This window comes from Cygnus olor, chromosome 14 (genome assembly GCF_009769625.2).
Source record: "Cygnus olor isolate bCygOlo1 chromosome 14, bCygOlo1.pri.v2, whole genome shotgun sequence".
In the NCBI taxonomy this organism is placed as follows: Eukaryota; Metazoa; Chordata; class Aves; order Anseriformes; family Anatidae; genus Cygnus; species Cygnus olor.
The window spans coordinates 2,088,434-2,341,153 of NC_049182.1; the positions used below are offsets into that span (position 1 = coordinate 2,088,434).

Below are 252,720 nucleotides of genomic sequence, written 5' to 3' on the forward strand. Positions count from 1 at the left end.
CATTTTCTAGGGAAAGCAATGAATCACTTCTGTTTACCCAGTTCTTAATTAATTAGCTTTCTGCTAGTCTTGTGTCTACAGAGGGAGGCAGTGAAGGAGGCTGTTAACTGTATCCAGTGTTACCATTTCGTTTAAAGCTGTGTTAATAAACAGTTCTGCAAAATAAATAAAATCTGCAATTCCTTTTGATTTTATAAAATCTATCGAACTTTTTTTTTTTTTTTTTTTTTTTTTGCTTATATTTGTTCTGGCTTCAACCGCAGCGCATCACGTCCCCGATGCCGCTCTGCAGACGGATGTTTTATTTGTTATGATGGCTTCCTCTGCATGCAAATGCCTGCGGTCCACCTTCCTTCCCGTCGCCTGACTCGCGGAGGGCTGGGGCTGAGCGCTGTTTCTGTCGGGGCTGCGGTGCGGGAGAGGCCCCTTCAGCTGCCCCCAGCCGGGGCCGGGCGAGAAGAAAGGGGGCAGGAGCTGGGTTCGTGGGGCAGGAGCTGGGGTCCTGCAGCTCCGGGCTTTAACGGAGAAGACGAGAACGCAGGAAAGCAGCGGAACGCTGCTCCGACAGCCTCTGCGGGGCTGAGAGAGGCTCGGAAGCGGGGCTCCCGGCCGCGTCTCCCCGGGCAGGAGGCAGCGGGGCCGCGCCTCGCCCTGCCCCGCGCTGCCCCCGCTGGAGCCCCGGGGCTCCCCCGCGCGTTCCCGGCCGGGCTCCGCGTTCCCCCCGCTGGGCGCTCCCGGGCTCGGGGGCCGCGGCTCCTTCCCCGTCCCGCCCCTGGCGGCCGCGGCGGGTGACTAATGGCCGTCATATGACTGTGACACCGAATGGAGGCGGGCGGGCGGAACCAGCCGCGAGGGGACGGCGCTCAGCGCAGCTCGGCGGCGGGCGGCGGCGGCGGCGGGCGACGGCGGCGGCGGCGGCCGGGGGGCAGCGGCGGCCCCAAGATGCCGCCCACCCTGTTCCAGAAGCTCTTCAACAAGAAGCACGGGCTCGTCTCCCCCGCCAGGGACGCGAGGGACGACTGCGTCTTCAGGTGAGCGGGTCGGGGCCGCCCTGCGCCCCCCCCCCCCGCCCCCGAAGTTCTGCGGCCGCTGAGGGGCTGAGGAGGAGGAGGAGGAGGAGGAGGAGGCGGAGGCGGAGGGGAGGGGAGGGGAGGGGAGGGGAGGAAGAAGGGCGGCAGCGCCCCTTCCCCCGCAGCCCGCTTTCCCCCGCAGCCCTCTCCCCCGCAGCCCTCTCCCGGCAGCGCGGGGCCCCTCCTGGCGCCGCTCCCCGGCTCCCCTCAGCCTCCCCGCCCGCTCCGTTGGCCCCGGGGCTCCGTCCCCCGCCACCGGGGGCGCCGAGCCGGGGCCGGAGCCGGAGCCCCCCTCCCGCGCCCCGCCGCCGCCCAGCCGCCTGCAGCACCCCCCCGGGCCGCTGAGAGGCCCCCGGAGCCGGTGCGGGGCCCTCGGTGGCTTCCCCGGGGGATGCTCGGGGCCGGGGGGGGAGGCGAGGAGGCGCCATGCCGCTTGTCACGGGCGGGCGGCTGGTGATCCGCAGGGAGCAACCTGAAAAATGTGCGGGAGGGGAGGGTTTGGAAACGCCGAGTTTTCCCCTACAGCCAAGCCAAGCGTAGGGGTTACGTGTGAGGTTTGTCGCGATCTAACCGCAACACGACTGGATCCACCGAAAGGTGCCAAGCACAACACCGGCAGGCAAAAAAAAAAAAAAAAAAAAAAAAAAAGAGGGGAGTATTTTCTCCAGGAGAACCCGTCCTGCTGCCCCGAGCCCCTGGGGCTGCTCGGGATCTGCCCCCATCACAGCGGCCTGCGCCTTGGTGGCCTCGCCAGGGACAGCCTGGGCTCTGGTGGTCCACCAAAATTCTTCGTGTGCAGGGGGACGTTTCCCTCGGCACCCCTGCGCCGGGGCCTAGACGTCACCCAGGGCTCGGTGCAGAGGTTAGGGCAGGGACTGGAGCTTTTTGTGGCTGCGAAATGAAGTGCTGCTGTTGCACAGACAGGTAATTGCTACGCTGGAAGGCGATGCGGTCCCAGTCTTGGCTGGAGTGGCCAAAAGGTAGCCTGCAAAATCGTTTTAAAGTGCAAAGTTTTCAACTCGAATTCAAATCAAACGCGCTTCGCTACTAAGAGTTGTGCACGTCTTGAAACTCTTCTACCAATGTCATAAAGCATTCCTCCATCCCGTCCTGACATTTATTACCCACCAGGCTCAGAGATGACCAGCCCTTGGGTTGCCCTGTAAGGGGAGATACCTGGCTGATGCGCTCAGCTTACGGGGTGGCATGTGTAGCTGCCCTGATAGAATTTCAGACGGCAGTTCAGGTGGTCAGGAGCATAACTTCAGTAACCGAAGCATCCCGGTATCGACGGGTCTGTGGTGTCCTTACACAGGCAGGAAACGCTGCGTGAGGTCCGGTGCTGTTACAACTACAGCGTGCCTTCCACAGACACTGGTCACAGCTGCTCCCGCGCCTCCCTGCCATTTACTGGAAGGTGGTCCCTTTTTTTTTTTTTCTTCTTTTTTGTATTATTTTTTAAGAGACAAAACTCTGCAATTATGTCCATGTCATCCAGTTTTCTAAATCAGCTTAATACTGGGCTCAGGACCCTTGATGGGGAGGGTCACTAGGGCTGGTCTCTATAATTGCCGTGCCTTTTCCACCCTGTTAAGACTGCTGGTAATGATGAATTTGTATGGAGACTGGCGGTTAATTCAACAGCTGCAATGCAGACCCTGGGGCAGAAGTGTGGGGATCACGCCTGTGTTGAAAGAAGTGAAAGTGAGTACTCTGCAAGGAGGCGTCTCTTCTTCCCTCTTAACATGCATCGTTCTGTGCCAAACTGGATGTGAATTTTCAAAAAGATATGTCACGCTGTCTGCCTTACCCTCCTCCGCTTGCGTAGTGCCGTTTTGCTTTGTGATGTGATCTGTCAACCAGCAACCAGTGAATTTGCAGTTGTTATTTATTTTTTGGCAGACCTGTGTAAAATCCCAAGAGGAGGCTGATGGTTCTCCTGGTGGAGACAGGGGGGAGTGCGAGACCTGGCTCTTTCTTACAAGAGCCAAGTATTATATTTCGAGGACTGATACAGATGCCCTCTAGGCATGTTGCCTAATGGCTTCTTTTGTTTTCCAAATGGGGATAAGTCTTGAGTTAATCCTCACTATATATGGCCTTATCAGTTACTGGTGAAACTTTTGGATAATGCACAAAACACAGACCATTACTTATTACGGCTGTGAATTTAGAGACTGGAAGCAAGCACTCTGGATTTTCAGTCTGTTCCTGTGTTTCCAGCAAACCTGAGGGCAACACTCTCATCAATTTCAGTGGTACAAGATTGTGTTGATATATTATTATTGCTTATGTTTTAAATAACAGAACTTTTTTCCAAATATTGTGAACTCTGTTATTGTTGTTTGCCTTCACTGTGAAAGCTTGGTCCTCTTATTGAGGAGGCTTTAGAATACCCATAAAAAATGCATGAATTCACTTAATATATTTAGGGATTAAAATGTTAAAGAGAGAAATCTAGCTACTCTGGCATGATATCAGTATAGCAAAACATATAAGGATGATTTTGATGCTTTTTTTTTGTCTGTGAACATACTTTGCATTTCATTTGGGCTTATTGTGAAAATTTACTAGGGCATAAATTCTACTTATCTGAACTTACGTTATTTCAAAAATAACATAATGCTTTTCAGGGGCAAAGTATTTTCTTTACTATCTTTTTTCCTGCTTAGAATCTTTCTGTCTGTGATGGGTGTTGAGAGGGAGTCCAGCCAAACTGGAGGTCCTTCAGAGCTAGGTGCTGGAGCGGTTAACAGCTCCGTGATGGGACCAGTGAGTTAGCAACTGTGAAGTATTTGGTGATTTCCCATTTTGTGGTCTTTTTTCCCCACATACACGAGCCATTTATGTTACGGAAGCGCTGTCAGGAAGTCACAACAGATCCACTACATGTTGGTAGTTCAGCCCTTCAGCTTGGCTGAGGACAGTTGGCAGACTTGGTCCTTACACTGAAATGTCTCTGCACAGTGAGGCATTCACAGGAAGAGCAAAAACATTCAAAGTTTTAGTAGTAAAATATGTTTACAAGGAACACCTGCAAGTGTTCTAGAGAAGAGACAACCCCTTAAGCTGTAAGGTGTAGAGTACCAGCTGTCTACTGCAAATAATACTCACGTGAGTGGATTTTCCCCGAGGGCAACTTCTGCTATAAATAGGATCCCCTGGCCGTGTTGTAGCATCTGGCAGTGGCCGCTGCTGGTGACAGGAGATGGGACTAGCCGAGCCCAGGCTTGGGCTGTTATGGTCATTAGGAACTTGAGATTGCAGGTATGCTGTTCTCTAGAATTTCAGAAGCAGAGTATTCATGTTATAAAAATACATAAAGCTGTTTGTGTGAATCGTGTGCTGTACAAGTGTCTAAAATGTGTATACATTTTTAAATACCAATTAAATGAACCCTATTAGAAACCTTGTTTCTAATCGATCTCCCCAGTAAAGTGGACACAATCTTTCAAAAACTTCCTTAAACTAAGCAGAAGCAGCCACACGTTTCTGCTGAGTATTGTGTGTGCGCACACGGTGTTCCACTGGGCGCTTGGATTCCCAACTGCCACAGAAGCTGCTTACAAGCAGGTATTTCTTTTTTGGCTTCCTCGCGGTGCACTTCAGTGCTTTGGAGAGGAGGGAGCTGCAAAAGCACTGATACCTTGACCATCGTTTTGTTCTTCAAAACGCACTCGGTAGAATGAGCCCAAAGCTCAGGAAGTTGCTGAGAGGTCTCAGTTTATGTCTTTGTTCTTAAGATACGTTTCTTCCTAACTTGTGAAATTTGTGGACAGTATTTCCGATGGTAAATAGAGCTGTAAGGGCTGCAGCAGAATTTTTGTGTGCGGGTGAGTCTGTTGAGACAGTAATTGGGGTTGCAGTACTATTAACCTCTTCCAGAGGGGGAGGGATGCTCCTGTAATACGGAATCACAGTACTGGAACATTTTGGGGTTATGGGTGGATGGAAATGCAGTGCTTCTTTCCATCCTGTGCATCAAGTTTAAGTGCTTGCTCTCTTGGATATCTAGACATCCTTCCCACCTAGCGAGAGGTTAGCGGGATTATTAATTAGGAGTTCTTTTTACACTGAACCTCAATAAAAGTTTGTGTCTTTTTTTTTTTTTAACCTAGGGAGCTCTAAAGAACCATCTCACCCCGAGGGGCATTCCACTGATGTTTGCAAACTCTGTTTTGCTCTTGTTAAAGCACCTGTTGTAGAGGTACAGCTGTGTGGTAATTGTTCAAGCTTGAAAGAACCCCTTCTAGTTTCGAGTCTTACCAACCGTATGGAGTTTTTTTGGGCACGTTCTTCCTTTAGGGGTTTGCTTTGGTTTTCTGGGTATTTCTGAGGACAAGAGCAGCTTTCCAAGTGGGAAAATACAGGAGTAAATAACTTTAAATGTTACTTTCTTTCTACATGGAGAAGGCCATTTCCAGTCATTCTGGAACAGTGCTTTCTGGGGGTCTTTCTGGAAGAGGTGCTGTTCCTTTATTGGTGGTGCTTTGCCTGGTTCATGAGAGATGAAAGGCCTGAGGCTGGCTGCAAGGTAGTGTTACCTGAGGTCTGTCTAGGCAAGTATCCCCCATCAGGCCAGACTGCTTTTATTTCTCTGTGGCAGTGACTTTAAATGGTATCCTGAGAATTGTTTCATTTCACATAATTTTTGGCAGCTGGATTCATCAAGAGAATTGCAATAAACCTAGAGCTGGAAGTGGGTAGTGTGACACCGGGGTGCCTCACCAGGCAGTTCCTCTGCAGAGCTGTTGGCCTTGCACAGTAAGAATGCTGTGCGCTTTCTTACAACAGCATAGCTGCTTCTCAAGCCAGGAGCTTCTTTCTTCTAGAGTGATCTACACTGCAAAGGGATTTGGAGACAGCTAGCAACATGTTACGGTGGACTTTTCATGAGGGAGGCTGGAGTGAGGTAAAGGAGGAACATGAAAGTTGTCTTTACGTTCTTTTTCCAGTCAAAGTTTTACCCACAGAACTTCTTGGTAAGTGCTCGCATTATTTCTGAAGGTAGCTAGCACTGACGTAAATGGTGTGGTATCGTTGCAGGGACTATTTTGCGTTTGTTCCTCCTGTGCTCAGAGCAGGGGTAACCAGCAAAGATTACTGTGTTGCTCTGCAATTTTTAGGTACAGCTTTATTAGAAGCCTCAGGAGTTCAGAGCTAGCAGCATCTGGACACCGTGGTGTCATCAGAGCCGAAGTCTGAGAGACATCTTGGAGTTTTGGCTTGGTTAAACCACTGCCAGAGCTCCTACTGAATTTACCTCCTCCAGCAAACCAGGTATCCCACTCCACCCAGCGAGGGGCTTTTCTGCTGCACCAGAGCCTGCCCAAGGCTGGGGAGTCAAGTCTCTTACACAGCCATGTTAGTTCTACATAGCCTGCAAATTTATTAGCCTAACAGCACCTCACGAGGCTTTTTCAAGCTGTTCCGTGGCAGCCAGTCTGACCAACAACTGCTATTAGTGAAATGCTGTGTTTTGATATTTGTTCACTTCTGGCATTCCACAAATTTTTCACCGGGGCTGTAAAATTACTGGAATATTACCACCTCAAAGTCTTAACACCTCCAAAAAGAGCTTTAGCTGGACTTCACTTTATAATAGCTCCTGCTTTTCATCATTTCCAGTTATCTGGTGAATTTGAAAAGCTTTTGTCCCATAATTTTTAAGATGATTCAAATCCAGAAATTTTCTTGTGTTTTTATTAAGCCCATTTCTGCCTTTTAATGTCCCTTAAGTTTTTTTTAAGTCTGCCTTTTCTGTAATACCTCTGAAAGAGTTTTTGGCTTTTTGGTTGCGTTCATTAGCTTGAGTGCAGCTAGTTTTTAATAGATGTTTGATTTATGCACAGTTCTCTCTTGCTACGATGACTTTGGCCTGTATTTTGAAATATATCGCTGTTTTCCAAAGGACTTCTTGTTGCCAAATTCTGCTTTGCATTTCCTGTCATCTGGGCTTTTACATACCTTCCAGTGCTTTCAGTCGAGTTTCGTCGAGGAAGGAGAAAGATGCAAATGAATTGCTGCCAGTAAGCTCCTCTGGAGACAGACGGGGTTTTGACGCTTTCTGGTGAAGGTCTCCAAGCCAGAAGGAGGTCTGTAGGTCTCCTGGTGCTTCTCCAGGTGGGTATGGGCTGCTGAATCCAGCGTGTCCCAGAGAAATGTCTGTCAGAAATGTCTGTCAGAAATGTCTGTCGGGCCTGGAGCTGGGGCTGTGTGGTCCCTGGAGGAGCAGCGTTGCCCTGTGAGACAGGGGCAGGTTTTCAGTGGCCCAGTGGGTGATTGCCATCCTCTTGTGTTACTGTGCGGTGCCGGGAGTTAATTTGGACCAGCACCGTGTCGTGTGAGGGGTGTGTGACCGCAGAACTCGCAGGGACCAAATGCTTTGGGGACGGCTGGGTGCCAGGCCCTGCCTGAGCTCGCCTTAGCACCCTTCATGTCGGTTCCTCCTGTGCTGGCTGGGCCTGGCGCTGCCTCCAGAGCCCTGGGAGGACGTGGCGAGGCCGCTTCCTCACCATGGATGGCACGAGGTGCTGGAGGCCAGCCGGCTGCGCTGCTCCCAGAGCGGTGGCGTTCTCTGTTCCCCTTCCAGCGCCTCAGCTCCTTCCTCTAAGTGAGAAATGGTTCTGAGGAGAGGCTGCAGCAGGTGGGCCGTGCGGTGCCTTCCAGCGCCGGGATCTCTGCTGGTTGGGGCGTGCCCCTGTCATCTGAAGGGGGCCCCACTGCCAAAAAACAAAGCAGAGGTCTCGTGAGATGGGCTCTGCTCCTGTGCTCAGCTGCAGAGCCGAGGTGAGCTGGCACCTGATCGCCACGGTGGGAGGCTTCTTGTCATGGTCCCTGTGCGTATGTGTAGCTGTACTGGAATAAAAATGCTCCTTTATGTGTGTGTTACAGTAGGCTTGGCAAGCATTGAAAGAAGGTGTTCCTGCAGAGCTACAGGTGCCGATTTTTCCTTCCTCCTCTAGACAAGGTCGCGGGGGCAGAAAGAGGTGTCTGTGCCGGTTTGTCCACTGCGAGCTCTTCCTTCTCTTCTGAAGCAGTTCCACCATTTGTCTTCTGGTGACCGAAGGTGTTTTGACCTGACCCAGGTCCCAGACCTTGCTCTTCTGCAATGATCAGCTCCTTTGGTGACTGACAGGTCGCCCTCCCTGTATTTTCATAGGGGTTTATCCTTTGCTGTGTGCACACTTCAGAGTAAGCGTATGCTCCTAGTGACAGCTTGGACAAATTCAGGCTTCTGTTCTGGAACAAACCGGCCCAATGTGACTCGGAGCCTGAAACTTCTGCTGTAATTTTGGTTTAATGCAAGAGGCGACCGCTGTAGAGACGTGCTGTACAAGTGGAAAGTAACGCGCACGGTGGTTTCATGCTTGGAGGCTGTGCGCTCTCCTCTTGCTACATCTGGAGCAGAATGTCTGCAAGATCACATGTTTGTGAGTAACGTCAGGAAAAATGCAGAGCTCAGTCGCGCTAGCACATCCAGGGTGGCTGCGGTGGACTTCCAGAATCAGCTGAGAGCACAGCTCGTCTCCGAGCACTTGACAAAAGTCTGAGCGCGTGGTGTGCATAGAAAACCTTATTCTGTATAGTATTTGCTGGAGGGGGGGAAAAAAAGTTATGCCCATTAAAAACAGGAAGTAATTTTAGTCGTTTGTAAATGACTTGCTAATGCACCAGCTGCTCCACCTTGTACCGAGTAGTAACAGAATTCACAAAGGGGAAATACTCTGGAGGAACTTGCACAAAATGTACGCGATGTTGCTGTGCTTAAGGAATTTCTCCATAAAGATCCCATTCAAGAGGGGCAGTCCTTTCTGCAGGGTTACTCGCTTATTTCTAAAAATATATGCTCAACTGTGTTCTGCTCTGGTAGAAGTGTGAACAGTTACTATGTAGTCTTTGTATCAAAAATGATTTATTTATTTTTGCAACAATGCATTGTGCTGTTGCTTGGTGCTCTACCAAAGCTTTTAATTGAGGTAATTCTGCACGTTTACGTAAGAAGTTCAACCTTTTCCTCTTCTGAAACTGATAGCTTCTGTAGATATTATTATTCAGAATACAATGCACTACAGAGAAACTTGTTCAAACATGTGAATTATACAAAACGCTACACAAACTGCATATAGAATATTAACAGTGTGTGTGTGCAGCACGTGGCCACAAGTACAGCGGAATTTTTACTTTGGAATTTTTCTGTCTTTTCTGAAAGAAGTAATTTTGTAGCCGATATCAAATGGTTAAGCTTTGGACTTAAGTAGCCAGACTACACCAAAAGCTCTTTATTTTAAACAGCCTTGCCTGATGTCTTTGGGGTGATAGCCTGGGTAACCTCAGCCTTTTGTGCATCCTCTCTCTTTGAAACTATGGCCTTGGAAGAAACCCTCGTTTTGTACATGCGAGGGGCTCTTTGCAGTGCTGTCTGTGTCTGTTAGTAGCAACCAGCTGTGCTGCAGACACCTCCTGTCCACTCCAGCCTGAGCAGGTGAGTGAACCAGCAGCAGCCCTGCATCGGTAGCTTGAGCACTGGGCTTTGCTGAAAGCAGCTGTCTCGACGAATGGAAATGATCCTCACACCCCGCTGATCGGCTCTGTTTCTCCAGGATACTTCCACAACTTCGTCACTGGGGATTTTGACCTGAAATGAGTAAAATCCATCAGAGAAACGGTCTTATTTCTTGTAATACAGGTACTGTTTGTGCTCTGCCCCTTCATGGTATTTGACGCAAATCCAGATGTGTGCTTCGTTAGCAGTGTCTTTCCCTCAGCCCAGCTAAAATGTCAACAAAACTTAACACTTTTTATTATATCACAAACCCTCTACCCTTTCAGTTTGTGTGATATATAACTGGAAAGAAACAGGAGCCAAGTTGCAGTTCTCTGCCATCTGTTTTAGTAGATAAATGAAGAAACTTCGAGCTCGGTTCAGCCCTGACTTAAGATCCTGGCATTGCGCCTGTTCAAGCCAGAGCAGTATCTTTGCCCAAATTCCTGTGTCATTTTCCGTTTTAACAGAGAAAGTGTCTTGTCTGAGCATCGCCCCCAGGAGCTGTCGCCTTGCTGTACGCTTTTGTTGTTTTTGTTTTTAGCCTTGGTACTTATGGAAGCGGTGGCTTATGCAGTGCTGCTGCTGCTGCCCTCTTAGCAATTTCTGAACCTTTTGGTCGTTTTCGGTCATGTGTGATGGAGGTTGTGAGAACAGAAGTGCGAGCCAGCTCCATTTCTGTACCTTTACTGAAAATCGTGCGTGTGCCGTTGGGTATCCCCTCGGGCACCTGGTGGCCGCGGTGCTCCGGTGGGCGATGTGCTGCGGCGGGCACGTCGGGAGGGACGTGGGGACAGCTGGAGTCTGGGCGGCTTGGGAGGTGACACCCGCTGTGTGGCTTTGTGGACAGCCACCAGAAAGGCCACTCCCGGGTTACTGTGAACACTGGAATATCAAGATCTCCATTTGCTGGGTGGTTCTGCTTTCTGGCTAGAACTAAAATACACACCGTCTACCCAGATTTCTCTCGCCTGCTGCACCTTCCTTGCACAGCTTTATCCCAAGGCAAAAACAGGCCTCCAGAGGCTGTGGGCTCAGCACAGTGTGCTGTGATTTGGGCAGCTGTGAGAGAGGATGGTAAGTCATAAGAAAGCATTTGAGCTGTCAGCAAACGAATTATCCAGTAGAAATGAGATTATTTTTAAAAATTTTATTGGCTGTGATGCCCCCCAAGAAGACCTACCTAGAAGATGTTCTTTCAATTTGGAGAGTTCAGCTGAATGGTTTATTTACTCCTTGTCTACTAGGAATTGGTAGGAAAGTGGTATTACTTCAGGTGTTAATGAAAAGTAGGTACAGACGATGAACTGTGGGTGGTTGTGTGCACAGGGAACATAAGTTGCAAAACACAGGGTGGGCGCTGTCTCCTCAGAAGCTTGTTCTGGTTGAATGACGTTATCTGAACATCAGAATCCGTAAGGCAGTTTTTCTGCCAGAATTTTCCTGTTGCTACAGGAAAAAGAGCAGCATTACCCCCTTAAAGACAGACTGAAAGAAACGTGTCAAGTCTTCGGACAGTGAATGGGCTTGCAGTGCTGCCTGCCTACTATTTCAAGGCAGTCCCAGCTCTGACATAAAACTGAAGTAGTCAGAGAAAGGTGCTGTGTTGGCTTGTGTGTGTGTTTTTTTTTCCTTCAGTACCTAAACATATTTCAGTTGCTATGAGTTACTGGAAATTACTTTCTTGGTAGAAAAGGAAATTGTTCTACTGACAGCGTGGAGGGTTAAGAAGCTGTGAAAACAAGCACGTTGGTTTCTTAACTGCGTGCATCTCCCAGGCATGCAGGAGGCACCAGTCATGAACTGATGGCCTCTTTTTCTTTTCTTTTCTCCAAAACAGACATAGTGGCAAAGTATGGGCTTGATAGAGCAAAAAATTAAAACAGCTTAAAGTAAATTCTTATGAGGTTATAACAAAATTATACTTTTTATGTGAACAAAATTTTCAGTAAGCTTTCTTTTTCAGATAAGCAAAAATACCGATTTGGTATAAGGCTAACTTTAATTTACCTGCTTCAAATTCTAGTGTTTTTTTCATAGTATCTTATTTACAGTTGTCTCCAAATTGGTTATTTTGGTTAGTCTGAAAGCATATCTATTTAAAACGTGTCATCACATTACCTTTTCGATGAAAGCAGTCACAGAGCTGCTTGGTGGCTTCTGGTTGTGTGTTGCGTAAGCCTTTTTTCCACGCTGGGGTCAGACGGTAAGGTTTCCGGAGCTAAGCATGTGCTAAATGCTGTTTTCCCTTTAACACCACGTCTTAAGTCATTTTTATTTAGTTACTCACTTGGATTTGGTATACGCTTGTTTAAAGACTGGTCTTTTCGATATGTAGCCACCAGAGAAATCAGCTAAACTGCACCTAGGAGGTGACATCGGTGACGCCTGCGCTGGAGGAAAAGCTGTGCCAGAGGAGGGGACTTCGTGAGTGGAGTTGTTCTCAGCCATGTGCACGGAGAGGGAACAGGCAGTTTGACAAGAGGTTGCTTCTATTTAACATATTTTAAAAGAGAAGCAAATAGAAATTAACACAAATACAAAAAGGCCCAGGCCTCTAAGGGGCTGAGCGTCCTCAGTTTCGGCATAACTCGGTGAGGTTTGAAGGCTTTCGGTGTCACAGCCTTGAGCTTAGCAAGAGGAGATGTAGGCTGGAAGGAAAGAGATCCCAGAGAGCAAGAAAGACCCTGTCCTCAGACCTCTGTCTCGTGTGTGTGTACATATATGTGTGTGCTTCAGAACATTCCCCGGTATCTTTGCTTTCTGCCCGCGGCCAGAGCATGCGTGCGCCCGCAGCGACACGACGCAGAGGGCTGAGCAGTGAGAGCCTTGGCCAGCAGAGCGCCCGCTGGTTTGTAGTAAGGCCTTGTGTGTTCCCCCAGGCGGTGAGAGAGCTAAATTGGGTGTATGTGTACACTGCAGATAGGCCTAAATTGTCTAATATCATGCTGGACGGACTCGTTCGCTCCTTAGATCAGAAGAGTATTGTTGTGAGACTTCAGTGTGAGGATTTATGGCGATAATAGGTGCTGAATAAACATGAGCTAAGATGTTGGCAGCGGAAGAGATGGGAAGACTTTTTGAAAACTAATCTTTATTTTCGATCGCTTTCTCTTGTCCACCAGCCAAGAAGCGACGGTGCCCTGCCTGCTCGGTGCAGTGCTCGATGCCCGGGAGCAGCTGGAGCCCACCGCGGGGGTCTGCTGATGGAGAGGGTCCGGCGGGTGCTGGCCCTGGCCTGGGCTCCTTCCACGTCTGGGCAGCAGCACCGAGAGGTGCAGGGGGCACAGGGAAAGGTACGACACGAGCAGTGGCAGCTGCTGAGCATAACAGAGAAAAGTCAGGCTGGAAATGCTGAGGTGGGTGTAATGAGTATAAAGCGGTGGCATTTTGGAGTTGCCCTGCGCTCAGAAGGATCCGTGTGTGTGAGCGTAGCTGGAAGCAGCTGGAGGGCGCTGCCATGACTTGGTGCACACGTTTGATGGGCTTGGTATTCCCTGATCCTTGTGGTGCTCTTCCTGATCGTGTCACTGACCCTCTTGGGTCCTCTGCTTTGGAAACTGGTATTCACACGCAGAGGAATAAAAGGGTTAAAGGCCAGATCACTTTCTCTTCCATTTTTCTGTTCTTTTCTTAGTTTTGTTCTGTCTGAGACCTGCAGTGCTGCCTCTCCTCTCCGAAGGTTTCCCCTGGGCGCTGTAGCGTCCCCTCCTCCTCCTGCCACAAGCAGTTGGGTGCATCCTGTTTGGGGTCACTGCTGTGTCACTTTAAATGACACGCACTGGAATGCGAAGGGAAAAGAGAAAGGAAGAGCCAAGTGAGCGATTACTTTGCCAACAGCTCCTTTCCAAAACAAAAAAACAACCCGGGCTGAAATATCCTGGTGGCACTGACAGCTATTGCTGTCCAGCACGTGATATTTCTTTCCTGTTGATGCAGCAGAATAAATAGCTTCATGCGGTGCTGTTACTGCTTCGCAGCAGGGTACCCGCAGCGCCAGGTTTTTTCAAGTTCCCACATCTTACAGATGCTCGTGTGGATGGGCCGAGTCAGGAGAGCAGAGATGAGGCAAGAAAACGCTTTTGGGTGAGAGAGCAGAGTGGACGTGCCGCTCCGTAGGGATGAGAGGAGAGAATAGCTGGTCTTGCTCGTGTCAGGCTGAGGTATGTGAACCACAGAAGATGCACGCGCTGATGCTGAGCTGATCGCAGCTCGCCTGGGAATGGCTCGGTGTGCTGCAGCCCCAGGGGAGCCCCTCCAGGAGGCTGGAGCTGCTCCCCCTGCGCCTGCTGGCTGGATGTGCTGCCTCAGGGTGCCTTGCACCCCGTTCTCCCCAACGCTGTCAAAAAGAGGGTTCCTGAACTCGGTGGACGTGTTGATGAAGTGCAGCCTCTCCCGGTGGCACAATGTTGGCTTTATCAGGCGTTCCTGTTGACTCTGTGAGGCAGAGCTGGCTCGGAGCACGTGCACAGCAGGATCCCGTGACGAGGAAGGGGTGCGCTTGGCCTCAGTGCTGATACCCAGGGAGGGCACGTGGATCTGAACCTGCCATTTCTTTATCGCAGACCAAGACTTTAGGAGTAAGAAAAGCCATGTGGGCATGCGGGGACTGTTTCCAGAAGATGCTCAGAGCTTGCACGGATCTGTCAAGTGGAATTTTCAGTAAGACTTGGCCAGTTGAGCTGTTCTGCACCGGAAAGTCCCCCTAGATGGACAGGTGTGTGTTTGAAGGCTTCAAACACCTAGAATTTCCTGCCCATTGGAGTCTATTAAAATGTCACTGGAGGCCCTTCCTCATGAAGAAATACAGAACGGGCATCCAACCGATGAAAGTGCTTTTGATACATGCATAAGTGCTAAACACCAGCCTAGTTTATAAAATCGTGCGGTGCATTCGATTCAAGACACCTGTAAAGGAGGTTAATTTTTTTCGGGGGCTGGATGCTCAGCTGGCTGACACTGGATATCAGCCCTTACTCAGGTGTCTCAGGTTTACTAAGTTTTTGAAAATCTTATTACACGGTATTTTTTTCAAGTCCATTTTTTCTGGTTTTGATCTTTTAAACTATTTTAAAGCATAATACGTGTTCTTTGCGTAGTCTTCCTTTTACTGTGGTGGTGTGCAGAGCATAATTAGAAGTTCAAGGCAGAAAGCACCCATCCAACCCTGCTGTTTTCCAGGTCTGGCGGTAGTGCATAGCGCTCCCCTGTTGGACTTTTCATTGACCCCAGCCAAGTGCACGGATCACATGCAAGGGACAAAAGAGCCGTTGAATACCTCTCAGAGTGGATTGGGACCGCAGTGTGATTCCTTAAAACACGTTGCGTAAAGCCCATTCTGGCCTTGCTCCGCTCTTGCTCAGCATGTTTGACATTCAAGTCTATTTTTGTATAGTACTGACCTGAAGAGCCTGGATCTGGATTAGATTTGGATTAGGGTTTGGGATAAATAGCACTGGAATCTCACGTGAGTTCTTTTGCAATTTTTGCCCCAAAGGAACCTCCAGAGTTAAAAACTCGCTGTCTGTTTCATCATGAAAATTAGGCCCTTTATCTGTTTTGAATAAATGCTGTCTAAAAAAGAGTGACAATGTATTTTGTGTGTAATATATCTGCTCTAAATACTTCAGTCCCTTAACTTGAAGGGCTCATCTTAGGGCTGGTAGAACAGCGGATCCCGTATGGGTAGCTAATTTGGTAGTTGCTGTGTCCCTCCTAAACTGTGCGTAATTACAAAAAGGCAGATGTAGGGCTGAGAAGCCCTGAGCTGGTCCCACCTCCCGATGTGCTAGAGGCTGCAATTCTTCCTTTCTTTTTTCTTTAAAAAATCACAAGACAGTGGGCAGTCCTATACTGTCCTACCGTTCTTAGAAACCCAAGGCTGCGAGCACGGAGCAAGACCTAGAAAACCGAAGGGGACACCAGGAAGGTAGGGTACAGGACTGCGAGCGGCGGTGAGCACTGGCCTGCAGACCCAGCAGAGGACTTTGTTCGGCTCGGTTTGGTGATGGAGCAGCTCCTGTAAAACCAGCGGGACCCCCACCAGTGGGACCCCCAGCTGGAAGCATGCTCAAAAGCTCTTCTGCTTCAGGGCACCAAAACCTCCCGGTCCTAGCGCGTGTGCGCTGGCTGCCAGGCTGCGCCGTTTGTCTGACAGGCTGTTTTTTTTGCTAACGTTAAATGAAGTTGTGTGGCTGGGTGGCTTGTTTGAGCATCTGCTTTATATTTGTCCTCATGTCCTTACGAGTTACATAAAAGTGAAGTCGAGCAGCGCCTTCAGTGTCTGTCTGCTCTATATAGATCTACCTGAAATAGTTTCAGGTCACCTTTGCCTGCTTAATTTGGAAAACAACCGAGCAGCATGACTCTCGCCTTGGAGAGCTGAGCAGTCTCGGCTCCTCGCAGCTGTCTCAGGGCTCTTGCAATAGCCACGCAAACCAAGATCTCAGCCCTTCCACAGGTGCAGCAGGCGCCCGCTCGACTCGTAGAGCCAGTAGGGGAGCGGTGCTCCGGCCACGAGCGGGAGCCGAGCCAGAGCAGGCTCCTCTCCCGGAGAGCAGCACGTCCCCTGCAGGACGATGCCCTCCGTGTGGCTGCTCCCTGCTCCTCCTGGGTGTGAAGGTGTTCCCGCTGTCCTGCTTGGTTGTCTCTGGGTCGGCCTGGCACTCGCCTTGAAGTGCAGCGGGGTTAGCAGAGGAGGCTGGCTAAGGGCTCCCCGGCGCGGAGCTGTCCCTGGAGCAAGAAACTGGAGCTGCAGGCCCGGGCCAGGCATCGCGATGGGCTTTCTGTAGGTGTTAGAGGATGCCTGGGTCACAAGCGGCACGGCTGTCCTGGTGGTGTCCCGGGGCCTGGCTCCCGGGAGTGTCACACGCTAGCACTGGTGGCTTTACCCAGCTCTAGGTAACGGTGCACCACGTCCACACACTGGGATTTCCTTCCACAAGCACTGCTTTGTTACGCTGCTTCGTACAGTTACCCTCTGCCTGCTTTTTGCAGTTGTTCCTGTGTAACCGAGATGGGGTTTTGGTGAAATCCGAGGGGGGAATAGGACTGAGTCAGCACTCTGCTCCAGCCATGTGCTTTGCTTTAAGTACGTGAGGAGTTTGATTGCTCCCAACGCAGCCGCTCATGTGCTTAGCATTAGGCATGTGTTTTAAATAAGTTGCTGATCCAGGGCCTATTTTTTTTTTTTTTTTTTTGAGAAAGATCTACCCAAGTGAGGGTAAGACGGCGAACACAACATCGAAAATGTTCCAGACTGAAGGGTTAATGTCACGTTCTTTGGGAGAAAAGCTTCTGGCATTTAATGCGTTTTGGTGACACACCGAGTTGAAAGGTAGCCTTTGTTGGAAAAATGATCATCTTTGATGATTTTATGTGACTCTCTTAGTGACCTGGTAACATAGCAAGCCGAAGTCCAACGTGCAAACCCAGGTTTTAGGCTGAAAGCAGTAGTTGGGGATTATCCGTACATCAAGCTTCAGTTGGACTGAGTTCATATAAATAATTGTCCTCCAGCTTTTCCTATTACAAATACACGGAGTTTGAGAAATTGGTTTACCATGTGCTGAAAATTTCTTTGATATTTTTAAAAGCCTGTTGCTGTGGCAACGGGACCCCATAACAGAAAAGCTCTTTGGTAATAAGAAATGGTGTTACAGCTGGGAAGGAAGGCACAGCAAAATGGCTAATATTCCTTTAAAAAAAAAAAAAAAAGGCAGGCATGGTGTCCCGAAGCTTGGACCTGGATCACCAGACAAGGGCGCACCCTGCTTGCAGGGCTTGCTCAGCTCCAAGCTTGTAGTGCAGGCGTTCAGCCTGGTCTTGGCTCTCCTGGGGGGGGAAAATGGGGGCTCTGCAAGCAGCTTCCTCCAGCGTAGCTCAGTGTATTTTCTTTTTCATGCGGAAGGGTTGAAGTGATTCGATGGTTTGGCTTATGGGCAAGGAAACATGAGTTTTGCTTTTCAGAACTGGATGTCCCCTTTGTGCTTTGCTAATACAGAAACTGGCAGAACAGGCATTACTTTTCCTTTGACGTTAGGGCTTGCAGCCCTGTTTCCTTGTGTCTCATGACTGAGTGAATCAACACCTAATTAAACAGTCACATGAGGGACAGAGTAAAATGCTGCTCATGCACTGATCATTGTGAATCCGTGGAGAATAACTACTTACATCTGTCTGCCTTCTTCTCTGAGGAACCCTGAACAGCTGCGGCTTTTTTCTTTTTCTTCTTTTTTAAAGAAAAAAGCTCACATAAACCTTAGAGAAAGCAGTGCTGTCTGCGCAGATAAATGAGAGCTGGCGTAGGGGAAAGAGAACACTTGGAAGCACTGGACAAAATTTCTGAGAAATGCGAATGATTCGAGTTTGGGCTGGGGATGACTGAGCTGAAGGCTTAAAATTGAGGTCCTTGCACGTTTCACACTCCTGCTGCTGTATCTGAAAATGCGATTGCTGCGCGAGGGAGTACAGTAAGCTGTCCTGAGTGGTCGGGGAGGTTTCTGGATGTTTTCAACATCAGTTGTAATTCCTCTGTTTGCAGCAAGTTACAAAGGGTCCTTAAGAGTCGCTTTCCACATCTGAGCAGCAAATACTTATCTGGAGATTTATTGGGCTCTCAATTCTCACTCAGTCACAAGTGCAGCCACCTTAATCAATTACGCGGAGGTGGACTACCGCCAAGGAGCGCTCCAAGCCCCGCGCTGCCTGTTCAGGCTCTATTACTTTCACCACCGAGGCAACGCTTTCCCGTAAAAGCTCACGCAACAAGTACAGCAGGGTGCCCTAAGCACCACGAGCAGAGGGCCACCGCCACCCCGACACCGTGGTGGGCTTCTGGCAGTGTATGGGGCTGGCTGGGCCGTGCCACCCACCCCCTGGTCCACAGTGGAGTTACTGCCGTTGCGCCCTGGCACCGAGGCAGCGGTGGCTGCCTGGGTGTTTGCGGGGTGCCGTATTCCCAGCTGAAGCTATCCGCCAGGGGTCATCCTGGCCTGCGAGGCCGGGGGGCTCGGGGCTGTCCTGGGGCCAGCGGGAGCCGGGAGCTGCCCTGGGGACCGTTGGCACAGCAGCACCCGGCCCCGCTCGCCCACCTGGGCACAGCTGCCCAGCCCCTGGCTTGAAAAGCATCAAGAAAATAAAATAAAAAGCGGCCGTTTGAAGGCTAAAAAGCCAGAATGCAGAAGTTCCTTATTTCTTGAGACGTCTATCTGATTTTAAAAACGGCCATTTAAACGTGTTAAATTAAACTCAGTGTTGGAGCAGAAACCGCATGGTGTGTCAGGCGTAGCTGGAGCACGTCAGTAATTTGTGTGTGCACCTTAGAGCTTTGTGTTGTGTCTCATTCTGAAATAACGCAGTGAGAACCTCGAGTTTTCATTTGTGTAAAAAGAAACAAAAACTGCCATAGTCCTTACAGTTGCTAGGAAGAAAATACAAGCCTTAAAGACTTCAGGCTGAAGATAAGTACAGAGAATTCAACGTTTGTGTATTAAAAATGAGAATATTAGGATTGTTAACCAAGGTGCTCTTGTTGCATCAGGTGTCTCGTGCGGCACAGAGGCGGGTTTTCTTGCGTGAAGCGCGCCTCGTTGTCTGCTGGAAACTCCCACGTGTCAGGCAAAGCTAGGTGCTGCGTGTCACCCGGTGTCGTGTTGTCATCTGTGTTTTGAAGAGGGGGTAGAAAACAAAAGTTAGTTTTATGTCTGGATTTAAAGGCTGAAAAACCTATTTTGACATCTCCAGAATCCCACAGCACAGCTAGGGGAGGAAGGGGGGACTTCCCCCAGAGCCCTCCTCTGCTAGCCCGGGCAATGCTGGGAGATTTCAGAAAATTATTTATTTCCAACAGCTACTTGTGTGCATCAGGAGAAATGTGTATTGCGTCTATTTTCTCCCCAGCTTTTCATTAGACACACACAATGCTGAGCTATTTATTTTTAATAGCTGCAGTGAAAGATTATTCTGCTCTGCGCACCCGAGGGTGCACAATACCAGAACTGTTCGGCGGAGGGAAAATGCCCTGTTGTCTTGCAGTACCAGTTGGTATTATGGAGGTTTGTTTGGTCTCTTATTTATAGGAGATGGCAATTGGAAATGTGATACAAAACAAACACCAACGTTCCAGTAGCTTAACCATGCATCAAGTTTTTACTCTGCTAGTTATTTTTATTTTAAGCATCTTTTATCATGACTTGAAAAATTACAACAGTAAAGGGATGGTCGAGCTGCTGAGGTCTCAGTATCCACATTCTTAAAAGAAAGAACTGTTCCATATCACACCCTCCAGGAATGCTCCGAGACAGATCTGTATTTATGCTGATGCTCCTTTATGCCTCCCGTAAAGACAGTTTATCCCAGTCATGAGACCTGATGCTAGTGAGAATCCTGCGGGTAGAGAGTTTATAAGCTTTGCTCCGGTGTTAAGTGTGTGCTTGTTTGCTTGGTTTTAAATCACATATCAAAAGCACTTCGTTTCTTTAAAATCTGATTTGCTTTAAAGAAAATCACGCCTAGATTTTGAAAAACCTATGGACTACTTGCAGTGCTCTTTGTTGTCGTATTGGCTCTTACTGACCTTTGCCTGGGCTTGTGTTTGTGTGTGCCTATCTGTGGTATGTGCAGGTATGTATACAGAGGAGTTGTGCTTTAATGCTGGCCACTCTTCCTCTCCAGCACTGAGGAATTCAGTGGAATTTTATTTTTTTTTGCAGGGATACAAAAATGCACAGAAAGCACATTTTTTTAAAGTCTAGCTCAGTGGTAATTCTACTAAGGCAAATATTTGTAGAGAAATGGTATCCAAGTATTTCTAGTCAGATTTCAAATAAACTCCTAATTGGTTTTCTCTCTTTTTGTCTGGTGTGGCTTCCAGCCCCTATCTTCATGCATTACTAAGCAATAAACATTTCTTGGCTTAGTTACTGGTTCTTTGTTGTGTGCTTTTACAACATGTGTGAGGGAAGCCTTCTTTCAGGAGAAAGACTAAGAAAACTTGTTAAGGCAGCAGAGAACAAAAATGAATCATTTCATTACTTTTTTAGCCTGTGGTTGGAGCAAACTGTTGCCTGCTGACTTTAAAAACAGTTGATTTATACCCAAAAGTTGCATATGAGCCTTTGCTGTAGTTTTAAATTAAGTTTTCAGAAATGCCTGTGGATAAAATGAAGAAAGTAACTTTTTTTTTCTTCCGTGCAGTTTTGAGGATTTTGGCTTATGTTTAATAAGGAGCCACCACCTCAGATCCTAGTCTAGGATCTGAGTGCAGGCTTGGACCCGGCTTTGAAATACTTTACGTACCTCCAGGTGTGCCCAGAAAATCTCCCTGTCCTCAGAGACTTAGCATCAGGTGTTTCTGAGCAGGTCTCTCCCCTGGTCCAGCTCGGTGACCAGGAGGTTTGCTCTGCCTGGGTGCTCACCTGGAGGAGCGCGTGGTGCACATCTGGTCTTAAAAAGGGCTGCCTATTTTTTGGGTCCGGAGGTGGGGCAGCTCTGAGCAGCACCAGTCCTTCCCCCAGCGATAAATGTTCGCTGATGTGGCTGAGGCTGAAGCCCTGCTCGCTGCCCGTCGGCTTTGTGGCTGGGTTGGAGCAGGAATTCCTTCCAACAATTTTTCTTGGTCAGTTGTTGGATGGAGGCTGGGTCTGCTTTCAAAGCACTTGTCTTCAGTGCGCATCGGGTTACCCTGAGGTAAAATGGAAACTTTAGATGTTACTCCTGTAAATAAATGTTTACATAATACATCACACTGAACTTCTCACTATTGCATCTCTAAGAAAAAGGTCACTTTTGACATCAGTAACCTTTAGAGAGCAGTGCGCTTGCCACACAGGTAAAGGAGGGTTCTGTGTACAGCGCATTCCTTTCGCTGCACCAAGGAGGTAGCAGACAGAGGTCAAACGCTATTGCTTCTAGGTCCCAAGGCTTGGCATTTTAAGCTTTAAAGGCAAGGCTTGGCTTTAAGGCATGGGTCCTGCAGTCACGCACATGCTTAGCCCTACTCATGTGAGTAATCCCATTGAATTCCCTGGCACTACTCACACATGAAAAGCCAAATCTGTGGTGTCCGTCCTTGTGGGATCAAGGTCTCCACACTTTGTTTCTAAACGAGGAATTTCCCCTGAAACACCTGTGCTCGCAGCAGATCATAGTTCTGGCTTTGGAACCAAGTCTCCATGTCGTAGTTTCACTGCTTTTGTGTCAAAACCCTCGCACAGCACCAAAGACAAAAATATTACCGCCGCAGAAAAGGCAATGGCAAGACTCCCATGGTGCCGGTAGGTTAGGGACCTCTCACAGACTGAGTCCAGGGGATGTGCAGCAGGAGAGGAGCTCGGTGGCCGGGGGGACAGCACCTGGGGTGCTGGCATTGCTGGGTTTTGGGGCCGGAGTGTATGGCCCAGGGCATCGGCTCAGCCGCTGCGTGCCGTCCATAGCCCCACACTTAGTGTTGGGAACAGGAGAGCCGTGGGTCTCTCGCTGCCTCTGTGTCTGCAGCGCTGGCGAAGCCGGTGGGGTCTCAGATGCTGAGAAAGAAGGGAAGCGGGAGCTGTGGTGCTGGTCGCCTGCCTGTATCCATTTGTCGATCGTTGTCTGAAGAGGACACAGAACGCGTAAGGCGGGCGGTTAGCCCCACGTACGCCCGAGATGGGCGCTGACCACTTTGACGCGCGTCGCTTTTCACACGCCCTGCTCCTTCCCCGCTGCCCACACCGTGAGGAGAAAGGCCCCGGGCTGGCAGCGGGCCCAGGGGAGGCCTCGCGTGCGGCCCTGGAGGGCCGGCAGCCCCCTCTGGGCGCTATCGCCCCGCTCCCTCAGCTCGCCGAGCCCCCCCCTTGTCCCGCAGCAGCCGCGGGGCCCCTGAGGGGCCGGGCCGGGCGGGGCGGGGCGGGGCGGCTGCCGGGAGGCTGCCTGCGGGCCGCCGGCCCCGCGGCGCCGGGAGCCCGGCCGGGGCTGGCGGCCGCTGCTGGCCGGGCTCGGCACGGCTCGGCTCGGCACGGCACGGCACGGCACGGCAAGGCACGGCTCGGCAGGACGCGGCACGGCACTGCCCCGAGCGGCGGGGACCCAGGGGGTACAGCGATGCTTCCCAGGTACGGTCGCCGCGCGGCTCTTCCGACCGTTCGGAGGGTTCGTGGCTTCGTGGGGAGGAAAGCGGGGCTTTTCCCGAGATGTGAGGCTGCTGGAGCCTCGGGGATTAATGCTGCTGCCCACGGCTGCGTGCCCGGTGCCCCGAGGGGGGGTTATTGCCCCCAGTGGGTTCTTGCCTTGTAGTTCTGCAAAAGGGAGCGCAATGAATAATGTAAAACCCGGTGTGTAACGCTAGTGCATTTAACCGAAAGGAAGTGTTTCTCGTTTGTCTTTTACTAAAATAATTTTACTGAAATTTATACTGAATTTCAGAAGAGCAAGAGCCTGTGTTTGCGTACGTGCATGTGTTTGCACACGTGTACGTGCCTAAATCATCTAGAAACCGAACAGGTGCTTTTTGAACGACACGCATGAAATAGTCCCCGAAATCTTTTATCGAGTTACTAAGACTGACTGTCAGTTCTGAAGCCGTGTAAGTTGCAGAGTTCCTGAACGTGTTACACGCCTTTAACAAAACTTCCAGCCTACTTATTTTCGATATCACGCTGCAGGTTATGATTAATGTGTTGGCTAGACTGCACCTAACCTGTATAGTAATATATACGCCTTTTTGCTTGTGGAAAGACATCTGGCTCATGTATTAGACTTTAGAGTATAAATTAAGTATCTTAATGAGAGCCGAGTGACTTAGTAGAGGGGGAGAAAAAATGAAAACAAACTGAAGTCAGCTTCATATACAGCTACAGGACTGGACAGAGCCAGGGACCGTGGAAGCCAGTTGATGTTTAGGTCCAAGTTTCTTACACCGAGTGTGAAATATCTGGCTGACTGTGCCTAGTGTACAAAGGGTGCTTAGCACAAGCAGCAGAAGTTCCCTGGATCTCAAGTAGTGCAGCTACTCAAGGTGAGGATTGCTAAGCTGGTAACTGAATGAGACAGATTTATAGATGTTAGCATAGAGTTGACCTCTGCAGCGCGATGATGCCTGTGGACGCCTCACCCTTCCTTCAAGAAATGGCAAGGAGGTGGCTTGGATTCTTTTTTCTTTTTTTTTAAATTTTTCATAGAAACATTATTTCCTTGTGCTAAACCTTAAAAACACCCTCAATGAAAGCAGGCACTAGTGGTGAGCGGTTGTCCCTGAGGCGATCCGCTGTCTGTCAGCTCTTCCAGGCTACCCAGAGACAAATCCTTTGACTTTTGCGAAACCCCGGCTGAGGTCAGAGTGATAGAGGGCAGCGTCACCCGAAGTGCTCGGTAAGCTCCTTCGCAATCAGTTGTCACAGGCTCCCGCAGTGGCCTTGGTCAAGTCACAAACACCAGCTTTCCCTGCAGAATCAGCAGGCATTCACCACAACACCCTGGAGTGACCTCAGCTCTTATAAAGACAATTATCTTGCAAAATTTTTTTCTAAGTATACGCCCGCGGTTTCTCTAGTGTAGGGATCTCCTTCCTCCTCCCAGCCTTATGGCCATGTTATGTCACTAGCAATTACATGGAATCTCTCACTGAAAATGCCAGCTTTGCAAATTAGTGATGCAGTCTGGATCGTCCTTATCACGTGAATCCAGATAATGTTCTTCTGCATTTCAGGTGTTCCTATTAAAAAATAAATAACTTGCCCATGCCTCTAAAAAAGACACTCAGTTAATGAATGGTCTTCCAAAGCTGGAAGCATCGTTAATTTGCCATACATTGCTGTTCTCTTTGGTTTCAATTTAATTGCGCTCTTTCAGAAAGATCTACACTGTTGTCTTTGTTTAATCATGGTCAAATAATAAGGGAATTATTGAAATGCATAAGAAGGTATTAAATTGTACAGAATACCCTCCCTGCGTGTCCTATTTACTCAACTTTCATTGCGTCTTCTCAAAGAAAAAATTCCAGTAGCAGATACTAGAAATGTGCGGAGGAATTTGGGCAGAAGAAGGGAATCCCTTGCAGAAGGCATCTCAGAGGTGAGAGTTGAATGGTACGGTGGTTGGGCTAGACAAGGGCCGTTTGCCTCATGCTTCCATTCACCTTCCCTTTAACAAAGTAGCCGCAGGATCCTATACACTACCAGGCCGTATATGTGCGAGTGAGCATGCTTCTGTGTGTGTAGGCATCTGTGGAACTCACGGATAGTCTGCATCTGAAGTGTCCCAGTGCACGTCTTGGAGCAGGCTCCTGTTTCCAGTGGAAGCTCTTCAACACAAGGATGCGTGTGTGGAAGTTGCCTGGGTCTAAGCACCACTGTAACAGCAGAGGTGAAGACCATCATGTGCAGGTGTTCCAGATAAGCTCTCAGATCCCTGGACCTCTCTTCGGCTGCTCATCAGAGAGGAGTGAAGGAAAGCATTTCCTTCCACATAGTGTTTTACTATTGCTGGTTTGCTGGGCCCAGCCCACGAGGGGGGCGCAGACAAGGTAGACCTGCTGTCCGCTCTGCCATGGCTGTCCCTGTCAGCCTTTTAAAAAGGTGCTAACATGAAAAACATGCAGAACAGATAAGCTAGCATAAACTATAAATATCATTTGCGTAGATGCATTTAAAAATAGTTTGAAGTGATTCATCACCAGGCAATTTTTATAACTATGGGTAACATGATGTAGGAAAACAATAGTTAGATAGTTGCAGCTTACTTTTTCGATGATTAGTCGGGGTCTTGTTTTGAGCAATTTTACTTTTTAGAAAACTCTTCTACAATTGCTGTCTGATTAATATTTTGATCAGGTTGCTTCAGTTGTTCTTTTAGCATTCTTTTCTTTTAGCATTCTAAAATATCTGTGTTAATTGTTTAAGAAGTAATCAGATACTACCTAAGTTGTGTTAATATGAAATAGCTTCAAAAGTTAAGTCTTGAGCAGAAGGAGAAATAGTATTAAACTACACCCTTATTTTAATGAAAAAGCACTGTTCATGTTGTAGTGGAAGCAAGGAGGAAGGAATGTACTTGTTTTCCATTACAGGCAAAAACCTCGTATTTTAATTGGTGGCGTGGTAACGAGGGATTTCTGTGTCTGCTTTTTCATCTATTAAAACTTGCCCGGAGTGTAGTAGTATCAGTTTAAAGCCATTCAGTTACCTCTTGCTGACAAATGTCTATGGCAGTAATAAATTCCAGGAACTGGATGCATCAGAAAATCCATCCTTGGGGAGAACTGGCAGTTGGATTGCCGTGCGATTCGTGGAGATGTCGCGGAACATGTAAAGGATCTGCTCATGTAATCTGCAGATACTCCTGGAGGTTAGGTGCAGAAAGACAGGAGAACAAAGTGGGGCGAAAGAGAGATAAGAGCTGACCAATAGTAGGGCATAAGTGTGAGCGTGCATTAAAATAGCATTTTTCAGGCCTTGGTTTCATTATTGTTAGTTTCTAATAATTTCCTTGCTAGTCCCATGGAAGTTTGCTCTCCTGTCCCCAGTTATTCCTTTCCCTCCGTGCTTTGTGCCTGCGTTAGTGTCTGTGCAGCCGTGACATGGGAGGGAAGGGGCCCTGGCCTTCCAGTTTTTTTGTGATCCATTTTAGCTACATACATGACTTGATTACAGCAGTTTCCAGCCGAACTCACTCTGTTGGTGTGACATCTCTCAGCAGAGCCAAGTATCCAACCCAGAATCCAACCAGCCTTTGGTAATTCTCTGAATTTAGTCTCCTTTGCATTTTTTTTCAGACGTTAAGAGGTTCTATGGATCCATACAAATACATGAGGAGAGGGGATGCAGAAGACAAAGCCGGGCCCGTCTCAGTGGTGCCCAGGGCCAGGACAAGAGGGCACAGACCGGAGCACAGGGGGTTCCCCGAACACCAGGCAGCGCTTCTGTGCCCTGTGCGTGCCGGAGCCCCGGTGCAGTACCCAGAGAGGTGCCGGGGTCTCCTCCTCAGGGTCTCCAGCAACCGCGTGGACGCGGGCTGGGCAAACGGGGCTGGGCAAAGGGCACCCAGAGGTGCCTCCAACCTCCACCGCGCCTGGGGCTGGGACATCTGGTTTCTACATGATCAGCTTCTGAAACATCCCACCCACCATTTATATGTTATTGATTCGTACCCCATTCTATTCATATAGATATTTCTGAATATCTATATGGACCTGCTCAGAAATGATTTATTGCTATTTCTGCCCTCACAGTGCTAACTTTGTGGCAAAGGCACGGGTGAAATTTATTTTTTTGGATGTAGTCAGTTCCAAGGAAAGACCACGCAACAACAGACAGGTGATGCAGGAAAAGCTCCTCGTTAAGACAGCTGTTATATCCAGAACAGCACGGGAGGTGGAGGCTCACCTTTCCTTAGCGTTACTGGAACATTTGATTCTCCAGCTCCTAGATTTCTGCAAGAATCTCGAGAAAACATCAGCTAAATGTCAAAGTTAGTTTCCATTTATAAACACAACTAATTATATTCAGAAGATGTAGGTCAGTTTCCATCCGGCTGAAGAGCAGCGCTGGAGTTTTGCCCTGTTCTATTTGTTTTGAGAACGTGCCCTGCGTATTGCACGCAGGAATCTGTGCGTTTCTGGGGATAATCTGTCCAGATAGCAAGCTTAACGGTGCTTTCAAGCTGCTGACGGCCAAAGCAAAGCAGCTCCGTGTTCCGTTTCCTCCCAAAATGTGCCTCGCCGCGAGGTGGTCGGGGCAAGTCGGAGGTGCCAGGCTGCGCGTGTTTACTGTCTGTCTGAATGAACTTTCCCCCAGCTCTCTCAAAGTTTCTGCTGCTTTGGGAAGTGGCCCACTATTGCCAGGGAATGTTTTTGCAAGGCTGCAATGTGCTTGAGGACCGTGTTATGTAACAGAGATAGCGGCGATTTGGAATTATCACAAATTGTGATTTAAAATATCTGCTAAATACTTGTCTAGAGAAAGTTGAAATGTCATGTGAAGAAGCTGAGAAGTAAACAAGCTCTTGTTACCTTGATCAAATATGTTTCCGAATACAGCAAGGGTTTTATATTTAGCTTTCTCTCCTCTTGGTGTGTAATCTGCTCTTGGAGCTTTTTATAAGTAGACTTCCCTAAGATCTGGAACAGCTACTGCCCTTCTTTGCCAGTAATTTCAAAGTCAAATATCAGAAGTACGAGGTAATGGAAGACAGGCCTTTGTCTGAGGGTGAAGGAAACTCAAATGTTCTGCAAGGGTGGAGCAAGTGGCAGTACCTTTTTGGCAAGCAGTTTGTTATTACTGTCCTGTACCGCTTCTTTATAGGACCCCCAGTGGCTTATCTCGAGCGATGACTTTCCAGGCCTCTGTTAATTTCAGCCGAATAGGAGGAGATGGCTCCCCCGGGAAGCCAGGTTAGCCGGCAGCCTCATGCAGCTCCGCCTCAGGCTCTCCAAGGAGCCCTCCCCAGCTCTGCTGCCATCCAGCCGCTCAAGTACGCCTCACGCAGCGTGGGGTTGGTTTTCTTACGTTTTCTGAAATGCGAGGTGGGGCTCGTTAGCAGGGGTCCCTGCTAAATGTAAACTCTGCTCTGAGCATGCCATCGTGCTTGGGTTTTGGTTCAGTTTGCTCGGATCGTGGCGGTCAGCAATTCGTGTGGCCATGTCCCTCTGCAGACAGTGCTTTCGGTGCCCAGGCAGAGGGTGCAGGGCTCTTTGCCCCCAAAGCTAAACCGAGTTATTTCAGTTTCAAGTTGCTCAAGCATTTTTCTTGTAATAAGTTGCTTTGGACATTTGTTGCACACTATCTTCTCTGCAGCTTCTGTTTTTTCTCTTCTGTTGCTAAATGGTGGGGCTGAGAGGATTAGGAAATGGATTTCCTCTCTTGGGGCTGAGTAACTGTATGTAGTGGTGCTTAGTTTCACCTAGCCGGGACTACTCTAGTTGTAAGGCCTGTGAATTTATCTTGGGCAGTCTTAAAAACTTCTGATGGGCATCCGTGGCTTTGGCAATCAAATTGATTCTCTGCTGTGACCTATTGTAGAAGTTGTTGGCTATAAATCATCATTAGCGTAGTGATGATGTGAGGCATGGGCGCAGAGAACAAAACTTTGCTTGGTGAATTAGAAGGACAGAGGAGAGTAAAATTTACCGTGGTCTTGGAGTCTAGCATGCCAAGATTACTTTACTCCGTACTCTCATTAACGGGAGTCTTTTTGCTGAAAGTCTTTTGCTCCTTCTCGTAAACTTGGAGGCGGTATCCTTCGTTAGTGGCTGGAAAGTTCCAGGTTCTCGTTTCTCACTTCTTGGTGTTTCGTGCTAGTGCTGCTTGCCTAAAAGCCAAGGATAAGGAAGATAGAATTTCACTTGATCTAGGAAATGGCTCGTAAGTAGCTGAAAGGTGATTCCGCCTGGTTTCGTGGATAGAGCAGGCATCTTGTTTCCTGTCTGCCAAGCACCGAGCAGGTAGGAGTGAAAATGAATTCCCAGGCCCAAGCGTAATAACACTTGCTGGGCTGGTTGGCAGTATTTGGGGGATGATTTTTTTTTTTTTAACTATTACTGTTTTTCTTGTTTGTTTGTAAACATACCCTCTGGTGTCACAATGCGTGTCCTTTTCCGTTCTGCTTAGAATAGAAAGCCATTTGTTCTGGGCCTTAGAAATCGAAGATGATGGCTGCGGTGCAACTATAAAAGTGAGCATATGCCGTGCTAGCTATGCCTGAGCCCTGCCAGTTCTCCCTTTGCAGAGCTCCTCCAAAGTCAGCGGCATGAGGCAAGGCAGAGGCTTGGGAGAGCCCCGCTCCACATTACTGGCTGCGGAGCAGTTTGGGAATAGGTGTGTTAGAAGAGGGCTGCTGAGGGTGTTCTGCTGACCCAGGCAGTAACACGGCCTTGAATCACAGTGGCTTAAGTGGAGATTATTTCTGACTCTGAATATAGCAAGGACCTGAGTGTAGTCAGGTCCAAGCTATGCGTGGTTGTCTGTTCATGCATCGTGACAGATATATCCTGGTCTCAGTGTCGTTTATAACTCTTCAGTTAGTTCTATACGTGTGTGTTACTGCAGTTCTCCTATGGCTTTGACTTCAGGAACCTGGAACTTGAGGAAAACGTTAAGTACCACAAGACAGAGCACGAGAGCTATAACGCTACATGCATCGTCGTGCAATGGCTGTAGCAGAGTGGTGCCCTTTATGCCACTGTAATTTGGCTACTTGCGAGTGTAGGGGAAAAAAATTCAAAAAGGCACAATTCTGGCTACAGGATCAAAGCGTTTGATGAAATGACATTGCACTTGCTGGATATTGTGTTTTAATAAAGTGGGATATAGAAATAATGTAGGAAGAACAGTGTATTGAAGAGTTGTAGTAATTTGATCTCTCTGGTGTTCTGATTTTTAATTAAAGCTGGCCTTTGCCGGAGTTCGACCCAAGTCAGATCCGACTGATTGTGTATCAGGACTGCGAGAGAAGAGGACGGAATGTCTTGTTTGACTCGAGTGCTAAAAGAAAAATCGAGGACGTTTCGGTGTCGGTGAGTATTGCGATTTACGTGGCTGTATTCTGTATTTTTTAATATAAGACTGATAAAGTACAAATGTTCTGGTTTAGCCATATTAACATCGGTTTTATGCAGGGCTATATTTAAATGCCTGTGAAGTTGCAAATTATTCAGGCTTCACTGATTTCACTCTTAACAGCTTTAGATACTGAAGTGATCTTCTTCTTCCTGTGCTCTCTACTTTCTGCTCTTTCCAAGGGAAGGATTCCTCCGCGGGGCTGCAGCAGGCAATGCTAGGAGGCAGAGGCAGGGCATAATCCGATGTTTATTGACGAGCTTTTATGACATGGACACTTTCCGCTGCGGGATCTGTGTTCTGAGTCAGAAAGTCCTCCCAGTCCCGTGTCCTCTCATGTCCTGTTTGGTCAGCTTTTGCCAACTGTTGTTCCCATGCTTTGCTGACAGCTCTCACACAAAGTTACTTGAAAACTTTTTTTTTTTTTTTTGGCATGGTTTGCATGGTAATCTATTAATTGAAACTGTAATGGATGCAGTCAGAGGAGGATACTTCCTTCTAAGGGCTCTGGCCAGAAGATTAATTTCTAGCCACAGTGCTATTGTAAGTGGTTGTGTGAGGTTGGACAACTTATTTCACTGCTTTGAACTTCCCTTTCACCATCTCTACAAACATTTGCAAAGCGTTTTAAGTTCTGCAAGCAGAGAGCACTGTGTGAAATGGAATTTATGATCACAGCTGCTTTTAACCCTAGGACCTACTGGGTTCCACAAGCAGGAGAACATAAAATAACGCGTTACCTGCAAGCCCTGGTTTTCGTGTTGGGTATTGGATTACAGCCAGAAGAAGGTTCTTCATCCTGCTTTGTAAACTCCCCCAGCCCATTGCTGGATGCTGCCAGCCTTATGCTTCCCATCGTGATTCTGAGCTCTTTCTCCTTCCACATATCCTAACCTCAGGGAGCCGATTTGTGTGTCATAAGACACCAGCTTCCAGGCTTCCACTGTGCCTGTGCTAGCACAGTTATACATGAATTGAGGTCCTGATTTCCTAGTTCTGTTTAAGAATGTGTGACGTAAGGCAAGTTGAACAAACGTTCAAGAAGATCTTTAAAGAGGTTTATTGCGATGAATTGCTGGCTTTGCTTATTACCATTTCGTCATTAATAAAAGTGGCATTGTGCAGTATGAACCCTCTTGCTATATTTCAGTTGATTTCTTGAAAGCCCAAAGCCTCTGTAAGATAGATCTGTACTTGCACGGTTAACTTGCAAACTTCATTGTTTCGGGTTATTTCACAGTTAGTTGTCTGTGGCAGCTCAGTAGCAACAGAACAAACAGCGGATAATGAAGCTAATATCCGTATTATCTCCTCTTTATTTTCTTCATTAAGGGGAAGGCGGGGAGGGGGAATAAATTATGTTCACGTTCCCTTTGATATGAGTATGTGAGGCTGGTGGAGGAAGACTGTTCCCAGAGTATTTGAAGTGTCCTTAATTGTATCTGGTAAGTTGGTACGTTTTCATTCTTTTTTGTGCTACTAAGAGACTTGGAAAGAGAGTATATTGAAAACCTTTACTTGCTATGGTGTGTGCCTTCTGCAGCATTCCGATAATGTAATGTTAGGCAAAACTTTCCTCAAGAAACAAAACTTTCAATAGTGGAAATGTTATACAGGTGAAAACGTGCATGAGTCCTGGGCTCAGCTCACTGCAAGCTGAGTACAGCCTTGCACAGCTAGCAGTACACACTGGCCATTTTCAAGGAATCGCATTGTTTATTTTCCTCGTTCTTTATCATGATTTTCATTAGCAAAGACACACCCTGCCTATACAAAGCCAGATCTTGGCTCTAAGCACATTCCAAGGCACTCTTGCCCTTTTGCAGCAAGACGTGTGTGGGCCGGGCGCTCTCCCTTGTGAAAGGCTATCTGTTAGCGGCTCACAAAGGGCAGCGCTTTCTGCATCTTCTCCCCCCGCCCCCCATTTCCTACCGTGATTTATACCTCTGGATTTACAAACACACCAAGGGGGAGGTTGTGAGAGTGCCCAGCGGTGGCCAGGCTGTTCTGTTTAAAGTCTGACCAGTTCGTCTAGAGCACAGAGCTGAGCGGGTGCCATTTTGCTCCGTGCTGGCAGATGGGCTCTTCAGTTCCTATCCTCTGTTGTTTCTGAGATCTGTAACAAGTGTCTGATTGAAAGCGATTATATGCCTGCAGCAACATCCGATACACTTTTCTCTATTGTATATTTTACATATCAAAACTCAGTGTATGTCAGGAGGTGTGTGCAGTGCACCAAGGCTCGGTCATTTGAATTCCATAAGGGGAGGACTGGTTTTAAAGCTCAAGGAGCATTAGAGCAAACTTGTCCAGAGGCAGATGTTTAAAGAAATAAAACTAGGCTTCAACTTCTTGAGGAGTAAAAACCACAGAGTTTGTGCTCACGCCAAGCTAGGCTTTAATTAATAAAGCATTACTGAGTCTATATTTTCTGTGAGGGACATGTGATTATAAAACAAATAAGGATTTTGTGTTTTCATTGGACATTAAATCAGCCTCTTCTTGTCTTCAATAAAGCTAAATATTAGGTAAACAAGAATTTGGCGAGAGCTTACTGTGCAGAGACAGACAGAAGGCAGCTGAGAGGTTCCTGGTATTGCTGTTACAATATTTTAATAGTTCCAAAAGATTGTAAATTTGCTGGAGTTTTAATTTTAGAATCTCTGTAGCAACAGTAAAGTACATCTCTTTCCAGGACTTCAGGACTGGAGAGAGAATGACAAGTAAATAACCCTGCTTCCCAGTGGGCTCGTTAAGCACACTTCTCATTTCGGGGACGCTGATACAACAGGTGCCCGTGCTCTGCCACACGCTACAGAGACGTGATGTTTTCCCTGGGTCCCGATAGAGTTAAGCTTCACGAGCAAAGCTGCGAAGCCGCCTGGTGACTCGGCACCGGGAATGTTGGCCCAGGGCTGTGCCAGGCATTTCCACCCAGACGGAGCCGCGCTAGGCAGCTGTGGGCACTTGGCATGTGGAGGGAGGCAGATTCCCCTCTGAGAGCCCCACACCTTTTTTGGTACGAAGCACAAGAGGTTCTTCCCCCACTTTTCAGGGGATGGCCAATGATGAGCCGGGCTCTGCAAGCAGATACCTGGTGCAGCGCCTGGACAGCTGCATCTTTCCTCACAAACAACCGAAAATTAGCTCTCTCTCCTCTTTTAGCTTTGTCAGGGGATCCCGTAAGAGATCGACTGCCTTTTTCAGCCCTGTGACACTAGATCATGAGCAGATGTCTCAGCACAGGCGTTTGCATACTGAGTGTACGAGGGCAGCATGTGACAGGAGAAGTGGGCACTGCTGCCGCCCTTGCTCACAGCCGTGGTCCCCACCCAGGCATCCACGTCCCCGGGGCTGCCTCGCTGGATGGGGATGCACCTCTGCTGCAAGCCGGTGGGTTTGTTCCAAATCCTCCGCTAGGGAACTGCGGCCCGGTCTGTTCCTCGTGCTGCTAAGTGTCTGGTTCCTAAGGAGACTGCATTACTTGATTCGCAGGTGACAGTACTGCGGCCTGTGACTGATCTCTGCTGGGAGACTCACTTCTGTTTGTCTGTTCTTTTTTCCTGTGACGTCTCCCCACCTGCCTCCTGCTCACACGTACCCCCTCGCCCGTCTCGCCTCCCTGCTCGCTTCCCCGTGTCCGTGCAAGGTCCGGCCCAGACCTCCCTGCACACGTGCATCCCTCTTGGGCCGTGCTCAGCTTTCAGGCCCATAGCAGGCGTGAACACAGGTACTCTGAGGGCTGAATTTCAGGCCAAGCGTGACAGACAACTCCTTTGGGGTGCAGGCACCAGGTGGCCCAGCAAGTGCTGAGCTTTCAGCCCTCACCCTGCGTTTCCTGGCCCTTGCCTGAGTGCTTGGCTTCTCAACCAAGAAGCCAACCACTGCTCGTGTGAACCCTTGCGAAGACTGTTAGAGTACTTCGCTGCGCTGCTGCTGCTGCGTGCCCAGGTTATGTCATAGAAATGGTGCAAAGATCAGCTGAAACAGAAAGGGCTGCCACTCAGACGGGATAAGGATGCCCCAGGAATGGTCCACAAGGGAGAGGGGCAGAGTAAATAACGAAGCTGGGAGGGGAGCCTTGCCTTGGTGTTTTCCTTAAACTGAATGAGTTTGAGGATGGGGTTGGTTTCTAGCTGTCTGGTTTAACTGTTTGTTTTCCTTTTGTGTTGTCCACAACGAGGTGGCTTTACTGCCAGGGATTTGACTGAAGAGAGGTGCCGGTTGACATGTAAGGAGCTAAAAGATTTCCTATGTCTAAAGATCAGCCTAGAGGAAAGTGTGGAAGAAGGGGTTCAGAGGGACCATGAGGAAGGGGAAGAGGAGGGAGAAAAGAAAACAAGAGGCAAGCTGTGCACTGTGCTGAGTTCACATCCAGAGCTGGAGTGGTTTGGCTGGGAAGGGGGAAAGACAATGAATCGGAAAAGGGCCGTGGCTTGTTTCCAGGATGCAGCAACAGAAGACAATTTTCAGAAGCTGTTTGTTTGGAAGAAGTGAAAGCGAGAGAGCGAGAGAGAGGGCCAGGGGTGCACGCTTTGAGATCTGGAGGTACAACCATAAAAAAAAAAGAGTGGGTTTGGATTTGGAGAGCAAAAAGTTCGTTTTGCCATGTAACCTAGTTGTCTCTACCTTCGGGATAATATAACTGAAAGGTCATATGATATTTGATCTCCTACTGCGGCAATTTCTTTCACTCCAAATGTCACATTTATCCCAAAGCAGAAAAATGGCATGCTGTTTTAAACAAGCGGGGATTAGCCACGTGTTCTAATACACTCCAGTGCTGGATAAATGGTGAGCAGTAAATTGCTTTGAGGGATTAGTAATCGGATAGCGAGCCCTTTGCTTTTAGGTGAGTTGTGTGAAATCAAGACTCTGGTCTCTGTCTCGCTCCCAGTGGACAGGTTTCCAGCGAGTCAGGGCCAGCAGACAAAGCCCCCAGCTGTAAGCAGCAGAGACAGAGCCCTGCCACCTTAGCTCTGCACAGAAACAGAACACCAGTGGGCGAGCAGCAGCTTGTCCTTTTACTTCTTTCACTCACCGGTGACAACTAGAGGAACTTGGCAACTCTGGAAATAGTGAGAAAGCAGTGCTTGAGAGCTGCCTTTAAGAAAGATACCTGGATTTTTACAGCAGGACTCAAAGGGAAAGAATGAGCGCCTGTTCAGGCTACTCTCTTGTCCTAGACAGAAGCACACATTTAACTACACATTTAGACCAAAAAATAAGGCAAAGGAGTTAACTTATCAATTTTGGAGTAATTTTTCAGCCTTGTGAAGTTCCCTTTGCTGAATGATGTGCTCTAGAAATGGGGTACAGAGTTCCCGAAGAATGGCGGCTTTATTTGAATACATGGATTTCTCTATCGCCACCACCACAGTGGTATTTGAGCACTGGCTGTTGCAGAGAGGTAGAGGAGTGTAAAACATACAATGATGTTTCTGTTTCCTTCTGTCACTCACAGCCCCTAACACACACACACACAGAGCCTGGTTTTAGTTCAGTGCACCAGGCTCCTCTTCACTGTCTTATTATCCCCAAACCAGAACTTGCTCAGTGGAAATTCCTCTGCCTCCTCCTCCTGTGCACAGCACCATGCATGTTCTTTCCACTCACTGGGGAATTTATAGGCACGGTGGCAAGGAGTTAAAGGTCTTTGCTGATAGAGGTGCAGAAAAGAGATTCCAGAAGCAGAACCGTGGAAGAAACCTATTTTGTACCCTGCCTTACTATAAAGGCAATTTGCTGTACGTTACCTTCAGTACTACCTGGTAGGTCTCCAAGACTCTCAGCAAATTATGACCTCTAATGTAAGAACTGTGCCTGTCGGGAAGTCTTTGGAGCTGTCGGTATCTGCAGAGAGTTGGCAGAGAAGGAACAAAGAGCACGGCCGCAGCGGGGAAGGCAGCGTGGCAGCTGGGAGCAGCAGCTGCCCGCAGCATCCTTCCAGCAGATGTGCTGCTCTCCAGCAAAATGTGCATTTCGGAGCACTCCAGCAGCACTGTGCCTAGAGAGCTGCTTTACTGCAACTATATATTTGGAAAGAAAATCCAGAGTTTTGAAATTTTTTCCTTATACAGTTCTTAAATAATTTGGTTACCGTTTTATTTTTGGAAACCTGGCTTGAATATGTTTCAGATATTATACTGGAATGCAAGTAACCCCACTCCTTTGTTGCGTACTAGCTTGAGATTGGTTGCACCTAAAGTTGCATTGACCTTTGGAGTCAGTGACAGTGGAGGAGAGGGGCAGTGCAGGTACTTGATCTCACTGTCCAACAGGTTATTCTTGAGCACATGGTAAGTTTTTAACAGCACAACAACCAAAGTTTGCCAGTGGTTTGCATTTTAGGAGGGATTTACTGTTTGAGAGGTTCCATAAAGTTAAGTATCTGATAGATCCTGACCTTTACAGACTCCTCACAGGAGTCTCGGTTCAATAAATACCACTGCAGATACCAAGTGACTATTTTCCTGGTTCCTATTTAGATTAGGCAGCTGTTACCTCAAGGTACCAGACTCCCCAGTGGATCTGGGGAAAGCTGCTGTGCGGAAAAATGCAGTGGAAAGGAAAAGAAATTAGTTAAATGTCAGTAATTTGCAAACTAAGCCTGTTCTTCTAGTGCACAGAACATTTGTCACTTGTAGAAATGCACTTACTGGCTTCACAGTCTCAAGGAAGCTCACTCACAATAGGAGCTTTTTAGAGGGAACTTTCAACATCTGATGGAAAATGCAAGCTGAAATGTGGTTTGCCTGCAAAAGCTTCTGTAACCCTGTGGATCTTATGTGGTTTTATCACATGATGCTTGCCTAGCCTAGGACATTGTTGTTTGTGTCAGAGATAAAATGCAATTCTAGTTCACGAGTTCCTACTGCAGTCATATGATTATCATTCACATGTTCCAGCCATTGTGCACTGTGCTCGAGCCACAGATACTTGCCATTAGCAAATCCACATATTACAGGAATTCAACGTACTCGCAGCGTGTCGTAATGGGAGGATACTACTGTGGGGGGTGTATGTGGCAGTAAAACACAGAACTCGGTGGCTGGTGGACGCTTCCTTCCCCTCTGCCACCGATCTGCTGATCTGTCTGCACATTTCTCCTCCAGGCTCTCTGTGGCAGCAGCTCTATAATTGGAGCAGCAGTGCAGTGGGGAGCTCGATAATCCCGGACATTTTCCGCTGCTTTGCCTAAATCTTCCCATGGTTAGGGCCAAGTAAAAGCCACCTGGTGTCTAAGGTGTTCCACGCAGAAGGGGAAAAGACAAACGGACAGACCAGTAACCTGCACAGCCTGGGCTGGACTTGTGGGATCCCCATCCTGTCCCTGATCAAAATCTGCCAGCCCTCCCCAGCAGTCAGGGCGGTCTTCTTCTTGTACACGTGTGGCTGATTGTGGAGCAGAGACACGAAGTTAACACCCTTATGAGCTGGGTGTTTCACACTTTCCCTATTCTGCCCTTATTTTCTAGCTGTTAAAGATTGAGACATGCTTATATTTTTGCCTGAAGTGGGAGCTCGTGATGAAAACTTGTGAGCCTGGAGACGAAGCTATGCCCCGTAATGGCACTTCAGTGTTTCCGTCAATCCTTTGAACCTTGCTTGCGGTGTTTTTTGCTTCCAGCGTGCTCTTACTGGTTGGGAGATTGTATCGGGAATGTTAATTGAGAAAGTCTCAGGGCAGAGTTACTATGTAATTTTAAGCGGTGTAGACTATTTCTGTCTCTCAGTGCTGCACACTAGCAAATGTAAATAATGTCAACCTTGCGTGGGTGTTTCCAAGTTTAATGAGTATACGAACAGTCCTTTGAGATCTCTAGGTGCAGAGGGCTGCCTAATACTGCTGTAAATGGCATTAACGTGGGCTGATTCTGCTCGGGCTGCTGGGATTCGCAGGTGAAGTCATAAAGGTTTTTGAATCTCGAACAAAACATTGGTGGAGCATCTCCAGTGCCAGTATTGATAAAGTTTTGTGCGTAGGGTCGCACTCCTACACCCAGATGATCCCACGTTTCAGTTCCAGCTCCATCCGAGCCCTTCTAGCTCCCTTTTTTGCTGTGCTTTCTGTCTGAGTCACGCATCAGAAATCACCCCTTGGACCATTTCTCCATCATTTTGTGGAACTCCTCTGGCGTCTCTGTAACACCAGCTGTGGTTTCCAGCTCTGTCGTGTTCAGCCTCACAGAGCACTCATACTGAAAACAAAAGGAAGGGAACGGGTCTCCTCCGTGCCACTGCTCTGAAAGACATGGGGACGTGGACACAGCTAGGAAGAGATCCGTAAAGTAACGCGTTTTCTTCCCACTTAGCCCTGTCACACGAATCTCTCCCGAATTCTGTGTTGCTCTGGCTCGACCGTTCCCAGTCCGGGCGTTTTTCTGTACATCGGGAGCTGCGTCGTGGCGTGGTCTGGCTGGCATCGTCGCGGTGCGGGCCGTGCACGGCACACCGCTGCCACCTCTGCCCCAGTGGGCACAGGCAGTGGGGTGCAACAGGTGGAGCCTATTGTTGCCGTCCTCTGAGCACTTTGGTGCCCTCCTTTCCCCTAATCCTGGGCCTAAAAAAGAGATGGGCAAAGCTTCAGAGAGGGATGTCTGCTTAGGAAAATGGGGTTGGAGTGATGTGCTGGCTCCTGGCTAACTGGAAGTAAACCAGCTCAGCTCTCTTTCCTACAGCCAGGCTGCAAGAGATGCTAATAAATACTCTGTTAACTGTTTTCTTGGTGCATAAACCATTCTGCTGTTAAATGTCTTACCCAGACAGGTAAGTGCAATAAACATTGCACTAATCAGTGATTTTGTGGCTGGGGGTCTCAGTGTGGCACATATGTTGTGTGTTTCAGAAACTCTGCAGCGATGCTCAGGTGCGAGTTTTTGGGAAATGTTGCCAACTGAAGCCCGGAGGAGATAGCTCTTCTTCCTTGGATAGTTCAATCAATTCGTCCTCCTCATTCTCTGATGCAAAAGAACAATGCCCAAAATACCAGGTGAGTTCCCTTCCTTTTTTTTTTTTTTTTGTATAACTATGTCAAATACATACAACAGGTGAGGTACCGAATGTTTTTAAATGCTTGAAATTAAATGCTGGCTGGGGAGAGCAATTTCTAGTCAAACTTGGACTTGGTTCTGGCTGATTCTTATTTAATTCTATAGCCTTGGGTTTGAATAAGTTTAAAACCAATCAGCTGGGTCTCTGAGGACTGTTCTTCAATAGCAGAAGCTTCTCCGTGACGTTTGTTCTTTGTTATGACCTAGGTGATAACACTCAGTCAGTGTGATCAGACTTGGCACAAATATCCCATCTGGGTATCAGTGGGGTAGTTTATTTTACTCGATAGCTAAATGCCAGGCAAGCAACACAGAAATATGCTGTGTGAAGGGATTGTCTGTGTAACAGCTTTATAACGAGGGTTTCAGCACACTTGAGTTACATTTTACATAAGAGATTTTGGCTCTGGGAATAGCTAGAGTCATCTGACACGGATATATTTCTGTCATCTCCCCTTCTCCGTGGATCACAAGTGTTTTATATTAAGCCATCCTAAAATAGAACTGAGCCCTTCCACTCTTTGTAATGAAGTAATTGTGTGTTTGAGGGAAGCTGCTATCTCCACGACGTATTCTGAAGTACAGTACTACTGATGTCTTCATCTACTGTAGATAGAAATGAAGAAGCTTTCGGTGCTGACTTTCCCACTGTCGTGCTAGCTCTCGCTATGTTTGGCGAGCTGCAGATTTTTCTTGTTTTCTCTTTCACATCACATTCTTTTCTACAGTTTCAAAAGGTGACTGAAGGTCTGTTTTCCATTCCTCCCTTCCTGGAAGGGCATTTAGCCGCGGTCATGGAAGGAAGAGACGTTTCTGTCTGCAGCTTCCTTCCAGCACGGGGTGACCTCCTCCGTGCATTGTGCGACCAAGAAAAGTGACGTCCCCCCACTAGCCAGAAATCCTCTCTCCTGCTGGGCAGCCTCTCTACAAACAACGTTCAACGTTATTAAAGGAAATTAATTTTAGTGGTTTGCACGGCAGCATATTTTAAAGTTGTGGAAAGTTTTCCCTTTTAAGTCCTCACTTCCTCATGCATATCTCCCAGTCAAAATCTTACCGAAGTGAACTGATGTGTGGCCATGTGTCTGGCTCGGAAAGTGTGCGAGAATCTTCCAGCTTAAATTGGTCTTCCACAGGGTATTTGCTGTAAATTATTTACTGCGTTGCCAGTACTCCTTCCAGGCCTCCTCAGCAAGCGAGCAGAGGTCCATAAATACAAGAGTTCTTTACTGCATGATAAAATCTGTATCGTAATTTATCATGTATATGAAAGGGCCCTAGTAAGTTTGTCCAGGCGTCCGTCAGCCTGGTATTTCCTGTCTTCTAACTACTCTATTTTGTACCCTCGGAAGCTGCTTAATGGGTTTGCAGTATTTATAAGTTCTTCTGTTGCTTTTTTTAGTGGTATAAAATGGAAGTCCAAGTAATACAGTGTTAATAGGACGTTTACGTAGTTCTTTGTTTCCTTGTTTTGGTACACTTTGACAAGGGATGGGCAATTCTGATAGTTCTTCGGAAGGTGAAATCTAAGGTTTTGGACATTATTACGCTAGCATTACTTCTGGACTGAAAGTCTTCCAGAATTGTTGATCACAGCATTTGAGATTTACCTCTGTATTGCATATTTAATTTATGTATGTACTTAGCTATTAATAGGACAATATGCACAGCAAATGGAATAGTAAATGCTTGAGGTGTTATATTAAGAAAAGTAATTTCCAAATAATGCAAATGTTACTACCTCCAATATGCTAATGTGCAGTAACAAACACTTACTGGTGTTTTATGATCTTTTTTAATGTGAGCTTGTAAATACGACCTAGGGAATTGGTTTGTGTCCAAGCTGTCAATGCTGGAGGTTCTGCCCTTTTTTACCAGATGCTCCTTGGCTATTTTTCATTTGAGTTTTTAATATTTAACATCTTTCCTCAGCTGATTGCACTCTACTTTGGTCTCAAGTGACCTTTATTTTGCAGATTTAAAGGCAAGGAGTTGAGCTGGAGCAGTGTTTCCATACTGAGTGCATTAAAGACGTGCATCTTCTGTTATGCATAGCTTAATAGTTGCCATGAAGTGTAGATGAAATGCCAGACTGAAAGAGACCATGGGTGCATCTTACCACGCTCTTTGCCTTCAGCATTGCTTGCCTCTGTCTTTCAGAGGGAAGGGAAACCCCTATAATTAAATTTGAAAGCAGCAGATTTTCACTTGCTTTTTTTAATTTGGTTTCTTGACAAGGAAAATCAATAATTTACTTTCAAGCATTTCTTTCCTCAGCTGTAGAAATAGATTTTTCACACTAGCAGAAAGTAGAAACCAAAACTGACCCATCAAGGGCTTGACATTTATTCAGAACAAGCCCTTCAATTGGAGATCTGCAGCAGATTTAAAAAATAGCAATCAGAATATCTGGCTGTAATAATTGGTAGTTTCCTCGCGTCGAGGTTTCGTGATGCTGATAGACCCATCATTTCCCAGAGCCATTAACATTCATTCTTGTACTTCCTCGGAGCTTCTGGGTTGGGGTAGACTTATTCAAGTCTAGTTTTTCCAGTACTGCCTACAGTGCACCTAGACAGTTAGGCAGTAAGGCATCTTGGAAAGTAAGGGTGGAAATTTCTGTGTGACTCAGCTAACGATCAGATTTTGCCTTGTCATATGAACACGAGCAAACCTTGTAATTACATCCTCATTTTTATAACTCTGATTGCTCCTTTCAGGTCTCCCCTATCTTTCTTGCAGTGATAGCAGACTTCAGAGGTTAATAGTATGTCTGTTAAAGGACTGTCATCTTAATTGAGAGTGCTTGAGAAGAGCTGGAAATTAGGGAGTGTTACAAGTGTGCTGCCTTTTGGTCGATTAGCATTTCCTTGTTCTTGCCCTTGTTCTGCGGGCTAGCATTGAGTGGTCATCTCCATATCACTCCTTATTCCTGGTAGGAATCCGTGGTGTGGACACCCTGTCCTTGATTGTGCTATGAGCTCACTGTCTGACGCTGGGCAAACATCGAGATATATTCCAAGCCTATTTAGGAATCCAAGTGAGGATCCTGCGCGTTCAGAGCTTTGATAAGGGGTACGGAGATACGTCACCTAGCATTTTCCAAGAACAAAGTTATTTCCATGGCTGGTTTTAAGAACATTTTTTGGAAAGATTGCTCTGAGGAAGTGTTCTGAGTTATCACACACCTCAGAGCTCTCTTGCGTAGTACCAAAGTATCTCATCTATGAGCTGCCTGAGCTCTGTGAGTGTGTGACCACAACATTTTGAATTAATCAGGGTAAGGCACAAATGGAGAGCCAGTGCTAGCATGCTGCTAGCCTAGAGAAGAAACAGCCCTGGATAAAGAGACGGTAATCTCAGGCATTGACAGCATACAAATAAGATGACTGTCATCTGAGCAGTCATCTGCAGTTGATTGCCCTGAGTAACATTGTAATTTTAGGGTTTTGTTTGCGGCGTTTGATCTAGCCTGTGATCCTGTGCGGTGGCGTTCCTCCTTTGTAGTTGGCCAGCGTGCCTTACAGCAGGCTCTGGCCAGCCAGCTAGCAGGAAATGCTCATCTCGAGCATGGCATGTAGCTCAGAGAGCTGCAGCTCTTCCCTGGTACCATCGCAGGAGAAGGTACCAGGAACCATGAGAGAAAGATGTTTCAAGCACAGAACACCATCCATGGCTAAGTTACAAATCAATATTTGTTGAGAAACCGCTGGCCCAGCTTGGCTCCAGTGGGCAATCTGCGTAAGAGCACCAGTGAACTTGTGCTGCCTCTTGTCCCCCAGTTACGAGGTTTAGGCTTACTGGTTCTGTGTCATCCAAGTGTGTAATCACACCCTTTAAGCTTCTTAGTCCCCTGACTCAATGCAGCTTGAATCTGTCCCGCTGCCCTAGATGGGGTAGGTGTGTTGGATGATTTTAGTGGTTTACTGCACAGCCCATTTGAAGATCACTTTCTGTTCTAGCCTTATCTTTACTGAACTGTTCACCTTAGTGTGTTTGACAGTGTTAGAGAGAGAGAGATTTTGCATGTTCATCTTTTACGTAAGGCCTGTTTTACTTCAGTTTATGGTGCCTTAAATGGAAGTGTGCTTCTAAAATGCCTAAAAAAAAAGTGGATTTTTTTTTCAGGGTTCTCGGTGCTCTTCAGATGCTAACATGCTTGGAGAGATGATGTTTGGCTCTGTGGCCATGAGCTATAAGGGCTCCACATTGAAAATTCACCAGATCCGGTAAGTTTCATTTTTTTCCTGCTGGTCATTTCAGAAGATTTAATCCTCAGTGCTAATTTAGAATGAATTGAATGCTGCAAGTGTAGAGCAAAAGGAATTTCTGGTTTGCCTTAAAGCTATTCTGATGTCACTTTGGACACAAAAGGTTGTTAAGTTGTGTTTAGGTTTATAAAATCTGGAGGGTTGTGAAATGGAAATGAAAAGCCTGTCTTGGCACTGCTTCTGACTGACATCTTCCGTTTTGACCTCTAGCTCACCTCCTCAGCTCATGCTCAGCAAAGTTTTCACAGCTCGCACTGGAAGCAGCATCTATGGAAGTCTGAATACGTGAGTCCGTTAGAAATCCTATCTATTGCTTATGACCAGATGAATGTAAAAAACATGGAAGACCTTTTTTGGAAAAACAGCCATCTGTTATATCCTGCCACTGGTCTCCTCACCTTTCCCTTGTGGTTGTCTTCACCTCAGTTTGCTTTAAGCGAATGAATGAGCCATTCCTTTGGAGCTTGCTATTGTGAGGCACAGAGGAGACGGGATGAGAACAGAACAGTGGAGTTGGGGAATTCAGTCCAAGATGAAGAAAAAGATGTTACAAAAACATCAGGCTTTGGACTGTTTGATATTTTGCTTTCTGTGTGTTAATTGACCCACCCCAGAATGTGGCTTGTTCTAGTGTAAGTCTGCATTCTTACCTTGTCTGTTCCATTTGAGGCATAATGAAGTGACGCTGTATTAAACTGAAACACAGATCACAGGTTTTGCTGTATGTTTTATTTTCTGGATTTTTTAGGTTGCAGGACAGTCTTGAGTTCATTAATCAAGACAGCAATACATTAAAGCCTGACCACAGTACGATTATGAATGGACTTCTTGGGAATATAGGTAATTACAAAATGATTTTATTTCCTATTATCTTTGAGTAATCACATGTTCTAGAATATGAAAGTCTTCTAAGTAGAATCAAATAAAAAAATCAGGGAAGCTAAGAACTTTACAGAAAAATAATGTTGATGAGGTTAGGAGGAGAATAAATTCAAGGAATTGACAGTGGATTAATATATGCAGCTATGCATGTGTATGTGAAAATACATAGAGAAATATGTTGGAAAATAACAGTCTGTAGAACTTCTAAGCAGCACATCTTAGATGAGGCAGGATTGATTCTTCCTGGCGTAGTTCCCCAATTTTGTTTTTGTTAATAATTTCCATTCTGTTCTGTACTCTGGCCACCTTAGCACATGTGGCTGCATATTCCGTACAAAGTTAACCTTGCACAGTTGCACTTTAGTTTTTGATCAGATTAGATGGATGGTGGTTTTTTTTTTTTTTTTTGGTCTGATCTTTGAAGCTAAGCAGTCTTGAAAACTGATTTGGAATCTTTGATTCTCAGCCGTCATGGAAGTGCTGTGGGTGAAGGCTTCACAAGCTTTAGATAACAGAGTGGAATTTCCCCATTTCCCCATGGAGGCAGTAGAGCTGATAGTAAAGATACTGTACTTGAATGCTCAGGTGGAAGCACGTCTTCCCTTTCCCTTGGTTTAGATGATCTGCTTTCCAAACAAAATGTCTTTTATGGTAGGTGGAATAAGGGACTTCTTTTTACAACTTATAGAATATTGCTGTCTGTAAAATATACTGTTCTAGGGTTGGAGGTATGGAGTGAATTTGTTGATTTTGTTACCCTAACTGGGTCTCTGGCTCTTCCATGGTCCTAATTCTTGTTGGATGCAAGTGTCTACTGTTCTCCTTCCCATTGACTTCAATGCACGGTGTAGAATTATTGAAGCTAAGCCTGAGCTTAAATGCTCTTCAAACTGAAGAGCTTGTATGCCTCATTAAAATCACTCCCACTTGTCCGTTTATGAAGGAAGCCAGTGTAAGAAGCTGTTAGGTGCTTCCTGAATTTACTAAGTCGGAAAAGTGTAAAATATATATATATGCATTCTTCTTCTTTTAATATTCAGCATTCCTTTCGGACTTCAGTTGTGATTTTCCACTAGTGCAGGTGTGGGTGAGGTGCCCCATCTATGACAGAAGGGAACCCGTCCATTTCTAAGGTTTTGTTTGTGGTTTGTGCTGGCAGAAGTGTTCGTTGTATGACCAGAGTGCCATAAACTGCAAACTCAAACTGGGGCCCTGCGGCTCAGGCGCGGACCGAAGCTGGTTTCGGTGCCGGCTGTGCGCTCCCAGGAGGAGCACCGCGGGGCTCAGCCGCTGGGCACCCCGCGAGAAGCGACGAGGGGGCTGCTGGAGGAGGATGCTGAAATGTCTGTAATGGAGCCGCACGGTTCTCAGGCTGTCGGAGAGCGTTTGTTTACAGTTCCCATTTCGGCGCGGAGGGAACCTTGGGTAAGGCAGGCACAGAGGTTAATCTGTAACTGCAGCGTTTCTGACAACTCTGCTAAATACCAGAGGCTGCTCCTGACTCGCCGACTCTTGCCAGGCTGTGATAGGAGAAGGCTCTATGTGTTTTGGTTGGGAACTATTTACAAGCTGCTTTTTTTAGATATGCTAGTTTTAAAAAAAAAAAAAAAAAAAAAAGGGGGGGGGGCTAGTCATGGCCTTTCCTCTAATGAGGAGTGAAGACCCAGGAGGACGGAAGGGAGCTTTGTGGGAGTGCAGCCTTCACGTTTTCTGTAGTCAGTAAACTTTGAGCAGGAGCTTCGAATCTGGGAGAGGGACTGGCAATTAACTCATTAAAACTACCCGTTTATTTCTTCCAGCTCTGTGTACAGTAAATACACTCTGCCCCTTGTATGTATATGGTCCGGTGTTACTTTTAATCCAAACCGCTAGGACTGCTAACATTTTATTTTGTATACAATCGTTTCACTACCCCGATGTACTGTCTCTGTTCTCAGAACAGCTACTTCGGCCTGTAATTTTCTCTTGGTTCCACCAAGATGAATTTATGCCTGCCTTCCCTCCCTTCCTCCCCCATTGCCTTCAGCCACGGCGTTCCTCAGACACCCCCCCAGTGTGGATGTTAAAACAAACATTGTGCTCTGAGATGAATCTCCTGTTTGTGATCAAGTTCGGCTTCGAGCCTGCATAAATTAATCATTTTCAACACAGAAAAATAAAATAAATAAAAGCCCATGGACAGAAGCCCATCCTTATATGGGAGACAGTGTAAAGCTGGCTCTATTATTTTTATTCTATACGTACTGTGCATTTCAACTATAAGCCATACTCCTTGACTCAACGTTCTTGTTAAGCGTAAGACCTATTTTCCTGCGTATGTTAGTCTGCATTTATGTTGGCTTATATCTTCTCCCTGCCCTGGCCCCCTCCCTACAGACTGTTCTGCTTTACTAACCTCATTCTTTCATGTGTATTTTACGTTTTGCCATGTAGGTCTTTCACAGCTTTGCAGCCCTAGGCGGGCATTCTCTGAACAAGGTCCGCTCCGCCTGATCCGGAGCGCCTCTTTCTTTGCAGGTTTGCAGTGTGCTGTGTGCTGTGCTGTGTGGCTAGTCTAGCTGGGGTGACAAAACATGGATTTGTAGTGCAGCCCTGGAAATAAGATTTTTTTTTTTTTTTATACAAAATGGACAGTGATTTCTGCTCTCTTATCTGTTTGGATACATGCTTTAAATCCTGAGGACAGCAGGTATTTAAATAGTCCTCTTTAGGGCTGCTTGGTTGCTTTTTTGCTTTGTTTTGTTTGGAAAACTTACATAGATTTAATACAGGATTTCATCTTTCTAGAAATAATATTTCACAATAGTGTCAAGCTATTTTGATCTGGACTGGTTTCAAATAAACTGTAAAAGCTAAAAGTAACCTAGGTTGATACAAAGTGGATTTTTCCTGCTTTTAGTGTCTGGGTCTTATTTCCATGGCTGAGTAGCTTCTATTTCACAGGCATATTTGTAAAATACATCACGTTTAAGTCTGTTAAGCCTGATACACTTTTGATCTTCTCTATATGCAGATTGTGAATCTGGATAGCTTATGGCTTAGATGAACAGCCAATACACTGCTCACAATTTCAAAGTATTTATTTTCTTCAGGACATCATTGTAAAATCCTTTTAAAATTATATACATAGTAGCTGAGAAGGCCGGTATATGAATGAAATCTTGTTGATACTGGTTTGTGGTTTTTTTTTTTGGTATATACACTGAATGCTACCTATGTGGCTAACATCTTTTTGGTAGACTAAAATTTTATCGAAAAATACCCATGTAAAGAAATAGTGAAAGTGAGCCTGGTTCAGTTTGTACTGAAGTAGGTGTATGGACTGCAGAAAATTACATATGAGCTTTTCAAATAAGTGCTTTGGCTTGTTCAGCTAAGCAGCCTTTCTTGGTGATGGCCTTGTGCAGTGCTGTTGATCTGAATTAATGAGCATGTTTTTGTTTCAATAATTACACGGAGATCTGCAAACAAGAAAGGAACTGTATATTCCCCTGCTAATTGGTGTTCCTTCTTTTACAGTTCACAGCAACCCTATGGATATGCCTGGGAGGGAGCAGAATGAGGACAGAGACAGTGGTATAGCGAGATCTGGTAATGTCAGTTCTGTGTATTAACCCTGTAGACTCTGAAAATATTAAGTACTATTGACTAGGTAGTCATCTGTCTTGTTACTGAGACATCTAGACATCATCAAATAGCTTTCCTGAAATGTGACCGTTGTTTTTTGTTATATGTAAGCATTAATGTGTACAGAATATGTATGGACAAATACCTTAGGCATCCAGGGTATTCCATTAGGAACGTCACAGGGCTAATCTGAACAGCAGTGCAGTTTATTAAAGCATACTGCAAATAAACAAGCCAAATTAAATGTTGAAATGAGTTGCAGTATTTCTATACAACACTTGTTATGTCTTTACCAAATTGAGGAGGATAGTAATGCTAAAACATGCGTTTGCCTTCACAGTACCTCTCCCTGCCCTCATTCAGGATATTGGGCACTGAGGGTGGAAAGGCCTTTAAAAGATGTGATTAATGTTACTCTTGTTTACAAAGAATTTATTTCCCGATGCTTGGGGTTGATGAGCAAGGCGCAGCCTGTATGTTGCTTATCATATAAAACTGCAGGACTGTCCCACCCTTGTAGTGCTTGTATAGCTTGTTAATGTTGTTATAAACTGGTTATTTTTAGATAAGAAGCATTGATAAGCAAAAGAGAAGGCTCTTGATGAGCAACACCAGTTTATATTCAGGGTCATAGTTAAGTTGCTGGTATTATTTTCCAAATATTCTTTCTCCTGGAGAGATTTTTATTTACTGCTCTTATTCTTGCAGCGTCTCTTAGCAGTCTGCTCATCACTCCGTTTCCATCTCCGGGCTCTTCATTTAACAAAAGCTGTGCTAGCAGCTACCAGCGGCGGTGGCGTCGCAGTCAGACTACCAGCTTGGAGAATGGGGTCTTCCCTCGATGGTGAGCTGGGCGTGATACTGCTGGTTGCTTCCCATAATTTTCTACCATTGTCAGCTTGATTCTGCTCTTGCATATATACACCTGTTCTTGCTGTTGCTTTCTGTGGGGCATTTACAAAGGTGTAAGTCAGGCTGCAGTTCAGTACCTGACCTTTTCAGTATCCATTTTCTTCATGCCAGTCATTGTTTTGCACTAATGGGAAAACCTTTAGCAAAACATAAACCTGTAGGCTGTACTTTTGAGGATGAGAAGCCCTAAAATCCTACTCAAATTCTTGGCAGAGGTAAGAGAGAACTAGGATGCCATATTCTAATCCCACAAATGCTTTGAACCTGGTTCCAAATTTTGTGATTGCAGGATTAATTAATGATTGCTTTTAAAGAATTGCAAAATGGGTGTTATTGAAGGGTGTTATTGCTTTGACAACACGTGCAAACAAATGGTGTTTGTTGAAGTTAAATGTTCTAGAATTTAATTGCACAGGAAACCAAGGTACAACTTTAAACGGTGGATTACATTAACTTTCTATTTTTTCCATGCTTCAAGGTCCATGGATGAAAGCTTTAACTTGTCAGATGACAGCTCTGGTCCTAGCCCAGGAATTGTTAGGAAGAAAAAGATAGCAATTGGAGTTATTTTTTCACTCTCAAGAGATGAAGATGAGAACAACAAATTTAATGAATTCTTCTTCTCACATTTTCCACTTTTTGAGAGTCACATGAACAAACTGAAGAGTGCAATAGAACAGGTAAATGCAGTCTCTCTTGATTCTTGCACTTGTGTTGCTATACGTTCCCCCTCAGCCCTTTCAGATTTAATTTCTGACTCTTGTTACTGGTTTACAAAAGAGGGATCAATTTGCTGCCTGCTATTGGAACTGCACCAGAAAGGAACTTTGCTCCACAACATCTTTGATGTTTCTTATTGCTAGCAAAAGCAAAGCACAGGGTGAGGACAGGACATGTTGCGTTGTGCTACAGGGATTGCTGAAAGCTACAACAGTCATTAGGCTGTGTTGGCTCCCAGCAAGCCCAGGATCAGCCATGGGGGAAAGGTGCTTTTGAGGCCACCTTTACCTCCCTGCTTCAGCTGTATCTGAGCATTGTGGATTACAGGATAAGAGCCTATCTCTAGGATATTCCAGAGTAAATAAATATCAGCTTCTCACTTTCCCTATGCTTTTTTTTTCCTTTTTGTTTTAAGCCCCTGATTCTGATGTGTAGGAAACTTTCAACCGTGTGGTTAGATTTGCTTCAAATCTTTCTTCTAGGAAATACTTAGTGGTTACTTCGCCACTGCAATAAAAACTTTGACCTCTTTTATGCCTCGAATGATTAAAAGCACTGAAGAATTAGAGGCTGCAAATGCATGTGCCTCACCTATCTTCCCTCAGATATGAAAGTTGGCACTTGTACCATCATTTTATCACTTAAGAAAAAATTATTTGCATGACTGGTTCCATGGAAGATAAAGTCAAACACATGACTTTGTTTTCCATTTTCTGTGCTTCTATAACTATGTCTGGTGTTACTTATCTGTTTAATGATTGTTTTCAAGGCTATGAAAATGAGTCGTAGATCAGCTGATGCCAGTCAGCGGAGTTTGGCATATAACAGAATTGTTGATGCCCTTAATGAATTCAGGTGAGCAGTTTGTCTTGTATCTTTTGCATCTGTTTCTTCAAAAGCACTGAAGTGGTTTAGAAGGACCTCCTCCTTAGTGCAGGATTTTTTAGCCCTTAGAGTTCTTATCTGAAAGGGAAAATGTTCTTGACACCTTCTAGAAAAGTACGATGTCCAATGTCTTCTGTTAAAGTTAAGTGCCATAAATGTATTGGTGATAGCAAGCCATTCTATTCTGTTTGTGGTTTTAGATTTTGTCAAGTGCTTGTGTCCGTAAGGGTTGAGCATGAGCAGGGCACAAGTGACCAAGGTTTTGTGTGCATTAGGTGGTAATGAAGCTCCCAGCAACCTCTTAAACTGAGACCCAGCGAGAGGGCTATAACTGCAAGCCCACGTTAGGGAAATCCTCCTCTAGTTGATATTTTCTTGATGTATGAACAAAACAAGACGTTTACCCCGCTCTAAGTTTTGCTCTAAGTGAGTTTCAGATAACCAGCTACTAAGAAGGAGGACTATCATCTTCACACAGAAAAATGCACTACTGCTTGCTATCAGTACCTGCAGAGAGTCTCTGTTCAGCAGTTAATATACAAAGTAATGCAGATAAGCACATCCCTGGCATTTATCTCTGTGTTCTTTCCATAGTTTAAGTAATGGGGAGGGAAATAAAATGAAATCCGTCTGTTTCAAGTGATTCATCTCCTCTCAGATGGGAGTGGCAGCGTGCCTCCTTTTACAACCAGCATTGAGCTACTTCTTAAAGACGTTACACAAGACAGGGCTCTGATGCTTTACAAAGAAAATTGTCATCAGGATGCATTTTACTTAACATTCTCACTGATTTTTCTGTAGTGCTGCATGCTACCTGGATGCCATGAAATAGGTGGTGTTGCAGGAGGAAGGCACAGTATTTTTTTTTCTTATTTTTAGAACCTCCCGCCAGGGAAGTGTCGAGGGAGGGCACAGGATGTGTTCGGCAGGGACAGGAGGCAAGGCAGAGAGCACGTGGGCCCACAGCAAGAACGGGATGGGATGAGCTGTGCCAAGAACCGGAGCAGAGGGAGCTCGAAACTTTTTGAGAGCCGCAGACTCTGCCCAGGGGGCCTGGGACGGGTTAAGCAACTCTGAGCAGCCACGGGCTTCTCTGCTCCCCCTCCCGGTTCTCTTCTTCCTCTCCTCCCCCTTCTCACCCCGAGCAATTTCTTTGCATTCCCATCCCCTGATAACACCATCTGCCCAGCTGTTTTCCCAAAACTTCCCCCAGATCATCCCGCCCCCCCAGATACATTCGGTGGACTTTGTCCCTTCTTTTCCTTCCCAGCTAAGCGCTCTCAGGGTGGTGGAGAGGGCATTGTGTCCAGAGTCAAAAGCAGGAAAAATGAGTCTGAAAACACCGTGCTGGCTTTTTCCTCCTCGAAGGGAGGTTCACGGGGCTGTGCCCTGCAGGGCAGGGAGGTAACGTCCCGTGTCCTGTGCCATCCATCCCCTCCAGGGCCCAGGGTCGGCTGTCTCGTCTCGCCGAGCGTTGTAGGATGCGGTCCCGCGCATGACCCGGCCGTTGCGTAACCCGCGCTGGGAGCACGTGTGTAACTGCCACTTGGTGCAGAGGTTTCCATGGCTATACAAATATTACTCCTTAATAGCGTAGCGAGGTAAATTAAACCCGGTTTAATTTTGTGTAAATGGATTTCCCGGGGCGGCAGACTTGGGCGATTCTGTTTTTTGACGGAGCGCGCTGGGAGGCGGGCAGGCAGCCGGTGCCCCCGGCTGGTCCCTCAGGCTGGCACGGCCCCGAGCCCTGCACCACAGCCTGCTCACCGAGAGGAAAGCCTTCTCGTACCGATAGGAAGCCTTCCTGTACCGTGCAGGAGCCTTTCAAAGCAAAGCAATATGCCTATAGTAAGAAAAAAAGGCATATTTAAATACCAGAGGCTGGATGCGAAGTTGTTTTGGCACGGGTTCAGCAAACCCATTTAGGCCACTATTATCTCTTTAGGCGTCTGCGTTCCCACTGAAGTCACGGGGAAGTCAGGAGCCCGAGTCCTTTGGTGAACCTGAGACTTGTGTTGATTTCTACCCTCTTAAGCAAATTCCGCTGGAGGGAAGAAGGGTGCTGACTGCAGTGGGTTGGTGTTTCTAAAACATAATCCTGTGCTGCTTTAACTCCTTGCAGGTGTTCTTTTTTTTTTTTTTTTCCCTTTGGAAGGAGAACTTTTTTTTTTTTTGAAAATGGAATTTCAAAGGAAAAAGGAAAACACAGCTGCTTTCCCTGAAAGGCCTTGGCTGCTTCCACAAATCGATGCTATCGCCACGTTTGCCATCAGCGCGGTGCCCAGCCCCAGGCCCACCCTTGCGCCACGAGTCATTTTGCGACACTTTTCACTTTGTAAAGCAACGATGGATTTAGCTATTAACACTTGACTTAAAGGCTTAAAACTCTCTGGATGTCAGATGTGCAGACACATGACTTATGAAATAAACATTGCGACTCCCCCAGTCCCCGAGCCCAGTGCCACACTCCGATAACACTGCGCGTGCAGCTGGCTCATACCTGCGTGGCAGAGACGCAGACTGGCAAGGAAGCCCTGGATGCAGGCCTAGGGAAACACCTTTCTCCACTTTCTGGCAGCCACGTTTGATCTTATTTTATGCCAGTAATTTTTAAGCAGCTTATGGTGCTGTGAACAGTGGTGGGTTTTGCTGGGCAGCGCTGGCAGCAGAGCCCTTAGGGGTAGCCCCGTTCCTGTGCTCCATGTTGGCTTCATTTTTAAGAGGGGAAAAGAAAAGGGGGGGGAAAATTGAGGGCAGGAGGGTAGCGAGCAAATTCACAGCCTCTCTATGTCGTGTTTTCACTTTGGAAGCAATACCCAAAGCGATGCTTGGCTTTGTCACGACGTCGCAACCGGTAGGTAGCAGAGCAGCTCTCAGCACCGTGCCGGGGGCAGCAGCGCTGTGCTGGTGGGGACGGGGAGCTGCAGAGAGCCACCGGCCACCGCATCCACCAGCTCCTGCCTCGTGGGTCCTACAGCACCGGCAGAGCCGTCCCGCACCACCGGCGCAGCAGGAAGCCGAGCGGCAGCAGCTGACCCGCGCCTGGCAGCAGGGCTGGGCTGGGCTGGGCTGTGCCGTGCCGCTCGCCTCCCAGCCATCTGCACCCGCAGGGCATGTGAAACCCCAGGGGGCTGCCGGGAGGAGGTTGTTTAGGTCTTGTTTTCATTCGGCTGGTTGGTGCTGAGCTGCGAGGTGTGCTGGGTGTAGCGGTGGTTCCTGAGGAGCCCCCCCAGCCCCTGCGCGCCACCAGCCCTCGCTCCTGCCTGTGCTGGGTTCAGCCTCCCTGAAGCATTTCCAAATTTCAACCATTTGTAATGCACTGCAGCCCCCACCAGAGCAGGGTCTCCTGTGTGCACGGGGACGGGGGTGCTGGAGCACGGCTGGGGGAGGGGGCTGCTGCTGCAGATGGTCAGGAGGGGTCGACTTCAGTTTTAATTGCTAGCGGGTTTTAATGTGGTTAGCTTCCCTGCAGTGTGTTTTTTTATTTTATTGGTTTGTTTTTTGGTATTTTTCTGGTTTTTTTTTGTTTGTTTGTTTGTTTTTGTTTTTTTTTTAACAGCCGAAGGAGAGCGTTTCCCTGCGTGCTCGCGGAGCTGGAAGGCATTAATCCTTGCCCTTGGTGTGTGCCGAGGCTGCTCGGCAGCGAGGGTTCCCTGCGCTGCAGTCACATGCCTGCTGGCCGCCCGCCAGTGCAATCTGATCTCGCGCTGAGGAAACACTATCAGCTGCAGATGCAGCCAGGGTTACCAGAATAGTAAATAACGAATCACAAGACCCGGTCTATCTTTTCAACGAAAACAAATATTTTAATATGTTGGGTTTAGTTTAGAAGTAGTTTCTTTTTTTCCAAACAGCGGAGCTGCCTGCTGCAAGAGGCTCGGCGCGGTTAGTTTGCATAGGAAGCAGAAACGAGCTTTATTTTAGGTTGAGTTGTTTCATTTATCTTCAGCTTCTCTGGTCAGCTGTGTCTGCGGTGTACATTTTGATACTTGTCTGGGGCTTTGAAACTCGTCCAGCTCCGAAATTCCCAGTCTTGGGGTTTCTCCCTTTATTAGGGCCCCCTTACCCTCCGCTCCAGTTAATGGGCTGTGAACAGAAAGCTTTCTCTCGGTAATCCCATCTCCAGCCCTAGCTCTCTGCTACCAAGGCGCTGCGTTCCCAGCCCGTGCCCGGTGCTGAGCCGGGTGCTGGGGGGCTGCTGGATGCGACCCTGGCCTCGGCTTCCCCCTCCCCAGCCAGCCCAGGGGGTTCCCTGCCTCTCCTCCTGCTCCGGTGGGAAGCTGTCAGAAAATCCGGCGTGTAAGGAAGACTGGGCTGATTTTGACTGTTGTCAGCACGTAGTGTGGATGATGTTTTTAACTGAAAATGCTAAAAAAAAGAAGGCAGAGAAGGGCCCAGCCTCTCTCTCCCCGAGCAGCCAGGGGCCGCCTGCCCTCCTCGCCCTGTCCCGTCCTGCCGCAGCCTCGGTGCGCGGGGCTCTGCTTCCTGCAGGCTTTCACTTTAAACGCTCAGCCACCGGAGGTTTGGCAGCTGCTGCTCGAGAGTGTTTGCCTGCCTGCCGTGCACAGCCATTGCTTCAGTTCTGGAAGTGTCTGTGAATTTTAGGCCAGCATGTCCAGAGAGGAGCTGTATAAATCAGGGGTGTTCCTAGACATAAACCCATGTCCTGTAAAACGAAAGTCTCTCCTCTAGAAAAAGCAGTACATGAGGTGGGCAGAAACCTGAATCGATCAGCCATTTCCTTTGTTGGATTTTCTTTTTTTTTTTTTTTTGAGGCTTATATTTTTAGTGTGATGAAAACATAGCTCCGCGTAGTGTCGTAATGCAGGCGTTGTGCTTACAGCAAAATCATAATTTGGTTTAGATCAGGAGTTTAGCAGTAATCTGAGGGGGTTTAACCTGGTATTTCGCTGCAAAACCAGAGTTTTAATCATATATTTACTGTTTTCTCTGAAGTCAAAAAGGATGTGGGTAGGTGCATAATCCCTGAAGCTGTGGGGTAACTGATTCTGATGCATTTGAAGTTAACGCAGAGACCTGGGCCCCTTCCCTGCAAAGCCACGTGTTGGTAGGTTTGGCGAGGAGAGGCACCGGTTGTTAAAGCAGGGGGGAAGTTTTTATAAAGGCATTTATAAGGCATTTTTATAAAGCAGATGCACATAAATTCGCACTAGTCACCAATCAGCTATGGAGGAGTTCTGTGTTTTGAATGAGATGTAGTGAAAGCAGGGAAGCAACCACAACAAGCAATCATTCATCTCCGTCCATTCAGAGCAGGGCAGCCGCTGACTTTTGTCAATGCCCACCGCTGTGCTCGAGGTGGGCCCGGTCAGATGCACCACGTACCTGGGAGGTGTCGCTCTCCCAAGGGGAAGGAGCGTGGATTTGTTGAGTATGAATTATCTGAGTAGGGATCTCTGCCTGTCACTGTCTGGTTTAATTCCAGATTTATTTATTTTTTCCTAGAACGACCATTTGCAACCTCTACACTATGCCGCGGATCGGGGAGCCCGTCTGGCTTACTATGATGTCGGGGACACCGGAGAAGAACCAGCTGTGCCATCGCTTCATGAAGGAATTCACTTTCTTGATGGAAAACGCTGCTAAAAACCAGTATGGTGGATTTTAGTTTTCACATGTATATGTGTTTATGCCTTTTTTTTTTCAAACGATTTTTAGATCAATTTTTAAATCTTGGTAGTAAGTGAGAAAGAATCAAAAGGCCATCCATAAATGCATTAGTTTTTAAACAGAAATATAGTAAGCAAGTACCTCCATTAAATGCCTCCTTCCATAATCCTCTAAATCCTGGTAAAGGCTAAACATTTGAAACGCGTCCATAGGAAGCGCGTGATGGGTGTGTATGTCTGGAAGGGGATGAACATACCTTTTGAAATGCATTCATCTACCTTTCAAAATCGGTTATCATATGATGAGCAAGGTTAGACATTCAGTAAGAGAGAGCCACGTGTGTAATGCTGTCTGACCGCAAATTGCTATTAAACCCGACTTCTGTAAAATGTCCCTAAAGAAATAGTTTGCTTCGTTAGCATTCACCTTTCTGCCCTCTGGACAAAGCCCTGAGCAGTTGTTAAAAACTGAGAAGGAGAACGCTCTTGATAAACTCAGCAGGATCTGATAAATTTACTCTTTTGTCAACAGTTCATCCCCTTTCCCCAGGGCATGAATAGGGGAAGTTTTTTAAGTGTTTGTCTGTACTGAAAATCCTAAAACGAGCACAAACATGTGGAGCTCAGTGGGGATGAACAGAGAGCCCAGCTGTTAGCTCAGGGGAACGTGCTGTGGTGCGGTGGGGAAGGCGCAGCTGCAGGGGAGGTGGCACCCGCTGCTCCTCACAGAGCCTTCAGTTTTGCCACCCGGGGTAATTCTGTCATCTTTTCCCTCCCCCAGACAGGGAGGTCACAGTTAGTGGGCAGTGTGTGCACTTTCTCCTGCCTCAGTGCGAGGGAGAAACCGTAGGGATTCGTGAGGGGCTCAAATGTGCCTTCCTAAAACAAGTTCCCGCTGCACTGGAAGCTTTTCCCCGGGATTAGCCTCTTTCAGTCCCTGTCACTCTGAGCCCTGTGCTTCTTATTTACATTTAAATAGTCATTTGTTTGGGTTTGTTTGGTTTATTTTCAATATAGCAAGATTTACACTGATGGAAGCCAGAGGAAAATCAAGCCCTGTACCCTTTGCAATCTGGTTTTAAGTCTGCTTTCCTCTTGTGGCTGTCTCTGCTCAGGAAACAGGGCTAAATTTAAGCCGTAGGGATTGTGATAGTTGTCAAATATTCAAACAGCATTATTTTGAGGCTTAGTGTCTGTTTTCCTCCCTGGGCACTGGAGCTGCTGCAGCGGCCGCCAGCACCATCTGTCGGTGCGCGGGAGGATCTTGGGCTGAGCTGCCACACGCTCGTCCTGCAGGGAAGGGGGACTGGGAGGGAAAGGCTGTCCTGTCCTCCTTGGCAGCAGAAACTGTGCTCTGTTGCTACAGTAAATCACATAATCAACACTTTTCAGAAAGCTTTTTTGCCTAGCTGGTGAAAACTGATTTGCCTGTGTAAGGACAGAGCCTTTCAGGCTGAGCTCTTTCTTTTACTGATGGTATTAGGGAACCTGGGGGGTGGTAGTTCTGAAAAGGAGCAGCCATACGTGCTTAAATTGCATCACAGTTTTATAGAACAATACAGTACCTAGCTACTTTACAGATACGACAGCAAATATCATAGCCTTCCTCCTCATTTAATAGTCCCAGACCTTAAGGATGTGGGATCTGCACCTTGGAGCGGTCGTGTCACAGCGGCCACAGAGTGCCACCGTCTTCCTACAGTGAACAACAGAAGTCGGTTTTGAGGTGTTTTACAACACAGAGCTTTCAAAATAGGAAGTCTCATAATTATTGCCAAAGAGAGGAACTGGGTTGCCACAAGTTTAAAATATTTCATTGTACTTTAGATGTCTGTTCTAAAAAAGAGCTCTGCAGGTGTGGGAGAGGACCAAAAGTAAGTCCTCTGCCTTTGTTAGGCTGTTTCTGCCATCCATGACCCATGCAGACCATGGAGGTGCTGTCAGTTTAACATGTTTAACCTGGAAAACATGCTGTTCAACATCTTACTTTCAGGTTTTTACCAGCCTTACTGACTGCAGTCCTGACTAACCACCTGGCCTGGGTCCCTACGGTCATGCCGAACGGCCAGCCACCTATACGAATCTTCCTGGAAAAGCATTCTTCCCAGAGCGTGGACATGCTGGCCAAAACTCACCCATACAACCCGCTGTGGGCACAGCTCGGTACGTGGCAAACATCTCTAAACCATGTAAAAGCGCTGTGTAAATGGGTACGAGCGGGGTGATTTTTATGGATGCTTGTTTCTTTTCCCCCCACAGGTTAAAAATTTTGTTTCCTACTCAAAACAAAAGTATGTATTTCAGGCTCAGAGGTATTCACTGTATTTTTTTATACATGGTGTATTTTTTTGCAATATCAATTGTAAAATGGCACCCAAAAAATAAAGCCCTCTTTAGTCATCTATGACAGGTCTCTTAAGGTCACCTGCCCTGCTGATGATGGAGGATTCTGGTCCTTCCCTTGTCCTCTCTGTATAAAGAAACCACGTTTTGGTATTTTGGGATGCTGCTATTAATAAGCCTGATTCTAGAAAGAATAAATCGAAGAAATTCATCTTTTGAGGAGAAGTGGCCATACTGTCAGTACAACAGGCAGAGGTGAACCTGGAGCCCAGTCTTCCAAGCTGTCAAAAAACCCGTATGACCCATCGGAGGGCTCAAGGGGAAGGAAAGGAAGAAGGCTTCAGCTATGCAGCTGCCACTGACACTTTTTGCCTTCGTTCTGGGCATAGGTTTGTGTCTACTGACAGCCTTCTTTCGGTAGGGAAAAGTTCAGCCCAGTTTCCAGACTATCCAGGGTAATTCAGAGCAGATGCCTCCTCTCTTCCCTAGCTATATAAGGAACCTGGGAGACCAGCCTCCAGAGCCAGGCACTGAAGTTAGGTGGTGCAAATACTCCCCAATAGATGAGATCAGATGTCTCCCTACCAGCGTGTCATCTTACATACGATACCAGCAGCTTCATTAGAATTCTCCATATTAAAACCAAAATACTGGCGTAGCTGTCCTCTTCTGATTCAGTATTTTTCTGCTGTGGGCTTGGCCTTTGAAAGATGGACGACAGTTGTCCATTAGAGGAATCATTTGTTTTAAAGATGCAAAACATTTGTCTGTTTTATTTCCTGTTCTAGGTGACTTGTATGGGGCTATTGGATCACCTGTGAGATTAGCAAAAACAGTTGTGGTTGGCAAAAGGCATGACCTGGTACAGAGATTGCTTTATTTCCTCACTTACTTCATCAGATGCTCAGAACTTCAAGAGACACATCTTCTAGAAAATGGGGAAGATGAAGCCATAGTCATGCCTGGAACTGTTATAACTACCACGCTGGAGAAAGGGGAAGTAGAAGAATCTGAGTATGTGCTTGTCACCATGCACAAGAACAGGGGCAACTTGCTACCGAGGGAGTCTGAAGAAATTAGAACTCCCAACTGTAGCTGTAAATATTGCAAATGTCCGATTTCCCTTGCACAAAACATAGAAGGTGTTTCACAGCAAGAGAGAGAAGACACGCAAAACACTCCTAAGGTAGAGCTGGAAACGTCTTCAGACGAGAGCAGAACTATTGTTCCTGATGATTGCCAGGAAGATGCTGTTGATGTTAAGCCATCAAGAACCTGCCTGGACACTAACCTGGAGAGCGTGGTGTGCGCAGGGGCGGCTTCACCAGAAAAACGTGTATCGACAGAATCTGGTTTAGAGCCAACAGCAAATGTGTGGAGGGATGAAGACCCGCTGGAATCGGGCAACCAGGCAGTCAGCGCAACAAGGTCACCCGGTATAGCTGTGGAAAAGAAGCCTCCAGATAAGCTCTTCTGCGATACGTTTCCTTGCAGTGCTGCTGAAGCTCAGACAAAGGTGACTTTCCTCATCGGAGACTCCATGTCACCTGATTCAGACATCGAGCTCAGAAGTCAGGCAGTAGTGGAACAAATTGCGAGGCATCACAGCCCGCCAGCAGCGGAGGAAGGAGTGTCTGCTGATCAGAACTGTGAAGCTAAACAAACTGGTGAGGACCAAAATAGAGACTGTGGGACAACTGAACCCTTTCCTCAAGTTGCTAGCGAGCATCAGAGCTGGAATCCAAACCCATACAACGCTGAGAGCATGAGTCTGTTTGATGAATATTTTACTGATGACAGTTCAATTGAAACCCGGACTATTGATGATATTCCAGGGCAAGCAGCTACGGACCTTCTTGCTCACAGCAGTAGTTTAGAGTTTTCTAAAAACCTGTGTACAAAGACTAGCAAACCACCTAGCGAATTTTGTAAATTTATGGACTCCGTTCAACAGGAGACATACAAAATCTGCTTTGCTGAGCAGGACCAAAGAGAGAAAATCTCTATTCGTGTCCCCCATGGGGACAGAGAAAACACAGAGAAAAAGGTCGCCCCGGGAATTGATTGGGACATTCCAAGAAATGAGAGTTCAGATAGTGCCCTGGGTGACAGTGAGAGCGAGGATGCTGGTCATGATCTAACCAGACCAAGCAGTAACTATTACGGAGGAGAGCAAGAAGATTGGGCAGAAGAATATGAGATTCCTTTTCCCGGGTAAGTACTATTCAGCAGAAATAGAGACCAAAAAAGATGCAGCCTCTTATGTCACATGTTGGGAGGAATGCAGGCTAACTTGGCATCAGTGGTTGGAAAAGTGTCTCTTGAGCTTGCTGGTTGTAAAAGAATATGGAGAGATCAGTGGTCTGGAAAAAAATATTAATTGTGCATTGTGATCTTGGCTCCTATCCTTTTCTTCCACAATGGCTGACTGCAAAAGCCGACTTTAAAATGTTTCTTTTTAAAAATTGCTTGAATGGAAGTTAAAATAGATATGATAAATGTGTGAATGCAACCTCTTTGAAAGCTGAATTTGATATATATGATTGTACATCTCCTTGATATGCCTTTCTTACAGGTCAAAATTAGTTGAAGTGAACTCTGTCCAGCCCAGTATTGCCAATTTTGGAAGATCCTTACTGGGTGGCTACTGTTCATCGTATGTCCCTGACTTCGTTTTGCAAGGAATAGGAAGTGATGAAAAGCTGAGACACTGTTTGGTGTCAGATTTGTCTCATGCTGTGCAGGTAATTAAGCTATATTTGGTAAATGTGTTTGTCGCAGTAGGAAAGGTAAATATTTTCAAACCCACAGATCTGCAGGAAGGGGAAACGCTTACTGTCACAGCTCTCTTCAGCTGTCTCCACTCCCAGATCACCATTTTTTTTCTCGTTTCTCAATTAATGTACTTGAAAAACATTGTTATTTCCCTGCAAATCTGGAGCACAAAAACTTAAATTCATGCTGAAGAAGCCACCCGAGAGGCCTGTGGCCTTGGGAAGATGGATCTCTGTGCTGAGCCTTAGAGAAATTGGAGTCTTGCAGACATTGCAGCCCGCTGACAGCCGAGTGCCCACAGGATGCAATGCTGCTGAGCAAGATTAAACACGGAGGCTGCTGTGCGTCCCTTCCCAGGCACGGAGTCGTGCTGCAGTGGTTGTGCTGAACTCCCTGTGCTCCCCCAGGACATCCCCCTTCTGTGCACGTCTGGCCACCGTGCTGCTGCTCGTGGGGCACGACGCGTTCCTGCGGTGAGGCCACCAGCAGCGCTCAGTCCTGCAGGGACACCAGCTCCTTTCGGGCTTGTCACAGCTTCTGAGGGTGCTGGCTTTGTGGGGAGAGGGGAGACCGATATCAAACGAGAGTCCTGGGGGGGCTTAATGAGCCAACAAGATGCACTGGGGCTCCTTGTGCCGTTCTTAAAACCTCCCTGGCTCCTCCTCTGAAGAGGAGGCGAAACGTGCTGGAAGGAGGCGAGCTGAGCGCAGGCTTAGCTGGGTGCTCCCTCTGCTGGCCCTCCTGTGACAGCGAACCAGTGCCAAGAGGGAAGAAAGCTGGCCTCTTGAACACAGCTGTGTTCAAAAGCAAGTTGGGTTTCTGGTGCTTTCAGTTTTAGCGGTTTAAAATACAAACAATATATTAAAATATGCTTTAAATAAGTGCTCATTTTTACCTATATTCAGTCAGAATTCTATATCAAATACCAAAAGATAAAATTATCAGCCAGTGCCACACTCACAAGTCTGGAATAAAATGTTTGATAAGGACTATCCTTCCAAGACCATGCCTTGCTTACAATAAAGCTCTGTTTTTAATGGATGGAGCACAATTCTTAGCACGTTACCGTGCCTTAGATGAGGCGGTGTCTGGGATGCTGCCCCTGCAGTCCAGGGTAGCGATGCTTTGTGAAGAAGCCAGTGTCATTTGTTGTTCTCAGAGTTCTGCTATTCTTTTTTTTGTTTCTAGCATCCTGTTCTGGATGAGCCGATTGCAGAAGCCGTCTGCATTATTGCAGACACGGACAAATGGACGGTGCAAGTGGCCAGTAGCCAGAGACGGATGATCGATAACAAGCTGGGAAAAGAAGTGTTAGTCTCCAGTCTCGTCTCTAACCTGCTTCATTCCACTCTTCAGCTTTACAAGCATAATTTGTCTCCAAACTTTGTAAGTATGAATGAAAATCGAGGGGGTGATGTTCTTAAAGCATCCTTTCACTTCAGAGGTTAAAGATGTTGTAAGGTTCTGCTCAGTTTAGTTGTGCATAGCCACAATTTCAGTAGCCAGCACATCCCCTGATGTAGCTGCCTGAGCTGTCTATTTAAACCCTGCTCTGTATTCAAGACAGCTGTCTCATTAATTCTGATTTAGAAAGCAATCAAAAAACTTCTGCTCAAAAGTGGGAGTCTTGCCAGTAAAGAAAGATCTGCTAATGTGTTACTAATTATTCACCTAGACACGGGCAAAGAAAAGGCAGTAGATGTGTGGAGTCTGGGGTGTTCTGCTTGGAGGCTGTGTGCAGTTTGGCCACGGCGCTGTGCTGTCCCTGACACAACGTCTTTCTTTGCTTTCTAGTGTGTTATGCACCTGGAAGATCGGCTGCAGGAGCTCTATTTCAAGAGCAAGATGCTGTCTGAATATCTCAAGGGCCAGATGAGAGTTCACGTCAAAGAGCTGGGTGTTGTGCTGGGGTACGATCACTAACTTCCTGGTGCCAAATCCTCCGCCTGGGTTTGTTCTAAGCACAGAAAATGGATTCCTAAATGGGACTGGAACCGTGGTGTGGCATAAATCACCCATGGCTGCAGGCTTCTCCTTAGCCATTGCTTGATCCCGAGGACCCCCCAGCCTCTCTCTCTTCCCTCCGGGCAGGAAGCTGGGCTCAGCACTCCAGAGCTTATCGGACTCGTTCCTTAGTTGGTCAGTGAGCACTGAGCAACGTGGGGCACCCGAGTCCTCCAGGTTGACTTTCCCTGCATGGCAGAAAACACCCTCCGTGTCATGTAAGGCACATAATATGTCTCCGTGGGCGTGGGGCGCAGGCAGAGGAGCTATTTACAGGGTGTTTATAGGAAGGCTCTGAATATCTCTGTGCAGGAGAACAGGGTGAGCAGCAAGGCACACGGAGCTGGAGACGGGGAGCAGCTGCAGCGCTGTGCCAGGGCTCCCTGGTAGCGGCAGGAGTTGAGCCTGGCTCTCTGCTCCCATGATTTGTTCCCCAGCTGCTGCCCTTACTTGGAGGGCAGGAGGGGATGTGCTGGTTCTCCTCCCTCCATCTGCCGTCTCACCTCTTTGTTGCCCCTGTGAGAAACGAGGCAGGTAGGAGCGCAGCGCAGCGGTGCCGGTGCAGGCCTGTCACCTGTCAGTCTGAGCAGGCACGTCTGGAGTGGATGCTAAAACCACCCGGTGGCTGGAGTTTATAACCCAGCTGGCAGTACCGCATTAGGAGAGAAGCACGATTGGCTTTAATTCTACTCGGGGAATGTCCTGCCACTCAGAGCTGTGCACACTCACAGCCCAAGTACAAGCACTCGGGCTCGAGCAGGCAACAGAGTTACTAATGCACTTGTTCAGCCCAGCTGTGTATTGGGTCAGATTAAATGTGACTCTTTTGCTTCCTTTCAGGATTGAATCCAGCGACCTCCCTTTACTGGCAGCTGTAGCAAGCACTCACTCTCCGTATGTTGCGCAGATACTACTCTGAAATGCCAGAGGGCACAGACGTTTACCTTTTCCCCCTGGAAACAAAGTGGAAGACAACTTGTTCTGGATCCTTTCTCTTTGCAGCAGCTGAAACAGCCTGCTCGCTGAGCTGCGCCATCTCCATATATGACTGCACATCGTGCAAACACTTGGAGACTTTTCCTCTCCCACTTGGTCTTTTGTAAAAAAAAAAAAAAAAAAAAGAAAGGAAAATGAGTAAGCCCAAGAGTTCAACCACGGAAAAGTGAAGATCTTAGCAAAAGCTGAAGATCTGCATTTTTTTTATCAGTTTCTGCCACAATGGCTAACTGTAATTTATACTGGGGAACGCAAGGAAGAACTGCTTTGAGAAATATTTGATGCTATTGCCAATTATAAACTTAACAAGAGAAGGCAGCAGCTGTCTTCAGACTGGCTTATATCGATTAGGATCGTGTTCAGATCTGTAATTCTCAAGCTACAATGATTTGTAAACAACTTCTACTTTTTCACCTAGTAGTCAAGTTCTGGATACTTCCCAGAGGAAGAACAAGGGTTGGAGGGGGACTGTTTTGTTTTGTAAAAAGCTTATTAATGAATGACACTCAGCTCCAAAATTTATTTATGATCTTTCTCCTGAGGAGAGGGAATAGTAGGGGGGACAGGGGGACAGGGAGGAGGCAGGGAGAGGCCAACGGGCAAGCTAAAGGTGGAGATTCTCTTTCTTGGCTGGATGTCGTAACCAGTATTAAATGTTTATAATGTTTAAATGTTGCTTTATATTAAGTGATGCTTTTTTTGACAACATAATCAAAATGTTAGGGAAAAAAAAAAAAAACATTGGCTGAAGTTTCCCCATGGGGCCCCCAGGATGACATGACTATTACCTCTAACTTTTTTATGGTCTGTAATGTTCTTGCAACATCATATTTTTACAGCAGTCAGCCAGCTATTGAAATAACGAGCTAGAAGTAATTGTACCAAAGCATTGGGGAAAAAATGAACAGACTCTTACCCTTAATTGCTCAGGTAACTAATTGATATATTTTTTAAAACCATTCTACAAAAAATGAACATTGATTACACCATAGAGTAGTAATATCAAAATTATTTTTGAACAAAGTATACCCTCGATGCAGATGGCTCTAATCCCTTTTCTACTCGCTCGTGTAATTACCAGCAGGAAATGTTGTTTATTTTATTCTCAGCATTTCTCCTTTACTCAGCCATCACCGTTTTGTCATTGTATATACAATAGTTGTAAGAATAGCTGATGGAACCAATCTGGTGTAAGTAATGTAAATATCCAGTGGTAGGTGGATTATGTTTTCAAAGGCTCTACTACCTCAGTTTAACTGGACACTTCATTATGGGCTTTTCTTTGCTTATTTGTCCTAGCAGCCAATTCATGTTGCTGATGTTTGGTTCTGTTTCCATTGATTACATTCAGTGTATTGGGCTTCATGGATTATCCACAGAAGTAGGAGATACGTGTTCACTTGGTCACTAAGCTGCATAAATGATTCTACAAATATGTCATTCTGTAATCATATTTTCAATAGCATAGCACGCCTTCTATTGTTGTTTGCAGAGTTATTTTAAATACAATCTATTTTAACCATTTTATAAACTTGAAAACAATGGGAGAGATCCCTGCCCCACTGCTCTCAATGACAAAACTCTCCTTCCTTCCTTTGCTGGGGCCAGATTGCACCCAGGGTGGTTTTTCAGTGATATTTCAAATCTGTAACTTAAGACTCTGTTCCAGGAAACACCTACATGGGCAAACCTGCACCAATTTCCATGCAGGACAGAGTCGATGTTAGCGAGCAAACCCAACTTTAATACAGGCAGTGTCATCTGAAACTCTTTTGTATATAAAATCTGATGCTGACTGCTGCAGGGAAGAAACTTGTGTTTATTGTGTGATCTAAGGAAATGTTTCTCCCCTATTCTTTAAGCGTCCTCTCTTCGCCACACAATTGTATTACATCTGGCTTTTGGAATGAGCACAAAATGCAGGGGCCCGGTTGTGTAAACACATTTTTAAGGAAATATAGGATTGAGCTCAGAATCCGAATTTTTAACTCTTTGCTCTGACACATGGCGTAGCCGATAGTTCCGATTCTGAACGTTGTGCATAGGCCTGCAGCCGTAACCTGATCGTGTCGGAGCCGCCAGGCTCGGTGCTGCCGGGTGCTGGCGCCGTGGTCCCGATGCCGGAGCCACCGGCGGATGCGCTGCTGCTGCTGCTGCCGCCTGCGGTGTGTTCTCGGACGTGTTCAACCTGAGCGCGTGGTTTGGGAGCTCCACGCCATCATCGTGGCGCCTCGCAGTTGTGCTTACAGTGCGTTGGGACAGGACATATCATGCTCTCCATTTAACCTTCAGTAGGCAAATTGTGGGTAGCGCTTTGAAGCGGATTTGACTCTGGAGCACGAGAAGCCCTTGCACAGCTTGAGATTAGCGTTAACTTGAGAAGGAGAAGAGAGTTGGTGTTCAGTGGCATCCTTCTCTGCTGCCTTCTGCCTGACACAAGCCATTAACATCGGCGTAATGATTTGTTTGGTCACTCCAAGGCGAAGAGGCCACGGATGCGGCTTCCTCGCCGTGTGCCCAGGGGTGCCGGCTCCCCACGGCCCCGCGCGGCGCTCCCGGCAGTGTTTATTTATTGCCGTTGTGGTGAAAACACGAACGAAGCTGTCGTGTGCCGGGGAGGTTTTCTGGAAGTGAACTTCTAGGGTACGTGAACAACGTGGTACGTGTGTCGATTTGGTAAATAATACAAAAAGGGATCTTTTACAGGACTGTAGCGTTGGCTTTTAAAAAGTATATCACGGTTGTTTATGTGAATAGACGACTAATGCGTTTGGTTTCTTTTGTTCCACTATTATCAATCTCCATTAACGTCTTAATTTTCTGGCTGAAAACTAAGTGTACTAGGCACGCAAATTGGCAAGCGTTTTTTGTTTCAATTGGCAAACACTGGGCTGCTAAGAACAAAAAATATTTCAAAGAAAGGATTTTACACCTTGCCTCTGTTTTCCCTATGAGATATTATAGATGTTTTATGACAATTTTTTTGCTTTCTCTAAATTATTTAGATGGTGGTACTTGTAAAATGCTGGGTAAAATGTACATACTTGTTCTCTCTTCTGTTTTTGTATATATTTCCCAAGATGTGCACTTGTATTATAATAACCATTCCCAATTTTAGGGGAAATTTGTGCAATAAATACAGTATGTCAATTTATTTCTGGAATGTTCTGTGTATTTTTTTATACTTGCAGTAAGAGCGTGCTGGTGACACTAAAAGCTCTAACCATCTCAGGCTTGACATCTGTGCGCCCCTTACCACACGTCCCTTTCTGGGTCTGCTTCGTGGTGCTGCAGCCATTTTCTTCGGGGTCTCTCAAGGAACTGGTCATTTTGGATGGAGGTTTGTGCTCGCTGTCCCTTCAGTTGTGAATGGCAATGGTGCAAAAAGGGGCAGCAAAAATGGTGCAAAGGGGCTGTTCCGTCTTCGCTGGTGCTGGAAGAGATGTGTGCATAAAGCAGCGCTCTTCTCTCTGGGCTGTACATCGTTCCGAAATTTGCCTGCGAAGCGGATTGTCCCCCTAGCAGGGTGTTTGTAATTACTTCCCTACAAGAGAAGAGAATTTTGCACGGAGAATTTTGTGTTAGAGCAGATGATCATGAGGTGTCCTCCTGACGTGGGATGCGCGAGGTTAGTGGGGATCATGTGTCTCCGCGTGGGTGTTTGGCCAGAGATTATGTTAGCAGTAAATTCAGCAATAGAATCACTGCAGCGTCCAGAAAATGCTGATGGTAATGCCCAGAACTGATTTCCCTCTTAGATCTCCAGCCAGGCAGGGATACAGCACTCGCCAGCCACTGGTTTTTCATGCATTACTCCTTTTCTGGAATTCCCTTGATTTTCCTGATACAAAGGAGAAGTTAACTAACTGCTGCCTAGCCAAAAGCAGGTGTGCAAGCGCCGCAGCACCTTTCACCCCCTGTGCGATTCCCCGCGGCTCCGCAGAGCAGCAGGTGGCTTTGTCCTGTGCGGCGTAGGGCAGTGTAACAGCGGCACTGCTCCGGGGGCGCAGGGTGGGAGGCAGCTCTGCATGAGCTGCGGTCTGCACGAGCACAGTGCTCGTCCTGAACCCCTCTTGTGTTCTCTCTGCAAATGTGGTGCTCAAATTTGAGCGTTTACCATTACAAACAGTGGCCTTGTAACTGGAGTTAAATGCAAACGCACACCCTGGGGATGCGCCTGTCTTTCCGAGGCTGTGTGCTGAAAGTAACGCCTCTGTTTATGCTCTGCAGTGTGCACATTCTGTTCCAGCCATCCCCTGACTTTTTTCATGTGCTACAATAACAGCTACAGGCTTCGTACACCAACTGCATATTCTTCTTGTCTTGCCTGTGTACAACAAAATCATCTTTGCTATTGCTACAGGCAATTCGAACTGCATCAGTGCTTGGATTTGGGAAGTGTCGCTAGCTCGCTGGAGATGCTGTTTTCCCGGAATCGCTGCTTTTCAGCTTTGACAAAGAACCACGAGTTCAAATCCTGGTAGGATCTCTGCAGGCTTTTAGAACAGCATCTGATTCCCCAGCAACGTGGGCTCTGCCCTGAGACCTCTGCTGGCACAGAAGGTGCTGGGCGAACGCCCCGACCCTGTTGATGCCCCTTGAGGTCGGCGCTCGGTGCCGAAGCTGGCGGTGCGAGCCCCTGCCCCTGGCACGCAGGCGGTGCCACCACGGAGCCTCCTGTGGGGCTGCGGATGCCCCTGGGCCGTGGGCTGGGAGCAGTAGTGAGGGACGGCGTGTTGGGGAGGTGCTGCGGCCCTCCTTGCCCCGGCAGGACTCAAGGCACCACGGCTGGGCAGCATTTTCTGCCATGGCACCATCTGCTGACCATCCCGCATGGCCGGGTGCATCCCACGGGCTGCGTTAATGCCCCTGGAAAGGAGCAGCTCCCGGGGAGCCTTCGGCCTCGTGCCACCCCCTTGGGTCTGGCACGGGTCCTCTGCTCTCTTGCAGCCCATCGCCGCCTTGGAAGCATAGCAGCACAAGGAACCATGTCACGCCCCTTTCTTTGTTTATTTTCATTACCAAAAATATTTGTACAGCAGCAGAGTTGTACTTTAAACCTCCGTCCGTTCCAGCTGTTTGTTCCCAGCTGGAGCTGAAGACATCTGCTCGGCGGGGCGGGCATCACCGCGCACGTTTCGGCTCCAGCTGCGCTCCGGGGCAGCCGGCCTCGGCAGGGCACGGGGCGCTCCCAGCACCCGTAACTACTGCGCACCAGAAAAATGCCCAGAAACAATGTCAGCACGTAGCTCTTCCTGTGCTTGGAGACGTTACCGGTGAGGTGCACGTGGCCTGAAGAGCTCCACAAACCCTTTGCAGGCCAGCTCCTGGCTCGCCTTGGCCCGTTACCAGCCGAGCGCCCACGGGATCGGGGGCAGCCACCACCACAGCCCTCCCACTCTGGCCCCACCAGCAGGGCCCTGCTCGGTGCTGGGGGCTTTGTTTCCAGGCTTCCCCCATCCTGCACTTTCCAAAGCGCTGAGAGAGGGGAACTTTCCCCAGCTGCCCGCCTTTGGCTGCTCTTGTTTGGTTTCCAACCGCCGTAACCAGAAGCTTGCTTCAGCTGGGGCTCGTTTCGCTCCTCAACTCCCCAGCGCGAGCTTTGGTGCTGAGCAGCCCCCGCGCGGGCAGCACCGTGCTGCAGAGGTGCTTGTGAAGGGTGACCTGGGGAAGAGGGTGCAAAGAGGGCTGTGAGCTTGATTTTTTTCCTGCCAGAGCCACTTCTCACTTCGGAGAGTTTAGATTCATTCGAAAAGAATAGACGCGGTAATTCTTCTATAATTATTTCAAAATCACAGCCATGGGCAATTACGTTTTTCAATAGCTTATTGAGTGCGCTGAATCCTAAGAAATTAAGCACCAAATTTTCAAGGAGTAGATTTATTAATAGCAGCTGTAACTAGAAATCCTGCCTAATTTTGATCACTACCAAAAGAGCAGAAAGAATAAGGGCTCCTGTTTGCATGCATTACCAGGAAGCCTGATAAAACTGGAGGGAGATATTCTCGGCGAACAAGATAATTACAGCTGTGCTGCTTGTGCTGCAATAATTAATGATCTGCGCTTTATTCCACAGGCTTGTTTTTCTTGTGCAGCTCAAACAGTTTAATAAAGGTCTTGATCTCTGTCGTTTCACATGACATTGTTCTGATGCTGGTGAGGCTGCAAAAGCCATCAGCCTGCAGGCAAATTTATTTTTCAAAATAGGGTTTAAATCTGCAAACCATTTCTTAAATTATAGGTTAGCATAAACCAGGCTCTTCCCATGGAAACAGAGTTTTTTAAGAACTAAGGCTTGAAGTGATTCGGTATTAAAATCTGAGACCCCATCCTCAGCTCGAGAGATCTGCCCTGCATCTGGCCGACTGCATCCCTTCGCAGCCGTGAATTCCCATTCCCGTTTTGGGGGGGGGGGGGAGGAGGAGGAAACAATCCTTAACCTAAACACAGCTTTTCAAAGACGTCGTAGCGGGCTGTCACATCCTCGCCTGTGTTTTCCCAGGCTTGCTTGCTGGGAAACTGCTGACCCCGCTGCGCGCAGCTTCCTGGGGCAGGTTGCCCCCCGCCCCGCCGAGGAGCCGCGGCTTTTGGCAGCGCTCCTGGGAGCCCGCACATACACAGGAGAAGGCCCTGGGTTTGTAACCACGCTCAGCTGGGGCAGTCGGAGGGGAAACGTCCTCCATCAGCGGTGTCTGCCCTCCGCCTTCACCGCTGGCAGTCAGAGCACGGGAGCTCGTTAGGCATCTCTAATTAATTCGTGACTCGGCTGTTTCCTGTTCGGACCATCCAGTGGGGAGGCAGCTGAGCATCATTACTGGAGCATGTGGCGGTCTTGGTGTCACAGGGAGGAAATTACTTTCTCCAACAGGATTGCATCCCCTCCTTGCCGAAGCGTGCCCGTGCTGTCACCAAGGATTTCTGGACCGCTTTTCCCGGAGGGATGTGGAGCTGTCACCTCCCCTCTCGTGCTGCCGCTGGCACCCATCACCGCTCACCGTCGGCGGTGCCAGGCCCCAGGAGCTGCCCCGGCCCCGCTGGTGGTTCCCATCCGTCCCTCCTCTGCCTCCTGGGCGCAGGCTCCTGTAGAGCTTTGCTTTCTTCAGTTTCCTATTGAATTACTCTCGCTGCTGTTCTCGGTTGCAGATCCTTTACCATTTGTGTGCATCCCACTTTTAGACCGCAACTGGAAAAATCTCCGGGGTGGTTCCTGCTACCTCAAGGTCTCCTTAACTACAAGCCCACAAATTGTTTCCATTTCTCTCGGTCTCTTCTTAAAAAGTGCAGCTCGTTTGTAATTCTCTCCTGGAGACAGAGTCAATTAGTAGTTCACAAAATAGCAACTGCTACTGCGAGTGTTTATGTAAAAGAAAACACTTCTGCTGCAGAGGCAGCTCTGCCCTGGACAAAGCCAGCAGTGAAACCCAACTGTTTAAACGCAACGCAGACATCTGTGGAAAGAATCTGCCCACTGGCCAAGACTCCGAGAAGAATATCAGTCACTAGAACAGTTTGAAGAATTCAGCTGCTGAGATGTGTGCTGGTAACACCCCCGGCTTTCAGCTCGCTGGGATGCCACTGAGAGCGTTCCTGGGGGCCGGGGGGAGCTGGGGCGCTCGCAGGGCGGCTCCTCTGCGCGGCGTCAAAGCACAGGGAGCCCAACTCCATGGCCCAGGAGAGTCAGAGTTTGCTGGTTCAGTTGCAGTCGTTGCACACGCGATTATTAAAATCATCTCTTTCCTTGACAATACTGCTCTTGGTGCCGCAGTGCTTCTCGAAGTGAGTGTCCACAGGCCAGGCAGATCTCTGCATGAATTTCATCGCGTTCCCCTTTTGATGGAAACAGCAAAGACCTCTCCAGCCGTAGCTCTGCCGACACCCGGGTAGCAGCCTCCATCACTGCTTCAATATTTCAGGCCAGGGAACAGCTGCATCTCAGCTTTCACCTAGGTGGAGTGCTTAAAAATCGAAATAAATTCCTTCTGCCTCGGTGTCATCACTGTTGTCCCACCCGATAGATCCACCCGGTGCACGCCGCGGGTGCTGCCTCTTGTCGCTCACGGCTCTGCTCCCAGGTGAAGCCTCCTAGCGAGGCAGGTCCCTCTGCGGCACTGGGGTGGGATGTCCGGGTCTGCGGTGAGCATTGCGCCCGCGCTGTGTGCTGGAAGGAGCAGCGAGCGGGTCCTCCGGGAGCTGGTGCTGTGCCCCTGACCCTCCTGCATCCCCCCCTGCAGCTGGGAAAGGACAGACGTTGTCTGGGCTCTTCGGTGCTGAAGGTGGAAGGGAGCCCGCGGTGCCTGCTGCAGGGGACGGGGACAGAGGCCACCGCTGGCCGCCGCCGCCAGTCACCGTCCTGCCACCGCATCTGCTGCGAGGCAGAACTGCCGTGAGACTTAGCAAGGGGAGGAAGGGAGGAAAAACCACACCGAGTGGAAGGAGAGTCATCTGCACATCTTCTCGGAGTTAAAAATAAACAGGGTTTTGCTCGCAGAAGACAGTTTGTTCTGCTGTGAGAACGTGAGCACGCTGTACGCTTCTGCAATTGAAGGCTACAACCGCCATGCAGAAAACAGGAACTTTCTGGATATTCCGCATGCCTGAGATTTAATGGTTTCACCGGGCCGCCTGATATCATCGCACCCGTGTGGTTGTGCTTGCGTGGGGGGAACCAAACGTCTCATTAGCTCTACGGGGTCATTAAATACCAGAGAACAGATCAGAGGGGATGACCAGGAGGTCTGTCATTGTGCGGAGAGGTGATAAAAGCAGCTGCCGCTGACGAGGGCTGCCTCAGTGTTGGGGACCCAATTTAGCAGCGTGCAGGAGCCGAGCACTTGTGAGCTCACTCATGTCAGTGGGAGCTGTTTTTAAGACTCCGCTCATCAGAAAAATCAGGCCAGCAGCATCGAGATGTGACTAAAACCAGAGGACAATAGAGGGAATTTTGGCCTACATAGCTTCGCAATGAGTTCACAGCGCATTCCTGGCTCCCAGGCCTGCTCTGAGTCTCCTAAACTATGCAACGTTTCTTCGTAATCAAATTATAGTTTGTACACACGGGCAGGGACACGAACACCCGGACACGTCTCTTCCTACGGATGTACAGGACCCGGGCCGGCCACGAGAGCATGCATCGCGGCTGCGAGGGGCTCGTGGCTGCTGGCACCAGCAGCGAGGAAACGCCGAGAGTCTTCCCCGGCCCTGGGCTCTGTTCAGGCAGTGTAATGGCTCTCGTAGCGTTTCGCCAACAAGGAGCACGTTTTCTGTTGCACAAAGCGGAGAAATCGCTTGTCAGGCAGTCATTAGCAATTTCTTAATCGGGTTGATTGCAAGCTGAGAAAAAGTCTAGACTGCTGGCCTGTTATTTGGCAGCGCAGAGGTTGTTTATTATCGTTCCACATGCTCGGAGAATTACTCCGTTTGCTTAAAAGGGGGGGAGGACTGAAATCCTATTTACTCTACTCTTTATCATATTTAAACTGGCTGCCCTCCGTAGGCAAACCATGTTTTCTGCGGGCTCAGTGTTGTCAGCCAAAGCGTCGTCCACTTGCAAATGTCAGAGATACATGGAAGGATAATATTGAGTTATGCAAGTGTTTGGCTTTTTGCCTCTGAAAATAGCTACTCAGGAGAAAAATACAAATAACATTACATGTTCTCTCCGGGTTACAACAGGTCACAGTCGCAAAATGGCCAGTGTTTGTGAAATCATCTTGCAACCTTTAAATGTACAACTCTAAGCAGAACCCAGAAATTAATTAAGGTTATTTTTCGTTAATTAAGGAAGTAATGAAAGATTTTGGAATCAGATGTGTTGAACTGGCCACTGATTGCTGGCGCAGGGTTATCCCTGGAAAGAATCCGTTCTTCTTTCGATTTTTGGTATTCAGCTTTATCGATGCCCGGCCTGTTCTCTCGCCCACCCTTCCTTTTCTGGTGGCTCTTGGCACGAGGCTTCCTATAAATGAGGAATATCTTTCAGCTAAGGTTTTAACTTGATTATAACAACAAAGGAAATGCAAATGTGGAGTCACTGGCTCCAGATTGCTTCCTGTCAGGGCAGGTTTTCCCCCTCCTCCCTCGTCTTTGCTTTTTTCAGCCTAGAGCTTGGACATCTGTATGCTGTTGCTGGATGCCTCGAATATCCAGACAGGTCCATATGCTCTTTTAGCTTTTGCCAACAAAGTGCTGAGGCTGGAATCAAATACGTCCAGGTTTTGTGCAGAAAGAGTGAAACGGCAGGAGAAAGACAGGCCGTTCGATAAAAGCGCCTGTTTCAGACAGAAGGAAACGGAGCTGTTCCACTACGGTGTGTGTGTCTCTGCTGGGGTAAAAACTTCTGGCTCGGAGCAAATCAGCTGGTTTTATTTCAGACGGTATTTTATAGCAACTTTGAATGGTTTTGTCAGTTCTTACGCTGCTTTACGGGGCAGATGGGAGGGCCTGGTGCCCTGGCTGCTGCCCTTGGCACGCGGCCCTTTGGCAGCACGGCGGGCACCCAGCCGTCCCCCTCTGACTTGCAACCCAACCTTTCGAGGGACTCGCCAGAGGGCAACGCACCTCTCGACGGTGGCTTTTCACATTTGGACGTGGAAATGTCAGAGGCAGGTGAGGAGCTGCATGCTAGCAAGCGCTGCTGGCCATGGGATAGCCGGTACGGCTTTGAGATAAGCAGCGCTCCCTGTCCTCGCTGGCAGATTTCAGGCTCCGTGTCAACAGGCATCTTTGTTTTCACAGAAACGTTAGCAAGCCAACAGCAAATAACCTCAGTCGCTGTTTGCTTTAGCAGCCTGTGCCTAGCACGGGACTGCAGTCCCAAAGGCATGACCGAGTAGGCGCTGCCCGAAACAACACCCAGAGCGAGGGGCTCTGGAGCGCGGCCACTCGCTGGCTCCCATCCCCACCGCAAAGCCCAGCCCACGGAGATGCCCCCGGCTGCCCTCAGCCAGAAGAAATGCCCGAAGCTGGCCAGAACCGAGGCACAGCGACCGGCCACCGTCTCCACAGGACGCGTTCACCCACAGCAGCTCCGGCTCCAGCTCCTCATCCCCGTCCCCGTGCCCGCCGCCAGCGCTCAGCTCCTGGGGAACAGCACGGACCGGGGAGCGTGAAAAGCGAGGGAAATTGTCACCAGAGGCAAAGCATAAGTAGAGAAACATCGTGTGCCCTGTATTTAAAAATTGTTAGGTTTCCCATTTGTTCCTGTCTCGATGATCAGGGCTGAAAAGCAAAGGTTTGGCTGTAACAACAACCTCTGTAGCTGCTGGCATGTAAGTGGCCTTCTAGTTTCAGCCTTTGGGGAAAATGTGTGTGGGAAAGGAAACCTGTGCTAGCGTTGAGTTGAAGAGAAGAGGAAAGATGGGTTTTTAGGTTTAAAATTTTTGTTATCATACAGCAGAAAGATGAAGTTAAAGATCTCATAATTCTAATGCATTTTGACATTTTACCTTTACCCTTTGCACTGAAAGTGGGGAGCTGTGCCTCGGAAGGGGCAAAGTAAGTGGTAGAATACGAAATGACCGCTTCATACTCACACCTCATTTTGCAAAAATGATGTGTAAGCTTGCAATTTCTGGGACATAATTTCAGAAATTGAAATTTTGAGTGGCAAAAGGCTGTTTTAGAAAGGAGCTCAGTATTCTTATCTGGGCAGGCAGGTGGTCAGTGTCGCAACATTGCAAAAATGTAACTGCCCTGCAAAAAGTGCCCTCACACGAAATTCCCAACTGTCTCTGTGCATTCACCATTTCAGGCACTTTTACTGAGCCATAACAAACACAGAAAATTAATCATCAGAATAAGCAAATATGGTTAAAACAGTCTGAATAGTGTCTTCCCATTGGGGGATCCCAGAACATTTTGTTTTTCCTCTGGTCAGGCAGAGAATTAGTTTGTATTTTCCATGCAGCGTGGTGAACACATACTTAACCAGCCTTTTGTCAACGATGTGAATGAATCTCTGAAGGGGATTTTTTTTTTTTTTTTTAAAGCTGAGAAATCAAAACTGATAGCCTAAAAGCCATATTGGAGAGCAAAGAAGGAAATTGGCAGACTATAATAGATCTCATGGGAACGAGAATTGTATAGAATACTTGAAAATACAAGAAAAAATATCTTGGTGTATGATGATTGTGTATTTTTCCCACTGGGAGAGGTGAGGAAATTAAATTTTACCCTGAAGAATCTGGGACGTGTGCATGACGGTGAAAGGTGTGAGATGAAAAGACAACTTTGCAAGTGGCGGTGAAACCGAACGACTGAAGGCACACACCGGCACGAGGCCACGCACTACGTAATTTAGCTGATCTTTTCAAAGTCACTGACATTTGAAGTAGAAACATTTAATCTCCTTAGATTGCAATTTATCTGTATAAATAGCAGCACACCTTTGCTTCTTATATGTAAGGCTACACATATTATTATTTTTTGATAAATAAAATATGATGTGGTGATGCTTAATTAGGGTAGTGATACAATCCAGACAAAAGGGAAGCAGATTTTCCCTTCCACACAGACAACAGGCATCCTGCTTGACCACATCCTTTAATCCCAGCCCTGAAATTACTCACTCGTGAAAGCTTCTTAATTGTATTTAAATACATAGGCTTTACCATGTGGAGACATTAGCTGTAACACCAGTAAGCAGTTAGGATCATGACACTCATTTCCATTGTTCTCGAGATATTTGGGAAAATAAACCTGACAGCTGAAATAGCCCCTGGAATAACTGCAGCTATTACAGCCATTACATATCCAAATTCAGGTATTTTTGGAGTGAGGAAAGTCTTGTTTCACGAGCCAGTTGAGCCGAGCAATTAAATGGGAATAGACGCTTTTGATCCTATTTGGTACCTCTACATACACTGCTCGATACGTGTCCATTGGCTAGTGTACAAAACGTAAGAGAATTTGTGGGAAAAAGAGAAAGGGATTCTTAGGCCGTTAATTCTATTCCCAGGTCGAGTGCCCATTTCTGCATTATTTTGGTTGCAGAAATGCCAAACAGCTAGAATAGCTGGTAGAATGAGTTAATTTCTAACAACCAGGATTAGGATTTAAATTATTACAGATCCAGAGAACCTCCATGGCATAGATTTCAGTTACACATTTCGTTCTGTCTTCCATTAAGCTTTTTTCTTAGTCAATTGCACTTGGGGAATATTAACTAATCTTTTACATGATACCTAACTATAAACTGAGCTGACAAAGAAAAATTACTCGATTCGCTCTTAGATCTCTGGTTGAAGAAAGAGAAAGCATGAAGGAAAAAAAAAAAAAGAAAGAAAAATAATTGTTTAATAAAGAAGGCTTCATGATCCAATTCTTTTCCACTTGCTTCTCCTCGATTTGGATTTCTGGCAGGGGATCTCAGAAGATTCCCACACTACCGGAAATAACATTTTATGTATTAAAGTTGAAAAAGGATAACATGTTCTGCCAAAGAACTTGTACAAACTTCTGACCTTTGGAACAATAATAGGCATGGTATTTGGGAATGTTAATTTTATTACTGCAGTTCAAAATTAACTAAAAAAAAATACAGTCTCGGTAGACTTTATGAGAGTGAGACCCTGTCCTTACCTGATGGTCAATCTAGAGAGCATCTTACGTTGTCTGTCCCTAGCAGAAACAGTGTAATGACTTTGTGATCTTATGAATACTTGCTTTTAAGACCAGGGCCATCCATTCAACTGTCATTGTGCCTGCAGTGGTACTAGGCACAACACCAAAAAGGTCTACAGTTAAGGAAATGTCAAATTTCCTCAGATTTGTCTTTGAAGGAAACACTAGAAATATTATAAATCAGCTTGGAACGGCCATTAAAGACCTTCAGTACAACAAAGACAATTGTGCCATAAAGGGCAAGCGGTAAAGAGAACTGGAAGAAATACTGGAGAAAGGGAAGAAACAAGAACACTCTTGTTTATTCGGAAGGAAAGAGGGGAAAAAAAAAAAAAAAAAAAAAAGGGCATTGAAGTACAAACACAAGCTGTGTGCCTGCATGGCTTTCATCTCATGGCTTTACAAAACTTGGCGTGAGGAAGGAAGTCTTCCAGGGCTGTGGTCCCCAGGGGCAGCCCTCTCTGGAGATGCAGGCCTTCGGGGGATGTAGAAATGGGCCTGTATCCACTGCTGCCAACCCAAAGGCCTTTTGAGCAATTTAAGTGCCTTTTTTAGGGCTGAAACACAGATCCCGGAAGCGCCTTTTGTGGCACTGCTCAACCTGTGCCACGCAGGGGTTGAGGCTCTGGTGTCACGCAAGGCCTGCCCTGAGGTCTCAGCGCCTGAACCCACAGCCATAAAGGTCAAAATAAAGATTTTATTAAACGCATAACTACTTTATTAAATATGGTTGTGGAACACGCTGCGGGCAGGAGCACGGGAGCGAAGACACTGTGCTAGTAAGGAGAACGGGACCCCTGCCCAGAAATACTGTGTGACTGGGAGAAGTGTGTTTTATTTGACGCCCAAACGGGACTAACGCAGAAAAGGGGCCGTTCCAGGCGACCAGGTACGGCTGCAGCGATCCCAGCCCCGAGGCCCCCGGGCGCGTCCCACAGCCCGGCCCCGGAGCCCCTCAGCCCTCGCTGGGCGGGAACCCCCCGGCACCGCCCCGCGCATGCGCCGCGCCCCTCCCAATCCTCGCGAGCCTTCCCTCCGCGCCTCTCCCCGCCCCGCCCCGCGGCAGGCGAGGGGAGGGGCCCGCCTGAGCCCCGCCCCTCCCTCTCGCCCCGCCCCTCGGCCTTCCTGCTGATTGCTGTGGTTAAAGGGCCCGCTCTCGCGCTTTTTCCCCCCTGGGCGGTGGGGCGGGGGGGGGGTGTGCGGCGCCGGGAACCGGGGCGGCGGCAGCGGCCCGCGGGGGCGGCGGGGCTGAACCGAGCCGAGGCGGGCTCCGCACACGGGCCGGGAGCCGGAGGAAGGTCGGAGCTCGGCGGCGCCGCCAACTTCCCCGCCCGCCCGCGTGGCTTTGTGCGCGGCCGGCGGGCGGAGCCGCGGGGCTCGGGCGGGGCGCGGGGAGTCCCGCTCGGGCCGGTAACTTCCCGCGGCTCGGCTCGGCTCGGCTCGGCACGGCCCGGCCGCCGCTGGGGCCGCGCGATGGGCAGCGGCGGCGGCGGCCGGCGGAGGGCGGCGGGAGCCGGGGCCACCTGCCCCGAGCCCCGCTGCTGAGCCGGGAGCCGGGAGCCGGGCACCGCGGCCTCCGCCCTCTGGTCCCGCCGCCGCGATGAGCGCGGCCGTGGAGCCCCGGGCCAAGCAGGCGCTGCGGAAGAAGCCGGCGGAGAGGACGGCGGAGGTGAGCGAGCCGCGGAGCCGCCCCCCGGGCCGGTGCTCACCTGCGGGGCACGGAGCGGGGCCGTGTCCCCCCTATCCCCCCCCACCCCGCGTTGCTTTCCCCGGGCACCGTCAGCGCCCCGGGGGGTGAGCCCGGGGGGGGGGGGGGGGGGCTCCGGGGTCCGGGGGGGGTTGGCGGGTCTGGGGGCGGTGTGAGAAATCGCCTTCCTCGGCGTGGTTTTGCGATGTGTGCAGGAATTGGGGGTGTGAAGTGCTCCGCGGGATGGCCCTTTGGGGCGGGGAGGCGTCTGTTGCCCCGTGGTGCTGGTGGGAGAGCAGGGCACCCGGCCCTACAGACCCGGGGCAGAGCCCCTTGGGCACCCCCTTGTGGGATGGGGACCCCCCCAGCACCCCTTTCCTTGGGACACCTGATAGTTCTTGCTCGGGTGTCTGCTCCCTACATTAATGATGAGAGCGCTCTTCCGCGCCTGCCTCTCTTCTTTCGGTCTTATTCCTATCAGCCCGCTCTTGCCCCAGACCTCTTCTCCCCGTTGCTCGGCTCTGTGCCTCGCCCAGCAGCGTTCCCCTCACTGCATGGCTTGTGCCTGTTCCCCCTCCGTCCGTCGTGACCCGGCACCGGGTGGCTCGGCCGGCGTGGCCGCAGGTTGCTGCTGCTGCTCCCCGTGTCCAGGCCTCCTGGCTGGGAAGGATTTTTTTGTGATAGGCATCCCTGATTTTCCCCTCGAACAATTGTTGTGGTATTCTGTAGAAATGCCGCCTTCTTTGGGTTAAAACTGCCTTAAAATACAAGTTTTGCGTAGCCGTGTAACTTTGAGCTGCCGGATACCGCGGTGTCCAGCGCCTTGGTGCTGTGCTCGGGGCTCGCGTGGCTTTGTGCGGGTTCCCCTGGGCTCTGACACCAGAGGTGTGTGCAGGTCTGAATTTGCTGAGGTATCTCAATTGGGGAAATCCTAGAAAAATAAAAGCCCTTTGCTAATCTGACTAATAGCACCTCTAAAAATGATTTAAAAAATCTTAATTCCCTCGCTAATCTGGCCCCTTTTTTTGGCAGGCACTTAGAGACACTAACCAGCGAGCCTACTCGTGATTAAAGTTAAACACGTACTTAAAACTTGGCAGGGCTGGGGCCTCTGCTCTCGCTGCCTGTTGCTGAGCGGGTAATTACAGTCCCATCGCTTCTGTTTTCTTGGGGTACTTTCTGTTTACATGGGTTTAGAAACTCCCCTGGTCCCAAGGAAAGCTTTTCCCTTTGGGTCTGGGAGTCCCTCTGCGGGCACAGGGCGCTGCCCGACCCCGCTGCCGCCTTGCTGGGTGCGATGGCAGATGGGTACGGGGCGATAAGGGAACCAGAGGAAGCTATTGCAACAGTATTTTATTATTTTTTTTAAATTTTACTTCGCAAGTTGTGCCGCGCACCCTGACCTGTCGCTTCCTCCTGGAGGCACGCAGAGCCGGTGCGGGCCTGGCAGGGGTGCGCCAGGCGGTGACTCCTGCCTGCAAGCATCCCGTGGTGCGCGGGCAAAGAGCCTGACTTCGCCTCTCCCTCCTCCTCCTCCCGGGGAGAGGTATCATCAGCGCCTCCCACGTGAATTCAGCTGCGTGGGGCTGCTCCTGTCCTTCCACCGCCTTGTTGTACAGGGGGAAAAAATAATTCCCAAACCGTAGCTGAGATGTTAAGGTGAACCAAAGCTCCTGGTCTGGATGAGTTCCAGTCACTTGTAGTCCCTCTCTGCTCCCCCCCTCTGTCTCTGCCCCTGCCGTTTATAGGAGCAGCTCACCTGGGTGTTACAAATTACAGGGTTGGGGCGGCACTGATTAGTAGCGTGGTCTGGTGCTTCCTAACTATCAGCTCTGTGGCAGTCTCTGGAGAAATACAGGTAAATAATACCCTTGTCAATTTTCGCTTGTGAGTGGTGTGATTATGGATGTGACTGTGATTTTTAGGACTCTTTCTTGACAAAGTGTTTTAATTTGTAAGCACTAAGGAGCTAAGCAGGGAGGTATTAAAATATTTTAATAACTTGCTTATTTTGGAGCATTATCTAGATGGCTTGCTTAAGTACAAAATTTTAATTCTTGCTGCTATAAATATTTTTGTTTGGAAAATCTCTGTTAGGGCAAGTTTTCAGTGTTGTGGTAACATTCCGATGTTTGTTAATTGTTAAAGTGGGTAACTTATGCATATTAGACATGTACACACTTGACTTTTTTCTTTGGTAGCTGTTGCTCAGATACTTGGTGTGCTCTAATTGTTAATTTCTTGGGGAGGGATTTTGAACTCCTGGAGGTTAGCTAGCATTGAATAATACAATACATCTGTATGTAATGGCTATTCTGTTACTCTATTTAGTAACTTTTTTTGGTATTGCCTAAATCTGGGAAATCTATGAGCAGCTTCCCCCTCCCCTGGCTCACTGTAAACTCATATAGGTGCGTGGTGCGAGCTGGCTGTGCTCGTGGAAAGTCTTTTAAAGTGTTTGCTTGTAGGCTGATAGCTGTGTGCATGTGAGATTGGCTGCCCAGGATTCCAGTCCCACGTTTCTAAAACGTGTCATTCAGAGGTTACAAAGAACCGACTGTGACAGCGTGCTGAGGCTGCCTACCAGCCTGTCTGTCTCGAGGGTTCAGCCTCAAAGCGCAGAACATGCGGGGATTGTGCCAGATGTTGGTTTTGATACCAGATTATCCCAACAAATAATCCTTCAGCACGCACTGTCCTGTCAGATAGAGGAAACTTTTTTGCTAGTTGAACACTTGTTCACTTAAAAAAAAAAAAAAAAAAAAAAAAAAATTCAGCAACAACAAAAAACTTGTTTAATGTTTGAATACCTGCATTTGTCTTCCAGGGTTATGCTGATGTCTGTGTGGTGTTAAATGTGGGAGTACTTACACATGTAGATCCTCTCGATCTTGCAGGCTGGGAATTTGGGATTTGTGTACTTCCATGCGCGGCTTTAGCTTTGTCTTGTACATCTTTGTGCCTGTTCCTTATGTCACAAGTGGGGATATTAAATTAGTAATTCGGGAGTATTTTAATAGAAGGAAATTGTTTGTTCAAAGCGGTAGGAGGGAAAGACAAATGTTTATGCCACCATGTGTGCTCTCTCATTAAAGGTTTAATTTTTCGAGGCCCAGAATTGCTTATCTGATCCCTGCAAAGGCTGTGATGTTAGTCTGCTGGGGAGTGGTTTAATGCCTACAGCAGATAAGGTCTCCAAGGCTGATAGGGCAAAATAGCAAATACTTATGCTCCTTTTTTTTTCCTTTAACTCCTGTGAGCGTGCTGTCTTCATCTTTATTGGAACCCTTTCCCAATGTCATCTCCTCTCAGTTCTTCATGACTTTGTTCTAGGCAATATTACCTATCCGTGGTGAAAAAGCTTTGCTTTTACTGGGCTTCAAAGAGTTAGCTTATTTTTATACTGTAAGCTCTCGTATTTTCCTAACTTTGTACTATGTCTTGTTTCAGCAATTCTCGATTAATGTTAATTCAACTTTATTTGGCAATACTAACTCCTCCTCCTCTTCCTGTTCCCTCTTTATTAATACAGTGGAAAGGGAAAGAAACTAATTTGCACAATTGTGTCATAACAGAGTCTGCTATTTGGAGTGTGTATGCGATGCTTCTTGATCTCTTATAAATAGAGAAATATATCCGCATGAATCTAAATCATGCGCAAATAGTACATTGATGGGCATTATAAAATGGTTGTAATAAATAAAATAAATTATTGCTGACAGCGTAACAAAGGCACTCTTGTACTGTAGCACAGCTGAGCCAAACAGAGGAGAACATCTGCTTCTTGTTTCCAGAAATAACTGGTATTTTGAAGTGTTTTTTCATCCTTTTTAATAATTTTCTGTAAACTCAGTAGGTGAAATGGGATTAGCCTTTGTTAAAATTCATTGTTTCTGCAGTTCACACTGAGCTTTTAGCATTGTAATGTAACAACAGTGTTGTTTTTGAATAGCCATTTAACGTAATCAGAATTGTAGACTCTCTGCAAAATCTAGATGCTTGCAATTATCTTAAACCCAAAAAGAGATTTGAATTAAATGAAGTTACAGATGCTGCTTTGTATTTAATAAAAATTCCTTACTGTTAGGATGTGGGCCTCCAAAACTGGGAAAGAGTAATGATGGAAACCTGACTCCTGCTGTAATTTTCTACTACCTAACCTCTGTCTTACATTTTCTTTCTCATTTTTTGTTAGTGATATGTTCTTTTATAGCTGGTGCTTTCTAAAACTTTGTCATGCAAGTAGCAATTTCAGAGCTCAAACTGAAGACGCCCAATAGTTACCCAGTGTAAAATATTGGAGTTTTTTCTGTGGCTCTGTTTTTGGTGCATTTTTAAGAGGGACTCCCAGCCTGTGCATCAAGAATTGACCTGTGCTATGTTACCTCTGTCACTTACCTTGCAGAGACCTGGTGTACTCTTGGCATGTGACTGTGTGTGGAAGTTGGAAGAAACCTCTAAAATGAACACGGTTATCTCTGGGTCAGGAAGGAGATTGCGAACGCATACGGATATGCCTGTAGTTAACTACTAATAAATTCCTGGCTGGCGAGTTCTGTACCACATGCAGATTGCCTTTCTGTACTCATACGACAGCAATTATTATTTACAGTTACAAGAACATAAAGCCTTGTAATATAATTATGAGTACTTTACAGGCAGCCTTGTGAAGGTGACAGATACAGTTTTGATTTTCTAGTCACACAGAGTGAAAATAAACACATAAAAACAACTTATTTCATCAGCCAAACTGTTGAGTAGCTGCAGCTTAAGAGAGACTTGAGAGTGCTTCACCCCGGCCCTGGGCTCTGCCTAGGTGACACCAGATTTTTATTTGGGTTTATGTCACTTATTTAAAGTTCAGAGCAGTCATACCTGAGAAGTGACACTGTGGATATCATGTTGGCGACAGATGGATCTTAAGACTGAGGTTTTCCTCACAAGAAGAGTGCAGTTTCCTAGTTCATGAAGCAGGTCCTGACGTTCTTTATTACTTTAATGAAATGGCAATAAACCTCTCTTCCTCCTTAACTTCCTTGCTGTGTAGTTTTCGGCTGAAAGTAAAATAAAAATGCAGTTTTTTTTCCAGGCTGCTCATTAAATGAACACGGTTAAGCTCATAATAAATGCAGCACTGACAGTCCTGCAGACTGTGCATAGCCCGGTAACACCGCCCCGGAGCTTTGGGAGACCTGGGTCTTAGCCACCAGCTCCGTGTGTTAGGAAGTTGCACCTTGACATCCGAGTTGATCAAGAATGATGCTCTTTGATGGACCCTGCTCAGGCCTTTATTCCAAAAATTCACACAGACCAGCTGATGCAGGTATGCCAGTAGTCAGACGTGCAGGTGATGTGTGGTGTCCCCCCTTCCAGGGACTGGCAAGGAACAATCTCTCTTGTGGATAATTAAAATTAACCCTGCATTGTTAATCTGTAGTGGCTGAGCATAGGACTGACTTGGAATTCACCAGAATGGAAAGCAAAGTCTTACTTAAATTTAGGGGAATTCTTCTGTGTTTCTTCAGTTGTTTTCCTCACTTGGGACGTACAGTTGGTTTGTCTGCTTCTTGGCCAGAACTGCTTCTAAATCTGACATATGTTTCAATACCCAAATAATTCAGATTATCACTAGTTGGAACTTCAAGTATGACACACTTTCTGAAGCTGAAATCAGCCCTAAATTAGTTGCACTTAAATAAAATCCATCTGTTGTTTCAAGTGAACCGAAGTACAATATTGGAGCATCTACCAGTTTTTAACCAAATGTCAATATGTGTAAATACTCAGCTGTAAGAGGTTGAATGTCTCTTAGGGTTTTTGTTTATTTTTGACAATTTTTTGAGCTTATTTTTGTTGCTCGTTCAGCAGCAAGACTGAAGCATTGCTCATATTAGTCTTTTGATTGTTTGTCTCAGACACAAATAACACCACACTGAGCTTTGGACAAAGCGCCGTCGGTGTTCGCAGAGGAGGGCTTCTTGTTTGGGAGCTGTGCAGATGTCTGTTGGCAGTACCTGCGCAGGAACTGCACTTCTGCTTTGCAGAAATAAATATTTTTTCCAGCTTTCTTAACAGTTAAGGCCAGTTGAGTTGGGTCAAATTTAGGTTCGAGGTTCCAGCCAAATAGATCATTTTTCAGGGTTCTGTTTTAGGGCTGAGTACATACAGTGGCTTTACTGAAGTGTCATTATAGCATTAATGAATAGATGCTGCTTAAATTTAGACTTTGTCCAACAAAGTTCCCGTGTTCAAAGAACTTAATATTAAACAAGTAAGTAATGTGAAGGTTTGTTGGGTGGTGAATTTCTTGTGTTTAGCGTCAGTTTCCGTATTAACCCATCTTGTGGGTGAGGGTGTAGAAAACTGTCCTGGAGAAGAATACTAGGGCAGGAGTGAAAGGAATAAACAAACTCGGATGGAAACTTTGATTTGTAAACTGCCCTGAAGCAGGTGTGTGAGTTCTTGATTAGTTATTTTCACAACAATTTTACAATTTTATGAACCAAAATTGCTTTAAAAGGTGTGCATGGGGGGAAGCGTGTTATCCAGAATAGAACTGCCTGTTTTTATTTTCATCTCTCAGGCTGGGTGAAATGCTAGAGAAGGTAAACCTGTAATAAAAACTTGGAAAAGCAGATCCACCTGAACGTTTGTTATCAGCACCACCTTGGGTGATGAATAACCTGGGAACGCTCTTGTGTCCTCCCGTCGGAGGCTGGGACCTGGCAGGAGGCCCTGTCAGGGCGTTCTCAGCTCTCGGGTGCTTACGTGGGGTTTGTGGCCGTCGGTGTGCTCCTGGAAGTGTCGTGGCTGTCGGCGTGGTGTGACGCATCGGCCCTGACTGCGGTCACGCCGATTTCCAAAGAGTTTCCTGTACGTTGAAGGGCTGTGTGGTGCCACCTTCCCTGCTGTGCAGAGTCTTTGGCTGCTCGGACCTGACTTGCTGAGCCCAGCCCTTGTGCATGGATCTTGCTGATTTGTAACTGCTGCTTTTCCCAATCCAGAGCATCTCCGCCTCTGGCCTGGTAAGCGTGGAAGGGCACAGATGTTGCTTCTGTGTTGGGTGATGCTTTTGGGTTTTGCGTGCAGAATTTGAAGGGTTATTTAGCTTAAGTCAGCTCCTTGGCGCTTCCTTCCAACCCGTTTCAGCCTGCTCAGTGGTCAGCCAGAACCAGTTGGGTTTGCTGCTTAGCACTGGGTTCCTGACTGCTGCCCGTGTGCCGTGACTCATGTGAATTCCTGCATGGAATGGGAAGGCTGCTGCAGGGAGCATGTATGTGTTCAAGGGGAGATCAAATTACAGCGCCCTAATAACTCTGCGGACAATGGCTCGTGGGTGTCAGCATTGTTTGCAGACTGCTCAGGGTTTGTGCTCGGTGAGTCAGGGAGTTACACATGACAAGGTGAAAAGCCTCTTCTCTGTCCTTGTTTGTCTCCTGGACATAATTTCCAGCTCTGATTTGTGGAAATGAGCTGCTGAGTAAGAGTGTGGTCCTGGTACCAGCGAAAGGGTGTCTTCGAGCGTTGGCTTGTGTCTCGGCTCAGCTCTCTGCCTGAGGTGGAGCCATGAGGCTGAGCAGTGGTGTTGGTAAGGCCAGAGAGCGTAGACTGCTTGTTGCCAGTTGGGCTTGTGGCTTCCAGCATCCCTCGTGTCCAAAACTTGATGGAATTGTGGAGTCTGAACATCCTGGTCAAGTGTAACGAGAACACAATTATTTGTCTTGCGTGTAGTTATACAAAAACATGACTGGCTACGGCCTCACCTTCCTGTGCTCCTGCTTGTTGGGATTCATTTGGAGGACGCAAGGCCACAACAAAAGCAGTAAGGAAAACGTTCCGGCTTTGTAATCAGTGACTTTGTGCAACTGTGCCATGTACGTACAGGCAGGTACCTATCACATGCCATGTGTATGGCTTTTAGGTATCTTTTCAGGAATATGGATGTAAAACAAGGATTTTAAAGGAAATTATGTTTTAGCGTGCTCTTGCAGCAGGTGTGACTGTGTGGCAGGAGGAAGGATGGTGGCTGTGGGCATGGGCTGTGCTCCAGCCCTCAGGGGCATTGCTGAGCCCCGCAGGGCCGGCTGTGGAAACCTCCCTCGGCCTAGCAGCAATGCTCCTGAGTGCTTTGTGTCAAGCCTTAACGTGCCCGTGTCTGGCACCTGTAGGGACAGATTTGTCTGAAAGTCCTATACCACATGTGATTTGATCTCTTTTTGTTGTTGCCATATTTTTTAAGCCCTACATTCTGTTACCATCCGAATACAGGGAGATACTTTAGCTCCACTTCATTAGCATTGTGCCTGTTGATTCAGTGCTGGTTGTTGGTTAAAGGAATTTGAGAAACTGGTGTGGGTGTTGGTAAGAATACTTAATTAAATATCTCCAGAATACATCAAGCTCTCACTCTTCCTGTGAAACGACTTGCGGAGCACTAAGTCTTCCCTCTTGTCCTTCACTCCTCTTCCCTTCACCCTCTTATGTTCTGATGCACATCCATCCGATTCTTTTTGTTTATTTTTTGTTCCAAGAAGCTGGCTTTTGAAGGCCCTCTCAGTGGTTCTGGGGTTTTCTGGCCTCACGGTATAGTTGTCAGCACGGCTTTTGTGTCTGGGAGATTACTGTAAAACAGAACCTCACTGTTTTCACTGCGTGATTGTCGGAGCGTGCTGGAAGCTCACGCAGAGAATATTTGTGGATCTTTTTCAAGCTGTTGGCCAAAGTGACAATTTGGATCCCAAAACTCCTGACTGCGAAGAACAGAGATGACAGCAGCTTGCTTTGTGATCGTCTTCACAGCAAACAGGGATTTGGGGGCTCAACAGATGTGATTTTGCAGACTAGGTCAGAAGTCATTATTGATTAAAAATATCGCAAGGCCCATTTCTCTAAGCTATGATGATAGGATGGCTGTAAACTTAGCTTGTAGGAGGTTGAAAATGACTCCCTGTTTCTGAATATTGCTGTCTGAAGGCTTGTGATGATGGGGCTCTCTTGCTGGTGAGTGGGCAGCAGTACGGCTTTGGCTGCCGATCTGAGGCCAGGCCAGTGACCAGGTAACCTGGTGCCTGTAAATTCCCAGCAGGAAGCTCCTCTTGGTTCTTTTCGGAAGGTAATATGACTTCTACATCATCCAAACCTTAAGCATTGCTAAAGGAGCAAACGAAGCTAGAGTGCATCAGGGCGGCTCAGTTTCCCAGTGATTTCCCAGGGAGCACTGGAAGTGGTGTTGCCCTAAGATTACTTTTCCTATCCTTGCTTCCAGTCACTGTTCCTGAAAAACTGGTTTTTCATTTCTGATGGCAGCTATGACAGCTCTGGGAGTGAAACCAGAAATTATCACGCAGTCCTGGAATTCTTTCTTGAACTTGCTTCCTTTAATGCCTATCTTTCCCCATGCTGTGGGGTTATGTACTTGGTTACAGCTGCAGAGTAATAATTCAACAAAAAGCTGGCAGTGATGGATTTAAATTTGAATGTGTAATGTAACGTTTTTCTAAAAAGAAAAATAAAAATAATTTCTATTGTATTATCTGAATTCAAACAATGAATTTTAGGGACTTTGGAGTAGGGCGTGTTTTACAAAATTGTTCATCTGAGCTAAAAGACAAGCCCAGTGCCTCATGATTAACCTTGCAATAGGAACTCCTTGGAGATGCTGGAATAGTAAGGAAGGGCGAGAAAAGGGTGTGGAAGGAGGTGGGAAAGAACTGCAAGTACTGTTGGCATTCAGAGAAGTTGCCAAATGGAAGAAAAATACATTTCTGTTCTGCTTTTGTTCTCTAAAAATGCAAAGGGTGGAGGGCAAGCAGTCAAGATGTGTAGGTGTTTAATTCCTTGTAGAGACGGTATTAAAGCCCTAAAATACCATACTAAATACAAGTCATCATAAAAAAATATATAATTATCTTTTTAAAAACAATCTCTTCAAGTAGTATACCAAAACTTACTTTGTGTAGCCTTTACAGAGGAGCCTTTCCATAATACTTGTAGGAGAATTAGTTTTGCCAAAATCACTTTATATAAGGACATCTGGGTGTCTGTAGCACAAATAAAGAATGAGATGATAATACTCGGTCCTAAAGAACTTGGATGTGTGCTGTTGGCGGATGCTGGGGTGAAAGTGGCCAGGCGTAGTCCACTTGTGCCCAGGCACTTTTTTTGAGGAGGGGAAGGAGAGAAGCCAAATATCTTCAGGCAGTCGTCCAAGCAGCCATGGGTGCTGCTGTTTCAAGCACAGATAATGCTCATAGTGCCAGCTAATAACGCTGCATGCAAATGTGCTTGTACTCACATAGTAAGAGTGCAAAGAGCTGGTAATGGCCAGGTGGAAACGAGTCTCTTGGCATTAAGAGGTGGCTCGTGGTGGTCTTGTCAATGGCGAAGAAGCTGAATGCTCTCGGGGGCCGTACGTTCCGAGTAAGCTTCTAGTTTAAAGAGTTTCTCTTCCCACCCTCTAAAGCACGTGCAAAAATTTGTTTTCATTGGGAAGTATATTAAAGAACTGATCTATAAAGGATGTCAGGAATGCTGATGTCCTTTCTTGTAAGAGGCTGGTCGTTGCCATAACAGTGTTTTGCTAATGCTAGCGTTGCCAGACAAGCTATTTCTAAAACTAGGAGGTCTTCTTGTTCCAATGACCTCAGGCTTAAAATATAGAGGGTTTTCCTTTTGTTTGATGAAACTGATACACCCTTCTTCCCCTTTTGATGATTTCAATGCAGTATTTTGGAAATACCCTTAATTCAAGGAAGCATGCAGAAATTATTTAGCGTTCTGCATCTGGTTTCTCTAGGTTCCTTAGCTCTGCTAATTAGTTATCTTTTAGCTTGTCAAGAGTGTCTAGAAAATTCTCGCAGAATAGGGGGAAAAAACACCATAACGAAGGGATTCTCTTTGTTTATAATCTTTTTGTGCCCGATTAAAGCGTTGACATTTAAACAATCCAGTTCTCCAAAGACTGATGAGTACTGAGCCTCAAACGTTGGTCCTTTTGGTCTGAAGGGAAAGAGTTCTTACGTTGTGTTGCGTTGCAGGTCTGCAGAAATTGGCTTTTTGGTCAGATATGAATTTCTACAAAGAAAGAGTTCCAGAGCTGTCATAATCTTTTTCACCTAGACAATTTGCGTTTACGAGAGCTGGGGAGTGAGGTCTGCCCATGTAACGTGTTGTGTGTTTAGAGTTAAAAGGTCTTGGGATTGCATCGGCTGCTGAACGTTGCCTCTGGGAGGATTTTTATGCCCTTGTCACAAAGGGCTGTGCTTGTCCATGGCTGCTCGATATTGTGGGTTATCTGGGGATGATATTTACTGGGTTATTTTCAGGGTTCTGTGTGTCATTATCTAGCCTAGCGGTAGACTGCCGTGATTTGGCGAAGTAGAAGTGGTTTTTCCAACTCGTTGCAGAAGGAGTTTCTGTTCCTGTTTCCCATTTGAAGTAGGAAGGAAGCTGGCAGCCTTAGGTTAGACTACTGACCTCCTGTCCAGTAAACTCTGCTTCCATTTGTGTTGGGCAGTAATGCTTCCTTCAGCAAACTCTTCTGTAGATAACATAACGCTACATGTGACTCACAAGGTGGCTGGTGGAGGCTTCAGACTGTGCTGAACTGATGCATGCCATGGTCTGTTGGTGCTGAAAGAGATGGTCCTTCTCTGCCCCGCACGCTGCTGCTCCTTCGGCAGCCCAGGTTTGCTGGCTAACACAACTGAAAGCTGCTCGCCGGCCTGGTGGGTGAGTTTTCTGCCCACTTACCAAAGTAAACGGGGTCACTGACAGTGCTGCTCTAGAGGAGGAAATGGGAAAATACGACGAGAGTGAGCTGAGGTGGGATTAGTAGGCTTGCCCTTTAGCATGACAGTGACCCGTAAACACCATTTCAACCATACTCTGAGTTCCTTAGTTATTCCTGGGTCCATCTCACATGAGAGATCTCTGCCATAGCCAAGGCTTTGTTATGAGCTTAGAGTCTGAATTTTCAGGTGCTGTAAGGTGTAGGGGGCTTATTAACAAAGTAAGAGCTGCATGGAAGCATTTTTTTGAGATAGGAACATTCAGACAGCTAAATTATCACACTTACTTTCTCAGTAGTATGTGTCACTGTGATATCAAGTACTTGGCCAGTAATTATTTTGTCTCTGAGACTTAGGTCAGTAATTATTATTTTTAAATCTCTATTCGTCATCCAGCTATATCAGGATTTTGGAAGAACACACTCTTACGTCTATCTGCTACCTGAACCTTTTTCTATGTGAGATTGGTGTCCTGGGAATTAATTGCATTGTGCCTTGCCTCCCTAAAACAGGATTTTTAATTGCATTTTTTTTAGCTTTAATAACAAAACAAACAAACAAAACTTAAAAAAAAAAAAAAAAACACATAGACGTACAAGCTAAAGCTTTAAGCTGTAGGAGAAGATATGTTTTTGGATCACTGCTCTACCTATAAAATTGAGGCTTCTGAGACAGAAGCAACAGTGTAAGTACATAACACCATCTGCCCAGAAAACCTCACTTGTGGAACTTGGCCGTCTGTCTGTAACTTCTTTTTCCTTTATACAAGACAGCATTATGTCAGCGAGCACTGCCCAAGGAAAGGGAGGCTGCTCAAATTTCTGGGTCCTTGTGCTGTGAATTTTTAGAAGCCTCATTTAGTCCTCGGTTCAGGAACGTGTACACCTGAATTAAAGGCACAATAGTCCTTGCTAAGCGATGGGCGATCTCTGTACGGATGTTCAGGGGCACGGTCCAGCTGGTGTGACTGCTGGGGAGCATTTCTTAGCTGGCGTGTCTGTGCTAGCCTCCCGGCAGGCTGTCTCCTGTGCCATGGGGCTGCTCTCATGGGTGGAGCTCACAGCTCAGCAGGGCTGTGTTGTTTTTTTTTTTTTTTTTTTTCCCCCTGTATGCATTGGCTAGAGGGGGATTTACGGAGTGCAGCAGACCTACAGCAAACAGCTCGGGCTCTGTGGTGCTGCACAACCACAGCTGGTCACAACCGTGTCCTTAACAACAGCTGAAAGCTTCCCCTCTGCCTCGCTTGGGTCTCGCACATGCTGCAACTGTGGCTACGTGGGATGCGGAGGTGACAGAGTTCAGCGTTCAGTGTTGTGACCAGTAATGCTGCTTTGATTTCTTTTCCCAAGCTCTAGCCAAGCATTTTGCAGCTATGAGTGCTTGTGTGACCAAGAGGAGCGCTGCAGGTGACAGGTTTGTTGGTCATCCTGGCAGGCACGGGGTGCCCTAGGAAGCACTGCTGTGGGCCAGCTGCTCGAGCACGGTAACGAAATGCTCCCCAAGAAAACTCGTGCCTGACTTTCAGTAGTATTGAATATATAAAATGTCTGATCTACAATAAGGGTCCTTCTGTTTCTTTTGGAGGTGAGAGGGAAAGCAGGATGTGTTCTCCTCTTCTGCTGTCACGAGCATGACTGTTCAATTATCATCGTGTTGTAATCTCTTAGCTGCTGCTTCCAGCTTTGCTTTTCATCGCCCCGCACCTAACTTCTCCAGGGTGCGCCGATGAGTCAAAGGTCTGGGTCCTAAATTAATGCACTGCGCTGCTGCTTAGAAACCTGCTTGGTGCTCACGTTAAGCTAGTGCTGGGTATTTTTTAATCTTTAGCGAATAATGGCAGTTTTGCAAACAGAAGGCATCTTTTTAGCACTGTGTTGAGATACTGAGGTGTTTAAAGGTGGGTTTTGAGGTGATACTAAAGGTGGGTTTATTACACCTCCATAGGTATTCACTTTGTATGCATAAATGATCAATTGTAATTACCAGGGAAGATACCTCTACCTCTGATAATTGTATTCATTTGGTTTCAAACTTAAAACTTGATGTAGATACGTGAGTATCACCTCAGTTTGGATCCTTAAGCTCCTTTGTGGTTTCTGACCCGGGTATTGCTGAGAAACCACAAAAGCAGATCCTATAGCAGTGTCTCAGAGTCAGTTTTGAGAGTTTTGCTGTGGTGGCTTGCGTTGAGGTGTAGCAGCTGGGGAAGTCTGGTGGATTTTTTTTTTTGCTACAGACAAAAGTGCCAAGAGCTACTGACTGCACTCTTCGGTTTGGTGAAGGGCGTGTGTGTGTGTATCTGCCGATACATGCATACACATACACAGGTGTTAGCACTTCTGTGTAAGTGAGAGGAAGCTGTAGTTGTAGCAGTACTAGAATTTAGTTGTAGGGGTCTGCATTCAGGTAACTTACAGCTTCTCGAAGGGACGGATTGCTGAGAATTGCAGCAGCTTTCCTGGACTGCTGCGTTGGGCACTGCCTGGTGTGCCCTTGTACCGGGACCGAGGAGGAGTTGCTGCTAAACATCTTAAAAACATCTTAATGTTGTCCTCTTCAGGAGTTCTTTCATTGTTCCTGATGGGAATAAAGGAGCTGGAGTTTGATCATTCTTTTTATTCCTCCAGTGGTTTTGTTGAAAGAAGGTTGTAGGAGAGTTTCAGTTTTCATGTGATATTTTATTCTGCAATTATATTCTTCTCAGTCTCATGTTTGTTTTTTTTTTTTTACAACTTGCTGGTGTGTTATATTTGATGCTGAATGAAAGCAAAGTATTTTAGTCAGAACCAGCATGGTGAATTTAATATTTTACTGTTGCACACAACTGTTTTGAGACAGTTCCTAGGGCTGTATTCATCTCCATTACCTACATCTGCGAGGGTGACTCAAGCTGCTATTGGTAAGAGATCTTATTTTGACTTCAGTGTTATTTATTAAGCAAGACTTAATTTCCTGACAGACGTGATCTTTGCTTGCTTTTGCAAAGAAATATGAAATGATATATTGCAAAATGATAAAGGTGCCATTGTAAAAACTGTGGAGTGTTCTTATCCATTCGTATAAAAATCCTAGGATTAATACAGTGGAGACAAACAGCAGTAAAATATTGTTCTGTCTGTTAGTCTTCCTATGTGCTTGAGATACCTGTTGAATGGAGCTTAGCTATGGAAATTTGCTGGTGATGTTTGCTGCCGAGGTCCCGTCCAACAGGGAGGAAGGGAACCAAGAGCAGCGCTGTGCTGCACGAGCACGGCCGCGTGCATGCCCCCAGCCCAGATTCTCACGGGAGCGAGCTGCACGCAGATGTATTCCCGAGTCGTCGGGACCGTCAGCATGGAATCGACCTTTGGATTTCATCCTCCACCTCCTTTCTCATCTTCCCCAGGCTGCCGTGCCAAACTTCCTGTGAGAATCAACTTTCTCCTTTCCCTACCCGATTCTTTCCTTTTTCTTAAAAGGAAAAAGGAGATTTTTAGGTGCTGGAACTTTTTTTTTTTTTTTACCTCCTCTTAAAGGAGTAGGGAATGTCTGTGTGAACCAGGTGAGCTGATGTCCTTGGAATTAAGACAAAAAAGGTTTAACCCAAGCACTGTTACTTGGGGGATGCTTGCCCTCTGGCAGGGAGGCTGTGGATCCCGACACGTAGTTAGCTGCTCACCTAGTGGGGCGTTGATTGAAGCCTGAAATTGCTTGTTTTGCTTTGCTGATTTTGTGCTGCTCTTAGGGTCTTTGAGCTCTTAGTCAAAAACACTTGATAGAAAAATCTGCTGTTTGATATATGTGAGCATCGCGACTACTTCTGGATCTCCCGAGCTTCCCATCTTATTGAACTGTGAGCTTTGTTCTCAAGGCAGCTTGCTCTTGGTTTTCTAGTATCAACACACAAATCTGCAAGATGTATTAAAACTGAAGTAATGAGCGTCTGGGAACTTTATGGTAATGCTTTTCTTAAAGGTAGTTTTTCATAACTGTACTTTTGTTCTGAGCCACGATAAGGGCTGAATGCGCTTCAGATATTCAAAGCGCTCCGCAAGCTGCTGGCTTTGAAGCGCTGGCGTTTGATGTTCCCGTCTCTCTAGTTTGGGGCCTTTGGTATTTGCTCTGAAAAATCCAAAGGAATTTTTTTTTTCTCGGGCAAAGTCAGGGCTCCAGAAATGCTGACTCAGTGTGATGAAACAGCAGTAAAAATACTAATAAAAGAGAAATTCCCTCCCTCGTTCCTTCGAGTGTTTGTCTTTCTACCAGAGTCTTATATCAACACAGTCCAGGGTCCTTAGGTGGAGGGTGTTTATCTGCGTTGGGTGTGGGAGCTATTGGGAGCAGAGAAACTTTTTGTTTTATTTTCATGTAGGAGTACTTTGCTTTTTTTTTTCTCTCCTGGAAATATGTTGTTGAATGGAGGTACTTCGAGTCTATAAATAAACTGTAATAGTGGGTTTAGGGCCTCTGTTCTCAAACCAGATCTGGCCTTTTCAACTTTTATTGAGGATACTTCTATTCCTGGGGGTGAAATGTAGTTCTGAAGTCTGTGCCTGTAGCCTTGTGTGCATGCTGTAAGGAAATGCATTTAAGACAAACTGTTTTGGCCCCTTGGAGAAACTTGCTACATTTGCAGGAAAAAAAAAATCCAAGCCTGAAAATGTTATTTCTGACAGTCTGAGAAACAAAAGCCAGATTTTTAGTTTCCTGCTTGTGGCTATGTTGGTAACGGATGCTGTCAATTGTAAGTGCGTCCTGGATTTACAACAGAGAAATGAGGTCCCTTTTTATTTTTCTGCTGTATAAAGATAGCAGGCTGACATCTCCTCAGCTGGGCACTGAGGATGCCTCTAAAATCCCTATAGTGGGTAGCCTGGTAATCGAGGCCAGAAAAGCATCACCTGTTACATTCCATACAGGAGTTTCTTTACAGAATATATGCTATTTTTTTTGCTGATTAATAGCGTATGGCTCTGAAGTGGCTGGGCCAGTTTACTTTATACAAATGATACTTGAGTGCAGTCTGAGGGTGACCCAAGACCATGCAGGAGTCTGCTGTTAGTGAGTTTTGGCTTGTTGAATTTTTGGTATTTCTTACATTAAGCTGTGTGGCGTGATTACACTCTGTTCCTTAGTAGTGCTACTTAAACGGTGTTATTCTCTGCAAAACGCTATGGTAAAAACACTAAGTTAAAGTCTCCTGGTAACACTTTCATTCGTGTTATTGATTAAACGATCTATTCTCCCTTATAATTCCTCAATGTTTGTGTTTAAATTTTTTAAAAGGCCTCCAGCCAAATAGAGTTACGGCTCCCTTCAAAGTATCCTAAGTATGCTGTGCAGCTCTCAACAAGGGCCCCTGGAGCTGGTGTTTTTAGCACTTCTCTTGACTTCTAATACAAGTTCGTTTGTGCCACTGAGCAGGCAGAGTCTTCCCAGGTCATCTCATCTCCTTCCATCCAGCCCACAGATGGGGACGGGGAGGGATTGTGCCCGACACAGGGCTCCGGAGCCGCGTCGCTGCAGTCGGTGCGTTCGCGACAGCCATCTCTGAATATATGGAACATGGGCTGGACAACTCCGGCGTGTTTCTGTATTTTTGTTTCGAGTATTACATTATCAGGAAAGAATTTGGGAGGACTATTTTTACAATTGGCCTTAAACAGAGGATAAAGGAAACAGCGCAGATTTCAGCCTTCGGTGAAGTAACAGGAAGGGAAGCAATGAAAACCATAAACCGTGCTGAGTAACATTTCCTCTCTTCTGCTACGCCCCCCTACGGGTGACAGAGTCTTTATTGAGGCTGACAGGATTCCCAATAAAAGCTGCATTCCCTCTATGTAAGGAGCCTGCTGAATCACTAACGCCAGTAAAGGCGGCAGGCTGGAGGGGAGCCGGCTGTTTGCAGCTTGCTGTCCCTTTTCCAAGAACTACTTCAGTTTGCTTTACTGAAATGTAGGCATTTTAAATAATGATTTTAATATAGAGACTTTCAGCCGCTGTTCCAGAGGGTGTTAAAATCCTTATCCTGATACTGAATGTACGTCGGATCCTGCTGAAGTTTCTTTCCAGCCTCCTTTCCCGTGGCACTTGGTGCTCAGCGCGGAGGCTGGGGCAGCTTGCAGCCATGCAGCCTCCTGCCCCCCGAACTGTCGTACCTGGGGCTTCTCTTCAACATCAGTGGAATGCGTCTTACAGCTGCTACCAGATGGTTTATCTGTCCTTTCAAAGGCAGAATTTTTTTTAATATGTTGTCTGTGATACAGATGAATCTGTAACCCCTTCAGAAAACACTAATGCTTTTGTTTGCTCCGAAGCATATAAAATAAGCATCCTGGCAGCTGTCTTTTCTTGCCCCAGCAGAAATACGGATGCAGCACCCCGTCAGCCATGGCGTGTGCTTCAAGAAGCAGGTTGTTGTGCGGGCGGGGAGCCCTGGTGGCTCGTCAGCACAGCCAGACCGGGCATCAGGAGCCACAAGTGAGCCAAGCGTGCGTTCCTGCAGCAGGAACTGAACGTGCTGCGGTGGGACGGAGGGATGGGTTTTGCGCCATGCTGAGGGACAGGTCTGCGTGTGAGAGCCGGCAGCCTGGGACTTGCTGATCGAAGCATCGCATGTGGGAGCTGGAGGAAATCCACTGGATCACTGAGCCCTGGCTCTGTGGCAGTGCTGCGTGGTCCCGGTGTCACCTTGCAAGTGACACGAAGCATGTAATGTGCGGGAGGGGTTGTGGAGGGATTTATGGCTTCCTTGGCTCCTTGATAGCTCGGTGCAACTGCTGAGGATGGCTCTTCGTGAGATTTATCAGAACTTGCAACAGTGAGGTCATTTTGGAACAACTTACTCCGTTTTCATTAGAAATAGAACAGATTTCCTGCTTAGTGTTTTAATGTAATCATGTGTTACTAGAACACCTGGCTGGGGTCACATCATTTAAAGCATCAGGTTTTCATTTTTATGTTTACTTTTGATGCAATAATTTCATTCTCATTCCAAAGTGCCCACTCTTAACGCTGCAGGAGAGTTTGTCTTGGAAGCCTTACTTCTGCCTGACAGCGAATAAATGGGGTTCATGCAAATTGCAGTTGCTCTGGCTGGATTTTTTTTTTATTGTTCAGAAAACTTTGTGTTCAGAACGCTGTAGTTGAGACCACCCTCATTCCTCTGGATCTTCCATCCCAAGTGCCGTAAAGCTGCTCCCAGGATTTAAGGGAAAAGACTGGGAGAGAAAAGGGTGAAGCAGGGAAGTGACACAGACTGCTCGGGTGGCAGAGAGGCAGGGATACCCTCCTTGCTGGGGGCGGGTTTGGGCTAAGCAGAATTGTAATTGTTATATTTACCTGGTTTGCTCTTATGTGGTGGGTTTTGAATGCATGCTGCTGGTGATTCTTAAATTTTTCCTTGCACTACAGTTGTGGTGTCTTGTAGTAATTACGTGAGCAGGCGTCTGGCAGGGAAAAGGAGAAGTGGGCAAATATTCACTCCCTTCAGAGTGCATTGGGACAAGGACATTGCTGTAAAAGAAGGCTGATCTACACAACATCATGCTGCTGCTGAAATCTCCCCGTTTTTCTCTGGCTTAGCGGCCGGCTCAGCTTTGTGCTGGGAGGATGCGTGTGTCGGGCGATAACAGCTGCCGCCGACGGAAGCCGGGCGATAGCAGTGCCCCCGGCAGAGCCCTCCCTTGATTTCTGCCCTCCTGCCTAGACGCACGCTGTTCCCCACACAGCCCAACACCGCACGTGATGGGTGTGAAGACGTCGTGCCCTCTGCTCTGCAGACGTAGCAGTTGTTTCGCCACTTCCTGGCTCTCCGGGCCTTCTCGTGGCTTTGCCTGGCGTCTGTCCGGCGGGCGGGTGTCTGTCCTGCTCCCAATGAGGGCACTCAGCTGCTGAGCTCTGCACTGAGAGCAGGAGGCGAGGAAGAGGAGTCCTGTGGGGCTGCTGTGCACGCAGCGACCACGTCCCAGCTCCCGTCGGTCTCCAACAGCAGCTGCTTGCTCCCCTCTGCTCTTTGCCCAGCTCCCCACCTTCCCGTGGCTCGCTGGAGCTGTAATTTTAGTTGGGCGGACAGAAAACGTGAGCTGGCTCCTGCAGAAATACACGGGACAAGGTGTAGTTGTCTGCTGAACACTGAGGAGTACGTCTGGCTGTACTATGTCAAGGCAGATACCACGCTTTAGTTTCAGGGTGATAAAGGCTCTGAAAATAAAGATTACAAAATAATAATAAAAAAAAAAAACCACCTTGACCTTGGCCCCTAGTTTTGTGTGTGTGGAGAAAATTTTTTTTTTCTGTCAATAATTGCTTTTCAGATGGGTTTTGGCAGGAAGATGTAAGATTGTACGGAAAGGATCTGTAACTTCTCAGCGAGATCTTTGAGTTCTGCTCCCCTCCCGTTTATTGTTGCACTTTGGTACCGTCCTTTTTATAGCACTTTCTCTCCATAACGGATAGCTACCTGCAGAAATAATCTCTGCCCTTTGTACTGTGGTTGTGTGTTTGTCTGGCGTTTGTAACCGGTGCCGCAGCGTAGATCAGATGTTTAAAATAACCGCTTCTAATCCTATTTTTGGCTTGGTAAGATGGATTTGGTGAAAGGAGCACTGGGGGCTGTGGTTAAGGACTTCTCGTGTGCAGTGCATGCCGTGCAGCTGGGCTGGCAGTGTCCAGGTGGGTGTGCAAGGGTACAAACCCTGCCTGGCACGTGGGCTCACAAATGCTGTGCCAGTGCTGTCAGTGCCATAGAATTTTTCACATTGGAAAAGACCTCCAAGATCATCCACTCCAGCCTTTAACCTAGTGTTAAAGTCCACCACTGAACCATGCTACTAAGTTCTCCATCTACACGTTTCTGGAAGACCTCCAGGGATGGTGACCCAGCTGCTTCCCTGGGCCGCCTGTTCCAATGCCACACACCCCTTTCAGTTAGGAAATATCTCCTACTGCCCAACCTAAACCTCCCATGCTGCAACTTGAGGCCATTTCCCCACATCTTATCATTTGGTGCTCGGGAGAAGGTCCCAATCCCCACCCCACTACAGCTTCCTTTAAGGTAATGGTAGAGCGTGATAAGGTCTGCCCTGAGCCTCCTCTTCTCCAGGCTAAACAACCCCAGCTCCCTCAGCTGCTTCTCATAAGACTTGTTCTCTAGAGCCTTCACCAGCTTCGTTGCCCTTTGTTGGAAATGAAAATAATTAAATGAGATGGGAGCAATGGAGGAAACCACCCCATGTGTGACTGGTGTGAAATTTTTACATTATCTGGAAAAACTGAGCTGCGGGTAAACCTCCCTCATTAGATTTTGCAGGGGTGTGGGAGGAGAAGGAAGAACTCCCCCGGCTGTCTGTGAAGGATCTTTTTTAAAACAAACAGGCGAACAAAGCTTTGTCAGCATGACATTTAAAGCACGTTGCATGGGTGCACGCTGTGCTGGAGCAGAGATGAGACAACCTGGGGGAGATGTGCTCCCATGCAGGTCTGGTGCTGCTGGCACCCAGTGGGGCTGATGGTGGGGACGGCTCTTCCAAAATCCCTTGCTCTGATTTTATTTTTTTCCATCTTTGCCATGGACTGGATGTCCCTGAGATGAGGGATGCTTTCTGGGCAGGAATCCCTTTATGCTGAGGCTGCTTTGTGCCACGGCCAGGGTGTGCTGGACTAACTTGCTCTGTGGAGGTGTGAGGAATAATCCTTGAGGATGCGGTCAGTTTTTGTATGTGCAGCCTGAGCTTTGTTGTGAAGCATGAATACGAGCTTTTATTCCGCTTACAGTGCTGTGTAACTCATGACAATAGGACTGCTAATGTAACACATTTAAAAGACATCATTATAACTGTGTCTCAATTAAATTATTCAGAAGGAAATGTAGGCAAGCATGTGTAGACACAACACGTAGGAATGAGCGAAAAATTCTGGTCATAACCCTGCTGCTGCCTGTGGCCGGGCCCAGACGGAGCTGGAGCATCCCTGGCGGGGCGAGCAGGGCCCAGGTGGAGGAGGAAGAGCCGGCCAGGGGGATTTGTTTTTCTCTTGTTGCATTCAGGTTTTAACTAGCAAGATGCTGCTAACTACGGGGGTGCTCTGTGGTCAGAGGATACCTCTTCCACAGCTCGGTGCTGGGCGTTTTCTGTCGGGGAAGTTGGTGCGGCTCCTGCTCAACAGCTTGTCAGGGGCTCGAGCGGCCCCGGGGCTGCCCACAGGCCCTGGTGGTCGCGTTTGGGGTCTCACCCCAAGAAGTGTTGTGTTTGGGATCTGTTTCGGGGATCTGTTTTGGAGCTGGTGCTCGTGGGTGTTTCACTACAAAAATCAAGTATGTGGTAACTCACAGCTGAGGGTTAATACGAGACTGGGCGGTGTGAAACGGATGCTTTATAGATGCGGCATTAAACATTCAGGCCTTCTGTTTAATTTTCATGGGTTTGGTAATGACATTTAGAAAAAAAAATCAGTTTTATTGGTTTTACATGGCCTGCAATTACATCTGACCTTTCCCTTGGTATAACAGTCTGTATCCGCTATATTTCTAAACATTGACTATTAAGCCAACGAACTTTTCTAAAGTAAATCTATTGTAAACTTTGAGGCTAGCATTCGTATTGATTTATCTTTTGTAAACGCTGTATAAATGCAGTACTTGAAAATTCAGAGCATGTTTTCCGAGGCCAAGCTGGAGAGACTGCTGCGTGGCGTATAATGATTTTGTTGTGCATGTATTTAATGCTAACAGCCCACCTGTTCGGGATAGTAAATTAAGTGATGAATAGCCCTAGTGAGCTTTTTCTTAGCATGTGGCCTGCACCATCAGCACAGATATTTTTGTGACTAAAGAGAATTCTGTGTAGTGAGACGTTTAAACAGCTGCTTCTCCTAATTGCCACTTCTATATAAAGTCCAATCTTTAAAGTGAAATCATCTGCAAGTTTTAATATTGTTGCTTCAGAAAAGTTGCATTTTTCCATGGTTGCTATCGGGTGGCTCTGATGTGATGCTGAGTCTTCATAGTAGGAGGTGGGGGACAAATCGAACTCCACGTTGTCTTCGCCTTTGCCGAAGAGTATTTTGGAGTAACTTCTAACACTGACTTCTAGTTAGAGGCAGTAGGATGGAGCAGAGTTTGTGAGGGGGATACCAGCTGGGTCTCAGATAGGAAAAATATTTCATGTCCACACCTAATGTTCTTATTTTGAGAAGGTACTGTAGTTCTCTGCACTATCAATCGTATCTAGACTACGTGGCTTAGGTTTTCTCCAGTGTTCTTTGCTATTAGCAAGGTAACTTAGCAAGATTGCCATTTTTCCCCTATTTAGAAGAGTCATTAAAATGTTTCAATGATTTTTGATCCTGGAGGAATAGGACTGTGCTGTTGGGTTTACGCTATATGTCGTTTGCTGCAGTATCCATTCATATAAACCATTTTCAGAGAGGTTTCTAATAAGCCTGCTTCAAAATCTATTTCGGGTAACTCTTTATGCATCAACTGAACTTCGCCCTTTTTGCTTCAGCAGCTTAAGTGTGAGCAGGGTTCTCTAAGCCTGTGCACGTCCCAACCTAGCTACTGATCCAGGCTTTGTTCCTCTCTAGAATTGTTTTGTAAGGCTGTGGAACATGTTTTGGAACCTTAGAAAGTAGCGCAGAAGTGATTAGATGCTGTGAATGAAGTTGCTCATGTCTTTTCTTTTTTCTTCCCTTGTTTTCTTTTTAGGACTTAAATACAATCTACTCTTTCCTTCATGGACTGGACATACTCTCACACTTCAGGGAACACCAGCTAAGGTAAAGTACAATGGAGCTAGCTAGCATCGCATAACACAGCTGGCATGCAGACAGTTTTTGTGGAGATGAGCAAGGTTTTTCCTCGGCCTGCACTTCGGGGTGGCAGGACATTATCCGAGTCCATTGCTGAGCTAAGTCACTGCAGCGATGTGGCATTGAATCCAAACTAACTAGCTTTGATAACAATGAAGGCAGGGCTTACTGCCATATGTCTGCAAAGGACTTTGTAGAAAGTACCCTGTGTTAACTGGATTGCAAATGCTTTTTAATGCCGCAGACACTCAGATGATCTCAGAACAAAAAATGGAAGGCCAACAAAGCACAAAAAGTGCGTTGGAAGTATTTTAGTTCCTTCAGTTCTGTTGCTATGGGTAATTCCAATGCGTAGGAGTGATTTAAACACTTAGAGAACAAGTTGTATGTTATCTATTTGGGTAATGAAGAACACCGTAATAATTTGAATTTTATGGTTAAGCACATCCTTTGTTTAGAACAAAAAAGAGTTGAATTTGAGGTCTCAAAGCCTTAAAGTGATTCTGTTGAAATGTGATCGTTAATGGCTTATGATCTTTGGGGATTAAAACTGAAATTAAATTTCTTCTTCCTCAGAATAATGTCATCAAGTGCCCGCTACGAGAGGTACAAGGGCAACCAAGTTCTCTTTTGGTAAGTACATATCACTGATGGGAGTTCTCCAGCAGAAGTGTAAGCAAAACCACTGTTTTACATGTTTTAATATCACTTAGTAATTGTAAATGCAAGACTTTACAATGCTTAAGCTTGGCCAGGCCAGTTAAAAACTTTGACAAGAGGTGATTGTCATGGCAGTAGGACGCTGATGATTGAGAGGTGCCCACGAATTAACAGCACAGCTCCATGGGCAGCAGAGGGGTGTCTGTGCCCACACCAGATCAATTAAAAAAGCAATCAGTGCTGCTTCGGGTGGCTGGTGGGAGTGGTGGCGATAGCTCAGTAGGTGGCACTCTTCCCCTGGCGCTGGCTGCCGAGTGGGAACCTGGTGGCTTGCTAGCATTGTCCTGTAGCAGAGAATGGAGCTCAAACACTTTTTTTAAAAAAAATAAACTATTTTTTTAAGCTTAAATTACTAGAACTAGTATTTTAACTTCTTTTTAGGTTCCTGGTGGGAGTCAAATACGCTTGTTCCTCACATGTTAGCATTGGCTGTGGTGTATTTAACAACTCACAGCTAATCCTAGTTCCAGTGTGAAGCACGCCCTCCAGCACACCTGATCTAAGTTAAAGAGATGCCACGTACTGGTTCTCATGATGGGTGTGTGTGCCACAAAACCCTTCCCAGCACCAGGTCGTGGTGTAGGTGCAGAGTTGCATGCTGTAAATAAAGGTGGCATGAGGCTGTAGCTGGGAAGCGTCGGTGCAGCGCCCCACGAAGAGACAAAATCCCCTGCAGTAAAGCACAGCAGCATCTGTGTGGGTCTGCAGCTCGCGGCTGTGGGGTGCGAGGGTTGGTAAGTCCCCTGTCCCCCATCTAGGACCGAGGGATGCAGCGGGAGGCCACGCTGTGTGGGCACACAATGCAAGTGTGGAGGTGGAGGAGAGCAAAGCAGGAGCCAAATGTATGAGTCTTGTGCTTTATCCACACGGCCTGACAGGTTGATTTAAAGTAACTGTCCGTGGTGACATGCTAATCAACTTTCCCATGGAATGAAAATATTCCTGTGTTTGTACTTCTATGTACACCTTCAGTGTAACTAAGTGTTCTCACTAAAATTTAACAGTTTTGTTTTGCTAAAAATTGACAGTTATATCACTTAGAAATCTAACTGTAAGGCATAAGAAATATTCTGGATGTAGATCTGTTTAGAAAATAAAAATTAATTCCTGGTAGTGTTCCGTCAAATTTCTTAAGTTTCTGGTCCACGTACCTAAATTTGCAAGGTGGCCGATACTTACTTTACTACAGTAACATTTTTGGTAATCTATTGTTGAGTTGCTTTAAAGAGAAAGTAGATGTCACTGAGTTTTGGTACCTTTTCTTACAGCTCAGAAACTATTGCAAGATGCTGGTATATACTGCTTTCCGGTTCTGTGCTCATGAAGGACTCCATGTTTTTACCACCTTGCAGGTATATAACGTTGTTTATTATTATTGTTTAAAGTAATCCAAGATCTTATTTTAATTGAATGTTCATGTTACTGTAACATTTTCCATTTAAATTTTTTTTCAATTTTTTTTTCTAAAGTTGAATAGTGGAAAAAAGCGTTCTGCTAATTTCATTTAAATTCCCTTCCACTTTTCCTGCATGCAGTGCTGCACTTGATGACTTTTAAGTCTTGCTAGGCTGGATTTTTTGGTTTGAGAGAATTTGTATTAGGGTTTTTAACTTGGGGGCCCTTTATACAAAACAGGCACACAGCAGGAGTTACTCAGAGTTCCTTGTCTGAAAAACACCACTGCAGATCACACAGCTTCTGCCCCTGCTTTGAGATTGTTTTTAATGACATATGTGATTTTTTTGTATGAAGCAAGAAAATAGAGGCCAGTGGTGTTGGCTCCAGAGAGCATATGACAGAAATCTGACTGCATCTTACAGCTGAAGCACAACGAGAGTTGTGGCGTGCTTTAACTGAAGCGTGGTTTTTGTCTTGAGCTGGACTTTGCTGCACTGTGATGCTCTGCTTAACCTTGTACCTCACTCAGAATTTTTACTTCGCTGTATCTCAAAGCTGCATGTTGCTTATTTGCATTCAAGCTGCACTTCTAGGCAAGGCAGGAGTGTGTTGTTTTTTTTAAGTTGACTTATCTTGGTACCCAATTTGGGCACTTTTTCATGAGATTAATAAAAAGTGTTGCTACCTCCATCAGACAAGAGAGAGGCTTTCCCTCCGGGGCGGTGGTTCTGTGGTGGGCTCCATCTCCTGCGGGCACTGGGCAGCTCCATCTGCAGCCATGTCCGCTGGTGTGTTCGCTGGCGTGCTCTCATCTCCTGCTCCAGCCCCGCAGAAACAGAGCGCAGCGGGGGGAAAAATGGAGCTTTGGTATGCTAAAGGTTTGGAGTAGAAATGCAGACGTGTACAATTAGATAAGCTAAAATTATAGTTAACTAGTGAAGAGTCAAGGTGGGCAAAAGGATGCTGAAACCAAACCTTTTTGTTTCCCCCAATGTTTTTGGCTCTGGTCTTGCCACCAGCAAACCAGTCCCAGTCCCCCTTGTCCCTCCCTGGGGCCCGGAACACAGATGGGGAAGGGGAAGTGCTGCTTGGACACGAAAATAGGGGAAGGAAGAGCACAACTTGCTTTCTGCTTTGCTAAATTACGTACTTGCACTGTCCAACTTCAACTTATAACTTAATGATTCTTTATTTAATTTTTATTTATGGTGCCATGTAACAATGTGATAAAGTTTGGTTACTTTTCCTGGTCTAAATACCTCAAATTACTCTTTTGTAGTTGAGGGAGCTGCAGTCACCAATCCTTTATGGGTTATTTTCATATGAAACAGTGCCTTGGATAATTTGAGTGTTCTTTTCATAACTGTAATTAGCACTGTGTAATTACATTTAAAGTAACACTTATGCATTATTCCTTGTCCCCAACCAAATCATTCTGAAAGGAAGCTTAAATATGCGTCTGTAAGAAAACACAGCATTGCCTTCATTCTCATCCCCTTGGGTATTATAGGAAACAAAAGTAACTTTTTTTGCTTGTTTGTTTCTATTATTTTTAACTTTTGCTTAGCAGTGAGAGCAGAAAGGTGAGTGGAAATGACCTGCAGCGTATCATTAGGTGTAAAGCATCTTTGAAATAGTTTTTTTTTTTATTATTATTGATTTTTTTTTAAATTCAAATTTGATAACATAGTAAGAATAATTAAATTACCTGAATTGATTGTAGTGGAGCTGATTTGTGGTCTTCCCCCCTCTTGCCCCAGATCTCTTTCTGTATTTTAGTATTGCTCTGTGCATTGATTTCTAGAAAATAATGTTTAACCACCTCTGGCAATGTTATTTACCCTAATGGAAAAGGGAAAAATATGGCTTTAAAAAATAATATGAAGAACATTTGTCTATTCAAACAATCTTTGGATAAAGAACTCGATGCTGTGCTCTTCATGCCTAAGGAGCATGTCATGCTACATACCTGTCTGATCTTAGTGACATAAACTGTATGGAAGAGAAATTTGTTTAGGATACTGATTTATCTGTGTTTTTTTTATTCTTCCTACAACAGTAAAGTGATCGCAAGCGTAGGGAGTCAAAAACAAAATCACGCTTGAAGTGTTCTGAGGCTGCTGAGGGGGGCGGAGGCATCCTTCCAGCCAGGGCATTTTTGGTAGGCTTCCTGCGTGGCTTCCAGCTCAGACACAGGCATCAGCTAAAGCCCGGCTATTGGATTTGTTGAGTGTGGTATAAATGTGTCAACACGTGAGCAAAGGCGAGAGAGGTTAGAGACGGGTGTCATCTGCACTGAAGTGATGCAGGAGACTGATGATGGCTTTGAGACATCCCTGGGGAAAATGGGTGAGGACCGAAATAGAGCTCTTAACGTGAGGCAGGTTATAAATACCAGCGATGAGAATTTAGGCTTTATGGAGACTGCCTAGGGCTTTGAAAAGGTCACGAGCCTGGTTTGAATAATTCTCAGTCTGGAGGAACTGGGTAGGCAGAGGCACTTTCTGTAACAGATAATAGTTAGCAAGTGGATTCTAGTTTGAAACTCAATCCTTGTCTGTAGTTCGTAACTTCCTTCCCTTCCAATTATGTTTGTAACATTGGCACGGCAATTTCAATTTTATTTTTCCTCTGGAGCATTTGACAAACTTCATGTTTAAGGAACTCCTGTACGTTTCAGGGTTCTTTTGCTCGGAATGTTGGAGCAATTTTTCATAAGCCTTAAGAAACAAGATACTGGTGTGTGTCAGTTAAAGGCATCGAATTTCCTGGGAACAGGGGGTTTAAAGGCCCCTTTTTCTAACAGTTATTGTTTTCGTCTGTTTTATTGGGTTATCGTTCTTCAAAATCAGGGTTGTACTGTCGATTAACTGCTTGGTAACTTTTATTTAATAATTATTTGAGAAACTGCTGGTAGAGTTGGTTATCAGTGAGACACTTGTGGTCTCCAGCAGTAGGACTGGAAGGGGGTGACTGATCATTTCCTGGTACCTTCCTACTACACTTGTCCCTGTTCTGCCATCTGCCCAGCAGTTTCCTTGGCGGATGGGAGGAGATTTCAGTAGACCACTGTTAGCTTAACCTAGCTAACACACTGGTTAAGCTCCCCTGTTTTTCCATGCCTGGCTTCATCCATTTTTTTAACATTCGGTTATTTCTGAGTCAACAGAGCTCAGAAAAACCTTCCTGTTCTTCTACAGATCTTTAAAAGGTAAGATATGTAGATTCAAACCTGCACGAGGCACAGCCCAGGTGAGGCATAAGAAGGTGGGCAGCCACTGCTTTATCGACTCGCTGTAGGCTCTTGAATGAGGAGGGACATGCACTTGAGAAAGGCTTTCTGTTCAACTTGGAAGAATTATTGTGCAAGTCGTAATTCAGAAATTGGCTTGAAAATTGGAGGACTAAGACCTGCATGCGGGTAGGATAAAATCTGGTAATTATTTTGACACTGATAATGATGATAAGAGAAGCTCTGTAAGTTATTTATTTTTAGATAAGAAGCAGATCAATCATTAATACCAGGTAAAAAGATGACACAGCCTTGATTACCCTAGTGCCTGGAGAACGGGTTTGTCAATAGGTGTGGTACAGCAGGAAAAGAATATGCTTCTAACGTGAGAACGATGGCCAGAACAAAAGAACGGGAGTGGGGGGTTCTGTGCAAGGAAAATCATGTCAGCAAGCTAGAGTTTTTGTGTTAACCTTGCTTGTTAATCAAGATAATTCATTTGAGCAGGATATTTGAAGGAGATTACTCACAGCAAGATTAGCCATAGGAAATGTATCAAGGACCTGGAGGAACTTTTGAAGCCAATTATGTGGATGACAGCCTCCTACAGCTGTGAGAATTGAACCTTGAAGAGAAAAAGACAAAGTCTTGAAACATTCAAGATGTTACTGAAAACAAACACTTCTCTTTTCCCAGCCTTTCCAAGAAATTTGTGAACAGCCTTTCTGAAACCTCACAAGTGGAGTAAATCAGTGTTATTGTCCTAAATTCAGGTAGTGCGTTTGTTGGTTAAAAAAAAGTGTTGTTTTTTTTTTTTCTTCCCAAATCTAATTAATTATAAAAGGGATTGTTTTGGAAAGATGATTGTTCAAGGATGCCTAGCAGGGGAAAAGGAGGTTGAAGCAGACTGATTTTTAAGGAGATGAGGTAGCTGGCGTTTGGAGCAAGCGGGCCACAGGCAGAGAATAAAGGGCTCAGGAGAGGGCTGGCTGGCTGCGCTGGGCTCCCTGCAGCCAGCAGGGAGGTGTCAGCAGCATCTGAGAAACTCGGAGCTGCCTGGAAGTCACCCAGCGGAGCTGAGACCAGGGCTGGGGCACGCTCGTGCTCTGCTCGTGGCATGGCGTCTTCCCGGGAGCTGTGGATGTGCCAGGGACTCGACAAGCCATTGCTTTTTTTCTTCTGGGGTAAAATTAGAAGGCACAAATGCTTGAATCAAGAGAAAATGTCATAATGAAAGAGGAACTCGGGTTTTGCCTTATGAATAGTGGCTTGGGTTGAAATTATTTTAGCTTATTTTTTTATGAAGTTAATATTTGCGGATAACAATCTCATAATAAACAGTCACTGCGAGTTGCAGAATAAAGTTTTTCAGACTCTTTATGTGACAGTACCAGCAGCACAGAAAATTCTGTGCTTTTACAGGACCATCAGTGCTGGTGAATAGGAATAGAGGATTAAGGACTTGCAACTTGCACATCTTACGTTTCTTGCTTTTTAGAAATCTTAACTTTTGAGGATTGTAACTTTGCTTTCAAATGTATTATACCTCAAATGTATCATCTAACGCCCATCAGTTTTACTTGTAAAACCTGTGTTACTAGTATTTGTGCCTTTCAGTGAAAAAGTGAGAAGCTCAGAGCTCCTGTGTTGCCAGCTTCTGACAAGGAAACATATTTTGGCATTTTTCTGCCACCGGTCCTTCCTTCTAGGCTTCCTGCTCAGGGTGTGCCTGCTGTGTCCATGCTCTGTCTGTGGCTGTAGGTGAGGGGCTGGGGACGCGTGTCCTGCTCTCTGAAGCACGTGCCTCTTACTGGAGGCGCTGCTCTCGTTACAAAGCAAGGAGAGTACATGGTGCATTTCTTCTGGCATTGAATAATCTTCTGTGAAAGTCACAAAAGTATGTAGTGAAGATGGACTGCGTTCAGACTTGTCAACGACTAAATGATCCCATTGTCTTGTCCCCCACTCCAGTTGCTTCCTTTTGTTTTATTTGTAGTTTCTTCCAGCCGGTGCTCTATGGAGGTTTCACAGTGCTGGAGATGATAATTGCACCACAGAAATGTTTTTATTTTATTTTATTTTATTTAATACCCAAACTTTTAAATACCAAGAGATGTGAAAGTGGAAGCAAAGGGCAATGTGCAACATTTTAATATCCAAAACATATTTTTATCAAGGCTATCTAGTCACATGGCCTGGGATAGTTGCACAGCTTCACAGAAAGTGGTAGGTAAGATACTGGCTGCCTCAAAGCATCATCATGTTCAGAGTACAAGGTAATTAGGACAGACATCTTGAGCTCGCAGCCTGCATATCGCGTAGTGTGTTCTACAGCCTCCAAAATCATTCCCAATTAAAACTTCCATCAAGCTTAAGAGAGAAACCTGCTAAATGTTGCTATTGTTGACAGCTAATGCAGAAATGCTTTTTGATGACTGAGCATTAATTGAAATCGGTATTTTGCATTCAGCCACACATCTTGTGGTTTCAGGTTTCCTTTAGACCATTTTCTGATGAAGTTAAGTATTGTAATATTTTTATAATTAAGTTACTTTGAAATGCTCAGGACTTGCACAGCATATGGTATCTCTGAAAACCCTGCACCTACATTTGCCAATTTAAAAAGCAGTAACACAAATGAGGAAAACACACTTGTGTTAACCCTTTATTGACTTTAGCTCATCTATTACCCATTCTGAATTGTCCATTAAAAGTGAAGGATTTCAATCCCTATATGTTGCTTCATTTTTCTTTTTCCCCCTTTGGAAAGAGTGCAGACAATAAGAAGTCTGTTTCTTTAATGTAACTTCTGAGCCATGCTACTCTAACTTCTTTCCCCATCTACTTAATTTTGCAAACCGAGGGCATTTGGGGCTGTTCCTTGGTTGGAAACCAAGGGGCAGTGCTGACAGCTCGCTGCTGCAGAGCGCTGATGGGATCCCTGCCCAGTACTGCCCTGCCTGCAGTGAGCCTCAGCTGTAGCACAGCCTCGCGGGTGGCAGTCGACCTGAGAACCACCGAGGGAGAGTAAGCCTTCCCTGCAGATGCCCCGAAAGAACAGTAATTCCCGTGAGGGCTGGTGTCTGACACCACGACCGCAGGATGAGACGGGAGGATTCTGCCTCCCCCGTGCAAACACTCCAGCTCTGCTATTGCGTACCTTGAGGCTAGGCAGGCTCTCCCCTCTTTTATTATTTCCTGGCCAATGACAAGGAAATTAAGCTTAAAATTACTGCGTGAGAGTATTTAAATTGGGGTTCAATGATACAAATGGTTGGTCCACGCCATTTGCAGTGCATTGTGTAGGACACGCAGCTGTAGCTGAGGAAGGTGATGGGGGATTTGCCTTGGGGCTGAGCAGCAGCTACCTTGCAGGAGCTGCCCTGGATGTCGGCTGGAACAGCTGCTTTGCATAGAGGCACTCTGAGGAGAGGAAAAATGAAATGCTTTTCAAATCAAGAATGAGCTCTGACTTGTGAAAAAGCACTTCTATTTCTACATATTAAAAAACAAACAAAAAAACCAACCCAGACAACGCTTCCTTTTCTTATGCGACTCGTCTCTTCCGGGCCAAAGCATGTACTCGGTGAGAAATGTTTGTGCATTGCAGAAACCCAGCCAGGTTGCAGAGCGAGATGACTTGATGCGTGAGGTCGCTGGGTTCTCTTCGCAGTGGCAAAAAGTACAATTTGTCTTCTCGCTATGTTCCCAAAAGCTGTTTGACAGGCAGTTTGAGAGGAGAATATTCATAAAAACAAAATATCTGCAGACACTTACAAACACGGTTCTTGGCATAGCTCTGCACTAGTGTATCAGTGTCCTAGCCCAGTCCTACACCTAGTACAGCACAGAGTGTTTGTTGCTGCAGGTAACTTTATTGACAATCACCAATAATTACATGCAGTATTAATATCAACTCAAACAGCCAGGATAATTTAGGATTTTCTAGTTCCTGGACGATACAGAACAAATTCTCAAGTGCCTGACATCTCTATATTGAAGGCTTTGATATGGGAAAGATCTGAAAACATTGTTTCAGGATGCAGCCGAATACTTTAAATCTGGAGATGCCTGCTAATTAGTGTTCAAACAAATAATACGGCATTCAGTCTCAATCTCCATCTGTGTTTGTAGGCTGAAAACCCGTCAGGACAGGCTGTGTTTTTACCTTTAAAGTGTCTGCTGTATTTTGAGCATTGCATAATGAAAAACCATCAGTAATGAATAACTCCAGTGTACTGAAGTGGAGCAATTTTCAAGTTAAATGTGGTTACTGCTCCTAAAACTTGTAAGTCTTGAAATTCCAGATGTTTCAGCACCAAATACTCAGGTCACTTAACAGCTGGATATTAAACGTTTTTCGACATTTGTGCTTAGAAAACTTAAGTATTTTTGTACAACCTATTTAAAGAAATACTTTGTTATATTCAAAATACGTCATTTTGTAGGGTTTTTGAGTAGGTTGCAGTGTTAAAGCAAGGCACGTTATAACAGCTCTTGTGCCTTAAGGAAGCTTTGAAGTGTCCTTGTTGTGAATTGTTAGGTTGTGTTAAAATGCCAGTGCTCCTGGGAGTGGGCACGAGACTGAAAATCAGCGTTCTGCAGTAGCAAAGGCTCTGTCCAGTGAGCAGTTCTGGTCAGTCCCCTTACCGCAGTAAAGCTGAGCAGATGCTCAAGTGCTTGCAGGTTTAGGATTGTAGAGTTGAGCTTTAGTCACGGGTGGCTTTATCTGTATTATTATCTGTATTAGCAAGTCATGCAGTGGAGAAGGGACAGCTGAACGGGGTGAAACAGCTGATGCTAAGAGCCGTGTTATGTGGTGTGCTGGGCTCGTATGTTTTGGTAGCTCCGGTCTGATCCCATGGCCTGAACGCCCATTAGTGGTTGATGCACGATACCCTGCCAGTTTAACTTGCATTCCTTTCTCCTGTGATGCCATTGCTTAAGCATTTTTAATTATGAATAGCAGTGAATCAGGAGGAAAACAAGGTTTCTTGTTAATGAGGCGCACACAAATCAGGCATAAACAAAGCTGCCTTTGATATGTGGAAGACGTTTTTCCTATGACCGTGTTGCAAGCCAGTGAGTGAGTGTCTGAGAATTAACGATGCAGATGTAATAGATGAATATTAAGTGACGGGAGCATACAGTAAGATTATAAATAAAAACTGTGATGTAACTTATACGACCAACTTTTTGGGCTTCTGACAGTGGGAAGCTATAGAATAATGTTTAAATTTAAGAATCCATAAAAATACGTTTGGTTAAATATTTTTAAAATATATTTTTTAATAATTTATTATTTTATTAAAAATTTTAATAATCAGGCCATTAAAAGTTTTAATAGTTTTACCTTTGGTGTATGTGCTTTGACATAGGTATTTACTGTATTGTAAGGAAAGCTTGATTTCCATTGGTTTCATGTTTTCTTCCACTTGGAGTGTTTGTGTTAGTCAGGGCTTAGTTTCTGTTTATTCTACGCATTTTGCTGTGTAATTACATAAGACAAGTAGGAATGAACATTATTCTTGAGCGTTGTTTAAAATTGGCAGATTAGTGAAATAGCTTCTCTATCAATTAAGAGGCTTGCTGACATCGCTTTCATACTAGTCAAGATATGGAATAAGTAATTTAGAAAGTTAAAATCCATGTTTCCAAAACACGTTGGTTATGTTCATTACAGAGAGTGTTAAAAATTGGTATTTTTAAAACATGGTGATTATGGCTGAGGAAAAACCATCGCCATGCCTCCTCTTGCTGAGAGCTGCATTGTGGTGCAATCAATAAAACGTCACATGATGCGCACTTGGAAGTAATTAAACTTGACCTATTGACTTGTAAATATGAGTAGTTTGTTCTTTAGGATTAGAAGGGTGGGTTTTGTCTTTGGAACATAATCCTTTTCTGAGTGTCCAGTTGTTGTAAAGTGCTTGATGGACCAGAAATGATAGTGCCAAGAGCTTGACCTTTGATCTGAGCAGTGTTCTTTTTCCTATATCGTTTCTGTGTACCCTCATTACTTAGTTAACAAATGATGCAACAGAAACAGAGGGGAATTTGACAGTACCTGAATTTCATGGATGTGTTTATGTAAAATAAACTGCAACCCTTCCCAAACCTCTAGTATTCTGATGAAGTGTTTTGTATACAACAAAAATGCTTTGCTTGAAGAATATTCAGTGGAAAACAGCCCTAACTACTGGGAATGTGAAAAAAGTAGCAATCAGTTTTGTGATAAAACTGATAATTATTAAAAATACAGAAATCAAATCTTCTGGTTGCATGCAATCCTTCTCAGATTTTTGTTTGGAGGACTGCTGTCTCAAATTTTCTATTGTATGAAGTAGAACTAGAGCTGTAACTTTTTTTAATGCAAATGATACTCGCGGAAGGTTGTTTTCACTTTTTTTTTTGTGGATAAATAATATGAGTTTTGATCTACTGCAACTATTCAGAAACTGTCATGCTTGTATCATGTCTGTGTAGGAAAAGCAAGAATGAAGTCATGAAAAATTCCCCTCCCAGCTGCTTGCTATAGACACGCAGCACATACCAAGTTTCAATGTGGAACTTGTGTTCCTCTGGCCTTCTGCAGCAAGGGGCAAGAAAATTCCAGTTGTCATTTATGACTTCATAGCAGTCATTTCATTTAGGGATTTTTTTTTTCAGTAGACCATTAATAAAATCAAAACTTGACAGCTTAAACTGCTGTGCTCCTGCTAATTGCAGCGCTCTGTCCTGACAGCTGTTAGGATTATACTGATAATTTATTTGCTGGAATAACGTGAAGCTTCGCTTGAACGACTTCGCAGTTTAGTTCCACGGCTTAACTTCCTTTCCTGAAAATGCATGCAACCTAGAAAAGTTTTTGTATGATCCCGTAATGTAAAGCTTAGAAGTGTAAGTCTTTTAAGTTTTCTGCTCAGTGATAGTGTTTCAGGGGATATTTTCTGTACCGATGGCTGTGTAACTCGAATGCTTTATGTGGCTGAAGTTTCAGATGAACTTTCCAAATGTAACCTTAGTAAAAACTGATGGAGCTGATCCGCTTGTTAGGATTTGTCTCCGGATTTGTTTTAGCCTTGTTTTAATTCAAACATTAATCTTTACTTCAAGTTAACTTATTCTTCAGTCATTTCTTCTGATAAGTGTTAAATGTTGATTGCTGTTGACAGCCTGAGTTCCTAACACAGCAGCTCTAACTAGAGAACTGCTAATCCGATTGGGATGATGTTAATCAAGTATTTTTTTCTAACTTGAAGTCTGTATGGGATAGCTTTCATTTTTGCAAGGCTGTGTGGGGTAGGTCAAGCATACCTAGCTCGAGCTGATAGCTCTGTAATGAAGACAAACTGGCTGAGTACGTGACGCCAGATGCTATTACAGCCACAAATTATGTGAGTTAAGAGGCTTTTGGTCAGTGCCCCCAGTACCAGCCCAGCAGCATCCAGCTGGTATCAGCTCCTTTTGCTGCTGGTTCCAGCACCCCCGTGTCTGCCGGCATCGTGCCTTCTCCAGAGCTGATTCTCCTGAAGCCACCTCTGGTAGCCAAAGCAGTTTCTTGGCTTCTGTTTTCAATCAAATGTCTCTTTTACAGGCAAGATTGAGGGACACCCGCTGTGTGGTTGTAGTCTTGTGGCAGGGGCACTGCGTGACGGTCTTCAGGTGTCCTGATGGTAGCAACTTTTTGGAGTGATCAGCTGAAGCACATTGCATTGCTTTTAGCCTCTCTCCTGAGTTGCTGTATTACATTGTCCATCACATTGTGGCATTTATGCTTTTCTGTATTTCTCAAATAGCACCCATCACGGTGGTTCAAGAAGCAACATGAGTGCGGAGGTCACAGGTTGAGGCTCGGATTTGGGCAGAGGCTCTGGCCTGTTGTTTGCTGCGAGGATGAAGAGGGGGATGTGCAATTGAGGGAACTCTGATTAAAGATGCTATGTACTTCTGAGTTCTTCAGTTTTATATATATTTGTTTTTACAAGGCCTGTTTAATGCTTAATTAACATTTACTAATGTGTTCCTGTCAACACTGAAATGCATGGTGAGTGGTTTCGTGTATCTCCAGTAATAATGATCTTATGAAAGAATGTTCTTTATATTTAGGCTTACATAACAGGCTGCGATGAGAGGTACTGAGTAAATTAAAAAATATGTAATGGTACTATATTGTTAGAATTTTTCATACAATAATTTCATCATTTTTTCAAATTTTGAAGGGTAGCATAAGGTGCACCATTGCCAATTCATTTTATAATGAAAAGGTAAAATAGGCTGTTTGTCTCATTTTGTCTCATTCCTTTTCTTTTTTTCCATCCCTCTGTAGTTTTGGCAAGCAGTCTGGAGGAAAACGAGGATGCGAATGTATCATACTGGAGCCTTCAGAAATGATTGTGGTAAGGCAAATTTTTCAAATGTATTTAAATCTATTGCTGGTTTCAGCAAATTCTTTCTGTGTCTTATAGCAGGAAGCTTATTGTAAAGTATTCTAAAAAATTGCAGTAAAATTGCCTTGATTTCAATTATACCTAGGGCTGCTATCGTAACAGCAATAGCTATGTACATTTAATCTAGATGGCTAAATGATGGTGATGATTGTGTCATTCTTCCTAAGATTATGTTTAATTGAGTTCCAAAAGCTTACCAGTTATGTCTGACTTGAGCATTCCTGAATCAGGCAACAATACTCTATCCTGAATATTTTATTTCTATCCCCACTCCGCCCCCGTTTCATTGCTTTTTACTGGCCAGGCCAGCAGTACAGTGTCTGGTAGGAAAAGCACTCTTAGTCCCAGCTTTGCAGTTCCACGCAGTGTGAAGTCTTTTGGGTAAGAGGAGAAGGAATGTAGGAGTGCTTAGCCAAGCTTGGAGGAGAAGGCTTTCAGCTTAGTTGTCATCAACCTTTTCTGCATCCAGCTTGCTTTTTGCTACTCCAGAATCCTTACACACACTGCCAAGTTCATACGTACTTACAGATTCAGCTCTCGGGTCGATGTATGCACACTGTTGGCAGAGGGAATGTTAGGATTGCTTTTCCGTGGTTCAGACCCACGTTGTACCCTAGCAGTGTGGCTGGGACACAGGAAGGTCTCCTTCAGCTTTGAGTTTGAGATGCTGCTACCAGAGCTGGAACAAAAATGCCTGTTGTACCGAGGGGCTGCGTGTCTGTAAGCAGGCTGAGATCTTCAGGCTGCTACTGATTTAGCTCCCTTATGTCTGGGTATGATGACATTAAAACTAATATTTGTTGATGTGTTACTCACTGAGTATGTCAATATTCAGCTTCTATGAGAAATTCAGTTCTCACAGTATACTTAAAGCCGTGGACGTCACAGACGTCCTGTACGGAGAGCTCTTGGTGCCCTCTGTGCCTTTCTCTCTGCACAGTGTCAGTCTGATTCTGCTCAAAGGCTTTGATAGCATCAGTAATGTTCTTTGCTGCAGACAGTTGTAAGCTGCAGCCTGCCACCTCGCGAAGTAAGCACAGGTGAGAGTGCAAGTAGCCTCTTTCAGTCTTCTGAAGTGAAATTGTCACTTGCTTATTGAAATTACCCAGTCCGGTCTGGGACCAACTTATGCCTTGAGGGGTGCCACAGAACCGCGTGGATGCGGTCTGTGCAGCCGTGCTACATGAACGCCCTGGGAATTTGGGTTCCTTGCTGCCTCTTTGCTTTCTTGCCTGATAAGAGCAGCTGCTGAGGACTTGGTGTGCTGAGCACACGGATGTCCACTGCCGCTGGTGAGCATAGCCCCATGCCTTGGTGCTGCTCGCCTGTCCCCTGGGAACCCTGCGTGTCTGTGGCCCTTCAGGCTGGGGCAGCCAACCGAGGAATTTGGCCTGTTTCTAAACAAATCAACAGCTCAGACTAATTTCACTAACAAATGAGTTGCACAACTCTTTGCTTACAGAACTGGCGCTCCAGACGTTAATCGAGCTGGTGTGCTGCTTCCTGCGAAAATCCCGTAGACTGTGGTGCAGGCGCTGTTTGAAGTGGGGAGTCTGCAGCATGGAAAGTATGTCGCTGCTCCCAGGGCTGCCCGGTGACTCACCCACCCGCTGCAAGTGGAGCTGCCGGTTTACATGAAATATTTTCCATGGGCAAAATGTATGTTATTGCTATTGTTGTATTTAAAGAGAAAAAACACAACAAAAAATACGAGCAAAAACCCAACCAACAGAGGAAAAAACAAAATACAAACAAACATGAAGATGTACATGAAAGAGTAGCTTCTGCGTAGAGCATACTACTGGAAAGAAAATGAACTTATTAAAGTATTTTAATGAAGAAATTGGAGAGTTTTATGTGTGTAGCTCGGGGATCTAAAACTGCGATGAGGTTTTTCACAGGAGTGCCCTGTCACGGTCATGGAGAAGCTGGCGTTGTCCATGTCAGCATTGCCAAACCCTGCCAGTTGTTCCTGGAGAGAAATGCACAACCTGGACAACTGTCCTCTCTCAAAACTCTTTCTTGAATTTTCTGTAACTGTAGCTAAATTCCAGTGAGAGCATAGAGACGCTTGAAAGTACCTTAAATTCTTTTCTGGAACCCGGCACATTTTTCTGTAGGAAAATCAGTGAACTGGAAGTCTCTAGTCATTCATATTTTATAGGTAAATCTAGCTAAAGGTACTAATAACTTTCATTTTTCTATGTAGGCCTTCCAGTGGGGTGAGAAAAGAGCATCAGCGTGGTGGCACGCACCTTGCTAATGGTCTGCACCGACAGAAAGTGCACTTGAGTTTCATTTCCCTGATTAATTCTTACTACTTTCTCTTAATTCTTTATATTTTGCCAGGAGTTTTTCCTTTTTAATATGCATTGCACCTCAAATTGTATGTTGCATAACAAATATTTATCTTCAAGCAAAAGCATCAGTGGTTTAACCTACCTAAAGAACACCCTTCTCAGCTTTTGCTGCTGACTGATTTTTCCTTTTCTTTCTTTCTAGAATGTAAATCAGTTGAAATGGGAATCCTTTGGGAACTGACCCATTTTAAAGGCCATAAAATGTGGTCATCTTAAGTTAATGAGGATAACAGATAGTGTGTGAATAGGCATTGTAGCTCATATTTTGGAGGCTGAACAATCTATTGAATTAATAATAGGGCCATTTATCACTTAAGAAAATGGCCCAGAATTGCAGCATATTTCCATGTACTGAAGTCACTGAAGTCTTCCTTCTGTGGAACAACAGTTCCTTGGTGTCTTCATTTCCTTCTTTAGATTCAAATGTAAGATTTCAGAAGAGCAGCGTGATATTTGGAGGTGAAATTATTTCAGTGCTAGCACCAACTGCGGAGTGAAGTTGAGGATAGTCACGCGATCCTCCTCAATTTGTTTTTCTATTTTTTTTTTCATGGCAGCATGCATTGTGGGTGAAGCTGTTTGCGTGGAAGCATCCTGCAGCTGCCAGAATTCAAGGATAATGAAACAACACCACTGATTAGAAACTAGCCAGTTAGCAAGCTGTTCCAGATTCTTTATTACGTGTTGGAAATGAAATAATACCCAGAAGTGTGCTAGGGCAGCAGCCACCAGCAGCATTGGTGCCCTGGTCCTTCATGCTCCCGTGTCCCTCAGCTCCAGTGCTGGGGCCCCAGCGTGCAGCATCCGCAGAGATGCAGAACTCTTCCGTAGGAGTCGTCACCCTTCTCAGGGCAGTGTGAGGAAGTTGAATGTGAACTCTACCAGCAGAATTTTTTGGTTTTAAGCAGGTGAAGGCAGGGCCGAGTGACGCACAGCAAACGGGAACCCTGCCCTGCACTGCCTGCTGCCAGTGCTGCTAATGTGCAGCAGACCAGCACCAGCTGTGTGCATGCCTATGGATCACGAGCATAAACAGTCTGGTGGCTGGCTGGGCTCAAAATGCTGATTTTGCTGGTGGTACTAAATTGGAAGCTATGTGGTGTAAAGGTCTTTCCTGGTGCTCTGATTTTTGTTTTGCTTTTGTCGGTTACAGCCGTGGTATTAACCGAAGGAAGCAGGTGGTCTCAGTTCTGAGTTTCCACTGGCAGTTGGTTGTTTTGCCCTTATGCTAACAAATCACGCATTTATGTTCGCTTCTTAGCTTTCAGTTATAACTATGGAAGAAAAATAGCTTCATCTTGCAGTAAGTGTTCACTTTAGTCTTAAAAATACTTAGTTTGGGGCTTTAATATAATCAAGGTCCGCAGTGTTGGGCTGGTCGTTGTCCTGCAGCTTCGGGAAGCCTCCGCTGCCCAGGTCAGTGTGCTGTGCTGGAGGAGGACTTGCTGTAGTCTGCATGATCCTGGAAGACTGAACCCAGAAGAAAAGGGAAGTAATGTGTTTATTGAAGGAGTTCCTGTAGCACATAAAAAATTCAGAACAAAATCAACATGATTTTGGTTACTTAATAGAGTAACTGTAGGAAACCAAACTTCATTACTTTGGGAAGCCTTCTGCGTAATTTGAGCAATGGTATTGCTGACTAGAAATCAGTGTTTTCTGCTGCATGAGGAAGGGCTGCAGTACCCACAGTCATAACACTTTTTTTGAAGATGCTAGAAGGCCTGTGTAAAGTTGTGTTGTCTGCCTGTATGCCTTGCTTTTTTTCACTTTTTTTGCTTTTTGATAAAATGTGGTGTGAGGCTAGGTGTTTTGTTTTTTTAAAAACAGTGTATCTTTATATTATGTTGTTAGTGTATATTTTTCTCTGGAATTAAAAATAACCCACAAAGTAAGCCCTGTCAGTTGCACCTTCCTTTGACCTTACGTAGACCTGGCTGTTTGGAAAAAGCAACCTGGAAAGTAGATGTGATGTTGCTTTGGTGAATGGTTCAGATATTTTCAGTTTCTTACTACCTGTTAGTTATTTCTAATTTTCGTTCCTTTATACCTTTTGAATTTTAATTGAGCTGACTTACACAAGTGTGCAAAGGGAGGGCTGCATAAGCCAACATGAAGGTTCTTCTGCTTTTCCAATGCTAAGTCTTAGGCTCAGGAAAGCACGTTTAAAAAAGAAAAAAAAGAAAAAATCATTTAAGCCAGTAGAAACGTCTACAGAGTGACTGTATTGTAGAGGAGCTTCTTGCCTCGCTGCAGCCTATTTGCATGCATGTCTGTTCTGTTTCCTGCTAGGATGTATTTTTCCAAAACATCAGAAGGAAATGAGGAGGGATGGAACTGCTTTTTATAGAAAAAAGGAATCGTAACTAGTAAGATAAAAAGCTGGCTTTTTATCTTAAAGATAAAAAGTTGGCTTTTACTAAGAAGATAAATTTAGCTTATTCTTAATGTTGAGTCGCAAATAAAATTTATCATCAAGATATAAATGAAGATCCAGTTAATTCTTCATAATCTGTTGGAAATGATTAGAAATGAGAATGGCATAGGGAAACTAGGACCGAGGGCTATTTCCAAAACAACGACAACAAAACCACACAAAAAACAACAAACACTTCGAATGTTTTAAGTTTTTTATCTGTGATTGGTACTAAAAATAAGTTACGTTTGGAAAAAATACCAATAAAAATAGAATGGCAGTCAGTGGCTTTAAGCAGATTGTAAATATGCAAACGATTTAACTTCTGTGTTGAAGACATCCTTGAAATAAGCAATGTGTATAACTCAGGTTGTATAATATGTGTGGGTGCACACGAGTTTCTGCTGGTGAGTGACATTGTTCAGAGGATACGTGTACTTTTTTTTTTTTAAACTGTTTCCTGGAAGGAAACTGTGGCCTCCGGCTCATTGTAATAACGTCGCTCTGAGACATGCAGCGCTGGTTCTTCAAAGTGTCTGCAGTCGTTTTCTTGAGAAAAGTTTAACTGTTCCGAACTTATGTTAGTTCCTTCCTCATGAGCTTGCTACGACTCCATCGGCTCTCAGTGCTATGGAAGAACTGGATGTTTAACCAGGAGCCTGAACGTGTGTTTCAGGTGGAGAACTCCAAAGACAATGAGGAAAACATCCTGCAAAGAGAAGTCCCGCTCAGGCAGTCCCGTCGAAGGTTTAGGAAGATCAACCAGAGGGGCGAGCGCCAGACCATCACGGACAACGTGGATGCCAGCAGTTACATCTCGGTGAGTCTGGTCTCCGTCTGCTTGGCGTTGTGCTGTTGGGTTTCCGTGTGCTGAGGAAAGCTGGTGAGATGAGACGAGATGAGATGGTTTGCGTTTGTCGTATTTGTTAACACATTTCTCTTGTTGGGGAACAGTTGAGTACTTTGGATTTGAGCATGCCAGGTGGTAGCTGAAGATTCAGGCACTAGTTTGAAAAGAGTTTATTTGCTTTATGGGTCTTCTGTTGAGCGTTGCAAATAAATCTTAATGTTTCTGCCGGACGGAGAAACGATCGTTCTTGCTTTTTGTTGGCTGTAACTGGAGTTCTTTTGGTAAGATGTAGCAGCTGGTGGTTTTCTTTTTGTCCCTAATAAATTTAGGCTATGTTTTGGAATTGAGTCAATCACAAATGCAGTTCAATAAAGTAATAACACTATCATGATACTCTGTCACATTTACGTGATCAAAAATAGCATAATGGTAATTCAGGCATCAGAGTAATGGCAACTCGTTTGCTACTCTTTTAAAAAAAAAAAAAAAAAACCATCACAGACTACATAATCTGTTCTGTGTGAAGGCACGTACAGCTGTGGTTTCGAGGTCACAATGCTTTTATGAAGGTTTCTCTTTACCATTATTTTTCACGTACAAACTTCCTGCTACTAGCAGGATTTATATGTGATCTAGACAAATTATTTCATTGGTAATAATTGTTCTGGATAGTTTGATTTTCTTTGAACATCAAAAGTTGAAAAACAATACTAAAATTGACTAACTTCAAATTACTAAAAAAAAAAAAACTAACTAAAAAACTAACTAAAATTCACTAACTTTGATTAGTCTTCAAGCACAAAAGAAAAAAAAATTCAGTTCCTCCCCCTTTCTCCTGTCTTCCTTTTCATCTCCCTATGTGGTGCAAAACCTTTCTTAGTCGTTAAAATTCAAAATATCTGAAGTGTGCAGTTAGCGAGAAACTTGAGACATCTTTTCTGTTTCAGAGTAAACTGCTGGTTTTTTTGCATGTTGCTAGCTGTTGTAATGCAGGTGGGTGATTTTTAGACTTTCCACAGCTTTAGCTTTTCTGTGGGTAAAGGTTACTTTGGCATTTGTCAGCTAAGCAGAAAAGCTCTCATTGCTGTGACAGGAAAAGAACATGCTACTTGAAGTTTAACATCCTCTGCCATCTCATTTCAAGAACTGTTGCATGTTTTTTATCACTGCTAATTAATCTGAATTAGTTATTGATGAAATGAGATGTTGAATCCTCAGGTTCTGGGCTGAATGACTTACATAAGGCTTTATGAGGAATTGAGTCTGATCTGTATATGAAAATCTCCCTCTTTCGCTGCTTGGTGTTTCTGTAACATTGAATAAGCACACAAAAAATAGTTGTTAGGCTTAAGTGCCAGGAGGAAGAGAACCTCAGGAGTAGCTGACGCTGATGCTTGCTATGCTGCTTGCCTGGAAGGGTGCATGAGAAGGGACTCGTCTGAGAACTACGAAATTACACGCCTCCTTAAATGATTTCAGAGACTGTCAGTTATTGATGCAAGGAGTCAGTGTGCTGCTCTTGCAGGATTGTGATTAGTCAACAAATGATGACCTTGTTAGGGTTCTTCTTTGTGTTGATTTATTTCTTACGTTAACAACCACGTGGAGTATGTGTCTGTCTTTGCACATACAGGTTCTTGCTGCAAATCTGGTGGCTTCCTCAGATTTATGAAAATATATATTTTGATCACTGTTTGATGGGAAACATTATAAACTTCATAAATCAGCAGCATACTCCTAAATCTGATTTTGTCACTTAATTAGGAATATTATAAAAGAGTCCTGTTAACACTGCTAGGTGTTTTCCTGGATGACTGAGTGCTAAGTGGCAGGAGACCACCTTTCTGAAACAAAATCTGCTAGCTGTTGGGTTTCAGCAGCCTGCATTGAAATACCAAGCCTTGCTTCCTAGCCTATAAACTCCTAATTGGAAAGTGTCATAGTCACAGTACTTGGTGTAGCGAAAAGTAATTTGTAACTCAACAGATGACTAAGAAATCAAACCCAGCTGCCTGTTTGACAAGTAAACAAAACAAAGAATGCCTATATTTTTTTCATATTCCGTTTTAATCTGGTAAAATGTTTTTTTCCTGAGGTATATGGTTTGTTCTGTGCCTGGGTTTAACTCTTACCTATAGGAGTCTGCTAATACTAGTCCATTGGTTCCCACTGGTTTTGAAAAACAGGGTTTATAAGGTAACTGTGTGTTTCAAACTGTTGGAGTATGGGCAGGATGAGGAGGAGGGTTTTTGAATGAAACTCCTATTTGACAAGAACTTACAATAACATTTCTGCCAGAGTGGGGAAACCGTTTACAGACTTGCCAGCACATTTCCTCTCTGGCATAATACTAATGAATAAATGCAGCATTTTATTTCACTCTCCAGCATGTTGCTAAATGCTCTTTGACAGATGCTGAATGTGGCTTGATGGACCTTTTGTGAACCCTGCTTGATCAGAGGGCTTGGTACTTTATGCACAGTCCTCAAGGAGTTTGTGTGGGCTCCAGTGGTACAATGCTACAGAGTACACAACATGCTGCTGGTTAAGTTTTGGAGCTCCTACTTGCTCAAGCACAGGTGGTTTTCTGCTTTCTAAAGAAAACACACATCCTATAGGTATTGACGTTTGGTGTTGCTTTATCCCAGCTCAGAATTTTTCCTTTGACAATTAAAAGCAAATACAAGGTATCTTCTGTTTAGGGGCAATTATCTATGCAATCTCCATTAACTCCTTTAAATGTAAATCTCTGCTCATTAAATATAGTACGGTTAATATTTATAAAAACAAGGATTCACCTTAATCATGAAACGTTACCCATTAGTTTGTGACATGAGCTTGCATTGACTTCTCACATGGAGCTCCCTGCTACTTCTTGTTGGAATGAGTTCTGTAGAAATCCCTGTGGTTGGCCATGAGATAAAAATTTGTGTGCAGATTCTTTAATATTTTCAATTATTATTACCATATTTGAAGCTTTTCCTCCTATGTGTCTTACTTAAGTGAAAGAGCCCAGATACTCAGTTTAACTGTATAACTTCAGGGTAGTTGACATTCAAATTATTACTGATATCTTCATTTTTTTTTCTTTTGCTTGAATGACAGCTGACTCAATGTTAAAAGTTGATCATCTAGTTGGTTTCTTTGATGAAGGAGTTACTCTTTAGACTCCTTTACTATGTTTTTATGGTTCATACAACAATGGTGCTTCACAAGAACACTGGTTGCCTCCTGAGTAAGTTTTTTTTAAAGTTTTTTTTTCTTGGAGGAAAATACAGCAAATGTACACTAACAATGTTCTCTTTCTTCTCACTCATACTGAACAGGTTTATATTTCTGCTTCTATCTTTAAAGTGCAAAATGGCATGAATTTCTTCTTACAGTACGCATGCAAATGATGCTCAACCTGCTCTCATTAAGCAGGTGAACTGGCCAAGGGCTGGTTTCTGCTCTCAGGGGTTCCCAGTAGCTGTGGCAGGGTTTTTCCTGCTACTGCGTTGCCAGCAGTACCCTGGGGATAAATGTGAGTTTGGTGAAAGGCTTCCCAAGTGCCTTTCCCAGGACGTGAAATAGCACTGCTGCCTGGGGTGATGGCAGCAGTGGCTGTCTACCCGAGGCTGGCTGAGCATCCGCTGCGGTGACGTGGGATCTCTTTGCCCCTGTCTTTTTTGCTTTCATCACTTGATGAGCATCCGCATGTTGTATGTCACTGTGGGTGACGTCCTGGCTGTGGGGTAAAGTGAGGTTGGGGTCATAGAATCACAGAATGGTTCGGGTTGGAAGGGACCTTAAAGATCACCTCATTCCAACCCCCCTGCTATGGGCAGGGCCACCTCCTACTAGAAGGTGTCCAGTAGTTGGAGTCATCTGGAGAAAAGTCATGTCAGACTTAGTGAATTACATATAAATGTGCCATTGGTCTTAATTATGCCTGCTCTTGCTTATTTGTTAGTGTGGTTGCGTATCTTCTTGGAGATAGGCACTCTTTGTGCATATGACTGTCTGCAACATAGATAAGAATCCAGACAGTAACCAGGGTCATGCAGCAGGGCATTATCACAGCCACAATGAATATTTAGTCATTCCTACTTCTGAGTCTAGCTATCAAGCCAATGAATAATGCAACTACGTTTTTTCATTACAAAAGAAAAAGAAGTAATTCTGATCATCTTCGTTCAGCTCTGTTACAAACTTTAGTGAACGTACAGAAGGTACACAAAAACCCACAGCCAGACTAAAAACAGACGACTTTTTACATTAACAGTTCTAGGAAGAAATGTTTAATGTTAGCTCTGGTGCTGTTTAGAAGTTAAATTGCTTTTTTCATCTTGGATCAAATATTGAGAATGTAAAGATAAATATTTGAAACATTTACTATTACAAAATAAAACCTGAGTTACGGTAAATTCTGTGTTTATATTTCTTGCAGTGAGCAGAACCAAATGGGGTTTAACAATTTGATACAAATTTCTCCATGACCATCAAACCTGTAAACTTGTATCTTTTAAGAGTTTAAAATCTTTGCACGCATTTTTGACGGTTTCTCTTCTCTGTGGTTTTTGAGAAGAATATTTGTATTTCTAAAAATAGTGCATAAAAGATGCAATACACATTTCCATTGAGTTGTGATCACAATATGATTTATTTTTTTCATCCTAGAACAAAATAAATTACTAGCAAACTTTTATTAGTAATTCCCTTTCTCAGACATGCAAATTTACATTTTTTTTTTAACTCTTGTAAGAGGACGATGAGGTTTAAGAGATTTATTATAATACTAAGTTTTGAGGACAGTATCTTAATACCACATCATGTAAAATTTTTCCAGGAACCTTGTAGAAGCATTTATCTTCAGAGCAGTCTGTCACCGGAGGACTGCTTGAGTGGCAAGTTTCTTGTTCTGTGATCATTACTTAATGTAATCCTGTCAGAGGCTGCGGTTAGTATAGGGTATCTCACAATTGTAGGGGGTTAATCACATTTTTATATATTGCAGCAAACCCATTAGGTTCTTTCCCATCACTGATCCTTTCCCTTTTAAATGTTATGGGTGTTTTATAATCTATTTTTAACTGCCAGGTAGATTTGCTGAAATAGTACCTTTTATTGATCTAAACCAACTAATACTGGCTTACAGCACGCCTCCAGATGCCTTTTGTTAAACCTTGATGCAGCATCAGCTAACATCCGTTTGCTTGGAACATCAGTAGTTAATTTCTGTGAGGCTGTGGCTAATCTGCAAGTGGCTGAAATCACTTCTGGAGCTGTTTTATAGCTGGATGATTCCAGCTCATTGTTTTTTTAATGTGTTTTTATCCCCTCCCACTTCCTCTTTTTGTCACTTTTTTTGTTGTTGTTTGACAATTTTGGCTTTATTATCTAACGAGTCAGAAAGAAACTTCAATCCTGCTGAAATCCACGAGTCTTGCTGTGTACTTGGTGGGTACCGAAACCCCTGCAGTTGGCAACTTCTCTGGAAGTGTTGTGCAATGCACAGTGATCGTGCAGGTTCCTTCTTCCTGCCCTGTTCCTATGATGGAGGTTTTTCTCTCTTCCAGTTTGTCTTAGGTTTTCGGTGGCGTATGTCGTGTCCCAGCTCACAGGCCTCAGCGTCTGCCGGTGCTCCCTGAGCCAGGCCGGCCACAGCCTCTGCGAGAACCTCGCCCCCGTAACTGCTGCCAGCAGCCCTGCTGTGCTCTTGCCATTTTGTGTTCCTCTTCCTCCTGCGATAAAAAGAAGCTGCTGCCGCAGCGTGCTCACTTCTGTAGCAGCCTGCTCCAGCTTCGTGGTGGCCCACGTCTAAATAAAGCCATCTGCTCGGCCACGCGTTGCTGCTCGGAGCAGGCCAGTGGGGCTGCGGACACGGCATGGGGGTAGGAGGGGACGAGGCCCAGCTTTCTGGAAAGGGAAATCGGTGTTGCTCTGGGGGCGAGGCCGTAAATGATGTCTGAGAGGAGCAGCTCTGAGGTGCAATGACATCAGGGCAGCTGCTTCCTCGGCCTGCTGGTTACCGGTGCTCAGCAACAGCACTCGCCCCACCGTGGTGCTCATCTGTCCCCTTCTGTAAGCAGGAGGGAGCCACCAAAAGCATGTTGGCTTAGGTTTTGTTTCATGTGTGGATTCTGCCGGCTCGTGGTGTCGGCCCTGTTACTGCCAAGGGCGCCTTGTGTGCCCGTCGCTGGTTGTGGCGGTCATTATAAAAACACCGGCCCTCGTGTGCCCTGTGTTCAAACGTTTCCTGGTAATTTCCATAGGCCCCTGGTGGTTCCCCAGCCAGTTAACAAGTGTCTGAAGGTTTCTGAAGAATGACGACTTTGATGTGCTATGCATGAAATAAGTAAATACATACTAAAAATACTGCCCTTCTGTTAAAATCTGCGTTCTTGAGTTCTTTCTTTAAATAGCATATGCAGTATGTAAACCCCAATTTATCCATAATGAGGTGGATTGTAATTATTCAAAACTTATATTCAGGAGTTTCCCTGAAGATTTTACAGACGTGACAACCAGATTATACATAAACTGTGAATTACAGAAATCACCTCAATTCTGAGGTGACACGTGCAGCTGTGAACAACACGGAAGAGTGCTGCAAAAATGAAACTAGCTCAGACTGAAACGAAGGAGGGTTTATTTTAGGCAAGCACCTGTATTTTCTCAGGTCTGGCTGCGTTGCTGGCGGTGGTGTGCAGCATGTCTTGCTGTGAGCCAGGATGTTTCAGGACAGACAGACAGCTTTGTGGTTTGCCAAGCCGAGAGCCTTGCTTCTTGAACAAGATACTAAAAATTGATAGGGAAACTGATCCTGAGCACAGTCTGTCCTGAGGAAAACCTCCCCATGCCTTTGGGATGGAAGCAGGGAGCTGCTCAGATCTTGCCCTAAGCTGGTGCTGGGATTTGCTGTTGTGCCTGGTTTTGTTCCATGGCAGTTTGTGGCTGAAGAATCTTTAAATATATCAATGAATAAAAATAAAATCTAGATGTCTTGCAAATTAGCATGCATAACAAATAAAAAGTAATGTAATTACTAAAGTGCTCTCCACACAGTAATTGGCTATCTGTTTCTTTCTTATCCTTTCACCACATAGACAAATTTACACCATCATGGAAATTAACTTAGTTCCTTGGAAAATGCCTGAGAAAATATTTTATGTAGCATGTTCAGAGAGTTAATCTCTGTTTTGATGGACCCTAAGGGGTTGGGTGGCAGTTCCAAAGTCATTAATTCTTTATAAGCAGCCTGTTATGCAAAATAGATTGAGAATGATGTGCAAGTGTTGTGGCCACTGCTCATAGCTGTGTAATGTCATTCTGGTGGTTAATGGTAGAAAGCAGTGCTATGTACCTGATAAGGCATTGTCAGGGACTTCAAAACCTTTTGTATATGAGTTGCAGTGCTGTCAGATCCTTCTTTTTAACATTACTTTGTTATTTCAGTGTTTTGAAATGACATGCGAGTGGTGTCTTGTAGAAACTGATGGGGGAGTAGGCAGCAAGCTGGTCGCCTGCGTGCAGATGGATGGGAGCAGGCATGAATCTTTGTTTCCTGCCGTCCACCTGGGCTGTTTCTGTTCAATGTGCTGTAATGAAGTAAGCAGCCTGCTTATGTGCTCATTTATAGACAAGTCAGCCTTTCACTTGTTTGTGGGCTTATGCCTTAGAGAGGAACAGCTTTGTGAAAAGTCATTTTGTATTTTATCCTGAGGAGTTGGGAGTTTGAGTTGTTGGGTTGAATATCACGTACACTAAAGGACTTCATTAAAGCACTGTGATACTGTTGTCTTCCAACTTTAAGTTAAAATGTTCTTCTAATTTAGAATATGGAAATTTACGTCAACTTACAAATGTTCTGCGGAAGCTCTCTGGCCCAAAGCTGGGGACTTGAGAATATTCGGAACGATTTTCAGTTAAAATCATCATCAGAAAATGTTGGTCCATAGTGCAAGCATTTGGATACCATTTTCCTTGAAAAACTTGGCATGAAACCACTGTCTTTGGCTTAGAACTGACTGCTATTTCTAATGACTCTTAACAGCATTTGTAATTTTACATTTGATATGTAGAAACTTTTGTTAATGGGGAAATATTTGACCGATGAAATAATTGAAATAGCTGATTAAATGAAGCCTCTGACTAAATGGGTCAATCAGCGTAGCTTTAATTCCTTCTTGGAACTTTGTTCTTGCAAGTCGGAGTTGCCTTCTGTTGCTGACTGTTAAAGCTTTTTTTGTTGTTTTGTTTGTTTGTTTGAGGTATTGTAGCCACAACAACTAGACACTTGTATTGTTTTTATGATTTTGATTTTGTGCCCTTTAAAATTTGTTTAACAGCTGTGATGAAATGCATGGTGGTTTGTCAACTTGCAGTGTAGGTATGTCCTCTGGCCAAGCCCTTGCTGTTTCTGCTAAGATCAGTTTTGTGGCTCTGGTGAGAATAGCTGGGATTCTTCTGCTCTTTTGTTCTCAGCGGCAGAAGAGAACCTGAATGCTACTAAGGAAAAATTTCCACAAGTGTAGTCAGCTTTCATGGAATCACAGGATGGCTTGTGTTGGGAGGGACCTTACGGATCACCTAGTTCCAACCCACTAGATGAGGTTGCCCAGAGCCCCATCCAGCCTGGCCTTGAACACCTCCAGGAATGGGGCACCCACAGCTTCTCTGAGCAGCCTGGTCAGTGCCTCACCGCCCTCTAAGTGAAGAATTTCCTCCCAAACTCTAATCTAAATCTCCCATCTTTTAGGTTAAAACCATTCCCCCTTGTCCTGTGGTTATCTGACTGAGCTTTCCATTTGTGAAGGCAATAAATAGGGGCTGAATCATGCCAGGTACTGAGAAAGCTTGGAAATCACCGTGCTGTGAAGCAATTCGTGTGGTAAAGGATCTGGGCTATGCTTCCCCTACACGTTGGGTTTCAGGAGAGCTGGACCGTAATCGGGTCCGCACTTGGTGCTGTGGGCACCCTGTGCGTAAACCTGCTGGTAAGGGCCGGCAGGTTGTGAGGCAGCCCTGCCACGGGCAGCTCTCTTCTCTTCCTCCCAGGCTGGGGAACACCGTGCTGGCCCAGCCCCAGGCCAGGAACCCCGATGTTCCCCCTGCCTGGGGTCAGCTGGAGCCCAGGAGCAGCTTGTGACAGAGGCTGCACGCAGAGAGCACCACGCTGCCTCCAGACATGGCTCTGCCCCTGGCTAGAAGTGCCTGTGAGGTGCCGTGCCTGAGATAAGATTCACGTCACATGCAATCTGCAGGCTGGGTACCCTGTCTGCTAAGAAATGAAAGCTGACTGTTTAAAATCAGCCTCGCATAGAGAGAGATCCCCAAATTTCTCTGATAGTGGTAGGAGGAGTCAAACCCTTCCTGCCCTCTCCTGCTCTCAGGCCTTCAGTTTGGTGTTAATCCTCCAGAAAAATGACAGAAAAAGCATTGGAAGCGGCATTTTAATGATTGTAACCTCATCTGTGGAGTTAATGCATTGTTCTCAAGGTCATTTAATCAGAAGCCTTTTCCTTGCGGGATGGGTGCTGGTACCTTGTGGTCTGAATAGCCTTACCCTGGTCATTTAACTTGAGATGTAGCTTTATAAATGTGGGAAGAAAAAGGGATACTTCATGTTTGATTTCATAACAACTGCAAAACGTAGGTGACTTCCTGGACGAAAACAAGTATATACGTTGGTGGGATTTTCAGTTTCCAAATCTGAAACTCTGTCCGACTTCCCAGTAAGGTGTCAGCTGAACAAACGCGATGTGTTCAGGTCAGTGTTAGGTTTAGGCTCTGATTTCAGTTTTGAGGCTAGATCAGGGGAATGTTTTAATGAGCAAAACTGCAAAAGTGCTTGTGAAAATTTGGTGTAGGTATTAGAGATTTTGTACTCCTGGTATCTCTGGGCGGCTCAGCCCCACAAACCGACCCATCTGCTTTCGGGGTTGGTGTCCACTCATTCTCATCACCAGGGAATTTTGGGCTGTGTACCTTCCCCAACCTCCCCACCCCCTGCCGAAATGAGGTGTCAGGAAGGAAGGGGGGGAGCGTGGTATGAATCACCTCTGTTCAAACTGCATCAAGGAACTTTTTATTTGAGTCTGTGGCGGAGGGGGCTTCCCCCTTCTCTACGTGCCGACATTGTCCTCGCTTGCTATGCTGATCATGCCGCCTGGCTCTGCGGAGACTGCACGAGCAGAGATCTGCAGGGGAGAGCTGTAATTTATAAACATATTTAAGAAAGTATTATAAAACGTATAAATCTGAATTTCTGCAAATAGGAGATGACCTTTCCGTGCTTAACACAACAGCTGAAAAAGGATGGCTGGGGTGGTACGACAGCGATGGAGAAATTGAATCCATGGTGCCTTTTTATTGTTCCTTCTGTATTGCTGGCTCTATATTTAGAAGCTTACATCACTTTAGTTATGATGACAGTCTCTCCTCCCGCTCCGCTCCCTCCCTCTCCCCCTCCCTCCTTCCCCTAGGATGGATCGGATTTTCATACCACTTATGAATCCTACAGATCTTTCAGCAGGATTTTTCTACGGCGTGTTCATAAGTGCTGCTGCGGAAAAGTGATGTACAGAAGGAAGCAGTTGCAGCACGTAATGTCACCCTGAAGGAGGAATGGAGCTCGCAGCACCGCTCTCGCTGCCTCCATTTGTGTAAAAGGGTCAAGAACAGGGTGGAGAGCTGTATTTTTTTTCTTGTTATTTTTTTCCTTTAAACAGGAATTCCTGAGAAGCCCCAACGAGGGGCTAACCTTGCCACAAAGTACGGTGATTCATTTAAGATACCGAAGTTAAATGGTGGGGAAAAATCAGAGAAGCATGCCAGTGACACTAAATCAAGCAAGCTTTGCCAGCATAGCATGGGGACGCATCCAGCTCATGCCGCAGCTGGCGCTGCGCACAGCACTCCCCGCTCGCCATCGCCTGCCTTTTCAAAGAGATTTAAAGTACTCGAATATATTGGAATAACCTCTTGATGCAGGTGCCACTAATGCCTAAAATATTTCTGCATTAGGCTGCTGTGTTTGGCAATTCCCGCTCGCAAAAAACTGTATCAGAATGAATTATTTTAGCCTGAAACATCTTTGCCTGAGCGTGCAGGGTGACAGATTGCTTTCCAAGCAGCTGGGCTCCCTCCCCAGCCCCCTCGGCGGGCCCGCAGTCAGGGCGCTGCACTCGCTGCTGCCCTCGGAAAGGAGGGGAAGAGGTGGGGGAGCAGACAGGGGGCCTGCTGCTGCTGGGGGACACGCAGGGACAGCGTCCCAGCGGGCGGCTCGGTCGGAGGACAAAGGGACAGAAGTCAGCAAGCCGGCTGGCACGCCGGCAGCCTGCGCATCCCCAGCCAGCGCAGCGATGGCTTTCGGCTCGGCGCTCGCCTTCGCCGCGGGCTTGGCGCAACGGGCTCGTGTTTTGTGATTGATCAGGGAGAAGTGCTGTCCGATGGGTGTCCGCTGCTGCCAGCCACGAACGCTTTCTGATTTGTGGAACTTCAGTTTGTGGTCTCCTTTAAATGAGAGGAGACTCTAATCCTGTTTAACCGAACGTGAGTTTAAATTATGGAAGGCCTTCCTGCCCTTCTAAAAACAACCCGTTTTTCAGTGACTTAGCCTTGTTAGACAATTGGAACATGCAGATTTATTTAACAGTCGGGAGGATTCAGATAGTATTATGGGAGGATAAAGGGAATGTGATGCATAGAAACATATGGAGTGATGCTTCAAGCGTGAAAAGAAACCAGTGTTGAGAGACAAAGACCTTTTTTAATTCGGAGACTGCATACCAAAGATTTTTTTCCCTTAAGATTCTCTGAAAACCTGGAATCCTGCTTAAAATGAGGAAGGCGATTTACTGCCTGGGATTCTGCCTGTTCCTCACAAGCATTTTGATTGCGATCGCCATGGAGCAGTCTTTGTATCTGCCTTTTTCCACCTCCAAGTTGCTTTAGGTTTGAGATTTACCATTTAGCAGATCATATATACATAAACACAGAGCGTCGTGCTGCGGGCAGCCGGGGGCTGCAGGGATGCATGCATTAAAACCCAGAAATTAGTGGGGGGATGCCCCAAAAGCTCCAGCCTGGAATTAGGTCAGGTTTTCCCCGGCGCGGGCGGGCTGGGCTGCGCAGGAGCTGGCTGCATCCCCGGGGACGCAGCCGCCGCGCTCATTGGCGGCGCGGGCAGAGGGATGATGTCATCCTCACTTAAAGGCAAAACTAGAAGGAAATAGAATTTTGTTCCCATTATTGAGCTCGTGTTTACAGTAGTTGTAAAATATGGCATCCACGCCAAAACCTTTAGTGGATTGAATTCCATGCACAATGCAGTGGGTTTAAAATGCAGCCGGGAGATGAATATCTGCCTGGGTTAGTTCAGGCGGAGAGTTTGTGTGCTATCGGTGTGCGTGCAGGCAGGGAGAGGTTTCCTTTGGCTGGCTGTTTTTTTTTTTTTTTCCTTGATATAAATTGTGATGGTGGTAACTATAATAGTACAGGTAACACTGTGTGGAAGTATTTGGACGTTCATTGCTGCTGAAAATTTGTCAGTGTGGCTTTATATTTGATGCTTAAGATGCTTTTGATTTAGGAAAAAATACGAATTATTAGGAAAGATGCAATACAGTTGTATGCGAGTTGAAGCTGATAGCTGGGCTATTGTTTAGTATTGAAGGAACAGTAAAGGAAACAGCTATTTATGTAGCTGGTGTAATGCCTTTCAAAAGCTAAAGGAATGATCTGAAAATCTTTCAGCTTTTAAAAACAGACGTTGGCTTTGCAAATTTTGCAAGAGCAGGACTAAGTTTCGATTTTTCCTTTATGTTTTGGTATAAATTAAACCCCGTTACTTTTATGAAGCCTGGCTGCATCCATTACCGTTTCATTGTTGGGCAGTGGTTAGGTGAATTCAGACAGCAGTGCTAATTTTTGTCCTTTAAGGCAGCTCCGGAAGGTGCCAGGGGAGGGGTTTCCCTTGGGCTAAGGCCCAGCTCTGGTCACAGCTTGGGTCGTACGCCTGGAAGAATTCAACTGCTGGCTGCCTGCTGAATGGAGCCTTTGGTTTGGGTCGGGGTGGGGTGTCCTGGTGCTGGAACTTGGCTTCTGAAGTGTGGGGATCTTCCATGTGTCTGTCCGTTGGAATAGCTGTCTGTGGATCGTCTCAAATGGCCCAACTCCGTATTCAAGAGCAAGCAAACAAAACCAAAAGAAGGATTTTTGGCCCTTGCTGCCACCAGGCCACTCTCTGAAGATGCTCTTCTGCGCGGAAGGTATGGCCTTCGAGCTGTCATTCGGTTTTGGAGAATTAACCTCGAGTCTGATGCAAACGGGGAAGACATGGCGGTGAAAATTCTTTCCAAAGAGAAGAAAACGGAAACAGTGAGTGCCCCTTCTTGCAGGTGAAGTAAACGATCCTGAGAACTAAATACCGGCTCTAACAGAGCCAGCACCCTCTGCTCCTGCTCCTGTCCTCTCCCGTCCTCCCCTCCCCTCGCGCAGCAGCAGCAGACGTTTGCCTTCTAGGAATTGAAAGCATCGCGGCAGTCCCAGCTCAAAGGTGTGGTATCTCGTAGGTGCTTCCTCGGAGCAGCTCTCCAGCAGGCTGGGCTGCCATCCAAGGCACTGAGCTGCTGACAAATATTCCAGTTTTTAGTTGCAAAAAGAAATGATAAAACTAAATTGGCTGCTGCAGAATTAAGGCAGTTCTGTTATAAATGGAATTGGTCTTGATTGGAAGGAAGAAAACATAACTTTTAGCATGTTTCAAACCCATTAAAAATTATGAATATTAGAAACATCACCTTTCAGTGAGGAATTTACTTCTCATTCTAGATAAAGATCTGCTGATGGGTGTATAGGATGAGACAGAAATGTTGAGATTCCTGTATGACATGTATATAAAAGCAGAAATCGTTTGATTATGGGTGTATCTGTGCATGCATGCACACATGTGAGTGTCTGCAGATTTTTTTTTCTACCTTTTCTTATTTCTAAATTTGGATGCAGGGATGAGAAATGATTCACCTAAATGCTGTTGAAAGCCTTAACAGATCTATGAGCTTCAGGGTTTTTGAGCTGATTTAGAAAAAGAGGAATATTCAGAGCTACAGCATATGCATTTGTAGATCCTAAAACGATATAAAATGTAATGTAGAGCAGGGGTGTTTTGCTGAGCAGTTGTTGTACCGATATGTGTGTTTATATGAGGTCAATAAAGATGCTCTGCTGGCTGCATCTGCAGATACAGTAGCCAATTGATCTAATGCAGTTTCTAAAGGCTTTCTATACAGGTGATGTCATCCTTTTAGCTCGGTTCCCCTCCCACTCTCTTTCCTCCTTATTAGATATTTCATCTTGCTGCGGAGCATCCAATCGATGGGAGCTTCTCCTGAGGGAGCTGCTGAGAAGCAAGCAAAGATAGTAGGAATTAGGACTCCAGCAGTCAGTCTTGCTGTAGCCATGGACGTACTGTTTTGTCGTGCGTTACAGAAGTGTTTTAATTGGAAAAGCTAGGCGTGGATTAACCGTAGTATCTGGCTGATGCATTAGAATACTAAGCAACACTGCGGAGTTGTAAACTGCATTAAAAAAAAAAGGAGGGGGGGCAAAAGAGAAAAGGGTTTGTATTGCAGAGGCTTTTAATACATTCCACAGTGCAAACCTGTTAGAGCATATATCCTGGAGCTACGGTCTGGACACTAATTCAATTTTGCAGTTATGATGGACAAGAGTATAAAGAAGAAACTTTAATATTCAGGGCGTGGGATTCCTGAATTGCCTAGGATGTTGAAGAACCTTTGCAAAATTTGATCTACAATATGAATGTGAAGTTTCCGAAAAGTGAACCTGAAGATAAGCCACTCGTAAAGGCATTTCAGTGAAGAGAAAAAAGGAATTTGAAGAATTCTTATCTCACCTTTTTATGTATTGTTGCTCTAACCTGCAATTCTAATCCATTTCAGAATTAATTCAATCTCAGCAGCACTTTTTGGGTACGCGCCTCGTGCCTGGGGGAACCTATGGATATTTGTATTTGAAAAGCTAGGAAACACTTTGACTTGAATTTATGTGCTTGTTAAAACTGGAACATTTTTATAGGAATTTCTGCTGCTGCTAACTCACTGCAACACTGAAAACTACTCTGACACTGGAGAAGCTGTAATCGAATTCAGTGTGAAATTCAAGCCTGACAAGTTGCATACATGTATATTTGCTGCTTTGGTTTATGATTTTTAAAGAGAATCCAGAGAGGATTTTACTAAATATTTTTCGTCTGAGACTTTTATTTGAGGAAGGAAACTTTTTTTCTCAGCCTAAGAAATGGCTTTTCTTGTTCGATGTTATGCCAACTGCCTGCAACCGTGGGCCTCCAAAGTAAGTACGATTTTGTCTGTGATGCATTTCTCTGAAATGTATTGACAGCCGTGGTGCTGTCTGTGCAAATGCTCACTTCTCCAAAGCCGAGTGTTGCTCGGATGAAATGCTGGGCTCTGGCTGTGCATGGACTGTTCTGGCAGAATAATTTCTGAACGGGAAGGGGGGACCTTGAAATCTTGAAATTGTTTTATACGCTAAGAGCTTACAGATTAACAGGAAGTATAAAAATGCCATTTTGTTACGAAACGTGTAAAGCTTGCTTTTTAGCCTATTAATATATAAACAAGTATAATGGAAGTATAACATTTTTATGACTGTTTGTCTTTATTGATAACTTGAAAATATTGATATACAAACCTGATTTTTCAAGCTGTATGAAACTGTACTGCTTGCTTCCTTTGTGCATCATTATGGAATCAATTATTTAGCCAAACTATGTAATTACAATTAGCTTTAGAGGACATGAATTATTTTGTCTGTTTGAAGATGCAGGATTTTTGTGAAGCTGGGGGGGGAATAGTGTTTCTTTTAAAGAAGGTAATGAAGTCTAGAACGTTCGAGCAAACCAACCCACTGAGATAAAAGCCTTTAAATTAAGAATATATATATATATATACACACTGTCAGACTCTTGCAGTTTGGTATGCTTTCTCAGAAAATTACTGGAGACTGGTGTTTTATTAAGACTGCTACTAGTACAGTAACCCAAGACACAAGAATTGACTTATAGTGCTGAGGCCAGTCAAATATACCTTTTCTCTTACAGTTTTTGTATTTACGTTGCAGAAGCTCCTGCAGGCTAGAATAAGGATTGTGCAACTTTCTTGTGTGTTAAAGCCAGCAGTGCTCGGAGGCAGTGGGTTGAGATCATGAGATGCGGCAGTGACTTTGGAGCAAGAAATTTGCTCTTGACTTCGGTCCCAAAAGTTTGAGGCCCCTTCAGCTTTAGCGACCAAGCGATGCAGCAGCCTGGAGAGGCACAAGACAAGTCCAGCTGGGTGCATGAAGTTCACGGGCATAATGGTTTTTCCCTGCTTATTTTTTTTTTTACATCTGACGATGTAAATGGAAGCTCACTGTTTACAGGGAGGAAGGGTGGGAAATGCTGGGATTTGGGGTTTCCAAGTGCAGTTGCCACCATTAATACCTGAATACGGGTCCATGTTTGTGGCCCATCTTGGCTGTTGTGCGTGTTTCAGCAGCGAAAGCCGAGGGGAGCAGCTGGGACTGGGAGGGCAGAGGGACTTGGTGTGCTTATGACGGCTCCTAGCCTCAGTGGTCACGTTGGCAAATTTTGGCCTGTTTGTGTCATCGTTTGAGTCTCCAGTATACGTGTAGATTCCTTCACTTCCTTCCCAGTCTGTAGACATTAAATACGAAAGGATTGGTTTCCTGAAGCTCGTCTAGCCCGCACCGCCCTTGTTGAGAAGGTCTGGACGTGTAATATTGCTTAAAAACTGGGAATGCTTAGTCACGTTTGTGCTTCAGCTGAGGCTGCTCTTTCAGGAGAGTTTGGGCCTAAGTGAGAAACCACGAGAAAAGAAACCCTGTGGTCAAAGAAGGGTTTGTGGAGGGTGGGAAATAACAATAATTGGAAGGGCTTTTGACCCCTGTGTCAGCACAATACCCGGTGGATTGCTGCCATTTATTCACTCATTTGCTATTCAGAAATGAAATGCTATAAAACGCTGGGGAGAAAGATGTATCCTTTTCTTTTCTTTTCTTTTCTTTTCTTTTCTTTTCTTTTCTTTTCTTTTCTTTTCTTTTCTTTTCTTTTCTTTTCTTTTCGCTGATGCAAACTTATTAACTGGTTTAGCATCCCAGTCCACAGATAAAAGTTGTTCATCTTTGAAACCAACACAGGAGAACCCCTTGTAGCCCTGTTCCAAAGCCTGTGTAGCCAAAACCATACAAAGCTCCCCAAAATTCCTGCAACCCCTCCCAAGACTTTTAGAACTCATCAATTCTTGACGCTTTGCAACTCTGAAAAGTATGCATAGGATTAAACACACTGATTATCTGAGTTATATCTGAGTTTATTCTGTTTAGTTTTTGATCTAAGCTTAGTTCCATAAATCTGTTTGTGTGATGGGTGCTTTATAATAATACATATTTTAGTAAAATAACTGACTTCAGAATTTCTAAAATACGCAAGCTTGTAACTTTTAACTTGTGAATGTCAAGTAGTTTATAATCTCATTCTGTAGTTGGAACTGTTTCCTGCTGTAGAGCAGTGACCATCTGATCTTCCATTTGTTTTCTCAGTGATTACATTCAGAATTCTGTAGACTTGCATAGGTATCTGTCCCAGATTTTTTAACTGAGTTGCCTTTAAAGTGAGGTATAAGACGGCAGTTTGAGAACGGACTGTTGACTCAGTTGTAATTATAGCTGTTCTGAATGTGCCAGGAGCATTACCTCTGTTTAATCAGAGCAAAGTGAAGTCACACTCCTTGTGACTAATCAGAAAGGTAAGCTTTTGTGAAGGTGCATAAAGGAGAACATGGGGATCATTTTTTATGGCTACCCATAGGTGCAGGGGAAGCTGCCTTTTGGAGATGGCACCCCTGGGAAGGGAGCTCTGGGGACAAGGGGTGTCCATGCCCGCTAGTGTTGTGTGCACCCCTGGGAGCGGGGTCTGTGCCTTTTGGCTTCCAAAAGTGAAAGGGATGCAGTAGACATCTGTAAAATAACCAATGCAGTCTATTTTCCTGCATAAAATGCTGCTAAGAGGAGGATAAACCAAGAAAAAAAAGACGTTGAGGAGGATGAATTTCTGCAGTGCACCTGAAGGTTGGTTGCTGAGCCATCCAGCCCTGTTGTGCAGAGCCTGGTGGAGGTGAATGGTATTTCTCAGGGCTGCACTGATATTTGGAAAGGTGTCCAACAATGATCACTGTCTGCTGCAGGAAGATGTTGGCTGTTCCTTCTGTCGGTTGTCCGGAGGTACCAGCGCAGGAGCAGAGCCCCACGTCGGAAGCGCATCGTGAGAAATGGTCTCTGCCCTAGGTCTCTGCCCTAGGGACCGTGTGCTCCCTGGGGTGATAGGCTGTAGAAGACAAAACGCAGAGAGATGCAGGCATCCTTTGGCAAATGTGGTGAATATGATGAGCAGTGAGGAGTGTGGCAAAGCTGTCCCAGCTGTCAAGCCACTGTGACTTTGGAGGGACATAAAGGAAAGTAGAGGACTGCTTCCGCAGACAGGGTATATTTGCAAATGAGGCACTCAGCTTATGCTAAGCAGGATTCCTATGATACAAACACATTATTTTAATGCAAACAAATTACTTATTTCAAATGCATCTCCACAAGATTTTGATTGTCTTTATAATTCTGATTGTAACTTTCTCAGTGTTTGCTAAATTGACTGTAATGCACTCTCTGATATTAGACTCTTAAACACAGGCACGTGATGAAGTTGGCATTAAAGAGTTCTAAGCCTAAGGATTTAGATGTGTAGGGTTCTCCAGTGACAGAAATTTCATGCACAGCCTAAAATTCCCAAGACTAGAACGCATACATAGCTACCCTATTTGTGTGTCAGGAGGGTCTGATAGGGGAAATAGGAAGTGATCGGATAACGTGTCTATGCAGGATATTTTAAAAGGGATGCTTTTTGAGATAATGTACTTGTTACAGAAAATGATTTTTGACTTAATTTCTCAGCTTCTAAAGTGTTCGGTTCTGAAGGGAAACAGTTTCATTTAAGATCCCAGGTGCACATTAAAATTGTCTAACAACAGTAGACAGCAGCTTATTTTCTCCTTTATCTAGGTTATCTAGGCTTCTGAGTTCTCTTTCCGCTGTTCAGATAAAATCTGTTAATGCTAAACATAATAACAAAAGGTAAGTTTGCTCCCTAGAAGTTTGTGTTGGGGTTAGAGCAGAAAACTGGAAGTCATTTTGCAGTCCTATTCCCATTTCTGCTGCTGTCTTGCAGGGATGTGATGCAAGCTTTAGTTAACCATAAATAAAAGCAGTCTAACAACATCTTCCGACTTCAAAGGGCATCCGTTTGATCTCTGAGATCCTGAGCTGAAAACTTCACGCAATTAAAGATTATTTTCAGCTCATCGGAAGAAAAACAGAGCTTGGATAGCGGCTCCTTGATTTGATTCGATGTCATCCTCGTCTTTGCTAATGCACTCATGTGAAACGTAGCCCCGGCAGCATGAATTTTAAATGTTTTAGGTGCAAACAGAGTAACTGACCCTTTGCTTTGTTTTTTCAGTTGATTTTGACAGCATCTTTCTCTTCCTCTTGACCTCACCTCTCCCCTGCACCTCCTCTGTGCCCGCAGCTCCCAGCTCAGCTTTCAGCGGTGCTGAGCCCCCACTGTCACTTGGGGTGGGTGCCACCCATGGGTGCTTGTCACCCCTCTGCCTGAGCTCCTGGGCACAGGCACACAGCCTCTGACAGCCCTGTGAGCTCAGCTCTTCAATCACTGATGGTTCTTTCACCTCCTAGCCGCTTGGTTTGTATGGTTTGGTCCTGTTTTGAGGTTTTTGGAGTTCCGGCCAGCTCCTCAAAACATTTAAGGCCTCTCCTTTTCCATACTTCCAGATCTTTTCCCTCTCCACCCCCTGCAATGGCAGGATTGCCTCGTTTCTGTGCTGTAACTGATCTGCAGGAGCACAGCCTCTGGGTTACTCGTGGTGCAATCTGAGAGCTGAGGGCTCGCAGAGACCTTCGAGGGCCTGGGCTGACGCGTGGCAATCCGTTACACTTAGATTTTTAGCCATGTTTTCATAAACAACTTGCATGATATTTTAAGTAAAACTTTTTTCGTGTGCTTTTTGCTTGACAATTTATGAAGACTAAAAAAAAGGTTTAATACGAGCAGTGAGGCCACTTACTCTAAAAACTTGAATTTTCCCATACTCCAGTGTACGATGAGTTTGATGTTAAATGCAAGCACACATCTTAGTACTTTCAACAGAAACAGCCTTTTCCTGAAGGATTGTTTTTATCGGAAATTGGCTCTTAATATGCAAACAAACATCTGTCTTTTCATTTATTTCCTCCTGGGCTTTGTTTTAAACCGGCTTTGTTGCGGTGCTGCGTACAGCCAGAAGCTCACTCGGGACCACCCCGTTGTGCTCCTCTCGCTTCCACGAATGCCTTTCTGTACGAATGCAGAGACGATGGGGACGGAAGGTTGGTGCTTCTTTGTTCTCCGGAGGGGCTGGGGGCCTGGATAGCGAGGCATGCAGCCCCCAGCCGGAGCTGAATTGGCACGTCCATGGCGTGCTGCGTGCTGGTTGCATGGGCCATGCCTCCCATGGCTGGTGCTCGCCTGGCCCTACAGCGAGGAGACCACGGATCAGCCCCGGGGTGCGCGAGGAGGGACCGTCCTCACAGTGGTATTTTACCAATCAGTGTATATAGGAGTTCATAAATTATTAGGCAAAGACAAAGCTCAATGTAGGTGTGGAGCTCCGCGTGCCCTGCAGCGCCGTCTCAGGAGGCGAGCTCCCCAGGCGTTGGGGCTGCGGGGGCTCTGAACCTCAGGTTCCGCGCACGGCTCATCGCCGTGCTGGCTGCTGCTGCAGCTTCTCTGCGGTAGTTATCCAGCCAACGCTGCTCTTCGTCCTGTAATGAGTTTTCAGTGGCAAGAACAAACAGCAAAATTTGAACTCGAGCAGTGAAAACGTCTTTTTGAGTTCTTATTGTAACATTTTCATAATAACAGAACATAATTCTTGGCGTTTTACAAATGTTACATTGTGATTAGGCCAGAAAATAGTTGCTCTGTATTAATTGGTGGTTGTAAAAACTGCAGCTTGTGTTTACATGTTGGGTATTCCCGGTATTATGGGGTTTCATCGGCGCTTTTTCATACCAAGGAGCATCTTCACAGCCAAAGCCCCTCCTTCTCCGAAGCCAAGATATTTGTGTGTCAGATGCCGAGCATTATCGTGAGTTAAAGCGGAGCAGTGATCTATAATTCAAACATATGAAAACCAAATTAAAATTGCATTACGTATGTAGTTTAAGGCAACACCAGAATTTACTTTGAAATTCTGTCCTCATGTCACCTTGTTGTTACTAAGGAAACGTAACACTTTTGAGGATTTTGTTTTCTTTGCATGGTATGAGCCATAAAGACCAAGAAGTTCTTGGCTGCTGGGGGCATAGAGCAGCCTCTAGGGGGTTGTATTTTTTTGTGTGTATTTTTTTGGTTTTTCTATTTTCTTTTGTAAGCCTGGGGTTATTTTAGGAAGACTACAAGGAATGCTTCTCAAGGCACTGCGAGGCTGTTGTGAACGGTGTTGGCTTGGTCACTATTTCTTTGAGATGCTTGTGGGTAGTGCTTGGAGTGAGTACACACCGCAGCTAATGAGCTGCAACAAGGTCTGAAAAAAATCTGTCCGTAAGTGCATCCTGTGTGCGTTTTACAAAGGGGAACTCGGGAGCTGGGAGAGGCACCATTTTTCTTTGCGTGATGTTATTGAAGGTTACGGGCTTTCAGCTGAACCTGTTGGGCAAATATTTGATCCATCAGTTGGCGACTGCCACCCCCTGAGCTGAGCTCTCGGCAGGGCGGCTGTCACTCAAGGAGAAGGCTGGATGCTTTGGGAGTTTAACTTCAGGACTGATCATTGCCTTCGTGGAGCCAATAAATAAATAAAAATCAGTGCTGCTCTTTAGAAAATCATTGCTGCTCTTTAGAAATCTAAAGAAATCTTCTTTTGCGCCATTGGCGGAACATCTGTGGTCTTTGAGGAGATGCTTTTGTTTGCATTAAGTAAGTCGGTGGGTGATGTCAGCATCCGTAATTCAGCCGGGCTCGCCTTGCCCTCAGAGGAGCAACTTTCTCCTCTCCCATTAGCACAGCTCTGCATGTGTTTTATGCTTACACATGTCTAAACTGGAGTGGAACTGTGGCTTCTACGCAAAAAGTGAGCACGTAAACCAGAGTTAATTTTACATAAAATTACCTAGAAAAAAGGGCTAATGAAAATATTGAAAAATAACTTCACTCTAGTGATCAGTGGTTTCTCATGATTTTACTCGCGGGATATATGAGATATTTGTCTTACTGATGCTAAGGAAAAAAATACTGAGTGTTCGTTTTTCCCTTCAGATGGAATAAATGGGATGGATGAGAACAAAAGTGGTGTATGGAGAGGTTTGCTTGGCAAGAGGCTGACTGCATGTGTGTGTGAGTGAACATCGGTGTTTTTTGGGTTAGTCTGTTGTAGAAAGAAAAAACAGAACTAACTAAAGAAATACGTTAACTGGTGAAAATGAGCTAACTGGTTATTGAATTGCAGGCACTAAGTGAGACCATCAAAATACCTGGCGAATAAAATGCTAGAAAACGGTGTTTTACTGATGGTACAGCTAGCAAGGCATCTGAACAGAGAGATTACAGAAGTACCTGTGCCTACCAGAAATCCGGAGCGGTGCTCTGGTGCTGGCCAGAGCCAGTCAGCTGCTGCTTCAAAGCAGGTATGGACCAAGGGAAGCTGATTGCCAGTTCCAGGGAGTTTTTTCTACATGGAGCTTATTTAACGTGATCGAGTCTTTGATCACAAGGCATTTAAAATAACCAGATTTGGGTTGTGATGACTGTGATGTGGGAGGAACGCAACTCGTCGCATTGGTGGCTCTTGTCACAGTTTTTCTGCAGTAGTTATTTAGCCAAGGCTGCTCGTAGTCTTATGTCTTAGCTTTCAGCGGTGAGGACAAATGGCAAACTTCGGTGATGGATATCCAAAGACTGAAAGTGCAAATGGGAATGAAAATGAAGAAATGTGGGCAGAACTATTTCGTTCTAATGGTAACTCTAGGAAAGACTTTGAGTCAAGGGCATCAATGAAAAAAAGGCATGAGAAGGGATGGAAGGAGGCTTTTTTTAACTGGCAGGTTGTAACAGCCTGAACTTTCTGCATCAGCCAAGAAAGGGAAATTGCTGCCCTTGAAACACTTGGCTGTGATGGAGCTCAAGTGGGAGCATTTCCTAAATCTCAGGGGTTACCGAGTGCAATCACAGTTAATGCCCTAAGGGTGTGTTAATGGGTTCCAACTTAAAACAGTGAAAACCTTTTAATGGAAAATTACAAACGGTAAGCAAAATAATAAATGTGTGCCTTAAAATTGGGATTGCTAGGCAGCATAGGGGTGCAGGGGAGAGGTGGGTGCAGCACCGCGCGCTGGGTGATGGGTGCGTGCGATGCGGGGCCGCGCAGCTCGTCTGGGGCTGTTCTGTGGGAATCAGTGCCCTGTTTCTGGATATTCCTCGAGCTGGCAATGTTTCAGGGAACTTCAGAAAAAGAAAATAAGGTATAAGGTTACTGACAGCCTGTGAAACCAAGGACAGAAGATTTGCTTACGCAGCCTGTAGAAGGACAGTGTGTTCCCTCTGCGTCTGAGGCTGGTGCTTGTCCTGTGTCCAGCCGGGATCGATCCGTGGTGAGCTCAGAGACAGCAACCTCGGAGAACTGGTGAAACACTTTGCTATCAAGGAGTATCAAATGAAGGGCAAGCTGAAACTTTTACTTCCTTACTGTCAGTTTTTTCTTCCAGCATTTTCCATTTTTAATGGATGCTATACAGCAGGAGAATTTTACAGAGACTGTGCTTCCTGTAGCAGTTCTTTTCTGGTGGTAAGTCCTTTGGTCAGTGCCCTCGCTGCAGGATGTTTCTGAACACGTTTCATAAACGTGCCGCTTAATGCAGCATGAAACACGATGGATGAGGCTTCTTTCACATGTAGCAAAAGATAATTCATAGGTCCTTTGTCCTTCTTTTCAAGGCTATTTTGCCATTTTTTGTATACGCCCTTCCAACCTGTGTTTTAAGGTTACTCAAACTGTTTCAGGAGATGCTGTTACTTATTTTCAAATCTTGCAGAGCAAACTCACAGAAGCAGCTTTTCAGTAGGAAAGGTACCAGCAGACTCTGACGTCAGCCCCCCAGGAACTGCAGCGTGCGGAGCGTGGAGCCCTGCTCTGAAGGAGGCTCTCAGCCCTTTCCCTGTAAAGAATGGGGAACAGAGGGACAAAACTCTCACTTTACCCCCCACGTGTTAACTTCTGCCCAGTAGTAACTTACAAATTATGTCTGCTTTCTCTCTGTATAAGCTCTGCAATGACTTTCTATAGCCTTAATTTTTAGGCAGAGCCTTCCTTGGGAGCACGTAAAGGGAAGTTTATCCTCAGGCTAACATTCATCTTCAGCGTGCTTCTGGAGAGTGGATTGGTGGCCATCTCATAAAAGATCCCGTAATTTGTTCTGTTGTACAGGGCATGTGCGGCCTTAAAATCTGCCGTACCAAAATTAGCTTTTAATTTAATTCCCAAGTATTCTGTGTGACTTCACTGCTGAGAGTAAATGGTGTTTACGTAGGAAGTGAATGTCACTGCAGACGCACTCCACTCGGGGCTGTAGAAGTGGTCTGCTAGCTTGTGAAATACAGCGTACGTCGGAATTTGTTCTCCAATTAATTTAAAAATTACAGACATGAGACTTGGAGAAAGTTGGCAGATCACTTGTATAGCCTGTGTGACCATAGGTATGGATATAAATATTAATGTGAAACTAAATTAATTACAAAGACTCATTTAGAAAATGAATTTTAGTTGGAAATCCTTGTTCAAACACAAACACCCCAGTAGTTTTTGCTGTCTTGCCTGCATCTTTGGCTATCAGACACCTCAGACTGGATGTCTGGAAAACAAAATACTTTCAAATGCGATGAAGGGAGATGCAGCTCAGTACGGCGCTGGATAGCTGGAAAACAAAGTGGAAATTTGTACGTGTAAAAATTCAGTGTCGTCAAATTGCTGCAAAGCATTTGGTGGCAGTGGAGGAAAAGTACTGCGCCTTTGTAAATCTGGGGTGGTATTACTTCTGTCAGAACTAATTCTTTTTGTCTTTTTACAAGATAGAGCTGTAACCTCATAGTTTTGGAAAATCTGGAATTGAATTGGTATGTGGGTTTCGCTTCAATCATATTTTTTTTAATTTGTGGGTCTTTTTAGGGTAGTACTTCTCCATTCCTAGAAGTTGAACTAGAAACAGAGAAGCAACATTTTCCGAGGTATAGCAATTAAAGCACGCTTTTTGCTTTGTAGTTTTTATGTTGAAATTATTGTTTTACTTTGGCAAAGTAAGCTCAAGTAAACTTTTCAGGAAGATGCACAAAGTAAAAACTTGGATGTGACAACTACTTAATCGATTGACAGTGGCCTAATTCTTAATAAAAAATAGTTACTGTGGCTGACAGTATTGTACTGTAATGTGTGAGTAGATATGCCCCAGAACAGCCGAAGACTTGTAACATTTTAGGAGGTGTCTATGTGATTCAGCCTTTCTGTCGAGAAGTTTGTGCAAGAAAGATGCAGAAGAGGATGCGTGCCTTGCGTGTGTGCTACCAAGTGCACAAGGCGTGCTACAGAGCATTGCTGCCATTTAAAATGCAATTGTAGACGTAAGTGATCTGTCACACGAAATAATATAGGGATTTTTGCAATGTCTGTATATATACACGCATGCATATGGTCTTAATGGCTCTTCTCCTTCCACTGCTGACAAATGTTGCCTCTTATGTTAGCACTTTGTCAGAGGAATACATAGGGCTAAATGAATCTTAGAGATGAAGGCCCCAGTTCATACACCAAGCAATCGCATGAAGTATCTCAACTTTGAGATGGGATGGAAATGGGTCGTTTTACTGGTAAGACCAGAAATATCCAAATGTCCACTGTCCCATGATGTACACAACGCTTGGTGTCATTGATTGTGTAAAGAACTGAAACCAAGTCCATTGAACGCACTGCTTCTCCACGTAGGTTATTTTTCTTGCTGCTGTTGTGTCGTCTTCAGTCAGTAGCTGGTAGATTTTGAGAAGTCTAAGGAGTATTTTGGGTGGGGAATGGAATTGCCAACACATTTTTTTTTTCCCTGGGGAGTTCCCAGTTAGTGAATGTAATACTGCAAAAGCCTCTCTGTAAAAACACAGCCGGTGAGGCTTTGCTGGGTGGTGCCTGCTGTACAGGAAGGAATATGCAATTTTCTCTAATGTCTGGTGTCTGGTTGGGGTGTGTAGGCGTGATTCCATGTTGTGTGAGGTAGGTGACTCCATTTCTAGCCGAAGCGCAGCGTCTCTGGGCCTGGCTGGTGCAACAGCGCCGTGGCTCTTGGCTGGGGGCTGTCGGGAACCTCAGCAGTCCTGGGAGAAATCATCACGTATCAAACGAGCCTCTGCCCTCGTCATCAAACGAGGCTGAGGAAGTTGATAATTCTGTATTAGATCAAGATGCCCTGCCTTGCCTGTTTAAACATAAAAAGTATACCTTTGGAAGTAGACCTTGTTGAAAAGCGAGAAGGCAGAGCTGGGCTCTGGGGAGCACCAGCCCACCGAACCTTCGCCCTCGGGCGCAGTGCGGGGTCGCTGCAGTCCGTGGGGTGCTCCTTACCTCTTCTCTCTTTCATACTGCTCACAATAAACAAAGTGGTTGAAATGCAGCACGTGTTTTGAGTGGTTTATTAGGAGATGAATAATTCTGAGGCAGATTACGGGATATATAGGGTTGTTCTTGTGTGGGATTTTTCTTTTTGGACAAAGTTACTGGCTGTTAAAGTTGCTCATGACTGACATTTGTAGCTTTTATGCTGTATTACTAGGTTCTCACCAATTCTTTCATTCTTCTTTAATTTTCAACCATTTTCAGCTTGATTTTAGCAAACCAGCGAGCATCTGTATAGGTCCACATAGCTCTGTTGCCGGTCCCCCAGTGTCACGCATGGCACCGTGGAGCCGTTGCCCCAGGACACCTCACGCAGTGGTGGGTGCTGTCGGGTCCCCGTCCCCTCCTGGTTCCTCCCTTCCCGTTTCAATCCTGTCTCTCCCCACGCAACCTCCCTGGGTTTTGTCCATTGCCCTTGACATCAGTGGGTTTCTCCACACTTTCCCCCAGGACCATCCTTTTTACAAGGATGCCCAAGGACAGGAACCCGCCAGAAGCCTCCTTCACAGATGCTCAGGGAGAAGAAGCCCAGCCTGCTGTCGCCTCCGAGCCCGTGTGGCAAAACACGCTGCCGTTGGCACGGGCTTCTGAAGGACTCAGTGTTTATTTCCTTCTCAGCAGCTCGCATACGCTGCTTGCAATGTCTTAAAAACTGCCCCGTTGGTTCAGTTCTTCTGGAGCGCCGTCACTGGCTGTACTTTCCTGGCCCCGTGGGAGGGCAGAGCTGGAGGTGGCTGTGTGGGCTGTGACTTCTGGTCTCCTCCACTTCTGGTCTCCTCGCTTCCTCTCCCTGCAGCTCGGAGCCGCAGGATGCCGTTTCAGTGGGGGGGGTTGTGCTAAATGTCCCTTGCTGGGAAAGGTCAGGCTCAGAGATGTGCGGGGCGTCTGTGGCAGGACTGGCTGTGCCAGCAGCTCAGATTTGGGTTCCACGCTGTAATTTCTTGGGGTAGAAGGCGGATGGTGATTGTTATTAGCTCAAGTGGTATGTGAATAATCTATTTTCTAAACCATCGTTCTTGAGAGTTTCACGGATATTCAGGGTTTTCCTGCCTGCGGGTACTGTGGCACACGACTAGCCAGAAGGTACCGGGGATATGTACACACTGCTTCTGAAAGTTTCTGATGTGGACATAGGTGAAAGTTGCTGTTTTGACCTTGTTTCCATAACATATAATTTTTCAAGTTACTGATGCATTTGGAATAAACTTCTAAGCTTCTCCCATGTGGAGATCATAGTTGAATAAGTGAATGCTTTTTGCCAGTAGTTCAGACAATTTTAAAGCACTTCGAGCAACTTCGTTACCACATCCACGAGTCCTTCCCGCGCCCGCTGTCATGTTGGTACAAACACATCCGATCCCCGTATTGCTGCTTAGCGAGCTCTGGAGGAAAGAACAATCGGTTCGGGTAATAAAAATGACATACAAAAGACAGAAGCTGTGATTTATTTTGGGAGATTGAGCAGAGTGGCAAGCAGCACTTTAAAGGTCACTCGTCTCAAATAAACCTTATATCTCTCTCCGATTTAAAGAGATATGGCAGCGTTTCCTTACATTAACCTGCACGAAATGTCTTTTACAGTCACATTGCGAAGTCCAGCAGGAGCATCACAGACGCCCGTGTACTGTGTAAGCAATGGGAGCTGATGGCGGTGCTGGCCGGGGGGATGGAGATCAGTTACAAGTGATTAATGCCTTGATCAAAAATACTCCTTGGGGAACGGTGCTGGTGGTTTGAGCTAGTCTTCAGCGTGTATTTATGAAAAGTACAGACAAATTCCATGCACAACTCTCTTCTCACTGTGAGAGCTGCATTTTGGTCCAGCAGTCGCTCTCAGCCTTGCTGTATAAAACGGCCTTTGTCACAAGGATCTTAAATTGTACACAGAGTTAGAGAAGACAGACTGCTGGGGCAGTGCTGCTTGAGCCGTATTGGAAGTTTGTAAATCATTAGGAATCTGGATAGATAGTTTAATTAACTTGACACTGCCTGGTGTCAAGTGGTGCTACCAGAGCCCGTGCGTGGCTGGACAGACCGCTGGCAGAAGCCGCGCTGCGTCCGGCTGTCGGAGCAGGGAGATGGCGAGGACGGGGACCCCTGAGGAGCACACAGCAAAACCGTGGTCACATTGAGGTAGGGGCAGTGAATCCACCCAGGCTGATTCGTTCCGCCACTTCCTAAAACTCCTGGGTTTCTCATTTATGCCAACCTCCAGCAGGTCGGTGCCTGCCAGCAGCCCTGCCTCGTCACGGGCTGGCTTGCTGCTGCCTTTCCTCCTCCCTGGCAGGCGACGCACTGACCTCGCTCCTGGGCACTTTGCATCCTTCCAGGCCAGCAGCGGGGCAGCATCTGCCCGTGGCATGAGTGGAGGCAGTGTCCTGAGGAGGTCCAGGGGAGCAGCCTCTGCCCACACTGTGGCCTCCTCGGTGCCTTAGCTGATGCCCACAGCTCGGGGAGCTTTGGGGAGGCAGCCTAATGCCTGCTGCCGCCCGTCCGTTAGCAAGAGATGGATGGTGCTTTTCCAATTGTGGCACAAAAACGTGCGGTGTAAGAAGTACCCCCTGGATTTCAGGTGAGGCCAGCTGGCACTCCCTGCTAAAATTAATTCTCAGCTTGTCCCGCTTCGCTTCCGTGCCGCTGCCGGTCGCTGGAGAGGTCACATCGCGGCGTACGTCAGCTCCTCCCGCGTGTGCTGGCGTGACGAGTGCTCCTTGCCCCGCCGCACTGGGTTTCGTCAGCTGAGCGCTGTGACCTTTTTTCTGTTCTCGAGTCCTGAAAATAGATTTTTTCAGTCTCTAAAACTTTTTGGTGGCTAAACATAGTCCTCAAAGTGTTGTGTTTCCTTTGTGCTTGCATGAAGTTCGCTGCTTTATATCTACCGCTTGGAGTGGGTTTTTGTTTTGTTTTTAAATGGAGTTTATAAAAGTTTAGCAATGTTTTTCTTTTCAAACCTTTTAAACAAATTTCTCCTTTTCCAAATACATGTGGATGTAAAAGTACTAATTTGAAGGACAAATAGCTTGCACTTTTTGAAATTAAGATGCATTCAAAACAGGACCGTTGTAGATATTAGCATATTGAAAACTAGTTTTGTAGTCTTTTTGTGTTTTCAGGTTTGAGTGACGATTGGCACTGGGAATGTACTTGGGGATGACAGATGTCACAACATCCCCCATGGTCTTCATGACAATTCTGAAAACCAAAATTATGGTGTGTGTGTCAGAGGCCTCTCTCAGCCTTTTGTTTTGGGCTGAGACCTACAGCACCAGTCATGGTTCCAAACAAATCTGTGAACAAGTGTTTAATAAAGTGCTCCTCTTACTTAAAAGTCGCCATTTATAAGGATGATATTGGATCAACAACAATTGTACAATACTGTCCTTTAATTAGTAGAACTGAATATTTTATCTAGTGGCTGACGCTTCCGTGTGGAATTTCGTTTGTTTTACAGAAGCAGCCTTTTCCCTTTGATCGTGATAGTTGATGCTGCCAGAGTAATTCAGATTTTTTTTCTGTATAAGAACGTTTTTTTAAAGGAATACAATATAAACAATTCTTTTCATTCAGTTGAGCACAGACCAAATAATGTATATGTATACAATACAACGTGTTTATGTATTTATATGCATGTTCATTTATGGATAGGTAAAATAGAAGCACTATTGTATTTGCATGTACCAGAAATACATAATATCCCTGCTTTGTACTCATCCTCATGAAAAAAAAGGCAGTTTATAGACCAAAACTTTGTTTTAGATTACTTAACTCTTTGTTGTATATTGATGTTTTCTAAGGCTATTCTTGAATTAAAGGCTTGCATTTTTGAACAGGTATCCTGCTCCATATTGGATGGCAGGATAAGCTAATGGTAAAGTTGTAAGCTATTTGGCTGGCACTGTCTCATGGTTATCTTATGGGCTCCTGATTCTGTTGGTGTGTATCAGTGAGCTGTAAAGAAGCTAGACCTTTGCTTCATAGAAAGATGAATCATTATCAGTTATATAAGATGAGAAGTATGATTGGGCAAGCTTAGTCTAAATTAACATTTTCTCAAAATACATGTCAACGTACAAGTGAATATTCAAATAGGTAACAAAGGTTTTACAGATAACTTTGTCAACAAATCTGATTTATGTCTCTCTTTTTTTTTTCCTGCCTTTCCCCAAATCCATTTTACTTGCAGCTTCCAGCTGATCTTACCAAGATGCATCTTACAGACAATCCTCATCCTCAGGTGACTCACGTCCCTTCAAGCCAGTCTGGATGTAGCATTGCCAGTGATTCTGGGAGCAGCAGCCTGTCTGATATCTATCAGGTAAAATTGCATTTGTTTCTTATTTTTTCTTCTCCTCCCCCAGCTGGAAATTGCATTTTGCCCTTCCTAATTGCTCTGGGTAACATTTTGTGCTGCTGTGGTGTCGGCTGTTTATCAGAAAACACGAGGTCAGGCTTCCACTTCCTAAGTTTGTTTGTTATTTTTGCTGTTGGCTGGCAGGATGTGTCAGAAGCTGTTGCACAGAATTTGTAAAAGTGTATCTGTAATGATACGTGCATATTCTGCTTCTGATGGCAATTCATTCCGTGTTTTCCCTTGCCGTGAGTTTTGTTAGCACTGAGCTAGGTGACGGTGACTAGAAGAGGGTGGCGATTACAGTGTTTGCAGGTGAACATCAGTGTCAGTGTTTAACTTCATTATAGTTTTATTAAATGCTGGTTAATCACAGTTTATACAGATGATAAATTATAATGAAAAATGAGTGGAGTTGCAGTACAGAATGCAATAAAATAAATGTAGTAAATACTTATACCATTTAGCATTGGACTTACACATGGAAAGAATTTGGTTCCAGTTCATTTCTTGCCTTATCACATGTAACAAAGACTTAGGCTTTGGTTTTGACTAGTCTTGTTAATATTGAGAATGTCTTGCTCCTATTAATTTTTTTCTGGAAGGAAGGAAATTGGAGTTAAACATTCCGTAAGCAAAACAGTGGCTGTTTACCTGTGGCTCCCCTTCCTGCTGCTGCTGCTCATGCCTGTGTCGCTGGGGCGAGGTGCCACCTCCCCAGCTGGGAGAGGTGAAGCGCTGCACGGGGAGATACTTTTCACATCTTTATATACCAACAAGTGTGCTGTTGCTTTTAAAAGTCACATTTAATGATATGTGCTGGACTATGGTACAAATTTCATGAAACAGTTTGTGCCTGTCAAATACTTCCTTCCTTGATTATCTGTGTTTGTTGTCAATAAGATGTCCTGTTCTGCAAACAGAAGCATGGCCGTAAACCTGCTCTCTGCACCAACTGATGGTAGAAATTCCAGTGTTGCTTGTTGTGAATAGAAGTTGAGGAAAATCCAGAGATAACTTAGGTGTATTGTCTATAAAAGAACAAGAGCTACTGCCTCGTGTCAAATCGCAGAGCTAGGTTCATGGGTGTCTTTCGTTCTGGTTGATGAGGGTGGTCATCTTGGGTTTGTCTTGGTAACTGCACAACTATTCCACTTTTAAGCTGAAAACTAACTACAATATCAAATCTTTAGCAACTATTTAGCATTATGTAGGTGTAACTGGATCTTTGACACCTGTTCCCTTTCATGGGTACTGTTTGGGTACTGTTTCCACACCAGAAACAGAGATTGGTGTTGTATCTTATTTACCGCAAAGCATTCATAGTTAACTTTAAAGATAAAACATTAGAAGCAAAAATCCTTTTAGAGCATCAAGTAGGACAAAAATATAGAGAGACTAGACTGTTAATCTGTTATCTTTAGATTTGCTCACTGCCAGCTGGGGCAGCAATAGCTTGCATCGTAGATGATGGTTTCAAAATGCACCTTTGATTTCTGAGCAGCAGCGTAGGAAGATTTTATTCTACAGCTTGAATTTTGTTTTCCCTTGGAATCAAGTCTGTTGACTCAAAATAATTAGTCAAAATCAACAGAACTAGTCTGGGTATTGTACCCTAACATCTATATATTGAGGCTGATGGGCGATTTTCCTGACCGTCTTCTGTCTGCCTGTCTACCTGAGTGGTTTGGAAAGATTGTTGTAAGTAAAAAGCACTTGAAATATATTATTAATGAAGAAAATATCATTCCAGTAATGAGTGAATACTCTGTCATGTGTGGTTAAATGCATTTGAAATGTTGCATGCCTATTCTTCAGAAAATGCCAAAAGATCATAATTGTTAAACAAATAAGAATTACATAAATAAAAGAAATAATGGAGTAGCATATTTATCTGCCCTATAACATAAACAGTGGTGAAATGTCTCTGGAGGAGTTAGAAATTAGTTAATGTGAAAATAAGTGCAGATTTTATACTAACTGGAAGGAGTGAGGACCTTTCAGTAGGAATCTCCTTTTCAATGACATTCACCCATCTATTTTTGCAGCTTGTAGGGAACACAGATCTCTGTAAATTCTGGTGAGAATTCTGAGTCAGTCTGAGGCAGGTCACCACTGTCAGACTCACGCGAGATCTTCAAAGACGATCACAGCAATACGTGATCTAGCTGCAGTGTCATTAATTTCTAAAGACAGCACTGGAGAATCAAGCATTTGATAAACACTGTGGATGAAGATAAGACGTGCAACAGACATGTCATGGGGGGGAAAAAGAAAAAGCTATGTTTTCCCCCGTTAAGTTTTTAAAGCATTTTTCATATCTTGTCCTATGTGTAACGTGCAAATAGTAAGCTGTCAAAGAATGCTGGGTATTTCACCGTGATTTATCGCAGTAACGTTAACAGTTAGTTTGGGATTCGTCCCCTATTGTTTGTTACCCACTTTCAACTGCATGTTGTGTGATAAAGTCATGGCACAGCATTTAATTCAGCATTATGTGCAATGACACATCAATATAGGCAGATTTTGAAATCAGAAAGAAGGGTTTAAAAAAAAAGTTCTCTCCAGGATTCATTATGGTATTATGAAGGTGGAGAAGCTCCCTGATATTCACAACAATTTGTAGTGTACTGGCTTAGTAGCTGAAAATATTTTTGGTAGCTTAAAATACAGCTTGTCATAAACTGGAAAATGTTGCTTTGCTTTTGCAGTCGGTTTCGTATCTATTGCATGCCAAACTCTCTAGGACTATCATTACTGTCAGCAAAGGAACAGTATTTGTTGAATAATATTTATTAATGTAGTCTTGATGTGACCTTTTGAATTAATGACATCTTAACATTAATTTTTACAGTAAATAGTGCAAGCATAATTCCAGAATAGGAAACTGATTGGAGCCAAAGAATGAAACATTTTGTATTGAGATTTGGAAAGGTTTTCAGCTCATCTGTGTACACTTTATTCATTGATAGTGTTGAAACGAGGTTTCACTTGTTCCAGCTGCATCTCAGTTCAGGATGTTAAACAGGAAATGAATGTAAAGCTGAAGGTGAGATCGGCAGAAAATGAGTTCTGCCTGTAAGCATTGCTGTGAACATATTGTATTAAACCCTTAGTTGCTTATGAAAATAAATTTATGAAGATATTTTCTCCCTTCTCCTGTACCATTGCTGCTCCCTGTCTGCCTTCAGTCTTTATGTGGTAAAATGTCCAAACGTGTATATTGCAAATTCCAGCTTGCTTGGAATACTGCGAAGCAGGTCTTTTTGTCAGACTGCAGACCTTTTGTTGGATGTATATATTTGTGTGTATATGTATATTTAAAAGTTTTTTCGTACAATTTTTAGAACAGCTTAAATTTAATTTGCATATACGTTTTTTTCTTTTCCCTCATCCCATTTCTGACAATATGCTCAGCCTCCAAGCTGGGTGCTTAGATAGAATTAGGGGAGGCTGTGTAGTTATGCATGTAACAGTTGAAATGAGGGATTATAACTTCTGCAAACAGCCCCTTTGACTCGTAACAGGTATCCTCAGGGAAAAGTCATCCTGCAGGTACTGCACAGAGTACTTTCCTTTACTCTTTCATGGAGTAGGCTTTAAGGAGACTGGCAATGGTAACGCAGGTTGTCCAGGTTGTATTGCTAGATGTTGGTGGGCATGGTCTGCCTTACAGTGTAACGAGTTCGTTGCCTTTATCGATGGCTTGCAAAGCTGTTCTCCTACTGACTGACAAATTCTCATCTATTTTTCCTTATCTGTTTAGTTCTGCCAGTGGTCTGCGTAGTGGTTCTTTTCTCTCTCTTTTTCTGTCATCTCTCATTTGTCACTTTGGCAATATATATTACTTGTGGGCAGCACCGTTATTGCCCAGCAATAATTCTGGCTGTGGTTAAGGATTTGATATTAAAATGGATTATCTATAAAATATGCATCAGGGAGTGTCCTTTACTAAGGATTTCTCTATCAATTCTGTAAAAAGTCTTGGACACTGTTCCCATGAAAGAATTGACGTGAAGGGAAGGAAAGGGGGAGAAAAAACAAGGAACAAGCTCTTAATAGCAGGCTGTGTCGGGAGTTGCGAGCACTAAAATACTGTATCCTGCGGAGTTATCACAGAACAGGAAATCCTTCATGTGGTGTATTTAATACTTTTGTCTGTCAGTGTATGTTTCTGACACACTGTAGCGGAATATGTGTCATTATCACCAAAACGTTTTGAAGGCTGCTTCTTACATCTTTAGCTCCCAAACCAGTGTATAGGGCATCTGTCTCCTTAAACACGTTAACTGGCAAAATCTGCAGTGGTGTATAAAGTAATAACGGTGTGATTTTTAAAAGAGCAAACAAGTGTTTTGACAGCAAGCCCGTATTAACTCCCCACTGCAGTACGTAACACGTCATTGGAGTCTGTTCCTGCTGACTTGGCAATAGATTTTTTTTTTTTTTTTTTTGCCCTAGAGACCCAGTCCTGAAAATCTGTATTTGTGCAAAATTTGAAGTTTGGAGTTTCTGGTTACACTTTATAAATTAGTTGTTCATAAGTTTTCTGTTAAGAATGATACTGATATTTGATAATGGAAGCAGCGGGAGCATCATGCCTGGGAAGCACAGCTACTGCTGCAGGCACTGCAAAGTTCTCCGCTTCCTTCCAGCGCTGCCTGGCCTGCCCCTGTTCCATGGCCCATCTGTATATCATCTTTAAAACAACGTTTAAGGACCTGCTATTTTGTAGCTTGATCAAATTATAACTTATCTATCAGGAAAACAGAAGATTGGTTTCTTGTCCTATGTAGGATATACAATGCAAATTTTGAAGTGTTGGTTTCCTGTAGAACCTATATCCTCAATTTTCTCACCTTAGTTTACAATAATTAAAATGGGAATCAGTATTGTACTTTCTCTTACTCTGCCTGGAAAAAAATAATATGAATTGTGGCTGTTTAGATGAAGAAATGCTAGAAAAGTCCTTGAATAAAATGCTGTACTGATCATGTGCTGCCAAGGCTCTCCAAGCACAATTTGCACTTCGGCTTAATTCCAAAGCTGTTAATGTGAGCTACATAAGCCAGTGAAGTGATGTAGTGTAAAATAAATAAATAAATAAATAAATAAAAGATTTAACCCTGTTTATTGTTACCCTACTCTAAATGAAATAGTTAAATCGTGTAATCCTTTTTTAGTAGGTTTGATGGATAATTATTGAAATGAGGACACACTCAAAGATCTAATGATATATCTAAAACTCAATATTTTTCTGCCTAGAAAAGAAGGCAGTGCTGTTCCATCTGTCCAAGTACTGGGACTTGCATTAGGAGAGCAGCATGGAGCGTGTAGGAAGATGGAGGCAGTGCTGTCTGCTGGGATTTAATCAGACAGCGTTGGTTTTGATGATGCCACTCAGTCTTCCCAAGCAGTTACCAGTGCTTCAGCACTCCAGCTACTTATGTCATGTCTAGAGCTTCAAGTGGTAGGCACGAGACAGGATTAGTAACTGTCACTGAGTTATTGATGAAATAGTTCTAACTTGAGAAGAGCAAAGAGTGTTTTATCTCCGTTTTAATATTCAGCCATCAAAATGGGCTCGCAGTGGCCTTGGTTGTGCCAAATGGAGCACAGACTTGCAACAGCTCTGGTTTGTGGTGTGATCATTTGCTGATAGCTCTCTCTCCAGCCGTTCTCTTGAAGTGGTTGGAAGTGAAATGTTGTAGGTACGTCAGGGAATTGGTGTTAATGAACAATGCTCTGACTTTTTTGTGGGGGAAGGTTCTAGTGGGACTCTGCCCCTAGTTGCAAAAATGACTGGCAATCAAGTATATGGGCATAGATACTTAGGTTTTTATCTTCTCAAATCTGTGCCTCTGCAAATATACCAAAATTGAATATACGTGTTCAGAATACGTGGTAATACTGACGGCACTTTAAAAAATGAAATTATAGAGCTTAGTGTTTAAAAGATATATGTCCAACTAATGCCAGTGGGAATTTGTTTATAAAAAGTTTTAAAATAGGTGTCCATTGATCAATTTTGTGCAAAGATCTTGTTGCTAGAAATGCTGCTGTGTTAGTATTCTGTCAGTGTCATATTTGCTGTGGACTGTGTGTTGCTTCATTGACCTCTTCCAGGGTTTTGTTGTTCAATAGATGGATATTTTGTATGTTAGTTTGAGGGATTACATTTAGCACTAAAAAAATTCAACGTTTACATCAATAATGACAATAAATAAGAAAAAGTGTAAGGGTGTAGCTCTCATTGCCAAAAGAATATCTGAATTGCCACAGTGACAACAAGCAAGTTATAAAAAAATTCTTGGTGATCTTGTGATGGAAATTTTAGCATTGTCCATGCTAGCATGCCTTCTCAAAACCAACCCTTTTTTAGGAGGTCTTGTGAACATGCAGAATATTTAGCTCGTTAGTTTATCATCAGTGCAAATGTGTTCGCTTAATAATAATAATGAATAAAGCAATTTCTGCAAGTCTGTGTATAATTGCCTTATACTTCCAAGTGACACATCTTGTTCAAATTTCTGAATTTGAACAGAAAAATGAATTTCATGCTGGCTTAAATTAAACAGAAGTGATTGAAGGAGTATTCTGTGGAAATTGAAATTTTGAAACTACTTTTTGTTTTTTTCCTTGCCTTCCATCTGTTTTGGAAGGCTATTTTCATTCCATTACATCATTTAAACTTTACATGAAAAAATACTGCAAACGATTCTTGTGTGATGCTGCTTTTTGGTGCCAGTATTGCTTTATCCTATACTGTTGCTTCATGTGTCTGCTCAGCGTGATGTCTATATTGCCATCTATTGATGACAGCAGAAATGTGTCTACAGACATTGGGTAACCAGCGTTGTTACTGAATTATATGATTATTTGGTCAATATTAACTCCTGAATTTTGAAAAAACACTTGCTCTCATGAATTCACAAGAAAGACCAAATGCTATAAAGTAAGAGTCAGCCAGCAGAGATGGAAGTAGTAATCCTTACTTCCTTTTTTTTTTTTCATATTTATATTCTCCACCTGACATACTGAACTGTATGCCAGGATGAAAGTCCATGTTACAATATGGAAATGAATAATCAATCAAATCCCTTTAATTTTATCCACTCACCCTGGGTTATTTTTCCTCCATGTGACACTGTTGGTGTCAATGGTCTTACATTGCCTGTAGTTCATTGGGAGCGTCATAAGTAAAGAGAGCAAATGCTAATTTTTTCAGAACTTGCGATCATAATTCCTGTAGCATGGTGTTGCTATTTAACTGGAGACATTGAACTCGTTGTCTGATGGATGTCTTCTTTTTAGGCTACAGAAAGTGAGATGGGAGATGTTGATTTAACGGGTCTTCCAGAAGCACCTGTAGACTCTGAAGATGAAGAAGAAGAAGAAGATGAAGATATTGACAGAACTTCAGATCCACTTCTGGGGCGAGATGTTGTACGAGAGTGCCTTGAGAAAGAGCCCGCAGATAAAACTGATGATGATATTGGTGAGGGGAGAAAAAAAAAAAGATCTTTATATAAAACTATATCATATATCATCAGTGAGAGAAGCATGTATGTAAACAGTTTAATGAGTTGATGTTAAATGTATATCTTCATAATTATGGATGATGCTTTCCGGAGACTGCTTTGTTCTAGTGATGCTGTAAATGAAATGATCTTTCTCTTACTATCCTAGAGAGTATTTGTTCTGAGAAGCTAAGTATTTAAAAAACAAAAGAAAACAAAAAACTAGTCTTTGAGACTCGTAAGATGTTAAGTATTACAGTTATTGTGCCAGCTGATATAAGGGTAGCAATGTAATTTTGACTGCCTGTAACTATAGAGTTAATCATTGAATGTCAAAGAGACCGTACTAGTCCTGGAGTATAGATAAGTTACATAAGCCTAATTGTGCAAAACATTTGAAATTAATTTATTGCAGCGTCTAACTAGAAATTGATGTTAGTTTAATGGTAAAATTTGGGTTATGCTATACTTCTGATTATTTCTCTAAACTCTGGAAAAGCATTTCATGCTCTTAACAAGCTTATAGTTAGTGTACTGTAAGGATATTTTTGTTCTCCTAAATGTTTGTAGTTGAAGTGCTTGTACTCTTAGCTAGATTGCTGCCCTAAGAGTCGAGCAGTGCCCGATCAGGACTGCCGAGCCAACAAAACGCATACTGGGCTCGTTCAGCTGCAGGCACTAAAAGGGATTGTAATACCACTGAGCAATTCCTTCCGTGAATTAAACTGAGGTTTAATATACCGGTGGGAGGGTAAGGTATCTAAGGAGCCCCAGGGCCTTGCAGTCTTCATACCAATGTTTCCTTTGTCTAACAGAGCAATTATTGGAATTTATGCATCAACTCCCGGCCTTTGCAAACATGACTATGTCTGTAAGAAGAGAACTTTGCTCAGTGATGATATTTGAAGTAGTAGAGCAAGCAGGAGCCATCATACTTGAAGATGGACAAGAAGTAAGTAACTGCACACAGCATGATTTGAGCACCGAAGGTAGAAGATCAGCGAGGGCATCTGGGCGAGGGGGCTGGGAGCCCCCTCTCTGCATCACTCCCGCACCTGAAGGCTAGGGAGTCTTTCTCTTACCATGACTCACCTCCAAAATCCTCAAACCTTAGTCCATCACTTAGTAACATGCAGGCTGAATCTTACGGACTTCCCTGTTGAGGACTTCAGCATGGTTGAGATGGACAAAACCAGCAGCGTTCTATAGTTCATGCTGTGGATTGTTATCAGTTTAAGTGCTAATATCTAAAAGAGTTTGTTTATAAGGGTTTTACCTGTAGCACAGAAGAATGCGTCATTTCCGTTGGTAAAATAACTCTTTTGTTATAATATAGTTTCTTTTACATACCAACGTGGAGATGTATCCTTGAACAATGTATAAACTTAACATCTAAACAAATCAGATCTAATAAATTATGACCTTTATGTCTAAATTAGAAGCAGTTTCTCTCCACATTCAGATGTTCAAAGGAGTGGTCAGGCTCCCAATGTAGGTACTCTGAATCATTACCTTGAAGTCTTTCCCTGTCCTTTGTTCAAGAAACCTGGAATGTCTGTAGCAGTTCATCACTCCACGAGGACTGTGTGGACTCTAGTCTCTGTTAGTGACCAAGTGGGCATATGGGGGAAGAGTGTTCATGCTCACTAAATAGTATAAATATACTGTAGCAATTAGCACACTAATTAAAAAGCAATCTATTCACCAGCATTGCTCCCTACTGAATTAATACTGAAACGAATAAAGAATGCTGAAAAGCATTCCTGTTTCACTCAGCTTTATTGCTTGCCTTACAGTGCACATTTCTAGTGAATTAAACGTTGCAAAGCTGTGGTGGCAACAAACTGGAGACTGCAAGAATAAGGCTTTCTGAGATAGGAGTGTTGGAACAGCTTATGAAAGCTGTTGAATGAGCTTCACTTTTTAAATTTGCTTTTTTACTCCCTCTAGCTCGATTCTTGGTATGTTATTTTAAACGGCACAGTGGAAATCAGCTATCCTGATGGGAAGAGTGAGAGTCTCTGTATGGGAAATAGCTTTGGGATTACTCCCTCTCTGGAAAAACAGTATATGAATGGAGTGGTCAGAACCAAAGTAGATGATTGTCAGGTACGATCACATTTCTATAAAACTACCTCATATTTTTAAACATCTAACAAAAGAAAGCAGACTAGTTGTATCTCAAGGCATGATCTTTATTCAGGAGCAGAAAAAAGGATGTTGGCATTTGATGGGTCACGAGCTCTGCTGCTGTTAGATTAGTTGTACCCTCTTTCAGTAGCTGAGATTTATTTCACACTGCTATTATGTGAGAAACAGGAACTTCTGCTTTGTGCTGAAATGTAATCTTAGTCCACCCTAGTCATGCTATGTATGTGATTGACGTGCAGTAAGAACAGATAAGCAGAAAATAGACATTTCCACTTCTTGCAGATTTTGTTCTCTATATGTTTAACCTATTGAGAATAACCTTTTGGAAATGTAAAATGGTGACCAGTTCCATTGTCTTCTATTTACAACTTTCTCATGTAATTGAGCAGAACAGACTGGGGCTGGTAACAAATGCTGTGCAATGGTGTTTCCATCAAAGCAAGCCCAGACATGGGGCAGGGGGATACATTCATGTTTTAAACATTTATTAACAATCATGTGTTGCCTGGGGGCAGTTTGTGTGTATAGCCCAGCAAGACTATTGGAGAATTCTGAACCATGTGGAAAAAAACACTCACAAAGTCGAGGAAGAAGGAGAAATTGTTATGGTAAAGGAGCACAGGGAGCTGGACCGCAGTGGAACCAGAAAAGGACACATAGTTATCAAGGTGAATTTCTTCCCACGCTTTCTGTTAATGTTAATCTATTAAACCTTTAAAACCAAAATTGTATTTATTAATAAACTAGAACACATGATCAGTTTTGTCTGTCTTACGTCAAAGATTTAATTCAAAGGAATTTATATTATTCTACAAATCTACTTCCATCTGCCTTTTAATACAGCTAGACCTGTTCGTCAGATATATTGAGTTTTGTTTTGGGAGCACTCCTTGTGCGTCCTTATGTATTGGTCCATTTTTTTGTAGTTTGGAAGAAGAACTGAAATTTTATTATAAACAGAGTTATGGGATGTTACTGATTGTTCTGGCCCATTATTAGCTATGCAAAACATTTGGTCTGGGAGAAGCTTGAAGACTTGATTTAAATATGTTAGGTTTTTTTTCCTTCATTTTTATAAAACTGAAAATTGGAAAAGGCGTATACTGCTCACATGGCTTTATGCTGAGGTACTCTCTAGAGAGAGGTAGTGATGGGAGATATCAGCTTTATTTGCATTTAATTTTTAAGGCAACACCTGAGCGACTCATCATGCACTTAATAGAAGAACATTCTATTGTGGATCCAACTTACATTGAAGACTTCCTTCTAACGTACAGAACATTTCTAACAAGCCCCTTGGAAGTTGGAAATAAACTGTTGGAGTGGTTCACGGTGGACAGCCTCAGGGATAAGGTTGGTTTGAGACTAGAGATTAGTATTTGTAATGAAAATTTCTCCAAATCGATTCCTTTTCGTATCACTAGCGTTATACTGCAGCTATTTTTAAATGAACTAATTTAAAGCCAAGTATTTTTTTAGTAATATCAAGGAATAATCCTGCACTCTCCAAAGTTAGGTTTGTCACCGCTTTTCTTCTGCAGAATGGTAAATACTATTTTCTATTTAATTTTAAGATGTAAATGCAAGTCTCTCTGAAGTCCTTTTCCACTAGCAATTCAGAAATTATGTTCGTGATCTCTTGAACTTACTACTTTTGTTCTTACAGCAGCGTTATGCTTGTCTTCCATAATTTTCTTTTGTAGAGCTTTTCAGTGTATTGAGCCCATTTTATTAGAGCAGCTTATTACAAAGTGTACTTGAAGTAAACTGTGCTCAAGACAGATGAAGCTGATAAAAACACTTCTGTAAATAGAACCAGGTTCAACTCTGTGCAGCTGTACACGCATGAAAAATATACCTAACCTGGAACTTGTATTCATGGCCTATTTGTTGAAAATCACAGCAGTAAAATTCTTAGCCAGCAGTTTTGTATGTTCTAGATTTGAGCTGAAAGAAACTCAAACTATCAAAACAGCACTTTTTTTTTTTATGGTGGAGAAAATTTGCTGGGATCCTTTCCTATGGTTACTGCTTCACCCCTTTTTCCATGCAGCACGTTTTAGCAAGTACTGCTTTTTAAGAGCAGGAATTTAAAGAAGGAAAGTAAAGAAAAACTGTCTTAGCAAATAAAGGAGGAAATCACTTGTTTTTAGAAGAGAAGCTGCTACAGATTAACTTTTTTTTTAAAATAGAATGGATGGATAAAATAGTTGCCAGACTGTCTTTATCATGAATGGTAGTAACTCTGTAGCACATAAAAAAGCAACCCAAACATTTAACTTAAAAAAAAAAAAAATCAGAAGAAAGGTCTTTTGTTTGTTTTACTATTACAGCATACATCCTAGAAAATTCCTAGGAGAGGAGGTAATTAGGATGCTTTAAAAAGATACATTTAATAAATGGCATAAAGAAGAGATAACTGAAGATAGATTTTTGCACCAGTAAGTACTAGGTGATGTAATCAGCTAGATACAAAGATTTGTTTCTTAGTTCTTCATTTGACTTCACAACTAAAGGAAATCAGGAAATGATTTCAAGTGCAAATGGTTTCTGCTTCTGTTAACGGATGCATTAATCTGTCATACGTTATTCTGTCATGTCCTTGTATTCTTCTTTGCTTATAGATTAAACCCTATAGGAGAAAAAAAAAACAAATACCTTTATGCATCATTTTTTTCAGGTTACCAGAGTGGTCTTACTGTGGGTGAACAACCATTTTAATGACTTTGAAGGTGACCCTGCTATGACTCGATTTCTGGAAGAATTCGAGAAGAACTTGGAAAATACGGTAGGAGCAAAAAAGAGTGACTGTCACACTTTCTGATGTTATGCATTTTCATTTTCCGATGTGTTACCAGGGATTAACACATTTTGGTTTATATGAAAGCAGTTAATAGGTTGCTTTTAACATGTGTGTATTTTTTCTTAAATATAAATTTAGGTACAAAGCTCCTATAAGATAGTACATATGGCACTCATTTATGCGTCTTTGTCCTCTTTTGCAGTAATGCAAAGTTTATTTAGTAAGATTTGAATACGTAGGATCATAATTTCTTTTTCTGGCACTTTATTTTTTTAAACAACTGTTTCTCCACTTCTAATAAAAGAAACATTACGCTCCATTTTATGTCTTCTATGTTACAGAAAATGAAAGGACATCTCAGATTGCTGAATATTGCTTGTGCTGCCAAGGCAAAATGGAGACAAATTACCTTGCAAAAGCCTTCTAGAGACTCACCTCTCTTTTTCAGCCTCCTTGGAGGAAGTGACAAGGGTTTTGGTATTTTCGTAGAGACCGTGGAAACGGGCAGTAAAGCAGCAGAAGCTGGACTTAAGCGTGGTGATCAGGTAAAAAGAGCAAAGCTAATTTTAAACATCCACCTTTTGATTTAAAAAGAAAAAATCTGGTTCAAATGACTGTAAAAAGTAAAGAAAAAAAAAAAACAACCAAACAAACAACCCCACCGGCAACAAAAAACCCTCTCTCTATACATCACGCTATTTTGATACCACAGTTCAGCTCTAGGTTTGTCTGTTAAGTATGTGTTTCTGTTAAATAGTTTTTGAAATATTTCAAAAACAGAGTGGAAAAAGAAACCAAGTTGTGGTTGTTTCAGGAAACTTTCTTAAAGGAGTTGTAGTTAGGTCGAAGCCATCAAATCGTTTGGTTGGCTGGTTTCTCATCTAGCATGCAGCATCACAGTTTGAGGCTGGTGGAGCCTCAGGTCACAGCAGCTGCAGGTCTGCCCTTTGGTTATAACATCAGGTCTGCAGCTGGTGATCTGCTGCTTTTGTTAGAGTTGCAGTTCCTAACTGCAGGAATGGTGTGCCTATTGCAGAAGATAAATTTGGTTACAGTAGTTGGCAGGTAGTGATGGAGGTCTTGGCTTGTTTACAGGATGCAGCTTTACTGAAGTGATCCAAATCGTGATTTCACAAGGAATATTTTCATGCTACAACTACTGTAAATATGATATGATAACTTCTGGAAAGTTTTTAATGTGCTTGTGTTATTACATTTATATTTGTAACTGTTGTAACTCCGTTATAGACAGCTGTTGTAACAGTTCATTTTGTATTTCTTCTTAAAGATAATGGAAGTAAATGGACAGAACTTTGAGAATATTACCTTTGTGAAAGCTCTGGAAATCTTGAGGAACAATACTCATCTCTCCATTACTGTAAAAACAAACATTTTTGGTGAGTAGACCTTACATGTTTTCCTGTGTATGTGACTAAAAATTCCAGTCCTTCTGGCTTCAGAAGTGCAATAGGGTTTCAGCTTTCTTCCAACTTGCTCTAGAAGTGAAAGAGTGTGCAGGAGTCCCCTCATTGTGCCTCCGTTTGCTCGGATATGTTTTTGTGTGCCAAAGACTTGCACATGGGGTGGCGCAAGGCCAGCATAGCCAGCTCTCTGCGCCCTGAGAAATCCTCAAATGACTGCTTAAGCGGCTTTAGTGTCCCTTCATGTGATATGGCTGACGCAGAGCCAAGGGATCTGGGCCAAAATATTTTGCCAAGAAACAGCAAAAATGTAAAACTGGATTTTCATAAAACTTTTTATAATGGTTGTAAGAACGGTAGGACAAATTGCCTTTATATCTAAAATCGATAAGGGAATATAAAAAGTGGTGGGGTATATAAATGTTAGCTTTTAATTGTCAGTGTGAGTATAAACATATTAAACCTCTTTTAAAATCTCAGTCAAACCATCTGTTCTTTTTCCATAATCCTGTTCAGGAAACAGAATAACCATAGCTACAGAAAGAACGAGACTATATGTACAAGACAGATTCTTCCTCTGTAGTTGTTGTATCTGAGAGCTAATGATGGTTTCCTTCTCTTATTTTCTTCCTGTGGTCACCTGCCCTTGTTCTGTATGGATTTTCTTTTCTTTTTATGATTTTCTGGTTATTTCTGTGCAGGTTAAAAAGTTTTAAGATCTTAGCAGTTGCTTATTATCATAATTCTAAAAAGGCATAAGACTGCTGTAATCAGTGGTCTAGTCTAATATCAAACAACATAAAATAAAGCATTACTGCAACCAAGGCAGTGATAGTTACGTGCAAGTGGATTTTAACCTCTTCTCCTGCTAGCTGATAAAACTTCCAGATGATTTCTCTGATATGTTTTAATGAATTCACGTCTCGAAGCTTTTTTTTCAACTGCAATACTTATTATTCTGTCCTTTTGAGTGCCTGGTGCTAACAATGAGCAATCACCATTCTTATATGTGAATTTATATAGTGAAGACATATAGCCATAAATTGTGTTATGTAATAGAAATATGCAATTTGACTACGAGTATAGATAAAGACCCGTTTTTTGCCTTGTTCCTAGGGACCATCTTGGAAATCAGCTCTGTACAGCCCTGCGTTTTCCCAGTACCATGATTTCAACAGAAAATAACAAATTTCTGACAAAGATTTTAAAACAAACAAAACATTATGCATTAGTAAACCAATTTGAACAGTTTGTTTTTATCTTTTATTTGTGGGAAGAAGCACAATAACAAAGACTATTTTTTTTCCATAGAATTACATCTTCTAGGAATGTCAGTAATAGACTGGCTTAGCTTGATAAATGCAATAGGAAATTTGATGCACCTTATGTATTACTTAAAACAAAAAGGTGTGTGAGGGGAGGAAACATCAGTCCATCCTGAAGTTGTTCTTGAGGAAGCGTCTGCATTCTGTTACCTAAAAGATGCAGACAAAAAAAATCAATAAATATATAGAGCTGATTGATGTGAACGGAATGGTTCCTTGTTATTGATCTTAGTGAAGGGTAGAATAGCTCTTAAATTTGCTGTGGTATGTGCTAATTTCAAAAGTAGCTGGGAGAATCCTGCTATGCAGAGTGGTTCATGATTTTGATTAAACATTTAGGGTTACACTTTCTGCCAAGGAACTCCAGAGCAAAACTTAAATGGGAGGAGAGCCACACCCTTAGAATCAAAACTAAATGTAATACAGAGCCTGGCTTGGCAATACATTACGTTTTTGGTTTTGGACTCTTTGGTTCACTTTTTCTGTGGGTATGTGGTTTGAGGAAAGAATCATGTAATGTGAAAGTTTAAGTGTGCAAAGGTAAATCACAATGTTTGTATCTCTTCTTACAGTGTTTAAAGAGCTGCTCTGCAGGATAGGGCAAGAGAAGAATGGAATTCCACATATTCCAAAAATTGCAGAAAAGAAAAACAACCGTTATTCCATCCCAGATATGCCTGGAGATGTGGAACAGATGTTTCCCCGTGAAAAAGGAAACAAAAAAATGAAAGCAAACACTGTATCTGGTGGGAGAAACAGAATCAGGAAAATTTTAGACAAGACTCGATTCAGCATCTTGCCTCCAAAACTGTTCAGGTGTGTCAAACTCTTCTGGTCAAATGGTAATTTTTCCTTAATAAAGCTGCTTAGTATCTTCAGTCATGTCTACGCTGCTTTATATTTTAAATGCAGCAAATCTGACCCATAACTGCAGAACAAGGCCAAAATATCTTTTGTCTCCCAGTGAACAGTATCAGATATGCTTTCCTCTCTTTTTCGAAAGCCCGTCTACGATGTGTAATTAAAACATGACTGCCGTTATTTTTTCAAAAATTCATTCATCCCGAGATGAATATAAGGATCTTCACACATCTAATCAAAACAAACCTGTTTTGCAGTGACGGTAGCGTGAGCCAGTCGCAGGATGACAGCATTGTTGGGACTCGGCAATGCCGGCACAGCCTGGCCATCATGCCTATTCCGGGCACGCTCTCTTCCAGTAGCCCCGACCTGTTGCAGCCTACAACTAGCATCCTGGATTTCTCTAATCCGTCAGGTAAAACAGCAGTGTTAGCTTGATTTATAGGATAATTATAAGGCAGCTGGTTTGCGGGGTGGAGTTGCATCTTTTTACCAGCTTCAAACACACTTAGTGCGGTTACCTCTCTATCTTGTGATCCTAACAGGTCCAAACTGGTGATTCACTGAAAATGCAAACTGCCCAAACCCCACTTGCCTGCTTTTTTGTAATGTGAGGCCTAGCTTCTTTTTATAAAGAAATGCGTTTTGCCACCTATAAGTATCTTTGATTTACCAGAGCTCTGGTGGCAGCAGGTTGTCCTCCTCTGCGCCTGTCTGGTTTTATCTTTGCCCAATATCAGCAATCCTGGTGATTTGACTTCTCCATCCACCTTCTTTGAATATTTATTTCAAGCAGTATGGCAGGTAGAATATAACAACTGCAGTACCAACACAGCATTATTAATTTTTAGTGTTTTACAGACATTAAGTTCATTCAGTTGTATGTCTGAAAAACTGGCAAGTGTTTTGAGATCTGTAGTGTGGGCTTCCATTGCTGGTACTTGTAGGAACACAATTTATGGGGTGGCTGCAGGAGGTATTTGTTATATGCAGCTGCCTGTAAACATGTAAAGTCAGAATCATGTTTCCCTATTTCAGATGTAAGTTCTGTGCATAATTATATATTTTGTAAAGTGCCTTCTGGCTACGACTTATGTTTATGTAAACTTGCAGATTTCCCCTTTAAAAGGGACAAATATATCCTATCAAATGCATAAATATCCATAGCAAATAAGTTCCTTTTTTTCCTGCAAATCCAGTTTCTTGCTGTCTGCATGAGTGAGCTACTCATGTGTTCTCTAAGAATATTCATTTAATGCTATATAAGTTACTGCATAATATGAGCTGTGGATAACTGGTCCTTACCTTTACTTCAAATTTCCTAGAACAAGTATACAGTCATTTTTGAACAGCAGAGAAAACCAAATTATTTCTGACCATGTAATACATACTTGATAAGTTTTGTAAACATCTAAGTCTTGATTTGGTGTTGACACAATTTTTTTCTTCTTTTCTGCCTGCAGCTGTTGGGTTTTACTGTAAGTATCCTGATGTATGGCATCCTGAAGACCTTAATATTGCATGGCTTGCCTATTAGACCTAACATGTTGCATTGATGTAGTTATATTGTCAGGACATTAGGTAGTCATGTGCCCTGTAGCCTTCCCTTTAATAAAAGGAGTCTGTAGGTTCACCTTATGGGCACTGTAATCTCACGTCAGGCTGCTGGACTGAGGCTGTGAATACCTGCATTTTATTCCCATTTCTGCCACTGACCCACTGAATGATCTTTGGCAGGTTACCTCGCTGGGACCTTGCTTTACAAGAATGAAATTGCTTACATCCCTTTTATAGAAATTGAAGTTTTGGATGATAATGTAGCTTGAGGTTTAGTTTGTTGTTTTGTTGGACTCTGTATAACTAAAATTTTCTGCATGCAAACTGGAAATGTGTTTTGTATTGTAGCCATGACTTGAATCATGTGTAGAAAAGAAAGTTGTACTAATATTTACCTGCTTAAAAGAAAAGACCCTAAAGATGGGCACGTGATTGTCATACGAGTTTCTATAACCTGGTACTTATAAGATACTCTATGATTTGGTTGCATGGTGATTTCTTTTTTTTTCTTTTTCCAAATTGCGTATTATGTTGCAGTTTTGGTATTAAACTTGAGTGTGTTCTGATTTTTAGGTATGTTAATACCATGATATACATGCTTTGGCTCTCTGTTAATTTTTGATGGTTTTTACGAGTGCAGGCATTTCCCAAATTATTCAGTGTATCACTCACCACTTTCACTCTGAAACGAGCGTGTAACGCTTATTTTCCCCTTTTATTGCCCCCATTCACGTCAGCTAACCCCAAACCCCATTAATGTGACTATTCTGGTATGACCATATGTGGTAGTCATAATAACGAAACAGTAGAATTAGTTTTCAGTCAGATTTTTTTTTTCAGTGCAAAGCTTGACACCAGCACAGGACAGTGTGCCCCAGGGTGCTGGTCCCCTCGGGCAGGGTCTGCCTTCCCACCGCCTTCCCCAAGGCATCTGGTACCCTGCCTGGCTAGCCACAGTCTGTGGGCATGGCACTTACCACTGAGGTTATTAAAGGCTGGTCAAATAACAGGGAGAAGGAACAGGGAGAAGGTTATTACAGCCAAGACCTCTACAATAGCCCTGGGCATCTCTGATACGGGACTTAATGACACGTTCACATCAGACATAGATTTTTGAATAGCTGCAAGCTTGGAGGATGTGGCTGAGGGCTTGGTGAGAGCCTTCCTCCTTTTCAGTTCTGCAGAAAACCCATGAATGTCTAGTTGTCAGATTTTATGGAGGGAAAAAATGGCGTTCCCATGAGCTTTTACTTAGCGTGCACCCTGACTTTTGACAACTTGTTCTCCCCTGGTCAGCTGGATTTTAAGAATCAAATCTTCTGTAATAACTCTAATGGAGATAACTATTTCCAAGCATCAAGTTGTAAACTAAATGTGTGTTTCTTTAGATATTTGTTTCCTGATGTAGGATGCCCCAGATAAAGCTGTTCTCTGAAGCATTTATAATTCATAAAATGTGTTATAAATAAGTGCTCTAGCAAAAGAATTAACTGCTGGCAGCAGCTTAGTTTAGTGTCTTCAGATTGAGAGAGCAAGTTTATAGCTGGATGCAAAAGCAACCAAATCTCCCTTCTCCTCCACGTTCCTTTGCCCACAGCACACGTCTGTGCTCAACGGCTTCCCAATCACAGGAGGAGCACTCGGGGCACTTGTGTCAGTCCTGGATCACACAAAGACAAAAGAGCCAAAAAGGAACAGTGCTTCCAAATCTTTTGACACGCTGGGAAGGACAGTGTACAGGACAGTAATATGACATGTGGATGTCTTGTGCTTTGTGGTAATAAGCTAATATGTAAGTTCACTTGTGGAATTGCAGAGAGAAGTCCTCTTTTTCCATTCAAATTTTGTTGAAAAGAGTGTTTATTTAAATGAATATTTATCAAGCGATAGAGAAAATGACCTTTTGTCTTTTCACGGGAACAGTGGTTCATATGTTAAAGGTGCTTTTCTGTTATTTTAGACATTCCAGACCAAGTAATAAGAGTTTTCAAAGCAGATCAGCAGAGCTGTTACATTATCATCAGCAAAGACACTACAGCGAAGGAGGTTGTGAGTCACGCAGTGCACGAATTCAACTTGACGGGAGCCCCGGAGACTTATTCCCTCTGCGAAGTGTCCGTCAGCCCTGAGGGAGTCATCAAACAGCGGAGACTTCCAGATCAATTCTCAAAATTAGCCGACAGGATTCAACTCAATGGACGGTAAAGGCACCCTTGTTTTGATTTCAGTTTGGATTTATTTGACTTTGCCTTTTAGAATTGAAACATCCAAAAGAAACATTGGGGAATGATGTTTTAATGAACAGTGTTTTAATGAAAATAGGTGTCTATTAAGAACAGACAAGTAAATGTCAGTAACTTACTCTCCCTTCACCTCTTTCATTCCTGTTTCACCTTCCTTCTCCATATGCAAAAACCCCTCCCTGACTTTACAGCAAGTTCTCTTGATGACAACTGAGGTCAACAGGTTAGGATAACAAATATAGTGGCTTACACTTAAAAAGAAAACTTGTATTTCTTCTGACTCTTTCCATGTGTACTTCAGGATTAAAGCATACAATTAATTTCTCAATGATGTCATGTTGCAATGAACTGATACTAACCTGAGATAAATTCTTCCATTTTTATGTAAACTGTTATGAAAGTTTTCAGAAATGTAAAGTGCTTCAGCTTTATCTGATGTCCTGATCCATACCAGAAAAAGGTTTACTACAGTAAAAAAAAAAAAATCTTTAGTTGTCTTTGCTAGGCAACAGAGATTTATGAGGAATAAACTTCTGTGTGTCTGAAAGTGAACTGTTTTGGACCATGCAAATGAATTTTCCAGCTACATTTTCATTTCCTGAATACTGTGAGCTTCATGTAAATATTAATATGTCATACAAATTTATGTGAGAAACCACACTGAATTTGTGTAAGAAATGGAGAAATACATTAATGAGAGATTTCTCAAGACTAACATGCATTTAAAATGTTATTTTACTGCTAAATTTACAAATGGAAAAGTAACTGACCTTTTTCTGAAGGTGAAAACTGCAGCATGTTACTGAGTATGGCATAGAAAACATTAGCAAGGAAGTAGACTAAAACAGCTTTCGAAGTGCTGGGGAGTGAGGTTTTTACTTCAGAAATGGTAGTATTTTATAAAAGCTGAAATACAAGGGTTGTGCTGTCCCTTTCTGCCTCTGTCTTTGCCTCTTATTCTCGAACGTCAGCGAGGTGGAAATGCTCTCACGTGAACACCTCTGTGGTGTCAGTAATATCCAGGCTGATTGCTATAGTTCAATGTCGTTGTGCTCACAAACCCTCTGAAGAGTCTCTCTAACATTTTGTTGCAACTCATTTGTTCATAGGTATTATCTAAAAAACAATATGGAGACCGAGACCTTATGCTCAGATGAGGATGCCCAAGAGCTATTGAGAGAGAGTCAAATTTCCCTCCTCCAGCTCAGCACCATCGAGGTCGCCACTCAGCTTTCCATGAGAGACTTTGAATTATTTCGTAACATCGAGCCTACTGAATACATCGATGACCTCTATAAGCTGGACTCCAAAACAGGAAATGCTCACCTGAAGCAGTTTGAGGATGTCATAAATCAAGAGACATTCTGGGTTGCCATGGAAATTCTAGCAGAGCCCAACCAACTCAAACGAATGAAGATTATTAAGCATTTCATTAAAATCGCCCTCCACTGTCGAGAATGCAAGAACTTCAATTCCATGTTTGCGGTTATAAGGTAAAGTACTTCCCATTTGTCAGATCTGATTTCTGGTGTTAAAAGCAATTTTGTTGATCTAAACTGAAAAAAAAAGTGTATCTTGAACATATTACCGATGGTGCTGGGTAGTTTTGAGAGAATTGCTTTTCAAAATGCTTGGACAAAAAGATGTATTGTCACTGCGTTCTTCTCCTTCCTCAACCTCTGAAGGTCAGGCTCATTGCGGTGGCTCACATGACTGTCTCTTCCTTAACTATCACGTAGCAGGGAAAGAGAAGATTTGGACAAAAGTGCTGTTTGAGGAACTTCAGGGACCTGCTTGAAAATTGCTGCCATTTTCTATGATTCTGGCACCCAATTTCCCTTTTTTCTCTCACTGTTACTTTTCAGTGTGCACTGAGTCATATCTGCAATGATGAGATTTATTTTATTTCTTCCTTTCATTGTAAGGACTTCCTCAAATCAGTCTTGTTTTAGTTTAATTTTCCTTCTCATTCTTTCCAGTCATCTGCTCGCTTCTCTATTTTTTCTCTTCATTTGCACGCTTAGACTTTCTCTTCTGATTTATGCTAGATGCTGCTGCTTTGACTTTAACAGCATGAGTCCAACATTTCCTTTATTTGCGATTATGTGATAGCCAGATTGTATTTAAAAAAAAAAAAAGAAAGAAAAGCACTGTGATTCATCAGACAGAGATTTGGATTCATGCTGTATCCCAGCACCAGTACTATCTTTGCAAATACCATTTTATAATATCTTCTTCCATGTCTAGCCAGTGTAATGAATGATGCTAGTTTAGTTATACAGTAAAGAATTAATAAATTCCCTTAAAAGGTACTGTACAAGCAACCACGAGGGCTGTGGCTACTCATTACCTGGTGAATGCAAACGTGGATACTGAGTGCAATTTCTGTTCCCTGCTTCCTAAGCTGTCGTGGTTTATTGTATGTGGAGAAATGGCCGTTCTTACTCCTGAGTTCAGCCTCGTGATGCTGTGACTGAAGTGGTCTTTGGTCAAAAAACAGCAAATGGATTAGCTTTTTGTTTTGCCCATATTTCCAGAGGAATATGTTTCTGTTAGCGTTTGCCACAGGGATTGTCTTTCCTGCCTGGCATTTCATGTTAATGCGATGCCATGTGTTTTGTGAAATAAGAAGATGCCGTCTTAATAAGTAAGAGGAGCTGTGGGGGGCGTATGGTAGATTTTTCATGTGAGAGAAGGCTTTGTGACTTTACAATAGCACAGGGAGAACTCTATGGAAAAAAACAATTACAAAATAAATTTTTGAAGCTTTCAAAATGAGAAAAAAGAATCTTAAAACAGTAAATTCAATATTTGTATGATTCTAGGTTTGATAATGAATGCTGGAGACTATCACTTTCCAGTGCTGCAGCTACAGGGACTTTGCAATCATTACCAAATTTCTTGGGCAAAGTTGGTAACAAATTATGGTGGGGGTGGATATAGCTTTTTTTTATTGGAGCAAGCGAATTGTGGATGTTATTACTTAATGAGAACTAAAAGTAGCAGATATGCTACAGTTTGTTATAATGCCTTCAATCGGTGCTTATTTATAAATGCTCCAAACATTTTCCTCTTAAATCTTTCAGCTTTTGCTTGGGATAAGCTGTGCCCTGTTTCCACTTGCTACAGCAGCCATGTATTCACCTCATTAATTTTTCACCCTTTTTGTCCTTATTGAGGTATATGTTTTTTACAGGAGAGAAGTGGTTCTTAAATTAACTGGGCATTGGTGCTGTGTTATAGAGGGATTGTTTTGGCAAGCTGACTTGAAAGTCGTACTTTGTGAATAAGGAACAGTCACACTTTTTACAGTTCTCTTTTTTGCTTGCTCACAAGAGTGAGCAGCAGTGTTTTTGTGATGACCTTGCAACCTGGCATCCACCCAGCTTTCAGTTAACCTTGTGAAAACTGTTTTTAATCTCTAAAAAAGCCCCTACAACCCTTCACTTCCTTACCAAAGGGAATGAATGATTCCACTACCAGCTAATAATGAAATGTGTCTGTCTTGCAGCGGGTTAAATCTAGCTCCAGTAGCTCGTCTCAGAGGTACTTGGGAAAAGTTACCGAGCAAGTACGAAAAGCACCTCAGAGACCTTCAAGATCTTTTTGATCCATCTCGAAACATGGCAAAATACCGCAACATCCTTAGCAGTCAGAGCATGCAGCCTCCAATTATTCCACTCTTCCCTGTTGTCAAGAAGGATATCACATTTCTACATGAAGGTAATGTCAAACATGGAGAAATAATAAACCAGGCATTGAATGCATTTAGCCCTTTCTTCACTGCTCCCTGATTCAACAAATGCCTAAAAGAAAGGTGCGGTTGGTGCGGTGCTTTTGATGCATCCCTTTTAGGAGTAAAATGAAATATAATTGCGTGCATAATAGAAGAGACTGATCCCAGGCAAAAATTAAAATTTTGTGTTTTTAAAATTTTGAAAGCAGTGCTAAATCGCTATGATAAAGTTTAAGATGAAGGAGTTGGTGAGTGTGCTGACTAATAATCACACTACCAAAGAAATGTATTTCTCTTACAAAAACTTGTTGCTGCAGTGTTTCTAGATTTTCATTCTATGTTGTGGCTTTCAGACAGCTACGATGATATAACACCTCCTACTCTTGCTTTCAGCATTTTCAAGGGGTTTTGTTTAAACATTTCGTTTTTTGCTCCTTACAGAGAGTTCTGTTCACAATCGGTTAAGGTGAAGCATTCCCAACTATACCATATTCTTGGTTTTGATCTTTCAGAACTATTTTAACTAATTGCATAAAGTGAATGCTGTTGATGTCAGTTTTATTTATATGATTTTAACATCTCAGTCAATGAATTTGGGCATAGGTCATGTGGTCCTCTTTCCTCCCACTAATACGTGTTATTTCAGAAATAGATTAGCAAAAACAATGCTGGATAGTGTGAGTGGGCCTGACTGTCATTTGTGTTTTGCCAAAGTTTCTTGTTTTCCTGCTCTTTTGACTAAAGCAGTCTCCTTGGCAGGGAGGGAGGAAGGCTAATGTGGGGGACCAGAAACACATTGCCCATAAAAAAAAAAAAAAAAAAAAGAAAGAAAAAAGTGTTCTTACTCTTTGTGTGTGTTTAATTACACAGGAAATGATTCTAAAGTGGATGGCCTGGTAAATTTCGAGAAACTCAGGATGATTGCCAAAGAAATCCGCCAAGTTGTCAGAATGACCTCAGCAAACATGGATCCGGCCGTAATGTTCAGACAAAGGTGTGCAATTTAGAAAGCTAGTAGGACTGAAGGTGTCTCAGAGTGGGTAGGGATCTGGGTTTGCGTGTGCATTGTTCTGTTAGTATTTCATTGTGTAACATACCATTGACACTGACCATCAGAACCAAAATCTATCAAATTATAGCTGATAGATGCTCCGAGGAGTTACTTTTAATGACTACTAAAACAATTTGCCTTCATAAAGCAAAGGAGAAAAGGCTCAATAAAATATTAATCAGTAGAATTTTGGGAGAGGTGTAGTATCAGATGAAAATCATATATAAACAAAACAGAAATCACCCATATCTAAATCTGAAGTGTTGCTTTAAAAAAAAAAAACCAACAAAAAAAAACTTCAATGATAAAGTATTTCTAAAAAAAAAAAAGTAACTTAATTATTTGAAGCACAGCTTGCTCCACCTACATAACGTTTTGTATCTTGAGGCTGTAAGCAGGTGGAGAGTGTTTTCTTGTCTTAATTTTTCCTTTTTTTCCTGATTCGTGATATCATCAGGCTCTGTGTTAACAAACTGCAGAGTAAAAGCACCACGACTTCTAATCTGATGTTGATTAGCTCTAGATTATATTTAGTGGAACTAAGTAATTTCCTGGATCTGTTTTGCTTCCTCCTGGCTGAAGTAAAAGCACCAGCGGCCCCATTGTGTCTGTGTAGGATCCCGATGCCACCTCTGTGGCCTCAGTGTGCAGCCCAAATGGGGAGCTGGGGACCGTGAATCGCTGCAGCTTCTGCGTGGAAAAATGGCAGGATAACCTTTCGAGTTGCCTGTTAGCCTCTTAGCGTGTCTGCACTGGAGACAGAGGCAGTTTCCCTGCGGTCTTCTAATGGTCAGGATTCCCAGATGATAATGAATCTTGCTTGGTTTTTGTTTTCAGGGCTGGCTATCGGCAGACATAAGAATTTTGATTAAGATTGGTCAGATAGATGTATGAGACAAAAATAACAGATCCCTTGTTAACACTGTTTAGAGATGGATTCCCTTCAAAGCAGAGGGTCACCTTCATGCTCTTGTATTTGAACTACCCAAACTTCCCTTTTAACGTAAAATTATAAAGTTCCTTATCAGTAAATTACGATTGCTTTTTAGAAAATGTGATGTTTGCAGATGAAATTGATCTATAAATAGACTTCCCTGATTCTCTTTCCACCTTCTGAGACCTAATGAAATGTAATAATTAGCTGAGTTTAGTAGTAAATAAATAGTTACCCTTTAGTATCTTTTTCAGAATTACAGAAGACATTTTAATGACCATAATTTAAAATGTACATACTGACATAAAATGCATAGGCATCTAATACTAGCGATAGTGCCAAAGATTAAAAGAAAATAATTCCATGTTTTCATCATTTATATTCATTTTCATTGCCTCTGGTGTTTGATCTATCAGTTTGTGTTATGAAGCACCAACAAATGTTTTTGAAGAAGATTAAAAATGAACAAGAAAAGATGTTTGTTAGTGGTAACATCAGACTTGCTAACAAGTTCATTACCAATTAATATAGAGCATCTAGTTTTTCAGCGGGTATTTGGCAAACAGCTTGTTTTCCAGCAAGCAATCAAGAGAAAATAACATCATAAACTCGAATGCTGATGATTTCTCATACATTTACTGTGGTCCTAATGCATATAATAAGTTAATGCAATTGCATTTTCTACAATATGAATAAGTTAAAAAGCCTTTGCTTGCTCCATCAAAATTGAGTTTGACTTACGGGACATACTTAACAAGAATATTTAACGTGAGTTTGGTTTTTAAATTCGGAGCTTAAACTTAAAAATAAACAAAAAACTGATAGATGTTCTTCCATGTTGAAGTGTTTGAACGAGTCCTGTTCTTGCATTCCATAAAAACATTGTGTTGTTGTGTGAGAAGAATTTGCTGTATAGAGATCTTTTCTTTTCTGTTCTTTCCTGTCTACATCTTTCTTCCTGACTCTCAACTGTTTTATTTTTTTCCTGTGCTTTTCTGTTCAAATACATGCTTCAATGTATATGGCTCTTGCTTACAGGAAGAAGAGGTGGAGAAGTTTGGGGTAAGTGTAGAGATGAATGCAACTAAGATAAATAAAGGTTATGCAACTCTTAACATACTGCATCCTCCTCGTTAGTGCATGCACCTGAAATACAGCATGCATTTTATTAACCCTGCAATACATATATTTTGGAAAACAGGAATAAGGGATTTACAGTCAATTTTATACTGCAGCTATAAAGATTCTGAGTTGCTTCTGTGTGCTGGATAAGTTTTTTGCGTTTTGGCTTACTGCATAAAAAAAAAGCTGCTGTGCAGTTATACTGGAAGGCGAACTATTTTTGGAAATAAATAACGTGGTCTTTACATGTAACAAAGTTTTAAGCCATTACGCACTTTAAACTGTAAAGATGAATTGTGATAATAATATATAAATTCCCCTTCTGAAGTTTGAATTTAAGCTTCAAATTATTTGTTTTTAGTATATATTAAAATGTATTTCACATTTCATACACCAGAATCCTCACTGAAGTTTTATATGTGTGAGGATTGACTCTTGAAATGACTACAAATGGGAGTAAAAAGATTGCCTAGTGAAGTAGCTGACACTTCCACATAACAAGTGATTTTAAGATGACATGGTAGCAGTATTTTGTGTGTTCTTATGTGTGTTTTTGCACACGACCTGTTATCTGTGTTCCTCAGCCTATGTGCCTTTGCACTTTGAAACTCTGCTACTTTACTTATTATGGGCATCTGGTTTAAAGCCAGCTCTGCTTTAGTGTGCCAGCATTTTGCAGGGAGGACGGATGCAGGAATGCTCCCGGCGGTTTGCTCTTGCTGCAGTTGCCTTGCAAGCCTCAGAGGAAGCTTAGCGTGGCAGAGCCGTTCAGCAGCAGCGGGCACCCAGGCTCAGACTTACCCTGCCAGCAGTGAGGGTGACAGCAGCAGTGTCTGTGCTAGGCGGACAGGGGAGAGCAGGCTGGGATGCCAGTCCCTGAAGCGAGCTCAGCATCCTGTAGATGCCCCCAAGGGGGAGCTGGGCTAGCAGTGGTCGGTGGTCAGCGATCACCTGCACCCAGTGCCGCTCTCAAAGAGAGTGCCTGGACCCCTCTAAGCACCCCGTCCTGCTGTCACTGCCTTTCCTCCCAGTAGTTTGGTTGGTGATCTCTAGCCTTTGGGATTGCTGTGAGCACAAATCAGTGATAAGAAATTATTTTTAAGGAAAATGGAATTAAAATGATTCAAAAAGTCAAGTCTAGATTTAAAAGAAATGGTGTACTTATGAAATAAAGAAATACATATATCGTTAACAGAAAGATAATTTATCTTCCTATAGAACAGATAATAGTTACCTGTAGGGGAGATCAGTGACTCCTTGGTTCAAATGGGTGTCAACAGTCCATCGTGACATCTCTTGCTCTTTGCCTGCAATAGTCGTAGCTTTCTATTTAATTAAGCTATACATTTCCACTCTGTTTTTAAGCTTATATTTTCTCTTAGTTTAATTTATTAAATGTCTCAGAAAGTATTGCAGGCAGGTGTCTTCCACCATTTCTTTGTTTTTAAACTTAGTGTGTTTGATACTTCAGGCGTATTCAAACAATATGTTTAATTCTAACTCTTAGCTATTACAGTTCTTCTCTGCTGGAGTTTGTTTAGTCTGCCACTTATGGTTCTGTAAATGCACCCAAGATTTTGATAAGTAACCTTACTAAGAATTTAGCCCTTGAAAATAAAGTTAATTCTGTGATCTCCATTTATTAAAATAAAATAAAATTGGTTAGAACAGAGGTGGCCATATGACTTTTAAAGTTGAAGCAGAGTTGATGTGTATATTTAACTATATCAAGGTCAATTGTTTGGTCACTGATTCAGTGTGAACAGGAGTGACAGCCATGAATAGTAATTGATGTGCATTAATGATTTAGTTGACTGATTTAGTTTTGCTTCAGTTGCTGATAGAATTGGCAGCTCAGAATTAGGTGTATTCAGGAGCTTTGTCTTTCATAATTGTGAGTCTATACATGTCCAAGTATATGTGTGTCATCACTGCCTTCCTGACCTCTGTTGGGATACGATTTTTAATGAGCTGCTCTTCTGTGGGGTTTTTACTTAATTGGAGAAAGAAATTAAGTGCGCAACAAAATGTACTTTGCATATTTAACACAGTTTTTCCTTACTTAAGCATAGTCAGAAGCTCAGTTTTCTAAGAGGATTACAGTAGTCACTCGTGTAGTCAGCTGGATTGTAAGAAGTTTCTGGCGTAAGCCTGAAGCATACAGTGGGTACCAGCTTCCTTAAACCAACAAAGTTATCAAGTTTATCCACTATTACCGTCTGCAGAAATAGCGTGGGTTTTGCAGAACAAGCCTGTGATTCATTAGCAGAGCAAAATGGGTACTTTACACAGTGTTGCGCCTCGTCCTTGCTAGTTCCACACTTTCATGTGCAGTCCTTTCCTAGGCTCCAGTTGCTGCTATCAGTTTTACCAGAACATTTTAAGACAACTGTTGTTTTAATGCTGTTCATCTTTTTAACTCATTTGCATCAGCATGCACTAGCCCTAACTGAAGATTATTAATCTGCTTTGGGGTGTGCTACTTAAGCTCCTCGTTGCTGTCGAGAGCCAAAAATTGACCGCTTTGCTCTTTTCTTTTCTAGGTCTCTGAGCCAGGGCAGCACGAACTCGAACATGCTGGATGTGCAGGGAGGCGCTCACAAGAAGCGAGCCCGGCGCAGCTCGCTGCTCAACGCCAAGAAGCTGTACGAGGACGCCCAGATGGCGAGGAAGGTGAAGCAGTACTTGTCCAACCTGAACGTGGAGACAGATGAAGAAAAGATCCAGATTCTGTCACTGCAGTGTGAGCCCGCGTATAGCACTCGTAAGTATAGTGATGTGTAAGGGCGGCATTACCACCAAATTGGTGAAAATGTTGTTCCTTCCCTAGAAACGCTCATTTAAGATCTTTCTCTTCTCCCTTCAAGAAAAATTGCTCTAGGAAATAGCTTGTTTGTCAATTCATATCTTAACTAATATGGTTTCAGCAAGCCAGCATTTATATTCTGGTCTTGGTTGAGTTCAGAAAACTTCAATGATATTTTTTTAATTTTGACCTTTAGTTCTTAAACTCCATGTCTTTTTAGCAGCCTGGAAGGGAATTCAATAGTACGTTAGCTATATTCTTGCCCTGCTGTCCTTGTACAGAATTAGGAAGGATAAAAGTAACGTTTACCATATGAACAGCAAGAAAATGAAAAGAGACAAAATCAATATAAACTGCAATGACTTACAGCTTAGAATAAACAAAGATTGCTGAGAAGCAGAAGTCAAGTCAGTATTGACTGATGGGATTGACATGGCTTGACAGTCAAAAATAGAGGACTACAGCAGGAAAGTTTTCATAATTTGAAGTCCTGTGCAACTGTCCAACTAAAACTATTATCTGCTCTCTTACACAGTGCAGTAAATTCTTATTTCAAATTGAGAAGAGGTAATTTCATTTTATTTTGGTTCTTAGAGATTTTCAAATGCCCCAACCATGGAGTTGTCTCAAAATAGAACAGTAATAACCTTACTAATCAAAATAATGTTTCATGCTTGTCCGATGTACAAATGCAGCATTTTAAGTCCTTTTTGTCCTCAAATACCATTTTATCTGTGATGAGATAAGTTAAGATCATGAATAGATGACATCTTGAAGATAAGGTTTTAGGTCCTTTCCATTATTCAGTATTAGGAGTGCATTCCTGTTATTTCCCAAAGTGCCTCCCTATGCATTTCTTCTTAAATAGCAGTGATATAGGAAAAGGCCATACTTAGTTCCCTTTTTGAAAATGTTAAATCGTGTTTTCACACGGATCTTATGCCTGAGGTCGCAGGACATCACAGGCAGATGCAAGGCATCTATATGCTGATAGAGGTATGCTTCTCGTGCTCTGTTCAGCTACGTAGGTAATGGAAGATATGTAATGGTGTTTTTATGCACTCTTTTTTTTCCCGCTGTAGAAAAAACAAAGCATGCCAGGATGAATTCTTAATAGATGATATATGTGAATACATAACAGGTGGTTGTATTGCGCCCAGGAGACGAATATAAATGTTATGAGGTTATTTTTCAATTCTTTTGTATTAGGCAAATATGATTTAAATAAATATTGTTTGTACAGTGCTAGCCATAGATATTTGGAAGTTAAAATCTGAGAATATATATTGACTGTTTTACTCCCAGCAGTTAAGCAAATCAAGTCCTTTTTTTTTTTTTCTTAAGCTTCAAAAAAGGAAAATGAAGGCTAAATGTACTTGCAAGTAAATATAGAAGAATGTCATATTATCAAAGTACCTATTTAAAAAAAGGTGGGTGGGGGGGAAGGTTGATAAGTACGTAATTTGCAGAGCTAGCAGAAAGAATGGGGAATGGATGTGCAGCATGGGGGAGCATCTCCTTGTGATTTTTTTTTTGCATTGGAGCTGGAGAAATATAATGTTCCAGGGGGAGGTGCTCTGCACGTGGTGTATTTGCCCACATTATATATATAAATTCTGATGGGGTAGATTTGAGTCAGGGATCCTGGTATGTAGTTTTGGAGATGGTTTTTGTGCAGATAACTTTTTCTACTCACGTTCAGAAAAGTAGGAGGTGTACAACTGCCCACTCTTATCTCAGAAGTGAAATTCTGCTACCTTTGCTAGCAGAAACAATGAGCAGAGGTTAATCTGCAATCCACGCATTTCCAAGATAATTTAAGGGGAAGTCAGATGGCCTAAACTTCAGAGTTTATTAATTGCTGTGTAATTAAAGTAGAAACTGAATCAGTTTCCTGCGTTGTAAATCAATTGTGCCACCTAGTGAAAGGTTTGATGCTGGATGCAAAGCAACCATTCCTTCTCCCTTCTGTGGCATTACGTAATTTTGAAGGAGATGTTGCTATTAAGCTTTTGTGCCCTATGTACAAGCATTTAAAATATGGAATTTAATTGTAGTAGAAATAAATCATATTTTTGTCTTTGGATGAAGTACTTCTATGACACTTCAGAGAGTTCAGTTTTTTTAATGTCATTTCATGCACCTGTCTCTTCAGTGCAACAAGCTAGGAATGTTTGGAATACAAAACATTTTGAACGTTCTATCTGCTTCATACAATGGTTGCTTTTGACTGTTGGTGCTTAGAGTGACTGTAATAATCCTGCCGTTCAAAGTGCAAGATATTTATGTCCAGTTTTTCCATAACAGTGACAAAGAATTTAAGTGAGAGAAGAGGGGCGAAATCCTCCGAAATGTCTCCAGTACCCATGAGATCAATCGGCCAAACCACTAAAGCACATCAGCATCAGCAAAACAGAATGAGTCAAGTTCTTCAGGTTCCAACTGTGAACTTATATCCCAGTAGAAAGAAGGGACTGACAAAGGATCATGTCACATTCAGTGAGTATCTTCAGCTATCTGGAACTGTTTGTAGCTGGGTGGATTATTTGAGACCTCTTTATGCATGTATCTCAGTTAATTGTTTAAGAAAATGACTTAGACTTCTAACTAAAGCGATCTTTCTATCTCTCTTGAACAGGCCAGATATACAGCATTAAGTCTGTTACTCTATTTTCCTACATTCTAAAGAGATCATGCTTCATCTGAATAGAATAGCATAGTTAGTTTATTTTCATGACAAAACGAAGTATGATACTTCTCGATGAAATTATTGGAACAAGTCAAATGCATTTAATATTTTAAGCTCTGGAACACAGTTATAACAACCTTATTGTCAAAAGGAGAAGCACTTGTTATTAGTTGTTCCTAGTGAGCTCTTTTGTTTCTACGTTTGCCAGTTGCAAAGCAGTATTATGAATTAAAATGCTTTTGGTGTATTTGCATAACTGTTGGGTCATTTAAAAGGTAAGGTTATTTTAAATGGTGGGTTATTAAATAAAGTTAGTTGCAGTTAGTAAATGATAGGAAATGATTCTATGATACACTGAGCATCAATGTTCATTAAAATAGTTTTAGAAAAAAGTCTATTGCAGCATATGTGTTACAACAGTGGTTGTAGTTACTGTTTATTCTCAAGTCTCGTCTTGAAAGCCTGTGCATTTTGATATATTCCAGAAGCTTTGTTGAGAGGTATTTCTTCATTCTCTTATGTTAAGTGTTCAGTGTTAATACAGCAAACTGAGAACTTTAATGAACTCTTTACCACCGTCCTCTGCAAGATTGCAAAAGATACCGAATTATCAGTTTGCTAATTACTGTGGTAAACTGATTTTGCTAATTGTGCTGTGTTTTGTATAGTGCCTGCAAGTACTGATTTAAGAACTCCTGATTTAGAAGATCTTGAATGCACTTGTTGGCTATGACGAAAATTGTTTTTAGTGCTGTCCCAACAGTGTCATGGGCAAGGTTTTCCTCCAAGCTTTGTGCTTTACACAGTTCTTAGTCCTTTGTCAAAACTACAGCCAGAGTATCTGTTGGGATGGTTCCAGTTGTGGATGTTTCAACACATTTCAGTTGAGCAGCTGGCAGTAGCAGCATCGGTGATCATGGCATGCAGAATTCATCCAAGCATCCGTTCCCATTTTGTTGAATACTTCAGTGATTGTTCACGATGATTTTTTTGTGGCCACAGATATTGCTAACTTGAAAAAAGAATAATACGTAGTAAATGATTCCATTGTTGTTATAGGTACAGGTTCTCCACAGAAGTCATTAAGCTTATCTGAGGAAGTAAGTACTAAGAAGCAGACAGAAGACACTATGTCCATGGCATCTTCTTTGCACTCCAGCCCACCGGCTTCTCCTCAGGGCTCTCCACGCAAAGGTACGTGTGCTTCATCAGTGCTCACAGTGTGCAGCATCTGTCTGAGGAGCTTGTGCCAGTGCCCTACAAAAAACAGTGTGACAGTGTGTGGAACATTCCTTGGTAATTACATGTGAGAGAGAGAGTAATTAAGTTATATCAAGAATAAAGCCCTGCATTTCTGTCAATTAATAATAGACATTATTTTCCAAAGTGTTTATATGTTTTAGCCTTAAAAGTGACCTAATGTGTAAGGAGTGGAATAACTTCAATAAAACAGCTTAAGTGCTTCTGACAGAATTCCCAATAGGTCTTAGGTGCTTTGACACCCACCAGTGCATCAGTCCAGATCTAGGTGACCACGTAGGTGAACATGATTCTCAGACCTGGGGATTTCCTGAAGACAACGAGGTTGCATGCAAACTGCAATGGTTGTGACATCTTACATTTTTGCTTAAGGTAGCTGGATTATCGGGTGATTAGATGGAGCTGGCGATAAAATACCGTTGTAGTTCTCCACAACAGATGGTTTTGATAGCTGTGAAAGAAGTGCATTCGTCCAAATCCCAGAGTTGTTATTCATATTTATGTTCTTGTGCACAGGGCTTTGTATATATCCCTGTCTATCATGATGCCCCAAGAATCCCTTTTTCTGATATCTTCATCTTAAAAGACCTGCATCACTTCATCGTTAGTCAAGCTTGGATGGGAATTCATTTGAAATCTCTTAACACCACTTTCTAGTCAGCCAGTGTGGTCAGTGTTGAACAGTGTAAGGCATTTCTCCATCCCTGCTGCGCTGCTTTTGACTCACTGACAGCCCAGAGCCACTGGGTTGGCATGGCATGGCATGGCATGGTGACTTGCTGCATCTTCTCACCTGTTGCAGTGTGAGATCGTGCTGGCCCATCCACTTTGGCTGTCACAAGATCTGTTTCCCTTAGGAGAATGTCACTTGTTTTACTTAAACACAGCATATGTACAAGAGCCTTAACTCCTTGGATTGCCAAACCTGGTTCCACTGAGATTCCAATTCTCTTGTATTTCTCTTATAAACATGTTATTTTTGCTGAGTTTCTTTGTAAATAACGTTTTATTTCTTTGGGGATTATTTCATTAATTCAACTTGCTTTTCGCCTATTTTTAGCACTGAATTAATTTGATTAAGGTAATCCGTATCCTGTTGTGTGTGTAGTGTTAACGGCTTATTGAACTAAAATTAGGTGCTTCACAGACAGCTGGAAGACATAATTTTAGGCACAAACACATTTCACTAAATCTGAGATTTAATTTTCTTTTAAGTTGTACCCAAGTCATGTGCAAATAAGACTGAAGAATTATTTTTTAAATCAACACATTGCTTTTGTTGTTACTTACCGAGATCTGTCTGTGTGCACTTCATTGTAGTTGGTAACATCCAGAGGTCGGATAACTGCAGTCAGATGAATCTCTCTGGGTCTTCCTCATCCCTCGCCAGTGAAACCAGTAACAAGAACAGCGGACAGCGCAGCTACGGAATAGGTGGGGCTTACTTACAAAAGAAAATTCAGATGATTGTCAAAGCAAGAGGCAGTTCTGACATAAGTGAAAAGGGAGAAAGAAAGGATGAGAGTGAAAAGGCAGAAGCTGAGCATGAGCGCAGGAGAGAGAAGGGACTGCTGTTTGGAAGACTTAGGGAAAGAAGCTTCTCCAGGGAAAGAACAGCTTTTACTGCAAAAAGGGAAACAGAGCACAGTCAAGCCTCAGAAAGCAGCAAAAAACAAAAGGACAGAGACAGTGATGCACTGAACACAGCAAGTATCTATAGCAACAGCAATCTACTGACATGTGACTGTCTACAGATGGGGCCTAGAAGGAGAAGGAAGACTGTCTGATGTATTTTTAGAAGAAAGACTATGATGTCCATTTCATATCAGATACACTCATGTAACCTAAGTTATGTTAGCATTATGCAGTGGCATACAGGCTCGTTAAAATATGTTTCATCTTTTTAATGTACTTCCGTTCACCTTTTCAAAAATAGAAGATATTTGTGTCAGTATAACTAATCACCCCTGCAATGTAGTGAAGGAAATAATGTGAAGTTTAGAAAATCAAGGAACAGGTACAGTGAGTTCTGTTGCTTACTGTTTTGCAAATGCCAGTGAAACAGAAAGTTCTGTAATGTTCTTTACATTTGACTCGAAGTAGTGCTTTGTACTATGTAAAACAGATGATCACTTCCAGCGTTGGTGGGGTTTGTGTATATTTGCATTGGCCACATCTTATTCTGCTAAGCTTTCTAGCCCGGCAAAGATTTGCATTTAGCCTGTTTATGTATGTGTGCCGTTATTTAATGACTCAGCTTTCAGACAGTGCTCATCTGTTTAACGCAGAGGAGACCTTTTGTTCTACAGATCTTTGAGGTACTTGAAGAATAGTGTCTTAAAAGGGACACAGTGAGAACGTTTCTTAACTGTAGTACAGCGGTGTTGATTATAGAGAGCAAACTAAAGAATATGAGGTAATATTACCAAAGGAAAGGAAACTAAAATTTGACATTAAAAACGCTAGTCTTAAATTTATTGTTATTCATAAGTTTGTCAGTTCTCTAGTTGGATAATATTGATGATATTTAATGCTCTTAGAGCTCTTACAATTGTACAGCAATAAGCAAGCTTAAACTGTGAAATCTCTCAAACTATGAGTTGTATGCTCGGTGGCATGTATGCCAGTGGCTCTAGGTGCCATGTTATATGATCTTTGTTATTTTTTGTGGACTTGATGGCGTCGGTCTTCTGTATTAAGGTGTGTGAACCACTGGCATGGTTTTCAATTGCCTGATCACTTCACATTTTCATCCAATTGATGTGAATATATGACAGTCCAGCTCAAAGGCACAGGTAGGTAAAAATGAAGTGAAAAATTGAGCAATTGGCAGGAAATTGTGTAAAAAAAAAAAAAAAATCCTAATCTGAGGACTTTGTCAACTGTGTATTGATATGGTCTCCTGTAAAGAAGGCAGGCAATATTTTGATTAGTTTACATACATTCATTTAACTATACATGAAGCAGTTGTTGATGCAGTATTTTCAAATAAAGGTTCTAACTTTGTAATTTTATGCACATAATGTAAGGCATATTGTAGTCTGTTTCTCAGTGAAGGCAGGATAAGGCAGGGATGTATAACTTGACATGCAGTGGATTTGCTATAGAGAAACTCAGTGGGAACTTCAAGGAAAAAATATTTAAATACAAACAAACAGAAAACAACCAACAGACAACAAAACAAAATAACAAAAAAACAACACAACAAAACAGTTATTAATCTAGAACCTGTTGCCCTCAAACAAATGGGAACAACCCACAGCTGTGGGACAGAGTTATGTGAGGCAAAATATTTTAAAAAAAAGCAAAGCAAATGGCTTTACCAGACACCTCCTGAATTTGTTGCCTGACGGTACAGGAGGACGAGCTTCACTCTGCCCATAAGATGGACTTATCCAAATAAATAAATGCTCCAACAGTCTTGAAATCTGAGCATCTGAAATTTTGGGGTGTAAAAGAGAGATGAAACAACATAATGCCTCATTTCCTGAGTTGCGAGCCCCTTCCCACCGGACCGGGGTCAGTCCCTAAACCTGAAGGCCCTCAGAGTGTGGTTGCCCTCAGACCAGCACAGATGCACTTTGCCAAATTCAAGTCATTTCAGTTCTATCCCTCATTCTCTGGGGTCATCACAAGATTTAATCAAGTTGTCCATACTGAATGCTTTTTCTAATATGGTCTAGGGACAGGTATCCCAAGCTGAGTCACCTTAGTTGTGCCAGCAGAGGAGTATACAGGATACGTGTAACCAGAGCCCATGGAAGACCCTAATAAAGCAGCACTTTTTATGTCTACTACTGGTACTAGTGGAAGGTTTTGGATGTATGGGGCTATACACATCATTTGTATTTGAAACAAGTTATTTGAGTGCAAAGCCAAGCAGAAAAAAAGTGTGGTATGTTTTGCTCTGAAACTGGTGAGGTCTTCAGCTGTTTCCCTTCTGCGTGAGGAGTGCTGGTGTCTGGTCCGGCTCCTGCCAAAGTTGTTTCCCACTTTTGCTTCCTGATCTGTTAATTCTGGAACAGATAATAAAACTGAAACGGACCATATGGCTTATCCCTGAGTGCTAATAGCTCAATTTTACCTCAGTCAGCATCTCCTCAGCCTCTGCCAAAATCTTTTTTTGAGTCTCTCATGACAGTAGGCCAGAGGAAACTGTGGGAATGCATGGCTTTTATAATAGGGGACTGAGTACTTGTAAGATTAGAAAGATCTGATCTATCCACCCACTGTGCGTGCTGCAAATGCTGATCCTGTTGACGTTGGTTTAACCATATGGTCTGGATGGCTGTGGAGTTGCAGCTAGGTTACGGGGGGCACTCAGCTTGCATTAATAAATTGCAGTAGTAGGTGCTGGCAGATGCTAAAAGCTTTAGTACCGTAAAAACTTCACTGGACTGTTTGTATGCAAGTAGAATTTTGTGTTTTTTTGTCTTTAAATATCCATGATATGTGTGTTAATGCTCCATTGACATACCCAGTGATCTCGTTGACTGAGATGTTCTCTTCTTCTCTCCTGTAGGCTACGCCCTCATACCTTCCACGAAATCCGATAACTTCTCGGACTCCAGTCACAGCGAGATTTCATCCCGATCCAGCATCGTGAGCAACTGCTCGGTGGACTCAATGTCGGCAGCGCTGCAGGACGAGAGGGGCTTGTCCCAGTCGCTGACGGTGGTGGACCCCACGGGGGCGGACAGAAAGGAGCACCCGCAGCCGCTGACAGACTACGGCCAGCCCTGCCCCGGGTGAGACAAGCTGCGTCGGGCTGGACATGGTCCTGTGGCGTAAGAGAGGGGAAAGAAGCTTTTGGCAGGGTGCAGTTACAAACTCTAAGCTGTTAGAAGCTGGAGTGTTGGCTGCTCTGTATAGGAAGTGCACGTTTTCCCATGAAACGTATGGTATTACGTGGATAAACAACAGCTTGCTCGCATCACTGGGGTTCAGATGGATGTCTCCTGCAGGAGACTGCAAATGTATTAAAAGCTAGTATGACATCTAACAAATCACTCGCTGTGAGGTACTGAGAGAGCAGAACAAGAACAGGATACCAACAGTATCTCAGTCAGCAGTACCAGTCACTTAACGTACTCTAATATGATTTTTAAGGATTTTTTATTATTATTCTTTGCCTAGGCAGAGTGGAAGCTTGCTGCCGCTGTCTTCCTGAGAGTTTGCACATGTGGTCTTGTTACCTTAGTGCAATGAGAACGCATCCTGAGGTGCCCCTTAAAACTGAAGCTTTTTGGTTTTGTTTTACTACATTTTAAGCCTTGATCCACAGAATTTAGTATGTGGGAATCTCCTTGGGATAGCGTGTTCTGTCCTCAGATGTTGCAGCTTCAAGTCAATGAGAGATTCTCCTTACGTTTCTAGTCTTTACAGGTTGTTTTAAAAGCAATCTAATCCTTTTATAACCGAACACTATAAGGAGCTGTGTGTTGTTTCTGTATGATTGATTTTAATACACCAGTATTCTGCAGAGTTCTCTCCCCTGTAAAAAGAACTTGGTGTATGCTTTGCCATGGCGATACAGCCTTTAAGAAATTGTTATGTTTTATCCCATTGTGCTAAAATGGGCATTAAAAGGTGCGCTTCATAACCTAAAGTAATTCCCTTTTCTACAAGGCATAACAGATGCTGAGTGTAGGCAGAGCTCAGTGTGCTGAGCAAAATGCCCCTTGCACTGGGTCACTGGCACCTTGCCTTCTGGATGTGCAAAGCCGCCTTCAGAACTGAAGCGCAACGCCAAGGACGTTGCTGCTCTGTAAACTGTGTTCTGTTTGCAAATCAAAGGCAGATTGTTCAAGGTTTGTGGTAGCTCTTCTGTGCCTTAGTTTCAAGGGGTTGTGGAGGTAAGAAACCAGATTTTATGCTAGAATTTAAAAAATAGAAAAGCAAGGGGGAAAAAAAAAGTTGTTTGCACATATCTAAGAAATGTTCCTGTCTCCCAGTGTGTCAATAAATGGGAGAGGTAAAGTGTTGAATTTTCATGTTGTGCTTTCCATGCATTTGTTAACGTAACCTGAAATAGTTAAGAGACTTGAATAATGCCTAGCACTTGTAACTTCTTGTTTTCTAAACTCGTGCAACCCTGGCTTTATTTATTTTTTCTTAATTATGTATTGACAATGACTAGAGCTTCAAAAAGGCATTTTTTTAACAAGAAATTTAGTTTTTGAGGTTTCAGAATTTCTGCCACTCCAGATCCCTTCCACAAGTCACTTATGCCCAGTATTTCCAAATGCTACTGAAATATAACTACCTCACTCTGACATGCTTTGACCAAAGGCGTTTTTTTTATTCTGAACTCAAGTATATTATTTTGTTTTTGTTTTACAAGTACAGAGAAAAAGTGGTGTAGAACCAAGACGTAATTACACCTCTGCTTTCTATCAAGTGCTGTCTTGCTGCAGTTGATAGAGGAAAGCTGCTGTGGACCAGGCTTTTAGGAGTCTGAGGTCAAGCCTCTTAGTGCTTGCTGCAGACTTGCTCCTTCTTCCAAAGAGGAGCTGCCCTCCTGCAGCATGCACTAACAAGCCAGGAACAACAGCACCTCTGTGCTGGGCTTGCATGTGTCCTGGCCTTGCTGCATACCGGTTTTAAAACCAGAGATCAGTTGCCTCTAAAACCAGGTAATTGTCTGCATACACCGCTGTTGTTTTAAATGCTAATGAGTTTCTGATTCCTGTTGTTTCCAACTGCAGCTGGTCAATCACAAGGCCCGCTCTGATCAGAGGGATGGCCTTCACCTCGTCCATGAGCAACGAGGAGATCTCCCATGACCACATCACAGTAGAGGCAGCAGACAGTGGCCGGGGAAGCTGGACTTCATGCTCAAGTAGCTCACATGACAACTTCCAGAATATCCCAAACCAGAAGAGCTGGGATCTCCTCAATTCCTACCGCCACACCCAGCTGGACGGACCTATAGCTGAAGTTGATCCCACAAACTGTTACTCAGAGGAGGCTTATTTATATTCCGAAGCCTTTTCCAAAAACAACAGGCAGTCAAAAGCCAGCGTGGAGCTCGATCAGTCTCGGCAGAGCTGGGCCTCCTCGAGCTCTCTGTCGGACACGTATGAGACAAACTATGGGACGATTAAGCGCAGGGGGCTGGAGAACTCTACGTCAGAGCAGACGGAGGTTTTGGACTCTAAACCAGGCACTGACACAACTTACAAAACTGTTACTTCGAGTACAGAAAAAGGCCTGATAGGTAAGCCAAGCCAACAGCTTGTGGAAGCTTCTACATCTGTTTTGCATTTTGATATTAAGTTGTTAAGAAATGACATCAGCAGATCTGGGGGCTGGATTGCATGTTAAATTCAGCTTTACATGTGGTTTTAATCAGAACGCTACTCAGAGAGTGTGTTTTCAAACCACCTTCTCTTGCATTAGGAAAATTGAAATAATAAAACAGCACACTTCCCAGTCACTTTATGGGTCTGCAGGAGAACTGTCCTTGTGAAAATGTCAGGCAGTTCCTCCCGTAGTAAGACCTTTTTTTTTTTTTTGGGGGTGTTTTTGGAAGCCCTCATCACTGTAGACTTTCCTCTGGTAAAGAGCAATGAGCACAGCTCCTTGAAGAGTCCTTACAATACAGACTTTCCATGATCCTAAGAGAGAAGAGTGTGACTGCTGAGTGGTACAAAGCACCTCCACCTCTGGAGCTGGGGCACGTTTCATCCACAGGACTTCTGTCCCTGGAGGCTCAAGGGAAAAGCAGAGTCACTTCCCATCCTTGCTATGTTAAACTGCCATTTATTTGGGCACACAGCTGCAGTTTGGCTTCATACAAAATGAGAAAAACTTATAAAATGTCTTTTCAAAGATGTGCAGTTTTACCAAGCAAGATGTTCTTCCACTGTCCTAGTGAGTTTAGCAGCCAAACTGCCGAAACAAAGGGGAACTGGGTTACGAACAAGATAAAACATGGAGTGCAAAGCTCTCTAAACTCTAAGCCAAGAGTGCAGCTGAAATGCAATTTAATTACTGCCTAGATTGCTAGAGGGTTTATGTTATCAAAGGTAATTGTCTGAACAAACATTGCACACAGGGTGGAGGTCTTGGATTGCATTCCTCCTCCTTGCTTTGCAGAAGAAAGGCAGCGTGGGGGAGCCTTGCAGCAGGCTGGCCCTGAGCTTTCTCCTGTGCGTGGACTTCGCTCTTGTCGCCTTTCAGAACTGCTCGTGAGCTGTTGAGCTGTCTTAGGGCATGGCATGCTAGCAAAGACAGCATGTCCTGAATAGCTCACAGCTGTTTCTCTTGGTTTTAACTCTGTATATTGCACCGTATAGCTTGTCTCCTTGATGCAGTCATAGCACACTGGTAAGAAACTCTCAGCCGTGTGCTCCAGTAGAGCATGCATATGCCTACTTAAACAGAGACCTGATACAGGTGGATATGATTTCTGGTTTGCAAATGCTAATCTGGTAGCTATGCATCATCATACAATATGCCAAAGATATTTTTGCTTTATTTCACCATTTACTTATTCTGTATAGACAGCTTGTTACTAGAGTCTGTAATGACTACGTGCATTCAGAATATTGTAAACAAAACAAGAATCTTCAGTTCATTTGCTTAATGAGAGCTGGTGTTGGATAGTCCCCCAAAAGAATTGGCACATAACGTTCTTGCCTGAAACCTTTGAAACAGAGCTGGAAAGCCACTGCCCACACAGTGCTGCCAGAATGTGGTCTTGGCAGAACAGCCAGCGTGCTGACTGCGTGCACACCTCTACGTTGTGCAGCACCCAGCGTGTCTCGCTGCAACCTTTGCTTTACCAGCAAGAAAGTGTGGAATGGTGACGTTTCTTTATAAAGTGAATTATCTGAGAAGGTGATCAGCTGCTTTGAAGGGGGTCCATGATATACTTAGTTTTGCATCTCTAGTAGGTTTTGCTTAAAAGATGAGGAACATGGACCGTAACATTATTGTTCTAATCGCTTAAGTTTAGTTGTAATTATTAAATTATTTTTCTTAGCAGTTCCTAATGTTGTAACAGATTTCCCAAGTAATGATCTAAGCTTCAGTTGATTGCATTCTGCACTAGTGTTTCACCTGGTGATACCACACATGGAGAAAGAATTTTTTTTTTTTTTTGTATTTCTGGGAGTGTACAAGCAGCAGGAGAATGTTTGAGAGTCTGTTTTGTTTAAAGATGAAAGACTCACTATTTTTTTTTTAAAGGATGGAATATTTTAATGGGAACAGGAGAGGATTAAGAAGTTGCAGGAAGAGGGCCTGCAGCCAGCAATGTAGCTCCTTGTGGAGGGGCTTTGTAATCCCCAGGAGCTGTGGGAGGATGACAGAAACTACCAACACTTAGTGCTGTGGACATTAAGTGCTATTAGAATGTTTTATTTTGATAACATTTGTAAAATATTATCATATAGAGCTTTGCAAAAGTGCACATTATTCCAACTTTACTTATTACAGCAGACTATTTATTAGCTCTAGGAAACAGATGTAGCTTTCTCCTTTGAAGGAGAATATACCCACCTGTCAGTACTACTTCAAGACGAAAGAGGGGCTTGCTAGGAGGGCCAGCCACTCCCCGTCCCTCCAGGGAGAGCAAAGCCTCCTTCACCTCCCGTTTATTTCATAGGGACCCAGTTCAGCGCTAGTTACCTGAAAATGGTTTCTGTAAATCAGTAGTATAAATCTCTGCCTCTACCCACGTGTATTTGTTAAACCTCATACTACATGAATTCAGTTTTGTATATTTTACTATAATCTAAGCATGAAGGTAAAAGCTATCAGGTATAAACCAACTCATTCCTGTTACTAACACCCAGAATCTCACATATCCCCAGCACAAAGTACTGCTTTATTTTCATTCTTTCACTTTGTTGTAAGATAAGAAAATATTACAGTTGATGAAATAATTGAAACCGTAAAGAAAGCGAGCTGATTTAAATCTATCCATAAGAAGAATGCAAATGCACTGAACTAACAGATTTTTAAATTATCCTACCTTTGAAACTATCCTGTTGCAACACGCGCATGGAAAAAGCCCAATTTAACATGCATATGAGCCCCTGAACTGGGGGTGGGTGGGAGGGGAGGTTATTTACTAAGTTAAGTTTTTGTTTGAGAGCCAGTGGGATCTGAACGAGCAGTGAATGGGGAAGGAAGGTGGAAGATGAATTATGTGGGATGGACATTACAGTTAAATACTATTGTTGGTAGTCTGACTGCAGAAGGTGTAACGGAGCCTTTCCAAAGGCTTTTGTTTCCATGACTATTCCTGGTTATTCATCACTTGCAAACAGAGAACATAATTTAAGATATAGATTAAAATAATTTAAAGTATGTATATGATAAGCCATTATTTACTACTACAAAATTCAAACTAGTGAATGCAGACTCTATATACAGTTTGCCTCATAGGAGGAGTTTCACATGATACTAGTTTTTTTCTTCCTATAGCACAGCTGATTTGATAGCTTAATGTCTTATTACACATCCGTGAATACACTGATATTTTATTATAATGAATTTCTGTTAAGCTGCTGACCTGGCTTTTGGTCAAAGTCAACCTGTAGTCCTCACTGCCAGCTATTAGCACGCTGTGCAAAATAACTTTGGGCTAGTTGCCTTAATTTCATATGTTTCAGTTTCCCGGCCTGTAAAAGGGTTACAGCAGACTATAGTATTGCTGGGCTGGCTCTCCCTTGATACCTTAAAGCTCTTCAGCACCCTGTGGAGGAGCGGTGCCGCAGGAGCAGGGAGCACGAGGAGCGCAGTAACTGCAGGCTGCGTGCAGAGGTGGTTACAGCCCTGCTCTGCTCCGCTGGCATCCTGCCTGATGAGCTCACTGGTTCTGTTCTGACTTCTCGAAATAAGTACAAAGCGTAAATGAAAGCATAAATATCTGCTGCTGTCGTTATAACTAGTGTTTCTGCATTTGCGTTTTGTTATCAGTTTCTGTTTTGCCATTGTAACATTTCATGATTTTTTAATGTTTTGTTTGCTTTGTTTTCTCCTTTAACATTTCCATTGCTTATTTCTCGTGCCAGTGTACTGTGTCACCTCACCTAAGAAGGACGATAGGTATAGGGAGCCTCCGCCCACCCCTCCGGGATATATGGGGATTTCTTTAGCGGACATAAAGGAAGGATCGCCCCACCACCCACACCTAAAACCTCCCGACTATAGTGTGGCAGTGCAGAGGTCAAAGATGCTGCCCAGTGACCTCTCTAGACTTTCGTCAGCATCTCTCAGTAGCGAACCGGTGGCCTGTATTTCATCGAAGATGCCTCAGTGGCATAGTCGGCAGCCGTCCAACCCTAAACTAGCAGATATGACTGACGCAGATAGTGAAGAGGATGGTAGGTGAAACATCTGGCTCGGTAGATGTTAAGTGAACCGCCGTGTAAATCTGGTCTGTGTGTACCTCACAATGATGTTCTGGGCTTTCTCTTAGCTGTTCTTTGAGACTGAATCTTTATCGATCTCTGAATATACAAATATGTTTGTATGTGTGTATATACACGCACGCATATATGCGGTGGGTATATATATCTGTGTGTATATACACATGTTTAAAAAAATCTTCTATTTAGAAAAAACATCTTGATACCAAACACTTAATTGATATATATGAGACCTCCCAAATCCAAATGAGATGCTTAAGAACATGTAGATGCTCTTTTTGCTTTAAAACGTGTTTCTTTTTAGTGGTGGTGATGACTTTAAGGGACACTGTCAGGCTATAAATTGCATGCAGAAAAGCTCCAACCTGCCTAGGTTAAATAATTGATGTCCCACTGCTTTAGGATGGCACTGGGATGGTGACCCAAATCGATTCTTTTGAATTCAGATTTGATTGTGTTCTGTATGATTCTCAACTTGTCTCACCTTTGTATTCTAACATGCTGGCACTTAGCTGCATTAATCCTCAACAGCAATTTCTGGAGAATGAGTTTAAAATCATTGAAGAAAATAGCAGTAAATTTTTTTTTTTTCTGAAAAGCGTATTTAATAAAACCTGACTATAGCCCACCTTGGCCTGCCAGTGTCTCTTCTGGTTGAAGTCTCCCCGATCTTGTTTGAAGCAAGAGCTGATGCTGCCAAGCACAGCGTATATCTTGTGATCAAAATGCAAGAGATTTTTAAGACTGCTCTTGTCAAAACCAACTTGAAGTGAGAGGAATTACCACCTAATTGTTTATCTGCTGATTTACTTTTAATACTTACTGATGTGATCTCTCTGCACCCTTTCTAATGAACTAATTTTTTATTAGGATGTTGCGGTCATTTCTTTCAACCTGTCTGACTCAAAATGAACGTGGAATCTAGATTAAAACAATTTCTGATGCAAAATAGTCCTATCTTGGCCCTCCATAACATGTAAACAATGTTTAACATATATATTATTACTGCAATTCACATTTAGGGTAAAACTTTTTAAATTGCCCAGCATCAATTCGGTCGTGATATTATACGTTTTTGATGTAAAAATGAGGAAGTAATTGCTTCAAACATTGTAATCCAACCTTTTCTAAACTAAATTTAACCATGCACTTTTAGATGTGCTTCTCTTACTGTTTTTAAAGTGTCTGGTTAATTTTACTTGGAAAGCCTTTACAGTGATCACTGCATGTTGGGAAGTAATGTACTGGCTTTTCTCCCAAGTCAGTAGCTTTGGGGATATTGGGGGTTGCATGCTAATAATTTTTGGAGCATATGGGATTTTCTGTTTTGTAACACATATTTATTATATGACTAATACCTCAGACTGCTTGAGGATTTGTTAAATGGCGATACTTAATGTGTTGTGGTCACTTGTTAAGACAGCAAAAGCATTGCGCTGAAGCAGTGAAGTCTTAACAGAACCGCTCTAGTCAGATAACTGGGTACTGTTCTGTTCTGTCTGCATCCAAGGCAGGGGACCGATGGAATAATTTGCTGTTTTTTCTTGTTTTGCAGAAGATGAACAAGTATCAGCAGTCTAACCATCGGGCTATCTATGTAAACCACTTCAGAACACGAGGGACGTGGGAAGAAGGACCACGTGAATCTGTTAGCGAACGCTAACGCCTTGCTGCTGCTAACCTCAGTCATTGTGTTTGCCTCTGTCACGGACAAGATCAAACTGGTCGGGTCATAGATCTCTACCTTCCTTCAGTCTACCACAGCCTACAAAACTATTTCTGCCTGTGAAAACAGCAAACCATTTTCAAGGAGCGTGCTGACTACCTGGGTACTGACGTTGGTATCCTGAGATGGACAAGGCTTCGTGCGCTGGGGAGGACTGGTTGTCACGGCCGCTTGAAAATTGGAAGCATTCTTCTGTATGATACCATATAATCCTTGGTAGTTTTCCATTGTCATTATTTTCTACGTGACCATTATATAAATCGGAGAGTGTTATTTTATGAACTTTAAAAAAAAAAAAAAAAATCAAAGTGTCAGCAAAATGGAAGGACATTACTGCAGTATCTGAAAATAATTTATTAATTTAAATTTTTTTGATGGGAATTTCCTTCGTGTTGGGAGTGCTCTGGTTGGCTAATATGGAGATTAAATCAATGTGATAGTAAACTAGTTAAGTGTAAACCATTGTGCTCTCAAAATAAACACAAAACTAGAGGCCTACCAAACGGGACGTTATCAGGTGCAGAAATACGTATGTTTTAGAATGGCTTGGGGTATGTACGAATTGTAAATATAGCTAAAAGCCTTGCGAAGTGTATGCGTCAGCCATGGAAGCACTGCCATCTGCTGGTCCTGCCTGCAACGAACACAACAAAACCCCTCAGCCCTTCAAGTATTTGGAGGAAATTTTTAGCTGCCCGCCAACTAAGGAAATAGTTGGCATTCCCCTCCCTTATTTAAATAATCTTTTTGAAATGTGGAAGCTTTAGCTCACAGTGAGCTATTAGGTGAGTTTGAAGCTTTTCCAAAAGAGCTTTAACCAGGTTTTGCCCTGCAGAGTTCAGCATGCAAAGTGTGCTGCTGTAATCCAAAACTGAATTGTTTGTTGTGGGTTTTAAGATCATCCCACGTGTTCTGGCCTTTTACCAGAGTTGCAGAGGATTTAGGTGCAAAGGTTATCCTCCTCCTCTCCCCCCCCGCCCCAGTCACGTTAAAATTTCTGAAACTGAACCTTAAATGACTTTAGTGCTTAGATGTGAGTATAATGTCTTTTATGATGGGTTGTGTTCATTTGGAAAATAGAGATGATCTCAAAACATATTGTTTAAAAACTTAGGTAAAAATCTTGGTGGCGCTGATGTTGATGAAATTTGACTTACATACCGCCAGTATTAACGCGCAGTCCTCTAGTTTGACTATGGTCAAGTAAATTGCATCTTTGATTTTACTTAGCCAACCAGAGTGCACAGGGGTAAAACTGGAAATACCTGCATTTTCTTTCTTTCTTCGAGCACATGATGCCCCATTCTAGTGTTAAATTGGACATGAATGTGTGAATAATATATATTTAAACATTTAATTGTAAATCTTTGTTGTGATGTTTACAGCCTAAGCTAGAAAGAAGATGTTTGTCATTTTTACAGTGCCTCAAAAATTATTTCTATATCCATAGTTGTGAAAAGCTTTAAGATTTTTTTTGTGTGTGTGCAGGGGGGTGCAAGGTGAATGCAACATTTTCAGAAAACGACAAAAGTACCAAAAACAACCCAAAGCCTTTGATGTGCTTTCCCCATAGCAACTTGGGACTGATACTACCAGGTGAATGTGCATGACCACGCCTGCGTCTGCGCCCGTAACTGTGCCAGACGGAATATTGCCGCGGGGCTGGAGGTGCCCCCCCGTGGGTTGTTCTTCTGGAGACGTCGGTCGGTCAGGAGCAGCAGCGCTGAGGAAGGGATGCCTAACTCACAGCTAAGTGGTTGGCTGTGTTAACTTTTGGCACAAGCATCTGAGGAGGAGCAAGTCGTTGGAAAACGATATTAAAAATTAGTTGAGGTATATCATAATAAAATGCATTTTGCTTTTTCGAGGCCTTAATGAATATAATGAACCTGCACAGGCCTTAATGAGTAAGAATTAATGTAAGTGTCAAAGCAATGCAGGGCAGGGTGATTATTTTCAGCACATATAACGTCGATAATATAACTGTTAAATTGATATTTTGTGGGATATAAATCCAAGTCCTAGTAATCCCACTGCAAGCTGTAGTTGCTTGTTAACTTCTCCGTGGAGTGCGCAATATGCTTCGTGTTTCATCCGAAATCACGCGTTGTGTGCCAGGTGAACTAACTCATGTGGTTTCCATGACCTCGGATGTTGAGCTGCCGTTTATTTCAGCCTGTTGAACAAAAGTTCAGGGGATAAAGGGCTGTGGTCCAAGCGGCTTCCCTTTCCCCGGAGAGCCTGGCAGTGCTCTCTGCGACGCTGCGGGGAGCTCCTGGTCCTTGGTGAGAGTGGGGCTGGGGCTGCCTCTGGCAGCCAGCGAGAGCAGGTGAATAAATCGCCCATTGAACCTTGGTGTTTGCACATCAACAGCCTCAGTCTGTTCTGCAGGACTTTTCAGGACACTGAGAAGTTCTTAAAGTGAGCGAAATTCTTGCTAATCATATTTTCCTAATATCCAATACAGCTAGTGTAAATAAGTCATGCATAAACTATTGACAAATGAGCTCCTACTTCTGCTTCTCCTGACTTGCACAGTGTGGCTTGCTTCTGCTTGTCCTTGCTGTGATTTTTTTTGTTTGTTTGTTTTAAAATCAACCGATCACATTGATCGGGGCCGATAGCCAAATGTAGTGTGTCTGGTATGGATTTGAAGAGACATTATCCCTTTTTTTTTTTTGTAACTAAAATGGAAGTAAGACCGTGGTCAGGACCTGTTGTACACCGCTTTATTCAAGTGATGTCTTCTGGGTCGCAGACTCCTGGCTTAGTGCCTCTGCCAGCTTCCTTTAATCCCTGCTCTGACTTCTGATGATCAGCTGAAATGCCGACTGTCACGTTCTTCCACTCCCAGACCTCCGTTTGCTTGCTTTTCTTCTGTTTGTTTGCTTGTGGCTTGTGGGTGAAAGACTTATTTCGGCTATTTGTGATTTAAACATACAGTATTTCATTATGCTGTATAAATCTTAATCTTCCAAGCAAATCACAAAAAGAGCAAAGCAATTTTGAAAACTTTAATTGGCCTCTCCAGTTGCAGAAAGGGGAAACGAAGATAACTGAGCCCCTGAGTGCTGCTGACATCCCCCACAGATATAAAGCGTGAGATGGAAATGTGCAGGTATTTATTTGCAGTGCACATCTCTGCAGCGTGCACATTTGGGACAGGATGGGCTCAGGGCTGGCTGCGTGCTGCTTCCCAGCTCCTTTGGCTCATCGGTGCCCACGGGATTTGCAGCCCAGAGGTGAGCGGTGCCGCGCTGGGGCGGTGGGACGCGAGGCCCCGGTGGTTCCCCACTGCCCGGGGTGTCCCCAAGAAGGGTCCCTTTCCCCGAGGGCTGGGCCTCTCATCTCCCAAGTCACTTGATTGCAGGCAACAGTGGAAACGTGAAACTGGCATTTAAGTTTTTATAAAACATTAGATTTTTTTTTTTTTAAAGAATAAGCTTCCCACTGCCTGTGCAAAAACAGAAGAAAAAAGGGATACTCTCTCTTTAGAAAAGCTTTACACATTATATTTTAGGATGCTTGTATAGAGGGCAATCTACTTTGAATTCCCAATCCCGCCTTTGCTTATGTTGTGCTTTTTATTGTTTTATCTTTATTTTTGATATACCTGGAATGCAGTTTAGCTTGGTATTAATTAAATTCTAAATATGTGAGCATATTGGCAAAACTGCACAGATGTAATGATATTCCAATAGCAATTGTACTGCACAAGTCAGTGATTGTAAAGTATTCTGTAACAAGCAATGTTTGTCTCCTATTTTTTGATACCTCTTACACTTATGTCTTTTAGAAAGACAGTGCCTCTGTATGCTTTTTGTATTTTTACTGAGTGATTGTAAATATTTGTTATATTTTTGGTTAAGAGAATGTTTAAAAGTACTGTTTATTATCCAATCTATTAATATGTTGGAATCAATAAACAATCTACATACATTAATAGTTTCCAGCAGGTCTTTTTTGGCAGCTGGCGATGCGGAGCCGTGAAGCGCCTGGGGAGCATCGCTTGCCCCGAGGCTCGCCGACGAGCAGCCACCACGGGATTTTGTCCTCCAGTGAGTGCTGGCCCCCAGGTTTTGGCTCTGCCTCCCCCTTCTCAAATTGTACATGGGGGCAGTGGCTGGAAGCGCACCCTGTGTACGTGGGGGTGCACCCGGCAGTGTCAGTGACCCCTCCTGTCCCATGGGAGCACAGGTGGGATGCCACAGTGGGGACATTTTGGGGACACTGGGGTGAGAGGTTCTGCTCACAGGGCCAGGCCTTACGTCCCCCCCTTTTCCCCAGAAGAGCTGCTGCTGCCCCATCAAGCCCCAAATGCTGGGTGCAGCACAAAGCCTGGTGCAGAACCCCCATGGGGCTGCATAGCTCGCCTTGCAAACAGTTACACGAGTAGAATAAAACGGTGTGAGCAGTGAAGGGGGGTTGGAAGCACGGAGATGAAAATATATTTTTTTTCCTTGCCCCCCGAGCTGCTGGTGGTGCCCAGCCCGGCTCCCTCTGCAGGGGCTGGTTTTCCTCCCGACTTGTCCCCATGAGCCTTCACCCTGTAACTCCCATCCCATCCCTCTGTCCTCGTGTAACTCCCATCCCATCCCATCGCTCTGTCCTCCAGCCGTGGGCGCAGCGCGGCTTGAAGCTCTCTTCCCGCAGGGCGGTGCAGCAGGAACATGAGCAAGCTCTTAGGGAAATCTGCAGAGGCAGCAGGTAGCACTCAGGTTTTATTGGAAAGCCTAATGCCATTACGGCCACACTGAATGAGCAATTAATTTTGTAAAATCAAATTAAGAAGCAGCAGTTTCATTAGTGAGCGCTCTTGTTTAATGAGTTATTTTGATTTCGTGTTTTTCTTCTTTCTTTTAGTAGCTCTGAAAGAAAAAAGCAAGCCCCGGTCTTGTTGCCTGTTTGTCTAGAATCGCTTTGACCAGGTATGGCTGCAGAAGCAGAGGTGGGGCAGCAAATGGGATCTCGACCTGGGGCCTGATCCCTCTCCTGCCTCCTTCCAAGCCCAACACACAGCACGTGCTGCGCTGCATCTCTCACCCTGTCCTCGCTGTTCCCTTTCCAGACATTTGTATTAGAGCTGCCCGATCCCAAGCACCTGCTGGAGCAGCGTGTAGCTTCTTGCCTTGATGGAGCTTCACCTTTCATCTGCTCCAGATCACCTGAAATAACGGCCACTGCCTCAAACAGCTGCTGAGTGAAGCTTGAGTTGCATTCCCAGTGTCTTCAGCTAATGTATTTTCTAGTTTTCTGCTGGAGCGCAAGTATCAGTCCAATTTTACTGGGAAGAATTAGTAACTGCTTGTTATTTTGCAATAATGTCATGTATCATGTGCTTAAGGAAAAGCCAAGAATTGTCCCTCCAAAGTAGATAGGAAAAGAGATTAATCCCCGCTCATAGCACAAACGACTGCTCATTTAGCAGATGCTGCCTCCATGCAAACTGTTTTCTGTTTGCTTAAAGGAGGAAATTCCAATAATGAAGGGAACATGGCTGGGGTAGGCCAGACCAGGCTTGGTCAGAGGTTTTCAGCTCTTTACCATTTATTAAGGGAGCGAAATGTGCCAGAGTGGCAGTGTCTGAGCACAGGGAGTGCTACAACAAGTCTCTGCACCACACCCTTCCTCAGCATCTAATTCCCATGGTTTTGAGGCTGGGGAAAAAAATATTTCAGCTGACCTCGATTCAGGAGGAGCACTTAGAGCCCACAATGTCATGACCTGTGGCATCAGCTCTTGTGGTTTGTGCCAGAATTCACGGTATTTTTAACTTTCCTGGAGGTACACGATGACATGAGCTGATCCTGTTTCTTTTTCCTTTTTTTTTTTTTTTTTTTTGGTTGTTGTAGCTGAGCTGACACTGTTGGCAGTGCAGGAGGAAACAAGTTGTTTGCACGAGACGAATGTTAAGCAGGTCCCACAAACATCTCCGGTCGTTCCTCTGTATTCATCAGAGGAGGAGAGTAATTACCAGTACGCCAATTCTGTAAGTCAATCTTGGCTTGGGAGAGATGAAGAAAAATGTTAATAACTGAATTTCAACTGTAGATCTAGTTGCATTTAACACTTATGAGCAGCCATAAAAATGAAGGTTGTAATTGTATGTGCAATTTCAAACCTCACAACGTAATTTTATATACTCAAACATCTGTTTTAGGATCATAGCTGACAGTGTCAGATAATTGGCTTTTTTTTAGACCTATCAGTTAGGCACCATCAAGTTTATTATAAATTCAAACTCATCTATTAGTAAACACGACCCGTGTTAAACAAAGCCACAGGGCAACGGTCCTGGGGATGGTAGGTGCGTGAGATTTTAGGAACAGCCAACATCTGCCTTGCGGCAGGGATGATGCCCATACCCAGAAAAAGTCATTGTCCAAGGCAGGCGCCAGTGTTGTCCCTGTCCTCTGGGAATTGCAGCTAATGGTTGTGGGGAAAGCCTGTGAAACACGGAAAAAATGGTCTGGGAGACTCCGTGACCTGCTGGCTCGGGACTGTGAGCACACCTCATCTCCATCTCGGTGCCTTGTGTTTTGGGACGGGCACAGCACTGATGTCAGGGCGGATAAACAGCCAGCCCTTCCTTGTCTGAAGGATTTGCAGGCTGAGGACATGGGCTGGTACAACAGAAAGCTGTCACGTGCTGTCTGAAAGCGTGACTGCAGGGATGAATTTAGTTGTGAATGTCCTGGGTTTTCCTGTATGAACTTATCTATTAGCCTCTTTGGTGCCCAGCTATAGGGGAGCGGGCTGGAAACCTGCACCTCCCTTCATTGCTCTCTCTCTTTTTAGTTTCTGTACTAATAAAAAGCTACCGGAGAGGAAGGTCTTGTGCAGAGGGGAGATTTGGGGAGAAGATAATGCCTTCCCCCTGGGGGTGCTGGCTGTGCACAAGTGCCTGGATGTGCTGCAAGACCCCCAGGCATGGGGGGTGCCAGAAGCCCTCCATGAGGAGTGCTCCCTGCAAGGGCTCTCCCTGCTTGCTCCTTCCCCTGGCATTGCTCAGAACCTTGCCAAGCAGCTGTGCTGCTTGCAAGGCACCTCGGCCATTCGCCTTTGCCATCTGCAGAGGGAAGTAATTAGATTTAATAGAAGTCACCCTCGATTTTACAGCAGTGGTAATTAAATGTAATTGGAGATGTGACTTCTAAACAAGGCCGTATGTTTCTCCAACAATATATTTGACATCAGAAAGAGCAAACAAGTAAGCAAGGACATGCAGAAGTAGGGTGTGGAGTGGAGGCATTATTTTATCCTCTCTCTGTTGGGTTTGCTCAGCCATTTCATCGCACGCTTGTGCCCGAGCTTAATTCAATACTGCTGGACAGTAATGGGAAACCTGCTGGTGCTGGAGCACCTTCTGTACCATTAGCAAAGCAATGCTTTTAAAAATAATAGCAGTGACAGAAAGTAAGAAATTTCTTGGCTTTCTGCTGCCCTTTTGCTGCACGGGGCTGTTGCAGTGCCACTGCCCGGGGGGCAGGAGGAGGCAGCGGCTTCATCACCGCCACAGAGCGACGTCGCCGTGGGGCCTCTGCTGCTCCAAGAGCCCTCAGTGACTGAAGCACGTACTGAAAGTACGTAATTGTCAGCCAATTATACATTCTAAAACTAAAAAGCTGGTCTTTTGTGGCAGTACAGCCTTCAGAAGCAGAGAAACCTGGTCAATTAGAAGTCAGCCAAGGGAAGTGATTAAACGCGGCCCTGCTGCTCTTTCTGCGGCTGCCTCTGCTCCCCATGTCCCCCTGCCCTGTGATGGGGCCTGCCGCTCCCCCGGGCCTTGCCGAGCCACCACCGGGCCTGTGCAGGGACGTCACATTTCGTCACCAAGCAAACGATGTGTGGCCAGCCAGAACCCCTCAGATCGATAATCCCCTGACAGGCAGCCCTTGGAAATAGCATGAAGTCCAACACAGTTGTTCCGCTTATTGCAAATGATCGAAGGAACACCGGGGTGTGGATCGCTGGGCTCTGGCAGCGTGTCGGCGCTGGGTGAATGTTAAGTGCTGTGGGTGAATGGAGCCGCTTCTTCCCCACTGTGGCCTGGCAAAGATTTCTGTGCGTGGCCACTGATGGGCAAAGGGAAGCGCTGAGGGGCCCGGCTGTGCCATGGCCCTGTCCCTGTCCCCATCCTGCCCCCCTCCAGCAAGGTCTCATGCAGAAGCTTTCCCTGTGGGCTCAGCATGCCTTTCTCCTGCAGGATTGCAACAGATGCAAAGCCATTTTTAACAAAATTGGGAGGATTCTAATATTCACCTTTTTTTTTTTTTTTTTTTTTTTTTTTTTGTCAGCTAACATCTTTTTGAAGAAAAGCAGCCTCTTCTGGCTGTGGAGCCTTGCTCCACATATGTCTCAAGTGAAGCAGCAGTGCATAAGGTACAAATATACCTTATATGCCAAGGCTGTACTAAATACGCCAAGATTTTCCTGATTGAGCTCAGCTTTGGCAGGGGGAGGGAGGGGCGGCCGAGTTGTACCGGTTTCTGGTGAGCCTGTAACATGCTTAGCGAAGTTGTCAAGGGGAATTAGCGCCGTTCAACATCATTCAACCGTCCTTAAATCCTGGTTCTGGTTCTCACAAAAATCAAGCACTTCAATGACAAAATAAAATCCGCTTTGACACACTTCATGGTTTTAGGTCGTGTCCATCCCCCTCCTTCTCATTTGATTTTGTTGTCTCAATTTCAGACATCAGCCAGGGAGGATGATGGCAATGAACGGCACAGCAAAATGAGAGAGCCCTTCCCAGCTTGTCATGTGCTGTGTTCTGTGAGGATTTTGGAACTGGGAGCACTAATCCCAAACTGACACCGCTTTGGTGTTAAAACTGGTCAGCCTCCTGGGAGGCCAAACTTGGAGTAAATGTGAACAAAATTTCAAGCTGCTCATCTGAACTCGCTGTGTTGTCTCGGCTCCACATGCCTTGCATGGGTGCCTGCACCTCTATCCTCATGGTGTCCGTGTTGCACCAGTGGGGCTGGGAGGCCTGGATGTTGTGGTGACATGGGAGAGGTGGCTTCCGCTGCTGCCAGCAGCCTTCCCACCCCGGGCCCTGATGGCAGCCATGGTGTTCCAGCACCCGAGCACCGCTTCACATGGCCGGTCAGCCAGGCTCGGATGCTGGGGAATATTTCCCAGCACAACAAATAACTCAGATTTCTCCATAGTGCTTGAGTGAATGTAGGCTCCCAAATCGAGGTGCCAGTACTTCTGGGACATTTCCAAAAAGCACTTGGCCCTGGCCTCTGCCTATCTTTGATTTCAGTGGGAGGACGGCAGTTTCTGCATCCCCATCACTGCTTATCTGCATCCTAAGGCACTTTAGCACCTGTGGTCTGCAAGACCAGTCACGCCTGAGGATGGGAATTACGGTTCCTGAAGCCGCTTGAACGTGTGGCACCAAGAGGCTGCAAGGAACCGGGGTTGGGCTGAGTGACCCCACTGCTTGTTCCCTGCTGCTGATGCCAGTGGTCGCATGGGGGAAAGCTGTACATATGGGATTGGAATGTGGCGGAGGACCTTGGCATCTATTAAGGGTTTCTTTTCTATTCTTAGAGAAATAAGCCGTTGCAATCCTTTTACATTGCAACATCTTCTGTGAGCTGCAGGGAATTTGGTTGCCTTATGGATAGGATCCGCACTAAGCTCCTTTTCCACGTCGGCTGATGTTTGCTGTGCATCAGAGCAATATTTGATCCCTATCTGGTTTTCTTTTCATCCCCCAGAAGACACACCTCCCACTCTCATGTTTATGAAATTCAAATGAACAGAGAGTCAAACAGAAAGATCCTGTGGCATGAAGTTTGTGTAGAGCTTACGGGGGAGTTGTTTACCATTCTATTCCAGCTGCTGCATTTAATTCAAGGGAGCTTGTTTCTAAAAGCTGCCGCTTCTAAAGGCTACTTAAGATCTTGGACATGTTCTATCCAAAGAACAAATAAACAGTGGAATATTTGAAATGGTTAAATTATTGATGTAGCTTGTTTTTCCTCTCTCTTTTTGCATTTTTTTTTTTTTCTGGTTTGTGTTCTTTTAAAAGCTAACAGCATTTCTGAAGCTTCACATTGTTGTCTCTGGGAAGCAAATGCCTAGGGAGGAATTTTAATATTGCTTTTTCTAATTGCTAGGAAGTGAAGGTTAAGCAAGATAATCAGGCGCTGGGTATTGCTGGCAGATGCCACTCATTACAGACACAGAAGTCTGGTATCAGTTGTGATACAGTTTAGTGTTGCAGCAGTAGTAAAACCAGCACAATGTCATTAGAGTCTTTATAGGACAAACATTTCAGAAGCTGGCTCTATATACCCGTGATGTCTGTGCAAACATTCTTGCTCACTTTTAAAGCTTGAATAAAATCCTAGATGATTGCTAAGCTAGTCGTAATGTCTCCAAGGTCAGAGGAAACTCCCCATATGAGCTTATCTGTGTAAAAGGAAGAAGAAAACTCTCTACCAAACTAACCCTGGTGCCTAAAGAAGCAGCATAATAAAAACCTCTGTAAAGAGGGAAGATTCAGATAGTTAAATTGTGAAGGACCATGATTTTTCCTCCATGGGACAGGAACTGCTAAACGCAGCTCTACAAAGCTCAGCGGTTGAAATGACACTGGTAAATGTCTGTTGACTGCTTCCCTTGTTTTGGCTTTAAGCTATATCTATGCATGATACAATACATATTTATTTGGGGTGCTCTTGTGGCTTTTTAATAGATTTCATCTGCCTTTGGACAGAGATTTTCCTTTGGTGATGACTCTCCATCACCACTGTTAGCAGCCTGTGCTGACAGATCGAGATGTGGCTTTGTCCTGCTCTTGTAGCTGGAGGGGATTTTTGTAGCTTTGTAGGGCTTCGTTGGGATGCTTTGCCAATGTGCTGTGCACCTGTACAATGTCAAATACATACTGCCCACAGCAGCATTTAATAGACTTCCTGATGTCAATGTGAAGTCAATAACTCAAGATCTTAATTGCAGAACATGTCTGGATGCTGGCTCACCTACGATTTTTTCTGTGTCAAATAACTCCTAATCTTTTGAACAAAACTGGATTTTTTTTCTTCTCTATGACCCTAGTAAACAAAAATAACATAGTGAACTGCAGTGCTGTAGAATAATGTTCATTGGTCTGGAGGAAGTGCTCTGAGGTGTGTCCTTTTCTCAGTGAGATAAACATTTACCAAATTCTTCGAATAAGTCAGATTTATAGCATAAAAAGGAAAGTATTTGAACATTTCCATTTGTGAGACCAGAAAGGAAAAGGTGACATATATGCAGAAATATTGGTTAAAAGCTACAGTCACTCTTATGCAATGAAAGCATAATAACTTGATCCTGTGCTGCTCTTTGGGAGTTTCACCTCTTCATGCTGTAGATTATTGAGCTCCTATTACCCTTAATCAGTCAGCAATTCAATGTAGAGCTGAGGCTCAGGTTCTCTTCCCTGATTTTCAGAGCCCTGCACTGGAATTAACCCTGGCAATTTGTCAAGCCAGGCCTGAGAGTCAGGGATTTTGCCTCCTCCATTTTTTGGGAGGGGGCAGCGCGTGGCTGGAGGCTCGGCTGCTGCCCCCCTTGAGCAGGCGGCACCCCCGGCTGGGTGCCTGCAGGAGCAGCGGTGTGGGGCCCCGGTCAGTGAGAGTGGGGGCTCTAAATCATGACTCAGGAACAGCCTAAAATAATCAGCAGGTGCAATTTCTTATAAAGAAATTTTGGTAAATTTGGTAAAGGCAGCCTGTTCTCAAAAGAAGGGAAATGGCTTTTATGGAGGATCCTTGCAAGTCCCCGCACATACTTCAAAAAATAAACAAAATATGTTTTTTATTTCTAGGTGACCTATTCTGATTTTTTTTTCTGGTGTACCCTGTGAGACAACTGGCAATAGAATGGAAGCATTTCTTAAAAATTAAAAGAGGATATTAATTTTAAATTCACATGCTTCTGTGCAAAACTTTTGTGCTGAAACACTCGTAAAATAGCTGGAAATGCTGCTCAGATACTCGTGGTGTTTGTTTGGTTTACAGCTGCAGTCTCAGCTAGGTGAGATCCTAGGGATATTCTTTGTTGATATTCTTTGTTGCGATACTTTTCAAGTACCCAAAGAAATACATGTATAAGTAGTATATGTGTAAGATGAATGTGTGGTTGCAGCTGAGCATGGCAGGGATGGTAAGAGCAGAGCCCTGACCTCCAAGATAAATGATCTTTCCTTTGCAGTTTACTGAATTCACAAATTATTGTGATTTTAGGAAAAATAAAACTTTCTGAGATAGCAAAGGCCAACCCTATATCTCTATCTGTTGAGCAGGCAAGCAGTTTCATGTGTCTCAACAGCCAGCCACGCTGTGGCACGGCCAGTAAGCCCAAAAGATGGCACTGTGCTTCTATTGCACTGTGCAGCAAATTCCCTCTCCAAACCAGACTCACTCACTATTGAGTCTCTCTCAAAAACATTATTTTTCCAAGGCTTTACATACAGTAAAGTCCATTATTGTGAAGGCCAAATTGCTGCCAAAAAAGCCTTCAGCTAAAAAATATATATCTATAAACTAATAACACACCATTCTGATGAAAAATAACACGCAGGGAAGGAGTTTTTCTCAATTATTAATGGCCAATGTTTGTTACATTGTTGTGTTTAGTCCAGGAAGCCTTGACGGAGAGAGGCAGCTTTTCAACACGAATGGCACTTCAACGGGCACTTTGTAAATGTTACAAAGACGAGCCCTGGGATATTTTAAAGCCCTGCTAATGGGAAGGAAGGGAACTGCACGCTGTGGAGACATGGGGCATGGGGCACATTTCGGGTGCGCCCTGGTGAGAGCATCCCCAGCACAGCCCTGCGAGCCCTTAACATGAAGGAATTTAGACTTTGGGCAAGGTAGGTAGTAGGTGTTAACAGGGAGAAGGTTCTCGACCCTCTGGCCAGTGTAAAAGGTTTTTTCCTTTCCAGAAAGGGCCAAGACCTTCCCCAGAGCCGGCACCGCTCCCGTGGTTCCTCGCCTCTGGTTATCCAGCTCCCAGCCGGATGAATTATTTAGGATCAGAACATGATTTAAGCACTCGATCACGGCGTGTTACCATTGTTTGTGATGCTACCCTTTGCCTGCCCTTCCCCTTCCCATGGAATGAGCAGGATGCGGGGCCCCCCTGCCCACCACGGCTGTCCTGGAGGAGTCGCATGGCTGAGTACCCCCATGCCGTGTGTATGTGCCCCAGAAACAAGATACCTTGGGAAGGCCATTTTAAGAAAGAGATGTAAAATACCATTTTTTTTTTCCCCCACCAGACTGCTATTGGCCAAAATATTGCATTTTCTGGCTGCCTGTTCCCAGCTGGGACCCTGCCCAGAGGCCAGCTCCTGCAGCAGAGCGGATGGCAGCTGCCCTCGCCAGTGGCTGGAGACCCTGGAAGGCCAGTGATGGTTTTCGGAAGGCATCACGTTTCCCTATCCCGCTGCTCCTGAGGGCTAACTCTTTGCAGGACAAGCACACTGCTGCACACACAGAGCTCTGTAGCTTTAGGAGACTTAAGATATGTTGGTGGAGGACTGGGGTGGTAAAGGTGTGCGGATTTTTGGGAGAAGAAGCTGTGACACAGTGCAGGTTTCCTCCAAAGCAACTGGGCTGTCCTTGAAGGGCTGTTGCAACCTCCTGCCCTGGCAGCTCTCAGACAGCTGACAGCAGGGTTGCAGCCCAGGATCACATCTGTGTAAGCATCTGCAGCAACCCAAGAAATGGAAATTTAATGCTGAAAGGGGGTGGAGGCACTGGGCTGAGGGATCTGAAGGCACTCCTATTCCCTGGTGAATTCACTTAGCCCGATTGCTTAATTGGAAGTGATAATGCAGCATTTTTTGATCTGGCAACATCTATGCTGTGGTTTATGAAATTGGCTGAAAAGCTCAAGAATAGCTGAATAGTGGATGAAAGACCCCAGAAAAGAAGACAGGAGGAGAACAAAGTTTATTTCATTAAGAAAATGCAAGTATAAAGGAATAGAGCTTTTCAGACCAGCCTCATTAGAAACCTAGACAAATTAGTGACATTATGGCTTATTAATTTTCATTCTGCCAAGGACAAAAAACCTTGTGGCAGAAAGCTTACAATAGTGACAAAAATAAATGCTAAGAGAAACTGTTTTCTCGCTTAAACACTACCCTTTAATATAACTGCAATCTCTTGGTTTTAGCTTTAAAAAGATGAGGCCATTTATTTAAACATAAATCAGGAAATGAACTGACTGTGTTTAGCACCTGAATTAGAATATTTCACGATCTTGGGTGGCTGAATATCTTCAGAAAAATGCAGCCAGTGAAAATGTTTTCCAAGGATATATTTGTGGGGAACAGACTCACACGTAGACCTTTTATTTTATTTTTTTTTTTGAAAGCTAATTTGTAATGGTACATGTGCAAGTGCATACATATTGATTTTATTAATGAAAATTAAGCATGTAAAAATTTGCCTCAGTGGAGACTGCAGGGTAGAGAGAAGGAAGGTTAACCGTACTTAGCATTTATATAGTTTTCTTCTTCAGGATTCTCCGCACATCGCTGCTCCGCGCCAGACCCTTGATTGGGATGCAGGGCTCCTCGCTGCCAGGCTTCTGTCTCTGGGCTGTGGCACACATTGTGAGAAAGATAAAACAGAAATAAAGATCTCTCGGCCAGCTGAAAGTAATGCAAACTCAGAGCCATTTGGCACCGGCCCTGGATTTAGGCACAGACGCGTTCTTGACAATTAGAGAGGGGAGCAGAGTCCTGGGCTGCGGATGCAGGCGCTTCCTAAGAGCGAGCCAGATATCACAAGGCTGCTCTTGGTCACGTGGAGCAGGAAAAAAACCCGGTGTGAAATAAAGGAGATGCTGCTTGGTCCGTGCCCCAAACTAACAGGGAACGTGCCAGCTCCCGAATCTGGATGTGAAGGGCTCCCTCAGCCTCTGCCTCACTGCTGCCCCGTGCCCTTGCTGCTGTCCTGCCCTACGGTGTCATTGCACAGCCTTGCCTCTTCCTGAGCTGAGTTGGTATTCCTAACGCAAGAGAGGCACTTCGTTACTTTGAACTGATTTTGACTGACAACGTCCCACTGATGTGCTGGAGTGGAAAGGCAGTGGCGGGCTTACGGCTTGCTGCTAAAACAGGAGCCCTAACAGGACCACCACTCAATAGCAAGGAGTTTTAGGATCGCTACACAGGTATGTATGTGTTCCTTGGTGAAGATTTGCGCAGGCTTTCCTTACAGCTGACACACGTGTGAAGCACCAGTGGGATTTTCAGGTCTTGTGTCACCTCCTGCCTCACGCGGAGCCTGCGGGGGTACCTGTGCCATGTGGCGGCTGCTCGCACCGCTTCTGAGGCAGGGTGGGATGGCAGGGCCAAGGATGACGGGGAGCACAGATAGTGCTCCACTCCACCTAGACTTGTTAAATGCTGTCTGCATAACTGTGGATGAAGTGACACAAATCCCACTCTTTGGCCAAGACATTAAGGTGTACTAACGCCAGCCTGCAGAGCCCATTAGCAAAGTGCCCACAGGAGCTGACGACCCATGGATGCAGCGGGCATCTCCAAGAGCTTCCACTTTGCAAGTGGCCTTTGGGGGCATCTCCTGAAGAGATGACGGAGCTCCAGGACTCCACTGGATACGTGTCACTCACATATTTTTCTGCTTTTTCCCCAGGCCATGCAGCTGCAGGACCTGCTGCAACGCGCGGATGGTGCTGGACTTGCAGGTGAGCTGGGCTGGGGGTGTCCTTGTGCCGGGGGTGCACGGCTGTGAGCGGGGCCGGGGACGAGGGTGGGCTCAGCTTGGCTGCTCTCCCCAGCCCGTGCCCGGCTCCCTGGGCTCCGCGGAGGTTTTGCAGCTGGCTGCTCAAAGCCCCAACAAGAATCTTACAGCAGCTGACAGAACCAGCCTAGCTCTCGCTCGGTTCAAATCCCTCGAGGTGCCAATCTGCATTTCCAGGCACCTACGAACCTCTGCACGTCTCCCCATCGGGCTTTCTGAGCCGGGCACTGATCTGGCACATCAACCTTCAGATAAAACGGATGTTCCCAGATCTGAGCAGTTTCTGAAGTGAGAACCAGAACTTCTCAGAGCTGTGATGTGTTCAGAATTGTCCATGCCAATGAGAAAGTAATTTCTGGAGCTGGAGATTTGCTTTTTTTTTTTTTTTTTCTTTCCTGTTGCATGCATTTTAAAGGGCTTTTGTTGCAGTTGCTTTTTTTCATTTGCGCTAAAGTGAAAGGCAGGAGAAATTTCTATCAATGGTAACACATAAAACATATTGGGAATTGTTTGGGTCAAACAATTTTGCCCTTTTGTAAAATGATGCTTTAGGAATATTATCACATATATTGGTTATATTAGCAAGCTGTTTACCCAGGCAGCTGAGAGGCAAGTGCAGCCTGCCAGTTTCACAGGAAGACAAAGACAGAGTGGAGAGTGTTTATACGGTCCCGCATATAAATGACTTATTTATTTTGATAAGATTTTACAGAAATCCAAGGGAGAGGTTTGACATATAACTATAAAATGCTTATCAGCATGAAATAATGCCCACTTTCTGTGCCTTATGTGCTGAGCAGTGATGATACCTACCTGGGTAGGTGTCTTCGGTTACTACCCTCACTGTACATGTATTTTGATGATTTCAAAGGATTTGTTCCTCTTATTCTCCATCAGCCCCACCCGAGGCAACAGCACCCACTGAGCAGGTCGCCTGCTCTGAATTTGTCTCTCAGTGCAGTTCCTTTGCCCTAGAGGTGGGACATGAGCACGGTGGAGCCCCCTGGGGCACAGGGCTCAGCTCTGGTGAGCATCACAGTGCCGGGGCAGGGAGCTCTGCCCCGTGGTGGTTAGGGAGATCCGTGTGTGTTCCTAGGAGCAGCACATCATGGGTTATTAGGTTTGCCTTTAAAAACAATAAAAATAAGTAAACGAGAGAGAGAGAGAGAAATAATCCCTCAAGAATGAAAAATTACTTAGAATACGCTGTCAAAACAGCAGTGCTACAACGTCACTTCTGCAATTACAGGGATCGTGCATGCATGAGTGATGAGACTTTTACATATATGAGAAATGAGGAAAAGGTCTTTTAAAATACACTTTAGTTTTACTTTATAATTGTGTGGATCCAGGATGATGCATCACAGAGATATCACTATGCTGAAGTATGAAATTGTTTGAACATTTATTTTTATCTAGAAGTGGTGCCATGAGCAATGCTTCAGAATATTCTGAATTGACTAGAATTATATTAGTCATATCTTTATTATAAAGACAGTAATTTATTCAGTACATTTAGAAGGTTCTGATTTTCATCTCTGAAGAGCTGAAGGGTCAAAACATAAATTAGAGTAGCACATGGCAGCGCTGAAAATCCATGCTATTTAAGGACTAACAGTGATAATATCTTTCAGAAAACTGCTAAAACATATTTTATGCAGTGGAGAATTTGTACACCTGGAAAAAAGTGATCATGCAATAGGTGAGCAGCACGGGGGAATTAAGTCATAATACGGTAGCGATAAATGAAGGGTATGCACTATTTTAAAAGCAGTCCTGGGTGCTGAGCCCCAGTATGGCATCCCAAGTCCTCGTCACAGCAGGGACACTGCTGCTTTGTGCAGCCTTGTCCAAAGAAGTCGAATGCAGTTTTTGCCTCTCTTGGCTTGTCTGCAAAAAATCCCACATGGGATTTTTTAAGAGTTCCTATTTGCAAAGAACTTTGAATTCTTCATATGGAAGGTACTGAATAATGCAAACAATATCATTATTCTGCAAACCGCTGTTTAATAGCTGCAAATTGCCTCTTGTCTGGAGTGTAACAGACTGCACTTACCATTCACACCTGTCGACTGCTAACAGTGATCTTGAGGTTCACTGTCCATAATAAAAATAATCCCAGAGAAGAAGTATTCTAGGTAAGCCTGGGTTTCTGGCATTGTATGCAATGGCATAAAGACTTGATCGCCTTTAATGTGTATTTTTTTGTTGTTTCCACAAGAAGCAGGCTTGAAAATCTCAGATGTTCACCATTTGGGCTCTTTAAAGCAGCCTGCGTAGTCAGTCTTGTGCTGCGTGGTCCCGAATTGCAATGCTGCGCTCATAATACAGCTCAGGTTTTGTTTTCACGTACCGGATTTTGGTGGTTCAGTGTATTTGAGGCTAGCACAGCCCATTTGGGCTCTCTCACTCAGAGTCACCGCTTTGTTTTTATTTTTAGCTTGCGCAAGTGCTATAAAATGTTAAACCAAAAGTTCAGACTAACAGGAGACTCATATGCAGAGGAGAATCACAGCACTGCTTTTTCAATTATTAACAGGGAATCTGGTATTTTGAGCAATAAGTGTGTAGGCTGGAAGCTTTCGTGGTTGTTTTGGAAAATTCAGCTGTTGCTCATGCTGGAGGAGGTGAAACATCTTTCTCCGGATACAGTCTCTTCCCACCCTGGCAGTTCTGAGAACTGCTTGCGAGCATTACAGATTTTTCTTCGGTATTTTCACCTGTGCCAGAACCGCAGGCACTGAAGCGGATTCTGCTGCTAATTGCCTCCATGAATCTGGAGAGCGGTGCAGTGTGTGTTCATATTGGCTGTCCTCTTCCGGGCTCCGCTGACACAAGCGTGTGAAGACAAGGGCATCTCAAAAGCACAAATTGCTTACTGACAGTATTGGATTGCTTGGTAACCATTTGCTTAGGGCAATTACCACTAATTATTTAATGGAATTGGAAAAGCAGAAAAATAATCTATAAAGGGTACTAAGGACACATTACTGTGTGATAATGGGATTTTACAAGGTAGACAAAAAATACCCAACTCTAAATGTGTCTGGGTAGATGTACAAAAAAGAAAAAATATGTTTCTTTCCTAGGTGTGGTATTTCATGAAAGAACTAAAGACTAAACCACATCGTATGAAACATAAGATTAGGTTTTGGCTGATATTTATTTACAGAGTAAGGTCTTTTAGATAATTTAGAAATTACATAAAGTGCATCTAATTTTATTTCCCCAGCTAAATGCACGAGGTTCTATTTAAGCTAAAATTAGCTATGTTTTTTGTCTAGACCATCTGTAGATGTAATTTTATCGTGCAGAGTACAAGCACACCCAGTCGCAGCATGTAGTGACTCGAGACTCCCATCCTCTCCAAGGGGAGAGGAAGGAGAAGTGCTCCCGTCTTGGAGCTGTGGGATGGGTTTTTCCTCCCCTCGCTCAGGGTTTCTGCTTTCTGTCCCAGCACCCCTTCTGCTAAATGACCTAACCTGAAGTTGGGCTCATGGCAGATTGTCACTTTGTTTTGTTGCCCCTGCACCTTTCATCTGTGAAATGAGTGTAGTGAAACCTGTTTAAGTCACATGGATGCTGTGAGGGTTGTTAGATTAAAAGTGTTTTTGGACTGTCAGTTGGAAGAGCAAGCCCAAGTATTGACTAACGGTAGTTCTGGGCTTCACTCAACTTCTGTATTAAATTAAGATGGCAGCTTAATTTGGGACAAAGTTGTTTGATCATATGAAGCTCCCAGCAAAGAATTTGGAGAGCTGGCTGGGATGCCGGTGCGTGCTCGGTGGCTGAGCACTGTCCCCTCGGAGCAGGACGAGACGTGCCCATCGCTCACTGGGCAGACCCTGCCTGTCCCCTCGTGGTCTTGGGTACAAGATGTTCTCTGCAGTCCTCGCCAACGCGGTGACATGATATTTGCCGTGAGAGCTGGTTATGTTGGGGGTGATCTTGCTCATTGTTCTCCTGGGTGTCCTTCTAGCTACTGAGGTATGAGACAAGGGCTCTGCCCCTTGCTGCTTTTACTTTCTAGGAAAGCCAAATTCCAGGTACCAGTGTGGTGTTAGCACCAAAACAGTATTTATGCCCTTGGAAAAACAACCAAATTATTTGGATTTGATCTAGACTTGATTAATTCCTACATCTTCTTTTGTGTTTTATTACTTTAATTACTTTAATTGATGGTACTCTAGAAACAATCCTTGGGCTGCAATGTGGCATGGAAGTACTGTGGGAGTGTGTTTACTAAAATTCTGACCTGTTGGATATTTGTATGTGGGACAGGATCCAGAGAGTCTAGAAAGGATGAACAGTAATAATAGTAATAACAATACATCAAGGTATAATGCTGAAAGGTATTCTAATTAGTACCACAAGTTTGTTAACAAGCAGTAATTGCAGCTTTTTTTGTTGTTCGTTATAATTAGAATTCTCATTCCAACAATTCACATTTGTTGGAGTCCATTAGGAGAAAAAGAAATCTGTCCTGGCATAATCCTGTTGACTCAGAACTGAATGGAACCGGGGGTTGTAATACACACTGGAAACCCCTCCTGCGTGGGGCTGTTTGATTTTTGCCAAGCCAGAAATGCCTCTCACAAGGGGTGTCTGTGGGCAACGCTCCCAGTTAGCAGTCCTTTTGCATCGTGCTGGCCAGGCTGTGCTTACTGAGCACTGCTTTTAATGCGGTTATAGATCCGGGCTGCTGTGCCATCAGTGCTGGAAAAAAAATACTCTAATAACGTCTTCCATTCAAATGGAACCTCACTGCATTGATTCAACGTATAAGCTCTTCCTTATTGTTTAACCTAAGGACTTGCTCACTGATAACAAGATTTTTAGTTGCATTTAAGTCATAATGTTATCCCTTTAATCACCTTTGTGGCTTGTGAATTGGATGCTGAGATGGTTTGGGCCTCTGGTGCCAGAGCACGACCGAAGGTTCATGGCAGAGCTGGTGCAGGTAGGCAGCAGGGCTGCGTCGCTGTGTGCCACTGCAACTGCTTAGACATGCGAAGCAAAGAGAAAAAGAGCAATGCAATCAGCTGGCCTAAACAAGTGGCACCTCTCCCGTAGCTGTTATCTAAGAAAGATTGTTGGTTTGATGGAGAGGCTCTAGACAGAGGGATTTAATAATGCAAATTTGATATCTTGGTTTTAAAATCCTGTAATTACAGATTTAATCTATCTGTTGATGATATCAGACATTTCCTAGGTAGCACTGTTAGATGCTATTTGTAGTCAGCCTATTGGCACAATGCTGCTGCGTGCTTCAGAAAGTTATGCAAAACAACGGCATGACCAAAATAAGAAAACTGAGATGTGAAAATACTGGGACTGGGCTCTGCTCCTTGAGAATGAGACTCTGAGATGCTTTTTATAACCTCCCGCTTCACTATCTTCATATTGACTCACATCATTATGCAAATGCCATAAATTGCAATAAAATCAATTAATGTGCTATCAAGTCTCATAAAAATATGCACTCATTAGTTTACTGCTGAGACAGTATTTCTGCTCTGCTTGCTTATGGCCAAGGCAGAGGAGGGCTGTGCGCGGTGCCGGCTCCTGTCGTGGGAATAGCCGGGTCCCCTTCTTTCCGTAGCACAAGGGGCTGGGCGGCCAACGTCCCGCTTGCATCCTTCGAGCTGGGCACAGACCAGCTGGGATGGAGTTTTGTGAAGATGCCTCAGGATGTGAGGGAACGAGGGCAGTGGTGGTGTCCAGCCCTGCTCCAAAATCTAACCTCAGGGCCTGAAACACCTGCCTGCGCGCAGGCTGCAGACAAGCCGTGACTGGCTGAAATTGGATAGAAAATGTAGGCGGAGAAATAATTCCTTATATAAACGTTTCGTGGAGAATTGTAGCCTGTGAAAGGCAAACTCTCTGCTTTGGTCTTTTCTTACCCCTTTTCTGTAGTACCTATATCATAGGGATCGCGATTTATTGGCCAGGCAGTTCTTGTTCTCGCTGCCAGCCTGGCGAATGTAGGCTCTACCTACAAAGAGAGGCTCTGCAGGCTGCTGAGCAGTGTCTGGGTTCTGTGTTGGTAGCAGGAGACCTCCTCTCGCCCCAGACCCCTCCTGCCTGCCTGGGAGGGCTACCTGCAACAGCCCTGTCGTAGCAGCACGAAAATAGTGCAGCAATTCACTGCAGCTCTCTGCAGTGCAGAACTGGCTCCAGTTTTTGTGCAAAACAGATTTCTGTGGACCTGGCTGGTACCTGAGCTCAAAGGGATGTCTTGGCTAACTTGTACATTCAGTATTACCAGGAAAAAAATAAAGGAGTATCTTTTTGCCCTAACATTGCAAAAATAGAGAGATCTTCTCCTTAGGTCATGTTATGTAGGAGATCCCACCCAAAAAGAGAGGTTTACATGAAATATGTGTCCTTAAGCCAGGAGCTGAGTAATGTCTTTCCCAGAGTGTTAATTTTGAAAGATTTTTACCTGAACACAGTCTAATTTAATACTGGGATGTCTCCATTGTAGGATACTGCCTTGACTTTGGATTTAACAAGGTCTTAATGTGTATGTCCGAGGCTTGACCTGTCTGAAGGGTAGTTTAGGAGAAAGTGCAATTGCACTATAAATAATTCACTTCTGTGCCTTGGTTGCCATTCACTGTAGCCCTTTTAATACCCCATAAACTCAAATGTACCATGCTGTTTCTCTCAGTTTCAAACTGCTCTCCCAGGGACAGAAAATGGAATAGCACCATCAGACCATATGCTGTGGAGACCAGAGAGCAGATGAAATTGCAGTGGTACTGACATGTGCTTGATTTTTCTAGTTGTAAAGTTCACGTGCTGAAATAGCTCGTTCCTTTGCCTCTGTGTAATATGCATCGAGAAGGCATTTAAATGACAAGTCCTATTCGGGACGCAATGTCACCTCAGGCTTCAAAGTGCACTTTGGGGTGTCGGGCTGAGCGCCCAACTAAATGGGCCACGCTTCCAAAAACAACAGTAGGTGTTGTTCTTTAGATGATATGACATTTCCTCATCCGCTCTTTATTAAGTCGGTGGGGGGAAAATTGTAATAGCATGATGTGCAGCTGTCCTTGGTAGAATAACTTATGCGTGATTATTTCCGAAGAGCTGGCCCCACAGCTCCAGCAGAAGTTGATGGGAATGATGAGTGCTGAGTGATTTGGGGCCAGCACAAGGCGCAGCCCTATTTAACACATCACCTGTGCCCTCACCAGTCCAAACGGCCCTGCTAGGTGACAAAATTATGGGGATTTTTGTTAAATCCACCTCACATGGAACAAGAATGGAGAGCTCAAGCTCCGAGATGATATTTGCACAAGCCTCCTTTGCCTATCTACATTTGGGTTTGATTGAAAATCAAAGTGGGGTTCACCCCCCCACTCCACAGAGCACCAAAGTTATCACTGTGACCTGTTTCTTGCTGCTCCTTTTCCTCCCTCTCTTCTCGTGCTTTAGTGGACTTACTTCAGGCTTATGTCATTGTAAGTAAAAGGACTATCATCTGGCTCATGGGCACCTTGAATTTGTCAGCAAGGAATCCCAAATGAGTTTTTCCTGAGTTATAAAATGCACAGCACCCCTAAGGCTTCTGTCCCAGCTGGCAGGAGACCTGGAATCCCTGCTCTACCTTGTACAAGCCTCCATTAAGCAGTGCAAAATTGGTCCATTTATAATTCATTTTAGAGTCTAAATCTCAGGATGATGTTGAAATGACTCAAGCTTCCTGGACGACAGCCAGGAGTTGTCCTTCCCCTTTCTTGTTCCTCCAGAAGAAGTGTGTTTTCAGCACAAAACTCAATTAGGATGGCAGAAGTAGCTAGAGCATGTGGGAACAAACGCTGCTCCTTGGCCATGACCCCATTCAAGTGCTTTACATCTAGAGCTGGGCATGGGCTCTGGCCTCGTATCCCTAGCCCAAGCCCCAGTGGCCTCCCTTCTCTTAGCGTTTAATTAGTTCTTGTTTTCCCAGTGTCATAAGTTCTTAATTATTACTGAAATGAGGTATGAGAGCCTGGCTCCACACATGCTGCGTACTCTGCAAATTCCGGGTTAAGCTGGAGAACATTTTCCCATCTCAGGGAGTTTCCACCTGCACCAGTGGATCAGTGTCTTGGTTTTGGAATAATCTAGCTTTAAAGCTCCCCACTGCTGACTTTTCCTCAGCTGCCTTTCTGACCAGGCCAGTTCCCTCTGCTTCCTTTGGCAGCAATGGAAATCCAATGTTTGTAACCTGGTGGCAACTTCGTGACCTGGGATGTGACAGCAGGTGAGACCACAGAGCTATGGAATGGAACCAGGGGAAGAACTGGGCAGTTAGAAAGGGAAATGCGGCTGTTTACAGACAGCCATGAGCCATGCTCCATGAGCAATCAAAGAACTAGTTCTACCCCTCGAAAACAGGGTCATCTGCTCCCCGGTGCTCCTCTGCATCTCCCCATAGGGTTATCTCCCAGCCGTTGGCTTCCTGGTGCTTACAGAGTAGCTAAGCTTTGGAGACAACTTGTAAAGGAAGCCACCGCCTGGGATGTCTCGTATCCCTACAAGGGACAGCTGAATTTTGCAGCACTGTCTTTCTTCTAACAACAGCACTACTTTCTATTCCTTTACCTGCTTTACGGTTGCTTTCCTTTAAGTTTTGGGGTCAAACAGGTCCCCGGTGTCCCCTGACCCAGCGCGCTCTCCTCCACCTATGTCAGAAGCTGTGAATGTCACTTCGTTTCAGTGCCAGGTGATAAATCACCTCTGCCTGCGGACCGCAGGGTTGGGGGAAGGCACGATTAATATCCTGTCGGTGCTGGCAGCAGGGTTTTGGCGCGCTTAAGGAAGGCAGCTTTGTAATGGCTTAATGCCCTCTTGCTCGTAAGCTTAACATTAACCACATGCTTAATAAATTTGCTTTCTCATGGCGGGGTGGGGGGGGGGCAGAGCAGTGACTGAGCACTGGACTTTTCCAGGCTCTGTGCCTTTGCCAGCTCATTCTGTAATGCTGCAGAAAGTCATTTAAATGTCTCCAGTATGTAAGTTTACCCAACTGTAAAATTGGGTGTAATAAGACTTGCTTACTTTACAGCTAAGGTTTAATTCAATTTTGTTTGCTGTGTGGTGCCAGACCCCATCTAGCAGGTGTAATGGGCGAGGTGCTCTACACGGGCAGCAGGGAGGGCTGTCCATTAGCAAAGACGTTGTCATTAAGAAAAGCCCTGGAATGGAATACAGAAAGCAAACGGCAGCAGACAGAACCAGATAATTATTGCTCCCGTATCACGTAACCCTCCAGGGAACAAGGTGAAGGGGCTCGTGGGGAGCGCCTGTAGCAGAGGGACGAGCACTGCCGCCAGCCTGCAGCGAGCTTTGTAGGCTGGGTCCTGGGGAAGCCTCGCACGCCCAGCGCCTTGCCCTGTGCACTTCTGCAGGCACACGCGGCGGGGCGAAGCCGAAACCGAGCAGCAGGTTGGGAAACCCTGCTGCTGCACGCTCGCCTAGACCCCGAGAAATGCCAGTAAGAGCAACACGCTTGTTTTAGCTCAGCTGCCCTCAGGCTGCTTTGTTATGCTGAACAGCCCCGTTGCGCGGAGCGTGTATTTTGTTTTAAGTGCACACATTTATCACCTTCACCGGTGATTTATAATATGAAGCAGATTCGAAGAATATGGGATGTGGTTTCTCCTGCCTGAAAGCTTTCTGTTTGTGTTTCTTTTTTCAGTGCTTTCACATGGCGGTGCGAGTCCCTGCCTATCTGGGGGAGAGGTGCTCTATCAGAGGTTGCCAACCTTTATTAAACTCCTCTGTGTTGTGCTTGTGGCTGGAGGGCAGCTGAGCTGGGCCCCGTCTTGGTCTGCACGTGGAAAAAGTCACTGCCTGGAGGAGCTGAGAGTCCGAAAATGGGAGCAACCGGGTGATGAGGGATGCATGGCCCACATACAGGTGAGAATGGGGAAACGGCAATCACAGACAGGTGCACTAGGTGCAATTTGGCCGTGCCACTTCCAAACAGCATAACGTCTTGTTCTCATTGCCTGTTTCCAGCCCAGATTTGATGCTGCTCTCACCACAGCACTGTGCAGCGTTGGGCTGGGGCCAGCACCACACCGGCCACCGACCAGCGGGGGTCTGTGGGGACCGGCAGTGCCCGTGGGCAGGGTGTCAGAGGCAAGACCCAAACTTTTATGCAGTCTTTCTAAGTGCTAATGAACCTTGTAAGCAACGGCTCACCGAAGGGTATCAAGTCCCAGCTGTTCTCCCCAGGGAAGACAACCTGGCAGAAATTGCACACTATTTGCTGAAAGAATCTCTAGTTTCTGGAGCCGGTGCAGACATACAGGAGATGATTTAATCCGTGCTTGCAGAGGGATCGCTACCCTAGGGGGGCTAGGCTCCTTCCAACACAGCTGTGCTTTCCTTATAAAAATATATTTTTTTTTTTCTGGTATTATTTTCTCCTTCAAACCCTCATGATACCTGGTCACTGGTATGATTTTTGATTTCCAGGTGAGAAACAGAAGGGAACAATTTTATCCAGAGCACCCACCAGAGAGGTGCTCTGTGTGAATCGTTTGTGAGCCTTTACTAGGGCAGGGTCAGATTTCCAGCAGTGAGATCAGAGAACCTCAGGTGCGCGGCTGGAGAAATTCAGTTTTTTTTCTATTTCTTGATTTACTAGTGCTGACATAAACACCATAGCTGACATTTTTGAAGTGATCATAGAGAGCCCTTGGAGCTGAGCGAAGCTGAAGGGCAAGGACAACATCTGCATTCACCTCCTACCAGGAGAAGATGGCAAGTCCTAGGACAACGGCAAAAACAAAGCTGGAGGGACAGGGGTGAAACTTATGTGCAAAAAAAAAAAAAAAAAGATCTATTTTGAATTTTATTGCTGAAATGATAAGGCTAAGCAAGTTGTGCTGGAAACTGTTCTGGCTTGCCCATAGAATTTGTTCATAATCTACAAATGACATTAAAATCCACGTTGCTAACCTATCTGCTTGCAGCTGTCTTGGTATCTGATGCCTAAGTTACCATGGACATCTTTGTTTTGGATTGTGTTACAGGTAAGGTGTAGCGTTATCCTCTTACAAGCTACACATTAGTTTAACCCTCCAAGATAATAATTTCTTATGGTTCACTGTAATACTTAAGGCAAAAGGAAGCATTTTAGTTCTCAGATGTAAAAATGTTGCAGCTTTATGTAACAAATTTTTGGCATTACAAAAGATCTACTATCATCAGTTATTTATTCACAGTTATGAATTGCATTTTTACATTGCATATTGCTATAAAAAGAGAAGATTCAACATTTCTTTCAGTTGTTGTTTTGTTTTAGTAAATTGAAAGCGGTGATTTAAGTTTCTGCATTCGGGTTTATTTCTGTCTCCCAGTGGAACAATATAATCAACAGTACCTACTATCGCTTTCATTTTTAAGGGAGGATGGATGAACCAGCTTTCCTGTGCATCCTGTATGAAGTTAAATTAAATACATATTTTGATTTTTTTTTCTATTTGGTAGCAAATGGATATTATTTAGAACCAGAACCAAAGATAATAAATCCTTCCAATGGTAAATTCCTTACCGTTCATATTCTCAGGCAACATATTAATGAATACCTTTTAGAGGAGGTGAATTCTAATTTTTCTCCTGTGGATGAAGTGCCTCTGGACTGTTTGTGAAACTGAAAAGGAAATCCTAGTTGCATGAAAACTCGTGTAATAACTGACTGGTGATCACTGAATGGGCTCTTACACATCTTGAGCACATTTGATAGTCCATATGTTTTAAGTTTGCTCATGTAACCATATGTTGAAAACTTCCCCAAATGCTACTTTTTCTTATTTTTGGCTGTTTCGAAGTTCTAAGAAAATGGCTGTCTGATGGTGCAACCCCAGATTCTCCAGCCTGTGCCAAGCATATTGTAACCTGTTACTCGGTGGCGACCCGACACACAAAGTGTAGTAGGAAACATTAATAGCAGGGAAACTCGGCAAGTGACTGCCAGGAGGAGAACGAAGAACAGTGTTTGGGAGATGCTCTGACTGTTGTTTTTAAGTGAATCAAGGCTTCCTGCTTCTTTTCCTGTTGTTATTGTTGTTTCTTTGTATTTTTCAAGTCACTCCAGATGGAAGAAGCTTTGCCAAGGGAGTCTGGCTTTGCCAGTGCACCTCTCTGGTCAGTGGAGTGAGAAAGGTTCTTCAAGTGGGCAACTTACGCCGGCCATTCACGGAGTATGGAGCCTGGCTGAAAAGATTGGGTTATGGGGCTAATGCTGGCCCGTAAGAATACCTGCCTTAATCATCTGCTCCTTTGGTGTGTTCAGACTTCTGGTCGTACCAGTGACCTTGCAAGAAAGCAGAGATATTGAGGTGTGAGAGCAGCTTGCAAACATGAAGGCTGTGGGGAGTGGTGCTAGCACAGTTTGGTATGAAGCCAGGAGTCCATGGAAGAGGTATTTTATTTTTTTTTAAATGCTTTCATGATAACAACTCTCTATCAATCCACTACAATGTAAAAAAGCCATACATAGTTGCTAGAGAAGCTGATGCATAACGACTCCAAATCCCAATGTCATCGGCTCCCGGCAACAGGAATTGCTCAATGTCTTAAAATAGCTGCTTGGGTAGTTCCCGTCATGCCCAAAGCTGTTGTCACCTCAAGGTCTTCTTGCTTGCATGGCAGTCCATCTGCTTCCCACCCATGCAGTTTATCAGCAGGGAGATACATTGCTGTTTCTGCAGGCAGCTAACTTCTCATCAATCACTGCTCAGCATCAGAAGAAACGGGGTGGAGCAGAGGCCCCTTGACTTTCCTTTGGTTTCTGGGTTGGTGGAAGAGAGAAAGTGTTCCTGTAGCCGTAGCAGAACTGTGTTAGCTGTTTGAATTCAAATGAATTTGTTTTGTTCACGCTTTCAAAGTTCTGCTTGTAACAAATATTCATGCAAATTTGCTTTCAATCCACAAAGATTTTTTGCTCTCAGATGATAATGTGGTATGTGGTTACTCTTCTGTTACTTAAGACCATAAATTTTGAGAAGTTTCGATCATATGAATGAAAATAACAATATTTGCTTAGATCTGAATCCCTAAAATAGCACATATTTGGTATTTACCTATTCTGAAGTTAGAGTGGCCAGTTGTGGGAGGATTCACAGCTTTCCTTTTTATTGTTACCATTTATGTTCCTTTCAACCCTTCTCAGAGCAGACTGGGCCTGACTGCACCACCAGGAGCCTGCTGCCGTGTCGCCCCTTGGAGCAGATGTGGGACCAGCTCGGTGATTTTTTACATGAATGCAGAGGTTAGTGCACATGTTTTTCAATCACCACCACTGACATTCTTGGAACAGGCTAAAAACTTCCCATGCTGAGTTCACTAACCTCGAGCACTGGAAAGGCTCCCCTTTCCACCCCTTCAAAGGAGAGCAACCGAGATCTCTCTCTCCCAATTCACTAGTTTTTGGGTTTGTTTCTTCAGACTGCCTCACGCTTCAGGAAACGTGTTTGTGCTATCAGGATAGCATTGTATTGAGTGTTAGATTTTTGTTTGCAAATGACCTGAAATGGCTTTTTACCAAAACTAAAATGACTTAAGAAACAACTAGAAAGAAAAAGTGAAATATATTATGATGCAGAACTGTAGCCTATCCAACAAACGTGGCTCTTTTCTCTTTCATTGGTAATAGCTGCATAAGAATTTTAATTCAGAAAACAAACAAAAAACAATCATTCCAGAAGGATATTATAACTGATAAAAAACTGTAATCTCGGTGGACAAAGTGTTGCAGATGATCAGCATACAACCCTGTTTCACATGCACACCACCACAATTTTCTTCTTCGGGGCTTGCTCATGCCCTTGCATGAATTAAGTCTGTTTCTGTAGGAATTTATAGATTCTGAACCTCTTTTAAGGTTATTCTTTTTGAACAAGGGACACATGATGTGAAACATGAATTATCAATGTTCACTTCCAGAAGTGACATTCAGTGCTGAGCCTTGTTGTACCAACTGTGATGCAACTGGATAGAGAGGCAGTGCACGTGCTTATGGTGGCTGTTAGGAGTAATAGATGAAGTTGGATGAATTGTGCAAAATGGAAAGCATGTGTTTTCCTCTCCATTTTCTGCTCGAGAGTACATTATATTTTTGTATCAGCTGGGAAATGCCATTCTCCTGATCTCTTCGTGCAAGCACTAAGCAACTTGCACTGAAACTGAAAGGCAGCAAACCAAAAGTGCACAAAGGAAATCATTTTCTGACCTCAAACATATTAGAATACGGAACACGGTGATACAAGATGTCTAATCCCTCTATCAGTGCTGAGTCCTTAGCCTAAATGCTAAGTGGGAATGCCATGGCATGGCATTTAGACTGAGGACTCAAACCTGATAGAGGGATTAGACGTCTGATATGACAAAGAGAAATAGCCGGTGTTATTAGAGGTAACAGCAACAAAAAGTTTCTGGAGGGAGATTAAAAGCTCATACTTGTGAATTTCAGCCAGCATTTCTCAAGCTCTGCGACGTCCTCACCAGCTGCATGGAGGAGGCTTGGGAAGTGCTACTGAACCAGGTGGCTCTTACTGCAGGTCGCAGGAGGCTTTTCCAGGAGACAAGAGTATCAGATGTACATTTTCATATCTTGCTAGGAAATGTGTGATGATGGCCAATCCACATACAGGCTTTTCCAATGAATTACTGGCCTAGTTTGATGTTGCTTTGGTTTCCCCAGCTGTGCTGGTTCTGGCCCTAATGCAAAATGTATATACATATTAAATTAAATTAAAATTTAAAAATTAAAATTTCATTATTTTGTCTAGCTCTGAAGTATTTAAGGAAGGATAAAATAAGATAGGACTCCAACATCAGACACATTCCAAGTCAGAAAACAAGAGCTTTATTTCTTGACTATAGTTAAAGGCGTAGTACCTGGTAGAATCATGGCTTTGGTTTAAGTTGGACATCACCCAAAGTTTCAGCACAGCCATCAGCAAATTGTTGAGAGTACTGTGCTTTGTGTGCCCTCTGTACTGGCACCAGCAAGCGGATTCTCTGCCTGTTGTTGTATCTGTTTGATAAAGGCAGTCTCAGGGTCATTTTTCAGAAGCGATGTAACGGTACCACAGCAGTTAGCATACTGACGTGACATGTCAAGGCTCCAGTGTGTCAAATTTTTTTTTTCTTTTTTTTTTTTTTCCTGACAGCAATGAAGTTAATGTTAAAAAACAAAACAAAAAAAAAATTTTTTTTGGTGCTTAGGCACATTCACACTCACTAACAGCTGACTGATGTGGTTACTCAACACAAGATCCTAAAATCCTGCACCTAAAATCAGTGCTGTTCTTCATCCCAAAAGCTGACTACAGTTTTTTCCTTTATAGGAAACCAGGACCCTGAGTGAAAGCAGAGGCAAAAGCAATGTGCACTCGGATGGACGGAGAGCTGGAGGAGTTGCAGGGCACATTCTTCCCTTGCTGCTGCCATGGGTGAGCAGCAGCAGCCGGAGCAGCTCGGTGCGTGCTGGGGTGGCTGCCCATCGTGTGTGTTCTGCTGGCTCGGGGGTAAGTCTCCTTCTTAGTCTCAGATCAGAGGGAAAAGCCTCTCCCCTGGTGGGAGAGGTTGTGCTGAGCATCATAGAATGGAATAAATGCCTGTTGTTGTGCAGCTGCTGAGCAACACTCCAGGCCCCGCACAGCATTTGGGTGAGAGCATCCTGCTGGATGGCAGCTTTGATTTTCCACCGTGGAGAGGCATCGCAGCACAGCGGGAACTCAGCCAGAGCCAGAGGTCATTCTGCAGCGCGTGCCCAGCATCGGGGCACCTTGCATGGGTGAGAGCTCTGCTGTATCCCTGCTCAAGCACCTGAGGTTTATTTGGGCACCCGGGAACCCCCCTTCATGCACATCCCTGCCTCGTCCCTGGGGAGGCTGGAGTGAAGCCACTTTATGTCTCCAGCTCCATTTGCTCAGCCACAGGACGTACCTAGTACTGTGCTGAGGACGTTAACACAGCATCAGGAGTAACTTCTGCACCGCTCCGTGATGAGAGGTGCCATGCAAGTGCAAAGTATTTTTATTATAAAGCATTTAATAATAAAGTGTGCCTCTCAGAGGAGAAAATCCACGAATAACTGCAGTGGAGAGGGCACTCCATTTTGTATTGCAATCATTGCTTAGCGAATCCCCCAGAGAAATGTTTGAAATGAGTGTGATATCTTCCAGGGAGATCAGTGTACTTCCAGAGGGATTTTGCTCAGAAACCTCTGAAGCTTCTGTTTCTATAGCTTTGATGGCTTATAGCCTTCTCTATTTCTATCATAATCCTTCATTAGGTTTTGCCAAACTGTTCCAATTGCTATAGCAACTCTAATGAAATCTTGCTCCCTAAATAGCCACGCCAATTTTATCAGGTCAAAATCTGCCCTTTGCAGCTAATTCGCTACCTTTTGACCATACTATTTTTCCTCTGAGTGGAGAATTTACTGTGAGAAGAAGCCCAGAATTATTAACCCAAACATTTTTTTTTCCCTTTTCAGCTTAAACCAAAGGCTTTCTTTTAAAATCAAGTGTGTATTGGACTGTGTGTGCAGGAAAGGCACAAATCCTCTGGAGATAAGAGCTGAGGCCTGCTTCCTGTTGCCTTGAATGCTGCTGCTGGCTGACCTGTGTATTTGGAGCAAGATAATGGAAGTCCGGCACCATTACAAAACAGCACATGTAAGATTTCTTTCTAATGGCCTATAAATCCGGAGAGAGTGCAGTGCACATTTTATGATAACATTTCTGCTATCTCATTGCAGGGGGATCCATTCTGGCTTGCGTTCAAGCCCCTGACAAGGCACTGTCCTGTCGCAGTACCCCAAAGCACTCAGTTTCCCCTTTTTCATGGAAATCCAAGACTGCACTCAGCAGTGCCTTTGTTGTCATGTGAGCGTGTCTCTAAGTGAATTGTAATGTCTCTTTTGCCACTTTCCTTCTGGAATAATATCTTCAGTGCAAGCAGGAAATTTTCTTCCATCAGCTGCCGGTGAATGAGTTCTTCAGGTTGGTTATTTTAAAATAATTTGTTTAACTTTGAGTTGGGAGGAATAGGATGAAAATGAAAGATCAGTGGCACGCTGTTCCCTGAGTTTTGGCTGGCCAGCCAAAGAGCGGAGGCAGACGTTCCCCAAGCAGGTGGAGATGGGATTATTCTCTTTGGCTGGACAAAGGGTTTTTTGCTAAATGAATGACTGAAGTCAAAGCTATATATGACAGTGCTCTAATCATAAAAACAGCATATTTCACAAGTTTCTAACTGAAAGTCAGGGAAAGGTTGAAAGAATTCAGAAGCTGAAATAGTCTGCCTAATGTGTATTAGGGTACTTTGAAAAGGTATTGTGAAACTTCCATTATATCTTCCTACGTTTTACATGAACTGAGGCCTTCCTCTAGCCTAGCTTGTATATATTTCTCCACAAAAGGAAATGAAAAAAACTTTTTCATTGCTATTGGAGAAACATGGTTAAAAAACCCTGAGATAGCACTTATTTCCCCAAATCAGAGAATTGCCTAATAAGCACAAAGCTACGGAGTCTGGGCTAAATTAATATTTTCCTTTTGCTTGCAGACCATCAGCAATTCCAGAATCCGAATTTCATTAGGGAACAGGATTTTTAAAGATATGTGAGGAGCGGAAAGGGGGTGATGCCTGAGTTTTGTTAATACTCAGTGCTAAGTGCAGGCTTGCTGTTCTCCACCGATTCACGTGCCGTGCTTGTCACCCCCATGCCTTGGCTGGCATGGCTGTTACGTCATGGCTGCCCTGTGTCCTCTCTGCCCTGTACTGGGACAACTTTCTCAGCACAATGTTTTGGAGGGTTTTGATCACAACAGACTGTGCAAATGATCCGAGGCTCTTGCGACGGTGCCGTGCAAGTTAACTGCTGAAATGGGACCAGAGCTCTGGTTCTATGCAACTCTGAGTTTGCAGCAGCAATCACACTGTCTTTTACTTCTTTGCCTTCTCAGAGGATGGCATAATCTAAACATTGTGCCATGCTCTATAAAGTCTCGCCCTGTGCCCCCAGATAGCCACAGGCAGTTTGAGAGGCAGGAGGCACTTTAGAGTTGTAAAGCCCGATCATAAAGCAGAAGGATCCCTGCAGCACCCAGGCATCAGGGATGTTTCTCTGGTTGACTGGATGACACAAGTACTGTTGTGCTTGAGAAACAGTGAGGCATTGGCAAACTGATGGAAATGGGGAGTCTCTTGCCTGATTGCAAGGGAAACCCCCAAACAGATAATCCTGATAAAGCTGCTCTGGCAGTGCTCTCACTTGCCTACAGCTGTTTCCAATTTCTTACACTGTCTGATGAGATTTACATCCCCTGCCCACATAGTTGATATTTAAACAGTGCCTCATTTTCCAAAGATAATGATTTGTATCTCTTTAGATACATGCCACGTAAATCCCATATAACCAAAGCCTAATTTTATTGGAAGCAATGCATGTCCAGGAAGATGCAGGTAAGCCATCAGAGCTTGCTGTGCAGGTAAGCTTTGCAGAAATCAACAACTGAAAAGTTGCTGAAAACATTATTGTTTTACATTGCAGACCAGTAGCAAGCTCATCAAATGAATCGGGCAGGCTGGAGGCAGGCGTGCTGCGGTCTCTTTGAGAGGCAGCAGCTGCAGAGAGAAAGGTCTGTAAGGCAAAGTCAGGAGGATAGCAGTTGAAATCAAAGCAGGGTCTGATTAAAGTGGGAATATAAGATATAAGTATAGTAGATGACAGAGAGCTAAAGAAGATCTCCAGAAGCAATATACAGATTCAAATGGTGATACTTCAGTGGCTGGAAAAAATGGTTCGTGATGAAAGAAGAGGGGCTGGTTCCCAAGCAGAGCCCCCCAGTAGCATCATGGTGCAAATATTGGTTTGTTGAGAGCCAAACTTTGAAATTCTTCTCTGAAAAACCTGCTGCCCTAAATTCCTTTTCCCATACTCATGTTCAGTTAAGTGTCTGTTCACTAAATATTTCATAATAATCTCATGTCACTTCAAAGTCTTGTAGGAATATGCTGGTACTTAGGAACTTTGCTTCCCTGTGTTACAGAATTTTGATTCCTTTTATAAGTTGCCTGAGCTCATTATGCATTTAATAAGCCGCTGCAGCTGGCCACATTGTCTCAATTCTCTGCAGTTAGCAAATGCTGCTTTGCTTTAGCTTCTGCTAATCATGGCAACCAACCTACTCACATTACTTAAATCACTAATCCCATGAAATAGCATAGTGTCACTCTCTAAAGCAGATAAAAAAAAAAAAATCATCTAAAATGTAACGTCAATCACAGAGGACAGTTATACTTTAAATGTTAGCTACAGTGAAAAAAAAGCCAAACCCCCTCTCTTTTTTTTTTGTTTTGTTGATAATATTAACTTTAGTTGGGAGTTTTCACAGAATGCTGGTTAATTCAATACATACACTAAGTTAAATTACCATTTATCTGTAAATCTGCTATTATGCTTAGTAATTAAGGCTTCCTCATCCTATGCCCATTTTAGCTGGAAAGATGGAGAGAGCATTTTTGATCTGTGAGCCAGAAAACAATAACTTCTTCCTCCCAGCGTTTTTTTTGGTGAAAGGTAATGTAGTGAACTTGAGAAGTTTTCAATATTGAAGATTTCTTTAAAATATATATTTTACTAGCTAAAAGAATTCCCTTGATATATATATATTTTTCCAAATCTCATTTACATTTCAGTCCAGTTTATTTACCTAGAAATTTCCCCACATCTGTTCTGGGAAACCGGGGGCTCACATTCTGGAAACTTGTTTTCTGGAAATAACTTCTGAAACTAGGAAAATATCGCCAGCCAAGAGGGTGATATACGTCCTCTGCACATCCTCTTTCCCTCCGAGACTCCTTGGGGATGTAAGAACTATCCATGGGCAAAATTCTCATCCACAGCATTTCATGTTTAGTTTCTTTTTTCTTCTTAAGTGGCAGCAGCTGAGCACAGATGTCCAGATTGGCAACAATTATGAACCCAATTAACCCAGTTAATGGCACCACAGCCCTTTGCGAAGTGACAGATTATCGCAAGCAGACACAGTACAGCCACTCACCCCTATCGCATGCCCTTGTGTCACCGAGAAAATGAGTGGAGGTAGGAACCACCAAGTGATTAGCCGTTATAATGTTGTTAATTAAGCACCCGTAGGAAGTTTGCCATAAAACTAAAACTAATCTTCTTAATCTATTTTGTCTATCCCATGCTTGGTGCTGTGTTATTAGATCACATAAAATAATCTTAGTCCAGTATCTGGGTAGTAACTTTAGAAGAAGCTGGGAACATGAGGCAGCTGGGGGTGAGATATTAGGGGACGTAACCCTGCCATGGAGTACTCACTGATGTGAGTGAGAGAAGTGAATTCAGATCAAACAGCTCCTGAGTTCCACCAGGATCACCCATTCCCAGTGACTGCATGCAGTGAGCATCGTCAGGTAGAGCAGCCAGGAGCCTATCCCCATACCTCTGAATTGCACATTTTGAGGTGTGCTAATCCCCAAGTTTACAAATACAGTATTGCAACCTGTTTTTGCAAAACTGTGAGTGGTTTTTCAGCTTTGCAAAGATTTCACAAAGTAGGTGAAGGCAAATAGCTGATTTTTGGGTAGGTTGTCCTGCATTCCCTTCTATATCTTCTTGTCTGGTTAACAAGCACCTTCTGGTTTTTATTGATGGACTCCATGCAAACTAACCAGCTCTGAACTCCTGCCTCCCTGTTCATTAGTTCTGTTTGTCCCCCAAATTAAACTGTTCTTCCTGTGTGGTGTCACAAGGCCCATTTTGTAGATGGCCAAACCGAACAGCAGAGTGCTGTGGTAAGTCAGCCAGGGCAGAGCTACTGCTGTAGAAAGAAATGCAAAAGCTGTGTTTCAGAGGAGATTTTTGAGGAAACTGCAGATAATATCCTGGACTGTGTTATCTATTGAGATTAAATTGAGCGTAATCCTATGCCTATCGCTACACTGCTGAATGCATTTAACAGAAGAGATTTATTTCCCCTCCTATTATCCTTTCTTTCTTCTTTCCTCTCACACTCCAGGCTGCTTAAGAGTTCAGGTTTTATCAAAGAAATAAAATAGTTTAGCATGAAACTTCTGCACTTTTTGTCATCTCTGGGAGATTTCTGGAGTAATGTTCATTTATTTCAAGGCTCTCTTCCTCCCCTCTGCTATTATGATTCAGGACTTTGGGGATCCATTCTGTAGGCAGGCTTTAAAGGTTACTCCCTTTAGTACCTTAATACCTCTTATTCTAAGGTTATTCTGCCATTTTTTCCCTTAGAAGTCTTCAATTTTTGTTTTAAATGACAAACGTCTCTTCCAACCTTTTTGAAGAGAGCTCCTAATTTTGCAGCTTTTCCAGCTCTTTGTCTTAGCACATCCTATTTCTGATCGCAAATAACTGCAACAGTTCTAAATTCTTTCTGCTGCTATGGCAGTTTACAGCCAGCACCAAAGTGGTGTCTGCGAACACATAGGTCTTCCTGCGTGGTCTTCTGTGTTCAAGAATAAGCTTAGTCTTGAAACCACTCTTGATATTTTGAATTCACTTTGAGGAATAACCGAGAAACTGAGCCTTGCCAGGACAATGGTTCTTGCTCTGTGAATTCTGAACCAGAATAGGTGGCATCATTTGGATTTTGAGCTGACAAGTTTGTCTGATTCTCCACCTTTAGGACAGCAGGACCCACCTCCTGCTGAGCTGAGATCTCTGTATCACTTATCACCATGAAAAGGGCAGAATGTATTAAATTTAGTATTTAAATTCTCAATTTGTTGCTTAGTTACATATGTCATGAAGGAAAAGCAATAATGCCATGATTTATATAACTAACTGACAATCCAAATTTTAAGGTTTGAACAGTGAATATTCATACCATGTTTATGCAAGCGATTATCTACAGGGGGGAAATGTCAAGAATAAATTCAACATCTTCTCTTGAACATTTTTAAGACAAATAAATGAAACTTGACAAATTATTGGTTAGTCTGAGTACTTGGCTGAATTTTACGATTGTATCTGGAAGTATGGTTGTGCACAGGATAACTCTTCTCTTTGCATGATATTTTATCACCTCAATGAAGGGTAGATTCTGCTTTCTAAATTCTGTTGTAATGCACAGTGTGCTTGAGCAAAGGTCTGTACAGAAACAAAGTATGCTTCAGGAAGGTAAAAAATTAATTATTGAAGCATAAAGTCTTCAGTACCTCAGGGAAGAATGAGAATGCATTTCCCCTTGTCTGTATCCTGTGCAAAATACACCAGGGACAGTAGGAGAGCCTTTTTTTTTATTATTATAGAAGAGTTTATATTTGGGAATCTGAAAAAGAAATGTCTTTGCCATAACAAATATACAACAGCATTTTCAAAGGGCTGTCTATTCTGAAACAAGGAGATTTGCAGAGTAAAGAATAAATGCATTTCTTCATTACTTCTGAGGAAAAGGTACTAAGATTTTGGTTTTCCATTTATTGTGATAAATTCCTCTTTTTTAGAAGTAACCTATGAGTGTAAAAGATTTATAAATTCCTCTAAAATACATACTTTCACATAATAAGTGAGTCTCTCTGTTCTGAGTAGTGATCAGAAATAGTGGTGAGGTGGGACTCATAGTAGGAGGTGAACTGCTCGTTTGTATTTATTTTTTTACAAATATCCTTGCAGTAGTCCAAGAGTAGTCCAGCATCTAACCAAGTTGATAGGAGCATTTCAGTATAGTCTATACCAGGTCTTCAAACTCTAAATATAGTATATATAACTTTGGGTATTCACTCACTTCTTTTTATTAATTTTACTCTTGTCCTGTCCTGCATGTTGGGAAGAGATTTACACTAATCTGACAAATACTGAATGATCTAGTTTAAGTTGCTGGCTACTTTACTAATTTCTGGAAGGAAGACAAACCACGTCAGCTTTGTTCTGTGATAGAAATAAACCTCTGTAATTTAAGCAAAGCCCCAGCACTTTTCTTGTGATTCTTCTAAGTTTATAAAGAAAACTACCCTGTTATCTGTCTCTTTATGCACATGGAAGGGAAAGGCAAAAGCTTTCTTTTCTCAGCTCTGTCTCTCTGAGCTGCTTCACAGAAGAGAATTGCTTTATTTAGATTTTTGCAGGATGCTGCCTTGACTGGTTTTGTGCATGAGCTGAAATATATTTTTTTTCAGCCAAATTTCATTTCAACTAAGAGCCCTGCAACAAAACCCAGATCAGGGCTGGATAAAGTGGTGTTGGTACTTGCCATGAACAGGTGCAGCCTGAGACCCTGGGGGCAGCGGCTCTGTCCAGTCATTTGGAGGTCATGTGGAGGCCTAGACTCAAGTAGCGTCAGGGTTTTTTTTAGAGATCAATGGTTGACTTGCCTGAAGAGTTAAGAGTCATTTGACCGTAATAATTGGACCTCATATTGACTTAGTGATGAACAGAACCCTGTCATGGGAACGTAAACAATCTGTGAGATGATTTGAACAGATGAGCTCCACCATGGCTCAGCAACAAGAAAATATACTTCACCTGTCAAGATATACCTTTGCACAATTTATGAGCTGAGAGCATTCAGTGCGATGGAAGATAAACTTGTTAGGGAGCAATGATCTGACCTCCAAGAGCCAAAGGACCTGGGGCCAGTCTGTGCTGCTCAGCCAGGTGGACCTTGATTGTGATCCACAGCTGGGCTGGAAGGGAACCAGGGGAAGGAGATGGACTTGTGCCCCTCTGCCCCAAAGGCCAGTTGGAGGGAAAAGAGGGGTTGCCCTTCAACGGTGGGAAATAGGGAGGTCAGACACCCTTCAGGCACTGTAGACTGTGGTAGAGACAAGAGCTTTGCTGTACAGGGTTTGGGTGAACTTTGTGAGCTGACAGACTGCATTTTTAGGGAAGGGCATGGGAGAAGCCTGAGCATCCTGCCCAGAGGGCTGCAGGCCCCCAGCCAGCTCTTAACTAAGCTGCTCCTTACATTTTGAGAGGTAAGAGACCCACTCAGCCCCCTTCTTTCTGAGGGATATCTCTTGAGGCTTCAAATCAATGGTATTATGTCCCACAGCCCATCCTAGAAGGTTTCATTACACTCGACAGATTTCAGCTCACCAACCTCGAGTTTAGAGTGAATGCACAAAGAAAATAAAAGTGTACCCAAACTTTCCAGTCTGTCCCTAAACCAGCTGAAGTGACTGTCTTGCAGAAGAGTGTTCTGGGCACAGTCTTTCAAATTTGTCCAGTGTTTCTATCCTCCTTTTTCTGTCTTCTCCCCAAATAGTTGTTCATATCATGGACAGCACTCATTAAGCCTTGCTGTTGTGTAGCTGTCTGTGCACTCTGGATACAACGGAATGCTTGGGGCCGATGTGCTGCTGGGGGGAAGATATTGGGGAGCACTTAAAGTCCTAACTCATCACGCTGAATATTATTACTTCTTCAATTTGAAGTGAAAGACTGGCCTGGTGTTGCTACACTTCTGTATGATGTTTTTTCCTATTTATTGTAGCAAAGTTTGCTGTCAGTCATAGGAGGTGAAAACTGGCTTCTTTCTTTGGGGTATTCCTTAGGCACCTTAGTCAGTCCTTTAGCTGTGTGAATACAACAACCAAGACCCAGACCCACATCAGAAGTTTGCCATCAGAAAGGGGCCAAGTATGTGCCTTCACTGCCAGGTGCAGACCACCTGTGCTGGAGGAAACGTTCAGCTGTCTTCTCAATGCTCGACTTTGCCTGCTCACAGGCATCTCAGGGGCACTGTAAACTTGTGGAAAAGAAATCATGTATCTGCCTGTAGAAATGATGTCATCTGGATCTCAAGAAACTCAGGTTAAGTCAGTGTGCTAGGAACATTTGCTTGTTGAGACAACAGAAATCACTCTGAAGGCAGAACTGCTGGAGCAGAAGCGGAGTAGAAATTCTTCAAGAAGAGATATCAGAGATGAAAAAAGCTCCTTTATTTTACCTGCCCTGCTGAAGGTGCAGTGAGGAGCTTGTTTTTGTGTTGCCAATAAAACTGCCCACCCAGGGAAGCAGTCTGACCATCTGGCTCCCCAGTACACAACGATAAAACAGAAGACAAACAGTTTCAGTGTGTAAATTTTGGAAGACAGATTGTCAATAGCCATTGCTACCTTCAAAATGAGAGGTTCGAATGGGAGCAGATAATGGATTTAGTATGTAGTTAAAAGGCTTCTGTGGCCCATTGTTATTTCAGGAGAGAAATGCTCAAGTTGGATGGCTGACATGACTCTTGCTCCATTTTTTCCATTAACCTTAAATATATTCAACAACACTAATTTCATTAGATATTTCTCAGGAATATCTCACTCATCGCCAGGGTCTCTACTATCAAGGTAGTTAATTATCTCAGTGCAGACCATTAATCTTAAGTTCTTTTATGGTGTCTTGGATTCTCTATAAATGTCTGCAAAAAGTAACTATTACCCCAGTTTTACATTTTTGTGGATGTAGAAGGGCAAGCTGGACTAATGGACTGGACACAGAGTTACAATAAATAGTGACTCTTCTGAATTGTTCGTATGCTGATTCTTCCTGGCTCATGTATTTCTGCTTGGGCGTTGGCACTGTAGGGATGCAGTACAGCAGTATGTTTGTGGGAGAAACTGGAGCTCTTTGTAGAATAACATACAGAATCCACTTGTGAGTGAGCATCAGCATCCTCAGAAGCTGTGAATTACCACCAATTGCAGGGTTGGTACCTCTCATACCAGCCTCTGCATTCTTCTCAAGAAAAAAAATAAAATAAAAAATTCCTCCATCTCACCAGCTATCCTTTCCATTCCATTCATTTCTGTGCTGCTTCATTCTCTTTGGGCTTGTAATGGACATCCATTTCTTTTCGTCATTCTCCCTCTCTGCTGCTCTCCCTGTTCCAGTGCTTCATTACCAGGGACTAAATTTATGTAAGGTATATTTAAAAGCTTAAACCTATTTTTAAGCAACTGACTAATTCCCCTCCCCCTCCCCATGTTTAGGATATAGGTCTAGCTAAGTGATTAATCTGTCTTCTTGAATAATGCCAAAAACGTTGCATCAGCATGAGACGATCTAACCTTTGAAAAATTCCCCCAGGAGCATCCATTTCTGTTGGGGATTTTGCTGCCAGCCAGAGCAGTTAATAAAAAAGGGAAAGCCAATAACACTGCCAGAAATTTTTGCCATATAAACGTCAGAGAATCAGTTAGAGGCTGTCAAATGTAATGTAAGATATTATTAATAAGGAGAATTCAAGATCCAAATGGGGCTTTTTGTCCCAGAGATTGGGTCATGTGGAAGCGGCTGAGGAAATAGTGAGTCTTCAGGTGGAACTTCCAGTGGGACAGTGTTGCAGCAGACTTCTCAAAGCCATTTATTTTATCATTTCAGGAGGATCAGTGAGGAGAAAATCATAGAATCATAGAATGTTTCACTGAATGAAAGACAGCAGAGGAGATATTCCAGCTGGAGGGTGGGGTGCCCATTGGGCATGTTTCAACCTTTGGTCTCTGAGGACCTCAAGATGTGGACACCTTTCCTTCCTGGTCAGCAACGTGGGCTGGGGACACCCAGAAGACATCAAGGAACAAGGTAGGAGCCCATCTGAGTGCCCACCTCGTCTGGTTTCAGTGGTGAGACACCAGCACCATCAAAAGGAAATCTTCTTTGGGCTTTTCCACCTTAACTGATTTTTTTTTCTGTCTCTTTCGAATGTTACACACCAAAATCATCACTTCAAATCATGCAGAAATTCGCAGTGCCTGAGAAGAATTAATTACACAGTCATCATGTTTCCATAAAACTACAGGGTATTTATTTATTTAAATATTTGTAGTGTTTGTTTCATGCAAATGATCACAACTCTGATTATCTTAGGACACAATGCAAATTTAACTCGCATCTAGTGGGACAATGTGCTGGTACAGCTGGTTGGAAGCCAGGCAGCTTAGAGAAATATTCATAAGGCATCCTGAGACTAAAAATGTCTTGGTGACCTCGGAAAGCTTTTTAGCAGCTTCTATTGAGTGAACAATTTGCTTGACAAATCCCATCCTCCTTATTGTGTGTGAATTATCCACCAAAAAAAGATGCTGATTTTAAGTATTGCTTCGTTTTAAATAATTCCTCAAAGCTGCATAGGCTTTCTCAGGGTTGTTTCATTACCAGCCATTTCTGCAGGGGGGGCGAGCTGAGCTCCTGGTGACCCCCCTTCCTCGGCGGAGCATACCGCTTGGAAACAAACTCCTGCTGCATATATTTGGCTTCATAGCTTTGTTTGTGCGGATGTTCAGCCCAAAATGTTGTTTCTTTGAGCTTATCTGTCACATGATTTTGCCAGAAAACTGGCAGATAATAAATGCTACAAAGATGCAGATGGTGCAAATTAGTTTAACGTTTGTAACGAGTTCTTTGGAGCTCGGCTTCTCCTTGGTTGTTCCAAAGTCCTCGTCAGCAGCAAGGAGGCCTCACCCCAGGCACTGTAATGGGCGCTGGGGTGCCAGAGCGGGCACCGGGGTGTGCTCAGAGGACATGAGTACTTTCCCCAGGCTGGGAAGGGGCTCGGCCACATGTACATGGATGTGGCTTGAACAATTTTGGCTACCTGCCTATGTCTGCTCTGAGGCCTTGCTCCTTGTGCCCTGTCTGAGGCCAGCTGTGGGGCTCTCAGGGCCACGAGGCCTAGCAGGGGATGAGGGCTGTGGAGGAAAAGCTCAAAACCTGATCATATTTTTGCTTATATCAGGCTTCAGTGATCATTTTAAAGCAAAATTGATTCTCATCCTGCTGTGTTACTGGTTTGCTTTTATTTTATTTTAATTTAATTTCCTTGGATTAAGTGCAGCAAAAGCACATTGAAGGCTGTTTCAGGTAGCGCTTGCTGCTTGTTCTGCCTCCTGCAAGGAGCAGTACTGCTGCACCACTGCAGAGGAACAGGCGGGCAGCAAAGACATCAATAACATAAGTCTCCATGCCTTATCATCCTTAATAGAGTTTTTGCTCAGTAAAACCAGTACGTATTAGGTTGTAGGTGGCCATCCATTCTTTTGACGGAGCAGGTTTTATTCCTGTAATCGTCTCGCTGCTACAGCAGTGCTGATGGGTGAATACCAACTTTATTCTCCCTCATTACGGACAGGCAGGAAGGTCTGTGGCAAAACACCCAGATGGAGAAGTGCTTGGGTGCTAAGGTGTAGACCACCCCCTGGTGCCCATGCTCCTCGGCGTTGTCCTGTGCAGCTCCCCTCCCTCTGCAGGCCTGCTCTCCCTTTCACCTGGCCACTTGCTAGCTCTGTGATTGAGCTGTGACGTAAGGGAACATTTATCTTTGCAAACAAACTGAGATGAAGTCCTCCCCTTTAGAGCCCAGGGAATAGGTACTTTAATATTTGGCATTTTATATAGATAATCTGCCAGCAACAAAAGTGTGTTGCTATGTGCTGCACACGTCTCATCTCGTCTCCTTTAACCCTCTCACTGCAAGGGATCATTTGTAACATCAACAGGAAAACTCCAAGTTCCCTTTTCCCACTGGAAGGCTTCCAAACTCTCTAATTAATGAACTTTTTTCCTCGTTACCCATCATGAGTTGTTCATCAGCTCCTGCCTGAACTGCAAAGTGATGTTGAACTGTCTCAGGAACTCACAGCCAGCATGCCCTTTCATCAGGGGAAATCTCTGAGTATTTACTTGCCTAGATGGTTTCCCTCGTATGTAATTGTGGAGCTTTCTCTCCAAGGATTTAAAATACTTGTTGACATGGCAGGGAAGGCACACTCTGCTGCTCATCCGGGTGCTGCGTGCAGTCTTTAGGGACTGATGTATTTCTCAGTATTCTAAACTTTCGAGTACTTTGATTTTAAAGCTCTTTGCACTAATAATACTTGTCTTATAATGCTGTATTTAAAAAAAAAAAAAAAAAAAGAAAAGAAAAAGTAAGGTTGAAATGCCATGCAGCTGCAAAAAGCTGTGCCTGGAAGATGCAGCCAAAATCCCTACTGTTCTTCAGTGCCATATAACTAAAATTTGAAGTGGCATATTGCATTAGATTTCCTTGAGATAAAAATCGTACACTGCACTTTTCATGATATCTTTATTTCAGCAGCATTAGAATATCAACATATTACCACCTGTTGATAATCTGATAGAAAATATCCAACTTGCCTTGACTGAGAAAATATTCAGTGCATAAAAATGTTACTATTTTCAGTAAACCCTGCCAAGGATGGAGACACCAATTCACTTTAAACTTGCCTAGCACCTTTTGATTGCATAAAGGCTTTGCCAGAAGACCTGACAGGACTAATGCAAAATGCTTCAGAGGACATATTTGCAATATTTTTAATTAAAACCAGGTGAGATCAAGACACTATGCTTCAAAGTATGCTTCACTATATTAGCTCTATTATCTTCTCAAATGAAAGCACACGAGAAACATGATCCATATTTCATATATCCTCATTCTGGGAAAAAAAAAATCAAACCTAATTACTGATAGCATTAAAAAATGTTTAATTTTTCTCACCTTGCCCAGTGTAAAAGTGCACTTTCTGGCTTCAGTTTCAGCTCTCATTGTGTTGTTTCGCACTCCGCCCGTTACTCTTGGCTGAAGGGCATTTGCTCCCTGCACGAAGTGATCTGCCTCAGTGTGGGCTCAGGCTCACAGAGGTCTCCATAGCATCTGCTGGCTCTGACCTGCCACTGGTAAGTGCTGTGTTTGATAAAGGGAGTGAGTGTGTTAAAACAGAGATTACTTAAATGTTCAATCAGTACTCGCATTGAGACAGGGCTGGAAGCATGTCTGAAAATACATAAAATGTACCTTTATGTACAGAGAGGATAATGCACAGGGATGCCTTGCCTTTTTGCTGCTATTCTTTGGGGCATTCTAGAAGCCAGGAAGGAGCAGCCCAGCATGGAGCAGGTCAGGCTGTGGTGGCTGATTGTGCCTTGCGGTAAGGAGCTGGGGCAGGTCGGCACTGGGGAGGTGAAATGCCCACGGGAACCGACCTCTGCGTGGGGTGGCTGGAGGCTAGATGCACACTGCAGCTTCACCAGGTCACGGCTGTCATCTGTGTGCCAAACAAGACAAATTGTGGGAATTTTTCTATTCCTTCCAATATGTCTGCATGTGCAAATGACACTGCCTTTATCTCTCTGTGATATGAGTGTTACCTTTTTGGGTACCTTTTGGTTTCAGCTGTCTCTCTTCATTTCAGCAGATAAACATATCCAACGCGCAGTTATGCAGAGAAACCCTCTGTTTCTCAACCCTGTGTGGGTCCTGGAGATGCTGCTGGGAGTATCATATTCTCTTATAACATGCAATTCATTTTTCTCTGAAAAGGTACCTATTTTAAAATCTGAATTAACATATACTGTGCGGGCAGTGAGCAGAGAAGAAAATACTTCAGAAGCTCCTGCTTTGGAGGTGTCCCTTCAAATTTGGGGCAGGGAGAATTTGCACCTGTACCTCTGCAGACACAGCATGATGCCAGGTCAGAGCCTGTGGTCTTAGCTATGTACAGTGCTTACACTGAACATAAGTTCAACCTAGCTGGCATTAGTGAAGCCAGATGAGGAGACTGGTATGGCTGGAATGTTAAAATCGAATATTGAATTGCAAAGAAATGATATATTTAGATGCCATTTTTAATAGATCTGGAGGATTTGATCACCAAACTAAGATTTAGCACTTGTTGAATATACATTATTGTGGTTTCACCATTCCCCAGCTGAATTTCATAGATTGCATGAGTATAAAAAAATATGCCAGGAACATAAATGTATGTGCATGCATGCTCAGAGGCACACTCATGTGCACGCACACACACACACACACACTGACACACACACATGCATGCACACAGACAGTGCATTGGCAGAACCAGACTCAGGAAGCTGAAAACTACTGAACCAAATCAATAAGGAATTTAAACAGTTCCAATTATCATTCGCATTCCTTTGATTTACAGCCCATTAGTGGATACCAGTGAAGTAACAATTAGGTGTTAAGAGACTGAAGGCCAGGTTAATTTAGGAAGAAGTGGGTTGATTTTCCAGCTGAAGATATCAACAGAATCTCATTTCATTCAATTCAGACATTTCATTTTATTAGAGATATATTTGCTACGGTACATATCTTTGATTATCCCTATAAAAGCAACATTAGGGGCATTTGGCTGTTAACTCAGTAAGGAAAGATGCAGTTGAAAATACAACCCAGGAAAGTCCTCTGAATTCTCTCATAGATCTGAAATGCAAAATCCAGGGATACCAGGAAGATGATCCTGATGGCTACAAGGGATGCCCAAAATTACAACTGGTTGAGACAAACACTTGGGAAAGGTTTCAAGCCATGTACTGTGGTTTTAAGTGTCAGGAGGTCAAGTTCGGGGGATGAGGCGCAGTGCTTGGGTCTGTATATTCTCAGGAGAGATACCGAGGTCTGGCTGCTGTCAGATATGGTATAAAGAGAAATCCTCTATCTGATCTGTTTTGCGTTTCTGTGTGCTACAGCTACAGGAAGCTGTAGCAAAACGGTCACAGATGCACAGAACCGTGGTGTGCTTAGCAAAGGATGCAAGACTGTTCTGTGTGCTGCTGGAGGAGAGCCCCGGCCTTGCTGCACCCCCAGGACAGAGCAAGCAGGTCTGCTCTGACCCATTGCTGGGTCTTCGGCTGGGCTTCGGCGCTGCTCTCTGGATGCCTCTGCAGGTCCGTGCTTCCATAGAGGCACCGGGCAAAGCAAGTAGCAAAGGAAGAGCTGGGTCATTTTGGCTTTGGTGGGTGTCTGCACTGGGTTATCTCTTCACACACAGAACCACTTCCCAAGGGGAAAAGATGTTGCAGATCATGTGGCAAAGGATGGGGCCGAGCCTCATAATGTCTTCATCTGCTGAAATATGTTTCTGTTGTACTGGTTCCAGGCAGAAGTGTGCTGTGGCAGTCTCCTCTCTGACAGCATCATCTGCAGGTTAGTGTTTTGTCCGCGGTGTGTTTGTGTTGACTCTGCCGCCCTGGCTTGCCACCTGAATTGAATTTCTTATCATGTCTCTATCTGCTGCCAATAACGGATGGCGATCACTATTCCTCAAAGCAGAGTATTGCATGGGGGGAAGACAGACACAACCGTGGTCTGTGAGAGTGCTATTGAAAGGGAGAAAAGGGAAGAGGGAGAAGAGGACAAGTCCAGGAGCTTGGGGAGTCTGATGTAAAATGCTGCAGGTAACAACAGCTTGTTGGCAATGAATCTTTCCAACCAGCATGGCCAGTGCTGTGAGGAGCGAGGCTGCTGCTGCTTTCTTTAAAGCCAACTTCCAGCAGCCAGAGCCCTCTGCAGTGCAGTGGGAAGGAGCCTGCAGGGCGAGCAGGAGGTGCAGGATCCAACCCAGCCTGAACTGGGCAATGCAGGCGGTGGAGCAGGCTCAAGTCCCCAGGCAAGCTGAGGGATGCTGCAGCCCTTGGGTTCAGGGTAGGGATCAGCCCCTCTTGTCACTCACAGCCCCCCGGGGCCAAGCAGTGGGAAATGTTCTCATACTTGTTTACTAAAAATTAGATTTTCATCTGACACTTATTTCAGCTGTTCTTGTTGTCCTTATTTTCATTAATGAGAACACACATACGGGCCCATGCACAATTACTTACCATGCTGAATCAAATGTGAAATGGTAACTTGGGAAGATAAAAGGCTTTCTAATGCTTTATCAGTTTCTCAAGCTAGCTATTCCTGTTTCTATCTTGAGGTTTAAATATTTGCATTAAGATCCAGATTGCAAGTAACGGGTCTCAGAATAGCATATGAAACAGGAATTTTAAATGGAAATGTGGAATGGAAAATGTGGCATTCTGGAGCTGGGCTTATCTGAGTGAGCAGCAAACAAGCTGCAGTCTGCTAAAGCAGCTCCTGCTGCTCAAAAGGACATTCAGCAGGGCAAGGCGGCTGCTTTTTTCCGAACTTGAAAATGCTGCCTTGCTGCCATCTTCCTTTCATAATGTATTTTAATCAAGTCACAGGATGGAGAATTTCTTCTTTGCAGTCAATCCAAGCCAGGAATCTATAATCTCATCCAGAATTATGTTATAAATAGGAACAATTTAATACTTTTATATAAATGTATGTCCACTATGTGGTTTGGATTTAATATGAAATGTGTTTTCTCTGCACCTGGATGGAAGTGCATAAATGAAGGCTGCAGGAATGATTCAATTTGTATTTTTCTGGTCGTGAAGGGTAGGTTAGTCATGTTGATTGCTGATCTCAGGCAAGTCAATTAATGAAGTGTTTTCTCTCACATTTTCCATAGCAGGTTGACGTTAGTTGAAACAGGTAACCCATGAGTAGAGCTGTATCATATGTAATGGGGAAATAACTAAACAACCAGCCATTTTGACTGGAGTACGTACCTGTGAAAGAGGAGTCAAAGCAGTTGCAGTTTCTGATCTTCATTTCCATCAGCTCTCCTGCTGGGGTGTGCAGGAAAGGGCGAGCGCTGGCATCAGTGAGTGCCAAGCAGTCCCCAAAGCCAGGCACATTGGGGCCAGCAGGGTGACACTTCACTTCTCATGCCCATGAAGCACTGTCACTGTCATGGAGCACAGGCTAAGAATGAACTAAAGCTTACTGTGCTTGATAAATTCATCAAAATGGCAGTGCAGACACAGGGGTTTGCTCGCAGCAAACGCTTTTGTTGCTCAATGTGGTCACTTGCACAGGAGCCCCTTATGCCAGCCAAGCAAGGATGCCTCGAGGCTGAGCTGCTGAGCTCCCTGGCTGCGTCTGCTATTGTAAAGACTTTAATTCTGCCTGTGTGAATGTGCACATGTGTGAGAAGGGCTGCTAAGTTCTGTGTGCGCCTGTATTTCCAGCGTTCATGTCCACCGCAGGTCAGTCTGTTGGCCAACCCATCCCCCCACACAGGGGCATATTCCTCCCCTGTATCAGCATTGCTGGTCGATGCAGACATGCCAAAAATAATTTTATATGAAACACTCTGCCCAGAAGCTGGGGAGCCATAGCTGTTGTCACACAGCAACTCCTACCACAGCCTCTGGGAGTAATAGAAATTCAGGAGGGCTGTGGATGGCATAGAACCAACTGTCACACGACTGATGAGCTAAAGGCCAAGATTAGGGCTGGGGATAAGGGGTAGAAAAATCACGATAAATAAAAGGACTGCTGACAGCAATTGGAAATTAATTACAATGGCACTTCATGCTAATTCAAAGTTACTGTCCCATGCCCTGGTAATTGTTGATGAGTGAGATTAGCACGGATCATTTCTATGTGAATGCCTTCAACAGAGGCAGAATTGCAAAAAGATGTAGGGCTGGGCTCGGGCTGGGTGGTGTGGAGTTAGCGGGGAGGTCTGCAGGCAGGTCCTGGCCAGGAGCACAAGCACTGGGGATGCACAACCCTGAGCCCCAGCTGCAGGGGAGCTTCACTAAGAAACATTTCAGAAAAACAACTTATGGTCAATAGTGACAAAAAGAACCTTTTTTATTTGCACCCACTAAGTGTTTTCCTTCTTTAAGTCTGCTGATAATTGCTGCCGTGATTAGTTCACGCTCTGCACTTCCGAAAGCAAACAGTAAATCTAAGAGAATGAGGGGTGAATTCATTTTGGCAACTGTTTACAAACATTCATTTCCTATAGAATGCCGACAGATAAATTACTGCAGACTTAGTCAGTCTGCATTTTCTGCAAGTCCCTTGGTTATTTCTTCCACAATTTAAGTGGCAGAATTGGGAGCTTCAGTGTTGGTTTGGCAATGCATTCTCTGGAGGAATCGCTGCTTTGTCACTGCGCACGGCTTCAGTTCACAGCTCCAGCACAGGAGGTAACATCCCCGGGCTGTAGCTCACTGATGGCTTGTTATGTTTTGGAAGGGATTCCACTCAAGAGACCATAGTTAAGATATACTCTTCTTTATAGATAGATAGGTAAACTTGTCAGAGAGAGAGCAAGCATAGTTATTTTGAAGGTAGTACATAATATATATTTATTTTTTTCCATTTTTAAAAATGGACAGCTCAGACTATTACTTGCAAGAAGGGGCTTCATCCTGCACTCTGGGTCACAGTGTGTATTGCTACATACTTCAGTAATTCGGGTGCTCTGCAAAGACCATAGCTTCAGGTTAAGCAGGCAGGAAGCCCAGTACAAAAAGGCAGGGCTTTGTGAAGAGCTGCTCTTTCCCTTTCTTTTTGTGTATGTATACATATTCATATAATACAAATAAAGGAGGCATGCTTTACCATATTATGTAGGCAAAGCTACGTTTACATTTAATAAGAATACAGTAAGAAAAAAAGTGGTATGCAGATTAAAATGCAAGTGAAAAGGAACCCTTCTTTTCATCCCAAATACTGTAGAAGTCTGAGGAGCTTTTTCGAGGTTATCACAGAATCACAGAATGGCCGAGGTGGGAAGGGAGCTCTGGAGATCATCTGCTCCATCCCCCTGCCAAGCATGGTCACCTAGAGCACATTGCGCAGGATGGCATCCAGGTGGGTGTTGATTATCTCCACAGAAGGAGACTCCACAGCCTCTCCGGGCAACCTGTGCCGGTGCTCTGTCACCCTCCCAGTAAAGAAATGTTTTCTCATATTCAGCTGGAACCTCCTGTACTTCAATCTGTGCCCGTTGCCTCTGGTCCTGTCGCTGGGCACCACTAAAAAGAGTCTGGCCCCATGCTCTTGACACCCTCCCTTCGGATACTTAAACAAGGCTATACAAAATGGAGCAGGATTGAGGGCAGAGCTTTTGTTTCGTGTCTTCTTCTTGGCTCTCTTCATCCTTGCTCATGCTGCAGCAGCCTATTCTTTGTTTAGCTTCCCGGATCAATCAAAGAAAGAGCACGGACTAGATCCCTAAAAGCAACTGAAACACGCATTTAGGGAACTGCCCTGAGGGTAAAGGCATTCTAATCGAGGAGCTTACTTGAAGTTTAACTAGGTACTTGAAAAAATATACTTCTAGAGATGATAAGTCAGTAATACTACCACTCATTTTTAATTTAGAGGACTTCACTTTAAATTTTAATTTAGAGTCTTTAAAGAGGACTTCACCACTTTAAGTTTGAATTTAGAATGTTGTCTTAGACTTATAAGGTGCCAGATTTGCAGTTCTGTTTTATTTAATTATTATTTTAATTTTTATTTTTTTATTTTTTTTGAGATGAATTGTTATAGAGGAATGTTTTAAAACCATGTTTAAGGTGCACTGTTTTTTCCTCTAACCAGAAACCTATGCTCATGGGTATACCATTTCATTACCAGGCCTATCTATATTTGCTTGCATTTACCGTGATCTTTGTTATGGGTTCTGCAGAGATACATATAAACACAAACCTGAAGATACATTCAAAGAACAACAATAATTCCCCTTCCCCACTCAGTTAAACACAAAATAAAACAACAACAACAAACAGAAGCATATCTCTATAGCATTCCCTTTAACAGTTAGAAAATGGGGAAAGCATTAATTGGATCAAATCATTTAGTGAGTTTTCCTGTTTAGAAAATAAGTAGTGCAAGTTCCCCAGCCTTTTTTTTAAGTCACTTCTGTTTGTTATAACCCTAACCATCAGACCAACAACATTTGCA

At 44.2% G+C, this 252,720-nt stretch overlaps 2 protein-coding genes and 4 long non-coding RNA genes across 16 annotated transcripts in view; all 6 read left to right on the plus strand.

Moving 5' to 3' along the window:
* The first annotated feature begins 874 nt into the window (after positions 1-874).
* Positions 875-65,012, plus strand: FNIP1 (folliculin interacting protein 1). 4 transcript variants are annotated; one of them, XM_040573972.1, is made up of 18 exons: positions 875-1,031; positions 29,974-30,100; positions 38,992-39,135; positions 43,325-43,425; positions 43,678-43,752; positions 44,216-44,307; positions 46,783-46,866; positions 47,869-47,940; positions 48,685-48,820; positions 49,367-49,568; positions 50,378-50,463; positions 55,960-56,106; positions 58,117-58,286; positions 59,255-60,680; positions 61,042-61,210; positions 62,430-62,627; positions 63,036-63,151; positions 64,086-65,012. In XM_040573972.1, exons 1-18 carry the CDS (start codon positions 943-945, stop codon positions 64,162-64,164), a joined length of 3,513 nt encoding a protein of 1,170 aa, XP_040429906.1. In that variant the 5' UTR covers positions 875-942; the 3' UTR covers positions 64,165-65,012. The 4 variants fall into 4 exon arrangements, with proteins under 4 accessions (XP_040429906.1, XP_040429907.1, XP_040429909.1 ...); XM_040573974.1 differs by lacking the exon at positions 875-1,031 and adding an exon at positions 22,551-22,706; XM_040573973.1 differs by lacking the exon at positions 46,783-46,866 and having other exon boundaries at positions 876-1,031.
* A 14,226-nt stretch (positions 65,013-79,238) lies between these two features.
* RAPGEF6 (Rap guanine nucleotide exchange factor 6) lies at positions 79,239-204,263 on the plus strand. 8 transcript variants are annotated; one of them, XM_040573964.1, is made up of 31 exons: positions 79,239-79,530; positions 103,021-103,091; positions 103,701-103,757; positions 105,113-105,196; positions 116,804-116,873; positions 122,377-122,520; positions 153,571-153,702; positions 161,050-161,233; positions 162,071-162,207; positions 163,206-163,364; positions 163,922-164,074; positions 164,595-164,759; positions 166,087-166,194; positions 166,551-166,754; positions 167,498-167,606; positions 169,528-169,771; positions 170,074-170,231; positions 171,280-171,294; positions 173,334-173,574; positions 174,726-175,109; positions 177,128-177,339; positions 178,223-178,346; positions 180,376-180,399; positions 183,003-183,223; positions 185,573-185,764; positions 187,014-187,148; positions 188,535-188,648; positions 191,737-191,962; positions 193,922-194,433; positions 198,242-198,553; positions 200,154-204,263. In XM_040573964.1, the coding sequence occupies exons 1-31, from the start codon at positions 79,462-79,464 to the stop codon at positions 200,177-200,179; spliced, it is 4,986 nt and encodes a 1,661-aa protein (XP_040429898.1). In that variant the 5' UTR covers positions 79,239-79,461; the 3' UTR covers positions 200,180-204,263. The 8 variants fall into 8 exon arrangements, with proteins under 8 accessions (XP_040429898.1, XP_040429902.1, XP_040429900.1 ...); XM_040573968.1 differs by lacking the exon at positions 198,242-198,553; XM_040573966.1 differs by lacking the exon at positions 180,376-180,399.
* A 10,619-nt stretch (positions 204,264-214,882) lies between these two features.
* Positions 214,883-226,917, plus strand: LOC121078158. The gene is made up of 3 exons (XR_005824468.1): positions 214,883-215,519; positions 216,005-216,056; positions 225,804-226,917. It is a non-coding gene; the product is annotated as an uncharacterized LOC121078158 (long non-coding RNA).
* A 4,455-nt stretch (positions 226,918-231,372) lies between these two features.
* On the plus strand, positions 231,373-233,164 carry LOC121078159. The gene is made up of 4 exons (XR_005824469.1): positions 231,373-231,648; positions 231,753-231,917; positions 232,623-232,803; positions 232,887-233,164. It is a non-coding gene; the product is annotated as an uncharacterized LOC121078159 (long non-coding RNA).
* Positions 233,165-244,257: 11,093 nt separating this feature from the next.
* LOC121078160 lies at positions 244,258-246,610 on the plus strand. The gene is made up of 3 exons (XR_005824470.1): positions 244,258-244,422; positions 245,673-245,816; positions 246,460-246,610. It is a non-coding gene; the product is annotated as an uncharacterized LOC121078160 (long non-coding RNA).
* An 810-nt stretch (positions 246,611-247,420) lies between these two features.
* The window catches only part of LOC121078161, a 7,645-nt gene continuing 2,345 nt past the window's right edge, over positions 247,421-252,720 (plus strand). The window contains exons 1-2 of the long non-coding RNA XR_005824471.1: positions 247,421-247,763; positions 248,042-248,088. This is a non-coding gene — a long non-coding RNA (uncharacterized LOC121078161). The remainder of the gene's footprint in view (positions 247,764-248,041; positions 248,089-252,720) is intronic.

Bases quoted from the DNA above. Each gene is read 5' to 3' on its own strand.
- FNIP1 (XM_040573972.1), top strand. From the start codon at position 943: ATGCCGCCCACCCTGTTCCAGAAGCTCTTCAACAAGAAGCACGGGCTC. The intron at 1,032-29,973 runs GTGAGCGGGTCG...TTTTAATTAAAG, and splicing joins AGGGACGACTGCGTCTTCAG to CTGGCCTTTGCCGGAGTTCG. The intron at 47,941-48,684 runs GTAATGTCAGTT...TTATTCTTGCAG, and splicing joins CAGTGGTATAGCGAGATCTG to CGTCTCTTAGCAGTCTGCTC.
- RAPGEF6 (XM_040573964.1), top strand. From the start codon at position 79,462: ATGAGCGCGGCCGTGGAGCCCCGGGCCAAGCAGGCGCTGCGGAAGAAG. The intron at 153,703-161,049 runs GTAAAATTGCAT...TCTTCTTTTTAG, and splicing joins GCCTGTCTGATATCTATCAG to GCTACAGAAAGTGAGATGGG. The intron at 180,400-183,002 runs GTAAGTGTAGAG...TTTCTTTTCTAG, and splicing joins AAGAGGTGGAGAAGTTTGGG to GTCTCTGAGCCAGGGCAGCA.